Source organism: Furipterus horrens, unplaced genomic scaffold (assembly GCF_987537825.1).
Source record: "Furipterus horrens unplaced genomic scaffold, mFurHor1.1.pri manual_scaffold_4, whole genome shotgun sequence".
NCBI lineage: Eukaryota > Metazoa > Chordata > Mammalia > Chiroptera > Furipteridae > Furipterus > Furipterus horrens.
In genome coordinates, this window is record NW_028327174.1 from 84,592,101 (window position 1) to 84,880,458 (window position 288,358).

Sequence of the window (288,358 nt, forward strand, 5' to 3'; positions counted from 1 at the left end):
AATAGCACAGAATAAAGCCCAATGCTTTTGAAGCAAATACAGTATCAGTGTAAATCAGAACTTAAGAACAACTTTAGTTTCACAGGTCTTTGTTTAAAGGAGTGTGGGTCATATACTTTTTGTATACCATCCTTGTATTCCTCACATGGATTTTTCCTGACATTTCTGTTGACAACTTGCCTTTTTTTTATTCCTGTGTTTGCCTAGTCAGACTAACAGTTTTTGTAAACTGATGATTTCAGCTCCCTTATTATTCCACATCACACTCCTGCACAATACCAGTCAAGCATGATTTTTTCCACTCCAGCTGTGTTGAACCACAAGTAGATATGAAGCAATTGACCTTGTTGTTAATTGACTTGTATGATACTCTACTACCTACTGTTTTGTGCCACTCACTTCACTTCACGCATCTTATAAAGTCATAACCTTTGTAGTAGATGTTACTCTCTAAGCTAGTTTTAGAAAAGCAAAACATTAAATACAATATGGCCAACATTATGAAAATGTCAAAGGTAAGCAGAGTTTTCTTGTCTGAGATTAAGGGAACTAAGATCCCCTGCTTTCTAAAAGAAAAATATAATAATAACTTCAGGTCATTTGGAAAAGACTACTGCATATAGCAATTTTTAATATTTTTAAAATATTAATTTACTTTTTTTTCTTATTTGTTTATTGCAAATGCAGTTAATGCTTTTTGTTTTAGTGACTTTTATTGAATAGTCAGATGGTGGTGGTAGGGTGGATTTCAAGCATCCAAAAGAATTAGAAATAGAATTTATAAGTAAATAAAATCTATCATTAGATTTTATCAAAGTTTACATTCTTGGGTCTGAGAATTTTACCTTCACACTGATATAGCCTTTACATGACTAGGAGAAGTATCTGAAATCATAGCATTTGCAAAAGTAGCAAAAAGCTTACAAGTGGATTTCCAATGTCAATCAACTGATAATAATGTAGTTGATATTTGCAGGATGTCACTGTGAAAATCATAATCTATAAAAATATAGATATAATTTGCATTAGTAATGTGTTTCCCTACTTGCTGACAAATTCTTTTGGTTGATGACCACTTTTAGGGCACAGTATTATTATCCGTTGCATTTCATGAGTAGGTGATAATGATGGTCCATATAGAAATTAATTAATAGCATAACAGTATAAATAATAAATCCATTATCATCAAACCGTATTAAAATACTAATTGTATCAAAGTTTAGTTAGTAAAAGAGAGGTAAAACTATTATGGGAAATTATTGCTAGAGAAGTTGAGATCTAGAAGATAGGAGTTTGAAAAACAAAAGAAGTTACCCCCTACTACAGCCTGTATACTGAGTTGATTGGGCAGCTCAGGGCTTGCAAGAAAAATCCTGCAGTCATACTCCGGCTGCCGAAGTGGACCCACAAAATGAGAGCTGATGGAGAGACCTTTGGAAGCTGTCATCTCTAAAGAAAATGCACTCTAGTGCTTCAGGCCACTGTTGTTTAACTAGATTGGTGTTGGGGAAGATTCGGAAGCTAGAGACTGACAAGCATCTGTACATGTTTTTATGGCAGCAATAACCTTTTCAGAGCAATAGCTTCTTCTAATTTTTCTTCATTTCCCAGTATACTTACAGGAAACCAATCCCACCATCCTTACGCTCTTTATTTCCACTGTAATTTCAATGGCAGCAGCTGTGTGGTCATCCACAGGCTAGCCTCCTATAGGTACAGTATTTGACTCCAGATAATTAAAAGTGAGAATTTCAATAACGATTTCTGCACTAATGTTGTGGACTTCCAGTGTTCTACTTACTACTGTTACAGAAACAGGGGAGTCCAAAAATCCCCAGAGTTTGCGGCTGGGGGATGGGGAGAAGGAAGCAGCTTTTAGAATGCCTCCACTTGCCTGAAGCTGGTGGCTGGTGTCTTTCTTATGCAAAATGGCTTTAATGCATTCAAAGCCTCAGGTAGATGGGAGGAGTCTTGAACCAGGGGATGGTATGGAAAAAGCACACAGAGCCTGCGTGAGGTTCTGTGAATGGTCAGAACTGTTTGCAACACCCACTGTGTCAGAGGACGCAGTCAGGGATATATAAGCAGCTGCGGACATTTTAGCTCTCGCTTTCTGGACATTTTAGCTCTCTCTCTGGCTCTCACGCTCTCAGGCTCTCGCTCTCTCGGGCTCTCGCTCTCTCCCTCTCTCGCCCCCTCCATGCGGCTTGGTGAAGGGGCCTTCTTCATGTGGAATAAAGAAGCTAAGTTCTCCATGTGGCTTGGAGAAGGGGTCTCCAGGCTGCTTTAAGAGGCTCTCGCCATGCGGTTTTGAGGAGAGGAGATCCATGCAGTTTGCAGGAAGAAAGCAGTTTGCAAGGAGGCTGAGAATCCAGGCGGTCCTGCATTGAGAGCTGGAGGGCACCACAGCACAGAAAGGACCTCCCCAATCAGATTTGAGTAATTGGCAGCTGCTGGTAAAGCTGAACTGTGTTTGGAAAGTAGGAAAATGGTTTCTCTAACTTTTCTAAAGCTAGCCTGGTTTGGTAGGGGGGAAGCAAGAATATGTGTTTATGGGTGTTTAAAGAATATAAGACTTAACAACAGAAATCCACAAATAACTAAATCTATATAACTGTTAAATAAACAATTCTTTTTCTTTTCACTAAACTCTGGTATTGAGAGTTATAATTTTGGCGGCGGGCAATCGGGCCCCTAACTAAAGAGCCCGTGGGTTTGTTTTCAATTGGAGCAGCCCAGGGGTTCTGTAACACTACTGGCAAAATGGCTATGTCTTTAAATTTAATCGGATCAAAGAACCCATTTCAGAATCACAGTCTTAATGGTCTGCCTCTTGGAAATGATACATAAATCTATCTCATCAATTGGGGCTTAGTCATGAAACCAGAGCCACAAAAAAATACCATGCAAACAGGTAGTGTGCTGTAGGAATTACAGTGTACACAAGTACAAGAGGAGATGAGGAAGTAAACTTCTGAAAAAGAGGAATGTCAATAGACTACAGAAAATCACTAACCATGACATCTGAAGGACCAGTCTATGTGGACAGGTCAGAGGTTACAGGAAAATCCCAGAAACAACAAATATCTGACTGCCAGAATGACAATGCTAAGGAGGTGAGGGGGAGAAATCATGTAGGGATCTTTGGCAGTTGTTATCTCTCTACAAAGATTAGTGAAGCCCTTGGTAATTAGTTTAACAATGCTGTTTGTTAGCAGGACAAAAAGTTGGAAAGAGAAGCTAGCTAGAAGATAAAGCCTACTTACACCATGTCTAATGACTGTAACTTCCTGAGAGTAATTGTCTCCACTTCAATTTCAGTTTTCAAGTCATCCACGAGTTGTATTTTCAGCTAACTATAACCTAGAACCATACAGAGAAGGGGATTCTGAGAAATATAACTCCTAAGCATACACAAAAGTGGTAATATTAAGACTCCAGCGCACTAACCATATTATAAGTAGGACTAAAACTATGCAAAAAATTCCTTAACAATAGAATCTTTTCCACTATAAAGCATAGAGAGCTAATAAACATATAATTAGGTTATCATTATTAAAACTGGTTCCCTTTTCTATTTAATGATCAGTAGAATACATCAAAAACAAAGCAATTATTCAACTATCCCAATTTGGAGAAAAAACACAGACTAAAGAAGTAGAACAGTGACATATATATATATATAACAGCAAAATGTAATGAGAGCAGGGTGATCTAAAGTGAAGGTCAATACTATTTAAACTGGAGCCCTTCACCTCTTGTGCCTCTTGCAGCTGTCCATGATGGGAAGATTTTCTAAGCAATCTAAGATACAAGATACCCTAGAGCATACACATTGTATTTGGGGCAAAATTATCTGTTCTTCTAGCTGATGAACTGAGTCACAGTATAGATATGCCAAGCATTCTCATTATTCCCTTAATTATTTTCTTTAATCATTTTCACATGGTTCTTGCTTGATCCTCAAAGGTATCCAACCCAAGGAAAAGGTACCTACCTCAGTCCCCATCATTTCTCATGAAAACTTGCAAAAAAGGACATAAAAGAGCTGTCCCAACCAGTTCTATTTAAAATAAATACTATATCTAAGTGTTCAGTATTCTCTACTCACAAGCCTAGGGAGGATTACATAGAGATTTACCTTGTAGTGACCTAACTGTATCATACTGCCTTTCAATTCTTCTTGATTTATGTAGAATTTATCCTATTAGCAAGAAGAAAGAAAGGATGTAAACAGGTGGAAAAATTCCAATGGCAAGCACTGGCTATGTTGGGATATAGTAGTTGTCAGAATTGTCACTAATTTTATGCTTCCCAGTCTAATATTAGCTGAATATTGTCCTTTGATGATCTAAATTGAGAGAGAGAGGAAGCAAATCTCTCTCCTGGCCTTCACTTTCTAAGGCTGAGACATATTATTAACTCTGCACATGCAAGGGGCCATTTCCTAGTAGTTCATTATCCATCCTACCATCTTTTTGCTTTGATACTATGTACAATACCTTCACTCTTATCCCAGGGTTTTTCTTATCTACAGAACACTTAGCAAATGGAAAGTATCAGGTATTAAAAAGTAAAGTCAATGTTTTCTCTTTAAAAAATTATCATTTTTTAAGTGCTACAAAACATAGTAGCTATACTGAGTTTGTAATCTTAAGCACCCTCCATGATCCTGAAAATGCACTGCTGTTAGCAGTCAAATCAAAGGATGGAAGTCAGGGTTTTATGATCAACAAAAATTTTGAGATGCTTTGAACTTCAATCCTTTCTTCCTTCTCTCTGGTAGACCATGATGAAAGCAACATCTTTGAAATCTTGAGGCATTAGTCCCTCTGCCCTCTGTAATTTTTTTCCTCTTTCTTCACCACATCTGAGGCCTTGATCTCTACCATCTGCTTATTCTCCTACTGTGGTGCTCCACCTTACATTTGTACCTGGGTCATCTTCTTTTCAGGTGTGCCGCCTCTCCATCTTACCTCTGAACTAAACAGCTTTTGAAAGCATTGAATCTATTGAGGGTTGCCAGAGGAAAAGGGAAGGGAAGTTCACTTAAAATGAACCACAGTGTTTTTCAGATAAAGTTTAACAAAAGTCTTTTGGGCTTTTTAGCCTTTTTTTTTTTTATCATTTTCTACAAACTATAGAGCTCCCCTTTTTCTTTCCTGCTTTCTAACTTGATGGCTGGCATGCTTAAATACTAATTAAGCTGTGAATAAACAGAATACAGGGAAAGGTACCCAAATAGCTAAGATAATGATGTTAAATATTTAATAATAACAATTAAAAGCATTGCAATGTCTTAGGGTTTCTTTTTATACAACCTCTTTCACATCTGATTAAAGGAGGCAAGTGTGTTATGCAGCAAACACAACTGTACTCTATAATATCATTATTGCCATTCTATAGATTATTAAATAGTCTACACTAAGACTTCCAAAAATCACAAGTAATATGGTAAGTAGTATTTTTACTATTAGTTTAGATCTCTAGAGGTTGTCAAGAAATGTATACTTAACTGAGATCTATTAAATTTAGGCATGTTTCCAAAACACTTCTTTTCCCTTACAGTATGAAGATGCATATACTCTCAATTGACAGTTGTATGTTCATTGATTTATGCAAATATATTGAGAAACTAATGCTAACAGTTACTTTGCTTGGTGATGGGAATAAAATGGTGACTCAGAATAAATAGGGGAGCAAAGATGATTAGTATTATAAGTGAAATGATTAAGATTCCAACAAAATTCATGAGAAGGTACTATCAGTGAAGACTCGCTTAGAAGACATTTTAAACTAAAGCCTGGAAGTTTGGGAAAACTCAGCTATGAAAGATAAAAGGGCAATTATTTTAGGTGGAGGAAACTAAGCAACAATGACATGAGGCAAGGGACAGGTGGTACGTTCTAGAGACTTAGAGGACCATTGAGGCTCTAGTATAGTGGGTGAGAGGGAGAATCGTCTGGTGAGTTGGGAAAGGAGATTAGGGATCCTTCATGTCTTCATGGGTCATCACAGTGAACAACATGGGTGTCATCGGTGAACTTTTCAATGGGAATTTTAATGATGTGGCAGAGAACATAAGCCAGAAAGATGTTTTAAAATGCAAATTAAAAATGAGAGAGTTGAGCAGTATCTGCGTGTAATCAATTTTTACTCTCAGGATCTTTTACTATAAAGGGCCCAAAATGGAGAATAAAACAAAACTAATGTAGATATGCATTGATGATCAGAATTCTGTTAAGTCATATAGGTGAACAATATAATATAAAATATATTAAGTTAATTCATGTAAAACAGTATGGAGTACACCTACAGAAAATTACCATATTTTTCGCTCCATAAGACACACTGTTTTTCCTCCAAAAACTGGGGGCAAATGTCTGTGTGTCTTATGGAGCAAATTTTGTGTTGCAGACCATGATGTGTATTACCTGACCTGGGGTTCCCAAAAAACTAGAAGAGCAGCTGAACCTTAAATCTCTCCTCATTTGTTAATGACAGTGATGATGGTTCTTAATACCACTGTTGACTGCTGTGTACTTTACATGGTTGATATATTATTCTGTTATATTTTATTAAATATTTTAGTACACCATTTGGCTCAAAATATTTTTTTCTTGTTTTCCTCCTCTAAACCTAGGTGTGCCTTACGGTCAGTTGCCTCTTATAGGGCAAAAAAATATGGTACTTTATATATTTAATTTTCAAGTACACACATGTGGTTCATCATTTAACAAATACTATAAATAATCTATTGACTTGGTATTAAAAATATATAAAACTGAATATTCAATACACTTATTTTCTTAGACATTCATGTCAAATTAATTGCCCATGGAGATAACTGCTTAACAGTTATCTATGTCTAAGGTCTGACATAAAATCTATTGCACTGAGCGAGTCTTTTTAGGATTCAATTCTATAATCTTATGTATTCTTAAATATTAGAATAAGTTAGTATTTGTATACCCTAAAACCTATGATTTTTACCAACCCACACATAAATATTGATTTTTGTCTTTTTTAAATTTTATTGCAAATTACCATATTTTTCACTCCATAAGATACCCTTTTTTTCCCCCAAAAAATGGAAGGAAATGTCTATGCATCTTATGAAACAATTATTGCATCACAGACCATGATTTGTATTATCTGACCTGTCAGCGGTGGCGACAGCTGTTAGAAGAGAAGCAGTGGGCCCATGCAAAATCCCTGGGGGTGCTTAAATGTCCCACTTTACTGCTGAACCTCAGGGCATCTGTTCAACTGTTGTCCACCTCTGCCCATCACCCAGGACCTACGAGAGTGCAGAGAGCTGCCTGACAATCCCAGTTACAACCGCTGACCTGTCAAATCAGCAGAGGCTAATAATGGGTATGAGGCACAGTGTCAATTGCCAACTGTCTTTGACACTGGGTGGGGTCTGTGTCAGTAGAACTGCCCCCAATCACCAATCACTGTGTCTTAAGCTCTGCCAATCATGAGAGGCAGATGGGTGGAGCTGAAGTAACTTGTTCTGGGCTGGCTACTGGCTCCATTAGATGCTACAGCTGTCTTGTCTCCCTCCATACTGTTTCCAGTGCACACCAGGTTTCTGTGTGAGGAGGCCAGCAGTAACTGGGTGAGCAACCATAGATGCTGAAGTTTGTAGTATATAAAGGGAGTTATGGTGGGGTCATTATTCAAGCAGTAACAAGGCACTGATGGGAATATGGGGTATCACTAGCCATAACAGGCACTGGGGGTAGTCCACCAGAACCTGTAACTAGGATAGGGATACTCTCAGTGACTGTTGCAACTAGTGATACCTCTTAACTTCCTCAATGCCTGTTATTAAAGGCCCCCATAAATTCTGACACTAGCAATGATGAGTTCTTGGGATTCCCAGAAAACTAGAAGAGTACTTGAACTTTAAAACCTCTCCTCATTTGTTAATGACAGTGATAATGGTTCTTAATAATGCTGTTGACTGCTGTTTACTTTACATGGTTGAAATATTATTCTGTTATTTTATTAAATATTTAGGTACACCATTTGGTTCAGAATATTTTTTTTCTTGTTTTCCTCCTGTAAACCTAGGTTCTTCTTATGGTCAGGTGCATCTTATAGTGCAAAAAATATGGTAATTCAATTTCCACAAATGGAAAGAAGCCATACATTTGGTAGGGAAAGCTTATCATGAAGGTATTAATTCTTCCTAAGACAACTTACAAACCTAACACAATCCAATAAACATAGGAAAAATTTTTGTTTTGTATTCTTCTTTGTAACTAGAAAAACTGTTTATAGAGTTCAGATGGAAAAAGAAACAAGCAAGAATGGTCAGAAAAACATCTCTGAAAATGAACAACCATAAGGAACAACTAGCCTTACCAACTATTTAAATGCATAAAAATTCTTCAATATTTAAAATTGGTGATATTGGTACATGAATACAGCAATCAGTGCAACAGAAATCACTAATGATTTGGAACACATGAACAATTACATAGGAAAACTAGGTAGCAATTTGAGAAAAAAATGTATTTACATATACACTTTACTTGTTATATCTAGATAAATTCCAAATCAGATAAAGAAAATTGTAGCACTACATGGACCATACATTTTACCATGAATTGGCTTCCCCTCCCCACCCCATTAGATTGTGCCCTGCTTTTTTAGCTCTTAATCTCTGTCATACCTGCTGTTTCTATATTCAGAAGGTCTGAATATAGAAACTGCAAAGAAGGTCAGAGTTCTCTACTAGTTACAGCACTCTCTGTTTTAATTCATTATTCAGCAACCTTCCCAATTTTTTTCTGTCACTCAAAAATAATTTGAAATAATTTAGCTTCACATACACACACATACACAAAGATTTTATTACTATATGTTTATACTTTTTCCCTCCCTTTACTATAACTTTAATGGGGGCATGGGAGTAAAATGCATAAAACATATGTGTTTAGTTCATAAAATTAAACTAGATCCCTAGACTTAAAAACAAACAAACAAAAAACTGAGAGAGAAATACATTTGTTTGCACTATACCTTATGGCATAAGTTATAAATTGACTCTCCTTGATTATGAGTACCACCAAAGGCCAAATAATCTATGGCCAAAAGAAAATGTTTACGTAGAATAAAACACAAACCCTGCCTCCTATGCAATCCCATGGAAGGGGTAGGGACATTGTGGGGAGTGGGGCAAACATAGTGACAACATGATTATAGTAAAATGGCTATGAAATGAGCAGGAGAGCAAAACAACAGGAAAATTAAAACATAAGAGATCACTTAAAACATAGTGACTCTTCACCATGTAATCAAGTGCAGTTTTATTTGTTCGGCAAAATGAAAGCCCAATCTAACAGTAAATCTGATCTAAAATTAAAAAATCAAATAAAATAGATAAAATACTTCAATCAGAGCAATGTCTAAGCTATAGTATCTTCTTCTCTCTCTAAGGAACAGTCTAAATTATTCCATAAATACCATTTATGTATTGCCTTTTAGTTGATGTCATTGTGTTTTATAAAACCTATGTCATCTGATAAGAACTCTCAAATTTTAGAAACTTGTTCCCCTCTAGACTTTTCTATTCTTACTAATAATATTTTAAATTCTTAGCTACTTACATTTAGATTTAGAATCTTATCTAGTCATCCTATGTACCTATATCACTCAGGTGGTAACAAACCTAGAAAAGGTCTTAGATTTAACTTATCTTTGCTTTTATTTCTTCTCCATTTCTCTAACCACACCCTGTTCTAGCATGAGCCCAGACCCTCCCAGGACTAATGGTGTAGGTAGAAGTTTTTCAGACAGATATGGTTACCTCCTGAATTATATAGTCATGTTTCAGGAAAAGGATTCTGAAAACCTCCTCCCCTAAACAAGAATACAGTAGCTAATGAAGGAGTGGGCAATCAGAGACTTTGATTAAAAATTGAGTTGTTAGTCTTTGTATGAATGAAATAAAAAGGTGACAAAAGCTACACCAAGGTAAATTAACTCAATATGTTGTTCACTTAAATGATAAAGGGCTGTTCACAGAGTCAGTTTATTTAGCAGAAATTGGTTTTTAAATCCCAATATTCTTTATCAACAACTGCGTGGAGAATTGTGACTGTTTTTATTTCCAGTGCTATGTTTTTACTTTCAATGCAATAGAAGTAAGTCCATTAACCAAAACAATAGGGAGAGCTTTTATAGATAGTGAATAATTTAAGTCAGATTTTAATAAAACAAGTAAGTATATGTTATGGAATTAGATGCAAATTCACATGAATATTTTAGAATAAGACATTAAACTCTAAAGAAAATTTACATTTATAGTTAGCCTTTTGAGGATCCACTAACAAATACCCAGGGATATTTATATTCTCCTTTTTCTTAATAGCTGGGAAAGTTTGAAAAGCATGATCTAGCATAACTAAAATATTTTTACAATTTTTGTTAAATATTCAGGGAACTCAATTTCAGTTTAAAGTACATGAACAATGAGAAAATACTGACTAGAATGCTCAGATAATTTGATGACATAGTAACACATATATTTAGAAATAAAATGTTCATAGTTGTATTACTAGGTAACTTTATATACAATGTCTGGAATAGTTCCATAAACACCAATATTTGTAAAAATCAAACCTATTATTGGAGAGCATAGTTCCAAATAATGCATATCCTCTATTAGGTCAATTTCATATAAATATTCTCAATTCTTATAAGACAAAAATGAGGATCTATTGTAAAGTTGATGAACATCATTTAAATTGATAACATCTGTAGCAAAATAGCAAAGGTCTAGAGCCAGACAGTTACAACTGTCATTCTGCCATATGACACTAGTGTGAAAATGAATATTATTTAACTTCTCTGAGTTTTGAATTATTTATGTATAAAACACAAATAATAACGCCGCTGTTAATAGTGAAAATACACCTTAGTGCTCACATTTGCTCTCTGGGTTACCAAAGAAATGTAGAGATTGAGATCTTTCAATAAGATATCAAAGGAGTTTTTGTGTTTGTCTTTGCTTTTGTTTGGCTTCTCGTGGGCAAGAGAGAAAGGTGTGAAAATCTCCACAAACTACTTTTACAATAAACTCACAACTATCAACAACTGAATCTAAAAAACAAAAACAAAAACAAACTAAGCAACCAACCAGAGTAGGAACAGAATCATAGTTACAGAGATCATTTGGAGGGTTATCAGCTAGGAGGGGGAGTGGGGATAATGGAGAAATGGTTGAGGGATTAAAAAGCATAATTGGTAGGAACAAAATAGACAGGTGGGTGTTAAGAATAGTATAGGAAATGGAGAAGCCAAAGAACTTACTTGGATGACCCAAGACATGAAGGGGGGTATTGTTAGAAGGTAGGGGGTACCAGGCAGTGTGGGGCAAAGGGGGAAAAATTGGGACAACTGTAACAGTATAATCAATAAAATATACTTTAAAATTTAGAAAATGCATTAAATATAGGCACAAGTTAAAATCATCTGTCATCCTATTAGTCAGACAATAAATAATTGTTAGCATTTTGCTTTATTTCCCGAATTTATTCACATGTTCACCATACTTATATTTAAAGTAAAAACAGAACATTCTAGAACTGCAGTTTTTATCATGTATCATTAAAAGGCTATTTCTAACAAGCTGGCTTTAGCAATCTAAATTCCAGCATTATTGCTGCTTATTTTTAAAGAAAAGTTGTGTTTTCTTTTTCTTTTTCTTTTTTCTTCTTCTTTTTTGCTTGGAAGAAAGTTTAATGAGATCTTTAGTTATTTTAAGAAGAGACCAGAGTAGATTAGGGAAACTGAGACAAATTGGAGTTAATTTGCTCAATGACAATGTAAAAGAGACTCCTCTTCTCACATTGTGATAGAATTGCTGACTTTTAGATGAACACATGGCTGTCTAGAGTGGAAGCATTTCCCAGCCTCTCATGAAAGATGACTGAGGGCTACACAGTAAGATATAAGATAAGCTACCTACAGCTGTCAGTAGAGACAGCTGGTGTGTGTTTGCTGCCCCTGCTTCTTCATTCGTTCCTTCTCTCTGCTTCTTAGAATGAGGTGTGATTTCTGGACATGTACTTAGATAGAAACAATTCTATAAGGACCTTTTTGAACATGAATTGGATGCATATCTTCATTTTGTAGAGGAACATTCCCAGAAATAGAATACAGTAGTCTCTCTCTATGTCGTGGTTCAATTATCACAGCCTTACTGTATCGCGGGATTTTTAAAAATATTATATTTAATTATTTATCACAGATTTTTTGCTATATCAAGGGATTTTGTGGTACTGTATATGTATGTTGTTAAAGTTACATAGGTTTAAGAGTGTAGAATATGTTTAAGAACATAAGTAGTGTTTACAAAAGTGTGGAAAAGGTTAGTAAAGGAGTGAGAAAGGTTAATAAGGCACTTGGAATGGTTTATAAGTGTGTGGGGAGGGTTTATAAAGCCTTAAATATATATATAAATACTAAAATAAATGTAAGGTTCCTACTTCGCAGATTTTCACCTATTGCGGAGGAGTCTAGAATGTAATACCCGTGATAAGTGAGGGAATACTGTACATGCCGAATACATTTGTTTGACACTATCAATTTATACTCTAAAATAGTTGCAGCAAAATAAAGTCAGAAAAAAATGGATAAATGTTCCAATATAAAATGTCTAAATATCACTAGATTTTCTCATATTTGAGTATTTGCAAAATTTTAAACAAAACATCTCATTGATGTTTTAATATGGATTTTTTAAATTTGCTAGTTATGTTAAATTTTATTCATAATTATCCTTTTATAATGTTTTTTTCTTAGTCTTTATAACAACTTTTTCTTGTATTAATTTATCACATTTTCCTAATAGTTAAAGGCATCAATAATCTATTTATTTATTTATTTATTTATTTATTTATTTATTATCCTCACCTGAGGATATGTTTTATTGATTTGAGAGAGAGAGAGAGAGACAAAGAGAGAAAGAATCATCAATTTGAAAGAGAAGCATTGATCAGTTGCCTCCCATATGCTCCCTAACCGAGATTTCAGCATGCAACCTAGGTACATGCCCTGACCAGGAATCAAACCCACAACTTTTTGGTATATGAGGTTAAGTTTGGTGATGAGGTTAAGTTTCCCGTATGGTAGTAGGTGATAAGCTTGTCTTAAGTTGAATAATGGGTTATTAAGTTTATTTGGTGGAATTCTTAGAGAGCATATTATACAGACTCTCTAGGAGGGTAAGACTTTATATATGGCTCCTCTCTTCTGTTTAATTCCTCTTCCTTCATGCTTTTTAAAAACATGTCCTTTGATGTTTGCTAAAGGGCATTTTCAATTCTAATCACTGGAAAATCCACACTTCCCTTAAGGATCATCTCTAGTTTTTCTTTTGCTTTCTTTAACTCTTTTTCATCTTTGATTATAGCTCCTTTAAGACCTGTTCTTGGAAGAGTGGGCTATGAGGCAAGAGTGTAGGAAAATCATGTGGAGAGTGGAAGACCCACAGCTGGCCAAAATGAGCCTTTAAAAAAACTATATTTACAATTAAATATCATGTTAAAATGGGACTGTTTTCTTCCTCTGTCTTGGTTTACATGACCAAATTCTGCTTTTTTAGTGCTAGTGGATAAATTTGAGGAGAGAATAAAAACTATGTCCCATCATGTGTGATATCATCCAGGAAATCTCATAGATCCTGCATCTCTGAGCAATTGGGTAGGCATTGAGGAAAGCACATATCACTTCCTTCAAATGCCACAAACTAAAAATTTTCCTTCTATCATGCAGTAAGGTCTGTGTCAGAGTCAATCTTCAACTTTGATTACATTTCACTGTTACAGCAAAGAGAATCATCTGAATTTTAGCAACAGATATATTGTCATTTCATTTATCAGAAGCACTGTGAGTCTGAAGTGAATGTAAGTTTATATCAATCTCCCTAAAGTTTCCTTCAATTTTATTAACATGCAATTGTAATGCTTTGTGAGTCTCATTTATGCCAAATCAATTGACTACTTCCAGCATTTTCAACAGGAATGTAATTCTCATTTTATCTTGTCTCATCATTCAGGTATCAAAGTAATATGTTTTTGTTCTGCAGCTATAAATTTTTATGTAGATATCTTTTTCACACAGTACTCATTGCATTTTCCAGAGTGGAACTTACTTACACTTTAGTACTTCATAACTAAAGTTTCTTCAATCTTCTCTGTTAAAATATAAAGTCGAGAAAAAACATACCAGTGATTCAAACTACTTACATGAGAAAAACCAGCTTTTTCTTCAATAAACTATAAATAGATTCAGGTAGTCTATTCTTGCCCTTAATCAGAAAATAGACCAAATTTTAAATTACAATATCCTTTTGCAGCTGCTATATTTAGTGTTACGATTCTTTTTTAAAAAATGAGAGAAAGCAGAGTTTACAGAGACGTATTCACAAATTCTAGTCCAAATGTTATGTCATGAGGCTATTCATATACTATTTTACCTTATAAGAATCATCTGAGTAACAAGACATTCCTTTTTTCTTTTCTCTTATGAAAATTCAATTTACTAAATATAGTTATAAATCTGTGTAAATATTCAACTCAATAAATACTTATTGAAAACCTACTATGTGCAAGATGCTCTGCAATAAAATTTAAATTAGAATCAAAACAGCTCTTGATTCAAGAAGCTCTGTTGTCATGTGTAAAAGGGCTTCTAGCCAAGAAAGCATTGATAGATAAAATGCTGTAGAAGATGATAAAGGAGCTTATAAATATCAAATTTTTGGTGAAATCGGAAAATTATAATTGGACCTTACATTATAGAATATACTAGACCTAGATGAGTGTAGTTGAAAAGACACACACTATTGTTAATGGGCTGTGGAAGGAGACCATTAATTTCCACAGTGACTTCTGAAAATGAACATGCATATTCCCATATTGTCTTCCAAAAACATTACTACTGTTGTTTTCATTGTTAATTTGAAATATATTTTATAAATTGATTGTCCTTTCCATCTTAAATGGCCCACCAAACACCAGAGAACACCGCACAGGCAGCATGAGGGAAGGAAGGGCATGTAATAGAGCAAAGCTAGAAAGTAAGGCATATGTAAAATAATATGAACAATAAGTTTGAAGAATGATTAGGTCGTACAGTGGAGAGCCTTATGTAAGGTTGTATCCCATTAGATAGATATCTCAGTTCACAAGGTTATTCTTGAAATAATTGCAATCGGCTATATTACCAGATATATTTTCATTCCAAAAATTAGCTGCCACTGCAAGTTGTCGTTCCCCTCCTGTGGTCATATACCTAAGTCCTAAGGAGGCCAGTTGGCATGAATGACATTCCTTGGCAGAAAAGAATGTTTGGTATCACTCTGGTACCCCCTAGTAGACAATAGAAAAATAAAAACTGGCATTTTTTAAAGCAGGAGCATTATATGATCAGAAATGAACATTACTTAAAGCAATTTGGCAGCAGTGTCAAAGTTATATCAGAAGAAAAGTATAAATTATTTAAATAGACCAAGTGTAAAGTAATAAAAGCTAGCAAAAGGCATCCAAAGGCAAAGGTTAGATCTAAATATGAGGCAGACTTAGAATGCACAGACACTGCAACTAATTCAATGGAGAGAGGTTCTAAGGGAGGAAGAAACAACTAAGTTTCAAGTTTTGATTGAGAAACTATTGAGTTTTAGACAGAAAAATCCAGCAGAAAAAAGTAGTTTGGAGGTGGAAACAGTCAAAACTGGATTTGTGCCCAACAGGGATTATATATAAATATGTTCAGAAGACAAAGGGAAATTAGATCTGACTCATGAAAGAAAGATGAGAATCAGAGATGTAGAGAGAGGTACAGATTTGGTTCACATGCACAAGATGGAAATTCCCCATGGAAAAAGATATGGTAAATGTGTATTAGGTAGAAAGTTTATATTTAGGAGAGAAACAGCAGGTGGCTGTTTTTGATCTTTCAAATATATCAAACCTTCAAATAAATGTCTTCCAACTTAAAACTATAAAGATAATGCTGGATTTCTCATGGTAATATTGAAATAAGAAACAAGAACAATATATAAATAGGAAAAACAAGTTTAACTTTGGCAAGTTCTATCTTTGGTTACTCATAGTTTAGAATTTTAAAAGCAAAGCCCTCCGAAGAACTTATAACTAATTAAAATAAATTACCCGCGGGGTTCAAATATTGGCACCCATTAGGTTTACTTGCATCAAGAACTTCATAGCTCTGAGTCAGAGTCTGTTGTATCAAAGTGGGTAAATAATGTGAAAAACTCCTATAGGACTCTCTTTTGTTTTAAATCAAGGGTAGATAGAGAATTGCATAATATGTATTTTAGCATTTTGAACCAAAATTTCAATGTTTATAAGCCTCAGGCAAATGTTCAATGCCTTCCAAAAGTATGAGGTACACAGTCAAGAAGAAAATGCACTCTCCGTTGGAGCCTACTAAATCAACACCTGTCATTTCTTTCCACTGTTTAGGAAATACAGTAGCGGGATTAATCTTAATGTGAAAGTTCAATATAAAAATTACATAATATATGAAGCTGGAATCATGGAAAACAAAGAAAATCAATTAATAGTTACCAATCATGCATTATTTATTATTGCAATTTAGATTTTTTTAAAAATCTGAAAATTTATAATCATTATATTTTATAACTGGAAGAGAAGGTCCTAAGGGAACATTTACGCCACAAGATATGCCACAGAATTCTTGGGAATCATGGAAGAACCTTGGGTGATTCTTCAAATGTTTATTCAAACTTTAGTTTTAAAATCTGTGATAACATGAAGAATGAAATATCAGATAATGAATATAAACACATTGATATTTAGTTTGCAATTAATTTTGAGTTTATGTCTTGGTGGTAATTCAGCCTGCAGAGAATTTTGAGATAAAACCTCTCCCATTATGCTTATTTAATTGAGGAATATGAAGAAATTACAAATTAATTTTTAAAATATGTTACCACATAGTAGAAGTAACAGATTGTATGTGGGAACCCTAACAAATAATAGATAAATTTAAGTTTTTCAACATTTTAAGGAAACATGCAAGAATAAATACAACAAAGGTAAACAAAATAACAAAAATAATAAAAGTAACATAAAATGATATCTTTAACTCCTATTTTTAAGTCTTTTATGTTCATCCTAACTAATTATTCTGATAGACTGACTTTATAAGTACTAAATAATATAAATTTTATGTATAAAATTTAAATAGTATATAAATTCTGCTTTTAATTTTGAACACATGGTTACCTGCTTTCTTTAGGTATTTATGTTAGTCCCTTCATGCTGTCGTAACAATGTACCATAGACTAGGTGTCTTATAAGCAACAGAAATTTATTATTCATAGTTCTGAAGGCCAGAAGTCTCTGTTTAGGGTACCAACATGATTGGGTTCTAGTGAAGACCCTTTCTTGAATACAAATTTCTGAATTCTTGTATTCTTATGTGGAAGAAAGAGAGAAAGATAGCTCTCTTTCCTCTTTTTATAAAGGCGCTAACCCCATTTATGAGGGCCCCATCTTCATGACTTAATTAACTTTCAGTGGCCCCCACCTCCAATTATCACTACGTGGGATTAGGTTTCAACATGTAAATTTTCGGAAGACACAATTATTCATTTCTAACAGTATTTGATTAGTAGTATACAATGATATTTTATTTATCTCTATTGCCACACCATACTATAGATCATCAGTGCCCTTTTTACCAGTGGATATAGTCACTAGTGCCTTTAATTCAATCATATCACAAAACTGATTTTTAAAAACTCAGAAGTAATTCAGAAAACTCATCTTTAAGATTCCGTTTGAATAGAAACACTCTTAGAAACAAAAGCTGTGTCAGTCAGAGTTCTACCAAAGAAACAAATATATAATCATGTATGTGTATGTGTGTAAATATAGTTTTTTGTATATTTATGTGGTATTTGTGTTTGTGAACACAAACATAGACAGAGAGAGACAGACATTTATTAAAAGGAATTGGTTTATGCAATTGTGACAGCTGGGTAGGAAAGTCTAAATTCTATGGTACAGTATGGGCACGATGAAAGTTCTCAGGCAAGAGCAGATGCTGCAATCAACTAGGGGAGATTCTTCTTCAGGGAGAGCTCAGTTTTGTTTTTTGTTTTTATTTTTTGTACAGTGTTAACTTTACTGTTTCTTTTTTTAAATTTATTTATTGTTTTTCTATTACACTTATCCCACTTTTTCTCCCATTGCTCCCCCGACCCCACTCACCCCTTCTCCTACAGTCAATCCGCATCCCGTTGTCCATGCCCTTGGGTCATTTATACTAGTTCCTTAACTAGACCCTCCCTCTTCTTTTCCTCCTCCCTCCATCCCCGGTCACTATCAGTCTGTTCCTTGTTTACATGCCTCTGGTTCAATTTTGCTCTTTTGTTTTTGTTGTTCATTAGTTTCCTGTATTAGGTGATATCATGTGGTATTTGTTTGTCATTGCTTGGCTTATTTCACTAAGCATAATCCTCTGCAGTTCCATCCATGTTGTCACAAATGGTAGGAGTTCTTTCTTTCTTTCTGCTCTATAGTTTTCAGTTTTGTTCTTAAAGTCTTTCAACTGGTTGTGTGAGGCTTACCCATATTGTCAAGGATAATTTCTTTTGCCCAAAGTCAATTGATTTTAAATGTTAACCATATTAAAAAATACCTACACAAAAACACTTAGATTAGTGTTTGTAGACTAACTGAGAACTATGGCCAAGCTGATATATAAAAGCAAACATCACAGACAGTAAAAAAGGTAAGTATTAATCAATAATACAAGGGACAAATAAAAAAACAAATAACAGGATGGAACAATAAAGCTTAAAGATTCAAGATTGCGACAAGGTAGGTGAAAGGTACACTCACCTCCTCCCCAGACCAAAATGGAATTTCAACTAAGTTATAGAACAATCATCTTGAATAACCAACTGAAGACTAGCTGAAGAGAAGTTTTATAACCAGGAATTTACAGAAGAAGTCACACCAAGACTGGTATGAAGGGTGGAAATGAAAAGGGCTGGCCCCACTACCCCAGGTGGTGGCTGAGGCTCTGGAGAGATATATCAGCTACAGGGGGTTCCCCCTGAAGAGTGTGGGGTCTAAACCCCAAGCTGGCCTCTTGACCCAGGAAGAGGCACCCACATAAAATATGGCTGTGAAAAGCAGCAGGGATTGTGTCCACCAGGGAGAGACAGGAGTCTTCTAGAGACACAGACACTCTTCTAAAGGGCCAACACAAAAAATTTTGTTCACAGCCCCTCAGGCTGGGCTCTGAAAGAGGGAAGACAGAGTAGACTAGAGTCACAAGAGGAGAGTCTAGAGTTTGAGGCTTTGGGGAGAGAGCTGAAGGGAGAGCTGCCAGGACCCTGTGCTGAGTCATTCTGCCATACTGCAAACACCATCTTCTTAGGTGGAGCACTCCCCTTCATAGGCATCAGTCTGGCAGAATGCAATAGCCTCACTTTCTAAATTCCCTCTCAACCCACCCTGCAAGACTTACACCCTGTTGAGAAATCTGTTACCTTGGTCAGGGTGTAAAGATCTGGGAAGAATCAAGGGGTATCAGTGACAGTTGTGTGGCTTTGGGGTGGGGGCATTTTCCCCAATTTCTTGTGGACCTGAATGGCACTTTCCCCCACGGGAGTTCCACTAGTTCCATCCTCCTGACTCCTGGAAGTCCCACCCTGCCGAGCTCCATCTCCTCCTGGCAGAATCTGGGACAGACTGAGTTGTGGGGCTCTAGGACAGGGGCCATTTTTCCATTGCATGCCCAGCCAGAGAAGAGCCCTCCCTTCACATGGCCAAATCCTAGTCTGTTTGGCCTGATAAACTGCTGGCCAAAACTCCTGTAGATCTCACTTCACCACAAAGTTCTGCAGACATCTGGCAGGGGCCGGCTAGATTTTGTATACCAGGGACATTTTTTGAGTGGCCTCAGACCAAACACTGGCACTGAGTTTGAACCTGTATCAGTTTATTGAACAGCACTCTCACCTACCTGGTAGCTCACTGAGAACCTACCTCATGCAGCTTGAGTACTGCCAGAGGCTCTTCCACTGACTGAGCCTAACAGGTAGCCAGCAAGCAAAGGCTGGTGGAGGCAGATCATGGGGTAACTTGGGGCTTTTGCTGACTTACCCCTGAGCACAGTGCTAATAAAATCTGGCTTTGACCCTTCCCACACATACCAAGGCCCGGCAGAGACAGCCACAAACTGTGGATTACTTGTAGCTCTAAAGAGGTTGCCCAGGGCTAGTCACAGGCAGAGTTTGACAATGGTCTAAACCAGAGTCCCTTTCAAGAGGCCCAGAACCAGCACACTCAGCAGCCAGCTTCAGACAACATTAGAGCAGGACCAATAAGCTTCACAAACAGCATATCCAAGGGGAGATCTTTGCAGGCACCAAACCCTGCTGAGGTGAATTCTATTCCATGTGGACAGCACCTGCACAGCAGCTTGCATGCTGTGTTCAGGGTTGAGACTCACAAGCAGCCTGCCTGAGGGTTGACCCCATGAACAAAAGGGCCAATATCAATCAAGACTCAAAACATAGGAGAAATCACATAAACCACACAAGGGACATTACTGGAGCACCTAACTAAATGATTGAGGAGATGCACCACTGGACTCTGCAGGACACCTACTATGTAAGGCTACTACATGAAGACTGAGAGTCACAGAAGAACTATCTAATACATAGAAACAAACACAAATAGGCAGCCAAAATGGTGAGGAAAACATAAAGGTCCCAAATGAAAGAACAGACGAAATCTCCATAAAAAGAGCTAAATGAAATGAAGAGAAACAATTTATCAAATAAAGAGTTCAAAGTAATGTTATAAGTATGCTCAACAGAGAAACCATAAAAAAGGACAAGTCAGGAATTAAGAATATAATATCTGAAAAAAAGAATACACTGGAAGCAATAAACAATATGTTGGGTGAAGCAGAAGACTGAATCAGTAATTTGGAAGAAAGATAGAAAAAAATCAGAGCAGCCAAAAGAAAAGAAATTAAATGAGGACAGTTCAAGGATGCCTTGAGGGAAAAAAGAAGAAAAATAAGAAGGGAGAGGAGGAGAATGAGGAAAAGGGGAAGAAGAAGGAGGAGGAAGAGGAGGAGGAGTACAAGAATAAGAAGAAAGGAAGGAAGAAAGAAAGAAGAAAGAAAGAAAGAAAGAAAGAAAGAAAGAAAGAAAGAAAGAAAGAAAGAAAGAAAGAAAGAAAGAAAGAAAGAAAGAAAGAAAGAAAGAAAGATAGGTAGAAAGAAAGAAAGAAAGAAAGAAAGAAAGAAAGAAAGAAAAAGGAAGTAAAGAAGGACGGAAGAGGAACATAGTTAAAAAATAAAATGGCAATAAATACAAATCTATCAATAATCACTTTAAACATAAATAGCTTAAATGCTCCAATCAAAAGACATAGGGTAGCTGAATGTTTCTTAAACATGCCCATATATATGCTGTCTACAAGAGACTAACCTCAGTATGAAACACACAGAGAGACTAAAAGTAAAGGGATGGAAAAAGATATTTCATGCAAATGGAAATGAAAAAAGAAGCTGCAGTAGCAACATTTATATATGACAAGATATACTTTAAAATAAAGGCTACAGTAAGACAAAGAAAGACACTACATAATGATAAAGGGAGAAATTCAAGAAGAGGATATAACTCTTATTACCATTATTCACCAAAAATAGGAGCACCTAAATACGTAAAGTTAATCTTGATGAACATAAAGGGAAAGATAGACACTAATATAGTTATAGTAGGGGATAGTAACATCACATTGACACCAATGGATAGCTCTTTCAGACAGAAGATTAACAAGAAAATATTGATCATAAATGGGCCATTAGATCAAGTGGATTTAATTGATATCTTCAGAGCATTTTACCCCAAAGTAGAAGAATATATGTATTTCTCAAGTGCACATGAAATGTTTTCTAGGACAGATGTGTTAGTACACAAAACAAGTCTCAATAAAGTTAAGAAGATTGAAATCACATCAAGCATCTTCTCTGACCACAATGCTATGAAAGTAGAAATCAATCACAAGGACACTAGAACACATGCATAGATATGGAAGCTAAATAACATGTTATTAAACAATGAATAGGACAACAATGAAATCAACAAAAAATCAAAAGACACCTTGAAACAAATGAAAATGAGAAATAAACAATCCAAAACATATGGGACACTAGGCAAACAATCCTAAGGAGGAAATTCATAGCATTACAGGCCTATCTCAGAAACAAAAAACAAAAAACAGAAAACAAGAAAAGCTCAAATAAACAATATAACTTCACACTTTAACTTGAAAAAGAACAACAAACAAAGTCAAAAGTGAGTAGAAGGAAATAAATAATAAAGATCAGAGAATAAATAAATGAAATAGAATCTATAAAAACTATACAAAAAATCAATGTATCCAAGAGCTTGTCTTAGAAAAAATAAACAAGATTAAAAAAACTGTAACCAGACCTATCAAGAAAAAAAAGAGAAAGGACCCAAATAAATAAAATCAGGAATGAAAGAGGAGAAATCACAACTGACACAAAAGAAATACAAAAGGTTGTAAGAAAATGTCATGAACTACTATATGTCAAAAACTGGACAATCTGGATGAAATGGATAAATTACTAGAAACATACAATCTTCCAAACTGAATCAGAAAGTTATAGAATATGAATTGATAGATTACAACTAGTGAAATTAAAGCAATAATCCAAAAACTCAACAAACAAAGCCCTTGACTGGATAACTTTACAGGAGAATTTTACCGAACATTCAAAAAATAACTACTGTAACACTAACCCTTCTCGATCTATTATTAAAAGTTCAAGGGGAGGGAGAACTCCTAAGCTCATTTTATTAGGTCTGTCCTGAAAGAGTCCAGCCATGTACTATGAAAAATAGAGATATTTATTGATGAAGATACAACATACGAAAACATTTGTGCATAGGACAATTACACCTCAGCCCCCTTCAAAGCAGGCACCTTGGGACCTCACACAGTTCTCCCAATCAACATCCACTGCCCCATTGTATTTTTCTAAATCTTATCAACAATCTGAAATCTCTTTCCTTTCTAAGGTGATTTTAGTTTTTGGGAAAAGCCAAAGTCACAGAGTGTCAAATCTGGGCTTTAAGAGGGCTGAGTCACCTGGGTGACTTGATGTTTTGCCAAAAAACTGCATAAAATGTGATGCATGAGTGGGTGTGTTGTCATGATGAAGCTGCTAATCACCAGTTGGGCCTTCTGAATCATCCAAATAGTTTTTGTGAAGAAATGTTCAAGCTTACCACAAAACCTGATGCAGATTCATTGCCTCTCTCGCTCAGCCATTTTGAATGTGATGACCACAGAGTGCATGTGCTCATTCAACAGCATCTACTGCTCCCACTGACTAGTACAGTGAAGTCGTCATTGTTCATGCATGTGCATTCCAATCCACTCTCCTTGGCTGCCAGGTTACACTGATGTTGTACAACCTATACAAATTCTATTAACAATGGCTGGACTTTTCCCAGACAAACCTCATATAACTCAAAGTAATAAAGGTCATGTATGACAAACCCATAGTGAACATTATAGTCAATGGGCAAAATATAAATAATTTCCCTTAAGATCAGGAACCAGATAGGGATGTCCATTTCTACCACTCTTATTCAACATAGTACTGGAAGTCTAAGCACTGTCATCAGACAAGAAGAAGAAACAAAAGGCATCCAAATTGAAAAGGAAGAAGTAAAACTGACATTATTGGTAGATGATACTATATATAGAGAACCCTATATTGCACAAAACACCACTAGAACTTACAAATAACTTCAGTAAATTAGCAGGACACAAAACAGATATTGAGAAATCATGGCATTTTGTATACCAATAATGAAATATCTGAAAGAAAAACTAAGAAGACAATTCCATTTACAATCTCATTTTAAAAATACCTAAGAATATATTTAACCAGGGATGTAATAGACCTGTATTGAAATCATAAGACATTGAAAGAATTTGAAGAAGATACAAATAAGTGGAAGCATATACTGTATTCATGGAAAGGAAAAATTAACATCATTAAAATGTCCAAAAAAAAAAAAAAGTTCATACTACCCAAAGAAATCTATAGATTCAATGCAATTCTTATCAAGATACCAATGTTGTAGTTCACAGAACTAAAACAAATATTTTACAAATTTATTTGGAACCACAAAATATCCTAACTAGTCACAGCAACTTTGAGAGTGGAGAACAAAGTTGGAGAAATCATGTCCCCAATATCAAACTATAATACAAGGCCATAATAATTAAAATAGCATGGTACTGGCATGAAAACAGACATAGAGATCAATGGAATGGAATAGAGAGTCCAGAATTAAGCCCACACCCTATGGTCAAGTTATACTTGACAAAGTAAGCAAAAGCCTACAATGGGGTAATGATAGTTTATTCAATAAATGGTGTTGGGAAAACTGGACTGGTACATGCAAAAATAAAAAATAAAACTAGACCACCTTCTTACATCATACACAAGAATATCCTCAAAATGGATTAAAGACTTAAATGTTAGACTCAAAACCATAAAACTAGACAAAAACATAGGCAGTAAAATCTTGGACATTTTTCATAGCAATGTTTTTTCTTATATATCTTCTCAGGCCAGGGAAAGAACAACAAAAAAATAATAAACAAATAGGACTACACCAAACTATAAAGTTTTTTGCTCAACAAAATAACCTATCAACAAAATGAAATGACAGCCTAACAAGTGGGAGAACATATTCACCAATGATACATTCAATAAGGAGTTAATTTCCAAAATCTACAAAGAACATACAATACTCAACAACAAAACAAAAAACAATCCAATAAAAAAAATGGGCAAAGGACATGAATAAACATTTCTCTAAAGAGGGCATATAGATGACCACTAAATATAAGAAAAATATGCTCAGCTCTGATGGTTCATAAATCATCAGAGAAATGCATGTTAATCCACAATTGATATCACCCCAAACCTGTCAAATAAGCTATCACCAATAAATCAACAAAGAATAAGTGTTGGTGAAGATGTGGAGAAAAGGGAACCCTGTGTGCTGTAGGTGGGAATGCAGACTGGTGCAGTCACTATGGAAAGCAGTATGGAGTTGCCTCAAAAAAATTAAAAATGGAACTGACTGATGACCCAGTGATTCTACTTTTAGGAATACATCCAAAGAAACCCAAAACACTAATTCAAAAGAACATATGTATCCATATGTTCATTGGAGCATTATTTACAATAGCCAAGATTTGGAAGAAGCCCAACTGTTCATCAGTAGATGAGTGGATTAAAAAAGCTGTGGCACATTTATACAGTGGAATACTAGTAGGCCATAAAAAGGATATCTCACCCTTTGTGAGATCATGCATTGACCCAGAGAGCATTATGCTAAGTGAAATAAGCACATCAGAGAAAGACAAGTAGCATACGATTTCACTCATACGTGGAATGTAATGAACAAAAACTAATGAACAAAATGGAAAACAGACTCATAGGTAGTGAACAGACTGACAGCTGTCAGAGGGGAGAAGGGTCACAGGGCAGGGTGAAAAGGTGAAGAAATTAAGCAAAAAAAGAAAAATCATTGACACAGAAAACATATAGTGATTACCAGAGAGAAGAGACAGGTGCAAAGAGGGAGAAGAGGGTATAGGAGAGATAAATGGTGATGGGAAAAGACTGGACTTAGGATGGTGAACACACAATATACAGATAATGTATTATAAAATTGTACAGTTGAAACCTACATAATTTTATTAACCAATGACCCCAATATATTCAATAAAAAAGAAAAAAAAAAAGATAAAACACGGAAATCTCACCAAGTAATAATTGCACTCAATGTAAAAAGTCTAAACACACTAAGTAAAAGGCAGATATTTCCAGACTGGTTATCAAATGGGACTAAACTATAAGCTGTCTATAAACAATTGCCTTTAATGAAAAATCAGATATAAAAGTGATAAGAAAAATGTTTATAATGCAAACTAAATAACAAGAACAGTAGAGAGGCTATATTGACTTAAGATAAAAGAGACTTCAGGAGAAAAAATATTACCAGGGATAAAAAAGGAACATTTTATAATAATAAAAGTGCAAGTTCACCAAGAAAACATCTAAATCCTAAATATTTTTGTAAATAATAATAACTTTTGAAAAGATTTTAAATGGTATTTATAATTTAATTTTCTAGTAAGTTACTATTGTATAATTCACAATAAATGTTATATGTATTATACATTTTACAAAATATAGTTTATATAATTTATATATTATTGTCATGTCAGGGTGATCATAGCCAGCATCCTCGCCTCCACACATGTGTATTTTCATTTGCCTAGGTCACCCTATCTAAGAGAATTCTTTCTGCATAAGCATTACACAGTTCAAACTGGCTAGGTGCCACCTTTGTTAACTTCATGTATATATATGGACCCCTGATGTTCAAACAGAGTGGATGATATTGGCTCCCTAAGTCCTTGCCTGCCATCACAGGATAAGAATGAAGGCAGATTATCCTTTGGCCCCTGTTCTCGCTCGCCCCCACAAGAATTGTAAGGCAGATCCTGTTGTTCCTGTCCTCTCCTGAAGGAGTGAGATTAAGCTGGTATGAACTCCCTCTCCAATGTTCCACTGTCATTTTTCAGTCTTGCTGAATTCAAAGTAAACCTGGCTGGAGTTGAACCCCTGTGCTGCTACAATTATATAGATGATAGATGATAGATAGATAGGTAGATAGATAGATAGATAGATAGATAGATAGATAGATAGATAGATAGATAGATAGATAGAGATAGGTATAGATATAGATATAGAGAGATGTATATAATATACATTTGTCTCAGTAAAAAAAAGTGACATTAAGAAAGAGCAATGTTATTATTTTCCTTATAGTACAAAACATGTTGCGTGGTAAGTTTTGCTTCCCAAAGGAATCAGCTTTTCCCCTTTTATATTCAAAGGGTGAATGAATTATGGTTGAACTGGAACAGAGGAAAGTTCTATTAGTAAATATTGCTTTGAAATACTGCCCTTAACGATCATATAACTTTACTGCATTTTCCCATTTTAAAGCCAAAACTACAAAGTTTTATACAAACTGACAATCACTCTTTCGTCAGTTTGCAAATTCATATAATGCACTATACAGTGAAATTATATTTAGAAAATAGTTTTCCTGTGTAACTAATTTACTTTGCTTTCAATGTTGTTGGTAGACACACAACATTTTCTATTTTCCTCAGCAAGGACAAGAAATACAGCTTTTAACATTAAGTCTGACAAGAATTTGAGAGGTTAGAAATAGCAACCCTGGGTCTCTTTCTCTCTCCTGTCAGTCACTTACTGCACACGGATCTAATATCCTCAGTATAAACAAAATACACATCAAAGCCAGGGACTTTAAACATAAAAATAAATGAACTTTAAAGAAAGATTTTTTGTGCAGAATCTGTGATTTCCACACAATTCCTGAAAAGCCCAAAGTGTTAATTAAAGGAAGATAATGACATTTCAATGTAAGTAGGAGTCATCTTGAATGAGAACACTCAAGCCCCCTCAAAGTAATAGTCATGAATGTCCAGCATAATAATATACAGCTTATGAAATGTATGCTCACTAAGCTTTCAGTGATACTGTTTACATGCCTTTTGGTTTAGAGGTTACAATATAGTCAGACAGTATAATGTGATATTTATATGATTCCTAGGTTAGGAATGGTGGGTGCCGTTCCCCCACAAGCAAATGTTTAGGAGGAAGGGGAGAGAAGGAGAGAGAAACAACAAAAACCACCAGGGGTTTAGTTTAATGTGTTTCTGAGAGCATAAAGAATTCTGCTCTTAGGACATTTCATTTTGACCACATAATATAAATTCTTCACTATCAAATGTATCTTGATATTCAGTTGCCCTCTCTTTCAAAACCCAGGGACGCAAAAATGGTTGTTTAATTAAATTTTCATTGACTTTTCTTTAGAAATCTGATAGATGCCAGAGCTTTATGCAAACTAGACCACTTGGTAAAAACTTAATAGATGATGATAACTACTGCATTTGAGAGTTTCAAAGTCAGTGCTGAGTCTTATACTCCCACATGCCTACAAATGACCTGGAGGGCGTGTTAAAACAGACTTTGGGGGCACAGGTTTGTGTCTGGACATGTGAACTTACATTTTTGTAAAGCTCCTAGGTGATAGAGATGCTGCTAGCTTGCAGATGACACTGAGTAACTATGCTCTTGTCATCACCTGGGAATATTTATGTCCAGGTAGATTAAACAATTACCTATGCTAAATCCTGTTCTGTTAAAAAAAACAGTCTGGTTCAGCCTATAAATTTTTAGCAAAAACTATCTTCTTTTGTATAGGTATCAGAGACAACTAGGAAAACTGAAGACAATTTATTTTTCAGGTTCATGATTCTAACCAAGGGTCTCAGTCCTATGAGGTCTTTAGATGGTAGATAAATCAGTCTCATTATAAAGATGACCTTTATAAAATATGAGAAATATATCCAGTACTACATAAAATTAATTAGCCTCATGGTCACCAATGGCCATAGCTGTATCTCTATATTTGTTAAATGGGTCCCTTCTAACAAAAGCAGGACACAGGCTCTAAAGGGTCATGATTAAGTCATACTGAAGAGATCTCCAAAGTGATTGTTATGAAATTACTGTATGGACTTTGACATTTATCCACCATAGCAATCTGGGTTCAATAAGGAGATACAAAACTCCATAGCAGCTTAAACAGAGGTCATTTAATGTAAAGAACAATTATTTATAATAAAAGAGTAACTATGACATATAAAGAAACTCTGTCCCTAGGTTTAATTGCCAGGCCTGAGCTGCTCAGCAGTTTCGGGGTGAACAATAGACTACTTTAGAATGCAGAGAATCAACGGCTCAGGGTTATAAGCATGCAGTGGAAGTCCAGGTGCTGACAGGAACAGGAGACCTTCAAAGTGCATAGGCCACATCGGGAGTAGCTGTGAGCAGGCTGCAAGATGCTTCCAGAGAAGTTCAGGCACTGGGGGCTTGGAGAGGAGGCCCTCAGAACACATGCTGTGCAGAGCCTCTGATTTCAGTGCCCAGGGATAGTGAAAGGTTATCTCCAGGCCAATGCTGCAAGATCCTATAGAAACCTCCTTCTGGGCTTATGCTGGGAAAATGCTCTATGGATGTTCTCACACTCACACTCTCTCCTTACTCTTCAGCATCTCTTATTTATGGAAGAACAACATTTATACCTAACAACAAAAATACTACTTACTTTTCCTAATTCAAATTTAAATGGTAACCTGGGAATCATAAAAATAACATACCTCCTATAACATTTTAGCATCTGTCAATATTAAAACCTTTTAAACCAAAGCTATAGAAACAAAATCAGACAATGCTTAGTCATGCAAAAATTTCACAAGCATATAATTAATATGCTGGACATTTGTGACTATTAGTTTGAGGTGGCTTGAGTGTTGCCATTCAAGTTGTTGCTGATTATTATGTTGAGTATATAATTTTCTATTATATTTCTGTTATTTATACTTTTATCTTAATTGTTTTCTTCCTTCCACTTTTTTTTGGATTAAATTTATAAAGTTTTAGCTCTTAAGGTACACTCTCAGTAGCCTACATTACCGATTTCAAAGTTCTCTTCTAATAAAAGTATAAAAGCACAAATTTTCTTCAAAATATTGATTTTGCTACAACTTACAAAATTCTTTGAATATTTATTTTTATTGTATTTTTTCCATTACCATTTATCCCCTCTACACCCTCTTCCACCTCCACTCGCAAATATCACACTTTTGTCCATGTCCTATGAGCCTTTTTCCTTTTTTGCTCAATTCCTCTACTCCCCAAACCCCATCCCCAGAGCTGTCAGCCTACTCTCTATGAGTCTATTTTTCTTTTTAGTTCAATTTGTTCATTAGATTCCATATATGAGTGAAATCACATACTACTTGTCTTTCCCTGACCGACTTATTTCACTTAGCTAATGCACTCCAGGTCCATCCATGCTGTTGCAAAAGATAAATTTTTCTTCTTTTCTTATGGCTGAGTAGCATGCCATTGTGTAAATGTGCCATAGCTCTTTCATCCACTCATCTACTGATGGGCACTTGGGCTGCTTTCAAATCTTAGCTATTGTAAATAGTGCTGCAAATTTTAATTGGATTTAAAAATTTGTATTATGTTTCAAATATTTTCTAACTTCCATTTTAATTTTGCCTTTGATTCATGAGTTGTTTAGAGGTATTATATAAAGTTTCCAACTAAGTTGGGTTTTCCAATATATTTTTTTATTTACTTCCAATTTAACTTTATGTTCTCAGAGAACATACTTCAAGTGATTTTCATTCTTTTAAATTATTGAGACTTTTATGGCTAAGCATATGGTCTATCTTGGTTAATGTTCCATGTACAACTAAAAGTGATGTGTATTCTGCAGTTGCTGCATGTAGTGTTCTATAAATGTTAATTAGGTTAAATTGGTTGGTAGTGTAATTCAACTATTTTACCTACTTCGTGATTTTGTCTACTTGTTCTATTACAAATAGAGGAGTTTTGAAATTACCAGCTTTAATTGTGAATTTAACTATTTCTCATTTCAAGTTTGTCAGTGTTTGCCTCATGTGTTTTAAAGCTTTTATCGTTTGTGCCTACACATTTAGGCTTATTATGGTTCTTATTCCATTTACTCTATTATCATTGGGAAATGTCACCTTTATATTGGGTAATATTTCCTGTACCAAAGTCACCTTTGTTTGATATTTATATAGGCACTTCTTTTTTCTTATTAGAGTTTGCACAGTATATTTCCTCCATCCGTTTGTTTTTAAACCATCAGATATTTATAATTAAAATGCATTTCTTATAGAGCAAATATAATTGGAAATAGCTTTGTTTTATACATCCTGAGGATTACTCCCTTATAATTGGCATATTTAATTAATTTATATTTAATATAATTATTGATATAGTTCAATGAAATAGACCTTGTAATCAGTTTTCTATTAATCTCTTAGAAGTTTTCTGTCTTATTCTTTTCATTTCTTTTCTTTTTCTTCCATCATTTAGATTGAGTATTTTTGGTTTTAAATGATATCTCCTCTTGGGTTAACTTTCAATTATTTTTATGGGGTGTTCTATTGGGTAAATATGCATCTTTAATCAGTGTTCAATCTTATCCTTTCTGAAATTATTGTCATAAAATTTACTTCTCTCTATATTATAAACCACATACATATTTTTGTTATATTGCTTCAAATATGTAATGATTTTTCAAAGTAATTAATAAAATAAAAACACAATAAAGTTAATTACATTTACCAGAGTTATTATTTGTATAGATCTCATTTTGTGTAAATCTGTCACCTGAATTACTTCCATATGATACTAGCTAAAAGCTGTGCTTTTATTTCTGATGTTGTAAAAATTAGAAAAAAAAATGACAAAGTAACATATATATTAAATGGGGATTAATTAGATTAACTGGTAGATTTACATTGTCATCCACTAAAGCAAAGCACCATGGGAGGAGCAAGTTAGGTCCGTAGAAACTATGAGTTTGATTCTGTAGAACTTAAGTTTAATAAATCAGTTAAACATGTAAATGGAGATATAAAAAATTAAATATATGAAGCTAGCCTTCAGGAGAAAAGGTCAGTGCTGGAAATAAAAATTTGAGAACTGTCAATGTATGCATAGTACTTAAGAACATGAAACAGGATATGATCAACTTGTATAATTTATGTAGATAGACCAAAAAGGGGTCTAGGGGTGAATCCTAAGCCACAGCAATATTTAGAGAGTGGAGAGAAAAGAAGATCTAGCAAAGGAGACTGAGGAATAGCCAGCTATGTAAGAGGAAAAGTGAGAATAGCATCCTGCAAGACATCTGAGGAAAGTATTTCAAAAGAATCAAATGGGTCAAATACCACCAATAACTTTAAGTACGTTCAGGTGAGGTGGTCATTGGTTCTGTTAATTTAGAGTTGATAGATGGCAAATGAAAAGATCTGTTTCAGTAGAGCAAATTGACAAAAGTGTTACTGGAATAGATTTAAGAAGGAAAGCAAACAGAAGATGTGACTCAGCTAATAATGAAAACCCTTCTGAGGAGTTTTTCTGTGAAGAGGAGTAAGACGTAGATTGGCAGAGGAAAAGACTGGGGACATAGCAAAAGCAATGTCCTGGAATAATAAGTTGCAAGAAATGGAATCTGGAGAAAAGGTGGAGAGAATAAATTTAGGCAGCATTTTAATCATTCAATAGGAAAGAAGGAAATGGAAATGCTGATACATTAACTTGGTATATTTTATGTGGATGTGTAAGTTTTGTTGTAATCAGTACAATTTTACAATGCTAGGAAGGAAGAGGAGATAACTTTAAAGTTGATTGTTGGTTTCCAGAAATACCAGGTGAAGAAAGGAGATTCCTGCTAAACACATGATCTGCAAAGGCCCAAAGCATAAAATATCATCACCTACTCAATTCTGCAAACACAGACTCTTAACTTAAAGAGTTGACTTTTTGTAGGAATTCTTAAATTCCCTTATGGTCTCAAATGACTGTCAAAACTTCGAAATCAAAACTTAAAAATTTAAATGGAAATATCTTTTTAAGATATTCATATGAGCAACAACTTTTTTATTTTGTAAAAATATATAACTAATGCGACCTAAGGTGCTTTAAAAATAATTACTAATCAGAATACAGAGTAATCACGTAGTGCAATCCTACATGATTGCAAAAAATTTATAAAGTTTTGAGAGATGTAGGAAGGTCCTTTATCCCTAAATAGGTTGATATAGAATAAAACACGGAGATAAGAAATTCTCCAACTACCTCTCCACATAATTTCTGAAGGTAATTCAACAGCTAAAGAAAAAGGGAAGAGAACACAGATGTGCCCTGTCAGTAATGAAACTGAAACAGACGAGGTCCAAGGAGAACAAGATGAAACGAAGTCTGTCTCCTGGCTCCTCTGTGTAAGGGTAGGAGAGTTAACATGAAGATTTGAGTCAAGATGGAAAATGATGAACAATCATAATTAGGTATGCATTGGATATATTTTCTTTACTTTGATTCTGTTAAAAGGGAATAAATAATGATTTATAATATATTCAGAGAATGGGTTTTTGCTTCCAGCTTATAATTTGCAAAGTAATTCACTGATTACACTACAGCTTGCAAAGCTGTCAGTTCTCTATCTGCTGGTTTTACTGGGATTTTGCTTTTTCCTTTCTAGTTTGTTTGTTTTAACAAAATAAAACTGTACCTCTCCAAGGATTTTTTTTTTCATCATATATATCTGTAACACATTCACGTCAGCATTTCCATTTGTGAAATAATTGTTTTATGTGTGTGGTGAGCTACTCAAAGGTAAATGAAATTAAAATATAGAATGCATTTTTATGAAAGCATATGTTCAGAGACTGGGAAATCAATAAGCTCCCTGAAGTAAATAAAACCTCTAGGATAACATGAAATGGGTGGGTCCCTCATCACAACCAATGGAATAGGGGATTACAGCATTTTGACCAGACCTCAAAAAATAATTATTTTACAGAAAAAAATAAAGCATTCTCCACCAGTCAACATATTAAAAAAATATTTTCCCTTGCCTAACTACAATTTTAAACTAATTATCTACATATGCAAAGAGAACAACATTTGAAATATCCAGATAACTCTAGTTAGTAATAAATTTGCAGAATCAGTTGTATCTGGATAATTGCTTCCATTCTCCACTTCTTTTACATGATTGGAAACCAGATTTTTAAAGTCACATTGCAAAACAGTGTGAAATAATGATCAGGGCAACATCAGCAATAATCTAATTCTTTATTACAAGACCACTATGCAGTCTGGCATTGTTGCATTCCATGATCCTTTCATCTAGTTTTCTAATCTTGTAAAACAGTTAGAAATACATTTCTTGCCTATGTTCCAAATATTCTCTAGGCCTTTCAACAAAGATTTCCTAAAACAACAGTTAATAGCCATTGTTGAAAAAACTAAGTCTGTTCATAATAAACTTTGTCTACACATATCATCAGATTATTTTTTTCTCACTGTTACTGAGATAAGTGACTTTATTTTTCTAACAATTAGCATCTTTATGGGGTTTGCTCCCAATATGTGTCTCCAAATGTACTCCTTTTTATTTCCCATATTTTTTTAACTTATGCTATAATTAGTGATATCTATAATTAGATCTGTTATCTTAAGGGAAAGATTTAAATAATCTTTCCCTTAATCTACTATAGTATATATTCGTATTCACATGTTTACATGATTCTATGATTCCTTTAAAAATTAGGATATTGATAGAATATTTCTGGTAATAAAATGGCAAGTTCTTCTAAGAAGTGTAAATATTTCCCAACTGAACCTCTGACATCTCAATGATATTAATATTTACTGACATAGAACTTTATTGTTTAAAATTAAATTTGTAATTTTATTACTTTGACCTAGTAGCATTACTTCCATGTAATTCTCCTAAATACACCATGGAGCTTATTCTGCTTAGGATCCAGGCTTTTAATTTTTTCCAGATCAAATATAAGGCCATGCCTATCAAAAACTGTGAAGAACAAAAAGAAAAGAGAAACAACACAAAAGAAATCCCAAATGGTGCAGTGAATTCTGTAAATTTATGCCTTTGAGCCAAGACCAAACAAATTGGCTTTTTATTGGTGATGGTGACTACACTGGAGGGGAAATTTCCAGAAAATTAGTAAAGTGAATAGATATTCCAAATTTGTGTGAGACAAAAAAAAAAAAAAAAACATATTTTTCTTTGCACATTTTTAAATATCTAGTTACCTCCACAATATGTACCAGGCCACTAAAAATACACTTTTTTTGAACAATTAGTTCTTAAAAGAGAAATCCACTTATTGGAAAAGTAGATGGTAAAAGACTTTTGTATACAGAATCACTTCCCTTATCTTCTCAGTAAAAGAATAAGTTATTTCCTATTGATGGTGATACATAGGCTTATGAGTCCCATTAACACAAATAATAAAAACAAAAAATACAAAATAAAACCGCCCATCCTAACCTAGGCCAGATGCCTGATAATCACTGAGGCCACAAAGTTATTTTCTAAGGAAGGCCTCTGAATCAGAAAATATTAGAATTGGTAGTGTTAATAAAATTATTCTGATGCATGGTAGAATGGGAAAAAAGATATTATACATAACTATTGTGATCAATGTCAAGACTATCATAATAGGGGAAAGAGATAGGGCTCAGTTACAAATACAGCAGAGATAACTGAGGATTTACAGCTAAGGAACAGAGTAAAGGAGTCAGTAGATGGGAAATTATTAAGACAGGACATTAATTGTAGGGTTATTCTTGCTAAATTGACAATGAGATCTTTGCTGGAGGCAGGTCAGAGAATCACACATCAAAAGTGGAAGATGAGGAACTCGATCAGAAAGTGTGGGTCATCACATATCAAGAGTACGGGGATTCTTGTTAAACAGAATTAGAATTTTTGCTAAAACTGGTCAGTGCAGGCCTGGCAGAACAGGACAGACACAGAAGGCCAAAATTAAAAAGGGGGCTCAGAGGAATCTAAAGTTTTGTCAGGAGGGTCTTTGTCAGTAGCATGATTTGGAAACTCCAAACAGACAGTGGCTTACACAAATATAGATTCATTTTTCTTTAATCACAGCATAGGACTAAAATAAAGCTTCATAAGTTCTGGAAAACAAGCTCATAACTTACTAGAACATGTCCTTAAAACAAAGCTTAAAACTCATGGTCAAAATGGCCAACTGAAAAGAAAAGTTATCTGCACATGCTCCCCACCCAGCATATACAGAATATGCCAAAAGCTGTGTAACTCATCTTGCCCCATGTGTTGATGGTTTGAATGGCTCTAATATTGCTGGATTATTCAATGTGGCCTCACATACTCATCTACTGGGTGAGGAAGGAAAGGAAGTTGGCCTTTGTATTAATTTTTCATTGGGGATCTTTGTTCTTCTTCAAGGGCCTCTTTCCTCTTTTATTATCTCTAATGCCTCAGGGTTTCTCTTTCTTTATATAACTTTCTGAGATGATCCTGGACTTCATTGAATAAATGCTGGTTTCCAAAACATAAAAGTGGAAACTACAAGATCTCTTAACATGATGGCCAAAAGTTGTACAATGTTACATCTATCATATTCTTCTTCTCAAGTGAAGTCAAAGTAAGCCCAGACTCAAGAAAAGAGGAAATGAATTCCCTTCTATGTGAGAGAAATATTATGCATATGCAGGAGTAAAAATAATTTCTGGCAGCCATCTTTGCAGACAATCCACTACAGTTAATCTTCAAGCCTTCATGTTCACTGAAATTCTACCATACTTTGCCATTTTTGACTAAAAGCAAACTCTGGGGACCTCTTTATCATCTCTTATAGATTTTGACCAAACCCAGAACCTCTTCATACCCTTCACATTTGGCTAACACAGTGCCTTTGGATTGTTTTTGTTCCTCCAAATATTTAGTTCCTTGTTAAAACACATTCAAGACATGTATATATGATTAATTAATGTTTTAACATCAAATTCTAATACAGGAATTCTTACTAACATCAGGCACCATGACAAAACATGACAGAAGTTGAATAAGTAGTGAGGTATATATAAGTGGAGAGCATTCCCCCAAATTATTTGTGTCCCATTACAGAAGTTTAGAATTATATCCTCTTTAGAGAAATAAAGAGAAATATAAAATTATTCAAACTGATAAGAATTTCAAGCCCTTTGTCAAGAAGGAACATTTTGAATTATGTTCTGTTCAGAGCATATGTGCAATATTATGCCAAGTCCTAGGGATTACTGCCACAAAAGGATATTGATAATGGCAAGGTACTCACTGAAGTAAACTTGGAAGTATGTGTTATGAGGAAAATTGACATTTAAATTGGTATAGCATAAAAATAAATTAACCATCTTATTCATAGATGTGTGTGAACAGTAATATTTTGTATTGTTTCAGACTCAAAGTTAATCAGAAGCAGTGGTAAAAATTTCAAAGAGACATATCTTTTCTTAAGTAACAGGGTTTGAACCAAGAGAAAAAAAAAGGTTGCAGTTCAGTTACAGGAAGTATATACCTAATTCAATACCTTACACAGAGTAGGTACTTAATATAATTTTTAAATGAAATACTGAATGGCCATGTAAAGGGTAATGCAGGGAAATAATTCCTCAATGAGCAGTAGGAAGAAATAAGAATAACCTTTGAAGTCCTTTCTAACACTGAAAACATAAAGGAGGCAGACTCCCTTTGAATCTTATCTAAAAAGGTTCAGCAATGAAAGAAACAGAAGAAACATGTTATAAAACTGCCAAATATTAAGCCAGCCTGGACCACTGAGGAAATTATTAGCATAATTCCAGTGCAACAGCCATGGAAAGACACACTGGAGTAGTAATGACATTTTATCTATCACTTTAGTTCTCATTATTTTTTCCCTAGACCTGTTTATAAAAATGTGTATGTTCTTTTACATTTCTATTCAGTTTCTATGTTTATTAGAATTTATGTGTTATAGGCCAATGATCATGTCTACTTAATTCTCTTTGTATTAAGCTCAAATAGGCACTAAATAAATGTTAATTCAAGATTACTTTCAAGATGATTTATCACCAATGATTATTTGATGTTTTCATAATACCATACATTAAGCCAATATCCCAAGGCTGGATAACTTAATAAGTAAACACTATTATTATGAATGTGTAAACTCATACACATATACACAACACTACATATTTTCAAATAATTTTACATAAGAAACAGATTTTATCTTCCCTCAATTGATATTGTGTATATTTATTTAATAGAGAAATTATACATAAGATATTTCAAGAAAAAGTGGATTCCTCAAAGCTCAGGAAACTTTCATTCTGAAATAATTTTAAAACTACAGAAGTCCGCAGTAAAGTACACAATAAGCATTGCAGAAGTGCCAACTCCATCTTTCCCTAAGCACAGTTCAACTTCATCATTGGGAAGTGATTTTTAGGAAGGGATAACTGAGAACCTTTACTTTTATGGGTGAGTTTTGTAACTCTAGCCCACCATATAGTTAGGCAAAAATAACACTATTCCCCAGGACCATGAAAATAATACCAGTTAGCAATCTTTACTCACTCTAATGCCTATTATTTGTATATATTTCAAACAATTTTTTAGTTAATATGGAAGTTCCTCTCCTCTCCCCTGTGAAAGGATAACATTTGTAAATATACTTGACAGGTCATTAGCATGGCAGTAGCTATTGTTATTATCTGTATAGAAGTGATATATATTTTACCCATGAATAATTTATTATTTTTGTCAATAAATTACCATTAAAATAATATAATTTTCTTAAAAGTTGAAACTTTCAAAGTAGAATAAAGACAGTTTTATTGACAGTTCATTTCTATTAAAACTGATATCTTGACATGCATAAATCAAATAGTCAGTTATGGACCAGAAGACTCATAAATAGATCATTGAATAATGTATAAGAAACACGTTGAAAAAAATCAATTCATTTAAACATCATTTAAAGTATAAATTTTGATACTGTAGTCAGAAATCAGAAAAAATAAAGGTGTTATCAAGTAATTTTAGTATAGTGGTTAAGAGCATGAACTTTGACATCAGATAAAGTAGCTCAGCTTCTTGAAAATTATATAACCCTGAGCAAGTTCATTTCTTTGAGCTATAGTTTCTCCAAATGTCAATATGAACAATAATGCTAAATTTTTGAGTAATTATGTGCATTAAATGTGATACTACATAAATTGCTAACCATATAATCTGGTATATATATATATATATATATATATATGCATATATATATTCACATATATATGATAAATAATAATAGACTCATACAACAAATAAATATTGACAAATCCTGTACCAAAGATTAAGTTAGGCAGTTAGGCAGTAATAATAAAGAGAGACAAAGCCTTGTCCTTAATAAGATCATCCAAGAATCATCAGGGACCCAGAAAGTTACGCGGATGAGCTACTAGGCAACAACTGCTATAACAGAGGTCATCAGAATGTCACTTCACTGTTACCGAGCATAACAGGTAAATGAAAGATTTCTAATTTAGACTAGTTCATGAGAGATAAGTTTTTTTGAGGTACAGGTAACTCCCATATAACACAGTAGTTAGGTTCCTAACCAATGCTGTTTTATGCAAATCCGTGTTATATGAAACAAAGAACTAATACAAAAAGGGAGATTAGGTTCCAAAAATTAAAAAATATATACTATCATATTTTTATAATTAAGAGGAATATCTTTATTAAAACAGTTTCATCAAAAGCATTACATATTAATATGAATTAAGTAATGTTTTCTTCATCATCACTACTAAGCTCCATTAATCAAATGTGTTTTCTTTTTGACAAGATACCCTCATCCTCTGAAATTTCTTCAGCATTATCTTGATTTCTATGATCTACTTTTTACAACATTCAACAGACTAAATAAGACTACCTAGAAATTAACATAAAAATAGCAGAGGAGAGGTACAAGGATGGGTCCCAAAATAAATCACCCATCATGAGGTGGGAAAACATGTTGGAAGAGTCTTAAAAAAAAAATTCACTGAAGCTGAACGCAGCCTCTCTCTAATGCCAGTTTGTGCATTGATATAGAAGGGTTTCTGGAACTCTCACCTATCAGAGAAACCCTGTACTGCAAGGGGTCCATCCTCCAGAAGATGATTATTTTTAGGGGGAGGATCCTCCCTTGTATAAGATCCAAGCCTTGGACACTTCATGTTCAGAGTTAATCGAGACAAGGAAGAACCTGCAAAAGAAACTGAGAAGCAACAAGTGAGAAAGGAGGAAATCCAGGAGAGGGTGATACCCAGCAAGCCAAGTGAAGAAAAAGTTATAAGAAGAAAGGAGTGATCATCTGTGTCAGATGAGGACAGACAGAAAAGTGATTATTTAATTCAATAATAAAGAGTTTATTAGTGGTTTGATAGTCAGAGAGTTGTGATGGTGGAGATAAAGATCTCTTTGAAATGAGTCTGAGCAAGACAATAGCAGGAGAGGAATTGAAGTTAATGATTTATGGAATGAGTGAAATGATAACATTATGTACTCTGCAATGTTTTTATAAAGCAGTATGTGCTAGAGATTCACACTATTTTTTATAGTTCTGGCCTATATATCTTAATCATTGCCTAATTTTAAATTATATAAATGACCACAAAATGTTTAAGATGATTCTCTAAATAGATATTAACTCTTCTGTTTTAGTACCAAGAACATCAATCATCCCTACCCTAAAACACTAATACAGATGAAATGTTCAGTGGAAATCCAGAGATAGTGGGAGAGACCAAAGCATTTTGAATAGTCTCTGTAGGGACAAGGAGTGTACATCACTCAGGTTGTGGCAGAGATTTCATAGTGGAAACCAATAGGAAATAAAGTCTCTGAAAGTGGTTTCTGATAACTCTCTTCATTTGATTAGGACCAACACCATGCAGGCAAACAGTTCTTCACCTCACAAAGCGATACTAGTTCAGTCCCTAGATACTTTTGCCAATAACATTTTTTTCAAAGCATGTGTGTCCCTAGAAACTGGTTATGAAGCCAACTATAGCTCTCTGGTTTTTTTTTTTGCACTGAAGGCTGACAATTTGTTTATGAAGCTTATAATTAATAAAGATTTTGCTAACCATTACATACCGAGTGATGTTCCTGGCTTGTTGAAAGGAACAGGGTAGAGCACTGTTCGTGACCTGTCAGTCTGCTGTGGCTGATGGGTTCCATTCCAGTGCTACAGCAGATCCAGTGACACATGACTGACTGGCTGGCTGGTGGCTCTCAGTTTCAGGTCTTGGAGATAAGCTCTGAGGAGAAAAAAAAAAAAAAAAAAGAAAGGAACAGGGTAGGTAGCAGTGATTGGGCTGGGACCTTTAAATGTGCATTTGGCCAGTGGGCTGGAGATTGGCTATTGTCTTTTTTAGTAAGAGAATTTCTGGGCGCCCTACTGATATAGTTCAGACTAAAGTACTTTGGGAATTGTGAAATGATCAAACTATAGAAAAATTACAGAGTAATTTTCTAAATAGAATTAGCTTCTGCACATCTTCAGGAATTTTCATATTAATTCTTTGGCTTTGTTGATTTCTATTTTCTATTGTTTGTAAAATGACAGTGTCTGCTGCCAACTTCACTTTTACTGTTCTGGTGAAGACAGCTTGATCTAGTACAAATGTTGGAAAGTCAAGTATCTGTAGGAGGCAAAGAAGGAACCAAGCAAAGCAGCCCACCATTAGAAATCACTGGGGAGAAGTTAAGGCCTGAGCTCGACCAAAGAGAGAATGTTCTGCTCTAGTCAGTTGTTGCCACGTGAGAAGATCTGCCTATTCTTAATACTCCAAAGTCCTTTTAAAAGAAGCTAGAAATGTGAATTTTAACATGACACGTTTCAGCTTGGAAATGTTGGGAACAAACTCAAAGTTTTAAGAAAAGCACTGTGTAACCCGAAACATTGCAGGCCAAAGCAAACACATCTGCAGGCTGGATCCAACTCAGGCCACCAGCTTGTGAATTCTGGTCCAGAAGGATCAGTGGTTACGGCAAAGATCTGGGACTGGTTCTTCACAGGGATGTAGAAAACAGCTGGTTGCTAATGATCTAAATGTTCTCATTTCAAGTCGTTTTCTCCATTTCCTGTTTTTGCAACAAATCTTAAATCACATTAGACTGGTATTTGAAACCTGCTGGATACAAGTAGAGTGACCATATAACCTAGACTGCCCAGGACAGCACTGGCTTAGGCCTGTACCAGTATAATTATTAATTTTGCTCCCTAATATTCCCAACATATCCCAGTTTGGACAAATTATATAAACACCTTAATTATGTGTCTCTATTGTCCCCACTACCTATTTTTCCCTTATTTTTCACTCGTTTTAATTAATTTATTTTTTAAAAAGCTATCTTGGATCATGTTAAATATATTAAAAAACTGGAAAGATATTATAAACCTCCATGTAGCCATCATCTAGTTTCAGCAACTGTCTACTAGTGGTCACACTTGTTTCTCCCATATCCTCACCCATTCTCCATTCCTTTATTATTCTGAAGAAAATTCCAGATTTTGTATCATTTCATCTATACTTTCTTATAACTTTTAAGTCAATATTATCTAAATACCAGTCTATCACTAAATATTTAATTTAAACCATTTTGCTTCAAATTGTTCTCACTTTTCCCAAATACCTTGACTTCTCTTTCTTCCCCCACTGTGTCCATCATGCGCTTGTCCTTTTGTTCCTGACTACTAGTACTGAGACATTTCATTAGCATTTCTCAAGAACTTTTCAAGAGTCATTAAATATTAGTTGTTGCTTAGGGGAATAACAAATATTTTTGTCTAAAAACAATTTATTATTCTATTTATTATCATCTATATTTTATTATTACATTAAACTTTATTTTTTTCTAGTCTTACACAGCACTTATCTTTACAAAAGTTGATTTGCTTGTTGGTTTGCCCCTTGAATAATTTTTGGTGAATTTATCTCCTTGCCTTGTGGCAAAGTTGGAAGGTTCTTGCCAGATTCCACTTCTCTGATTTCTGTTGTCTGTTGTGGACTAATCCTGGTGCCTAGTTTCAAGGTTCATTTCATATTTCTGTTGGAAAATGTGTATTCTGGTAACTATGCCCTTTAAAAAACTTTATACTTGCAAATGATCAGAGAGAGAGCAGGAATAACTGTTAAACTAAACTGATAACTTTATTAAGGACTCAAAATGCTTTTATTATATTAGAATTTTTTCATAATTAAAAATTTTGGGTTAATATCTATGAATGCACTATATATATATATATACCCTGGCTGGTTTGGCTCAGTGGATTGAGCGTCGGCCTGCGAGCTAAGTGTCGCTGGTTCGATCTTCCAGTCAGGGTACATAAGAGAAGGAAAACTCTGATTCCAAAAAACCTCCGCTGCCTTGCGGCATACCTCTTCAGGGGAAAGGCTAAGGGAGTAAACCCCGACAGAAAATCCGGAGCCGGAGTCCCTAAGGCGGTTTGACGTTGTAGTCAACACCGGCAACTCCTGCGGCGCACCTGAAGCCAAGCTGTATTGACTCCGTCTTTCCCTTGGACCCTTCAGCTGAGAAGAGGTGGGGGGGTCTGCTGCATGGGCAACAGCAGACCCTCCATATCACCCTGCCCAGGCTCTGTAGCTTCAGCTTCACTGGAGAGGACACTCCAGCGTCATCGCAAGATGTCAATTCAACACGGGAGGAGACAGATACCGTGTCACTCCTGAGTTGGACTGCACAGCCATTCTCGGCGGTGCAGATAGACTCTTAAGAAGCTACACCATCGTCTCTCGAGACGGACGGCTGCCTACGACTTTTTACAAAAAATCTGTTACTTTAGATTGCTTGCTTTTAGCTGAGCGCTTTACAAATTTTGTTATATGATGATAAGCACTTTTGAAGTTCTCTCTTAAACTTTGTGTTTCTTTCAGTGCAAGGATCTTCATTTAAGAAATATGACTCTGTTTAGCTAAATCTAGGTCTTTCTTTATGCTTTTTAGAGTAAACTGTTTAACTTCTTCATTCTCATCAGTGCTATCATCCCCTAAGTTATCTTGGTACATTCCAAATGTCATTTCCACCAAAATTGCTTCATCAGTTTCTTCTTCTACCAACAATTCTTGAATATCTTCTACATATAAAGTTTCTGCTTCACTTTATATTCATAGCTAATGGCCTAATTTAATAAACTGTTTCAAAGACATTTAGCTCCCCTCCTGAATTCTTAAGCCAGGGGTCAGTCCCAAGGTCACGGTGAGAAACCACCTATGGATTTTAGCCTGACTTGAAAAACTGGCCTTCAATCACTATAAAAAGAGGAAAGTCAGGTTTTTTGTTCCTTTTCCAACCTACAGAGAAAATATTGTAGTACCCTTAGGAGCCAAAAGAAAATTGCCTTTTGTTCCTTTATTTTGAGCTATCTTAATTTCATATTTAAAGAAAGACTGGAGGGGAAAAACTCTAACTAAAATGACTTTAGGAGATACTGAGTAAAGTGTATATTTTATACAAAATACTTAATAATGTGATACATAAATCATCACACTAAAACCCAAATTGGAAGTTGACTCAGGGGAAGTTACAAAGGTTACAGCTTAGACAAGTAATAAATGAGGAAAGCATCCTTATTACCTTAAGGGAAGGTATTGTATCAGGACAGAGGTTTTGTATAGAGCTGATTTATTAGTACTTTCAAGCAAAAAATGTACTAAAAATCTTGTCCATAAAGTTCTCACTGTAACTATTTGCATAAATGCTATCTGTGCATTTCACTCTTGGACACAGATTTGCCATCAAACAGCACGACTCAGTCTTTTGCCTACGTAACAGAGAATCAAGGAAATTTTACACATAGAAGTGCTTCATTTTAACTCTGCTAAAGAATGTTACTCAATGCCTATATTTCAGATTCAATAAGACTGAGCCAGGCAGCTGTGTTTCATGTCAAAATAAAAAGAACCATCATCTATCTTTGTCAGACAGCCTCAAAACTTGAAAATTATGTTTGACTTACTTGTTCCCAAAGCACCATTTAGCTATTTGTCAAGACTCATCAATTTTACTCCCAATGTATCTCTCATATTGATCCCTTTTTCCAGTCTCTCTGCAAAAATAAGAGTGCAAATATCATGACGCTTTACCTGTTATTAGCATGGCCTTCTAATTAGTTTTCCTAAAACCCAGGTTTCCCTTTACCAGTTCATTCTTCTCACAAATACACAATTATTCTGTCTAAGATATTTCACTGATCACACAACTTACTTGATTCAAAATCTGGAAAGTTTCTCTCTGAAGTAAAATAGCTTAGATATACCATATTTTATGCTCAGAAGTATTAAAAATACATAAACTTCACTACATTTAATTCAGACAACAATTTGTTTCAGGAAACTACAGATACTGAAATATTTATTAATATTTGATGTTGTAAGCTATATGTATAGGGTGGTAATAATTAACTCAGTATGATATCACCAGTCCAGAGCTAATTAACTTTACTTGCAGCAAAGGATTTTGGATGTTCTTTTGATTTGGGGAGCTCAGGTAAAGGCAGAGTCATTTAAAGAAAAAGAGGACTTCTGACCAAGATGGAGGCCTAGACAGACAAGCTGGGTCTCCCTCCACAACTAAGAAGAAATACAACTACCTCAAAACTAGAGAAAACCAGAAGTTCCAGAAAATTAAGCTGCAAGGAAGTCCAACAAACAGAGATATAAAGAAATACTCATCCACACAGGTAGGAGGGGTGGAGCCTGGTGGAAAGGATGCAGTGTGGTGGCGGCAGCAGCAGTGGCAGTGGCAGGCTGGTGGAAAATGCAGTCATACATTTTAAAAAGTCTGGAGGGACATGGCCCCTTTGAACTTTCTTCTCCCAGGTGTAAATTTTAAGAAAAACACAGAGTCTCAAACCACACAGGATAGAAAGTAGAATAGACACCTGTACATTAATTTCTGATTGGTTTTGTCTTCATGTTTTTTCTGTCTTACTCTATTGAAATTTCTATTACTGTTAAGATTAGTTGTTTGTTCTCTTTTGTATACAATTGAAGGAATTTTCATAAACTCCACATAAAAAGCCCTGATCTAGATCTTCACTTGATCATGATCCTCTAAATCACATCACTCGCATGGTAAAGAAAAAGGGAAGATCTACAGCTGACTAAGCTTCCTAGAGGTACACCTAGACATTTCCAGGGTGGAGTAAACCCTCTAATAAGTGGCAACCTGGGTGCATGTCACCATAGCAGCTGCTTGTGAGAGTAATAAACAATCTGAACAGCCTGTATATTTCAAAATATCAAATCTAAAGGTCCATGCCAGGAAGACTTAAAAACTAATATTCTTTAGAATCAATCATTCATTCATTTGACAAAAATATGAGGTTTGTCCAGATGGTATTCAGTCATGTAATATGCAAAACAGACATCTATGGAAGATGATACAAGATACAAGAAACATTGTACAAAAGACAACAGGGCCTCAGTTCTCCCAATCACCATCTACTGCCCTGTCATATAACATATTCCTGAATCTCATCAACAGTCTGAACTCTCTTCCCTTTCAAAGCTGATCTTAGTTTTGGGAAAAGCCAGATGTCACCAGGTGCCAAATCTGGACTATAGGGGGCTGAGTCCAGAGGCTGTGTCCAGTGAGTGCACTGGGCACACACTTGGGCCCCGACTTTTGAAGGGCCCCCCAACTTTACACTTTTTTCTAAGGACATCAAATTTGGTTTCATATGTGCAATTTTAATTATGTACAAGTTTACAATTGGCAGTAAAACCTGATAGTATGTTTATATTCACTTATTTTCATTATTTCATTACTACGCTGCATACTATACACATACTATGCTGCGCAGGCCCCGTGCGGCTGCGCTACTACTCATCAAAGCAATAGAATCATATTTGCTACTTTGTACTTACAAAGGTTCTCCTGCAGTGCAGACTTTCGATATACACAAATATGCAGGGATGTAAATTAGTTTGTGCATATGTACTTGTTTCATTTATGGTTTTAAAAATAGTTTTCTGTGTGTATAAATAAATATATTTATTTGCCCTGTCTCACTTTTTTTTTTAAGTGGCCCAATATTTTCTTCTGCACCCGGGCCTCAACCGACCTCAACCTGCCTCTGGTTGAGTCACCTGAATTTTGATGTTTCGCTGAAAAACTCTGCATGAGATGTGATGCGTGAGCAGGCACTTCGTTGTGATCAAGCTTCTAATGACCAGCTGCCCATAGCTGTGACCTTCTGAATCATCCACATAGTTTCTGCAGAGGAATGTTCAAACTTAACACAGAATTTGAAGCAGATTCATTGCTCTACTTACTCAGTCATTTTCAATGTGACAGCCACACAGTATACATGCTCACTCAATGACATCTATCATCCCCACTGACTCATACAGTAGTCATTGTTCACACATGTGTATTCCAGTCCACTCTCCTTGGCTGCCAAGTTATGCAAACCATTCTTGTTATATTAACAATGGCTGGACTTTTTCTGGACATACCTCGTACATTAAAGACAGAACAGCCATGCTAAAAATTGGAAATAAAATAGTGAACAAAGTAAACATGATAAAATATGCCTTCATAGGGCATACAATTAAGGGAAGAAGTCAGACAATGAAACTAGATTTTATTCCTATGATATGAATGGTGTTTTAATAGAAGTACAATATGCTATGGGCTAAAAAAGGAAGAAAGGTTCAAACAGAAGAGGCACTAACCAAGCCAAAGAGGTTCAAGAAAAGCATTCTGTAGCAAATATCTATTATCTAAGTTGAAATTAAAGATAATTAACCCACTAAACCTTGAAGGAAGTGGAGAGAATGTCATAGAGCAGAAATAAAGTAATAAAAGGTGCTTATACCAATACAAACTCCACCTGTCACAAACTGACCCTTTGACCCCCTTCTATATTTTATAGTTTTATATTTATGAAGCATTATTATTAGAAACAGAATAAGGATCAATAATTTTGTCTAAGGTACAATGGAACTTGAGTTAATTATTATAATGATATGACCCATGTTATAGTATTTAAGGCCACTTAACCATTCACCAGTGTTTCAAGGAGAAATCATCGGCAGCCGTCCGTCTCGAGAGACGATGGTGTAGCTTCTTAAGAGTCTACCTGCACCGCCGAGAATGGTTGTGCAGTCCGCTGAAGCTACAGAGCCTCGAGAGACGATGGTGTAGCTTCTTAAGAGTCTATCTGCACCGCTGAGAATGGCTGTGCAGTCCGACTCGGGAGTGACACAGTATCTGTCTCCTCCCGTGTTGAATCGACATCTTGCGATGACGCTGGAGTGTCCTCTCCAGTGAAGCTGAAGCTACAGAGCCTGGGCAGGGTGATATGGAGGGTCTGCTGTTGCCCATGCAGCAGACCCCCCCTCTCTACGCAGCTGAGGGATCCAAGGGAAAGACGGAGTCAATACAGCTTGGCTTCAGGTGCGCCGCAGGAGTTGCCGGTGTTGACTACAACGTCAAACCGCCTTAGGGACTCCGGCTCCGGATTTTCTGTCGGGGTTTACTCCCTTAGCCTTTCCCCTGAAGAGGTATGCCGCAAAGCAGCGGAGGTTTTTTGGAATCAGAGTTTTCCTTCTCTGATGTGCCCTGACTGGAAGATCGAACCAGCGACACTTAGCTCGCAGGCCGACGCTCAATCCACTGAGCCAAACCAGCCAGGGACAAATAGAGTACAAATATTTGTTATCAGGTTAATAGATCACACGTGTAAAAACAGTACTATTTTGATAAGCTATCGGTAGTACTCCATCTCAGTGAAAGCTTTGGCTCTGTGTCACTACAAATTAAATAATGTAGCTTAAGGGGTTAGAAAGGTTGGGGAATGTTACATGGTCAGAAATAGTAATGACCACCATTTTTCTGACCTTAGATATCCATGATGAGATTTCCACTAAAGTAAGCTCCTTAGCATCTCTTCAACTAATACCCCCACCCCACACACAAACACACACACATGCACACAAACATTTCTTCTCATGGTAGAAGAAATTACTTGTGTGATGGTAAGTTAGATAAGTAACTGAGCATTTCAGCCCTGTCATTTCTTCTCTGTCAAAAGAGAGTACACTCTGGTCTGTCCAGACCATATGACAACAGCCTAGTCCCTCTGATGGATGACTGAGGTGGAATGGTTGTCTCCACAATATAGACCAGAGACACAAGTGATAGGGACATGGGTAAGAATTTTTGACAGGTTAAGGACAATCAAACTGGAAGCCACTCGATGTTTATTCTGTGGCTTCATATAAACCTTGCAAATGCCAGCATGAGATGAGTTATAAAAAGAGGTTTGTATGAGTATCTTGAATTCTGAAATTTTAAAACAGAAAAAAAACTTAGAAAATTTCTGGAATGTTATATGCTTTCTAAATTTAGAGCTCATTACTAGCCATCCTTAGCAAAATGAATTTCTATTTATTAAAGCAACATGTATTATAAATATTTATTATTTTTCTTATTGAGTGCCTACTATGTGTTAGTATTATTTTAGGCATTGCAGATAAAACAATGAACAGATAGAAATCTTTATATGCGTATGTATGAGCATGGGTGGGTGTGTAAACATGGTACATTAATGATGAATGTCAAGGAAACAAAATAAAACAAGAAAAGAGGATATAAAATGCCAGAGGTGGGAGATGAGGCAACTGATGAACCATGTAGACAAAGGTGGACTGGATGTGAGAGTCCACAAATAGGCTAAACTTTGAGACCACATTAAATTGAAGTTTTTTATATATTTTTTTAAATATTTAGAGGACAGTTTGAGTATCATGTGGAAGAAGGGAAGAGAATGAAAAGTTTTGTCTCACACTGTTATTCAAGGACATCTGGACTAGCCTAAAGCTTTCAGATTCCCATCAAACAAAAGCCTAATGGTGACTGTAACCATCCTGCTGGGAAGGCGATTCACATAAGAAGCAAGCTCACTGTGCAGACTTGTCCTTTAAAGCGGTTTTGATAAAAACGATTTTCTTCATCTCATTATATTACCAACCAGGTTATATGGTCCTTTGTGAACAGGGGCTTCTGAGAGCTGCCTGACTAGCTGATAGATCTTTCCACCTGACTCTGGGTAATCTGGTTCAAGTCTAAATGAGGAATCACAAGGAGTATCATGGATCTGTGGCTAGAAGTAGGATTCCGAAAAGCTTGTCCTACAAGAAAGGGAAAAAATTTACCAACTTCAAAACTTAGGGCTCTTACTGTAAATATAATTTCTACCAAAATTATTGTTTTACATAGGATATCTCTAAATTGTGTTAAATGGCCCTTTCTCTCCCCTACTATTTCTTTCTACATGAAATTCTAGAAAGTGCTCATTTACATTCCATCTTTTATAGACATATGCCCTTGTTTATTTACTGCCAGTACATTTGTTTGCTAAGTAGGAAGAATTATAATGATGATACCGTCTACCTTCTTTGTTTTATGTAAATCTTCAATTAGAGCTGGCTAAAGGAACCTCTCATATTCTCCTACACATTTTTTTCCATGAAAAGTTTGGTAGATTTAGCTCTCTTGCTATCAAATTTATCAAAATGACTGTTTTTTAAATGTCTGCTTTCATGTTCACAGTAATTTCTTGGCCTCTTTTGTACATTTGCCAAAACCTTAATTTCATTTACAAAAGCAAACATATTAAATGATTAAAAGAATATACCCAAAACAGAGTTTTGATGAAAGGAAAATATAAAACATAATGAACTAGAGAGAGGCACAATTTAGGCTCATTTTAGTTTTTGACATTTGCAATTATTACATCATTAAAAAATTAAAACTTTTAAAGTAGTTCTCTATCTAGTTAATTTAAATCTTGGCACCTTACTGTTCATGCCATAGCATTAACAAGATAGCTTGTTCAGTTGTGGAGAGTCAAAAAGTGTTTCATCAAAAGTAAAAAGTAATAAACTAAAAAGCTAAAATTTTTAAATATTAAGTAAATATATCTTTTTTCTTTATATATTTTTTGCATTTCACATCTACTTCATAGTAAATTTCATAATATTCCCTTTAATGTGTAAAAAACATTTATTAAAAATATATACAGCTTTACAAAAAACATGAAGATTGTTCTAAAAAGTCACCAAGAGTCATCTTTTTTGTCTTAAAGCAATAAAACTATGTTTAATCAGAACTGAGAGGTCTTACATAATTTTTGACAGTAGAATAACTAGTTTATAACATAACACCTAACAAAAGCAGCAGAGAAATGAAAAATATCAAGCTTCCATGCTCCAAGCTAACAAGATTTATTTGCACAAGAATAAGCATTATTAAAAACTAATATAACTTGGCCATAAAGTTTTATTCCAATTTTTGCCATCATGTAACCTAAGGGAATTTAACTCCACATATCCTTTCAAAAGCACAAACAAACGTAAAGCCTAATCATATCTTTAATTATTTTAAGTCATGCTATTTCACTCATATAGTTCAAGCAAAATAAATCTGACTATCCTCAAGGTAATCAAATGATTAACCATTAGTCATCTTTTATTTTAGGGTTAAAGGGGTGAACTCTTAAATATCTCTGTATTTGTAATAATTTAAAACTTAGGTCATCCCTGTGATTGAAAGCTTTTAAACTGATCAATCAATGAATCAGTTAAGATTCTGAGTATTGAAATTGACATAAGACTCAGCCTAAACTAGGTTAACAGGGATAATTCAGATAAAGTTTCATACGGTTTTACCTAAGACTCATTTTATGTGTAGCCAGCTTCAAAGAGGTTCCCAATAATTCTAGCCTTCTAGTACTCATGCCCTCCCATTATGAACCAGGGCTTATTCATGTGATTGATAGAATACTATTATAACAGTCATGTGAAAATTTCAAGATGGTTCATAAAAGACAGCACCTCTCACATTAGCCTTATGGATCACTTACTCTGGAGGAAACTTGCCACTATTTTCTGAGGAAGCTCAAGCCATCTTGTGGGAAAGACCATCTCTTGGTAAACTGAGACCTTTCACAATAGCCTGTACCAACTCACTATCCTTGGAGGCAAATCATGTAGCTTTAGTTAAACCCTCAAATGACTGCAAGACTAGCCACCATATGACTGCAACTGCACCCACATGAGAGACTTCCTAGAGAAAGCAACCCAGCCAGGTGACTCATTAATTCCTTACCCACAAAACTGTGAGAGATATTGCACAATTATTATTGTTTAAAGCCATCCAATCTCCAAATAGTATGTTATCTAACAATGTATAACTAGTAAACTCTGTCACCAAGTGCAAGTCTTTGTATATTTCTTTGCTTCACATATTCATGTTGGCTTCAATCTCAGGCTTCAAATAGTCTAGGATATGTGCTAGCAAGCTGGTAGGGATGAGATATGAAATTAGAGAGGATATAATGAATAAGGTCATGAGGATCATTGTAAAAATTTTGACTTTTGACTGTTAGTAAGAAGAGAAGCCATTTTTAGGGATTTGGGCATTAAAATTATTTTATCTAGATTTTTTATTTAAGCATTATCCTAGGTTCTATGTAAGAAGTCTATTGCAAGCCTCAAGAATAATAGCACTCTTTCTCTAGAGCTGACTGAGCCTTCCTTCTTTAGGTGTGTCTTTTTTACCTCTCTTTCTCCAAATCTCTAAGGGTCCTGGGAGACTTGCAGCCAGGGAAGCAGCAGGAAGTATTGGCTTGTTTTGGGCTAACCTCCTGAGCCTGTCTCCAAGGCCCCCTTTTCTCTGACTTTTCAGTGAGCTAACAGCAGCCAAGCCTTGGCTCACTTCTGTCACTATGACTTTTACTTCTCAGTGAGTCGAGGCAGCCCAGCATGGCTCACTTCTTTCCTATAATCTTTCTAGAGAGCCAAAGCAGCCCTGCCTAGGCTCACTCCTATTGCTCCTTCTATTCTAAGCCCTTGTTTCACTGCCCTCAGCTTTAATAAACCTATCCTCAAAAAAAATAAAGATGTATGTACAACCCATGGGCATGGACTTGCGGGGGATTTCTGGGGGAGGGGTGGTGCTGGGCAGACGGGAGGAAAGGGGAAAAATTGGAACTATTGTAACAACATAATCAATAAAATATACTAAATAATAATAATAATAAAGTTTTATGAAAACTAAAAAAAAGGAAAGAAAGAATAAAGATGATGTACAAGGCAAGAGTGATAGAGATATGTGAAGGAGTCAGAGTCACAGATTTACTACTCATGATACCTTTGGCAAGTTACTGAACTCTCTGAATATGTAACATGTTTTCTACATGGAAAGTTGACACAGTAACAGTACTACATTTCTCGTAGTATGTTATACAGTATTATACAAAAGAAGAATGTAACACACCCAATTAGTACTTACCCCCCAATCTCTAATAGTCACAAACTATGAGTGAAAAAATACATGCATAGAACAAGACAGTAGAACTCTGAGGCTATAAATCATTAGATGAGGCTGACTTGAGAATTGTTTAGAAAATCTATTTTTGTATATGTTAACACTTGCATTAAAATCAGGAAAATAATAGAACATAGCAAAAATGACAGAAAATGAGATTTCTTAATTCTGTAGGCCTTCTCTACTGGAGTAATTATGAAATAAAAGAAGATTAAGTTGTTCCACCTATAAATCCCTCAAAATAATATCTTGTCAATAAATTATATTGAAAGCTGCTAAACCATTGAAAATTGAGGTTGTTAATCTGCACTAGTATAAATCAGAACATTAACAGAATGCAGAGGTCAGTGTAGATGTAGATAACCAAGCAGAATTCCTGAATCAGAAGATTAAAGGTAGAGTCCCAAGGATCTCCTGATTTAATGAGTCTTGCTACTATCAATATGATAAAAGTGGGGTCTTTAACAACAATCCAAGGGTCTCCCACTTTGTGGAGAAGAATGTTATAAAAAAAAGATAGAACCTGACACTGATAGCTCAATGTTTTCCAGTATATACAGTTATGAGCAATATGAGCATCCTATACACTTCAGAAAACATGATCACATGGCAGTAATGCCCATCTGTTTTAACTATAGTAGAGGTGATTTCTCTTCCTGACCACTCAGAGTCTTGCCTAAAAAGTCCCCTAAAGACAACACTTTTAATAACACATAATTAAAAGTGTTATTCTATGTAGTATGCTGGTAAAAGTGTTTGAATGAAGCTGATGGAAATATTATTTTAAGATTTTACTAAAACATACTTTATGCATATATAAAGTATATTACTAATGAAATTTTTAGGATATGGCTTTCTGTGTAAACGTCTATAAATGAAATGTCTTCATAGGATAGCTGTTACACCATTTGCAAAATGCACTTGTCATGCTTTCTGTACATTCTGAGTTAAATCACTTAAATTTTTTAGTAAATGTTTTTACTCTATCAATGCAAACATATGATGACAAGATAAGAGTATCTTTTCAATTCATCTAGTATGTTTAATTAGCCTTGATATAAACAGGAAGTGCTTAGTCCTAACTAAGCAATGACTGTCAAACAGTGAGAGTGGCAAAATCTCTCTTTCTGTTTCATGGATTCCACACAGGAAATGATTGGTGATGGGCTGTTTATTCCCTAGACATAAGCTGTTCAATACAGTGGTCACTTACCACATGTGGTTCTTGAGCATTTGAAATGTGCTAGACAAAACTGAAACGTGTTGTAATGGTAAAATACACACTCAATTTCAAAGACTAACTATAAAATATAAAAGTAAAATATATCAGTAATAAGGTTATATTGATTATCTTCTGAAATGATAATATTTTATACATGTTGGGATATATTAAATAGAATAGAAAATTATTTTTACCTGTTTTGTTTATTCTTTTAATATGGCTACTAGAAAATTTCAAATTCAACACATGGATCACTTTTGTTACTCTTGCCATACTTCTGTTAGACAGCACTGCTCTGGTTTTTCCCAACACTTCTCAAGGCATGACGACTTTTCAGTGTTTTATAAGTTCGAAAGGCAAAATACCTTTTAATCTGACTACCAAGTAATGACTTTTATTTTCTAGCTTTCTGGGCTGGAATTAATTTGAAGATGCAATGAAAGGAAATCTATTTTCAGATTCATTCCTTTAATAAGAATGAGTTAACCAATTTATTCTTCCCAAAGGGTTAGGGATTAGTTATTGCTTGTTGACGCCACCAGTTTATCTATGGAAGATCCCTGTTTCTGAATATTAATGTGTCTTCACCAATGTATATTCCTGCTTAATATAGTAACAAAGTTAATTTCCACCATATAAAGCCTCCTTTCTGTATTCTCTCATTTAAAGGACCCCACAACCCATCTGAGCAACTCCCTTCTCCACACCCAGCCTTTAACACAAATTGCAGAGTTTTACTGCTTGTCAGTGCTGACGTTTCCCTCAAATTTAACTGACCCTGAACTTGGCACCACTTCTGCATCCTTTAGGCATGTACATCCATTTCTCACAGGTCAGGTACTCCACAGAATGCCAAATTTTACCTTTAGCAGTGAATTAAAGCAAATATCTTAACTGTAACTTGCTTTGTAATTCTGAAGTCCTAGAATTAATATTTCAATATTTATATCAAAAAAGAACACAAGAAATGCATGTTTTCCATTTGTATTTACTCAGTTACTTTTATGAGAATTAATTTGCATAAATTTGGGATACAATTTTTTCTTTTCAGTTTTTTTAAATCATATTTTTAACCTAAATATTGAGCACATGACATCTAATTTCATACAGGGAGTTGGATTGTTTTTTCTATTCTCATTTTTACCATGTCCTCCCTAGAGTTGTCATGTCAGCAATTTCTGACAGAGTAAGAAACAAATATAGCACTCTGTTGTAACTAAACAAAGGCAATGTTTCCACTCTAGGTTCATGAAATCTTTAAAAAAACAAGGCACAAAGAATTATAGAAAATGCTGACTTTTTCAATGGCAAAGTGTTCTAGCTTTTTCATGTTTGACTATAAAGTACTGTGGCATTTTATCAAAGTCTCTTATAAGACTATAATGAGAAGTATACAAAATTGTCTTTCATAAAAGGAGATAAAAAAGGCAAAAATAAAATGTTTCACAAGTTTATTTATTTTCTTTGTTCCCTTTTTAATGAAAATAAGCCATTGATAGAAAAGTGAGCAAGATTGCAACAAACAGCCTGTCAATTCACCATATATCAAATAAAAAATCCCCAAAAGTATAAAAAGCAGAAAGAATTTTCCAAAACCTCAGTGGATTTAGTTTAAGAACACCAGACAGAAACTGAGGAGATTTAAGTTATTTGAAGTAATGGAATGGGAAAGGGATTTTTTAGGCCACAGAGAATCAAACTTAAAAATGACATATTTAATAGCATGAGAATATTTTAAAATGACAAAAGGGGGCAACTATATAATTAACATTATAAAACACTGAGTAAGCTATCTTTTGTTTTATAACTTTTTTAAAGACTAAAGCATTGCTGTCAATATGCACCAGATATTTTTAGATAAACCTATACAAAGAAATAATTACAAGCACACTTATCATAGGTAATGGAGTCTGCATGATGTGTTGCTGTCTTTTTATGCAACACTTGAGTTATTCCTCAGAAACTAAGACATTTTTTCTCATTTTGCAGATAAGGTACTTTAGACATAAAGAGTTTAAATGACTTGTCCAAGGCCACTCAACTAATAAGTGACAGAATCAGGATTCAAATTGGGAAGTCAGGCTCCAGAGCTCAAGCTCTTTATTTAGCACCATGATGTACTGATGAATTAGAGTCGATGTTTTATTTTTATATCTTATGTCCTATATAATTTAAGATACTTTAAAAGATAAAGTATCAAGAAAATGATCTCTAGGGTATTGGACTCAGTGTTTTAGAGGAAGCCTCATTCTTAAAAACTATCTGCTATAACCAAAGATTTTACATTTTAGTACAGTTGCCCAAGAAAGTTAATGATTTAAACCAAAGGTTCTTATTATTTTGTAAATTCAGGCCAAAGTTCACATAAGAGTCTCTCATCCTTGAGAGAATCTTGAATATTAAAACTCAATAAAGTTTTAACTGAAAGGCACAGACATTAATCAGATAATGAATTAACATTATTTTTTACTTATTTCTTTACTTTTTCTAAAGTGGGCCTGTTTGCACATAACTGAATTAATCATAATTATTGGTTTCTCTGTAGTCTACTTCATTGGTGTATTGATGTAGTAGGCAGAATTCTAAGATTTCCTCCCCTCTGGTGTACACACCCCATGTAATCTCTCAGACAGTTAATGTCATGGATTTTTACTACTGTGATTAGGTTATGTGATATGGCACAGTTAACCTTAAATAGGAAGATTATCCAAGTGAGCCTGAACTAATTATATGAACCTTTTAAAAATTAAGAGTTTTTTTCTAGCTGGTTGCAGAAGAAGAAGGAAGAGCTTCAAAGCCTGGCAACCACTCAATGTGCCTTTGATAGAATGAAGGATCAAGGAATGCAGGGAGCCTCTAAGAACTGAGAGGGCCCTCAACTGATGGCCAGCAAGCCTATAGCCACACAGAACTGAATTCCACCGATAGCAAGAAAGACATTAAGAGCACGTTTTCCCCCAAAGCCTGTACACAAGAACTTAACTTAGAAAACACCATGATTTTGGCCGAGTGATGCCCTGACAAGAGAATCCAGACACACTGGGACAAACTCCAAATCTAAATCACTGCTAGTTAACAAATGGTTGTTTTTATAAGATGCTAAATTTGCTGCAATTTATTAAACAGGAAGAAAAAACTACTAAAATGTACTTATTTTTGTATATATAAGTATATAACATCTCAACATATAAATATATACTATATATTTATATTAATAGAATAAATACCTATGAACTCACTACCTAAACAAAAAATAGATGGCTAAATGTAAATAATTCTACTCATAGGCCCCTTTCTTTGCTTATAGTCTACCTCCTCTTCAATATTCCAATTTTTTATTATTCCTTGCTTATTATTTTTAAACATATATGTCTAAATAAAATATTGCTTGAATAAATTTTTAGTCTGGGATTATTTTAAGCTTTAAAAAATGGGTATTATTGGGGGAGGGAGATGCTGGGTGGAGGGGAGTAAAGGGGAGAAAATTGGAACTATTGTAACAATATAATCAATAAAATACATTTAAAAAAATAAATAATAATAATAATAATAAATGGGTATTATTATGGTTGAAATCTTTCAAGACTTTTTATTTTCACAAAAATCTCATTGTTAAAATTTATTCACATGACTTTATATAATCATAACTTATTTGGTTTTATAACTATATTAGTTTACCTACTACTTAATATAGACACTTGAGGTTTTTTACAGTATTAAAAGACTACATTGCTTAGGGCTGTGCATCTCTTCACGTGCATATGTACGGTACAAAGTTCATCTTAGATGTGCATAGACAAAGAAGTGCTAGATTGTGGGAAATATAAATGGTCAATTAAGACACTGCCAAACTTGTATAGCAATGAATAACAAATTCCTTGTTCCACATTTTCTCTAACACTTAATATTGTCATGCTTGTTATTTTTTTGCCAATAGAATGTCATCTTTTTGTTGTCTCTTTGTATTTTCTTGATCATTAGTGAGGTCTGAGTCTCTTATGATTTGGGACCAAATAGGTTTTCTCTTCTGTGAAATGCCTTTCCATGTGTTTTGTCCACTTTTCTTCTGAACTGTTGATTTTCCTTATTGAGTTTTAAATTTCTTACATAGTCTCTATAATAACCTGCCATTAGTTATATGTTACAAACATAGAGACAGACTCATGGATACATAAAACAGACTGATAGCTGTTAAAGAGCCGGGGGTTGGAGGCTAGATGAGAAGGGTGAAGGGATTAAGCTTAGAAAAAGAAAGAAAGACTTGTAGACACAGACAACGATGTGGAGACTGCCAGAGAGAAAGGGGGTCAGGGGAGGTAGAAGAGGATAAAGAAGGGATAAATGGTGATGGAAGGATCTTGACTTGGGGTGGTGAACACATAGTACAATATACAGGTGGTGTACTGTAGAAATGTATGTCCCAAACCTATATAATTTTATTAGTCAATGTCACTCCAGTAAATTCAATTAAAATAAAGAGTCAAATGTTTCAATATTACAGAGATTTCTTTTCATTTACGTCTTATGAATTCTTCTTGACTCAACACAAAGTTACTCACCTTTGTATTCTTTTAAAAATTTAAAGTTTTGCTTTTGATGTTTTAAGGTCTTAATCTGTCTGAGGTTGGGACAGAGGTAATAGAGTTAGGATCTGGGTCACCTGCTCACGCATCTTATTTGTGCCATCTGGCCCTATTAATGCTTTATTTTGGAAGGCAATTTCCTCTTACAATGATTTCTCCTGGGCCTGCTAATCATATGAATTGGTGACATCTGACAAAACACAGATCATGATTAGCAGTTTGGCTTCATGGCTACTTTGTGCCCCGCAGTCAGACACCCCATCTCTACCAAGACCCAGTAACATACCAGAAGCTTTTTTTCCCAAAGGTACCTAATTTTCTGCTTCAGATACCCTAGTTCCCCAGTCCCCTTTGTGATTTTCCCATGTGGCATGCCTTAAACTCCATACAGGACCTTTTATCATTATTGTATCACTAATGCAACACGGTTTACTATGTCATAAGGCCAAAGCAGGAAGGCTGCTTACAGTCTAGACTGCTGCAAAACCCTTTCTGTTCTGGGCCACCCCCTCTGAGCTGTAAGCCGTATATACCACTCAATAAATAGGTTGGAGCATTATACCCATATGCAGAAAATGCTGCCTCCAAACTCCTATAAAAATTATCAGTCATGGTGCTTCATTTTCTGTAGTAGCAAGCATAAAGAATGGGAATATCCCACCATTCTTCAGACCACTAGGCAAGCAACCTCCAGTGGTTAGGTCCTTGATGCCAGACAGATAACCAGCAGGTTATCAAACTTATGAATCTCATTTTAGCATGTCCTGGCTTGGACCACTTCTGGTACCAAATTTGTCAGGTTGGATACACCAGAGAAAAACTTAGAGCTGGTGATTAACCAATGAGTGGATCCATGAGGGAACATTCTTAGGATTATCACTTGTGGGAGAAAAGGAGATGAAGCAGAATTCAGTGAAAGCAGAAGCTGGGTTTCTATGCAGCTCCAACAAAGGCCTCAAGCACACTGGAAAGACCTGAGCCTGGGATGGCCCACTATAAAATCTTCAGCTCAAGTGAGGGCACATGCCTTTAAATCTATAAGCAAATCAGTCAGTGGATTCAGAGGGTCCCCAGAAGGGTACATGACCTTTGTTGAAGTGTCGCCTTTATGCTGAACCAATTCTGAAATGGGCTGACAGACAGCTCTTTAAGCAAGTGAAAAGGTCCCTTAGGCAAGTTTTTTAGTTTGGAAGGGGTATCTCAGAGTTCATCTCAAAAATAAGAATGGCAAAATTTTGGAGACTTGACATAACTGGAAATTCCTTTAAAATATAATTTATCAAAATAAAATCAGAACACATAGAAAACATAAATGATCTTCTATTATAAGTTAATCTTAGTTGAAAATCTATACAAAGAAAATGCCAAGCTTAAGTGGTTTTATAGGCAAATTTTACCAATTTTTAAGGAATTAATAAATTCAACTCTTGAAAACCCTTCTAGAGAACAGGGAGACAAAAAAAGATAATATGTCCCAACTCATTCCATAAGGCCAGAATAATGATACAAAACTTAGCAAGGACATTATAAAAATGAAAAAATATATAGATTCACCTTACTTACAAAAAACACCCAAAAAACCCTAAACAAAACTCTAGCACACTAAAACTGATAAACAAAATAATATACATTGACCATATTGGGTTTACCTCAGTATTCAGTGGTGGGTTCATATTAAAAAATGCTCAGATATTATCTATCATATTAATAGATTTATCAGAATATTTTTTTCATCTCAAATGGATGCAGTGAAAGCATGTGATAATAATTCCTTAGTATAAATATATAAAATTAGATATCATATTGTTTCTTCAGCCTTCTGCCAGTGAGGTCCTTGTCCTTGACCTATTTTCAGCTTCTAAATAGCAGGAAATCATCATGCATTAGAGGAGAGAACATCAAATGGCCATGATTAAATTTCAAGAACACGGCATGGTTTCTCTCAAGAGAGTACCTTCCTTTAAAAAAAAAATAATAATTTTCCCCAGTTTTACTGAGATGTAATTGACACAACTTTATATTACTTTGAGGTATACAACATACTGATTCGATATAGGTATATAATATAAAATGAATATCACAATAAGTTTAATTAACATCTGTCACCTTACATAATTACAAATTTTTTCTTGTGATAAGAACTTTTAACATCTATTCTCTTAGCAACTTTAATACAGTATTAATTATAATCATCATGTTGTACATTACATCTCCAGAACTTATTTATCTTTCCTTGTAACTCAAAATGATGAACTATGAGGACCTCCAATTACAACTTCTCCTTTCTTAATTCCTGGAAGACAAGCTTTCTCTAAACTCTGACAGCAATAGTTCAAAATAAAAAGCATTTATGCAAAGCAAAAAATTTCATGACTAAACTAAAAAATATATATGCTTTCATTAAATTTCTTTGTTGTAAACTGTAAAAAGTATTTTTTCTGGAAACGGAATGTTCAGATATTGCTATATCATCTCCTCTAGTGAGAATTAATCAAGCTGATCTATAACCACATGAAGACAAGAGAATTTACTTGATAAGATAATACTGTCCAATTGTCTCAAGCCTAGTAATTTTGGCAGCAGAGATAAGATAGAGCAAGTCTTCTATAATTTCATCATATTTTTATAATTAATTTTAAGTTGTCATTATATTAAGTATAAACATACATTCAGCCCAAACTGCAGAAATCTCCATAGTTGTTTATTTGATAAGTCTAGATCAGCATTCTATTTTCTTTTTGATTCATATATCCCATACTTTTTAACAATTTATTCCTTTACTTAGTCTTATGATGTAGGACTAACCAGGGATAGATTAAGACTATACCATTTATTATATTCTTATCTTATTAATTATAAAGCAAATTTAGTTCATATTTTAGTTTTTATAATGCATAACATTATTTAAGATTTTTAAAGGCAAATTTATTTATTCAACAGTTGTTGAATAAAAGAACTTACCAGAAAGCAACAAATATCTTATGTAAAGGATAACATATTAAATATTTTAAACTTTGTGGGCTATATTTTCTGTGTTTCCACCATATACTCTGTCATTGTAATGTAAAAGCATTTATAAACATTCTGAAAATTAATGTTCATGACTGTGATCCAATAAAACTTTACTTACAATACAAAAAAGACAGGAAGGCAAGTTTAGTTCATGGGTGGTTGTTTGCCCAATCCCTATTCCAGCAAAACTATTAATTAGTTGATTTATTTTTGCTCTATTCTCCTATTCCTCTATATTATAAAGTTAAAAGCAGGCAAGGGAGAAGAAAAAGAAATGAAGGACAGTAGCAAGTAGTACAATCAAAGCTGTTCATATGCTAAAACTTTCTAACTAGTACAGACAACCATTAAAAAATAAAACAAAATTTACAAAATGGAATATTACGCAGCAGAAAGAAAGAAGGAAAGAAAGAAAGAAAGAACTCCTAGTTTTTGCAACAGCATGGATGGAACTGGGGAACAATATGGTAAGTGAAATAAGCCAGTCAGTGAAAGAAAAGTATCATATGATCTCACCTATAAGAGGTACCAATGAACAAAATAAACTAACATAATAGAACCACAGGTGTGGAAACAGGGAACAGACTGAAAGTGACCAGAAGGGGTGGGGGAGGAGAATAACAGAAGGGGAAGGGACTAGACAAAGAATATGTATAAATCACTCATGGACATGGACAACAATGTGAAAATTGCCTGGGAGCAGGTTGTGGGATGGGCGAAGGATGGCAAAATGGAAAAGATTGGGACAACTCTAAAAGAAGAATAAAAAATGATTTAAAAAAGAATGATATGAAAATAGTGTCTCTCAAATGTAAATCTAAACCACAATGAGATACCACCTCGCACCTGTCAGAATGGCCATCATTAAGAAATCAACAGAGCCCTCACTGGTGTGGCTCACTTGGTTGAGCATTGACTCACAAAGCAAAAGGTCACTAGTTTGATCCCAGTCAAAGCACATGCTTGGGTTGTGTCCTGGTCCTTGGTTGGGGCAGGCGTGAGAGGCAACTAATCATTGTTTCTCTCCCTCTCTTTCTCCCTCCCTTCCCCTTTCTCTAAAAATAAATAAATAAGATATTTTTTAAAAATAAAAATTAAAAAATAAAAATAAATTTAAAAAAAAAATATATATATATACTAATTCTCATTTAACACTAAGACTGTAGCTATAGTTTTCTAACTTCAGAAAATGGCAGTTAGGTGAACATCTAAAGAAATGCACTGAGGGAAAACTGTGTCCCTTGTGGCAAGTGAACAAAGTGTGGATATCACACTGAACCTTGCTGGTCAGGTTACTGCACCAAACCCAGCAGGGATTAGGTGATAGTAGAGCTGAGTAAATCCTCCTCACTTACTATGGGAAGAAGAATTCACATCATGAGACTTACAACCAAGTTTCATTAACATTCTCTTACAATTCAGCATTATTGGATTTCATAGATTTGTCTGCAATTTGTTATAAGAATCCAGAGGTGAGTAAGGCACATAATGGTGTCTTTCAATATTATAAAACAATCCAGAGATGGCAAATATGCTTTACCTTAAGTGCCACATTTAAATTGATAATTGTTATCTATAACCATATCTTAACAAAGATTCCAGGCCTTTACAAACTCAGTAGAGAATTCACAACTGTCAAGTTATATCCATGAATAAAAACTCATTCATCCAATATATTTTTTTATTTTCAATCTAATTCTTTATACATGAAAGATAATTTACTCCCAATTGCATTATTTCCTTCATCATTTTATTTAATTGACTTAGGCCTTAGAAATTCAAATATAAATAAGATATATTTTCTTGGCCAAGGCTGCTTGGAGAGTTAAACATGAAAAGAAATAGTAGTGTACAACCTAGAACTACATATATCTATGTACATGTAGATATATGCTGTGTGACCACAAAGGATTGATTATAAAACTCTAGAATTACATTTTCTTTGGAAATCAGGGAAGATATGACAGAATCATAAAAACTTGTTTCCTCTGTCTCCTATGCACACAAGAAGTGTACATAGTCCAGCCCTGTATTGCACTTATATGACCATAAGACGGAGTTCCAGCCAATGCAATGTGGGCATAAGTGATAAATATCATGCTCAGGTTTGGCCTATAAAAATCAACCACCAAATTCTCTACTCTAGGAGTTGGCAGACTTCCTTTGTAAAGGGCTAGATAGTAAACCTTTTAGTCTTTGAGAACTATATGATGTCTGTCACAATTACTCAGCTCTATCATTATAACACAAAAGTAGGCATAGAACTTGTGTAAACAAATAGGCATGACAGTGTTCCAATAAAATTTTATTTACATAAACAGGAGGCTGGGCAGATTAAGCCCCTGGTATTAGTTTGCCAAATACACCTCTACTCTTACTATTTGTCCATCTGCTACTTAAATACAAAAGACACAGTCAAGGAATTAAAGACCAAATAAGTGAAAAAGACTTTGAACCCTTAATTACTACAAAGAAATCTGCTACTGGACAATGCATTGAACTTTTAAATGAGAGATACATAAACTTATCTTGGTTTTAAGTTGCAGAATTTAGTTTACTCAATATATAAGATTTTCTACAAAGGTGAACTTTTTATTCCAGCAAAAATAAGTTCTCATAGCAAGTGGCTAAATACCAAGTAGTAGGATTACAGAATTGTATAGTAAGTATAGAATTAACTTTTAGAACTGTCAAACTGTTTTCCAAAGTGGATAAATCATTTTGTATTTTCATTATCAGTTGATCTGCATCCAGGTCAGAATTTAGCATATGTGTGTATATACTAGAATGTGCCAAAAAGAGGGGGTTCTATGATTTTGGCCCTTTCTCAGTGAAACCAGGAAACTAAACTATACAGTATTACTGTTAGATGTTATTCATACCAAATTGCAAAAATGACCATATGTTATTATCTGTTTCTGTACCCATGTCCTTCTGCAAAACAACCTTGTCAGTATTTCTCTATTCCTCATATCTGGGCGAGCCTTATCACTTGCTTTGATCAATAAAATGTATTATAGCAGAGTAAAGGGCCAGTATTGAGCCTGGCCCTCAGGAAATTTTGCATGCTTCCACTCTGGCTCTTGGAACCCTGTCACAAGAATGTGAACAAGCCTAGGAGAACATGCTAATACATAAAGCACGTTCAAGCTTGCTAACTGAGACCATATTCAATAAACCAGACTGCAGCCAACCTAACAGCTGACCACAGATGTGTGAATGTACCCAGTCAAAAACCAAAAGAACTACCTAGCTCAGCCCACATAAAATTGCCAAACAATAGGATCACGGTTAAATAAGTATTTTAAGCCACTGAATTTTGACACAATTCATTATGTAGCAATAGCTAATTGATATGCAGTTTCATCCCTAACTGATTTTTATAATTCAAAATAAAATGCATGCTGCTATTATTAAACAAAATAAATGTTCTTACTAGCTCATATTTCTGGAACTATTCAAATCTAAAACACAAAAGGATTTTTTTAAAAATAAAATGGTACTTCATAAAGCAGGCAGATTGGTTTCTGTAAACAAGTTGTACTCTTAGTTCTGTCAATTATAAACTATATGACTTTAGAAAAAATTATTTAACTTTTGTTTGCCTCAAAACCTTCATATATAAAATAATGATATTGGAAATGTCACATTTTAGGGAAGAAAATGTATATACAAGGTCTTTCCAGAAAAAGACCAGTCATTATTAATATAATGAGAAAGGTTTCTGCAACATCGATGTAACCTGGCAGCCAAGAAGAATGGACTGGAATGCACATGTGTGAACAATGACAATTTTACTGTAATAGTCAGTGGGGGCAGTAGATGCTGCTGAGTGAGCAGGCATACTGTGTGGCTGTCGCATTCAAAATGACTGAGTGAGGAGAACAACTGATCTGTATCAAATTCTGTGTTAAGACTGAACACTCCTCCATGGAAACTATTCAAATAATTCAGAAGGCCACAGCTATGGGCAACTGGTGATTGGTAGCTATATCCTGACAACACACTCATGTATTATATCTCATGCAATTTTTTGCCAAAACATCAAATCACCCAGGTGACTCAGCCCCACTACAGCCCACATTTGGTACCCAGTGACTTGTGGCTTTTTCCAAATCTAAAACCACCTTTGAAAGGAAGGATATTTCAGACTGCCAATGAGATTCAGGAAAATATGATGGAGCAGCTGATGGTGACTGAGAGAACTGTGTGAGGTCCCAAGGTGCCTTCTTTTATGCGGACTGAGGCATCATTATCCTATGTACAATGTTTCTTGTATCTTCTATCTTCTTTCATAAATACCTCCCTTTGTCTCCCTTTTTCATAATACATGGATGGATACCTTCTGGACAGACTGTTTCTCTTTATAAACACATGCACACACACAAATACACACTATATTCATGCATGTATCATGCTCACACACATACATATACATGTTTGCATATTATGTGTGTATGCATGTACTCTTACATATATATTTTTTGGAAGATTTTAAAAGAATAAACTCTAACTGGAGTGGAGTCAGAAAAGCTGTTAGTATCCTCAAGATAAATAAACCAGAGGTTCATATTCCTCAACAATCTCAGAAAGTCCCAAATACGTGTGAGTTTAAAATTAGTAGAGAAAGACAAAGAAATACGGGGAGTAAAAATGTATAAAATATGTTCTAATAAAACCATCTCTGTGAATGATAAGAAAAGCCTACTGATCAATCTGCAGTTAATACACAAGTGAAAGATGCAAGTAGAACTTCATATATAGTATAGTACAGGGAAAGTAAACCACAAGCACTCATTGACTGAATCATCATGGAGCTACAGAGGCAGCAGACACTTTAAAAATGAAGTCTACTCTTGCTGCTTTTAAGATTCTGTCTTTATCTTTAATTCAGCATTATAAAAAAAAAAAAGTTACCTATAAAGGGGTGCCTTAAGACTATCAGCTGATTTCTCAAAAGAAACTTTTCAGGTAAGAAGGGACTGGCAAGAAATATTCAAAGTGATGAAAAGCAAGGGCTTACAACCAAGATTACTCTATCCAGCAAAGCTATCATTTAGAATGGAAGGATAGATACATGAAGTGCTTCCTGGACAAGGTAAAGCTAAAGGAGTTTATCATCACCAAACCATTATTACATGAAATGTTAAAGACACTTATTTAAGAAAAAGAAGATCAAAACGATTAACATTAAAACAACAATCTCACAACTATCAATGACAGAATCTAAAAATTAAAAACAAAAATAAACTAAGCAAATAACCAGCATAGAAACAGAACCATAAGTATGGGGATCATTTAGAGGGTATTCTGCTGGGAGGCAGAAGGGAGAGAAAGGAGGAAATGGTGCAGGGACTAAGAAGCATAATTGGTTGGTACAAAATAGACAGCGGGCTGTTAAGAATAGTCCAGGAAAGAGTGAAGCCAAAGAACAAATATGCATGACCCATGGACATGAACTAAGGGGAGCTGGGACTGATGGAGGGAAGGGTATTACTGGGCAGAGGGGAGCAAAGGAAAAAGAAATTGGGACAACTGTAACAGCATAATCAATTAAATATACTTTTAAAAATATCAAGTTTACCTTTGAGTTTTTTAGACTGCTCTGGTTTAACTTAATTCATTTCAACAAAAATTATTAAAAATATTTACTGTGAAGCATATTATGCCTATATTATAAACATTCTCTTCTGGAAAAATCCAATAACTTACATAAAGTCAACTAGTTAGAAATTGAGAATAGAAAAGTTTCATGAGTTCAGATTTAATAGTCTTTCTACCACATGAGGTAACTACTTCAAATAATGACAAAATATTTCTCTCTCTCTCTCTCTGACACATTATCATTACATTTTAGCTATATATTAAACAAAAAAGAATTTTAACATATTGCAAGAGAACCAGTTATTCATCATAAATTTATTTTGAAAAGATTTTTTAGAGGAAATAAGGTAAGGAAAGTTTTCCAATTTAACTAAAAGACCAATATAATGAAATGCCTACATCTTTGTTGGATTTCTGGGATTTTATCTATGTGAATCTAAATTGTCCTGTCAATCACAGGTAGAAACTGGGTTATAAACTGCTGACATCAATGTATGCCTCTCTCACTTTGCTACCTATCTTTTAAAGGATTCCTTCAGCACTGTACTAGGAGAAAGCTCTTCTCTTTTCTAATACTTGCTTTCTTCATGCTATGAAACTTTCAATCATCCTATGCCACAATTGTCTCTTGAAATTAACTCTTCTTTGAGTTACAATGATCTTCCTTTCCTCCTTAATTTCTCAGGCATACTATATCATGGTATCTGTACTATTCTTTAATTTGAGATTGCATTCCTATTTAGCCGTGGAGAAAAATGTTCAAATTGTTTTGATTTTATGAAATAATGGTGATAAACAGTTGTTAGTTACCTTTCAATGTTTCTACTAGCAAAATAAACAAACAAACTGTTGGTAAGGCTAAGAGTATGTGCCCTTAGCTATTTTCCATACTGCTTCAGGAAATTCACAAGTCTAGGAATTGAACAATAGAGTCTCAAATTGCCAGGCTGATAAGGCAGTTATACTTATAAATTCACAGCAGAATTAGCATGCCCTATTAATTATTGACACTCATTCCAACAATTAAGCAAGTTGTATATGTAACAGCAGAAGAATGTTTAATTTTGCCAATTCAAATAAAAGATTAAGTAAATTAAACTTAGTCAAATTAATTGTTGACAATGAATTATTAATAAATAATAATATTATTAAAATTTGTTATAATTTCCTAAAAACTTTCACAAATAGTATCTCTTTTGGTAAAGCCATATCATTTTTCTGTTCTCATTTTATATGAAAAAAATGGGGTTAACAGAAGTTAAGTGATTTACTAAATATTTAATAACTGTTTTAATCAAATAAGGTTCTTATTATGAATAGACATAAATATTTTGACTTTAAGTCTAGGGTCACTTCATTGCCTCATGCTGCCTTTTGTCAAGGATTTCAAATACCATATTTTGTTGACCCCAAATCACTTGACTAGGCACTCACATAAATGATTATATAGTAAGAATAGATTTCATAAATGTGGCAAAATTGTTCATATGCTATCTTAAAATGTACAGAAGGTAGCAGTATCTCTTTGTGCGAGATGGTCAAATGCAACCCACCAATTAACATACTTTAAATCTAAGATGCTTTTTATAAAAAATTGGAAATCGCTTTTCATTTAACCTAAATTTTAACACATGGTTTCAGAATTTGAGGAGAAAGGAAGAAATTTGTTGTTTATTTATAAGCTTTTAAAGAAAAATAAGCAGAAATAGGGGGGAAAGACTTATATCCAAAATAGTGGGTTATCCTTTAAACTCAGAGAAAATGCCTCAAAAATATTTCTGGAAAATAAGTCTACAAAAAATATTTCTGGAAACAGAGTAAAATATAACAGTTGTACAATATTTATTAGTTTCAGGTGTACAACCCCATGATTATTTATATATCTTACAAAGTGATCACCCCAATAAATCTAGCACCTGACAGCATTTAGAGTTATTACAATATTATTGACTATATTCCCTGTGCTATACTTTACATCCCCATGACTGTTCTGTAACTACCCATTTGTACTTATAAATCCCTTCACCTTTTTCATCTACCTTCTCACCCCTATCCTATTTGGCAACCCTCAAATTGTCACCTGTATCTATGAGTTTGTTTCTGTCCTGCTTATTTGTTTGTTTTTTAGATTCAACATTTAAGTGAAATAACCTAACATTTGTCTTTCTCTGTCTGACTTATTTCACTCAGCATAATACATTCTAGTTCCATCCATGTTGTTGCAGATGGCAAAATTTTATTCTTTTTTATGGCTGAATTATATACAGTTGTATATATGCACCATTTCATATGTATCCATTCATCTAATGATGGACACAGGTTGCCTCCATATCTTGGCTATTGTAAATAATGCTGTAGTAAACATATAGATACCTGTCTTTCCTATTTAGTGTTTTAGGTTTCTTAGGATAAATACTCAGAAGTGAAATTTCTGAGTTTTTTGTGTCCTGTATATAACCTTTGTTTTAAAGCCTGTTTTGACTGGTGTAAGTATTGCTACACAAACTTTTTTTTCATTTCCATTTTTATGAAATAACTTCCCATTCCTTTACTTTCAGTCTGTGTGTGTCTTTCAATCTGAAGTGAGTCTCTTGTACACAGCATACATAAGGGTCTTATTTTGTTATCTGTTCAGCCATTGATGTCTTTTTATTAGAGCATTTAATTCATTTGCACATACTTTTGATAAATATGTCTTTATTGCCATTTTATTATTTATATTTACCTTTTTCTTCTTCTTAAAAAAGATCCTTCAACATTTCTTGTAATACTGGTGTGGGGTGATGAACTCATTTTGCTTTTTATACATCCTTCAATTGTAAATAATATTATTGTTGGGAAGATTAATCTTGGTTATAGGTCTTTACTCTTCATCACTTTGATTATTTCTGACCAATCCCTTATAACCTGCAAAGTTTCTGTTGAAAAATCATGAAGAGTCTTATGGGAGCTCCCTTGTAGGTAACTAACTGCTTTTCTCTTGCTTTTAAAATTCCCTCTTTGTCTTTAAACTTTGGGATTTTAATTGTGCTGTGCATTGGTATGGGCTTTTTAAGTTTATCTTGTTTGGGACTCTGTGCTTCATGGACTTGTATGTCTTTTTTCTTGAGCAGGGTATGCAAATTTTCCATAATTACATTTTTAAATATGGTTTCAATTTCTTGCTCTCTCTCTTCTTTTTCCTGTACCTCCATGATGTGAATGTTGATATGCCTGAATTTGTACCAAAGATTTTGTATACTATGCTCATCTTTTTGAATTTTTTTTGTTATCATTGGGTGTTTTCTGCTTCCTCTCTTCTAAATCACTGATCTGATTCTTTGCTTCTTCTAATCTACTATTCACTCCCTATAATGTATTCTTCATTTAATTATTGTGTTATTTTTATTTCTGATTCTTTTATGTTCTCTATCTCCATTTTTATATATTTATTTCTTTGTTGAAATTCTCGCTAAGTTCCTCTACTCTTCCCCTAATTCATTGAGCATTCTTATAAACACTGCTTTTAACCTGCATCTGGTAGATTGCTTTTCTCTATTTTGTTTGGTTCTTTTTCTGAAGTTTTGTCCTGTTCTTTCATTTTGAATATGTTTCTTTGTCTCCTCATTTGGCTGCCTCCCTGTGTTTGTTTCTATGTTTTAGGTATAGTAGGCATAGTAGATGTCCTGTAGGGCCTAATGGCACAGCATCCCCAAACACCTGAGTTGGGTGCTCCAGGTGTGACCCCCCACTATGTGGTCTGTGTACACCTTTCTACTGTAGTTTAGTCTTGATTGCTGTTGGCACATCAATGGGAGGGACTTACCCCCAGGACCATCAGCCACAAGGACTAGCAGCAACTGTCTATTGTGCGGGCACCTATCCCACAGAGAAGAACTCACTTCAGGAGGGCTCTATCCCCCGCTATATCCACCCCTGGTGGTATTGCTTGTGGAGATAGTTGTGTGGTACTTCAGCATTGTCTGAATCTGTCCACAAGATGTCCTGGGAGGTTCAGGACAAGATCAACTGCCATCTGTGCCCTGCCCAGAGCCACCTGGCATGAACTACAAAGTAATCTGCAGATGTCTGCTACTTTAACTAGGCTTGGAGGTGCCTGGGAGAGGCAAAGCTATAAATCAAGACTATCTGTTGTTATGGCAGGGCTTGGGACCAAGCAGTATGGGGTATGCAGGGGCCAGGTGCTGCTTATTTGAGAAATTTTAGGAAAGTCAGCAGCATGAACCAAGTCAGTCCAGTCTATTTGCATGAAAAATCAAGTTGGGTAGGCCTGAAAATTGGGAGGGGTGGGGTCTCAGGGAATCACCAGGGCTAGGCAAATAATGTTAGCCAAGTCGATGATGCCTCCCTGCTAGATTCTATATGGGAAGGGCTCAGAAAAGGAACATTGGCCTCTGCTAGCACTTCTGTCTGGGATAAAGCTGCCCCTCCACACCTCAACCTGATTCCAGACACCAGTTCCTACCCATGTATCCCCAATGCCTTTCAAACTGCAATCCCCATGGGGGATCCCAGAGAGAGTGATTTCAAATAAGTCTTTGTGGGCCATTTAAGAGGAACACCTGAGACTCTAGGAGCCTTCATCTCACTCAGCCAAATCTCCACTAATTTTCATAGCCAGAAGTTATGGGGACTTCTCTTCTCAGCATTAGAACTTTGGGTTGGGCAGCCTGGTATGAAGCTAGGACCCCTGGCTCCTCAGGGAAGCCACTGTAGCTGAGATACCCCTCCTGACTTTCAGTTGCCACAAGTGGGTGTGGGACCAGCCCATTTTTGCATCTCTGTCCCTCCTACCAGTCCTTATGTGGTTTTTTCTTTATATCCTTAGTTATATAACTTCTGTTCTGCTAAATTTCAGGTGGTTTTTAATGGTGGTTGTTCTGTAGTTTAATTGTAATTTTGATGTGTTTCTGGAAGGTTCTGTGTACCATGTTTACCTACATTGTCATCTTGACGAGAATCCTGTAAAAATACATTTTAAATTGAAGAACACGACACTAAAGATAACTTGGAGAAGAGATCTGTAACACATAAAACAAATACACAGCATATGCTTTCAAATCAACAAGAAAAAGAGAAGGACAAAAAAATGAAATGGCAATTTACTGACCAGCAATCCAATAGCTAACAAGTATATGTAATCAACTTTTGCATAGAAATGGAAAATAAAATGTAAATGATATCTTGCTTTATATACATCAGAGTGGTATTTAAAAGTAGATAATGTCAATTTTTAGTATATATGAGAAAGTGAAACCTTCATGAATTACTGGTAGAAAGATCAACTGGGATGGTCATTTTAATGAGAATTCAGGCAAAATATCTGTGAAATGTAGTATGCATATAAACCAAGAATCCCACTACTGTGTATGTACAGCCAAGTAATTCTTCTATTAGTCCACAGGAGACACAGGAATATGTCTTAGCAAGATATTCATGGTAGTGAGTAACTGCTGTCCTTAATTAGAGAAATAAATATTTAATATATACTATGGAATAGCATGCAGCAGATATAAAAAATAACCATATAAACTCCAGAAATCTCAAGACAGAGGTGCTAAATAAAAACTTTTTTAAAATTAAGAAATTGTGAGTTAAAAGATGACAGATATCCAGAAGTGGGAATCTAAATATGCAATTTTATTTTCTACGTATATTGCAGAACAAAATAGATAAAGCAAAATTATTTACCAGTAAAAGAAAATATTTCTGAGCTGAAGAAAGATCTACATTGATCAATCAAAACAGCTTCATAAAAATGTAATATAATACATAAGACTGACAGGTTGTATAGCAAACAACCTCTAGGTTCAATACCTAATTCAATTAAAGTTTATTCCTTGCATATACAAATTATACTAAGATTACAGGTGACACTTCCAGAAAACTGGCCTCCCTAAAGTAGCTGAGAAATTCAGGCTGCTCCTGTATTAAAGTACTCCATCTCAAAATGAAAATGGGCATCCACGGTTTCTGTGGTAGGGAAATAAAGCCCAGAAAATCACAGAGCAGCTCTTATACACATTCCTTCTGCTCTTGGCCCATTAATTAGAATTAGCAACGTGGCCAATTATCAAGAATGGTAGGAAATAAAAGATTCCATATGTCCAGCAAATAAAGAGGAACAGATATACTGGTGAGCATAGTAATATTTCTTCATAAGGTATATAAATTTCTTTTGTGTCTATATTCAATAACATAGTGTAGACAAATTTGTAGTTTGAAGATCAATGAATATGTATTTATACTAATTCATCCAAAATGCAGGTGACTATGTGGAAGTAAGACAATCCTTAAATCAGGGTTTTGTAGATTATGGGTTTACTCTAGGTGCATACATTTATTCATTATGTGATCTTTAGGAAATTTATTTGAGTCACAATTTCATTATTCTGAATATAATAGCTTATATAGTCAAAATGTTTTGAGTGTTTTTCCTGTCAAGCATTCTAATGTTTTGTAGATATAGTATATTTAATCCTCACAACAACCTCTGAGGTTTTATTAAGTATACTCTTCTTCTTAGTTGAAGATACTCAGAGAGGTTAAAGGTTAAGAAATGTGTTTGAAGAATAAGGATTAGAACTCAAGCAGACCAACACCAAAGCTCATTTTTTTAATCCTAGCATGAACTCTTCCTCCTATTAGTGACATTCTGTCCTCTTCATTTCATGTGCTTGATGGGAATATCAAATGAGAATATAAAAACCTATACATTGAAAAGCCCTGTGCAAAAATTGATTATTCATAAAATCATCTACTTTTTCCCACTTTCTTTGGCAGCCATTTCTCTGTTTGAGATACCAAATACAGCGTAAGCTATGATATTTCTTTGCTATAACTGAAAATGTATATTTTTCCCAATATGGGTAGAGATTATTCTCACCATAATTCTTCTAAAATACATAAATTGATGAATCAAAATATGACAGAAACAGAGAATTATGAAAGTATAATATTTGAGTTCTACATGTTTAAAATCTCTTCTACAATATATATGACAATTTTTATTTTTAAAAATGTACAATATTAAGGTTACAGATTAATAATATGAAAATGACTATTTCACCTACAATTATGTACTTTTTCTTTAAAAATAAAACAATACTTTCCTGAGCTCATATATTTCTGGTAATATGTTGTTAAAGATGAGCAATAATAGCAACAGAGGCTAGAACATTCTGGTTCTTCACAGCCATTTTTCCTCAATCTTCATATTCAGTAGGTACATGGCTGCTTTCATAGTTTCCTCAGACAATGCTTCCCCAGAGCATCACTGGAATGTCCTCACCACCACTTGTTTCCTTTCTTTTTCCTTATTGACAGCGACCCAACCACTAAGCCATGGCCCCATAGTTTAGGTTTGTTATAGCAGCACCCCATTATTAAAATTTTGCATTTGTTAGAATACTGTTCTTTGCTGTAATAAACACATATAAAATGGCAGTGGCTTGCTATAATGTAACTACATTTCTTGTGTAAGTAATAATCTAGTGCAGGTATTCCAAGGGAGGGGTCTGATAGGGACTCAGGATGACACAGACAACATATTTAATACATGAGCCAAGGTTACTCTGCACATTGACATCTGGCCAAGAGAGACTAAAAAATGATGTTTGGAGAAGATACATTCTTCATCTTAACTAACAGGGCCTAAGGGTGGCATACATCATTTTTTTCATAGCACTCTCTTAGCAAAAAATTAGACACAGGCCCTAAATTCAAAGAATTTTGGGAAATATAATCATCATCTAAGTAGACAACACCAAGCAATAACACTATGTTATAGAAGGAGAAAAAATATTATCATTGGACAAGCACCCATTTCTGCTACACAGAGACCATCACACACTTAGCTCTCCATGCAGCTGTTTTTGATTGGTTATTGCTATGTTGCTTTTATTTAGTCTAGTATCCAATTACACTTGCATTTCTGTTTCCCAGGGTTACCTTTCTCTAACTCAGTAATTATTCCTTTACTTGTCCATGTTTGGGTCACTTGGGAAACTTTAATGATACCGATATCTGGATCTAATCAGTCTCTGGGTTAAGGACCTAGGCACAATATTTTGAAAAATCTTCCCTGAGTTTCTTACTGGCTGCCAGAGTTTATGTTCTATTGCCTAACAAGTTGTGGGAAATCAGAACATTTTTATTTATGTTAACTCCTGAGTGGATTTTTTAGTCAATACTCTGCTGCTTCTAATGTAGCCTTTCATTCATTTTGCTGCTAATTTTCCTGAAACTCCTTTGCTTCTTTGTTGGCAGCAGCAGAAAAGTGAATATGGGGTACACTAAAAGGAGTTACAACTCTGGTATAGTGTATGGGTGTGCTGGCTTCGTGTGCCACATCTTGGAGTTGGTTTCAAACCCTGGAAGTTACTTTATAAAATTTAAAGACTTCTTTTTGATAGCAGGACATAATACATGACACGAATAAGCTGGACTTGAAGAGGGGGCAGTTGACATATGGCAACCAGGTTTCTTAGGCTCCCTGAGGATTGGCTAATTTAAATAATTTTATGAATTTTGGGGCTGTTCCTAGTTATCTGGTGCCTGGTCCATAATGCAATTAGGGCAGGAGCATAATAGCCCCACCATAAGAGCCCTATAAAGAAAGTGGTTGGGATGTGGATTTAATCAGTTGCTCAAAAAAAAGAACTGACTGATCTCCAGTCAGGGCTTTAAATTTCGGTCAAAATAGCATTTCACACACACACACACACACACACACAAAAAAAAAAAAAACCTATATCACAAATTGGCCCTATGAAGTCTTGACATAACTTTTGACCTTTATTATTTAAAGTATTTGAGTGGCCTGGGTAACAGAGAAGACTTCCAGAGAGTAAGGTATAAGATGCCCTAAATAGTGTAAAATGATTTATCATCAGAGTGAAAAGGAGAAAAACAAGTGAAAATACAAGTAGTCCTTTGTAATCCAGCCCAAAACCAAGTTCTCATTTATATGTCATTAGCCAAGAAAACAGATCCAAAATTTCTGGGATCTCTAACAATATCTTCATGTAGTTGTCAAGTGTGTTAAAAGTATTAGTCATATTTTTTATGACAATAATATATTGCTGTATTCCTTAGGTCAAGTTGGCAGGTCCAGAAGTTATATTGTTGGAGGGTAAGAACTTATAGTTCAGTAAGGTAGTATATTTAAAAGTTAGTGGTGTATTTTTTTTATAACTAGGGGGAAGGAATAGTTGTGATGATCATGGTAAGAGACTCAGAGTAAAAGGTTTTGGTGGAAAGCTGTAGGGACAGAATAATAAAAGGTGCTGGGGAGTGATAGACCCTTTCACCAGAAGAATGAACTCACATATAAGGCAGTTGCCTCCTGAGGAAAGCAATAATCTTATTTTTTAGAATGGAACAGACAGTAGTACCTGCTACTAGATTTTCCTTTAAGCATGGCAGTTTAGAGATGTATGTTTTGGCAGGTAAGAATGAGTATACCAGATCATGACCTAAGCAAACAGTGAGCTCAGAAAATGTGTTAGAATCCATAATATTGATGGAATAAAAGTAATAATTTTCCCATGCCAGATTTGTTAGTCCTTAGGAGACATAGACCCATGGGTATCACTGGGACACTGGTCTAAATAAATGTCTGGAGTGAAATTCTCTCCAATACACAAAGAAAGTTATCCCCAATGTCAATTACTTTGGCTGAGGTATTGTCATCTGAGGCAACATCTTCTCTAGTGGTGAGTTCTAGAGCCAGGTAAGTTCTGTGTTATTTTAGATATGGGACTGAGGTACTCTTCCCAAGTGGCTATCCACTCAGGTTGATGTAGGTCATATTTTTATGATCCTTTGGTGTTAAAACAAGGCTGACCTACATTTGGAATTTGAAGGCAACATTGGATCTGGAAGCTTGATTTGCAAATATCTTTTAAGTCAAGGAGTTCTATGGGTACACAGATGGCAAAAGTGATGTATCACTGCCATAATCTGTGACACTGTCACAATTGGACAAAAGCAATGGAACCTGACAGTAAAGTTAAAACTCCAGCTAAGGGTGGCTATATCTAAAAGCTCTTAACAATCCAAGGTCCTGTCCTAATATAAGAGATGATAAGAATTATGCTGAAAATAGGTTTTAAGTCACATAGCCTAATTTGGGTATATTTCGTTAACAGAGTATCAGGTTATCATTAAGCAAAATATCTGTGGCTGAGATGACTGAGATTGGACCTCTAGCCTTAGCTGGTAATCAGTCCTCTAATTTAGCTCATTGTTATGGGCCATTTGGCTCAGTTGTCAGTTCAGTTGGTGACAGGCAAACAATAAGATCTTTGGGATGCAGAACTTGCATTAGGCACACTCAATGGCATGTGGGACACGGTGCTTGCCATACTTGGTTGAAGAAAGCACTTAGACTCACAGTAACAGGCCCATACCCAACAGAATTTTATGTAGCTGCACTGGACAGCCTTGTTGTCTGACATTGATTTTCCTTACTAAGGAATAGTTGTCTGATTTCATTGTTGGGGTATGATATTGATTCCATTATTACCTTTAAACATGATTTTAATTAACTAAACAGAGTTTTCTATTTTTCTTCTTTATACTCCATATCATTTTCAGAAATGGTCCTAAAACACTAATTTTAATATCCTACAGGATATCAAAGAAAGAGCCTGAATTATCTACCCTTTATAATCTGAATATTGAAAAGGGTTTTGGGGGCTGTTGAAAGTTTTAAACTCTCTGTTAAAATAGTTCATGTGGTCCAATTTAAGTTAAAACTTAACCTTTAAAGATTCAAAGATATCATGTATAAGGCCTATTAATGAATGGCTCTCTCATTGCTTTTCCACATGACATCCCCATTTAACCTGTTCTTAAACATAGAATGATGCCTCACAGTGGGTTACTACAACTTCAGTGCTCTGTCTTATCCATTAAAGCCCTCACACCCAATATCACATTAATGAATTTACTAACTTCATCAAATCAGCAACTGATAAATACCCTACTATTACATATTTGGCTAATATGTTCTATTCAGTGCCTACTTGTATAGGATGTATATCATTTTGAAGAAGACTTAAAGGTTAATTGTAAAATGTTGATAGCATATGAGGGTTCTTCCTCAAGGGGACATAGTCTCTCCTTCATTCAAAGGGTTTTGGGTCTATAATTCGGCTCAAGTTTAGGAATTGATTGAGGTTTCATGACTCTCTGTTGTCTGATTCAGACTGGACTTTTATTAACTTGACTTAGAACTTTCCTGTTTATATACATTAAGTAAGAATTTCGTAGACCTCTTATCTACTTCACACTTAGGAACACCATGATCAACTAGCCAACACCACAGGTCTGAAAAGATAAGACTATGATGACTGCTGCCTTCACACTGCTGTCCACTATGGTAATCATGCCAATGTTGCCTTTTGTGGTTGAGTTTGGTCACTTGACCTTTGCCACCCCAGGGTCCATTTATTCCTACTGCATTTCCATTTCCCAGTTCAGTGATTACAGGTGCCACTGTAAGGTCTGCCTACGGAGAATAATCACAGAGCTCTTCACAGTTGCTGAGGCTTCCCTGAAAAATTTCTCAGTATTGATGAAATGTATGTCTTCTGGACACTCACAGTGTGGGTGAGTGGTTTTTAAATGACGAATCCACTCCAACATTAATATTCCTGATCTTTTGGAATCCTTCAGTTGCATTAAATTAAAGCAAGTCCAGCATTTTCAGCTCACTCACTAGAAGGCACCTTTTGGTCCATGTCCCAGCTAACCAACGAAACAAGCTGTTAGAGCTCTTTACAATTCCCTGAGATATGATATTAAATACAGAATCTTTGGTTAGTGAGCCTGTAGCAATAAATTCAGCCGAAACCAACTTTATGGTCCTCCCACCATTATCCCGCATGTTTACTATCCATCGCCATACATATTTGTGTCCTCCATGAAACTCACACTGGAAGTCCTAAGCCCCAAAATTATAGTAAGATGGAGGCTTTGGTAAGTAATTAGGGTCAGATTATATTATAAGGGTAGGTTACTTGTGATGGAATTAATGACCTCTAAGAAGAGGAAAGAAGAGATTCTCTCTTCCTCTCTCTCTCTCTCTCTCTCACTTTCTCTCTCTTCTTCTATGTGAAGACATAGTGAGAAGATTGTCACCTTCAAACTAGGTAGAGAGCCCTTACTAAAACCTAACCAAGCTTGCACCTTGATCTCAAACTTCTAGCCTCCAGCACTGTGGGAAATACCTTTCAGTTTTTAAGTCACCTAGTCTATGGTATTTTGTTATGGCTACCAAGATAAGATATGCCCTAACAGAGTTCATATAAACACATGTATTTTTTGCTCTGTCAGATGAGCTGGTCTAAAAGAAACAACTCAGCAGCAATGAACACACATAATCTTCAGATTTTGGTTTCTAATGCCACTCCTCAATAAAGCTACTAGAGATCATTGAAGAAATGCCTGGTTCTAGGATTAGGAAATAAAATAATACACAATGATTCTAGAGCAACTTGTACTTCCAGAAAGTTTTTTTTTTTTAATTTAAAAGACACAAATAAAAAGAAAAATGAACAAATACTAAAAACAAACAAAATCTGGTTGATATTCTGGAACCAAAAAGGACTTCAGATAAAAAAACTAAGAAAATCTAAATAAATTATGGACCTTAGTTAATAATAATGCATCAAGATTTGTTTCTTAATTATAACAATGTAGCATGTTAGTATAAAATGTTAATAACAAAACTTGGTGTGCAGTATATAATTCTGCATTCTATTCTCAATATTTGTATCAATCTAAAATGGTCTAAACAACAAAGTATATTTAAAAATATGTATTCAATCACATGCTTTTTATTTTCATGTTTTTTCAAATGGAGTTCTCTTCACCATACTCTATTTTCTTTGATAGCTTCCCCCAAAACGAAGGTTCTCAAAGTGTGGTCTTTGAGCCAGTGATATCATTATTAATTGAGAACTTATCAGAAATGTAATTTCTTGGGTCCCACTCCAGAGTTACAAAATAATAAACTCTGAAGTTGGAACCATTTGTGTTTTATCAACTCTCCCCAGGTTATTCCAGTACATGCTAAAATTTGCAAACCACTATCTTATACTACTATATACATGCTCTTATGGATAAAAATAACTTTAAAAATAACATAATTGCTTAGGGATGTAAACATTTTAGATCTAAATACCTCAACACAAAGCAAATATTTATTAAGAAACCAATAATCATATTTTAATCATCCACAAAGTTATAAGCAATGGTTCACAATAAAATCACAAGTTAAATATTATGATTCATTTATAAATCAAGAATAGGTCAGAAAAATTAAGTAACTTGGTCAAACTTGACAGGACTTTCATTAAGATCACAGATGTTTGATTCAGAAAGAGAGCCATTAAACTATAAAATAGGTGTTCTTTTGATTATACCATTTGCTTTCCACTATTTTTTTAAATTTGAATACACAACATCATCAAAAATTGATGAACCAGAGTTCAAATATTTGTTCAATCACTTTTTGCTCTGTGACTTAGTTATTAAAATCACTGAGTCTCAATATCTTCATCTTTAAAATAAGGCTTTTATTTTTTCATCATACAAGTCTCTCATGAGTATTAAATTAAGGCATGGAGAAGAGCTTTAAACATTAAAGAGGACACAAATTAAGCTGCTCTAGTTCTGACTCCTTTACCAGTTCTTCTTATTGCCAGGTTAATAGGCCTCTTTGTCAGGGTGACATCTCAGTTTCTTCACAAATATGGAGACTTGTGAAATGTAAACAAAGAATAAAAATGGCGGGGGGCAGGGAGAAGCACATATTAAATGCATTCTAATTCTATTTCTTCTTTCTTTTCAGATAGTAGGGGATTCTGATCAGTTCTATTGCCTGGCATTACCTAGGTTCATTGGCATGGATAATCTAAAACTCTCAAATTAAGTTCTGTTTAATCTGGAAGGGTAGAAAGAAAATATATTGATTTAGTGCATACATTTTAAATACCATATTTTAGAGTCAACTTAGATGTAGATTTAATACATTTCTTATGCTATTAAAAACATGGTAATTGTTAGTAATGCAGAAACTGAGTAAAGGCATAAATAAATGGAGTAATTACAAGCCAATCGCCTTAATTAATACCAAGCATAGAAAATTCAATAGCAAAGATTAGAACTGATCCTATGCAAATTAATTTAAATAACTTACATGAGATTTATAGTCAAAAGCCAGAGAATATACAAGCTCATATTTTGACCTCAAGAATGTAAATTTAAGCTAAGCATGGAAATCATACCATGACTCTAATATCTCTAATGCAGTTGTTTGATAGAATGAGCTTTAAAGAGATTATTTTAGCTTCTGAAATCTCTCACTTTTAAACAAGGGAAAGGAATGATACTGTTTAACTTATGATATAACAGAGATAGGTTATAGTTTCCTTCAAAAATACACCATGGGGAAGTTCCAGAAATCATCGGTAACATGACCATCACTGGACATATTTCACAGGTGTGGCAGGCATGGTCCCATCAAGGAGGCTGAACCTCTAGGTATAATGTAGAATAAATGATTTATTATTGACCTTAGCCAGTTTGTTGGGGATAGTGAAGAACTCTATAGAAAGCTGTTTCTCTCTTATCTGGAAGTGTCCCTAGAGTTACTATAGAGCAGAAGAGCCAGGAGAAAGGAAATAATGCTCACAGGAGCCAGGGGAAAACCAGAAAAATCTGGTGCATACAGGAAAAACCGCAAACTCGCTAGGACAAACAGGAACTACACCTGTATTTCAAAGCCTCCAAGTTTTCAGATCTGGGTGGTATGCAGAAAAAGCTGGTGCCTTCATCTCAGAACTGCTCACTTACCTGGCCAATACCTCACAGAGGATAAAAATGAGGTCTGGGAGCCCATCTGCACCAACAAAGTATCCCAGGATATCAGCATAGCCTAGCCAGCTTTGTGCTGCCTGAAGCTCAAAATTAACCTTTGAAGAACAATGGCTGTTGCTTTGCTTCTGCTTCCATATTTTGTGTAGTTTCTTTTGTGGTTAACCTTAACCCAGAACTATGTGGAGAAAGAAATTCTGGAAAATGTAGTTCCACCTTAACTACCTGACAGTATAAAACCACCTTAACAAGATTTTGATAATTCCATTCCGACTAGTAGAGCACTAACCACTAAAACAGAGAATAAAGCACTGGGATAGTCTCCCTCCACTCAGAATTAAATGATCCAGCATTGCACCCTCCACTCCAACATTTTCTGGTTGTATGACTTCCTTGAGCCTTCCCAAGACTACTTCTTTATATGTTATCAAAGTATAATGTTGTGAATTTAGTAGCCTCACTGTGAACATTAAACGAGATCAACTGTATAAAGCATTTAGTACTGTTTCTTACTCATAGTAGGTGCTAAATAAAGGCACTATTAATCACATGACTGAAACCCAAAATAAGCCCTGAATCATGGGACACACGAGCTTCTTATAGAACTTCATTTTCAAGATTAAGATGTGCATGACTTGGCATTCACCCAAATATTTAATTGAACTCTAAAAACAAAGTGATGAGACAAGTTCTGTATATCAATAAAAAATAACCACATGATCTCAATTTTTTTCTATTAAAGAAAAAGCTATCACAAAAATAAACTATCTATTTTATAGTTAAAATTAAGGACAAAAAGGGACTAAATATTTCCAGAAGAAAAATGTAATTTTATGAAATTATCGTCTTTAATAATGCCTAAGAATTACAATTAGAAAAAAATATTTATCATCTTCTGGGATAAATTGCCTTCATATAAAGCATAATGAGGACTTATGTTTACACTATTATCATTAACCTTGATCCTCAGGTTATTCTCTTCCTAACTTTAAGTACACAATGAAAACAATAATGAATATTCATATGCAACAACCTTGCCTTTTACAATTGTTATCTTAACACTGGACTTTTCCTCATGGACCCAAGCTTGCTCCTGTGCTTCAAAAATGCCACTGTTGCACTTCTGAATCATTCCAGAGAGAAAAGTATAACATATTTTTTGACCACTAGTAGGTGTTAAAACTGATTGAAATATATATTTTAAAATAAAATTTTATATGAATACATGAATATATAATTATCTTATACATGTGTATTATATATAATTATCTTCTACATGTGTGTAATATATCTATATATTATTATCTTTTATTAAAGTTAAGCTCCAAGTTTAATAACTCACCATGAGATTCACACTCATGACTCCATGGTTCATTATGCTGTGTGTTATTAAGAAGTCTACAGTTTTGCCCATGATCTGTAATTGCATCTGCAATTCTACATAAGTTATACAATCAGAAACTCTACCAGAACTGAGAATCTTATAGAAGTGAAAGTGCTGAATGCTGACTGCTAAATGTTCTTTATATAATGCAGCACAAAACATGAAATATATTGTGTTTAATAAGAACACTCTAATGACATTAACATGGAGAGACAAATAAGAAAAGATTACTTGGGAAAAAACGGTCTATCACACAAAGAGAAAAAGGCAGATTTTCACAGGTCTAAATATCTAAAAGAATGGGGAGGCCTATTATATATTCAGGGAAATTCAATATCATCTCAGGTTACTTTGAACTAAATAAGATACATTTTAGAAAAATCAGCAAATTGTTCATTTAGCTTTGTTAATAATATAATTGATTGACTTTGCCAATTCAAGAATCCCATGTCTTTATAAACAGTGGTAAAGTACTCTGAATTTTTATGTTCTCTTTCAGTTTTCCTTCCTCGATACATAATGTGGGCATTATTGAAATTGATAAACTAATATTGCATAATATAATCATAAAATATTGTGTAAAGTTTTTTGATTAGTAACACTGATTTTAAATTATATTACTAATTCAGTTTTTAATTTGAAGTTTATAAAAATTCTATTTTGTCTTCATATTCCCCTTTTCTTCCATTTCCTTTGTAACATTGCTAGTTGTTGTATTGTATTGACAGCATACATACGTTTCTTCTCCTGAAAGGTAAACAGTATATTTGGAGCTCTGAGAAGTTCATCAGTGCTTCATCCAAATGAACCACAGGCCACTAAATGATAGTTACTTAGATTCATTTAACTCCTTTTTAAAAATATTACCAAGCATAATCAGCAACTTCTGTCATGTTATTTTAGATCTCTTTGAAATGAACTAAAAAGTATGTTCTGCTTCTGTCTCAATATTAATTAGTTAATTAGTAGACTAACTCTCTGTAATTCAGGAGTTTTACTATTACTAATTAACAAATTTCTCATAATTTACTTAGATAAAAAATACATATCTTAATGCTATTAAGGAGCATGTGTGTGTGTGTGTGTGTGTGTGTGTAAATTAGGGATAAGTAAACACACAGACACATCACTGTGTTAGTTTTCTATTCTGACCATTAAGTAAATATATTGAGAAAATCTATTCCAAGGAGCTCAGAGCAATTTTTTCTTTTGCTAGCTTCTGCCAATATTTAGTGAACACCAAATATATGTGTATTCTGTGTTGTGTTAAGTGCCAGGAGGAGGACAAGAATATAGCAAGTGATTACATTTGCTGAGTAGAGCAAATTATAGTCTCTCCCTTGAGAAAAGTATATAGTACCACAGGACATATTAGTATGCACTAAAGCAAACAGCAACATGGACCCTCACAAAAACAGAGTGAAAAAGAAGAGGTAGAAGAAAAAGTAACATGCACAATCAAAAGTGTAAAATTACTTTTCCCTGAGAGGGGTCATAGAAGATTTCTCAGAGGAAGTGGCATTTAAGCATATTCTTATGTAGAACTGAAGTTGCACTGTTACCAGACAGCAATTTGGGGTCCCATTGCCCACGATCACCCTCTAGACAAAATTCCAGAGGCAAAGGTTTGGTGATAAAGGAAAGGAGTCTTTATTCAAAAGCAATCACTTAAGCATCAAGGCACAACTTTAATTACTTAAGTCTATCAATTAAAGTTAAACTCTAACATCTGGGTTCTCTTATATTTTCCCTTGATAGTTTCTATATGGTTAGTTTACAAACTAAAACAACATAATACACAAAAGCTACACAATTCAAGAAGAATTAGCAGGCTCCTGCCGCAGAGCCCGTTCCCTCTAGAACACCAAAGTATAAGCCTGCCACCCTCTGCCAGGCCAGCCCGATGCTGGGCTGTGCCCAGACTTTCTTCCCAACCAACATACTGGCCACTGGGAAATGCAGGCAGCTGCAGCACCAACAACCAGGCATCCTCGAGGAAGAAGAGTCTGAGATCGAGCTTGAGAGCAAGAGCCAGCCAGTCCAAAAGCCAGAGAGCCTGAGTCAGAGCCTGAAAGAGCCAGCACTGTTTTTATTTCCTTTGGCTCTGGAGGCATTCAGCTTTTCAGTCAATCCCGGCCTAGACTGCTTCCCGTTGCCACAGCAAGCTCCTCCTACAACCCCTCCTACTTCTCCCCAGTGATCTTAATCAGATGGCTCTGTATCAACACTAGGTCCTCAAATTTGAGGATGAACTCAAATAGCAATGTAAATAATTACCTTCAAACTTCAGTAGATAACTAGAATTTTTTTTAAATTTCTGAAACTTTACTTGATAAAAATATAAAACTTCATTTGAATAATATAATTATAAATTATACTTATAAATAGCTTACAAATAGGTGTTGCAGGGACTCTGATATTGAGGAACAGTCTGAAACTAAGACTAAAACAAGGTAATTAGTCCAGAAAACGATTGTTTAAAGTTTGACTTTTCAGGCATCACCTGTTATGATTACAAATATTTTCATTAAATATTCACATTATACTAACTTAGAACACACACTTTTGATTGCCAAAATTTTAATCTCACTAACTCTACCAATTCTACCAGCAAATATTCCCCATCATTAAATACTCTCAAAATCCTATTCTTACCTGGCTGCTATATAATACTGCTTCTTTAGCCTATCACTATTTCCTGGGCACAAGCCTCCAGTAATGGTATCAGTAGGTACAACAAGCTTTAGACCATGTTACTCTCTCCTACTAACCCTTCCCTAATTCTGTACCATAGTCCTGGGTATCAATCTTTTCTCAGGAGCGCTGACATCAGATGTTGCCCCTTTGTTCAAGAAAATGTTCCTTATGACTTTACTAGAACCACCAAATTACATAGAGTTTAAAAGAATGTTTTTGTTGCTCCATCTAAATGTTAGGAATTGGTTGTATACTGTACGTAATTGTAGGTGCTATACTTCTATACAGCTGGCAGCACAGTAGGTTTGTTTACGCCAGAATCACCACAAACACATGAATGTGCTGTGCTACAACACCAGGATGGCTAAGATGTCACTAGGCAACAGGAATTTTTAAAATCCATTATAAACATATGGAGCCACCATCATATATGTGGTCTGTCTGTCATTGATAGAAATTTTGTTATGTGGTTCATGACAATAGTTCATGTTAAATTGACAGTACCATCCAATTCCTTTTCAGTTTCTCCTTTTAGTCAAAGTTAAAGAGAAGGGCACGCTTAGAATTTCCTTAGTCTTTCTAGTTTCTGTTCCCAAACCACTGTGAGAAATATAGTAAAAAATACAAACACTATATCTTCTCAAGAGCAAAAATAATAAAGTCATAGGGTACTTTAAACTCACACTTTTAAAATAAATGTTTCTAAAAGAAACAATCTTTAAAGGTGAAATTACTAAAATTATAACCTTCCAATGTCCCTATAAACATACATTGTGGCTTAACTTATTGAACATTTCCAGTTTAAATATGCATTTTGGTTGAAGATATTTAATTTTTATTTATATAACTTAGAACCACAAACATCATGTGTTTTTTATTTGTTTTATTGCAGAAGGTATCACCTTGTTTCTCAAAATAAATATTCATCCTAGAGATAAATTTAAACCTCAAATTTATGGAATAACCTTCCATTTTAAAAGGTTTTTCTACTTTATGATTAACACTCCCTTAAAACTTGTGGGATCCAGATTCAATTACAACCCCCAATTGAGTACTGAAAGAAAACATACAAAATAAATCCTAAAACCTGGTTTTATACCTAAGCAAAGATGAGAAGAAGAGAATGTACATTTAGAAACATCAAGTAGAAGGAGGAACAAATATGTCTGAGCAGGAATCATACCACTGAGAGATGTGATGTTTCATGACAGCAGCTCAGTGGCTGAAGGACTGGAAAATAGAAGTGCAACTTCTATTTGTACTCTGCCAGAGTACAAAGCAGATCCTTAATCAGAACAGACTGATAGAGAAAATAGTACCCTGGTTATAGGCAACCCAGCTATCATGGGCAGAATGGGATTAACCACAAATGTGTGCTGTTTTTTTGTCCAAAAGTCTGATTGGTTTCAGATCCATAGAGGAAGCTAACCCATAGGCAGAGATTGTGCAGTGGGGCAAGAATCCAGGAAAATCAAGAAACAAATATATTTTCTAATGTTAATATTCTGATTTAAAAGTCAAAGTTCCCTACCTAGTTTCAAGAGCTTCAACAACATATTCTAAGCACAAATTTTCTTATATATCAGGTTTAATAAATGCCATTAAAATGCATCTTCTAAATCACATACTTGCATTAAAGTAGACTCTTATTAGATTTAGAATTGTTATTTGAGGTCATGATATTAGTTTCTATACTTTCTTGCTCCATGAATAAATGCAATTTTCTTGGATAAATCAAGCTGTGTAACTTAGGCAGAATGCTTGACTATAGTTCAGAGTAAAAATTTGAGTTTTTTTATGGCAGTCAACCTTATTATCTTTTATTTTTATTCTTCCCATCAAAAGGACACATTCATACCTTTAAAAAGAGCTTATTAAAATAGACTTCATACATTTTCATTAATACTATACATACTATGAGAAAATCCAACATTACTGCAGTTCCTATTAAAATTAACTTCTTTTATAAGCAAAACTGTCAAAAAATATTTTATTTAGGGTGAAAAGCTTTGACCCTGTTGCCTCTTACCAAGCAACCTTATTTTGCGGCAACCAACATTTGTACTTCAGTCAGTCAACTAGTACCTGCTGTCCATCTCAGGTCACATTTACTCAGATAATGGGGTAGTGAATAGAACATGAATAAATAAAATTTAAGACAACATTCCAACTCCATTAAATCAAAAACTTCAGTATACTTTCCTAATTAAATATTAGATAGGTTTGGCCACTTAAGTTTCTCTATTCCTCCAGAGGATTTTGAAGATAGATACATAAAATGATATGTAAGGTAGGGTAAAAATATATTACCATCTAAGAAATCAGCCTCTTTTCAGTATTTAGAATAGGATAACATATATTGAATAAAACAAATAAAATAATAAAATTATGTACTTACTGTTAAAACATAATAGCTCATATATTAACCAGATTAGAGGTGAGGAAATGTATGACTATCTAAATTTAACTATGGAAAGAGTATGTCCATCAAAAGAACAGGGGTAGTACATATCAGGTTAGCACTGGACATTCAGAAGAAGGAGTTGCTGTGGAAACTTTGTCTTTTCCCTTTTAAAATGCCATCTAGAGAACATTAGACAACAGACTTTTAAATTCTCTTATTGCAGTAGCCACCCAAAGCCTTGGTGAAACTAGCTAAGCCAAATATTATTAAACACATACATCATTTCTGACACGTTCTGTACTGATTGTGTGGTCTAGTAAATATTTGTAATATTTGCAGTAGTCCTTCATGTTTTGAATACTCATCCTTTGTTTGTTTATTCCAATAATTTCCTATATTTTTATACTACTATAATGTTGCAAATTCCAACATATGTGTAAAGTTTCCTTAATATAAGTCAAAATTCAGCTTCCCAGATATCTCGTTTCAACTCTGATTTGTAAAGAGCTCAGAAGCCATCACTCCATTAACAAGACAAAAAGCTGAGCAAAATGAAAATCAACATTTCTCTGACTCATAGAGAATATGAGTTGCACGTTAAACCATGACCCCACAATCTGAAGATATAGGAAAAATCAGTGAGACACAGATTTTTTTACCCAGGGACAGAAGCCCCTGGAGCCATTAACTGGTAGAAAAACTTAATGGCAATTCTGCTAAATTGGCAAAAACTAAATGTAGACTAGAATGAGAATGAAAATCTCCTGGGACTAGCTTTAAAGGAGATGGCACATTCATGAGATTTATCTCCAGAAAGTCTACTTTTCAATGTGAAGATTCAAGAAGAATCCCATTCTTGATCTGACATTGGAAAATATGCTCAGTTTTCTACATAACAAAGACCTACTATGGGGGTGAGGGGGAGACTCTTTATAGTTGGGAAAAGGGCATTTCCACCACTCCAGTCATAAATACTTAAAGGGGAAAAAAATCTCAAAACTATTTGTGAAAGTTATAGTCTGAGATTGTCATAGAATTAGAGAATGCTTCCACTCCGTGAGGACAACAGAGTCAGTCATGCTCCCTCACCCCAGATGCCCAGGCATGGGCTGCTTAAAGATAATAATTAGATTTGCATCCACAGTGCACTCCCAGTTATATAAGCATTGATGTCCTATTTTGGCTAGTAGCTGGCTTTGTCTATGCATCATATATAAGCCACAGCAAGGGGCAGGAGTATTGGCCCAGTGAGTGATGGGGTGCGTGGCAAGCCGCGGAAGCATGGTTGGTGGCCTGCTGGTGGTCCGGTGCACACCCAAGGGTGGAGGGCCTGTGCAAATGCTGTAATGTCTGCAATAAAGGACATTTCAGAGATTCAAATTTTGCCTTGCATATTCCTCTGGTTGCCAGATCACAAAAGTCTGCAGTGATTTCCATGACACCCTCTTACACATTTTATCCCCACACACAGAGTTCCAGTATAATAACATGTTTTGTATATAACTATATAAACTATATGAATCCTATGTATAATTTTTTCCATTCTTAATTAATCTAAAAGGTAACTGTTTAAAGTAATAATACTGACAAAGTATTGGGTGATTATAGCATATGAATAAATGAAATGAATACAGCAATGAATTGGAAATACTCTGTTATATGGTAACTACTGTATATGTGAAGCATTTACTATTATTTGAAGGTAGACCTAGATTGTTGTAAAGCATATACTGACTCTAAAGCAACCTCTAAAAAATGTTAATGAAGTACCATTAACATACTAAAAAGAAGAAATGTAAATAAATAAAGTACTCAGTTAAGATCAGAGAAAGCCTTGCCCTGAGTCTGACCAGCTAGCTCAGTTGCCTGACTGTGGTCCCTCAAAGCTAAATGTTGCCAGTTGGATTCCCCATCAGGGCACGTGGCTGGGTTGCATCCCAGTGCCTGGTTGGGGTCCTTGCAAGAGGCAACAGATCTATATTTTTCTCACACATCAGTGTTTCTCTCCCTCTCTTTCTCATTCCCTTCTTTTTTTCTAAAAATAAATAGTCTTTTTAAAAAGATCAGAGAAAGCTAAAGGAAAAAAAGAAAAAATATATAATGACTACAAGAATTACAGAATGTAGATATTAATCCAACTGTCAATAATCACTTTAACTATGCATAGTCTGAATATCCTAATTAAAAGAGAAAGGTACACCATGTTAACATTAACAAAAAAAACCTGTAGTAATTATATTAATTTCAGAAAAGCAAACTTTAGAATAAGGAAAGGTATCAGGAATAAAGTGGGCAGTACAGAATAACATTTATGCACCTAACAAAGTATCAAAATATATGAAACAAATTAAATAAAACTTAAAAAAGAAATAGATAAATCCACTATTATACTTGAAACTTAAGAACTTTTAGTAATTGATACATGAATCAAGCTAAAAATCATTAAAAATATAGTTGACCCAAAATCATTAATCAAATTTATCTAATTGACAATTATAGAAAAATGCATCTAGCAATAACATAATACACATTCTTCTCAAGCTCAAATGGAACATTCTCCAGGATAGATTATGTTCTGGAACATAAAAGATACTTCAACAAATTTAAAAGCATAGAAAACCTGCAAAGTGTGTTTAATTATTTAAGCTAGAAATCAGTAAAAGAAATACAGTTTAAAATTAGCAATTATTTGGAAACTAAACAAATTAAATAACATATGGTCCAACAAAGTCTCAAAGGAAACAAAAATATTTTGGACTAAATAAAAATAAAAACATAACATAAGAATTTAAAGGCTGCAGGAAAAGTAGTTCATAGAGGAAAATTTTTAGCATTAAATGTATATTTTAGAAAAGAACAAAGAGCTAGAATCAATAATAACCTTAACTCCTATTGTAGGAGACTATAGAAAGAAGAGAAATTAAAGCTTAAATAAGTAGAAGAAAAATAGTAAATGAATAAAATTGAAGACAGGAATAAAATAGAAAAATATATATCTAAAGTTTGTCTTCAAAAAGATCAATAAGTCTGATAAACACCTAGATAGGCTAATCAAAAAAGAAAGCAGGTGTAAATTACCAATGCTATAAATAGAAGGAGGGGGGTCACCACTACTGATTACATGGACATTAAAAGAATAACAAAGCAATGCTACAAACAACTTTATGTCCACAAATGTGATCATTTATATGAAATGGACCAATTTCTTGAATAATACAAACTATGAAAATACACAAAAAAGAGTAATAGGTAATATGAATACACCTATATTTATAAAAGCAATTGAATTGGTAGTTTAAATTTTTTTTTTAAATAACACAAAGCACTGATAGTTTCACTGACAGTAAAGGAAGAAATAACACCAATACTTCACAATTTCTTATGTAAAAATATGTTTTCCAGCATCCTGAGCAGATAGGACATAGGTATGGTCTCTTGCTTCTGCAAATATGACACACATTGAGGAGATTATACTCAAACAATGGGAAGTTGAGAAAGCCAAGTCCAGTGAGAGATTTCTTAGGGAGCAGTGGCTGATGTTCTTGTAGAGGTGTCCAACTGGGCCTGCCACAAGGCTTTTGGAATTACTTAATAATGTTTCTGACTCTGTAGCCTCCATGGATTCTGTGATCTATAATATTTTTTATTAAATTCCATTACTGATTAAATGAGCTAAAGTGAGTTCTATGGTTTGCATTTAGACCACTTGAAAGATTCTGCTTTCCACAAACCTCTAACTAACATTTGGCTTGATACATGGCCTCAATTTAAAGAGAGAAGATATGCTTGCACTGTCAGCAAGCATTAAAGAGTTTATTATAGTTGTAAGTTACTAGCATTTCCCATCTAGACTAAGGTCCCCCAAAACAGCCCCTCACATCAGTGTGGCATAATTGTGCTGGGACCAGTCTGGTTTAAAAAAACAACATGAGTTTATTATCAGACAGACCTTTAGACCTTGGGTTCAATTCTTGCTGTACTTTTTCTAGCTGTATTATGTTACAAAAGTTACATATAATAAAATGTGCTACTTCTGGGAGACACTATTACTTGCCTATTCATCAGATATTTCTTCTTATTCTTGATTAATACAGCTCTAATTTTATTTAGATATCAGATAGTAGTGTTCTACCCCAGGGGACAGCTCTTGGTTGATGGAAATCTTATTCCCACTTGCTAGTTAGTAATCTGTTTATAGTTTGATATGAGCCAGTTTTGCTCTAAAAGTTTATAGGACAGATGGTGGAGATCTCTGGAAAAGATTTCTCTCCCTAAAAAAGACAGGAGAAAGAGAGCGCGGGAGGGAGAGAAGAGAGGTAGGGGAGAGAGAGAGAGGGAGAGAGAGAAGCTTTCTTTTTCCTTACTCCTTCCTGCCTTTGAGGACAGTTGTGTAAGGATGTGATTCTTGAGATTACATCAACCACTTTATCACCATGTATGAAGCGAAGGCCAGGAGAATAACAAGCTCACAGTGATGCCCACATAATTAAGCATCATTAATTTGCTAAATCCTCCTAGGAACCACCTCTCTCCAGATCTATATCCCAGGAGAAAAATAAACCCTTATGTGAAATGCAATTTTATTTGGTTTACTTGCACCTAAATTAATTCTTACTGAAACATTGTTTCACTGAAAAGATAATCTTTTTTAAACTAAAGACCAACAAACTACTCCTCTGCTCCAACCCCTCCCATGGCTTTCCATCTCACTCAGAGTGAAAGCCAGAATAGTTTCTAATGGTCATGATTTGTTCTCTACTCCCTATAACTCACCATTAAATCTGACCTATGCTTTTGCTGCTTTTCTCCTTGAATCTTTGCTCCAGACCTCCTGACTTCCATGTTGTGCCTTCCACACCCAAGAAAAGCTTCTTCCAAGGGATATTTACCTTACCTGTTCTCACCACTTAGATGTATCTCCCCTTAGACACATGCTTGATTAATTTTCATTCATCCCTCTTACTCAAACCTTGCCTTCTAAATGATGCCTTCTTAGTCACCTTGTTAATGCATTTGGATCCCCCTTGTCCTGTTCTACAATATTATATTTTCTCATTGTACTTATTAGCTTTCAGGTAGTATATAATTTTCTTGTATTATGATCATTATTTAACATCTACATATATACTAAAATAAAGCTACCTGAGGGCAAGAATCTTCCTTTTGTTTAGTGATGGAGCTCAAGAACACAAAGGAGTCCCTGTCAAGTAGGTACTTAATAAATCTGTTAAATTAATGATGAATACATTTATATTTTTAAGATGCCTGGCACATCGTAGCTATTCTATAAAATTTTCCTTAAGCTCTGTATACTTCCTTCCTAGCCTTGCCTTCCTTGTGATCCAAGAATGTAGTATGATACACCTCATTCTAGTCTATGTTTCTACTCTTTTTCTCCCTTTAGTTTATCTTTTCTATATACAGCACTACTGTATTTCTTATGGTTGCTTCTCCTGATTTTTCTCTTTGCTTATACAAAGAGAATTATTCTTATTCATTAAGTATTTACTGTACACCTACTATGTGCCAGGTTTTGTTCTATGTTTTAGAGCTTCAAAGAACAATAAAACAAAGTTTATCTATTTCCTAAAGTTCTCCAATATTATCTTTACATGCATATATTGGGTGAATATGTTTATAAGAGTTATAGCCTCTTATTGCATTATTCCCTTAAGTATTATGTAATGACCATTTTTTCTTTTGTTATGGCCTTTGTTTTGAAGTCTATTTTGTCTGATATAAGTATTGCTCACCATCTTTTATTTTCACGTCCATTTACATGGAATATTTTTTTCCATCCCTTCACTTTCATCCTGTGTATTATCTTTTGTTCTGAGGTGGGTCTCTTGTAAACAGGATATATGCAGGTTATGTTTTCTTATTCATTCAGCTCCCTTTGTCTTGATTGGAGCATTTAATCAATTTACACTTAAGGTAATTATTGATAGGTACTTATTCATTGCCATTTTCCCCTTCAAACTTGTGTTCCTCTCTCTCTCTCTCTCATTTCTTCTTCTTAAAGCAGTCCCTTTAGCATCTCTTGCAGTGCTGGCTTAGTGGAGATAAACTCTTTTAGCCTTCTTTTATCTGGGAAGCACTTTATTTCACCTTCCATTTTAAGTGAGAGCCTTGTTGGATAGAGTAGTCTTGGTTGCAGGTCCTTGCTTTTCATTACTTGGAATATTTCATGCAAATCACTTCTGGCTTACAGTGTTTCTGTTGAAAAATCAGCTGTTAGTCTTATCATAACTCCCTTGTATGTAACTAGATGTTTCTTCCTTGCTGCCTTTGAGATTCTCTCTTTGTCTTTAAATTTTGCCATTTTTATTATAATGGGTCTTGGGGTACCCTCTTAGGTTCACCTTGATTGGGACCCTCTGTGCTTCCTGGACTTGCATGACTTTTTCCCTCACCAAGTTAGGGAAGTTTATTATCATTTTTTCAAACAGGTTTCTATCCCTTGTTCCTTTCCTTCTCCATAGGTATCCCTATGATGTGAATATTGTTACATTTTAAAGCTTCTGCATGGCTTTTCATAATGAAAAGGGAACCAACTGCATGGGAGAAAATATTTGCCAATGATACATCAGACAAGGGTTTAATCTCCAAAATATATAAAGAACTCATATGACTCAACATCAAGAGCACAGAAAGTCCAATTAAAACATAAGCAAAGAACCTAAATAGACAGTTCTCCAAAGAGGGCATACAGATGGCCCATAGACATAAGAAAAGATGCTCAACATCACTAGCCATTAGACAGATACATATCAAGCCAATGTTTGAGATATCAACTCACACATGTCATAATTGCCATCAATAAACCAATGAACAACAAGTGCTAGTGAGGATGTGGAGAAAGGGAACCCTGGTGCATTGTTGGTGGGAATGTAGACTGGTGCAGCCACTGTGGAAAATAGTATAAATTTTTTCAAAAAAATTAATATGGAACTGCCTTTTGACCCACTAGTTCCACTGCTAGAAATATACCACAAGACTCCCAAAATACCAATTTAAAATAACTTATGACCTTTATTATCATATCAGTGGTATTTACAATAGTCAAGTGCTGAAAACAGCCTAAATGCCCATCAGTAGATGAGTGGATCAAAAAACTGTGATACATTTACACAATGGAATCCTATGCAGCAGAAAAAAAGAAGGAACTCCTAACCGTTGCTACAGCATTGATGGAACTGGAAACTATTATGTTAAGTGAAATAAGCCAGTTTGTGAAAAACAAATACCATATGATTTCACTTATAAGAGGAATCTAATGAACAAAAGACACTAATGAGCAAAACAGAACTAGAGACATGGAAATAGGGAACAGGCTGACAGCTACCAGAGGAAAAAAGGGGGAAGAGTGTAAATGGGGAAAGAAGGGACATGTATGAATGACCCATGGACATGGACCACAATATGGTGATGGATTCTGTAAGTGGGTGGTGGACTCGATGGAGGAGGACAATAGTGTGGGGATGGACTGTGAAAGTAGGGGGTGGGTTCAACCAAAGAGAGCAAAGGGAGGAAATTGGTACTACTGTAATAGAGTAAACAAGAAAAAATATCTGAATTATGGAAGATAGTTTCTATAAAGAATTGTAATGAAGTACATGGGCTCTTACTGAACTTTCTATAAACTATTCTGAGCCCCAAATAGGTTGCTTTTAAAACAACATAATGGCATTATTACATAGAGGAAATGTATACCTCCCAGCTGCATCTGATGTTGAAATGTGCAGAGCAGACACAATAACTGGAGCCAACCAGTTTATAGCTAGGCCAAAGATGGGTTCTAAGAGAACACCACCTCAGATCTTGGCATCTTCTTTACAGATGTCTTGCCAACTGTGGCAATAACAGCACAAGTATGGAAAGAGAACATTAGAGTAAGCCAGAGCAAGCCAGAGAAGAAGGGAGAATCCCTGATGAAGACAAAATGAGTAGTTTATGAACCCACCTGAGACACATTCTGGGAACTCTTTGAGCTGAGAGGAACTTTATTTTACTACATCTGAGAAGTCATCATAACATTGGCATTCTGTATATTTATTTGCTCTAATGTCACTTTTATACCTAGCTATATACAATGCTTACTGTCAATAATTCTTCTATGATACAATGTAGTAGAAAATAACTAACTAGACACTCATACAATCCCCCTGTCTGTCATGCATAATTTTAGTCCTCTGAATTAATTCTTATTAAAGAGCTCTCTTACAAAATTCAGTTACTATATCTGTCACAAAATGCTTCTACCTATTTTTAAGTTCTCATTTTGAAATATTTAGTCATAGGAAGTTGCAAAAATAACATAGAATGATCTTATGTACCCTTTTTCCCTGCCCTCCAATGGTTACATGTTAAATAACTGTAGTACAACATATAAACCTGAACACTGACATCGGTAAAATGTGTATATAATTCTATGCCATTTTGTCTCATGTAAATTTGTGCAACCACCATCACAATCCAGATGCAGAACTTGTCCATCACCACAAAGATCTCCCCTAGGAGATCTACATTTTTATAGTCATACTAATTGCCACCCCAGAAAAAATATTCTTCCTAAGCCTTTTCAACCACTAATTTTTATCCCTATTTATAATTTTGTCATTTTGAGAATGTTATATAAGTCAAATTATATGGGACATAGCTTTTTCTCATTTTGCATAATGCTCTTGAGATCTAAGGTATTATATGTGTTAATTCACTCCTTTTTATTGCTGAGCAGTATTTTATGGTATGAATGTATGTACCACAGTTTGTTAACTATTTACTATTGTAGGACACATTGTTTACAGTTTTGACTATTACAAATAAAGCTCCTATGAACATTCATGTCTAAGGTATCAAGTACTCTGGTTTGTATTTTCTCACATGCTGATGTGGTTCAAATAATTCATTTGTTCTTATATGACAAATGAAGAAACTATTTTGCACGACATACTCAGACCCAGGGTGAAAGGTATGTGATGGTCACTGGGCAGAAAGCAAATAGAATAAGCATGCTGAATACTGAACTGCAGAATAAAATGTCAGGAGAATTGTACTGTGAATTAATGTACAGACAGAAATTCAGGGCTATGCCACTAAGAAGATAGAAGGACAGGGGTCTTTCCAGAAAATAAAGAAGTTGGTCTAGAAGAAAATCAGTGTTATAAATTTGTAGGAACAGAATAATATAGTCAAGGACAAAACACTAATAATCCCACTCTCCCAGAGGTTATAAAATACGATATATATTTTACATACTTGAAATTGTTGAATTATCAAAAACATTCAAAAATTACTCTTTTAAAAGTTATCCTATTTGATTATTTTCGTCAGTAAAAATGTTTTAAGACAATTTTTTAATGCTGAAATTTCCAATTCACAATAGCTGTCATAATGTCAAGTGAAAAAGTTATTCATCCATGAAAGCTTCTTTTCTTAAACCACAGATCACATTACTTATACAATATGAATGTTTAATGAATGCATACAAATTCAAATGTCAATGTAGATAAACTAAAATTACATTTATATCAAGGAAAAAAAATGGCTTTTCAATGAAGAATGAGACCTTTGTTTTAAGGTGAAAAAGTTAAAGAATAAATTTTAAATTGGTTTTTTTTTAAGTAAATGACAGAGAAGTATATGTGGATTTCCCTAAAGTTTATCTTAAATACAAATGTGAAACCATAACTTTAAATAATGAATAGGGTAGTCATTTCACTTTGTACTTTAGAGAACAAATTAAAACAACAAATTTTTATCCCATATCATAAAAACCATGGTTAAAATCATTATTATAAAGATAATAAATAACATTTTTATGCATCCAAGTTAAAGTGAAATAATCTTTAATGACTCAGTCTTTTTGTAATAACATACTTGAGCAGAATTGCCATTCACAGAAGAATTTGACCTTAACAAAAGTTTCTGTGGAATTACATTTCATTTATTTATAAAACATTTTGCAAACAAAATTTTATACCCAGGTTTGTTATTCCAAGATCTGTACTCTTTTGCAGGTCATGTGAGAAGTTATGATGAATGAAAATAATCAGATTCTTTTTATTTTTTTCTATTATAGCTGTACAAGGAAGAACTTTTTGTGGGACCATTTTCAAGAAATTTCCTGTGAAACAGGGAAGTCACATGGAAGAAGATTTAATTTGTCAGCCTAGATGCTTTTCATGAAGTCTACTCTTTCTGTAGACAAAGCAAATTGGTGATTTCTGGCATACTGAGAACCTAACTGATGAAACACTTTTCTGCTTGAGGCCTATTCTAGCTGTCCCTCTTTAACTAAAATTTCCCCCACTAGGGTATTTTCAGTGATATAGTCAACAAAGATTTTTCCAATATCTGTAAACTAAAATTTATTAGGTAAAGGGCTGGGGAGGTTGGGAAGATTTGAGGGAAAAAGACTCAGAAACTCTCTTACCATTTTTTTCATGTACAATCTGACCAGTGTTGTTTGGGAAGATTGATAAATCATTATTAAATATATAAATCCCAGCTGCTATACATCCTAGAGTAAGGAACTACTTAGTTGTCCACCTGAGAAATTGCTCAGGTGCAAATCAATGCCTACAATTTGCAACATCTGTGTATGTAAATTTCAGTTTGAGAGAAGTATAATGATTATTTCAGATGCAAGAGAGAGCAATCTAAATAAAAATAATATAAAAATAATTTACTGGCTTATATAACAGAAAAATTTAAGAAAAATCTGGGTCTGAGAATTAAACAATGTTACAAGATACAGTTTATGTTTGGCACTTGAAGATTCTCTGTCATAAACTCATTTCATTAAGGATAGTCACCCTACATATAATAACAAAAGAGAAGCTAACCTCTCACCCAATTCCAAGACCTGCTCTAGTTTACAAATTCAAAGTCTATTCAATGAGAAGGTAGAATACCCTTGAGAAAATTATATACCATCAAACTTTATTCTATAACAAATAATAAAAATGCATTCTACTATAAAACTATATTCTAGTTTTCTGCAGCTACTCACCAGAAACGACTGTACATTGGAGGAGGAATTGTAGGGGATTACTAGATATTGGCTCAAAATGCTTTAATATTTAATCATTTAGGATTTCTCCTTGTTAAATAGTCGATAACTAAGACCACATTTCTTGGAACAGAAGAGATTAAAGCCACATCAATACTTGAGGAATGAAGGTATTTAATTCTCCTATTTTAGTCGCACAGAAGAGTGGTAAATCTTAGGCTATAGTATATATCTGCTTAAACACTTGTTTCCCAAATATACAAAAACTAAAATTCAAGAAGAATACAAATAATAAATTTTAAAATGTACAAAATACCAGAAAAAAATCACTAAAGATACACTGATGTTATATAAGCATATGAAAAGTTGCATCACATTATTTGCAATTAGATAATGCAAATATTAAAACTACAGTGAAATACCCATACACAACTATTAGTATGATTAAAATACTAAAAAAAAACAAACAAAAAAAACCCCTGACAATATTAAATGTCAACAAGGATGTGAAACCAGAGGAGCTGTATCATAAAAAACGATACAGCCAATTTGAAAGATACTTTTCAGTTCTTACAAAGCTAACCATCATCTGGCCATATAATCCAGTAATCGCAATCACACACCTAGTCATGGACCAAACTGATTTGGAAACTTAGGCTTATATAAAAGCTTTCATGAAAATTTTATAACAGCTTTATTCAAAATATTCAAATACTGAAAACAGTCAAAATGTCCTTCAGTAGGGGAGTGGATAAACAAACAGTGATATAGCCATACAATAAAATATTATACAGCAGAAAATTGGAACTGTTGTAACAATATAATCAATAAAAAACATTAAAAAAAATATTATTCAGCAATAAAAAGATATGATCCATAGTCATTCAACAACTTGAATGAATTTTAAATACATACAGATAAATTAAGGAAACCAGTCTCAAAAGGCTACCTATTTTATGATTCTCATTAAATGATGTTCTGATAAAGGTAGAACTGGAGCAACAGCAAAAATAATTAGAATACTATAACAGGGAGAACATGAAATTATGTATTAATGAAAACATACAGAACATATAGAAAAATGTAAAGAATATTTTAGGAGGCTGGCAAATCTAAGCATGGAATGCAGAATGTGACAAAATAATCAACTGCATTGCAAATGTATGAAAAAATTTCCATGACGGGAGTTGGAGGAAGGTGCCCAAAAAGTGGAGTCTAAGTGACTAACGGCAAAAGAAACTTTACAGAAGTACTGAATTATGGGGGGCTGAGTGAAAAGATTAAGAAAAAATATCTCATAAGCACAGAGAGCAGTGTGGTGATTACCAGAGGGAAAGGGCAGTGGGGGCCGCAGAAGAGGTAAAGGGGGGGAAATGGCGATGGAAGAAGGCTTGACATGAGGTGATGAGCATGACACAATGTACAAATGATGTATTATAGAATTGCACTCAAAACCTACATAATTTTATTAATGAACACCACCCCAATAAATTCAATATACAGTATTTTCTCACTAATCGCGGGTATTATGTTCTAGACCCCACCCCACCCCACACAATAGGTCAAAATCCACAAAGTAGGAAGATTACATTTATTTTAGTATTTATATATATTTTAAGGCTTTATAAACCCTTCCCACACACTTATAAACCATTTCCAGTGCCTTATTAACCTTTTCCACTCTCTTATTAACCTTTTCTACACTTTTATAAACACTACTTATGTTCTTAAACATATTCTACACTCTTAAACCTATGTAACTTTAACAACATACATATACAGTACCACAAAATCCCGCAATATAGTGAAAAATCTGCGATAATTAAATATAATATTTTTAAAAATCCCGTGATACAGTGAGGCTGCGATAAGTGAACCACGATATAGAGAGGGTCTGCTGTATATATTTTTTGAAATAAAGAAGCTAAGGATATATGACAATTAAATGCAATGTGTTATCTTGGATAGGGCACTGCAACAGCACGAGAACATTAGATAAAAAGCAAGGAAATCTGAGTAAGAGATTAACATGATATAATGTATTCATATATGTTCATTAATTTTTACATGAATACTATAAAAAATAATAAATGTAGTCACTTTAAAATGGATCTGTGGCTCACATCTCAGAAGAATTGCCTTGCAGGTCTCACTCCTCAAACTTTAGAAAGATTTAAACTGAGCAAAATAACCTTTGGGTTGTGCCTAAAGCAACTCTACGTCCCATAGAGCACTTTGCGGAGATAGCAAGAGAGTAGGTATGACTAATAGACTGAAAACTAAATACATTCTTTAGAATTAACATTATTATGTTAGCTGATCTGCATTTACAGAAAAGCCTTCCTTCTATTAATGTAATCATTCCCCTTGATTGATGTAATTTTCTCCTTCATTAATATAATTGTTCCCCTTCCCTTTCTCAAAACCCTCTTGCCTTTGTTGCTAATGGGAACATTGGGTTTCTGTTTGGCCTTTTATTTTTAGGTTAAAAGTCACTTATAAAAACAAGATGTTAATAATCAGGAAAACTGGATGTAATATAATGACACCTTTACTATCTTCACACTTCAATGAACAGTATGAGGGGGGAACCAAAAACAAAAAAAACATAATTATCTTCGGGAGAGCTGGCCCCTTGTAGTACAGGCTTCCCCCACTAGGTGAGTGGTCCAGGAACCCATCTGTATCAGTGTACGAGCTGGTGTTTTGAGAAGTTGCATTTGGCTTCAGTGATTTGTGGGTTTTTTTGAAGACTGTTTCAACATGTTTTCCTGTTTCATGATGGGTGATTTACAAGCACACCTGCCCAATCCCTGCTGAGTGTTTGTGACTAAGAATGACGTGACCTCCATGCCCACCCTCCCTATTCACCTGATCTCTCCCTGAGCTACGTTTTTTCCCCCAGATGAAAAAGTCCTCAAAAGGAAATGTTTTGCTGATGTTAAAGCAAAAAAAAGTAGAAGCACTAAAAGACATCAAAATTGAGGAGTTCAAAACTGTTTAGAGCAGTGGAAGAAATGTCTCTATAGGTGTATTGCATCAAATGGAGAGGACTTTGAAGATTACTGATGTTTAAACATGTAAAAATAAATACATAATTTTTATAAATAAATTTTGGGTTTTTTGTGTCCCCCCCTCATACACTAAAATTATCTTTCATGAGAAAGTTCACTTTAAGCAATATAAAAAAATAATTGCCAGCAGCTTTTATGAATCCTGATTAGAAGAAATTCTCACTGTGCTCCTAACAAAGGAACTCTTTCACAAAATAAACTTTAACGACATATACAAAAAAAAAAAAAAAAAAAGGAGAGAGAGAGAGAGAAAGACAACTAAAACCCTTACTACAGAGAGGGTTTTATTGGGGTGTTAATGAAAATGAAATAAACCACACTTTAACTTCACCTTCTAAATGTTTCTGTATCAAAATTTTACTATCGTTTCTCCTGTCATACTATTTATGATTGTCTTCATTGTGTACCTTTTAAAATTATATTACATTTTAATTTATGACTTGTTATTTACTTTAACCAGTAGTTAAGAAAGATTTGTCTCAGATACATCAGGAATGATTAGTTTCAGATTTGCGTACCATCTGTTTAAGGGGACAAACACTGGGAAAACACTGTCTGGTTTGTAAACTCAGGAGTTTTCCAGATGATACCTGAAACTGGACCTCATAAAAAGAGGACAAGGACAAACCAAAGAAAGAGGCAGACCACACCAGATTGGTGGATGGCGGTTTTAATAAGCAAGGATACTTACTTATAAGGCTTATCTCAGGTGGTCACAGAATCTTAAAAGTTTATATAGGGGCCCTAACCAGTTTTAGCCATGCATAGTCCAGGTGGTCTCAATAATGCATTATCTGAAGGCTGCAGCAGTTGATGTGATACTAGCTATGCAACTGGTGGGCAGACTGTGCATTTCAAGGACAGTGGTGGAGGTGAGGAGCCTCCAATCTCCTGGGTCACTGGTTAACTGTAACATTCTCTCAATGACCTCCTCCAGCAAATACTGTCACAATGGAATATCCAAACATCCCAAACTTATAGAGAAATATACAAAGAAAAGGAAATTTATTGAAGAGAAAGCTCATGGTCCTACTGTATAGAGAAATGTGACCAAATAGCATTTTCATCCCCAAGACTCACTAAAAATTGCTGAAGCAGTGGCAGCCCCAAAAAAGAACTATGATGAGCCCAGAAAAAGTATATATTTTTTAATTTGAAGAAAAAAGTGAAATTATGTCATATATGTTTAGTGTGTACAAAGTACATAATTTTTGTACATGAAAAAAAGCTTATGCCATATTCTGAAAAGGAGTACTTTGAAACCAGTCTAATCACATTCTACCACCAAATTAATATTATCTATATTTCATCAGTAACAATTAAAGAGTTAAATTATCTCAAGATGGTAGAGGAGTAAGTGGAAGCTATGCAAACCTCCTCCTAGGACCAAGTTGGAATTACAACTAAATTGAAAAGGAATTACAATTAAATTGAAAAGAAATTACCCTGAATAATGAACTGAACACTAGCTGGAGAGAAGTTTTAAAAGCAAGGACAGACAGAAGAAACCACTTCACCACAACGAGACTGATAAGGAGTGTGGAGGGTTGGCTGGGCTCCCACCTGTGACAGCTAAAGTTTTGGAGGAATATTTCAGTGACTAGAGGTTCCCCTTAAGAAGTGTGTGGTCTAAACCCAAAGCTGGGCTCCCAAGCCTAGAGCACCAGAACTGGGAAAGGAACACAAATAACATCTGCTGTGAAAAGCAGTGGGGTTTCTGTCCACCAGGAAGAGATGGCTAGAGATGTAGAGTGACTATTAAAGGGCCTACGCACAAAATTTTGTTGGCAATCACTTACCTGGGCTCCATCATATGGAGGGCAGAGTTGACTAGACATGTGTGAGGAGAGACTGGGGTTCATGGTTCTGGAGAGTTAAAGGGTCAGCCACCAGGATCCTTGGGCTCATTCACTCCCCACACTACAGAAGGCATCTTCTCAGACAGAACACTCCTCTACATGTGGTGTCAGCTTGTGGGGAAGCAATAGCCCCCACCCACAAGAATCCCTCTTGCCCCACCCCATGGAGTTTAAGACACGCTGCTAAGTACAGCTGGAAGCTATTTCAGTAATTAAGTCTAACAGCAAAGGCAGATCTCTGGAATCTCTGAGACTTTAGCTGACCCTCCCCTGGGGCTAGTGCTGATAAAAGCCAGCCTTCCTATGCAGCCTAGTTCTTTCTGCACACACTCAGGTCCAGCAGATGGAGCCACCAGTTGTGGGCAGCTGGTAGCGCCAAACAGTTTGCTCAGGGCCAGTCACAGGCAGCATCTGACATAGATCTACATCAGAGTCTTTTCAGATCTACCTATTAGATAGAAACAAACACATACAAAAAGCAACCAAAATGGGAAGACAAAGAAACAGGCCCTGAATAAAAGAAAAGGAGAATACTCCAGAACAATAACTAAAGAAATGGAGGTAAGCAATATGTCAGGTATAGAAATTAATGATTATAAGGATACTCAATAGCATGAAAAAAGACACACACCATAAAAGGACCTATCAGAAAAAAAGAATGCAATATCTGAAATAAAGTTAAATTAAATTAAAACTAATTAGCCAAGATGGGAATTTTATTTTCATACATTAAAATGCTTATTTGAGTTTCTAAAATTAATTTAGCCTGTTCTCTTAGTCATTTCAATATTAATGACTCACCAATTAATTTCTCCATGAATGTTTGTGAAAGACTCATAAGCAAGTTAATACAAGTTAAATCAGTAGAATAAAATTCAGGTTTGTTTTGGGGTTTTTTTGTTTGTTTGTTTTCTTTTCCATATTAGACAACTACCTTTCATTATAGCAGTAAATTGAAAGAATCCAGAGAGGTTGCATTAAATCCAAGTGACTTTTATAAAGAAAAAGAAAAGGCTTCACTACACCAATGTTACATAAAATTTCAGAGTTTCAAGTGAAAGGAACCCGGAGAGAGGTTTGAAGAATCTTTTTGTTCAAATTCAGGCCTAATCATGTCTCCTAAAGGAAGACTTACCAGCAAGATGTTCAAAAGAAAATATTGACTTGCTCATATAAAGCTTTAAATCTCCTACCATGAAACCTGAAAAGACTAAATAAGGATTTTTGTCTTTTTTCTGAGATGAAAAAATAAAACAACCTTAGAAAACTGAATACTTTCATTATGGATTACTGGAAAGGCTGTTCCTCTTCTTCCAATAAAGCATCTCTACAACTACAATGTGTTATTTTTATCTGAAGGCCACAAATAAGAATATTACCAAAATTATGTGATCTCTAATTTTGTATTTATGTAAAAAACCAAAAGTCTTTACATACACATTTTCAAGCATCTTTGTGAGTTATTTCTAAAAGAAAACATTGCTTAGTGAGGGAAGCTGTTGATTTTTTTTCTTTTCCCCCTTTTTTCAGTCTTTACTATTGTTTCACTTTCCTTTCTAAACCTCATATTTATTAGAAATCTAGTGTTAATTCTTGATGATTTGGCCTGGTTGTAAAAAAATATTAGGATAACAACTTTAACTTTATTTGAGGAAGAAGTCTCTATTGATCCAAATCACAAGTTATTGACAGAATAAAGCAATGGCAGATGATTTGAGAGTCACTAGCCTAGAGTTACCTTTCATAGTCTGAAATCCCCACTCTTTACTCTTTGATTATGGAACCAGTTTCTAGAAGGCTACTATTAAGATACGAATAAGCTATTTCACTATTAGTTTTTCTATAATTAATTATTGAGTGCTCTTTTGGAGTACTTCATTGTGATGACTAAAGTGTGTTCTCCACTAAGAAGTAAGATACTCAAATTATGGGTCTCTGTTTTTGAAATTTAGGTTGGACATATCAGCACAATGAGAAAGTCCAGTACTTCAAACAGTACAAAAAAGAACCAAAGAGCAATAAAGAGACATCCTGGGTGTCTAAGAATTCAACTCGATTCTGACCCAGAGATAGCATCAGTTTCTGTAGGTTTATGGTTGAGTCCTACACCAAATAGTCTATATCAAAGCTGAATTTGTTAGCCTGTTAATCAAGAAAGAGCTCACCACACCAGAACAACTTTGGAGAATCAATATGTAGGGCATGCTCTATGCACAGACTCAGTTCTCAACAATGTCTGTAAAAGGTTTGTAATAATTTATTTCCTGTGTCTATGGCTATAGAAAAACAAACCCCTGACAATATAAACTGGCAAGGAAAGAATCCTTAAAGTATAGGTGAGGATTTTAATTTAGCTCCTTGTTTTATTGGGCTACATTATAGAGTCTGTTCATGGTTAATTTTAACAGAAGCAAAATATAGTAGAGTGGATGATGTTAAATAAAAGTTTGCTAGGTTCTCCAATTTAATCTAATTTAAAATTCTTAGCAGCCCTATCTTGTCTAAGGTGTTGTGTAATTTTACCAAGGAAGAGACTGAGTCTCGCATTAATTATGACATTTTCATCGTTATCTCACTAAAATTCTTCTCCCTTCATCCCTGGGATTTGAGAAAATGCACATTTTTGTGACAATAAAACCCATCTTCTTTCCTCCACAGCATACTAATAAAATAATTATCCTTTCATGCTTTCTGTTAGACCTTAGGAGTGTTTCTCTTTCCTTGGTACAAGAAACTTGAGGTTTAAAAAAAAAAAGACATCCTTAAAATTATGTATTTTATTGTCAAAGTGGTTTAAGTGTTTGTTTTTTTTGTTTGTTTGTTTGTTTTCTTTATTCAGCTGCTAGCACCAATCTGAACGTTTCACTACCATTTCCACAGCTACCTTCTGACAGATTTGCCAGACTGTTCCTCACTAAGGAGCAGAACTTCAATTACTCATGAATTCAGGAAGATTTTTTAGTAGTTTTTGGTAGCACTTTCTTACTAATTTTTACCTTATGGTGAATTTTTAAATATCATAGAATTGCTTTCCCTGCTCACTTAAATTGCTAATTCTTAACATTTTGGCTCAGGCAAAGGCTGCTCATTTTAAAAATATTATACATTGTTTATGAGAGCTATGAAAAAAATAGAAATCAGTCTTCATTTTTATTTACTCTGAAACTTGAGTATTTGAGTACACATATTTGGCTATTGTTTTTGCCAACCAGTATTCCAAGCCTGAAGTTGTATGCAGCCAATACCTAGCCCCTATTGTACATGATCATGTCTTTTTCCTACAGTGGGCTTTTTTCAGGGTTCCCAAACAAGCACACTGTAAGAACCCTGCAGAAATCTCTCCATTTAACATTTCCTTAGCAAAAGTCTCTTGGTTTTTCTATATCTATGTTTTAAAAATGTACATGTTGGATATGGTATGATAAAGTCAGTGCTGTCACACACAACAAGAGATGAGAACAAGGCTTGGTATGAAGAAGCTTATTATACTCACAGGTCCCAGAGAGGGTCACTGCATCTACAGAGAGTGACAGGTAGTCAGGAGGTAGAAGACAGGGGCTGAGATGGATAATTTAAGCCATACTTATTGGGGTTTCCACAGGAAAGGCAAGACCGGGCTGAGTAAACAGTTCAGGATTGTCTATTTTGAACAATTCCAGCAGACTTTGGGGTATAGGAGTAGTCTTCTGTTTCCTGGTGTCTGGGCCCAAGGTGATTTAGGGCAGGGAAATATTGGTTGGTGTGGGGGAGGTACCTGTGAATACAAACTCAGGACTGATTGGATGAAAAGCATGCTCTCTAGCAAGTTGTTATTATTCTTGGGAATTAGCTAGTTCTCAGAGGGGAAATCTCTCCCCAGCCAGAAAAGGTTTTTATTTTTTTTTAAATGCTAAAACATTATAATATAAAGAAAAATAATACACACACAATACAAGACAAATTTCAAAAAAGATACGTATCTTTGAAAACATTTTTAGTCAATGTTCATATTGAGAAAAACTGTAAATTGTTATTCCCAAAATGCATACAATATTTTTAATTTAAAAAGAATGTATAAAAATCTTGAATTATATTCCAGATAGAAGTGTTGAACTGTCAGAATCAGGTGAAGAGATTTTTTTAAGTACCATAGAAGGATAAACATCAGATATGCCATGTTCAAAGTGCCTTTTATCATAAACTATTGTTTGATAGTCAGAACATCATGTTTTAATCTTCTTATGTTCTAATATGATAATGTGTTACTTATAGGCATTTCTCTATATTTTAGTTACATTTTAGAAAATGTGTTGAGGTGTGGATTTTCATGAAATGCCTTACTTTTTCCACTTAAGAATAATGAAAAATAGGCTGTTGGTTAGTGTTTCCAAGCAGAACATCTGATTTTCAGGAAGAGATTACTTGCATTCAATGGAGAAAACTATATTTGTTGAAAATTATTTTAGGTCCCAAGAGTATCAATGCCATGAATTAAGTTACAATGTGAGACAGTTACTTTCACTCTCTCTATGACTACTAGTTCTAAGCTTGTAAATGATACTATTGCCATTGTACATAAACTTCAGTTCAAGCAAAAGACTTTTCTAAATTCTTAGTATCTATATTTGTCACCTGTGGTTTCTGTCTGTTCATTATTTATTTACCCTAATTCTAGAAGAATTTCCCAATTTTCCTCTGAGAAACTACCCTCCACAACTCTCAGTTTGGGGTTTGGGAGTATAGCCTGATTTTATCTCTTATGCCCCTGATGGGTATTTGATGCATTTGTATGCAATCAAACTACTTCCTTACCCTAACACACAGTGATTAGTTCACAGATGTACAGGTGGCCCAAGCAAGAGCAACAAAAACCTTAGATACTATTTTTGCTTGAGTTATTGGAAAAGAGCTGGTTGTTCTTTCCTTTTAATTTTTAACATAGTAAGCTATAAGCCAAATCATTTTAAAAACCATCTTGCCACCATATAGAAGAACTTTCATAAAAACACAAATAAGCAAGAATAGATTGAATCCTAATGATATCATCTGCGTCTATAGTTCCAGGCATTTCTGGAGTCCAGACATCCTTCTAGATACAGGTTTGAAAAATGTTTTTGTTGTTAACACACTTGCAATAAGAGTTCTGGCTCTTCCAGAAGGTCTTCTAGGTTAAATCAAAATGTGTTTTGATTCATTCTTGCCCACTGGATAAAGTATTTTTGAACATTAGATATTAAAATATAATCATGGAAGATGCCATTTTATTGAATTTCATGAACACATACACACACACACCAGTGATACCACCAGCTGATCTCCCTTTGAACTCCTATTTGTTATTCTAATGGGGAAAATGCTCCAAGAACATATAGCACAGTGATCAATAGTGAGACTCCAAAGCAAGACACCTAGAATTTAAATATCAGCTCTACCCTTTATCAGCTATGTAGCCTTAGGAAAGTTACTCTGTGCTTCAGTGTCATCATTAATAAAATCGGGACAATATTGCATGGGATTACTTTAAGACTTAAATGAGATAATATATGTAATGTACTTAAAGCAGTGGCAGACATATTGTTAGAAGTTAATAAATGTCGGGCCCTGATGAGTGTGGCTCAGTTGTTTGGGCATTGTCCCACAAAGCAAAAGGTCATGAGTTCAATTCCCGGTCAGGGCATGTGCCTGGGTTGTGGGTTCAGTGCCTAGTCATAGTGCATACAAGAGGCAATGAATCGATGTTTCTCGCTTGTATTGATGTCTCTCTCTCTCTCTTTCTCTCTCCCTTCTCTCTACATAAATATATGTATTTATATATCGTTTTAGATGCCAGTATCTGAGTATTTTTTCACTAAAATTATATCTTATTTTCATTTATTCAATTATAATATAAAGAATGTTCCCTTCTAAATCTCTCATAATTGTAATAATCTCTCTTGTATGTTTATCATCCTTCCAAAATCTTTGTCCGTCACAGCAGGCAAGCTTCTGATGTGATGGGTCCATTCATCTCAAGACTTTGCTATTTATGAACCTATTATGTTCAAAGCTCTGCCTGCATACTAGAAACATAATCATATATAATAATTTAAAAAGGATGCTCCTCTCATGGAATTTACATTCTACAGGTGACATAGAAATCAAAGTCAAGTCCCTATTTATAATTTTGAAATATTATGCATAAAAAATACAAAATTATTTAAGAATATATTTTGGAGTATTTGCTCTAGGTCTAGAAAGTCAAAGGCTTTCTTAAAAATTGGTTTTCAGGCCCTGGCTGGTGTGCTCAATGAATTTAGCACCAGCCTGTGAACCAAAAGGTCACTGGTCAATTCCTAGTCAGGGCACATGCCTGGGTTGTGGGCCAGGTCCCAGTTGAGAGTGCATGAGAGGCAACCACACATGGATGTTTCTCTACCTCTATTTCTCCCTCCCCTTCCCCTCTCTCTAAAAATAAAATATTTAATAAATAAATAAATAAAATTGGTTTTCAGTTGATCTCTTCACAATAGGAAGAAAAAGAACAGACAATATAGGAAATAACTTGTGGGAGTGACAATATTTGGAACGACAATGTTGGCTTGTTGAAGAAATGAGAAGGCCATTTTAACCTAAAACACAAACAACAAATGAAAGAATGGCAAAAGAGATTCATAAGACAGGAAAAAGTATAGTCATGCAGGAAATTTAGAGCACATAAAAAGGTTTTGATTTTGTTATTTTTTTAATATAATAAAAAATTGAAATCCTTTGAAGGGTAAGTTTTTTAAAAATTTGAAACAATCACACTGGCATATTGTACCTAAAAGGGCTAGAAGAGAGAGAGAGAAAAAAAAAGAATGGAAGAAAGATTTAAATTTATTTCTATAGTTTTGGCAAGACAAAAGTAAAGAGAAGTAAATGGATATGAGGACTATTTAGAAGGAGAAATAGAGGGAAATGATTGAATTAATGATACATTTAGGAATTAGAGTGAACTGGCTTTGGTAACTGATATGTTGTGGGAACTGGCAGAAAAATAAAAGGAAGATGTTTGAGGATACTTACAGGTATCTGGTTTTTATGAGGTTAATGGTATTGCCATTCACTAAGATAAGAACACTATTGAAAGAAGAGCTTTCCAACCTCGGAGGGAAGATAGAAGCTAATGACAAGGGAAGGCTCACTCTGCAATGACCAGAACACACACACACACACACATATCCTTTTTCAGGACATCAGAGGAAAATTTGTAAATAAATTACTGAAACCTTCCATTCAAGAAAAAAGAAGAAAAAAAGACAAAAATGAAGAAAAAAATAATCATATCATAACAGAAATCAATGAACTAGAATGCAGACATACAAAAGAAAAACCCAGCAGATTCAAAAATAAGTTATTTGAAATAAGTAAGGATATTTATGATTCCTGAAAAATCATAATAAAAATTAAATTACCAGTCACAGGAATCAAAATATAACATCATTATAGACCCTTAATCTAGAAAAAGAAAATAGTTGGAACAAATGTATAACAATAAATTTGACATTTTGATAAAAAGGAGAAATGTAAAATTTTACCTGACACAACAATAAAAAAGTTGTGAATTGTTCTAGGCCTGTTGAAGAAAGTGAATATATAAATAACCTTTCCCAAAAAGAAAACTCTAGGACCAGTTAGCTTCACTAATGAATTCTTTCAAACATTTCAAGAAGAAATAAAACTGATTTTACACAGGCTTCTCCAGAAAATAGAGAAAATTTTCCAATAATTGTATACAAATACTATAATACTAATTCCAAATCTTACTAACACATTGCAAGAAAGGAAATTACACACCCCTACCTCTCAGAAACATAGATGCAGAAATTATAAGCAAATTATATATTTAAGAATCAAATTTTTTTTAAATAATAAAATAAGACCAAGTGGAACTTGTTCCGTGAATGCTTTGCTAGTCTTAAATATGAAAATTAATCACCAGCAAATTTTAAAATTAAGAGGTAGAAAGAAGGCTGAGAATTAACAGCTAGAGAATAGAACACTATACAAGAGATCATGATGTTAGAACTCAAAGATAGAAAGTGGTTGAAGAGCAAGAGAGTGATCTTTATTATTCACTCCTTTCACACTGCCATGAGTCATCTACTGTGTGAGTCATCTACTGCTGTATAACGAACATCACAAAAATGCCTGTGATATATAAAAGTAACTACATATTTTGGCTATTAATCAGTGAGTACGCTAGGGTTCAGCTGATTTAGTCTGGGCTTACCTGGACAGCTATAAACCAAAAGTCAATCTGTAGCTACTTCACATATCTCTCATTCTCCTTGAGAATGTCTTCCTCATATCCATAGCATAGGTACAAGGGAACAAATAAATTAAAGTCCTCATCATTATTACTTCTACCTACATTCTCTTCACCAAAGAAAGTCACACAACTAGGCCCAGAGTAAAGAGGTAAGGTGCATTTCTACTGGAAGGAACTGCAAGGTCAGCCACCGAACTGTATGCTTCAAAATGGTCAAAATGGTCTATTTCATGTTATGTATATTATACCATTACACAAAAATAGTCAACTTTGACAACAGAGGGAAAATTTCTCCTTTGCAGATATTTAAACTTATGACAGAACATTTCTTAGATGTCAACTTTAACGTGTGAGCAGGTACATAGTTTTTCAAAACTCCTTTGGGTAAGTGAAAACCTAAGTACTGAAAGGAAGGAACTGGTGGATTGGAACATGAAAAGCCTTGAGCTCCAAGTCCTGAGAGGGTCCCCGCGGAATCCAAATGCCATCACTTGGAGGTCCCAGAGGAGAAACTGGAAAGCAAGCCATGTGTTCATTCCAAAGTCTCCCACTTCATCATGCACCTCTTGTCCTTTCACACTCCTCTTACATCATCACAGCCCCTCTTTGTTTACCATGAGGCTTAAAGGGCCATCACGGTGCCTCTCTGCATCATCCGAGCACATGTCTGCCTCACCATGTGTCTCTAGCCTCTCTGAGTTACCTGACAACATAAGTCATCACCACTCCACTAGCTTCAACATGGTAGCTCTGAACAGAAATGCTACATCTTATGGGACTTCTGAGAATCTTAGAAAAAGATATGGGCTTGCATTCCAAGGAAAGCACACAGTATTTGGCATCAAAGTGTGAATGACTGCACAGGCTAAGATTAGCAGGTGCACTAAAGCTGCTGAAATGGACTTTAAGGAGGGGCCAGCAGGTAGAAAAGACCAAAGGAGCTTGAGCACTCACCTGTGCCCCATATGCCCTCATCCATGCGAAGCATGACCATCAGAGCCCAGAGGCCAGATTCATGGTATGACAGAATATTGACTCATGTGGGCCTAGACATTTTTCATTCTGTAGGCCTGTTCCTCTATATAAAAATTATATTTACAATCTCTTTGGTATAAAGATTACTTTCATATTATAGTATTAGCTATTGAAATATTTTTTTCAACCTAAAAAAATAATAATACCAAATGGCATAGGAAGGAGTGAGAAATTGAGCCAATAATTTAATCTACCAAAAGGCCCTATTACCGGAGCTCACATGTTTTCTAATGCAAGCCAACAAATAGAGCCTTTGCTTTACATTATCCTTCTCTAAAAATACCTAAAATGCCTCCAACATTTATAGATACATTTTGATAAATTCATTTTGTAGCAGTTACCATTCAATGTGTTATCTGGTTTACCACTGTTGACATGGTTGATTTGGATCAGTGATAAATTCCATTTCAAAGAGAACACACAGAGGAAGTGCAGACATCTAAGAGGCTGAGTGGCAGGAGAGTTCTAGCTGAAGCATTCTATACTGAATAATGACTAATAAATCCAACCAAATTTATTATCATTTGACAGTTTGAATTTGAAATGAGAAGACAGCCTGAGTCATGACAACTATAGACTATATAAACTGTTATTAGGTCTTCAGATCTCCTTTCAGCAAAAAGTAACTAATGCTGCAAACTGAGCAGAGTGAATGATATTTCAGTTCCCATGTTTCCTGGCTGTGTTGTTACTGAGAATTTTTCCTGTCCTTAGTCATATCTCTCAACCTACTTCCTTGTTTCCACTAACATACTTTTCCAATCTACCTTCTAATTTTTCAGTAGATTATTTTAAATTAAGTCTTTCATCACCTATACAATAAAATGTATGCTATTAGTAAATAATTTCTGAATATTTAAACACAAGGAACCTCTGATAATAATGAACTTTAAGTAAATATATGCATAATATAGTTTTATATTATTTATGGCTTTATTTATCTATGGATTCTAAACTTGAAAATCAAAACAAAATCCTGTCAAGCTCAAGAATCTATTATATACCTTAATATTAAATGGATACTGAAACAGCGACAATCTTAAAGCTAACCAAATTTTTTAATTTTATTTCTTTTTTTTAATGCGTTTTATTGATTACAGTGTTACATTTGTTCCAATTTCCCTTCCCTCTGCTCCCCTCCACCCGGTGGTCCCCCTCCCTCCCCTTGTCCCCCCCTTTTAGTCCATGTCCATTGGTTGTGCATATAGTTCTTCTCAACCTCTTCCTGTCTACTCCACTCCCTCCTACGATGTTTCTTAATTCCTGTACCATCTCCCTCCCTCTCCCCCTCCCCCTTCCCTGCTGACCTCCCCCCAATATGCTGCCCATACCTATAGTTCTTTTTCCACTCTCATTGCCTATTTAGTTTGCCTTTGCTTCAATTCCCTAGCTTCTGTTGTTGTTTCTTGTGATGCAGTTTTCATTTTAGTGTTCATAGTTTTGATCCTCCTTTTTCTAAACCAGTCCCTTTAACATCTCATATAATAGTGGTTTGGATCTAATGAACTCTTTCAGTTTTATTTTGTCCTGGAAACACTTTCTCTGCCCTTCTATTCTGAATGACAGCTTCGCTGGATAAAGTATTCGTGGTCGTAGGTTTTTGCGTTTCATTGCTTTGAATATTTCTTGCCATTCCCTTCTTGCCTGCAGGGTCTCCCTTGAGAAGTCAGTTGATAGTCTAATTGGGACCCCTTTGTAAACGATTCTTTTCTTCTCTCTTGCTGCTTTTAAGATTCTTTCTTTATCTTTAAGTTTTGACATTTTGATTATAATGTGTCTGGGAGTGGTTCTCCCTGGGTCCAGTTGTTTTGGAACTCTCTGTGCTTCCTGGACCTGTAAGTCTATTTCCTTCCCCAAGTTTGGGAAGTTCTACTTTATTATAGTTTCACTTAATTTTTCAATTTCTAGTTCTTCTTCTTCACCCTCTGGCAATCCTATAATCCGTATATTCGATCTCTTATAGCTGTCCCAGAGGTTTCTGATCCTCTCATCCTTGCTTCCCGTTTCCTCTCTCTGCACTGGTTGACTGTTTGTTCCTTCTCTATGTTCTGGTTTGTTGATTTGAACTCTGGATTTTATTTCCTCACCATCTGTCTCGTATGAGGTTTTGTTCCTTTCAGTATGAGTGTTTTCCGATTCTTTCTCATCTTTTTCCAGATCTTTTGTTAATTCTGTAAGCCACCTGATAACAATGGCCCTGAACTGAGCCTCTGACAGGTTTCTTATTTGTTCATCTGTCAGATTCTTCATCTGTTGCCTGGTGAGCTGCGCCACCGGGATTTCTATAGTTGTCTGCCTCATTTTGACAGATGCATTTTGCTTTCTTGGGCCGGCTATATCTAATTTTATTTCTATATGTATAACAATCCCATAGGAATAAATACACTCAAATCCAAACAGTGATTACACCCACAGATTAGTGCAATTTCAAAAAGTATTCATTTTCTCACATTAATCACCTGCATTTTTAAAAATTCATGCATTACTTTTTATGATAAAATGAATTAATGCCTCTTTTTACTGATCCACATGTTCAGTATTCTCACTGATAACAAGAAATAATTGAGAAAAATATTGTCCTAAAGCCTGTATTTACAGTGAACTTACCTCAGAGGCAGAGGAAAAAAAGACAACAAAAGTGAATTTGGGGAAATATAAATATATTAAAGAAGATCATTTATCATTATTGTTTAGAAAGGTGTTTTTTGTTTGTTTGTTTTTTTTTTGATGAGATTAAAAGTTAACTTCCCCACTGAGTAGGATAACATACTCAAGTAATACATTATTTTGAAAGGTCATGAATTAGTTCCACTTTAATTTGAACCCACAATGTAGTCATCTTTAATATATATTTTAAATATATATTTAAGAAGTTTAATTTAAAATGCATTATAGAAGATGAATTTGTACTAGAATAATCAAAGGTATAATATTATGGTACTGACATCAAAGCACTGAAAAAAACTAAAATCATTCTGTGACTATAAAGTTACCATAAGTATACAAAGAGTCAATCCTTTTCCAGTATAATTAAATGACGTTCCTTTCAAAAATATCTATGTTATACTAAGCTGGCATGACAACTATTATGTAGCAGTGAATATGTGCAAAAACATTAGTTAATGAGGTACCAGTCCTTATAAGGCTGACATTCTCTTAAACTTTCATATGACTTTATGAATAATTCCTTGGTTTTACATTCATTATTTTCCATTATTCATATAATGTCTTTATGTATTATTTTACTTATTGCTTTGACAATGACACTAAAATAGGTCTGTTTAGAGAAACATCCTCAATGAAAAATTGAAGTGGGTCAATGGATTCTCACTTTTAATGGTGTCATTTATTCTTCCATCACATAGTCCAACCTTTACCGTAAAAAAAAAGAGACAAGCTGTCTTTGCCACACTGCAGCCAAAGCAGTTATTAACTGCATTATCTTTATTCTACTTGTAAGTGGTTCTAAGTGGAAAGTTTTGCCAATTCAAATATCCCTTATATAATTTCCTAATTTCTCTCCAAAAGAAACTCAAACTTTCTTTGTTTAGTCCAAACTTATAGGGCATTTCAGATTCTCTATAATTAAGCAAAAGACTTTCTTTGCAGGCACAATTCATGTCACTTCTAATATTAATTTTTTGTTCCAGCCCCATCACATTTCTTGCTTCTATACAACATGTGAAAATGCCATGTTTCCACCTTTTCACTTCTTACTAAAATTGCCTATCTCTTCAGTGGTTGTCAAAAATTACCTCTTAGCTCTCATGTTTAAGATTCAAATATGCAGTTTCATGACACTGTCTGATATAATTGCCTGCTTAGGGTTTCCACTGTGAGAACCATTAACTATGGCCTATCATGTACATAGTTATGCAGTTTGTATACTGCAGAAACATACTAAGGGGAGAGAACGACAACATAAATTCAAACAGTATTCCACTTTCTAAGTCTGCATTCTAGCATAGGGCTGCATTCTCCACGGGTGCAAAAAGGTTGGGGAAGGGAGAAGGGTACCTTTTTATACCCAAAGATGCCATCAATTTTCTGAGCCACCAAGTGACAAGATTACCTTTGCCTAGTGGGAGCGCTTGTTCTAATTTAGAAATCTTAAAAGAAGCAAGACTCTTTCTTCTAATTCACACAAAGTGGCTATACAATCTAGCTTGTAAACCTTGCTGGCTGTAACACCTCTTAGCTGTATATACAAAGTTGTTCTTCAATAAATTATAACCTAAGAACATACTAGGTACTTATTGATGTCTTAGTAACTACCTATCAGAGAAGGAAAACTCTGATTCCAAAAAACCTCCGCTGCCTTGCGGCATACCTCTTCAGGGGAAAGGCTAAGGGAGTAAACCCCGACAGAAAATCCAGAGCCGGAGTCCCTAAGGCGGTTTGACGTTGTAGTCAACACCGGCAACTCCTGCGGCGCACCTGAAGCCAAGCTGTATTGACTCCGTCTTTCCCTTGGATCCTTCAGCTGCGAAGAGAGGGGGGGTCTGCTGCATGGGCAACAGCAGACCCTCCATATCACCCTGCCCAGGCTCTGTAGCTTCAGCTTCACTGGAGAGGACACTCCAGCGTCATCGCAAGATATCGATTCAACACGGGAGGAGACATATACCGTGTCACTCCCGAGTTGGACTGCACAGCCATTCTCGGCGGTGCAGATAGACTCTTAAGAAGCTACACCATCGTCTCTCGAGACGGACGGCTGCCGACGACGATGAGTAACTACCTAGAGTCTGGCACATATGAGACACTTAATAAGTGCTATATATTCAACTAATTATCCCTTTGGAGGACAAAACTAGGGTGAAAATTGTGTCAACTTTAACATCTATGGATGAAACCCTGCCACCAGTTTTCCAAGCATTTGTATTCAGTTGTGAGTTAAAATTATTCACCATCTTTTTCAAAGCATCATATTAATTCATAGTAAGTTTTAGGATGCCTTAGAATTCAGAAAATATCTATTTCAAGATAAAATTAATTTGTTTTAATTCTATCTACATAATTCATTGGGATAAAATTTTCTTATTAGTTTCTTCACAGGGAGGACAAATGCCTCATTAATTTTAAACGTATAAATCTGAGAATGCTATGCACATCAAATAGAGTAATGAGTGACATTATAAGGAACACAATAAACTGCATACCAAAATCATATTGTCCATTATTCACTCAGAACAAATATACACCTTCATTTGTACTTTATAAGGTTCGTAAGGAGAAAGTGAATTAGATATTTAAGCCATAGTGGGAGCTGGAGGATAATGCATGATGGAGAGGCTGTCATTTTATTATTAGCAACAATATCCTGTATAATGTGTACTATATATGTAAAGATCTCCCATGTGAAAATAGGTTTTTTACATTTAGAAATCATTTAACTCAGACATGTCCTTTTATCCAATTCCTAGTTTGATTCAACACTGTCAACTAAAATAGAAATAAAAAATACTACTTAGTTCAATTTCATATGCTGCTCTTTTACCCAATTATTTAAAATATATTCATTGGTTAGGAGTAAAATGAGAAAATCCAGAGAAAGCAAGTGTGAGAGAAGCCAGTACAGTATTCCCTCACTTATCGTGGGTATTACGTTCTAGACGCCCCCGTGACAGATGAAAATCCATGAAGTAGGAACCTTACATTTATTTTAGTATTTATATATATTGTAAGGCTTTATAAACCCTTCCCACATACTTATAAACCATTCCCAGTCCCTTATTAACCTTTCCCACTCCCTTATTAAACTTTCCCACACCTTTATAAATATTTCTTATGTTCTTCAACATATTCTACACTCTTAAACCTATGTAACTTTAACATAAGCATTCAGTACTGTAGAATTTTATATGGGTACTCACCAGTGAAGTATACTACAACTTGAATGATGAAGATGATGAATTAACTGTGCAGTACTGATGATGATGAAGGTGATGAAGATGAGATGAATGTACTGCACAGCAAAGATGAGCATTACAGCTCTTCTAAAGGCACCACTTCATCAGGCGCTTCTTCAGGTGGTGCAGTAGTATCTTTGGCCTGGTCCGTAACTTAAAATAAATAAATAAATAAATAAAGTATATTCATTTATATATTAAATCAGCAAAATTAACAAGTTTGTTTCTTAAATAAATTTAAAAGTTTGATAACTTTTCATATATCTTTTGGCCATCTGTATGTCCCCTTTACAGAGGTGTTATTCAGGTCCTGTGCCAATTTTTTTTTTAAAGTTGATTGTTTGTTTTCTTTTTTTTTTTTAGAAGTTGTTACAATTTTTGCTCTTGGGTTTTGAAATTCAGTGTTTATTAAAAATAAAACAAAGGATCTTTTTTCTGAGTACAAAGTAATATGTATTCATTGTAGAAAAATCTGGAAAGCACTTACAATATCAAGAAGAAAATAAAAATTACCCACACTCTTATAACACAGAAGTAAACACTCTTAATATTTGTTACATTTTTTGTAAATCCTCTTTATATGCACATTTACAAACAGATATGTTTTAAAACATTATATTATTATTAGGTGTATGTGTATATATTTTTAGCTACTACACTTAAAGCATTTTCAAATGTAAATTTTCTTTTTCAGATTTAATGTGTTTTATTGATTAAAATATTACATTTGTGCCAATTTCCCTTCCCTCTGCTCCCCTCCACCCGGTGGCCCCCCTCCCTCCAGTTGTCCCCCCCTTTTAGATTATGTCCATTAGTTGTGCATACAGTTCCTCCCAACCTCTCTCCGTCTATTCCATTCCCTCCTACCTTGATCCCCAATTCCTATATCATCTCCCTCCCTTTCCCCATTCCCCCTCCCTGTTGACCTCCCCCCAATATGCTTCCCGTACCCACAGTTCCTTTTCCACTCTCGTTGCCTATTTAGTTTGCCTTTGTTTCATCTCCCTAGCTTCTGTTTTTTAAACCAGTCCCTTTAACATCTCATATAACAGTGGTTTGGATCTAATGAACTCTTTCAGTTTTATTTTGTCCTGGAAACACTTTCTCTGTCCTTCTATTCTGAATGACAATTTCGCTGGATAGAGTATTCGTGGTTGTAGGTTTTGGATTTTCATTACTTTGAATATTTCTTGCCAGTCCCTTCTTGTCTGTAGGGTTTCCCTTGAGAAGTCAGCTGATAGTCTAATTGGGACCCCTTTGTACATAATTCTTTTCTTCTCTCTTGCTGCTTTTAAGATTCTCTCTTTATCTTTAATTTTTGACATTTTGATTATAATGTGTCTTGGAGTGGTTCTCCCTGGGTCCAGTCTCTTGGGAACTCTCCTTGCTTCCTGGACCTGCAAGTCTATTCCCTTCCCCAAGTCTGGGAAGTTCTCCTTTATTATATTTTCACTCAATTTTTCAAGTTCTAGTTCATCTTCCTCATTCTCTGGCAAACCAATGATTCTTATGTTGGACCTTTTATAGCTGTCCCAGAGGTTTCTGATCCTCTCATTGTTGCTTCCCATTTCCTCTCGCTGCATTGGTTGACTGCTTGTTCCTTCTCCATATTCCGGTTTGTTGAAATGAACTCTGGATTTTTTTTCCTCACCATCTGTCTCGTATGCGGTTTTGTTCCTTTCGTTATGAAAGTTTTTCGCTTCTTTCTTATCTTTTTCCTGCTCTTTTGTGAATTCTGTAAGCCACCTGATAACAATGGCCCAGAACTGAGCCTCTGACAGGTTTCTTATCTGTTCATCTGTCAGGTTCTCTATCTGCTGCCTGGTGAGCTGTGTCACCGGGATTTCTATAGTTGCCTGCCACATTTTGACAGATGCGTTTTGTTTTCTTGGGCCGGCTGTCGGGGGCAGTGCCTGTGTACGCGTCACAAGTCAGCGACCGGCGCCTGTCTGCGACCTATTTCGCAGCCCTGTGGTGCTTTCTTTCTTTGGGGGCGGGGGTCCAAGATGGATTCACACAGTTATTCAGCTAGGAGACCGGGATCCATCCTCCCGCCCCCCTGGGCCTCACTGTTCAAGGCGATGCGGTGGCCGCTCTCCCCAGCGCTGGGGTCGCGCACTGCCAGGGGCTTGACTGCCGCTGGGATTTTTCGCTGCCCCGCCGCTCCGCAAACAGCTTTGCCCTCTTTAACTCTTACCTGCCCAAATGGCACCGCTGGTTTATAACTTCATATGTTGGGCTTCCGTGTAGTTTTATTTTCTGGAATTTCTAGTTATCCTTTGTTTTGAAGTAGTTGTATTCCTCTCTAGTTGTAGAGGGAGACCTAGCGTGTCCGTCTAAGCCTCCATCTTGGCCGGAAGTCCGATTGTTTGTTTTCTTGATGGTGAGTTGTATAAGTTTCTTTTTAATAAATTTTGAATATTAATCCCTTATCAGATATATTGGCAAATATGTTCTTTCATTCAGTGGGCTTTCTTTTTATTTTGTTGATAGATTCCTTTGCTTTCTTTTGTTTCTCTTGCTCAAAGAGATATATTTTTAAAATTGCTATGAGAATATTCAAGATTTTACTACCTATATTTTCCTCTAGAACTTTTATGCTTTTTGAGACTTACATTTAAATATTTATTCTATTTTGAGTTTGTTCTTGTGTATGATGTAAGGAGGTGGTCTAGTTTCATTTTTTTGCATGTATCTGTCCAATTTTCCTGGAACCATTTACTGAATATACTCTCTTTACCCCATTTATTGTTCTTGCCTCCTTTGTTAAATATTAATTAACCATAAAAGAGTGGGTTTATTTCTCAATTCTCTAGTCTGTTACATTGATCTATATGCCTGTTTTTATAATATTGTATGCTAATTGTATATTAAAAAAGAACAAAAATAAATAAGTAAATAAATAACTTAAAAGTTTAATAACTTTAAAGTATAGAGGTTGGCCCTGGAAAATTTCAGAATGCTGACAAAATTCTATTTCTTAAAACTTTGAACCTATATGAACCATAACAAAGTTCTTAATTTTACAAAGCTGTTCCTTTCTCAAAATCTTTGCATGGCTTGCCTATCTCACTTGTAAAAATTTAAAGTTTTTTCCATAATTTTACAAGACCCTCAAGACTGAGCCCCTTCCAAATTCTTGTTCACCAGCCTCAGAGACACATGAAGAAGTACCTGCTGCAAGGCCATCCTGCACCCTGTGTCCTCAGCCTTGAATGCTGTGCCCCGAGATTGTCATCATGGTTCACCCCCTCACTTCATTCCGGCATCTTTGTAAATGTCAGACTTTCAGACATGGTTGCCCATCACTGCCGTCTTTTCTTTATGCAATGTATTACAATCTGACAAATGTTATATTAATTTATCATATTATTTCCTCCACTAAAATAAAAGCTCTAAGAGCAGAGACTTTTTTTGTTCTTTCCTGTATCACTATAATGTCTAATAATACATACCATATAGTAGGAGCTCAACAATATTTTATTAAGTAAATAAAATAATCCCATGGACTGTTAACCTTTTATATCTAGTCTACTCGAAGTTGTATAGAATAATTCAGATAGACTAGTGTAGTTAAGAAGACAAAAATCAGAATAGTTTGGTCCATCAAATGAAGTGTGAATCTAATCAATTCTTTTAGCCATATTATTACAGGTACTATAATTTGAGGATTCTTTTCCCCCTTAATATATTACTAATACCTTTAAAATATAAATATAAGGGAGAAGACTTTATGTACTTCCAAATGGACATTTTGTAATACTTTTAAACTTTTGTCATTGTCCTTAATTTTTATGCATGTCAGATAATGAAATAAATGTAACATAACTAATCAGAAAATTCTTTCCCCAGAGAAAAGGATACCATCTTCATAAGAATATTTAATGTTCAGAATTTAAACAGTACGTTTTTTGAATACTGCCCTTGTAATTTGCTGTGTGCCATTGAATAGAACAGGCAATGTAAAATGCAATTTGTGTACCAAAGATGGATTTGATATTATCTGAAACTTTATAACTATTTTTGCACCACTGGCTCCTGTGATTAGGTCTGTGTTAAGGGTATTTTATGCATGACTGCAATTACCTATTTCTTTTCATACTAGGATTCTTAAGTACCAAGGGAAATGTTTCAGATGTTAATAAACAGAATTCGTGGGAAATTTTCTTGTATAAGCAAATCCATATTGAATATATTTAAATCTGTGGGTTTGTTTTTAAAGGAAAGAATTTTTTAAAAAACTGATGCTAATGTATATTTCACTTCTTTTCTTTTCCAAACAAAACTTATAGAAGCCACTATGTTTATTATATCTGGTTCAATCCAAGTATAGAATAAGTTCTTCCTCCAAAATTATTACATAGTAGTTCTCACTTTCCCATGAGGGATATCTTTTAAGATCCCCAGTTGAGGCCTGAAACCACAGATAGTACAAAACCATATACATACTGTTTTTCATTTATATACATACTTATAATAAAGTATAACTTATAAATTAGGCATAGTAATATATTAACAACAATAATAAACATAACAACTATAATATTATACTGTAATAAAAGTTATGTGGTCTCTTTTTCTCAAAATATCTTATGGTACTATTACCTCTCTTCTTGAGACAATGTGAGATGATAAAATGCCTACATAATTAGATAAAGTGATATATGCAGAATGGTGAGCAATTTAAAATTTATGAACTATTTATTTTAAGAATGTCTATTTTTATTTCAGATACAAGCAAATATTTATTTAGAAAGTCACAGAGGTAGAAGTGAGCCATGGAACAAATGAGCCAGCTGGGCTGCATGGGCTCAGGAAGCAAGTTACAGAGGCAAAAGGAGAAGCCTTGGAGCTTAGGAAAAAGAAAGCAAAGGTACTCATCTTGAGGGGAGGAAGAGGGAGAAAAGGTGTGGGGGAGAGAAAAAGAGAGAGAGAGAGAGGGAGAGAAAGAGAGAGAATTTTCTGGGTCTTCCATATTACGGATTTTTATCCCCTCTCTAAAGGTGGATCTTAGGGGAGGTCTCAGGGGGAGGATCTCAATAGAATATTCATCAACTTTCCAAGAGTGTTCTTTCAGGGTTGTGATCTCCACTGATTGGGCAACACCACGGCAAGCAGGGGGTCCTTACTCATCGCATGTAGTCCTGATGTCAGCCATGACATCATCCTGCCTGGCCTTGCTGCTTTCCTTTGCTTGGATCTGAAAAGCAATAGAGGTCTAGATGTTACCTCTAGTTTGACCAAAATCTGTCTCTGTGGTCAATAGACATAAGCCTTTGTTCCTATGATTATTTGCTGTGCATCAGAATCTCATTGTCCTGAGGGCTTAAGATATAAGGGAGTAGTGCTCAAGGGCTTGTATGGAAGTCCTATAAGGCTATTCTCTGGCTGCCTTCATGCCTCCTCTCAGGGAGCTAGCACACGACCAATGAAATGCTAGGGGAGAAAGGATAGAGGTCTAAACTGCATAACTAATGATTTAAAAGATGAGGAGATCTAAACCACATGACCAATAATATGCTAGGGGAAGAAAGGTGACATTGAAGGACAAATCCTTATTTTCCCAGTTTTGCTCATCGCTAGGTATCTGAGGCTTTGCCTCTGGTGACTTTCGGAAACTGGCCTGTCTCCCTTGCTCTCCTCATGCCTAACTGCCTACTACATTCCTACAAGGATTCTTGCTTCTGAATTCTTTAAGGGAAAGGGGCATAGGGTCTATTCTGTAGCCTCTTCTTTATGAAGAGGAATGAAGTTTTCCTTCAGAATCAAGTGATCCTTGTTCTCTGTCTGAGGGATGACAAGGCCTAGACATAGAAGTAGGTTGTGATGGCATCTAGAGTGGGTAAGAGGTGGTATTTTCAGTGTACGAGCAGGGCTTGTATCCTGGTGGAGGCAAATTGTGTTATACATCTCAATAATCCCAAGTCAAATGATAGGAGAGAAATGAAACATCAGTTTGGAGGGTTGTAACCAAATATGTAAAAAAACTAGAAAAAATTCAGGATCCAATTCAGTTCATAGGTACAAAAAAATAACATCTTGAAGAAAATTAACTGAACTACAGTCAGAATTTTCTATTTAATATTCCGGGCTGAAGTTGACCATGGGTAACTGAAACTATGGAAAATGAAACTACAAATAAGGGGAACCACTGTATTTTTTGTACTTGAAGAAGGGAAGTTTTTTTTTTTTTTTTTGCTTAAAGCCATTTATTTATTATGCAAAATTATTAGGCATCTATTACATGTTGATACTGAGTTAGGTGGAAGAGCACAAAGATTATTGAGAAACAATTGCTTTTCACCCAGCTCCCAAACCTCTGGGATTAAGAAAAAACTCACAGATAGACAACACTATGGTGATTACCAGAGAAAAATTGGGTGGAAGTGAGTAGAAGAAGGTAAAAGGGGGATAAATGGTGATGGAAGGAGGCTTGACTTTAGGTGGTGAACACACAATACAATATACAGATAATATATTTTAGAACTGTATATCTGAAATCTATATAATTTTGTTAACCAAAGTCACCCCAATAAATTTAATTTAAAAAAATGGACTGGTGGCACTTAGTGAGAGTATAGGATAGATGACCTCTGACATTTATTTCATCTCTAAGATTCTATTACAAGTCCAAAAACATGTGAGCAATTATTTTTAAAAGACACAATTACTGCCCTTTAAGGGACATAAAGCTGAATATAAATCAGTCCCTGGCTGTAACAGATTTAGATTCCAATGAGGAAGACAGGCATGTAAAAATAATTGTCACAAGTATAGAGAGTAGTGGCAAACTGCATGATATATTACAGGGCTTCATAGAGGCTGGGGGCTTTAGGAATGGCTTCCCAAGGATTCTTGGAATGTCTCACAAAATGAGTAGAAGTTATAAACATGAATGAGTTGCGGGGGGTGATGGGGGAGGTCATTTCACAGAGTACTGCAAAGAGTCATCAGGTGAGGAACAATGAGGCTAGAGAGAAATCAGAGCTCATGTCAGGAAGGTCCCCATAAGCTCACAAAAACTGAGACATTCAGCAGGTGATTGGCATGACCAATGTATGAGTGTATGGAGCATTGATGTGAAGAGACACAGACTGATGGCAGTGACCAATTGGGAAATGTGACTAAAATGTCTGAGAGAGACAATTAAGGCCTAACTAGTTTGGAGCAGTAAAGATAAAGATAAAGAAGAGAATACATATATGACAATATTTCAGAAGGTCAATCAGGAGGGAGGACCTTCTTGGTTTATTGGAATTAGAAGGCAAGTGAGAAGGTATAAAAGAAATAAGATACCTCACATGGTTCAAGAGAAATTGAACAGAAACACAACTATAGAATTGCCAATAGCAGGAATAGATTAGATCGTTCAAAATATTTGATGCTTACTCCTTCTGGGTTAATTAATTATCCATTAGCAGTTGTTGGCATCAAATTTTGTCCTGTAACTTGCTTTGGGCAATTAAATGGGAATAGGACTGATATGATCCATTTTCAAGAATAAATTTTAAGAACAATTTTGAGGTTCTATTATGTTCTATAAGATATATTGTCAAAAATATTGGGGATCATTCTTCAACATAATAAAGGCCATATATGAAAAGTCTACAGCTAACATTATTCTAAATAGACAAAAAATAAAAACATTCCCCTTAATATTAGGAGCGAGACAGGGATGTCTGATTTCACCTCTCTTATTCAACATAGTTCTAGAAGTCCTGACCACACGGATCAGAGAAGAAAAAGAAATAAAAGACATCCAAATTGTAAAAGAGGAAGTAAAGCTGTCACTATTCACAGATAACATGATATTTATACAAAATATCCTACTTACTCTACCAAAAAACTACTAGACCCAATAAATGAATTCAACAAATTAGCAGGTTACAAAATTAATACCCAAGAATCAATGGCATTTTTATACACCAACAATGAGCTATCAGAAAGAGAAAGTTAGAAAACAGTTCCATTTATTATTACAACAACAACAACAGCAAAAACAAGGTACCTAGGAGTAAATTTAACCATGGAGGTAAAAGACCTTTACTCAGAAAACCATAGGCCGCTGAAATAAAAAGTCAAGGAAGATCCACATTAAAAATGGTCATTCTACCCAAAGCAATCTATACATTCAATGTAATACCTATTAAAATATATATGGCATACTTCACCGAATTAGAATGAATACTCCAAAAATGTATATGGAACCAAAAGAACCCTCAGCAATATTGAGGAAAAAAAGTTGGAGAAGTTGGAGGAATCACAACTCCTGATATCAAACTATATTACAAGGCCACTGTAATAAAAACATCCTGGTACTGGCACAAAAACAGATGTATAGATCAATGGAACAGAACAAGAGCCCAGGAATAAACCCACACCTGTATGAGCAATTGATATTTGACAACGGAGGCAAGAGCATAAAAGGGAGCAAAAAGTATCTTCAATAAATGATGTTGGGGATCATACTCTAAGACTTCTGGCCAAGATGGAGGCATAGACAGACATGCTACGTCTCCCTCCACAACTAAGAAGGAATACAACTACCTCAAAACTAGTGACAACCAGAAGTTCTAGAAAATCAAACTGCATGGAATTCCAACAAACAAAGATATAAAGCAGAAATACTCATCCAGGCAGGTAGGACGGGCAGATCCAAGATGGAGAGGACACGGTGTGGTGGTGGCAGAAGCAATGGCAGCAGCAGGCTGGTGGAAAGTGCAGTTACATGTTTAAAAAGTCAGGAGGGAAACCTGGGGAGTTCTCAGCTCCTCTCCAGACTGCACAGCTCACAGTCCCAGCACCAGAGAAAATCAAGCCTCATTGCTTCTGACTGTGCAAACCACTGGGGGTTGGGGTGGAGGCAGAAACTGCCAGTCTCTCATCAGAGTCCGCTTGTTTAAAGGGCCCCCATGGTCCTAGAACATCCGCAGAACCATCCACCCTGAGAATGACAGCCAGGGCAACAGCTGGAGAGGCACCAGTCCCATACGGAAGTGGGAGAAGTGCCTGGAAAAGGAGCAAGTGCTGGGCAAGTGGTATTGTTCCCCCTCAGACCCCTCCTCCACATATAGTGCCACAATGTGGTAAAACAGGTCTCCCTGTACTGATGAATCCCAAAGGCTCCGCCTCTTACAATGTAACAGGAGTGACAGCTCTACCTAAGACAGAGAGGTAAACAAACACAGGAGCCTGTCAAGATCAGGAGACAGAAAAGTATGACCCAAAAGAAGAAATGGATCAAGGTTCCAGTGGGAGAACTAAGTGATGAGGAGATAGCCAACCTAACAGATGCAGAATTCAAAACACTGGTGATAAAGATGTCACAGGCTTGACAGATATGCTTGAGTACGGCAAATGCATAAGAGAAGAAGCTAAGGCTATGCTAAGTGAAATGAAGGAAAATCCACAAAAAAACCAATGGTGAGGTGAAGAAAACCAGGGTTCAAATCAATAATTTAGAGCATAAGGAATAAAAACACAGTACAGAATGAGGAAACAAGAATTGAAAAAAAAATGAGGAGAGGCTTGGGAATCTCTGGGACAACTTTAAACGTGCCAACATCTGAATAATGGGGGTGCCAGAAGGAGAAGAGAAAGAGCAAGAAATTGAAAACTTATGTAAAAAAATAATGGAGGAAAACTTCCCAAATGTTGTGAAGGAAATAGACATATAAGTCCAGAAAGCATGGACAGTCCTTAGCAAGCTGGACCCAGAGGGGACCACACCAAGACACATCATGATTAAAATGCCAGAGGTGAAAGATAAAGAGAGAATCCGAGAAGCAGCAAGAGAGAAGCAGGGAGTTGCCTACAAAAGGGTGTCTATAAGACTATCAGCTGATTTCTCAAAAGGCATTCTGCACTCAAGAAGGGACTGGCAAACAGTATTCAATGTGATGAAAAGCAAGGACCCACAACCAAGATTACTCTCTCCAGCAAAGCTATCATTTAGAATGGAAGAGCAGATGAAGTGCTTCCCAGACAAGGTAAAGTTAAAAGAGTTCATCATCACCAAGACATTATTATACGAAATGTCAAAGGGACTTACTTAAGAAAAAGATCAAAACTATGAACACTGAAATAAAAACAAACTCACAACTGTCAACAACTGAATCTAAAAAATAAAAACAAAATTCAACTAAGCAAACCAAAATAGGAACAGAATCATAGGTATGGGGATCATTTGCAGGGTTATCAGCTGAGAGGAGGAAGAAGGAGAAATGGGGAAATGGTGCAGGGATTAAGAAGCATAATCAGTTGGTACAAAATAGACAAGGGAAGTTAAGAATAATATAGAAAAGGGTGAAGCCAAAGAACTTATATGCATGACCCATGGACATGAACTAAGGCGGGTGGAATTGCTGGAGGGAAGCAGGATACTGGGCAGAGGGAAGCAATGGGGAAAAAATTGGAACTACTGTAACAACATAGTCAACAAAATATACTTTAAAAAATATATGTATATATAAATTATGTTGGAAAAACTGGACTGGTACATGAAAAAAAAAGAAAAGGAAGAAAAGAAAAAAGAAACTAGACCACCAATTTACACCATACACAAAAATAAACTCAAAATGGATAAAAGACTTAAATGTAAGATGTAAAACCTTAAAAATCCTAGAAGAAAACATAAGGAGTTTTCTCATTTTTAAATTACTGGTCTCTCTAAGAGAGTTTCCACTTATTTCTGCTATAATCTTTTATGTAGTAGCAGTAAACACTTATGCAAGATAGAATATAGACATATTTTGATACTTGAGAATTCAGAAAACATGTTACATATAGCATTGGTCAGGAGGCTACCTGAAGATAGTGTTTTAAAAATAAATTGGAACTGGACAAAGAATAAGAAAAATGTGGCCCAAGAGAATTAGGCCAAGAGAAGAAGAACAGGGAGTGAAATGTATCAGGTGAAATACTGTGCTATATTTCTCTCTAGCTAGTGGGCTTTGTATTAGTATACTTTGAATCAGCCACTGTCAGATGGTAGCACAAAATACTAATTTGTTAAGGAAAAAATCACTTATGAATTGCTGCAACATCTGCATTATTTTCTTAGACACCAGCCATATATATGTTAATAGGCATGACAGGAAACATGAGTTGTAGCTGAACAGACTGCATAAAGTATTCTTGTATGTGTGTGTCATTTGCATAATGGCATCACATTGTAAAATAACTACATTTGCTTTTCTCCCAACAATGTCTTCTTGAGATTTATCCAGAGTCAGACATAGATCTAATTCACTATTTCAACCACTGAGAGTCTCTAAGATCTGAATTTTTAAGAGGTGAGTTTTATATTTACTCTTATTGTAAATATATTTTAAATTATTTCTAATAATTTTATCTCCTATTATGTTTTTATTACTTCTTTTTACTCCTTTTTTGAATTTTTATGTGTATTCTCTAACAGTTTAGAATATGTATGTATTTTCTGTAATTTCATGTAAGCTTTTAATTTTTAACATACTTTTCTATTGTAAATAGCACTGCTATGAACATAGTTTTGCATAAGTTCTTTTTTTAGCCTTCTTAGTTATACATATAGTTTTTAAAGAGTTTTTATTGTTATTCTATTCTAATCATCCCAATTTTTCCCACTTTGCCCTTCTCCACCCATCCTACCTCCCACTCCCATAGTCAATTCTCACACTATTGTCCATGTTCATGGGTCACTCATACATGCTCTTTAGTTAGTCCCTTCCCTGTCTTTCCACTATTATCCACCCCCTCTAGTCGCTGTCAGTCTGTTCCATGTTTCCATGCCTGTGATTCTATTTTGTTTGTTAGTTTATTTTCTTGATTGGATTTCTCTTATGGGTGAGATCATTTGTCTTTCACCTTCTGGCTTATTTCACTTAGCATAATATTCTCCAGTTCCATCCATGCTGTTGCAAAAGTTAGGAGTTTCTTCTTTCTTTCTGCTGAGTAGTATTTCATTGTGTAAATATAGCAGTTTTTTTCATTCACTCATCTACTGATGGGCACTTAGACTATTTCTAGCACTTGACTACTGTAAATAGTGCTGCTATAAACATTGGAGTGCATAGGTCCTGTTGAATTGATGATTCAATATTCTTAAGGTACATTCTCAGTAGCTAAATTGCTGGGTCAAAAGACAGTTTTATTTCTGAGGAAATTCCCACCAACAGTGCACTAGGGTTCCCTTTTCTCCACATCCTCAACAGTATTTGTTGTTTGTTGATTTGTTAATAATATCTATTCTGACCAATATGAGGTTGTATCTCATTGTGGTTTTAATTTGCCTCTCTCTAATGGCTAGTGATGTTGAGCATATTTTTAGATGTCTATGGGAGAAGTGTCTATTCAGGTCCTTTGCCCATTTTTAATTGGATTATTTGTCTCCATGATGTTGAGTCATATGAATTCTTTATATATTTTGAGATAAAACCCTTGTCCAATGTATCATTGGCAAATGTGTTCCCCTATATGGTCGGTTCCCTTTTCATTTTGACAATAGTTTTTTTAGGCATGTAGAAACTTTAATTTGATGTAGTCCTATTTGTTTATTTTTTATTTTATTTCCCTTGTCCTAGAATATATATCAGCAAAAATATTGGATAAAAAAAACTACTCAACCTAATAAGTGAACTTGGCAAAATAGCAGGATACAAAGTCAATATTCAGAAATCAATGCCATTTTTGTACACTGACAATGAAATCTCAGAAAGAGACACTAAGAAAACAATCTCATTTACTATTGCAACAACAAAAAATTACCTAGGGACTTCTGGCCAAGATGGAGGCATAGACTGACATGCTCTGTCTCCCTCTACAATGAAGAAGGATTAAAGCTAATGCCAAACTAAAAATAACAAGAAGTTCCTGAAAATAAAGCTACATGGAAGTCCAATGTATGCAGTCATAAACAAGTGGTGCTCATCCAGACGGGTAGGAAGTGCAAGCCCGCGGATGAGAAAGATCAAACTGTGCTGGAGGCAGCAGCCACAACAGCGAACAGCAGGACCTGGTGAGCAGACGCCTGTGTTTGAGGGGAGGAGAGAGGTGTCTGGGGGCTGCCGTGGCTGCAGACCAAATCCTTTGGTTCGCAATTCCAACAGCGGAGAAGGCGGACCCCGTTGGGAGGCGGCCCTGTTCGCCAGCAGAGAGCAACAGCGGGAATCCATATTGGACCCTCGCCCCCATACAAAGCACCACAAGGTGGTGAGAAAGGTCTCCAGGTTGTGACGAGCACACTGGGCTCTGCCCAATATAGTGTAGGAGGTATGACAGTGCCCCACCCAAGAGGGAAAGATAAACAAAACGGTCAGAATGGCAGAATTAACAATTGAAATACCAATCACACAGCTAATGAAAAAACAAATAAAAGCCTTGACCGAGGAACAAATAGCGAATCTTTCAGAAGCTCAGTTTAGAGCCATAGTTATAAGACAGCTTACAGACATTACAGTGGGGCTGAATCAAGACTGGGAAGGAATAGAGGCTAGCCTTGCTGAAATGAACAAAAATACATACAAGACAAGTGATGAGGAAGGGAAAGCCATGGATCAAATCAACAAATTGGCACATAGGGAGGCAACAAACAGTCGACCAGTGCAGAAAGGGGAAACAAAGAGTGAAAAATATGATGAGAGGCTCAGAAAGCTCTGGGACAGCTATAGGAGAACGAACTTTCGGGTTATCAGATTGCCAGAGGGTGAATAAGAAGAATTAGAAATTATGTGAAAAAATAATGAAGCACAACTTCCCTAACTTGGGGAAGGAGGTGAACTGACAGGTCCCAGAAGCACATAGAGTTCCAGATAGACTGGACCCAGGGAGGACCACACCAAGACACATTATCATCAAAATGTCAAAAATTAAAGATAAAGAGAGAATCTTAAAAGCAGCAAGAGAGAAGAGAAGAATCATGTACAAAGGAGTCCCAATTAGACTATCAGCAGATTTCTCAAAGGAGACTTTATAGGCAAGAAGGGACTGGCAAGAAATATTCAAAGTAATGAAAATCAAAAACCTACAACCATGATTAGTCTATCCAGCAAAGCTCTCATTCAGGATAGAAGGACAGAGAAAGTGTTTCCAGGACAAAATAAGACCGAAGGAGTTTGTTAGGTCCAAATAACTGTTATATGAGATGTTAAGGGGACTCGTTTAGAAGAAGGAGGATCAGGACAATGAACATTAAAATGAAAACTGTATTACAACAACCAACAGCAGAAGTTAGAGAACTGAGGCAAGGGCAAACTAAGTAGGCAACAAGAAGGGAAAAAGAATTATAGGTAAGGGGAGCATATTGGGGGGAGGTCAGTGGGGAGGGGTAGAGGGGAGAGGGAGGGAGATAGTGTAGGAATTGGGAAGCATAGTGGGAGGGAGTAGAGTGGACAGGAAGATGTTGAAAAGAACTATATGCAGGACCAATGGGCATGGACTAAGGGGGGAGACAACTGAAGGGAGGAGGGGAGCAGGGGGAAGAAAATTGGGACAACTCTAACAGCATAATCAATAATAAAAAATTTTTTTAAATATTATCTAGGAATAAATTTAACCAAGGAGTAAAAGACCTGTACTCAGAAAACTATAGGACACTGTAGGAAGAAATTGAGGAAGCTACAAATAAGTGGAATTATATACCATGTTCATGGACTGGAAGAATTATAACTAAGATGTCCATATTACCCAAAGCAATCTATACATTCAACTTAATTCCTGTTAAGATACCAATGGTGTATTTTACAGATCTAGAACAAATATTCCAAAAATTTATATGAAACAAAAAGGTCCCAAATAGCCTCAGCAATTTTGAGAAACAAGAACAAAGTAGGAGAGATGACAATACCTGGTATTAAACTATACTACAAGGCCAATGAAATTAAAACAGTATGGTATTGGCATAAGAACAGACACATAGATCAATAGAACAGAATAAAAAGCCCAGAAATAAACCCATGTCTCTATGGTCAATTAATATTTGACAAAGGGGGCAGGAGCATACAATGGAGAAAAAATAGCATCTTCAATAAGTGGTGTTGGGAGAACTGGACTGGTACAGGAAAAAAGAAAAGAAAAGAAAAAGAAAGAAAGGAACTAGACCACTAATTTACACCCTACACCAGAATAAACTCAAAGTAGATAAAAACTTAAATATAATTCATGACACCATAAAAGTCCTAGAGAAAAACATAGGTAGTAAAATTTTTATAACATAATTTTCTTCACATAGTTTTTAAACAATACCTAAAATTAATCATTATCTCTGCCCCTCTCACAAATAAGACAAGGACCATAAAAGATTATTTTTTCCTGAAATCCCCTGCAAACCCATTAATTTTTTTGTTAACTAGTTTCCTATTCTGATCTCAATTTGTTTATCTATTATTGACTTTTTATTCTTTTTTTTATTCAAGTTATTGGGGTGACACAGTTTGATAAAATTATATAGGTTTCAAGTGTATAATTTTATGATACATCATCTCTATATTGCATTATGTGTCTAACAACCTAAGTCAAACATTCTTCCATCATCATATATTTGATCCCCATTACTTTTTGGCCCCCCACTCCTCTTCCCTCTGGTAACCACCATTGTGTTGTCTGTGTCTATGAGTTTCTGTGTGCTTTTCTTGTTTGTGCATCTGTTACTTTCAATTTTATATCTCACACATGAGTGAAATCATATGATTCTTTACTTTTTCTATCTGACTTATTTCACTTAGCACAATATTTTCAAAACCTACCCATGTTGTTGCAAATGGCAGTATTTCATCTTTTCTTACATATGAGACATAGTACATTGTATATATGTACCACATACTCTTTATCCAGTCATCTACCAAAGAACACTTTGGTTGTCTCCGTGTCTTGGCCACTATGAATAGTGCTGCAATTAACATAATGGTTCATATGTCTTTGCAAATAAATGGTCTCAAATTTTGGGGATAGATACTCAGAAAAAGAGTTGCTGGATCATATGGTAACTGTATTCTTAATATTTTGAGAAGCCTCCATAATTTTTCCATAGCGGCTGTACCAGTTTATATTACATCCAGCATAAATGTCTTTTTCTCCACAACCTCTCCAACATTTATTATTACCTGTCTTGTTGATAATTTATGTCATGAAGTACACCCAAAGTCAGAGTGTGAGGAGAAACAAACAGAATTAGAATTCTAAAAAAGAATGTAAAAAAGAAAGAGTGATTTAGAAACTATTCTAGGGCCAGGCAGGTATCCTGACAACTTCTGAATATTCAGTTGATGTGGTAGGTGTTTATCCACAGCAGCTTGATTCACAAAGCTAAACAGATGGAGTCCAATAATTTAATTTATCCATACAATTAATTCTCTTTGTTCTTCAGGCACACTTCTACTTATAATTTGACTTTTCATGACTTGTTATAAATCTGTTCAGTTGTTATTCCAATTTCTATATTTCAGTCCAGTTAACTCTAAGGCACATGGAAAGTCTAACACCTGGCTGACTTCATCAAGGTGATACTATCCTAAGGTCTCTGAGTATTCAGCCAGTTTTGCTATAAAATGTGACTTCTTTAAATGTACCATGAGGTGCTCTCACTTGCACCCACATTTAGGAAATTCTGGCTACTACCTACATTGAGTGATCAGAGAACTGCCTAACCCAGCTCTCCCCCTTTAAAATGAACTAGGGATTCACAACTGACCCACATACAGCATGGTATCTGGTAAAAAGGAAGATCATGGGCTCTGGAGTCTGCCTCCGGGGTGCAAATCTGGCTCTGCACAGAGGAGCTGAGACCTCCACTAAGTTACTTAAAAATGCTCCAGGTTGCACATCTATGATATAGAAATAATAATAGAATGCCTACCTCTTAGAATTATCCATATTAAGTGAGTTAATACCTGTAAAATATGTAGAACAGTACATTGCATGTAGTGAGCACTCAATAAATATTAGTAGCAATCATAGCAAAGATGATAATAAATATAGTGATAGTTGGTTCAAAAACAATGAACAGGGCTATTCAGAACACCTCTTATATGACTCACAAAAAGACATAGAAGGAACTTATAAATTTCTGGTCTGAATTAGATCACATCAAGCATACTGGTTCATGAGTAAAAGGAGCCTGCAGAAAAAGTAGTCAAGAATGAGAGTAAAATAAAACACATATATGCAGATAAAGCTAACATAAAAGAAACTATGAAACTCGGGTGTGGGGAGAGGATCCTGTGATCTGGATTTTTCAGTTTTCTGTTTGGTTATAGCTCTCTTTAGGTAAAAAACAAGTTTTGTTTTGTTTTGTTTAATTTTTGTTTTTATTAGGTGAGTATGGAAATGCCAGTTACATCCTGACACTATCCAATGTCTTTTCACCCCCATCTATAATCCACTTAATTGGCTTTCTGATTCTTGCACCTATAAAACTGTACCTTTTGTTCAAAATTTGTGTAACAATTTTTGAACCTTTCTAGTCTTTTCCATCTTGTTCTGCCTCTGTCACTCATAATATGCATCTATCATATCAATAGTGTGAACAGCATCAGAATTAGTAATAAAAATGATCTGAAACTGTAGGAGATTATATTGAAGTGAATATAGAAAATATATTGACCTCCCAGACACAGAGTGAATTTTTATGGGCTCCATATGAAGAAAGATATACCTCCCCCAACACATTACCAGGACATAAAATAGGGGTATTTAATTACTTGGAGCCATCATTCCATTAACACAAATTTCTGACATTTGCATCCACCATCCCATCCCCAGCTTTCTGTCTGTCTCTTTTTGTTGGTCCCTCCTTCATCTTTCTCTCTATCGTGTTTTCTCTCTTTTGGTCTTTCTCTTTAGTATGTGTCTGAGTTATTACTTCTAAAGCACTGAATATTAATCTCCCTCTTCAAATCTCTGAGGAGGCTGCCTACTTCTGAAAAATATTAAACTGTATATCATACAGCTTAGATTCTAATGGTTAAATATTTATTAATGGGAACAGATTGATAATACATTGCTACTTTAATTAAAGAGGGCTGTGGAATGGCATTTTAAATAGCAATGTTGTTCTCTAAAATTGACATAGTTCCATTATAAGAAAAAAATAACTAAGACAAACCTAGAGTTGAACAGTTCCTCTTCCAGTGATAGGAACATTTCAGTTTAAAGTTTTAATCTTATAACAAAATATTCACTGCCAAAAAAGAGGCCTTTTCCAAATTTCTCATTTTTTCCTGAATTCTAGTATTAGAAAGGCACCAGGATTATTTCCAGATATCTCAAAAAGTAAATCCTAAATGTTCTATGACTAGAAGGAAATAGAAATAAATTTTTAAACAAATCTAGTGAAATAGCTACAAACTAGACTTTTCCAAAAATAGTTATTTTTATTTCTTTTGGCAGCACATCACATTCTTCCTCTGTTGTCCCTCGCATCTTCAGAAAAGCCTCAAGTCACTAGATCTTAGCACTAGAGAGAATTGTCCAGAGATTTACTTAGTGCCAGACAACTTGGTGTGAGAAGGCCAGAGCCATAATGCTGGCCTATAGCAGACTACCTGGGGCATTTTTCAACTGTATTATGTGTTATTTGAAATCATTTCCAACCTCTTATACCACTCTTTCAATGTTTTTTGCTTAGGCTCTTAGTATATAAAATTTTAATTATGATTTTGGCTAGAACATTAAGCTATTATTAAGGGAATAAGAAATCTCCTTTTTAATTTTTAAGATTAATGTTGTAGAAAAATAAATCCAAGAACATTGGTTTTTAAAGAAACATTTTGGATTTGTTAAAATAGAAAATGAGTTTTGTTTTGTTTTTAAATATTAAACAATTCAGATATGCATACAGATGTAAACAATAACAAATATATTTACTAAACACCATTATTATAAAATTTTAAAATTTAACCAAGTGTATTTCAGCTTATTTTTAAGTTATAAAAAATAGCCAGAGGCCAATGACCTGTGTGTTACTCTTTGATCTTTTTTTCTCCGTACTAGCCACTGTCATATTCCTGGCATTTATCATTCTAATAAATTTTTACTTACTTAATGTTTATATATCCATAGACAATATATAATATTTGATTGTAATATGTATAATAATATAAATATCAGCATATTGAATATTTTGGGAAACATTGTTTTCTCTCTCTTGTTAAGTGCATCTCTGATTCATTTGTTTGAGTAGCTGTAAATGTTCCCATTTCATAAATATATTACTGCGTATTGCTTCCACTGTAAATGAATGTACAGTTGTTTATAAATTTCCTTACAAATGACTTTGCAATGGGCATCCTTATCACACCTCCTTCTGTACCATGTCTATCACTATAGGATATACTTAGTAGAGGGATACCTAAGTTATTGGTGTTTTCTCTCTAAAAATGACTATATCATTTTAGATTGTACTTATACCCACCAAAATATACAAGAATTCTCATATCTCTACATCCTCAACTGCACAAATTATGCATGCTGTGGTCAGATTTATAATTATTTGCCCAATAAATAGGTGTAAAATGATATTCAGTTGTTTTTTAACTTGAATTTTCCTGATTACAAGAGAGGGAGAACTATTAGTTTCCTATTACTGTTGTAACCAATCACCACCAGCTTAGTGTCTTGAAACAATGCAAATTTGTTTTTTCACATTTCCAGAAATCAGAGTCAAAATAGACTGGCAGGGCTACAGCCCTTCTGGAGACTTCAAGGGATAATTTGCTTCCTTATCTTTTTCAGCTTCTAAGTCTGCCTGTATTCCTTCTTTTGTAACCCCTTCCTCACATCCCTCCAACCCCTTTCTTTGGTCATCACATCTCCTCCTACTACTATGCTCTGACCCTCCTGTCTCCTTCATCTTAAAATGAGTTTTGTGATTACATTGGACCTACCCAGATAACCCAGAAATGATCTCCCTGTTTCATAATACTTAATTTACTCACATGTAAAATGTCCCTTTTACCACTTAAGGTACAATAGTTACCGGTTCCAGGGATTATGGTGTGGGCATCTTTAAGAGGCCATTATTTAGCCTACCACAAATAGATATTGACAATTTAAATTTTTTCTAAGAAAACTACATATTTCTATCAATTTTTCCATTCTTTTACTTGGTCATCCTTTTCTACTTGATTTGTAGAAGATTTTTCCTTCGAGGGATTATTTTATAAATATTAAGAGTTTGTCCATTTGTAGGCATTGAGAGTGTCATCTTCTAGCCTGTGACTTGTATTTTCATTTCTGATTTTGTGCAAAGTTTTTAATTTTAATGTAATCAAAATTTAGTCAAAATTTTTTCTTTAGAGTATGGTCTTTCATATCTTGTTTAAAAGATTGTCGTGTCAATTGTCTTGACTCTTCTTGGTACTTTGCTTTTCCCTGTGAAATTAAATATCAACTTTCCTTGTTCCTTGAAAAGTCCTGTTGGAATTCTTAATGAGAGTATTAAATTTACAGGTAATAATGGAGCGTGTCAATATCAGTTTTTCTTTTTATATTTTTACTGTTTTGCACTTTTCTCCAGAGTGGCTTTGCTCTTCTTAATTAAACATAACTTAGAGTTTTTGTTTATATAGACTGATGTTTGTTTTCTGTTTAAATATTATAGCTGATTATCACTGGTACTTAGGAGAGGCTTTTAATAATTTGTTTATAGGTGCTTCTGTAATTATTATATAGACAATCATGCATGAAAATAAGAATATTGTTCTCTCTTTATTTCCAATTCTTATACCTCTTACATATGTTCTTGAACAGCTAGAGCTTCCTAAATTTAACAAGAAGCACAACCTTATCATCTTCCTGACTATATGGAAACTGCTAAAGTTTCACCACTAAGTGTGATGTTTGTTGTTGATTTTGATTGGCATTATTTATCAGGGCAAAAAAGTTGGCTCTTTCTTATTTCAACTTGGCTAACGGTTTTTATCTTGAATGTTGAAATTCATCAAATGCTTTTTTTTTTCATTTATTGAGATGTTTATTTGCTTTTATTTATTATTTCTTTAAGTTACTAATATAACATCTTTGCAAACAATCATCCATAAATTCTAAAAATTAACTCTTCTTCTTGATTAAAGATATTTTATTTGAAAACTGATGAATTCTTTGCCAATATTTTATATAAAATTCATGAAAGAATTTGGTCTATAATGTTCTTTTCCTTGTTGGTCCTTGACTTGTTTTTATAAAAAGATTTTACTTGCCTACTTTTTTTTTTTTTTGTAAGATCAGAACTATATATTCATAGCATGACCAATATAAAATTTTTTCTATAAAATAGCCTGGGATTGAGAGAGATAAATGGCGGATGGAAGGACGTGAAGGAAGGAAGAAAAGAAGAAAAGAAGAAAGTTAATGGAAGGAAGGAAGGAAAGAAAGAAAGTGAGAGAAGATTATTGACAAGAAGGAGTACTTAGACTTTTGATTAAAAACTCAAGTGTTTAGTGCTTAATGGTTTAAACTTTGTTTCTTCTTGAATCAATTTCGATAAACTTTTTCTACAAAATTATCATATTTTTAGATTTTTCAATTGTACTTATATGCTGTTGTTCATAGCATTCTAATTACCGAAGTAAGCAAAAGTAGGTTTATATTTGCGAGTACACACAGTTTATTCTTATATTATTGTAATCATAACCTGCATATATTTTTCCATATGAACAACTGTAAACCTACATTTGCCAACCCATATTTCTAACCTTTACCAAATCTGTAATTATGTTCCCTTTTTCATGCTTTGTGTTTTTATAATTCACGCAGTCTTGTTAAAAATTTGTTAACTTTTTTTAGTTTAGCCTTTCTTTTTTACAATTTATTTTCATAGAACACTTTTGTTTTTGTTGTTAACTCAGTATTTCCTTTCTTCCTGTTTTGTCATTAACTGGCCTTATCTTTACTTTTAATATGCTTTATTTGGCCTTATTCTCCAGGTTCTTAATTTGTGTAACTAATACATCTTCACTCTTTCTTGTTCTTATTACTGTAAAATTATATCCATACTTTCTTTGATATATCCTATATATTTTGATATATGGCAATTTCCTTCAACTTTAACTTCTAAATAGTTTATATTTTATTGTGATGTAAATAAAAAGAACAAAGGAGTGCAGCTTTATCTTTAAACATAATTTTGATTTTGTAAAATCATCTTTTCATTAATAAATTCTAATTTTACTTTTCTTTGTGGGCGGTATTTTTAAAGACTTTTTTATAAAACATGCAGTCACTATTTGCTAATATTGTATAGTACTTTTAAAAAGGTATTTTTTTAAATGTATTAAGTACATGTGATAATACTTACTTCACAGTTCTATTTTGCTTATTTGGCTATTAAACTATTCTGTGTTCCTATACAGTCTTCTTTCCTTTCTCATCTATTAGTTTTTTATGGAATTGTTATAAACCTTTTCTTTCTTCTGACTTCAAATCTTTTCTGAGCAACTACTCTTAAATTTTTAAGAGAATGTTGGTTGTCTAATAAGAGCAATTCTCTCTTCCTCCTAAATACTGTAAAGAACTTAGCAAACTTTCCCATCAAATATAACTAGTATTTTATTATTGCTTCAAGTTTTAATTTTCCTAATTTTTAGCCCATAGTGGAATATTATTGTTAGGTAATATGCTTTATCAATGTGCGTTATTGTGTTTGCTTCTTTGTTCTATATCATGCCTCTGAATTTTCTTTTTACATGAAGAAATAAGCTTAGGCCTAGCTGGTGTGGCTCAGTGGAATGAGCACCAGCCTGTGAACTGGAAGGTTGCAGGTTTGATTCCTGGTCAGGGCACATGCCTGGGTTTTAGGCCAGGTCCCTGGATGGGGCTGTGTAAGATGTAACCTATCAATGTTTTTGTCTCTCCCTACCCTCTCTCTAAAAATAAATAAATAAAGATATTTAATTTAAAAATTAATAACATAAAGAAATTAGCTTAAATATCCCATGAAGGTTTGAAAATGGTCTTAGTTTTTACAAATCTGGAAATAACTTTATACCACCCTCACTCTCAAATAATAGTTTAGCTGGTTATATATTTGAGAATAATTGTTATTTTTTCTAAGTACATTGACCACATTGCACCATTTTTGTCTGTCCTCTATTGTCCTTGCTGAGAAATATGATAAATCTGTTACCCTGATGTAGATATTCTGTCACTTTGCTCTTGCAACATTTAAAATTCCAGAAGCCTGCCTTTCTCTTTCCCTACTTCTCTACCCATCAATATATAAAATCTACTTTTAATTAAGAAAAGAAATTTTGATAGGGGAACCCGAGTTCAGGTTTTAAATTTATGATTTGTATGTAATAATAAGAGCCAATTGAGTCAAAATATCTCAATTATTTTAATAAACAATTATTGAACCTTAATTTGCAAGACAACCAGCTAGACCCCGGATATTCTGTCTCTGACATCAGTGTGTACAGGGTGTGGGGATGGTGACATAGACACACCAGAATTATGCTGTGTAGTTTTGAACTGAAAAGGTCAGAATACATCATCACTAGTTTAATAATGATTATTGAAAAATTCTCATTTCAATTTAAACATTCTTTAACTTATTTAAATCATGCATTGACGTTTACCATAAAGGTTCTGACTAATTTACACTTAGAAAGGGTGAATATATGTATGACTATGTCCAAGCATCTTAGAAAGTGATTTAAAAAAAAAAATCTCCCATCCAAACCAGTGTTTCCTACAAAATCATCTTTACTGATTACACTAAATACATTTTAAGACAAATGTTTAACCTGTGAACCACTAACACATAGAACTTGTCTCCCATCCATGGACCTGGGACCTCAGTGCTAGGTAACAATGGTTTAGGCCCATTACCTTAGCCTCTGCTATTGTATTATGGTAGACATTTAACACAAACTAGGGAGATTAAGTTCTTTTTCCAATAATTTGGATTAGGGTCCCAAACATGGTCACCCTCAGCCATCGCTTTGAAATGTAAACTTAACACTTCTGTGGCAACTCCCAGTAGTTCAATATCTTAGAATTATCAATACTCTGGTGACCAATTTCATTCATAAAAATTCTCATAACCATTGATCTAATTTTTATTTCTGGAAATCCTGTTTCCGTGTATCTATCAAACGCTTGGTTCATAATCAATCACTTGGCAATCAATCAAATGCAAATATCTCTTTACTGTTATTCTTTTAATTAGCAACATTTGTTTTCTGTTCATTTTTTATATATAAGGAGCAGTTGCTGGTAAAATTTGACTAAATAACAAATGCTGACACATATCAGATTATAAATTTATCTTTGAGAATCTACTTCTTAGTTCTCACTTTCTCTCTCTACTACCATTGCTGACTCTAAAACCTGTATATCCCCAGAGCATTTTCAAACTTATGGGTTAGCATCCCAGAATCTGATACATCAAGAGTTCCCATTGTTCAGAATTTGAGAACCAAAGCTAATACTTAATCATAACCTTGTCTCTCTGTGTTGATATCATGCAGTCTCTGTTGTCCCTGGCCATCAGTTTTAGGATTAGAGAGTGGTCAGGATAGTCACAGATGTATACTTTACATAAAACCTAAATAAATTGTTCTTTTTTTGGATGTTCCTTGTGTTGTCACTGACATCTTCTAAGATTCAACTGCTTTGGGAGATTAGGTTTAATTCTGGGGAATTTAAAACTGTCAATATAATCTCACTGCAGCCAAGTGTGCACTGTTATTGGTTCTGTATAATTAAATAAACTGTAAAAGTTCTTGTATCTTTTCTCACTTTGCATAGACTTTTTGAAAAAAATCACCATTTGCTTCATATAGTCCTGTATTTCTTTTGTTTCATTAATTCTTGTAACACCTTCATACTTTCTTTTGGGGATCCATTTTTAATACTTTTATAAAATTTTTAGAAATCATTTTAACTTCTGAACATCTCCAAAAATATGGGAATAAATATACAGAAGCCCTAAAATATTCTCAGAAGGTCCTGAGATATTTGTTCTTTCCATACCTAAATAACAAAATTAATTAGAACATAGAATATATATTTGTATATGTTTTATCATTTAAAACATGTGCATATATTACTAAAATCTCAGAATTTATTACTTTGTGGAGAATTATATTGGTATTACACCAAAAAAGGAAGCTTCTAGAACCTATGTGGGAAAAGATTTGTCAAAGTTTAACATTAATTTTCAAATTTGCATCACTTTAAATTTTAAACTATTGTGAAAACTGGAATTAAGAAAATATAAATTACGGAAAATGGATAAAAAAATGTGGCATATACAAACAATAGCAGATTATTGAACCATAAAAAAAAGAATCAAAGTTTGACATTTGCAACAGTATGTATGGACCTTGAGGGCATTATACAAACTTAAATATGTCCAAGACAAATACTGTATGATGTCACTTATATGTGAAATCCTAAAAAATATATAAGTAAGAAAATAAGCCCATATATAATTAAAACAGATTGGCTGTGGTTGCCAGAGGTGGTAGTGGGTGTGAAATGGGTGAACAGAGTCAAAAGTACAAACTTCCAGTTATAAAATAAATGTCACGGGGTGTGTAAAGTACAGCATGATGACTACAGTTAATAATACTGTATTGTATATTTGAAAATAGTTAAGGGAGTAGATCTTAAAAGTCCTCATCACAAGAAAAAAAAACTAACTATGTAGAGTGAATAGATCTGAGATCGATTTATTGTGGTGATAATTTCATAATATATACAAATTTTGAATCATTATGTTGTATACCTGAAACTAATATACTGTTATATGTCTATAAAAAGGAAAACATATAAATTTCTTAAAAGCATAACATCCCTAAAAGAATAAAATAGTAAAAATGCAGTCATGGGCAGTGGTAACCAAGGCACAGAAAGGGATATACTAAGAAATTAATAAGGCAAACTGTAAGGTCAAAATGTTTCATGAATTAATATCTATAGTCTTCACTAATGAAAATAAAGAAGTACAGAAAGCAAACAGATTTTCTAGAAATCTGGAATATTAGGAAGACTGTGACAGGAGCAAGCAGGTCAGCCTGCATGGGGTGCCATGGAAACCAGTCAAGTTCTAACCAAAAGAGAGTGAAACAAAACAGAGAAATTCAAATGGGGCAACAGCAGAAAGAAAGCATTTAGACATGAAGCAAACTCATCCTTTACTCATTAGGATCTTCAGGAGAAAGAGCCCATGACTTCTGGTCAAGATTAAGAAGACAGAAAATATCAGTTCTCTCCCTGACAAAATACACTCCAGCTCCAAGGTCTAGCATCTTTCTAATCTAAAAACTTGAACTCTAAACTATGTGAAGGTGTCCAAACAACCTTATTATTTTGTGTCAGTAGAACATTATGAACTGTGAAAATAATGTGAAGGCAAATGAAAAAAACTATACATCTAGCTGCTCTTTGTTTCTTCCCTACACTTGGCTGGAAAAACTTTTCCCAAATCCTCAAACAGTTGTATGCTGGCAGCTAATGTTTGGTTTATGGCATAATGGGAAAGATCACTGTGTAAATATTACAGTCTAACTAAAGGAAATATTATGGGTTTCTTCTGCTTAAAAATGTCATTCTGACAGCTTTCTGGAGCTGTACTAAATTCCCTTGGCTTCTGCAGAGATAACAGTGCTGTGTTTATTCTTCCTTAATAGGAAGGGAAAGGGCAAGGACATAAGATAGTCCCTGAGAGTCCCTACCATTGTGTCTGCAAACAAAAAGCCAATTTGCTCAGTTTCCTTCCACAGGTTCATGTCTACCAGGTCAACTATGAGTTTAACTAACTTCAAGCATTTTTTTTTCCATTTCATATGTACCAAAGTCATGGGTTTAGAGAGTAGAGATCTCATGAGAACTTCTTCCTCAAACCACTGATATAGATAATAAATACCATATTCAATCTTTTGAGATAGGGAAAACTTTTGTATTTCCTATTACTACCATAAAAACTATTCCTAATCTCGTACTAGCAAAAAGGGTTTATAGTACCAACTAGTCAGATATGTAAAGCCGAACATTTACCTTTGGGAAATACATGCCTGACTTCAATTGAATTCCATGAGAAAATTAAGCCCTATAGAAGATAATTTGATTGACTATTTTCTCAGTTTTCTAATTTTACATACTATGACCCCACATCCATAGGAGAAAAAAACAGCTCATTACATGCAATAAATGTATTAGTGCATTAGGATTTAATTTTCCCATAGAACCCATTGGGACAGACTGCACAAAGCATCAGAACTCACATGATTTTCAAGAACCGTGAAGGGTGTGAGATTCTACCCTTTTGCCTCTTAACAAATTAGTCTGTCACAGATACACAGATGCTGACAAAAGATGGGAAGAAGACTCCTGGATCAGAAGCATAGGAATTTTTAATACACAGCATAGCTTCATAGTTGTACCATGTCTCTTTGCCCCCCAGAACTTGACTGAAGGTATGAGGAGCAATCTAAGTAGTTGCTACACATGCACCATCTTTGTGTAACAGCTAAAGACCCTGAGTTTCAGAAACTGTAATTTCTGAAAGGGGCTCCTAGCAAATTGCGCAATATTTGCCCTACAAAGAAACGTTATCTATATTACCTTAGATAGCTAAAAAATTTAGTCCTCTACTCCAAAGGTAAACACAATCTCTGCCTTTCTAGGCTGTCTGCTCTCTAAAACTCCATGGAAAAACAAAAACAAAAACTAGTATAAAATGAAATTCACCAGTGCTTCTTCACAAGACATGCAGAAACTCAGAAGCTTTAAGAATTGTGGCCCAACAGTGGCCAACCTCACAAAATCAGAGATGCTTCATTCCCACAGCTATGCTTCCCATTCTCTGATGGAAACGCTACAGAAAGAGGAGAAGCAATGCAAAAATCAGTCATGACAAACAACACTGAAAGAATGTCTCTTACTTCAAAGGACTGAGAGACAAATAAATCTTAGCAAACATATAACCATCAAGGTCAGGTTGGATTTATAAAGTCTGCATGCTAAACCAAGTGTATTTTTTATATTCCCATCACAAACAGCCACCATAGTATATGAATAAAATAAACATTAGATATAACCTATAGTACAAAGCTACTGTATTTAATTACTTGTCTGGGTAGCTAGACTGCAGGATTTCAGCTAAGCCAGTCAGTCAGCCAGTACTCTGAGTTGTCCATAGCAGCAGTAGCCTCTTTAGGGTAGAAATCAAGAAACATCTCTTATTACTATAGAAATTTTGGCACAAATTTTGCCAATTACCTGGGGAAAGATGTTATTATAATTTCAGTCTCTGTGGTAAAATTTTCCTTGTGTATATTTCCTTTTTCAGTTAATGAGTGAGAAGCTTGATGAAGTTCTGAAGCTTAGGTCGCATGCCCCATAATACTAATGGAAGACACAGTAATTGGCCTTTGTTGCTGAATGAATGAGTGAATGAATGATAAAATCAACAAAAATCTAACAGTCCTTATACTGTACCCAAGAGGAAAATTTGAAAAGACTTGAATTATGTGAATCAAATATGATAAAGAAGACATTTAACTCTATTATAATTTTATTAAAATATCTATTTAAATGGCAAAAGTTAAACCTCAAATTTATGTCAGTTAAAAAATATATATTTAATGTTAACAGCCTAAATTATCTCACATATTCCCTTTAGAAAATGATTACATGGAATTATTAAAAACATCCTTAGTTAAAAATAAAATAAACTTTTTTCAATATCCAGATATTAGCTATAATTAAATATCATATAAAATAGCATCATCTCCTGCCCTATTGAATCTATTAGTTTGACTTGTTTATTTCATTCATTATATAATTTTACTGTCAAAATTAAGTTTAAATAATTCAAAGCTAATACTAACTTCATTTAGCCTATTCTTTTAAAAGAAGAATTCTATTAATTCTCTTCCTATAATTTTAGAATAATTTTTACCAACCTAAAACCAATCCCCCCTTAGATCTATTATTTTGTTTTTAGAAAACTGCATGTATAAATGGAGATAATCCAAGGAAAAGCTGTTCTATGTTTACATGAACAGATCATAAATAAATTTTTCAAATACATAATTAAGTAATGCTTATTTAAATAATGGCATAGTGCCTCAATATCCAGAATTCATCTGGAAACACTTAAGAACTAAAAATTAAACAAAAATGGGATCTAGGCAGGTTATATTTATCTGACAAAATTTATGTAATAAACCCATACAGGTGCACTCATTTTGGTTTAGACATATGTCTAACAAATTAAAATGTGTGGTTTCCAGGATTACAGAAGGATAGAAATATTAAAATAGTAACAGAGGAAAACACATTGCAAGGCAGAATATTAGCATTAAAATAAAAATGGGTCATACGTACATGAAAATATGTTCAATCTCATCACTGTCACATAGAATTACCTTAGGACCCTGTTATTCTACTCCTTATTATATATCCAAGGAAAACACAAAAACATATACATGAATAGTCACAGCAGCATATCCATAAACACTGAAAAGTAGAAACAGCACAAATGACCTGTTGAATAGATAAATAAAAATTTGTGCATCCATATATGAAATGCTGTTTGTATTGAAAAAGAGCAAAGTACTGATTCATGTAACCATACAAACCATGAAAACATTGCATAAAGTGAAAGAATTGAATAAAAAAGACCATATATTACATTACTTTCTTTATATGAAATGTCAGGAATAGGCAAAGCCACAGAGACAGAAAGTAGATTAGTGGTTGCTAAGGAAAGATGGAAGTAGTTGGGAAAAATGGAAGGGATTGCTAAAGGAATTTTACTAGAAAGTTTCTTAGAAGAGGGATGAAAATGTTCTAAAATTGACTGTCAATTGCTGCGCAATGCTGTGAACATACTGAATATCATTAAATTTCACACTTTAATGAGTAAATTGTATAATAAAACTATTTATCAGTAGAGATGTTGCAAAGTAAATAAATAACGACAGATCACATCACAAAGAGCAAAAGTGGTGACTAGCTCTCCTTGTCCATTATCTAATATTGTCTCTAAAATCCAGCCATTTTTCATAGTTTTATACTTCTGTTCAAGTGAATTATTAAATATTATTTCTATTGTGAAATATTTCTGATGCCTTTTTTACAAAGACATTTTTAAAATAATAATGTAGGAAGATGGCAGAGGAGTGAGAGGAGGCTGTGCTTGCTTGCTCCTGAGACCAGTCTGTAATTCAGGCTAATTGTGGACAGAGTCTCTCAATTAACATCTGAATACTGGCAGTAGTTGAGACTTGGTGCTGCTGGCAACAGAGGAGACCATCTGGGAGTGACTTGTCTGGCAAGGATCAGGGAGGAAAAAGGGGCAAGACATGAGTTCTGGCTGGCTTGGCTCCCAAGCTGCGACTGGCAGTGCGCAAAGATTTTTTAGTAACTCTAGGATTCCCCTGAGAGGAGTAAGAAATAGAGAGTGAGACTCTGCCTACTGGCAGAGCTGGAGTGGGCCAGGTGGTGTCTGGCTCTGACAGGCAAGGAGCAGCACTATTATTATTCTTTTGTATGAATGTGTGTGTGGTCTTTTTTTTTTGTCTTTTGATTTTTTTTTTTTTTTTTTTTTTTTTTTACTGATGGGGAGGAAAGGCTTAGGGCGGGGTGAGATTCTTAAGAACTGCACATGCAAGAGCCCACTCACTCACTCCCCCATCCCCACCTCATGGGTCTGCCTGCCCTGTGCACAACTGGCCTACCTGTGGCGCCCCACCCCCCACCCCCCACCCCCATGGCCTGGTGTGCAAAAGTGTCAGCAGTCTGCCCCACCCCCAAAATGCCACCTGCCCTGAGCCTGCCTGCCCTGGCACTGCACTGGCCCACTCCCAGCCTGCATGAGGGAGCACACTCTCCCTTGGCTTTGGCCAAAGGAGGGTGAAGTGAACTAGAGGTGCTGTGGAAAATTTTGGGGTGCTCATTCTGGAGAAAGAGCTGAGGGAGTAGTGGACTAGATCCCAATGCAGAATCATACCCAGTGCTATGGAAGAAATCTTTTAAGCAGACTAATCCCCTCCAAATGGCATCAGCAGGAGGCAGCAGCTCAACAACTGTTTAGAAGAAGGTCACACCACAAAGGCAGGAAACAAAAGAAAGTCAAACTAAAAAGTAGAAAAAAACAAGACGAACTCCTTAAAACGGGAAGATGGAGCAAAAACACCCCATCAAAAGGAAAAAAAAAATTCCAGAAGGAGGAATAGATGAAATAGAGGCAAGCAATTATCAGATAAAGAATTCAAAACAATGGTAATGAGGAACCTCAATTAACTGAACTAACTCAGAGAAAACTAAAACGAACTCCAGGGAAACTACAAAGAACTCCAGTGAAGCTACAAGTAACTTACTGAGAATTACACCAGCGTGAAAAAGGACATAGAAACTACGAATAAGAGCCAGGAGAAAATGAAGAATACAATTTTTGAACTAAAAAAGGCAGTAGAAGGAATCAAAAGCAGGCTAAATGCAGCAGAGGATCAGAGCAGTGAGTTAGAGGACAACCTAGAAAAAAATTCCCAGACAGTGCAACAAAATTAAAAAGAATGAAGAGGGTTTAAGAGAGCTGCAGGACAACATAAAACATAATATATCCATATCATAGGGATAACAAAAGGAGAAGAAGAGGAGCAAGGGAGATAAAACCTGATTGAAAAACTAATGACAAAAATTTCCCAAACATGAGAGATAAAGACTCACAAGTACAAGTACAGGAAGCACAGAGGGTCCCAATGAGGATGAGCGCAAGGAGGCCCACTCTAAGGCATATCATAATTAAAATGGCAACATTCAAAGGCAAAGAGAGAATCCTAAAGGAAGCAAGAAAAAACAGCAAATAATATACAAGGGAGCTCTGACAAGACTATTAGTTGATTTCTCAACAGAAACACTACAGGCCAGAAAGGAATGACAAAAAATATTTCAAGCAATGAAAAACAAAGGCCCACAACCAAGACTACTTTACCCAGCAAGGCTCTCTTTCAAAATGGAAGATGAAATTAGGAGTTTCTCAGAAAAAAAGGAATATTAAAATAATGCATCTCCACCAAGCCAGTATTGCAGGAGATGCTAAGTGGAATGTTTCTTTAAAAAGTAGAAAAAGAGAGAGGAACACAGGTACAAGGGAAAATGAATAAATACTTGTCAATAATAACCTTAAAAGTAAATGGATTAAATGCTTCAATCAAAAGACATAGTGTAGCAGAATGGATATGAAAACATGACCCACATATATGCTGTCTATGAGGGACACACCTTAAAACAAAAGATCTACACAGACTGAAAGAGAAGGGATAGAAAAAAGTACTTCAAGCAATGGACATGAAAAAAAAGCTGGGGTAGTAATACTTATATCAGACAAAATAGATTTCACAGCAAAGGTCATAAAAAAAGACAAACAAGGACATTTCATAATACTTTAGGGAACAATCCATCAAAAAGATCTAACCCTGGTAAACATATAGGCACCCAACATAGGAGGACCCAAATATATAAGGAAAATCTTGGAAGGCTCCAAGAAGGATAACGACAACAACACACTCATAGTAGGGGACATTAACACCCCATTGTCAACAATGGACAGATCTTCAAAGCAAAGAAACACCAAGGATATTGAGACATTAAACAACACTCTAGATCAAGTGGACTTAGTTGATATATATAGAACTTTTCACCCCAAAGAATCAAAATATACATTCTTTCAAGTGCACGTGGAACATTTTCAAAGATAGACCACATGGTAGACACAAAGCAAGCCTCAACCAATTCAAAAAAATTGAAATTATATCAAGCATCTTCTCAGATCACAATGGCTTGAAATTGAAAATCAACCTCAAGGGAAAAAACTCAAAGACATTCAAACTCATTGAGAATGAATAACATGATATTAAATAATGAATGAGTTAACAATAAAACCAAGGAGGAAATCAAAAAGTTTCTGAAAACAAATGACAATGAACACACAATAACCCAAAACCTATGAGATACAACAAAAGCAGTCCTGAGAGGAAATTCCATAGCAACAGAGGCATACCTAAAAAGGATAGATGAATCTCAAATAAAATCTAACTGTACAGCTACAAGAACTAGAGGAACAACAACAGAAGGAGTAGAAAGAAGGAAATAATCAAGATCAGAGCAGAATTAAATGACCTAAAGACTAAACGAACAATTCAAAAGATCAACAAAACCAGGAGCTGATTCTTTAAAAAGATTAAAAATATTGACAAGACTTTAACCAGACTCATCAAGAAAAAAAGAGAGAAGACCCAAATAAATAAAATGAGAAACAAAAGAGGAGACATCACAAGTGATACCACATAAATACAAAGGATTGTAAGAAACTACTATGAACAACTGTATGACAAAAATTTTGAAAACCTGGATAAAATGGACAAATTTATAGAAGCATATAATCTTCCAAAACTGAATCAAGAAGAAGCAGAAAACCTGAATAGGCTGAAAACAACCAGTGAAATTGAAGCAGCAATCAAAAAACTCCAGGCACACAGAATCCATGGACCAGATTCTTCACAGGTGAATTTTACAAAACATTTAAGGAAGAACTAACTCCTACCCTTCTCAAACTATTCCAAATCATCCAAGAAGAAGGAAGACTCCAAAACTCATTCTATGGAGCCAGTATTACCCTAATTCCAAAACCAAGACAAGACACAACAAAGAAAAAAAACTACTGGCCAACATCACTGATAAGCATAGATGCTAAAATCCTCAACAAAATATTGGCAAACTTAATCCAGCAACATATTAAAAAAGTCATACGCCATGATCAAGTGGGATTCATCCCAGGGATGCAAGGATGGTTTAATATTCACAAACCAATAAATGTAATACACCACATAAACAAAATGAAAGACAAAAATCATGTGATTATAAAATAGATGCTGAAAAAGCATTTGATAAAGTACAATACCCATTTATGATGAAGACACTCAGCAAAATGGGAATAGAGGGAGCATACCTCAATATAATAAAGGCCATATACCAGAAACCTGCAGCCAAAATTATACTAAATGGACAAAAACTGAAAGCATTCCCTCTAACATCAGGATCAAGACAAGGATGTCCACTCTCTCCACTCCTATTCAACATAGTCTTGGTAGTTCTAGCCACAGCAATCAGAAAAGAAAAAGTAATAAAAAGTATCCAAATTGTAAAAGAGGAAGTAAAACTGTCATTATTTGCAGATGACATGATAGTATACATAGAAAACCCTATAGACTCCACAAAAAACTACTTGACTTAATAAGTGAAATTGCCAAAATAGCAGGGTACAAAATCAATATTCAAAAATTGAAGGCATTTCTGACAACCAACAATAAAATCTCAGAGATAGAAACTAAAAAAAAAAATATATCCCATTTACTATAGCAATAAGAAAAATAAAGTACCTAGGAATAAACTTAACCAAAGAGATAAAAGACCTCTACTCAGAAAACTACATAACACTGAAGAAAGAAATTAAGGAAGATACAAATAAATGGAAGCATATACCATGTTCATGGATGGGAAGAATCAACATTATTAAAATATCCATACTACCAAAAGTAATTTGCAGATTCAACACAATCCCTATTAAAATACCCGTGACATATTTCACAGACCTAGAACAAATACTTCAAAAATTTATATGAAACCAAAAAAGATTCCAAATAACTACAGCAATATTGAAGAAGAAGAACACAGTAGAAGGAATCACAGTACTTGACATCAAACTATACTACAAGGCCACTGTAATCAAAATAGTCTGGTACTGGCATAAGAACAGACATATAGATCAATGGAACAGAATAGAGTGCCCAGAAATAAATCAAGATCTATCTGGTCAACTAGTTCTTGACAGAGGGGGAAGGAACATAAAATGGAGTGAAAAGAGCCTCTTCAACAAATGATGCTGGGAGAACTGGACAAGGACATGCAAAAAAATGAAACTAGACCAACAGTTTCCACCATGCACCAGAATAAACTCAAGCTGGATCAAAGACTTAAATGTAAGCTTGATACCATAAAAGCCCTAAAGGAAAATAGGCAGGAAAATTTCAGATATCCCATGTAGCACTATTTTCACTGATATATTTCCTAAAGCTAGGGAAATAAAGGAAAGAATAAACAAATGGGACTATATCAAACTAAAGAGTTTCTGCTCAGCAAAAGAAAACATCAGCAAGATGAAAAGGGAACAAACCATATGGGAAAACATATTTGCCAATGATACCTCAGATAAGAGATTGAGCTCCAAAATATATAAAGAACTTATATGACTCAACACCAAGAAGACAGACAGTACAATTAAAAAATGGGCAGAGGACCTGAACAAACACTTCTCCAAAAAGGACATACAGAGGGTCCATGGGTGTTTGAAAGAATGCTCAACATCACTAGCCATCAGAGAGATACAAATAAAAACCACAATGAGATACCACTTCACATCAATCAGAATGGCCATCATCAACAAATCAACAATAGTAAGTGCTGGTGAGGATGCCTAGAAAATGGAACCCTGGGGCACTGTTGGTGGGAATGCAGACTGGTGCAGCCACTATGGAAAACATTTTGAATTTCCTCAAAAAACTAAAAATGGAACTGCCTTTTGAACCAGCAATTCCATTGCTAGGATTATACTCGAAGAATCCTGAAACACCAATTTAAAAGAACCTTTGCACCCCTATGTTCATAGCAGTTCTATTTACAATAGCCAAGTGCTATAAACAGTCTAAGTGCCATCTGTAGATGAGTGGATCAAAACACTGTGGTACATTTATACAATGAAATACTATGTGGCAGAAAGAAAGAAGGAACTACTGTTTCTAACAACGTGGATGGAACTAGAGAGAATCATGTTTAGCAAAATAAGCCAGGCAAGAAAAAACAACATATGATATCCCCTAATAAATAAAATTAATGAACAACACAAAGAAATGAGCAAAATTGAACCTGAGGCATGTAAACAAGGAGCCGACTAACAGTTACCAGGGGGTAGAAGGGCTGGGAGAGAAGTGAGTAAGTAGGAGAAGAGTCTAGTCAAGGAACTAGTACAAATGACCCATGGACAGGGACAACAGTGTGGGGATTGACTGTGGGAGAAGGGGTGGGCTGGGTGGAGGGACCCATGGGGGGAAAGTGGGACTACTGTAATAGAAAAACAATAAATAAATTAAATGTAAAAAAATAAAAGTTAAAAATTAAAATAAAATAAAATACCCCAATCTCTTTAAATTGGTTAAAAGGAAAAAAGTCTACAAATTTCAAATAGAATATTAATATAACCTAAATATAACCTGGTTCCAATAAATACAATAGAATACATTATTAATCATATACATCTCTATCAATATTAGAATAGGAAGAAAGAAAAATATTTGATAAACACATCATATATATTTTTGCAAATTTTGGTATAACCATTTATATTTGCTTCTCTAGTCTCTCTACTGAAGAGAATGCCAAGCATCTCCAGATATAATAAGGAAACTAAACTAATACAAAATTCTGTTTAAAACAATCAAGTCATTTGGAACCAATATATGTTGTTATCCCATCTTAGTCTATCCTCATTCCTGTCTACCCTCAGTTACTGTTAATAAATAATGCAGTGTTAGGAAAACTAGCCATAGCAATTTCTATAACAAAAGGTACTTAATCAGGTTCTGAGTAAACTCTATCCCTGAAACATGTAACTCAGCTTCCCTTACTCTATCATTCAACCAACTGCAGTGTAGTAGTTGACACAGCTACTCTATATTATTAAAATGCATAGTGGAGTATGGCTCTTCTTTTTTCAATGGTTTGCATTAGTTAAGAGTTGAATTATTGGAAGCAATTTACATTCTTTAGTGAATAATCAGAAGCAATATATATTTCTAAAGTTACTGTAGATACATCTGTGGGGAATAAGAGCTTTACACTAAATCCACACACATGCTCACTTATACAGAAACACCACAAATGCACATATACACAGTTAAAAAGAAGTAAGTGTCTTAAAGGATGAAAATAGCCTTCAGAGAAAATCAGGCTATTATTCCCCAGGATGGAGCACTGAAAGAATTTGTGAAGGTTTGAGCCTTAAAAGGCTAATAGCACCAGCAAATATTTTTGAGCTTGACAGTTTTCAGGCAATATTTTTAGACTCTGAGAATTAAACTTGTTTAAACAAGAGAATCAAAATTTCTCCTTTCAGGTGACTTTCAGTCTAATGAAAAGAAAATGACATTGAACAAATAAGTACATAATACAAAGTTGGCTGAGTGAGAACACATAGCTGCCCCTTTTTTGTCTGGGGAAGTGACCTCAGCCAAATGGTAGAGCCATTTCTCCAAGTCATGCCATACCAGGAATCAACTAATATGTGTTACAAAATTCCAAATCCTTCCTCAGGTGGGACCAACTCTGCAGTGTGATCTGTGCTCTGGAGCTTCCTGTGATCTACCTGAAATTCTCCAGCTGAGACCACATTCTTGCTGAGCTTTTCACCCACCTTTATTCCGCTTGCTTCACTTCCTTTTCCCTGACTATGTCTCTTTCCCTTTAATAACTCTTTGAACAAGGATCTCCACCCCAGGCTGTTCTTCTAGGGAAACAACCTTATAACAGATGACTTTCCTGACCATCGCACAACCAGGTACTCACTTACCTTGTTTTACTTTTTTACATAGCACCTATCACCACACTGCATAATTTATTTCTTACAAATTTTTATATTTATTCCTTTTATCTTCCAATAACATGTGAACCCCACAAGGGCAGTGACTTTTCATTGACTACTGTATTTCCAAGCCTACAAAACTGCCTAAGTCTTTGTAGCTATGCAATAAATATGCATTGATAAATACATGAATAAATGAAGTAGTACAAAGAATTTATTCTATCATGTTTTTAAAAGGATTCCCTATTCTTAAAAACATTGAGAACCAATAGCCTTGATTAACTCAATATGCAATAAAGACTGAATTATTTTAAAGAGTGTGTTCTATGTTCTTTCAAACTATCTCACTAGTGGAAAACTGATCATTAATAAAATATTTTTTTATGAACTGATTAGTTTATTAACACACTCTTTTCTAGCCTTGCAGACTTTACATTCAAAGTCTTTAATTTTCAGGCCTAGACTTCTGGCCAAGATGGAGGCCTAGACTGACATGCTCCATCTTCCTCCACAACTAAGAAGGAATACAACTACTGCAAAACCAGGAATAACTAGAAGTTCCAGAAAATAAAGCTAAATAGAAGTCCAACATATGAAGTTATAAAGAAGTGGTACTTGTCCGGGCGGGTAGGAGGAGCGAAGCCAGGGTGGAGAGGTCAAGCTCTGCTGGCAGTGGCGGTAAGCACAGACACCTGTATTTAAGGGGAGGTGAGAAGCGCTTGGGGAGCACCCCTGGCTGCAGACCAAACCTGTCAGCATGCGATTCCAATGCCAGAGAAGGCAGGCCCCCATTGCCTCGAACTGTGAGGGTCAGAAGGCTTGGGGACGGAGGAGGAGGCTACCGATCTCTCAGTGGAGAATGAATGGCAGGAATCCATCTAGGACCCTGGCCCCAATGAAAAATGCCACAGTGCGGTGAGTAGTGTTGCCTGGTTGTGGTGAGTGCACAGGCGCCCCCCCCCCCCAGCATAGGAGGTGCGACAGCCCCACCCAGGAAGCAAAGGTAAACACAAAACTGTCAGGTTGGCACAGATCATGATAAAGATCCCGGTGACACAGCTGACCAGACAGCAAATATCAAATCTAATGAAGCAGCAGATATTAAATCCTTTTGAGGCACAGTTCATAGCTTTGGTTATATGAATGCTTACAGACCTAACAGCAGATCTTAATCAAGACAGGGAAAGAATGAAGGCTAGTCCTGCTGAAATGAATGAAAACACATATGAAACTAGAGGTGAGGGAAAGAAAACCAGGGATCAAATCAACAAATTGGAACAAAGGGAAGGAACAAACAGTCAATCAGTGCAGAAGGAGGAAATGAAAAGTGAGGAAAATGAGGAGAGGCTCAGAAACCTATGGGAGAGCTATAAGTGGGCCAACATCTGAATCATAGTGTTTCCAGAAAGTGAAGAAGAAGAACAAGAAATTGAAAAATTATGTGAAAAAATAATGAAGCAGAACTTCCCTAATTTGGGGAAGGAAATACACTTACAGGTCCAAAAAGCAGAGAGAATTCCAAAAAATCTGGACCCAGGGAGAACCACACCAAGATACATTACAATCAAAATGTCAAAATTAAGGATCAAGAGAGAATCTTAAAAGCAGCAAGAGAGAAGAAGAGAATTACATACAAAGGGGTCCCAATAAGAGCTGATTTCTCAAAAGAAACACTGCAGGCAAGAAGGGACTGGCAAGAAATATTCAAAGTAATGAAAAGCAAAAACCTACAACCATGATTACTCTATCCAGTGAAGCTGTCATTCAGAATAGAAGGGCAGAGAAAGTGCTTCCAGGACAAAGTAAAACTGAAGGAGTTCATCAGATCCAAACCACTGTAATATGAAATGTTAAAGGGACTTGTTTAGGAGAAAGAGGATCAAAACTATGAACATAAAATGAAAATTGTATCACAACAACCAACAACAGAAGCTAGGGAATCAAAACAAAGGCAAACTAAGTAGGCAATGAGACTGGGAAAATAATTATAGGTATGGGGAACATTTTGGGGGGAGGTCAGCAGAGAGGGGGTAAAGGGAGGGAGGTGGTACAGGAATTAAGAAGTATAGTAGGAGGGAGTGGAGTAGATAGGAAGATGTCGAGAAGAACTATATGCACAACCAATGGGCATGGACTAAGTGGGGGGGCAACGGGAGGGGAGAGGGTCACTGGGTGGAGGGAAACAAAAGAAAAAGAAATTGGGACAACTGTAACAACATAATCAATAAAGCATATTAAAAATAAAAAAATTAAAAAAGTCTTTGATCTTGTAGTCTGATAATCAATTAAATTTCCTTCTAAATTTATTAATTAGCCTTTCTTCTTTAAATAATACTTTATTTTTCAATTATCAATATTTGGTACCGAAATCTTAAAAGTCCATATTGAAAACATCTAAATGAAAATGTATGTATATAATCAATGAAAATTATTAAATAAGGAAGAATACTGAGACGGAGAATTGCCACCCCAAAATATGGTTCTTTAAGATATTATTTTAAGCTGGTTTTTAGTAAGAAACTAAAGTCACAGGAAAACATGTGACCTTCCTCCTCCTAACTACCTAAAAGTAATTTAGAGACAGAACCTGCTCCAGGAAGGGAGATATTATATTTAACTATAGCATAATACTAACAAGTGTGATACACATGGAGGAACCTAAAATAGAATCACTACAAAGATTCTATTTTGCTATAAATTTAGCAAAGGAACACAGCTTGCCTCTCGACTCCTTCCTTAAGGAAACACTGCAGCCAGATATGACGCATCAAAAATATTCAAATATCAAACTATGGAGTCTCTGACTGACTTTCAGCCTTTCAGTTCACAAACTCTCTAATAGAACTCAGCCTTGATGAGTTCTTCCAGAAAATTGTCCGCAATGTCAACCACACTCTAAAAAAAAAAAAAATGACTTGGATAATTTGACTGCTGCAGATTTAAAAAGTCAGAAAGGATTTGAGGTTGCAAGCCAACTCCACAGAAGTCTTTTCATTAAGTAATAAATAAAGTTGGATTTAATTTTTCATGAAGAGGTCTTTGTGGTCATGAAATCCTGCTATCTGCTTTATTCAAAATAAAAGGCATCTTCTAGAGAGAATAACAAACATATTCAAATAAAGACCTTGCAAAGATCTTAGATTCTAATTTGGGAGTATATAATAAATGTACTTTTTTGCAACTAGGACTTAATGTCAGTGCTTTTATGGCTCATGATGTAATGTTTGTTTCTTTGTATTCAACAGAAAAGGTCAATGTGACTTTTAATTAGAATTATGATTCTGAGTAAAGAAGATGGTAATTAGACTATTTTCAACAAAAATAAAATGTCAGAAAAAGAAAAGTGAATCCTTGGTGTCAAAGAAACCAGTTTACATATAGACAGAAAAAGTGATTCTTTTATGCAGATGCTTATTTAGGTGACCTTCTTCCAGTAATCTAACTCAAGTAATAAATATAATAAAAAGTACTATCTAGATATTCAAATCAAACAATGGTTCACATATAAGTGTTATTTTGCCTATAAGGTGATATTTGGCGATTTCTGGAAATTTTTGGCTGCTACAACTGGAGAAGGACCACTGTCATCTAGAGACTGAAGGCCAGGGATACTGCTAACATCTTACAAAGTGGAGGGCAGTGCCTCACGATAAAGAATTATCCCAATTCATATATCGGTAGTGCTAGTTTTGAGAAATTCTGAACTAATGCCATAGAACAACCTTGATTCTAAAATTAATGAGCTTTAAAATAATCCAGTTATTAGAGCACTATAGTGAAGTGGTTGTCTACTGACATACCAGTGGCACCCCATTAAATTCAATAAAAATACAAATAAATAAAATTTAAAAAGCAGACATTAGCAAGCAACCAGCAAAAAATCTTTAATCCTTTTAAAAAATCCACCATCTAAACAAGGAGCTTGTACACCTTCTAATTTGCTGCAGTTAAAAATTAAGACATATGTGAGAGAGACTCTGGGTCCCTCAGAGTGGATGAAGAAACGACTCAGACACTCACCATCTGAGGAAGGAAGGGAGGTGGTTTTCTCTGAGGAAAATCGCCCCCGTTTATTTATTAGCCAGGGTTTTTAATCTACTTTCTACATGAGAAATGCATAAGGAAAAACATGCAGCCCTTCACCAAATGGTTGGGGGTAATAACAAAGGGAAATGCAAATTAATACAGGGTTCAGGTGCCCAGGTATTTTACACAAGTTCAAAAACAGATACTCCTACTCAATCATTCTATTTTTCACATCCTATTGACAAGAATTTGAGGCTGTTTAGGGAAAAACAGAGCAGGTCCCCTTTTCCTTAAAAACCACTTTGTATTTCTATTCTATCTTTAAAATCTCCCAGATGGTGGGATTCAGAACAGGCCTGGAAGATAACCTGACGGCTAAGGGCCCAGCCGGGGGCAGCTCCGCACAGTGGTCAGAGTCTTTTAAACCAAGCCTGTCTGTTTCCCACATCTCCCCATGCCTTGTCTGTCCCCCACACATATGAAAAGATGCTCAACATCACTAGCCATCAGAGAGATGCAAATTAAAACCACAACGAGATACCACCTCATACCAGTCAGAATGGCCATCATTAACAAATCAACAAACAAGTGCTGGTGAGGATGCCCAGAAAAGGGAACCCTAGTGCACTGTTGGTGGGAATGCAGACTGGTACAACCACTGTGGAAAAGAGTATGGATTTTTCTCAAAAACTAAAAATGGAGCTGCCTTTTGACCCAGCAATTTCACTACTAGGAATATCCCCTAAGAATCCCAAGTCACTAATTAAAAAAACTTATGCACCCTTATGTCAAATAATAGTCGAGTGCTGGAAGCAGCCTAAGTGCTCATCAGTAAATGAGTGGATCCAAAAACTGTGGCACATTTTACACAATAGAATACTATGCAGCAGAAAGAAAGAAGGGACTCTTAACTTTCGCGACAGCATAGATGGAACTGGAGACTATTATGCTAAGTGAAATAAGCCAGGCAGTGAGAGGCAGATACCATATGAGCTCACTTATAACAGGAATCTAATGAACAAAATAAACTAATGAACAAAATAGAACCACAGGCAAGGAAACATGGAACAGCCTGAAAGTGATCAGAGGGAAATTGGGAGGAGTTTAATGATGGAAATAAGGGGAAGGGACTAGACAAAGAACATGTATGAATGACCCATGGACATAAACAACAGTGTAGGAATTGACTGTGGGAGCAGGAGTGGGGTGGGCAAAGGAGAGCAAAGGGGAAAAATTGAGACAACTGTAATAGAATAAAAATAAAAAAAGATTTAAATAAAATAAAGCCATTATGCCATTTCAGAAAAACAAAACAAAACATTAATCACATTATGATAGACATTCTATAGCTACTGTAGATTAAAGAAAAAAATGGAGGCATTAGGCTTTTTAGAACCCAATGCTCTAACACTGGGATTTAGGACATTTAGATGTCACATCAATGTCTTCTGGGGTTGTGTTAGTTTGTTAAGGTTGCCATAATGATGTACCACAGACTGGGTGGTTTAAACAACAGAAATGTATGTTCTCACAGTTCTGGAAGCTAAAAGTCCAAGATCAAGGTATCTGCACGATTGTTTTTTCTCAAATCTCTTTCCTTGGCTTATAGATGTCTTTATATGGTCTTCTTTCTGTGCCTATGTTTTAATCTCCTCCTCTTCTAATCTCTTCTAAGAGCACCACTCATATTGAATTAGCATCCACACCAATAAAATTATTTAAAATTAATTTTCCATTTAAATATCCTATGTCCAAATGCAGTCACATTCCGAGGACTTCAACATGTGGATTTTGAGTGGGATACAATTCAGCCCATAGTCATGGCCTTGGCATGTCTTGCCCTAGAAGCCCTTTAGAGAGAGAAAATATCTGATGGTCAGTGTGAAAGCTTTACAGACTGATCTGTGAAGCAGGAGAGAACACACTAAAGTAAGCCCTCTCTGAAATCAATTCTTAGTTTTTATAAATAACTCTGAAGTTGCCTGGATTTTTCTAGGAAATCAAAAGAAAATTTTTAAAAATTATCTTTGAATCACAGAACTCATTTGTGTATAGAAAAGATTTTCCTAACGCGAACCCAAGATAGGAGAGTGAGTTTTATATGAGGCCATGTTGGCCATGTTGGCCAAAACACCACAAGCACTGCCCAACATAGCATAAGACCTCAATGTATATCTGCTCCCTGACTGTGACTAGATAAAGTAAGTTACCAATCAATTATCAATAAACTAATCACAAATTTTATGTATGTGTGAGCATATTATTTTAGGGTCATTCAAAGAAGCATTTACTTCTACACCAAAGTTAACACAATGGTAACACAAAGTGCTATAGATATATAAGAGAATAAGAAATTATCTGACATCTGGAGTACAATACAGTTGAAACATGAGTGTCATCTTCTATTGTTAGCTTCATTTTTGTTGTATGCCTTGACACTACACATAAACTTCTTCAGTTAAGCACACTCTCTCTCTCTCTTTCTCTCTCTTTCTCTCCTCTCCCTCTCTCTCTCCCCCTAAACTAGAGCAGGCTGAATATTCCACAAATATGAATAATTCAGTCAGTCAAAACTGGTGGGCACAAAGTAGACAATTTGTTCATTCCACCCCGGGCTCCCTTGAATAAGACCTCAGATCCCTCTGCTCCTGTCACTGCATTTGCCGTTGATTATAATGCTTCTCTTAATATTTTATAACAACTTGTTTTCAATTCTACCTCTTACATTAGACTGTGGGCTTGTTCAGAATTATTTATATTTTCATTTATAGTATATTATTCTCAATTTTTGTCACTGAATAATTAATTGTCAAATAGTATTTTACATCTGTATTTCATCTAATTTGTCAGAATGTGGTTATGCTACCATCATCCTCCCCCCTGCCAGTCTGTCTTTTTTTGTGTGTGTCTGCTTCTCATTTTCTCTCATCTTCATCATCAATGCTCTCTCCTACTTTCACCTATTCCCCTCTTGGCTATAAAATCATTGAGAGCAGGGCTATGACTTCCCACTTACCTGGGTCTTTCCAGCACCTGGCCAGTGCAGCTGTATGATAGAACTAAATTGTTGGTTAATGAACATTCCTGTGCCATGAGTAGGAGCCTAGAACATAGAATATAATATAACACACACACAGCTTTTTAAAAAAACATCATGAATGAATGAATAAATGCTTACTATTCCTAGCCATTCTCTGAACACCCAACTTGGAGTCTATAATTTACCAGTCCATCTATACATGTGACACAAGATTTTGTTTATTCTTTTTTTTTGACATCTGCCTTACATTATTTATTACTTATGTGTGTCTGCCTGTGAGCTTATGCTTGTATCTTTCTTTTCTCTTTCTCACTACGAATCACCCACCCCACCCATATTATGTTTTTTCATGAGAGAAATTATGTCTTAATTATCTACTTTTAACTCACCAAAGTATCACACATTATAAGCAGATAAGCATTCATTTTTAATAACAAATATATCTTTGTTTAAAGTAGGTTAGTTTTGTATGTTCGACAAGGGTAAAATATCCTTGACTGTAAGCATAATGTCTTATCCTTTTCTATATCCTCAAGACTTTGTACTATCTTGGGTGTATAATGGCATAGTCAGAAATATTTTCCAAATCATTAACTTTAATTTCCCAGGTGTATAAATTATTTTTGAAAAGTAGTTTCAACACTGAGGGCTTTGACTTATTTGGCATCTGGATTTGTCTGACAGATGATTTTAAGTCTTATAATTATAAAATATGATTGTTTATTGAGACAGATGTACATATGGTGCACCTTTTGAAATTAAATAAAAAGTGCCTGAGTCTAACATCTGTGTTGAAGGCATCCATGACAGCAGGTCTCCCAGAAATTATTTGATATTTTCCTAGCTTGCTGTAGAAATAGTCTTTCACCATGCCTCTTCTATAAAACCTTACTATTTTCTTTCAGACTTATATCCTTTCAGACTTGGTTTTATTTCACAATCCTAAATATCCTTTACAACCATAGTTTTATGAGGTTAAATTATATAATATGTTAGAATATAGACTAAGATGCTACAAGAGACTTCAACCTACAAGTTTTCTTTAATGATAAATTTATTTCCTTCATATTTCATAGTCTAGAAATGACCAATCCAAGCTGATTTGATGACTCTGCTTTCATAGGTCATTCAAGAACCTAGTTTTACTCCTACTTCTCTATCATATTCTAGGGTGTTGTTCTTGTCTTCTTTGTCAAAGCTGGAGTATCCTTTGTCCACAATCTAAATTGAAGTAATTGAGAAAAGAAATTCCAAAGGAAACATCTTTGTTTTAAAGGGGACAATTCATAAGTTACTCACAAAATTCCTTGTCTATCTTAGACAATGCTAGGCTTATCTTAAGAAAAATTGAGTGTAAATCTGTAAGCTGGGTGAACCGGTGACCAGCAAAAATCCCCAAAATTTTATTATTGAAAAGAAAATGTAAGGAACAGATACTGGTCAACAGTCTGACTCACTCTGCTCCTCTGGCCACACCTCCCATGAGCACCTTCTTCCCACATGCAGACTCTTTCCTTCACTAAATGAGGTACCAACATGCTATTGCCCTTCTATCCATATAAAAGCTGAGGCTAAACTGAGTGTTGCAGTTTCCTCTTTCTCAAGCACGACCTCTGCCCTTTTCAATTTTTGTAACTCATAAGTGAATACAAAAGTTTTATATATATCCCTGACACTCAGTACACAATTGTGAAGCTGAAATAGAATAACCATCATAAGTTCGTATTAGAATGGGAGCAGTCACTGCCCCATAGATATGACAAAAATATGGCATGCAATCATTTTAAGATACTTGTTCTAGTACTAGAATAAATTGCTCAGCTGGGCTTTTCTCCTGATCTCTGCAAAAAACTCCTGGTCCTTTTATTTCAAGTTCTCTGATTTTGCTCTCTGGAGTAGGATTGGATACTTTTGTCCATTACCTTCCTCTTCCACACCTTAAATGGACATTGATAATATGCCCTCTGTGAACACTGTTTTAGGGATAATCACAGGCTCTTGCTGGGCTGACTGGTGCCTTCTTTGGCAGTATGGGTCTCTGAAAAAAGCAGTAAGCTTTTAGTCTTTACTCCCAACAAAATCAATGTAAAAATTACAACACTCAGATTATTACAGAAACAGGGGTGTCCAAAGAAAATCCCAGAGTTTGTGGCTGGGGGATGGGGAGAAGGAAGCAGCTTTCAGGATGCCTTCACAGGCCTGAGGCTGGTGGTTAGTGTCTTTTGTTATGCAAAATGGCTTTAATGCATCCAAGGCCTCAGGTAGATGGGAGGAGTCTTGGACCAGGGGATGATATGGAAAAGGCACAGAGCCTGCGTGAGGTTCTGTGAATGGTCAGAACTGAGTGCCATGCCCACTGCATCACAGGACACAGTCAGGGATTTAAAAATGAGCGGCAGACATTTTAACCAGGCTGACCATGCAGATTTAACAGGGACTGACAATGCAGTTTTAAGGAAGGGACTTACCTTTCTGCTTTGAAAAGGAAGGCTCTCCATGTGGATTACAAAGGACTAACCATGCAGTTTACAAGGAGGCTAAGAATCCATGAGGTTCTGAATTAAAAGCTGGTGGACACCATAACACAGACCAGGTCTCCCCAATCAGAATTAAATGATTGGCAGCTACTGGTAAAGCTGAACTGTGTTTGGAAAGTAGGGAAACGGTATCTCTAACTTTTCCAGAACTAGCCTTGTTTGGTAGGGGGGAGGCAAGGATATGTGTTTATGGGTGTTTTAAAGAACATAAGACTTAACAGCAGAAATCCGCAAATAATTAGATCTATACAACTATTAAATAAACAATGTTTCTTTTCGCTAAACTCTGGTATTGAGAGTTGTAATTTTGGCGGCGGGCAATCGGGCCTCTAACTAAACAGCCCATGGGTTCTGTTTCAATTAGAGCAGCCCAGGGGTTCTGTAACAAGATTAGTTTTTTTATTTTTATTTTTAAGTATATGTTATTGATTATGCTATTACAGTTGTCCCAATTTTTCCCCCTTTGCCCCCCTTCACCTGGTACCCCCCTTCCCTCCAACAATCTCCTTCTTTAGTTTATGTCAATGTGTAAAGTCTTTGGCTTCTCCATTTCCTATGCTATTGTTAACTTTCCCCTGTCTATTTCCTACCACTTGTGTTTCTTAATCCCTGCACTATTTCCCCATTCTCCCTCTTCTCCCTCCCAGCTGATAACCTTCCAAATGATTTCCATGTCTATGCTGTTCCTGTTCTGGTTTGTTTGCCAAGTTTTTAAAATAGTTCTTAAGTCTCTGAGCTATTTCATTATTTACTGCCTCTGTGCTTAAACCCTACCTCTTACTTTCAATGTAATACTAGCTAGTTTAAGGTCTTCTAAAAATATAGATTTCAAGTAACAAGTTAATCTGACCTTTGTTCCTGAGCTGATCTCATTGTTTCATTTAAAGTCTTATTGGGAGAATTTAAAGAAAGACTCTGAAGGACAAACACAGCTTCTGCTGTTGTGAGCACAAAAAAAGTAGTTGACTTTTCCAGCTATGGGAAGCCATACCTGTCAACATAGATAGAATGTCACAGGTAGAAATTATCTTCCTTAAGAAGTCTGTTTCCTTCAATATCTACAATAAAAACTAGTTATGTTAGATCATCACCTAGACTATTGTCCTCTTCTACATGGATTGGAGGAGGAGAAAATAGGAGGTTCAGAGTAAGTGACTTCATCTTCAAAGTGATGACTCTGAAGATGCACATATTACTTGTGCTTACATCTATACTATTAGACCCAGACTTAGTCCCATGGCCACACATAGCTGTTATGAAGGATAGGGAATGAAGTCTATATTGAGGCATCTGAACTCCATGTAAGCTAAACTAATCAAGTTTTATTGTTTTGTTTTTTTTAAGAAGAAGAAATTAAGGAAGGAAGAAAAGAAGTATGGAGGGAAGGGAGAAAGGAAAAGAGGAAAAAAGGAAGGGGTGGAGGGAGGGAGGGAGGAAAAGGAAAGGAAGAAAAGGAAGAGATTATTAAGGCCACTTTGCTATATAAAATATTAATTTATAAACAAAGTTTTCATTGTACTCAATTTCAAAAGGTATTATCTATTACTAGGATAAATTTTGCCCATTCATTTCTAAGTTGAAGCATTAGTCACAAATATCTGTGATAGTTACTAAATTTTTCATCCTCTTGGAATGTTATCAAAAACACAATCAAGTAAAGCATTCTTAAAATTTGGAGGAAATATCCCATCACAGCTACAAGCAAATACTTTTTTTCCTACTAATTCTTAAAAGTATAATTTTTGGTAGTAATACAGTATCTGTTAACTGATTTTGCCTTTTTTTCATAAGCAATTTATTTGGGTCACTGCACTTTTTATACTACTCTTTAATATATTCTCTACAGAATTTTCAATTGACTGCAAAAATGATTAATAGTAGGCTCCCCTGATGTTCAACTCAGTCATTCATGACTTCACCAGATGGTTTTACTTTTTAGGCCAACGTTTTATTTAGTTTTTTTCATATCATTTCCCCTCACCTACATTAAGTCAAGATCCAGTATGTGACACTTTTAATTTCATGACTAAAATATAAAATATTATGCAGATGCATCTTTTATTTTTCTGCATATTTAAAGCTAGTTACCAAATGTTCGCTGTTCCTTGGGAGGGAGGTAATTTTAAAATATACTTATTTTCCTCAATTACTTTCTGTACATACTTCCTTATTTACTCTTGTTCTCTAATAATTCAAGTGCCATTACTTTTTACCACCTCTTACAATCATCCTTTTGATTATCCTATTACTTTTGTAAACTTGCTTTATTTAACAAGTTTATTTAATGTGTTGACCTAAGTCCTGCTGAGAAAAGCTCATTAGCTGGTACTACTCCAAATATTTCTAGTCTATATAAATAGTACATAGTTTAAAATACAGTTAAAAAAGAAAAACAGAGATTAAGCTGCCTGAAAATTTCTTTCCTATTTTAAATTAGTTATGACAATCTATCTGAAAGATAAAACATTATGAAACTTTAACTCTTTCATTGACCATATGGTATTTTCAGTTGTTATAATCTAAGCATATACTATTCTCAGCAACAATCATATTTTTTAATGTTTGACTTTATAAATTATTAATTTCTTATATTGGAAACACTTTCAAAGATATTATACTGTTAGCTTGTAAAAACCATTAACCTAGTAATCTGCTCACGAGTGATCTCTAAAAGATGAGTTTCAATTATGTATCTAAAAGATTTTTCTGATACAGAGAACAAGTTTAAAACTTGGTAAAAGCAGATTTTCCACTATTTTCATCAAAATATGGAAATTTAGCCTGGGTAGAGATGGCGATCACTGAGGTCAACTTTGTCACTTTTACAGATAGAAAATCAGGGTTGCAGTGGTTTAAATGCCTTGTTTAAAATCACATCCTCAGCTGGGGACTGTGGGGTTGGAGTGTGGGCATATTCATAGTCCCTGCTCATCCAATATCCATCCATTGTTTTTTCCTTTGCCACATTTTTTATTTCATAATGTAAATCTCAGTTGCCCACACTGAATAATTTTCAGCTAATTCATATTATTTAAAGACATAGTTTAAATTAAAAACATGAAGGATGTATTATTCTCAAGAAAGAAAAATATATTTGCTTTCATTAATTACTAATTTCAAAGAAAAGTCACTCTGAATGTGGTCAGTTTGAAATAATTACCTTTATTTTATAATGTTAAAAATAAAATAAAATTAATTTTTTTGAAAAAAAGCAACTTCTACGTATTTTTTTTTTTAATGTCAGTGTTTGTCCTTTTCTTTTAGCCACTGGCTTTATGTCTCTCGCTGCCTTTTCAATAAATAGATCTACTCACTGTCTGCTACATATATTCCAGAATATATATTTTTGAAGGCAAGGATCTTGCTATCATATATCTAGTACCTAGATAAGAGGGCTGATAAAAATTAGATAAATATTTGTAAATAGATAAGTGAATACACATATATACACATACATATATTTGTGAATGTGTGTTTACATACATATATTAATATGTGTATATTACATATACACATTTATATATACATATGTATTTTATTTCAAGTAATGGCCTATAAAGTTGCATACGTTAGCCTGTGTAAAAATATTACCTCCTCTTTTTTAAAAATGTTAAAGATAGGTGATATTTGTGCAGTCTTGAAGTAGGAGGGGTTACTTGGAAAACGTGAAAGGAAGGAGAGAATAGATATTTACAGACAGATGGAAAACAGTATACAGTGGACATGTGACCAACAATGACTCCTTATTGCTGTGGTAACAGATAAGGTAACAGATTAGACCAGAGATTGGGTAGGAGGCAAGTTAGAAGCATGCTGCAATTCTACATCACCGACATTAGAGGTTCTATAGAATTGATAGTTTCATAGAAATCTTAGAGGGCATTTATATCCTACACTTCACAGCAAATCTAAAAATTAATGTCAATAATTCTACATGTGAAATTCTCTTCCTGGACAGGCAGCCATTACAAATTATGTTGACTTTTCCCTCACTCAAAGTCCAGTCTAGGAGCTTTCCTTTACTTTCAGCTTTCTTTCATCCCGACATTCTCCTTTCCTCCTCCCCTTTCTTGATAACTATAAGTTTACTTCTGTATTTTATTCACAACACATTAGCAATTATATATTTTTGTAATCACCACACTGTTGCCCATGTCCATGAGTCCTTTTTCCTTTCAGCGAAATCCCTCCACCCACTAACCTCCCCCACCTTAGTTGTCATCCTGCTCTCTATGAGTCTGTCTCTATTTTCCTTGTTAGTTCAGTTTGATAATTATATTTCACAAATTGTTACCAAGCAAAAGGGGGTTCTTCCACATGGCACCTTTGTGTAAAACCCAACAATCGGTGTCGAGGAAAACAGGTCTTTATTTACAATACTCCAACCTGGGGAGGTCAGGGAGCACTTCAGCTCAGAGCCCTGTTCTCCTACAAAACCCAGCACTTGCCTTGCTCCACAAAAGGCTAGAAGCCAAAAACATGCCCAGAAGTTCCCCATCTCTTATCTGTGAGCTCTTTCCTTCAGGATCTGGGGCACGATGTCATCAGCCTCCATATAACAGTCCAGGAAAACCTGTGCCATGTTGCATTGGATCATGGTGAAGTCCAGAAAAGTTCAGAAAGTCCAGGTCTGCAAAGTGGAGTTCTAGCAACTTGGAGTCCACTGAAGTCAGCATAATTAAAGCAGCAGCAGGCCAGCTTTCTTACTAGCCCAGGGTGCATGCCTCTCTTTCCTTCTTTCAGACTGCATGACATTGCACCCTTTCAAAACCACATGGTTCTCACCTGTTAATGGCTGCTGCCTTATTTTTAAATTCCTGACTGTTGTCTATGCTGCAGTGGGTGTGGTAACTGGTTCTGATCATTATTAGAACCTTGCATAGGCCCCATAAACTCTTTCATCACCATTCTATGGCCAAAGCCCCTCCCATCTCCTTGGTTCCTTGGAAAGACCAAACTCATTTGCATAACTAAGACACTAGCTGCCTGCCATAGATATGCAAAGGCATCTCTTAGGAAACATAACTCTGCTCTACTGAGTCCCATTTCCCACTCCCCAAACCATGGGTTCTGGGGAATTTTGGGGACTCTGCTCTATAACAAAATGAGTGAAACCATATTGTATTTGTCCTTCTCTGACTGGCTTATTTCACTTTACCGAATGTTCTTCAGGTCCATCCATACTGTTGCAAAGAGTAAAATTTTCTTCTTTTTTATGGCCCTGTAGTACTCCATTGTGTAAATGCCCCAGAGTTGTTTTATCCACTCATCATCTACTGATGGACACTTGAGTTGCTTACATATCTTGGCTGTTGTAAAGAATGTTACAATGAACATAGGGTGCTTATGTTCTTTCGAATTAGTGCTTTGTGTTCCATTAAATATGTTCCCAGAAGTGGGATTACTGGGTCAAAAGGCAGTTTCATTTTTAATTTTTTCAGGTATCTCCATACTGCTTTCCATACTGGCTATACTAATCTGCATTACTACCAACAGTGAAACTTTCTCCACATCCTTGCCAGTACTTATCTGTCAATTTATTAATGATAGCCATTCTCACAGGTGTGAGGTGGTATCTCATTGTAGTTTTAGTTTGCATTTCTCTGATGGTTAGTAATGTTGAGCATCTTTTCATATGTCTATTGACCATCTGTATGTCTTCCTTGGAGAAGTGTCTATTAGGTCCTTTGCCCATTTTTAAATTGAGTGTGTTTTTTGGTGTTGAGTTTTGTTTTCTTTTAAGTATATTTTATTGATTATATTGTTATAGTAGTTCCAATTTTTTTTTCTTTGCTCCCCTCTGCCCAGCACAGCCCCTCCCCCAACAATCCCCCTCCCGCAGTCCATGCCCATGGGTTGTACATACAAGTTCTCCTGCCTCACCCTTTCATATATTCTTCTTCTTTTTTTTAAATAAAAAATAATTATTTTTTTAGACTCGTGAATAAACACCCAGCTTTGCTGCTCAAAAAAAAAAAATTATTTTAACAATTAAAAATAACAATCCCTCCCTCTCAGACTTAAGACCCTTTATAATCTTATAAAGGACAATGGGCAAAGGTCTTGAGCTCCTCTAACTGCTTCAAGCTGGAATTGGTCATCATTCTACCTGCCCTTGGGTCCAGAAATCCCTAATAAGAGTAGGAGTGTGGAGAGGAGCGTGGCCTCCCCACATGGGGAAGGATCGTGCAGACTCCAGGTTGGTTGACTGTCCCTGGAAAATGGCATACTTGATTTAATAGGCTGGCATCTTTGTTGTATTCTGGAGGCAATAGATTTGGCAACAGCGTTAAAAGACATCATTAAATCCATAACCACTAGATGACAAAAGACAGGTATTAATTTTTCAATGTCCCACATTAGGGAAAAGAAGGGCTTCTTTGGAGGAAGGTGTGCCAGGTACATCTCACCTGTCCAAAACCCTTTTGCCCATTATACTTAGTTTGAGCTGAGGGAAATAATTTAGGTTTCTCCCCTCTCAGACCTCTGGGCTCTTTCTGTCCAAGCTTTTAGGATAGAAAAGAGAAACTAGTTTTAAAGTGAAGCCCACAGACCATCACATTCTTCACCAACCCAGCCACTTAGTTCAGCCAAACCATTGAGTCTCAGGAGGAAGCGGTGCAGACAGGATTAAATGAGACCTATATGTACAGACAATCACTCAGGTAATGAGATCATAGGCTTATGCCCTTTGAAAACAGAAAACACTTGTTAATTTATGTAACATAACCCACATACAAGTCTCTAAATCTGTAGGACTGTCTTATTGGAAAGACATCTAGTTGCAAGGCACTTGACATTCTTCTTGCTTGAAAATTAAACATCTTTGATAATGCCACAGACATAGTTTAACTTTCAAATGAAAACAAATTTTAAATGAAAAGAAACTTTAAAGACGATTAGCTGCACTACATTATAGTCTACCATTGAGCATTGTGGTTTTCCTTGAATCATAATTTTTCTCCCTAAGATTACCCTCCTTGTCATTAAAGGGACTGCATTCAGTCCATTTTTAATTTATCCTGTTCTTTTGCATAAACACAATAAGAGCAGAAAATGATCACTTATGATCTTTAGTTCTGCTTTGCTGGAACTTACACAAGGAATATTTAGGGTGACCTTCAGTCTGCCCTTCAAGGCACAGAAGCAGAACCACATACCTGGCATTCAGCCTTGCCTGTAAACACCTGTCTTTTCCAGGTCCTTTGGTTTTCCATTGTGCCTTAAGGTCCCTTCTAGCCATCTTTCAGGAAAACAACCTTCATTCCTTCCCTGGAAAGATTGCCATGAACCACGCATCCACCCAAGGTACCAGGCCTTTTATCTCGTGGGCTTTTATTACCTTTGAAAGTTAATCCCAGTTCCTCAGGGCTTTTTGGTAACAACCAGAGCCCAAGCATGTCTCCTTTAGGCATGACATTCCAGTCAAAGTCTTAGTCAAAAAAATCTCTATTAACAACTGGTCTTATTAGTTTTATGCAAGGAAACTTATGTCATTACTTACTTGTTTAGAATGCCAAACTCTGGAGAGATCAGATAGGGAGAAAAATATACAGTGTGAAGGAAAATTCTTGTCCTTCTAATATTCACTGAACTTGAATTTCTATTCTTTATATTTTTATTTTTTCCCCCACTAAAAATTTTTTTGTTTGTTTTTCCATTACAGTTGTCCCACTTTTTCCCACTCTTGCTTCCCTGCACACTGCCCCCCTTTCTCGCACATTTAGTCCCCACCCAGTTGTCCATGTTCATGGGTCATTTATACATGTTCTTTGACTAGACCTTCCCCTTCTTACCTCCTTCTCTCCTTCCTATCTCCCCCTTTGTTACTGTTAGTTTATTCCTTGTTTACATACCTCTGGTTCAATTTTGATTATTTGTTTGTGTTGTTCATTAGTTTCCTGTAATAGGTGATAGCATGAGGTATTTTTCTTTCATTGCCTGGCTTATTTTGCTAAGCATAATTATCTCTAGTTCCAACCATGTTGTTGCAAATGGTAGAAGTTCCTTCTTTCTTTCAGTACTTATTCATTGTCATTTTCCCCACTTTGTACTCGTGTTCCTCTCTGTCTCTCTGTTTCTTCATCTTCTTAAAGCAGACCCTTTAGCATCTCTTACAATGCTGGTTTGGTGGAGATGTATTCTTTTAGCCTTCTTTTGTCTTGGAAACTCCTTATTTCACCTTCCATTTTGAATGAGAGTCTTGCTGGGTAGAGTATTCTTGGTTGTAGACCTTTGTTTTTCATTGTTTGGAATATTTTTTGCCATTCCCTTCTGGCTTGTAGTGTTTCTGCTGAGAAATCTGATGATAGCCTTATTGGAGCTCCCTTGTATGTTATTAGTTGTTTCTCTCTTGCTGCTTTTAGGATTCTCTCTTTGTCTTTGAATGTTGGCATTTTAATTATGGTGTGTCTTGAAGTGGACCTGTTGGAGTTCATCTTCATTGGGCCCCTTTGTGCTTCCTGGACTTGCGTGACTCTTTCTCTCGTCATGTTAGGGAAGTTTTCTGTCATTAGTTTTTCAAAGAGGTTTTCTATCCCTTGCTCTTTTTCTTCTCCTTCTGGAATTCCTATGATATGGATTTTATTATGTTTCATGTTGTCCTGCAGCTGTCTTAGAGCCTCTTCAGACTTGTCCAGTCTTTTTTCATTTTGTTGCACTGTCTGGGAGTTTTTGTCTACATTGTCCTCCAGCTCGCTGATCCAATCTTCTGCTTCCTCTAACCTGCTTTTAATTCCTTCTACTGTGTTCTTCAATTCAGAGATCATATTCTTCATTTCCTACTGGCTCTTATTGATAGCTTCTATGTCCTTTTTCATGCTGGTGTAATTCTCAGTAAGTTCCTTGTAGTTTTTCTGGAGTTCTTTGTAGTTTCCGTTGAACTCATTGAGCTTCTCCATAATGCATGTTTTCAATTCCATATCTGATAGTTTGCTCCCCTCTATTTCATTCAGCACTCTTTCTGGGGATTCTACCTTTTCTTTTGATGGGGGGTTGTTTCTCTGTCTCCCCATTTTTGTGACTCCTATTGTTTGTTGGTGCTTCTTAGAATGATCTGCACTTCCTGGATCTGCCCCTGGTGGTGTCAGATCCTGTACCAGTCTGGGCCTAGGCAGCCTGCTGGAGTCTTCCAGGGATCTACTGCCTTTGTCTGACTTCTTTAGTTGTTAATCTATTCAATCTGTGATTAACCTCAGGCTTAAGGACCATGGGTGTGGCAGCTGAATCCCTGTAGGCAGGGCTTTTGATTCCCCTCAGGCTGACGCCACTTGGATGGAGGGGAATGGTCTGCCTGCAGTACTGGGGATGAGCCAGGACTGGGACCCGGTCAGCCGCCTCCCCAGGTCTCCCTTCAAAGCGACCACACCAAACTCTCCCCGAGTGTCTCCAGTCCTCTTTGCCTTCCCTCTGCTTGAGCCCAGGGTAAGTGAGGGCCAAAATATTTTTGTGTGTAATCTGCTTAAGAGCTCTTTTTCTCCTGCTGTTTCTCTCCGGCTAGCAAAAAAACCTGTGGCTTTTCGCTTTTCTCAGCTGGATACTATTTTGCTTTCTACTCTTTTGCTGTAGGCTGGGAAGCTCAGCTGAAGGTTTAGACCCTGCCCTTCTCAGAGGGAACCCCAGGCTGCTGAGCTATTTCCCATTTCCTTCAGCTGCCACCCGTGGGAGCCCAGCCAGCTCTTCCATGTCTCCGCACTCCCTACTGGTCACATTGTGATGTAGCAGTCTTTTCTGTCTCTCTGTGGTATAAGACTTCTCTCCAGCTAGTATTTGGTTGGTTATTCCAGATGATTTCTCCAAAATTAAGTTGTAAATCCAGACTAGTTCTGGGAGAAGGTTAGTATAGCTTCCACTTACTCTTCCGCCATCTTGTTTCTCATGGTGTTGAGTTTTGTATGTTCTTTATACGTTTTGGATATAATCCCTTATCAGATGTATTGGTGAATATTTTCTTCCATTCTGTGGGTTGTGTTTTCATTTTGTGGATGTTTTCCATTGCTGTGCAAAGCTTTTTAGTTTGATGTAGTCCCATTTGTTTATTTTTTATTTTTTTCCATTGCCTGGGGAAATATATCTGATAAAATATTGTCATAAGCAATATCCAAGATTTTGCTGCCTACATTTTCTCCTACAATTTTTATGGTTTCAGATCTAACATTGAAGTGTTTAATCCATTTTGAATTTACTCGTGTGTGTGGTGTAAGAAGGTGTTCTAGTTTCATTTTTCTGTACATATCTGTCCAATTTTCCCAACACTACTTATTGAATAAACTATCTTTAGCCCATTGTATGTGCTTGCTTCCTCTGTCAAATATTAATTAACTACAAGGTGTGGATTTATTTCTGGGCTCTCTATTCTCTTCCATTGACCTATGTATCGGTTTTTTTGCAAGTACCATTCTGTTTTCATTATTAAGACCTTATAGTATAGTTTGATATTAGGTAGAGTGATTCCTCCAAATTTGTTCTTCTTTCTCAGGATTGTTGTTGCTATGTGGGGCCTTTTATCTTAAGCATGTACATGTGGTCTAACATTCATTTTCATAAAACAATCAAAGTTTGTTTTTCCCCTCAAGAAATACTGATACTTACTCTTAGGAGAAATCTATTGACTAAAAGAATTTTTCATCTGATTACACTGTGAATAATTTTTTAAGTATATTTTGTTAATTATGCTAGTTCAGCTGTCCCAATTTTTCTCTTTGCCCCTCCTCCACCTGGTACACCCCTTCCCTCCAGCAGTCCCCTCCTTTAGCTCATGGCCATGGGTCATGCATTTAAGTTTGTTGACTTCTCCCTCTCCTATACTATTCATAACATCCTTGTGTCTATTTTATTCCTACCAATTATGCTTAACCCCTTCACCATTTCCCCCATTCTCCCCTTTTCTCCTCCCAGCTGATAACCTTCCAAATGATCTCCATACCTATGATTCTTTTCCTGTTCTGGTCAATTTGCTTAGTTTGTTTTTGTTTTTTAGATTCAGTTGTTGACAGTTGTGAATTTTTTGTCATTTTACTGTTCATAGTTTTGATCTCCTTTTTCTTAAATAAGTCCCTCTAACATTTCATATAATAATGGATTGGTGATGATGAACTCCTTTAGCTTTGCGTCATCTTGGAAGCACTTTATCTGTCCTTCAATTCTAAGTGATACCTTTGTTGGATAGAGTAATATTGGTTAGATCCTTGGTTTTTGTCACTTTGAATACTTCTTGCTAGTCCCTTCTTGCCTGCAAAGTTTCTTTTGAGAAATCAGCTGACAATCTTATGGGAATTCCTTTGTAGGTAACTCTCCACTTTTCTCTTTCTGCTTTTAAGAGTCTCTCTTTATCTTTAGCCTTTGGCATTGTAATTTAATGTGTCTTGGTGTGGTCCTCTTTGGGTCCAACTTGTTTGGGACTCTGTGCTTTCTGGACTTGCATGTCTATTTCTTTTGCCAAATTAGGGAAGTTTTCTTTCATTATTTTTTCAAATAAGTTTTCAATTTCTTGCTCTTTCTCTTTTCCTTCTGGTAGCCCTATGATCTAGATGTTAGTATATGAAGTTTTCCCAGAGCTTCCTAATCCTGTCCTCATTTTTTTCAATTCTTGTTTCTTCTTTCTGCTCCAGGAAAATGTTTATTTCTCCCTTTTGCTCCAAATCATTGATTTGAATTCTGGCTTCCTTCCCTTCACTGTTGATTCTCTGTATATTTTTCTCTATTTCACATTGTATTACCTTCAATTCCTCCTTTATTTTGTGGCCATACTCAATTATTTCTCTGAGCATCCTGATCCACCAGCATTTTGAACTCTGCACCTGATAGGTTGGCTATTTCTGTTTCATTTAGTTCTTTTTTCTGGTGTTTTATTCTGTTCTTTCATTTGTACCATATTTTTTTTTCCTCCTCAATTGGCAGCTAGTCTGTCTTGTTTCTGTGTATTAGGTGAAGCTGCTTTGACTCCATGTCTTGGTAGTGTGGCCTAATATAGTAGGTATTCTGGAGGGTCCAGTGGCTCAGCCTCTCCTTTCCTCTAAGCTGCGTACTTGAGATATGCCCTTTGTTGGTTTGAGTACACCCTCCTCTTGTAGTTGAGTCTTGGTTGTTGTTGAAATATCAATGGGAGAGGTTTATCCAGCTGCACAAGCCAATCAGCTGCAGGGATTGGCTATGACCACTAACCACCAACCTCTGCCCTCTGTGGAGGATCAGTTATGCAGGGTAGGGTGCTGGGCTCCAACATGGTCTGTAGCTTTTAACTTGATTCACTGGCTCCAGAATTTCCCAGTTGGTGTAAGCCAAGGTCAGCCCCTACCTGTGTTCTGCCCAGGGGCACCCTGCCTGAGCTATAAAGCATCTGAGATGGCTGCTACTTATGCTGGGATTAGAGATTACCAGGTGAAGCCAAGCTGTGAATCTAAGCTGGCTGCTGGTAGTGCTTGGCCTGGGTCTCACTGAGGCCAGTTCTTGCTTGTTTGATAAAATTTAGGAAGTTGTAAAGCATGAGCCAAAACCAGTCATTCATAGAAAAAAGCAGCTTGAGTGGCCTTTAGGTTGGGCAGGGTGAAGTCCCTGGGAACCTGTAAAGCAGGTCAAACAGAGTTAGCCAGGTTGATGGAATCTCAGATATGGTACCAGCTTGCCAGCTCTGTTGGGGGAGGATTTGGAAAAGAGACAATGGCCTCTGCTTGCCTTGATGTCAGACACTTCAGTTTCTTTCTGTATACCACTGGTGCCTTTCAAGTTGCTACCTGGTGCTGAAGCTCAGAGGGAGTGAGTCTGAGTACGTGAGTCTGTGTGAGGTTTTTTTTAAGAAGAACTGCTTGGGGCTCCAGAAGCTTCTTCCATTGACTCAACCCCCATTGGTCTTTCTAGGCTGTTGTGGGGACTTACCTTCCTGGCACTGGAACCCTGGACTGGGGGTCCTGGTATGGAGCTGGGACTTCTCACTCCTGAAATATCCCTTCCAGATTTTTATCCATCACACACGGGTGTGAGAACAGTCCTTTCCACATCTGTGCCCCCCCACCTGTCTCAATGGATATGGTTTCTTTAATTCCATAGTTGTCAGGCTTCCATTCAACTTGAGTTTTGATGGTTCCGGCTGATAGTTGCTCTATATTTTAGTTGTAATTTTGATGTGTTTGTGCAAAGAGGAGAGCTGTGTCCGCCTACACCACTATTTTGACCAGATACATTGTGAATGATTTCATTTTGTTTATTATTTTTTAACAAAGCCTATGTGTTATAATCAAGAGGTGGGAAACTTTCCATTACATCCACAACTTGAAAGATCTGCTAGCACTGTAACAGGACTAAAACAGACATGAAACAGAGTCCCTAGTTTCCTCCTTGCCTTTTATCCTTTTCTATTGCCCCACCTTGGGAACCTTGACTAACTGGCCAACCATAAGCACAGCAAAAGAATTTTTTAGAAAGTACTGTTCTGACAGTTATCAAGATAAAATTGCACAAACGTCCTAAGCAGGCAGCATAAAAATTAGTGCAAATTTAAACTGCAAATTTTGTAGCATTTAAATAACTGTTAACTGTTAACCTGGACCAAACTATAAAAACACATACCTCTCTTATTTCCTCTCCCAATAAAGCGTGTTCTTGTTTCAATTCTGGAAGTTACCTAGTAATAAGATGCTCCCTCTATGCATTAGATCGCTAACACCTGTATCCTCTCTTTGAGTTACTTATGTAATTTGTTAGCACAGAAATACGTTGATAAGTTTCACACACAAAAGTGTATTTAACATGTGATCAGTGGCTGACAGAGGAAGATAGAAAATCTGCTTTTATTCATTCCTATTACAGCAGATGGTTGGCACTGTGAACAATGAAGCCATTCACTTGAAATATTTGAAGATGAAGAAAGTTGTACCAATTTGTTAATGTCTGAACTAGACTCTCCTCATGGCCTACCTTCCTGATCCTTCTATATGCTGGTGAAAGACTCGTGGCAAATTTCAGTTATATCCAAGTGTTACCTGTTTTCTCATATCCCTAGCACCCCAGTCAGGGCCCTTTCCGGAGTCACAACAGGAATCTTCAGAACTTATTTTCATTATTTTTCTATTCTGTTGAAACATTTTGCTACTTTTTCTGTGAACCTTTTTTCCGTTATTCCCAGAGGATAACCTATACTTTCTCTTGGATCTTTATTTTCACTCATCATCAGATAACCTCTACCATTATCACATTGTATATTTCATTTAACAACTATTAACAAATAGCTTCAAACATCTACTATATGCATTATGGAAGATCGGTTCCTATGAGATTCAGGGTGGATTTACATATCAGGAATTTAAGGAGAAGGAAATGGTAAAGCAGAAAGGATGACATCCCAGGCCAAAGAAATAGCACTAGCTAAAGCTCACAGCACCCTCGTGAAAAAGTACTCCACTTTGGCCATATCACTGAACATTTATAAAAGTAAAAGAAGGATAAAACAGTAAAGGTAAATTGTACTCATTTTCTGCAAGAGGTCTTTGTAGGATGAAGAAGTTTTCATGTAATTTAGTAGATGATGACTGAATGTTTTTGAGAAGTGGAAAATAGGATCAGGGTCTTCATTTAAAAAGATTAATTTAGCAATCATTACAGAAGTGATCAGAAGAGAGAGAGTCATGAGGAAAATAAATCAATTAGGAAACTATTGAAATAGAGAAAGGAGAGAAATTAAATGTATGTTAAAAATGTAAAACCTGTAAAAACTGACAACCTAGAAGTTGAAATAAAAAGAAAAATGGAATTAAAGATTATTCTGGATTTTGAGCCTGAATTACAGAATATCAGTGCAATTGGCAGGAATGAAGAAGATGGGAAGAAAAGTCAATCAGGTTAAAATCATGAGCTCTCTTTTAGGTATCTGTAAGCATGTTGCCAAATACTCCGTATAATTTAGGCCTATATTGAAAAATCATTTCTGTACTTTTTTCTGTAACCTGGCCTGTCTCTAGAGCCCTGTCCATTTCTTATTAATGAGGAGGAAAAAAAAAGATAATAACAAATGTGCAATCTAGTTTAAAGATTAGTTTGAATGCTATGTCTCTTAGATAAAATGTGTTCAGATGATTGACCTCCTGCTTCTGGGGGAAGAGTACAACTTATCACCCTTATAATATGAGAGAGGGAACATCAAATTCTCTGCTGCTCATGTCATCTTACTCTTACTCCTCTAGTTTTTCAGCAATGCCCTTGGCCTCCCAGAGTCTGGTTGTTCTGTGCCCTCTGATGCTGCAAATCTATGGTTAATACTCCTTATATGCCTCAGAGGTCATGCTTTTGGCACAAACACTGTTGCTTTTGGTATTCACCTTTGTTTTTGCTATAGAAACCTCTGAGGTCTGCTTCAAACTTTTGTTTGGCCCTTGTTAGGGTGGTCCTCCTTACAGTCCTCACTTTAACAGTGGTGACCCCCTTCTGGTAAGATGAATATGAGAACCAAGGGTGCCTTAGAAAAGCCAGTATCAGAATAATTTTTTACCTTAATATGCTACACTGGCCCAATCTCTTTGAATTGGTTGTGCACCAATTATTTACAGCACCCACTGCAAGTATCCTCCTGAAGTCTCAAATGAAAACAAGGGTCTCTCTCTGACTTTGTTAGTATTCTCACTCTTCTAATGTAAATTTAGGCCAAAGCCCAGAGAAGAAAAAATGTGGACCCACTGTGATTGCTTTACTTCCTTGCTTTATTTCTATCTTTCTTCTTTCCAAAATCCACTGGGCCAAGACTTCACGGAGGGCATAGTTATGTTCTGTATATTAAAATAGAGTTCTGTAGAGCTACTCTGAGATGAGTTACTTGCAAATATGGGCAATATAAAAATAATAAAGCTCTTTTCTTTAGAATAACTGGTTAGTTTGATTTACCATTGTGGGAGGAAATTGTCAGTACTATCTTCAACTCCAAAAAACCTATTTTATAACAGACTTCTTTATTTCTTTATCCTTTTTATTTTGAAGGGACTTTCTCCTTGCATTATTTCTGTAACAAATCCTAATCTCCCCCAGGCTTCTTGCTGCCTCAGGCAAACTAAGGTACTGGTTTTGTAGTCTGAAAGGCAAAATAATAAAAGCACATCAATAATTTTCAAAGTGTTACCCCACTGTACATGTTTAGTTTAAACTATCTGCAGAACACTTATGAAAGTAATTCCCCCTTGGTAAACCAGAGAGATTTGTTTCCTTATTTTAATTTAAAGTCTAAGCAATGTTCTAGTTCTCATTTGGCCTCTTATTATGATTAATCATCACTAATGTAGTTTGGCTGTAAACCAGAAGGAATTTTTATACCTTTAAACCCATACAGTTTCAAGAACACACTTGGTTTCTTGGAAAATATGATAAGAATTTGATATATAAAACCATAACTTTTTTAGATACCAGAACTCCCAGAATCCACCTTAATTTAACAGTAATTATCTTGTGTTGGCACTATAAATATCAGTGGAGAACACTCACAAATAGGTCGTCAAACCTGGAAAAGTCAAGGGAGGGACAATAAAATAGAAATAATATAATCAGACTACATAGCCAAGAGTCAAATATGTCTTAGATGCCAAGGTCGAGGCAAACCAGAATTAGGACCTGATACAACAAAAAGTCAGAGCCCAAAGCAGCAGGAGAGAGGACAGACATATCCCTAAAGCCAAATAGAAAATGTCCAGACTGGCAAAGAGATGAAAGCTGCTAATGACTACCAGACATGAGGGTAAATTAGTTTCAGGAAGCCATTGGACATGAAGTAAGAATTTAGGATTGATATTCTAATCCTTTTTTTGTCACAAGAACTGGTGATAGACCATTGAGAAGCAATGATCATTTTTCTTATGGCTGAGGTTACTGATGGCATTTCTCTCACACAGTAACTGGAGATTGTCATCAAAGGGGTGAACAAGGCTGGACTTGAGGAAAGAAAAAATTGAGATCCATAAATTAGAGGGTCCAGAGTGACTTCACATGGGAATGACTGTTGGGGTGACAGTACTTAAAGTTGAGAAATAAATATAGATGGGATCACAATACACCAGAGTGTGTGTTGGACAACTGTCTGTAACATTAAATGAAACCTGTGAGTAGCCTGTGGATCAGAAGATTTAAGACATATGAGTGGGAGGAGGGGTTGCAAGATGGTGGCAGAATAGGAAAATCTACCACATACCTCCTTCCAGAACCAAATTCGAAATAAAACTAAAGAGAGGACTAGACACCTGAAATAAACTGAAGACTACCAGAAAAAATACACTTTTAACCAAGATGGGAAAACAAAATGTCAAAACTGGTAGGAAGGGTGAAATCATTGAAGGGGCCAGCCCATTCACAATGGTGCTGGGCCAAGGCGGTGGCTCAGTGGTGTGAACTTCACTGTGCAAAGAGAGTAGCCAGGACCACAAACTGGGCTCCCAAGCACAGAGTGCCAGTGCTCAGATCAGCAGACCATGTAGCACCCAAGGGTGAGAGGACACAGGGTTTGTCTCTGCTGGGGAGAGATGAGACATGCTGGAGATAAAGCCACTATTTTTTTCTTCTTCTTTCTTAATTCTTAAAGAGGCCAAAGCACAGGTTTTGAATTCACGACCATGCACCTTGGGCCCAAGACAGGGAGGGTGGTATGGACTGAGGTCCCGGAGGTGAGTCTAGAGCAGGAGACACTGGGGAGAGACGTTGGGGAGTGGCCATGGAGTTTTGTGTGCTGGGATATACCTGGATTCCATAGTAGCCATCTTTTTTCTTTTCTTTTTTTTTTTTTGAGAAGAGCAAGCCTCTCCCAGGGGAAAAGCAATTACCTTACCCTGTGGGATACCACTTCCCCAACCTCTACAATCTTATTCACCCCACTTTGCATCTTTTTTTTGTTTGTTTAGTTCTGTGTTTTGTCTTATTTTGTCTGGCTTTTTCCCCCCTCTTTTTTTTCTTTTTTCCTATCCTGCATCTTAACCCCTGCTGAGGAGACAGCAACATACATAAACTCAGGGGGTGTGAGAGATGGGCTGTAGGGTGCAACCAACCCATACACTTTCCTAGGAAACAGACTGGCACTTCCCCCTCATGGAAGAGCCATAGAAATACCCTCCCAGTTTCCAGCAGACCCAAAATCTGGGCTATGGAAACTCCACTTATTAGCCTACTAAAGGCCCTGCCCTGCCAGGTACACGGCAAAAACATGAAAGAATCAGACTGGTGACTCAAGGGCATGGGAACACACCCACCATCTTCCCTGAAGTCTGAAAGGCACCTACCATGGGAGATCCAGGGAGTCTCAACTCTCCCTGCCCCCAATTCCACCAGAAGCCCTCTCAGAAACAGTCGGATGTGCAACTAGTCTAAAACTGACAACAGGCTGGCAGGCAAAGATAGGCAGAGGTAGATCCTGCGGTAACTTGGGACATTTGCTGACATATCCCTGAACCCAGTACTAATAAAATCTATATTAGCAGAACAGCTTGGCCTAACCCAGGTGCAGCCAATTCCAGAGGAATCAACCACAAACTATTGGTCACTTGTAGCTTTGAACAGGCTGCTGAGAGCTAGACATGGACAGCACCTGACATTGGATTACACCAGCCTCAGACTACATTAGAACCATATCCAAAGGAAGAACTCTGCTGAGATGACTCCTATTTTGTTCTTTTTCATTGTTTTTGTTATTTTCTTTTTTTTCAAGACTTTGTTATTTTTTTCTATTTTTTTTCCATTTTTATTGCTCTATTTTTCTTTCATAGCTCTTATTTTTACTCTTACCATTGTTTACCCCATTATCCCCTTCTTTTCTTTTCTTATTTTTGTTATTTTTTTCTCTTTTGTCCCCATTTTTCCTGTTTTCCCCTTTCAATTTATTATTTCTATTAGTTTTCTCCAGTTTTTTCCTCCCATATTCACTTTGCTGTCCTTTGGTCTTTGCTTATTCTTTTTCTTTTATTTTCCTCTTTCCCTAATATTCCATTTATCTTTCCACTTTTCACTCTTCTCTAATCTTTTTTCATTAAAACTGTTGTTGTTGGGCAGGGGGTGGGGAGTTGCTTGTTTTGGTTTCATTTTCTGTGTTGTTTTGCTTTGTTCTGCCAGGATCTGTACAACAGTGTACAAGACACAGTGGCAGTTGAGACACACACAGAGAGAGAAAGAGAGATCTGGACCCTGAGGTACAGCCTTAAAGGAACTCAGCCAGCCAGAGGGGATAACCCATCAATGAACAAGCCAACAATATTCAGGACTCTACATAACCCACACAAAGGGCATTCCTAAAGCATCCAAATAAGGAGATCAAGGAGTCTGAAACACTGTGTCCTGCAACATAAGCCCACCCCACAATACAGGGAGTCAAAGCAGGTCTATGTAATACAATAATACAAACAAAAAGGGACAGCTAAAATGTGGCAACAAAGATCCTTCAAATAAATGAAAAGGAGGCATCCCCATAAGAAGAGCCAAGTGAAGTTGAGACAAGCAAATTGTCACACATAGAATTCAAAGTAATGGTTATAAGGATACTAAAGGAACTTAATAAAAACTCACCAGCATAAAAAAAGGATATAGAAGCTATGGATAAGAACCAGTTGGAAATGAATAAGACAATATGTGAAATTAAGAATACACTAAAAGGAATAAAAAGCAGGCTAGATGAAACAGAGAATCAAATAAGTGATTTGGAAGACAAGGTGGAAAAAAAATCTAGTCATAGCAACAAAATGAAAAAAATATTTTAAAAGGATGAAGATAGTCTAAGAGACCATTGAGACAACATGAAACAACAATATTTGTATCATAGGGATACCAGAAAGAGAAGAAAGGGAATAAGGAATATAAAGCCTGTTTGAAGAAATAATGACAGAAAACTTCACTAATTTTGTGTGTGTGTGTGTGTGTGTGAGAGAGAGAGAGAGAGAGAGAGAGAGAGAGAGAGAGAGAGAGAGAGAAATGCAGATTCAGGAAGCACAAAAAGTCCTAAGCAAGATGAACCCAAAGATGCCTATTCCAAGACATATCACAATTAAAATGGCAAAGTTTAAAGACAAAGAGAGAATCTTAAAGGCAGCAAGAAGCAAACAATTAGTTACCTAAAAGGGAGCTCTGATAAAACTATCAGCTGATTTCTCAACAGAAACACTACAAGCCAGAAGGGAATGGCATGAATATTCTAAGTAGTGAATAGCAAGGACTTATAGACAAGACTCTTCTATCCAGAAAGGCTCTCATTTAAAATGAAAGGTGAAATAAAGAGTATCCCAGACAAAAAAAAGGCTAAAGGAGCACATTTCCATCAAGTCAGCATTGCAAAACTTGCTAAAGAGACTGCTTTAAGAAGAAAATAATAAAGGTACTCAGTTACAAAGGAAAAAATGGCAATGAATAAGTAGCTATCAATAACCTTAATGTAAATGGATTAAATGCTCTAATCAAAGGCATCATGTAGCTAAATGGATAAGAAAATATGACCTCCATATATGCTGTCTACAGAGACCCACCTTAGAACAAAAGATTTATACAAGCTGAAAATAAAAGGATAAAAAAAATATTCCATGCAAATTGATGTGAAAGGAAAGCCAGGGTAGCAATACTTCTAACAAAATAGACTTCAAGCAAAGACAATAAAAAGAAACAGAAAATGTCACTACATAATACTTAAGGGGTCAAACAAGAGACATGCAAATTAAAACCACAATGAGATATCACCTCACACCTGATCAAATGGCACAATGGAGTACTATGCAGATGAAAAGAAAGAATTTCTACCTTTTGCAACAGCATGAATGGAACTGGAAACTATTATGTTAAGTGAAATAAGCCAGTCAGTGAAAGACAAATACTATATGATATCACTTATAAGAGTGTTGCAGTACTTCGTGGTCAAGGGCACACAAGTAATTCCAGTAGACAGAACGTGGGACAGTCGGAGGGCTGCCTCTCACTCAGGCAGGATCAGCACTGAGCAGGGCAAGCACCTTCCTTTTATTGGATTTTGCAGATATGCTAATCAACTGGGAGGGCCCAGGAATGAGCTCACAGGCACATTCCAGGAATGATTACAATGTACTTGAAATTTACAACAGAAGAAGCTTAAAGGATTAACTGAAGAGAACACTTCCTGATAATCGTTGGCAGCCGTCCGTCTCAAGAGATGATGGTGTAGCTTCTTCAGAGTCTATCTGCACCGCCGAGAATGGCTGTGCAGTCCGACTCGGGAGTGACATGGTATCTGTCTCCTCCCGTGTTGAATCGACATCTTGAGATGACGCTGAAGCTACAGAGCCTGGGCAGGGTAATATGGAGGGTCTGCTGTTGCCCATGCAGCAGACCCCCCCTCTCTTCGCAGCTGAAGGGTCCAAGGGAAAGACGGAGTCGATACAGCTTGGGTTCAGGTGCGCCGCAGGAGTTGCCGGTGTTGACTACAACGTCAAACCGCCTTAGGGACTCCGGCTCCGGATTTTCTGTCGGGGTTTACTCCCTTAGCCTTTCCCCTGAGGAGGTATGCCGCAAGGCAGGGGAGGTTTTTTGGAGTCAGAGTTTTCCTTCTCTGATGTACCCTGACTGGAAGATCGAACCAGCGACACTTAGCTCGCAGGCCGACGCTCAATCCACTGAGCTAAACCAGCCAGGGCGTTGTAACACTTCCTGATAAACAAGTCTATATATCCTCTATAGATTCAAAAACAGAAAAAAAGAAATCCAATCACCTATTCTTTTAAGGCTATGGAACAGATGCACTGTTCCTTAAACACTAACAGAAAGCAATCAAGGTTAAACACCATTTGTGCTTAGTTTTGTTTGATTTCCTTATCAACATCAGGGAAGGTGGAGTACTCAGCAAGATTCTTTTTAAGTCACAGGATGTCTTTAAGATCCTGAGGTCTGAGCAGTCAGAGACTGTCGGCACCAGCAAGTCCAGCTCACTGCTTGGACCATTGAACACCTGGACTGAGAGGCATATAAACATACCTCAAATCAGAAGTCTTGATTTCCAGCATCATAAGAGGAATCTATTGTACAAAAATAAACTAATGAGCAAAATAGAACTAGAGGCATAAAATTATGGAACACACTGACAGCTGTAATTCGGGAGGTGGGAGGTAGGGACTGATTGAAAGAAGGTGAAGGGATTAGTTAAAGAACATATGTGAAGGACCCATGAACATGGACAATGGTAAGGAGACTAATTATGGAAGTGAGGGTGGGCTGGATGGAGGAGGGTGAAAGGGAAAAGTGGGACAACTGTAGCATAAACAATAACATTTAAAAAATTAAGTGAGTGGGTCAAACAGGATGTAAACTGGATAGCATTTGTGCTGAAGCAGTAGGAATTGGGATTCCAGAGAGACCAGCAAGAAATATCTGAGTGGCACTAATATAGGAGATTTATGTTAGTCAGCAGGTTATTTTATAGAGAAGTAAAAAGTATATTTAAAAATGGCACAAGTCCCAATTCTACATGATATGAAGACAGAACAGGTTTCATTTGTCTATACCAGTGGTTCTTAACCTGTGGGTCGCGACACCTTTGGGGGTCGAATGACCCTTTCATAGGGGTTGCCTAAGACCATCAGAAAACACATATATAATTACCTACTGTTTTTTGATTAATCATTATGCTTTAATTATGTTCAATTTGTAACAATGAAAAGACATCCTGCATATCAGATATTTACATTATGATTCATAACAGAAGCAAAATTACAGTTATGAAGTAGCAACGAAAATAATTTTATGGTTGGGGGTCACCACAACATAAGGAACTGTATTAAAGGGTTGTGGTATTAGGAAGGTTGAGAACCACTGGTCTAGACATTTTCCAGTTTGTATATCTCAACAGTAAGTGATTAAACTTCTTTCAGTGATAAGCAATGTGAATTCAGATGTAATCAACAAGCACTTGAAATTCCTGAAGTTAGCAGGAAGGATATTCTTAATAGAAAACTTTTAATTGTTCTAAAGTATTTTACTTAACATTTACATAAATGCCACTTTTTTTGTTCTGAATTACTGTCAAAGACATGAAGTCAGATTCCTTCCTCTACATAATTGCTACTTTTTCTTTTCTTAAGCTGTCATTTTATATAAAACACAATATATAATGCCCCCCTTCATTCAATCAGCATCTATCTGTACCTCCTATTGACAAGCATTCAGCTCTGTGCTGTGAAGGGTGTGAAGATATAGAGCACATAGTCCATGTCCTCAGCACTTTGGAATAAATATAATTGGAGGAGAGAGAGAGCATTATACGGTAATGTTGCTACATTTTTTTGTGTGTGTTTTTGTTTGTTTGTTTGTTTTGTTTTTTTGTCTTTGAAAATCTGACATTTACCAGGACCAGCAGCAGGTTTTAATTTTTAAAACCACACATCTTTAATAGTTGATGTTCACAGAAAAACTAGACTGAATTTATAAAAGATCTATTTGCGTTCAAAATGGCATCTTTTAAACTCAATCACCAGCATGAGTTCCTTTATGTGAAGTGAGGAGATATAGAGAGGACTTCATTTATTGTATTTATCTTTTATAAAATATTTCATGAAACATAATTAAAATTTTTACCTATTTGATTGTTTCACAATGCCTGCTTTTTCCTTTTGTGAGCTTCCTGAGCATAGGAACCACGTTCGTAAGATTCATTATTGCACACTCTACTCTGGAAAAATCTCAGACATGGAGAGAGCCAATAAATATTTTTTAAACAAATAGAATTTGGGCTAAATTTTAGACTGTATATGATATAAAGTAGGTTCTAATAAGCTCTCTAAACCTATGGTAATTGGGATTGGGCAATGCAATACCTTGCTGAGCTCAAGATCTTCAGTTTGAGAGATGTCAATAGACAAGATTGGTTTCGAGGCCTGTAAAAGATCTTGGTCTTTTCTGGGTCACCCATGCCAGCAAGGACACAGTAAGGAATTTCCTGAGGGACCTTTGAGATAAAGAACACTTGAGAGCAGGGTCACCTTTAACATTCTGCCTCATTACACAGTAACAAAGTCATTTAAGCAGCAGGTTTTGTAGAGGGTATTCATCTCAGACTATTTTCAATCCTGGGTCAGATTTGGCTCTTCCACAGGTCAGCATTTTGTAGTCAATGAACACTGACCTTCAACCTTTGAAGCATTTTATAAGCCAATTTTACTGGGAAATAAATGTATTCTTTCCATTTTAAATTCACTTTTTTCATTGTCTCTTAGTGCTTTTTATGTAACATTCTAGAAAGAGCTTCAGACATCCCAGCAGGGGGTTGTATTACAGATAAAATCATTGCTTAACTGACATCAGTTTTGGACCCCTGCCATTTATGTATAACTTCTCATTTTTGCCCTTCAACTGAACTGTATATAAATAGACTCAAAATAAACTCATTATGAAACTGAAAGTTGAACATATGTCTGAAATGTCACAACATTCTTTGCAGCCAATGTAAGATTGGCTATAGATTACCATTTTTATTTTCAATAATAAAACCTTTTCTTTGAAGTTTAGTTCCAGGATTTAAAGCATAGCTCAACAAATTTTTGTTTGATATAGAAACACTATTTTTTAAACTCTTATTTCCTGCCAAAGTGGTACCACTGGGAATTTTATAATAGTTAAATGACAAAAATATATGTCATAACTCTCTTAGCACAAATAGTTTTTTTCTTAAGAGTTCAGTACCAGTCTTTGGCTTTATTTGCTTATATTTCAGAGTGTCAAAGGTAACATAAATCAAACATTTTCTACATACATGTGTGTAGATAGTCCTCAAACATATTCAACTAATTATTGTTAATGGAGTTGAATTTTCAGGAAAGGAGGAGAAACATCTGGAAAAACAAACAAACAAACAAAAAAATCCCTTGGGTGAAGACCATATATGTTTCAAGTTACAACTACTGATTAATCTATAACCTGCATACTCATATTCAATGATGTTTTGAAAGTTTAAGAAACTTATATTAGTCAGAATTGCCTATATTATGTTTGGTAACAAATACCACCAAAATCACAGTGGCATAATATAACAAAAGTTTACTTCTCAATTAGATGAGGTCCATTACGCAGGCAACCTTCATGTTGTGCATTTTCTTCTCAATTCCAGGTTTCATGCTTCATTGAAATTGAGCTGAGTAAAAAAACTTCCACTCCAGCTCTTAAGTAGTTAAGCCCCAAAGTAATTCCTATCATTTCCAGTCACAGGCTACTGGGAAGCACTAGTCACATAGTTCCATCCATACAAAGGGGCAAGGAAATGTTGCTTTTCATAAGTACAAAAAGGTGAGGAGAATTGGTGACACTGGTAAGACAGATTTGACCTAAAGCTACCGCTCTCTATATTGAGTTGAATAATGTTCCCCCAAGTTCATGTCTACCAGAAACCTGAGAATGAGACCTCATTGAGAAATAGCATCCTTGAATATATAATTAATTAAGGTGAGGTCATACTTTATTAAAACATGCCCTAAATTAAGTGAGTTATGTACCTATCCAAAGGTCATTTGAAGACACAGAGAGACACATAGGAAGACTACTCTGTGAAAATGGAGGTGGCAATTGGAGTGATGCATTGATGAGCCAAGGAATGACATAGATTGTCAGCAATCACCAGAAACTAGGCATGGAACAGATTCTCCCTCAGAGCTTCTACAAGAAACCAGTCTTGAGTTCTGACTTCCAGCCTCCAAAACTGTGAGAGAATACATTTCTGTTATGTAAAGACATGCAGTTTGTGGTAGTTTGTTATGCTAGCTCTAGACAACTAATATACCACTCCTAAAACAAAGTGGTAAGTAGAGAGTTCAATCACTCTCTGTTCCTGCAGAAACACTTTCACACCAATGTCTTTCAGAGGCTTGACCTGATTTTAACAACTTAGTATATTCATCTTGAGGAAACAGTCATAAAATACATTACACTGCATTACTTAAACTCAACAGGACACCACTTCATGATCAACGAAAGGATCAGTCTGCTTTCCTTATGTTAACATCCTATTAAAGTATTTGCTCTGGAATTCTGGAAATTTATGAAGAATTTGAAGCCTCTTGGAAAGCTAACAATTAGGATAGTATTAATGATCCATACATTTTCTTGTATTTTTACTGCTTCATTAGTGATCAAGAGTTAGGCATATTGAGTTGGGAGTGGAGAGAGGGTAGAATTACTGTTAAACATTTATAGAATTGTCAGAATTTCTGTGCCAAGGTCACCATTTAACAATTTCATTTAAGTGAGAGGCCAAAATTAGCTTGTAATAAAAGCCAGGTAAATGGGAAGATAGAAGTGAAGTACTTAAATTATTTCTTCTTTTAAAGATATGTTAAAAATTCTGTAGGATACCACCTGTCTTCTTATAGAGAATACTTTATTCTCTATTAAATTTGCAATCTTCCAGCAAAAGATAAAATCATGCCATTTCCAGAATGTTTTTAGAATAGTTTGCTTTTCTAGGAATACTTTTCCCTTAATATTTGTAAAGAAGTAGAAAGGAAGCACAAAAATCGGCAATTCCCATTATATCAATTGATTCACACTAATATTTAGTTTGACTTCACCAATGCAACCACTTTTGAAACATGTTTATTGTTCTTTGCTGCATCTTATTTCAAACTCATTTCTTTCAATGTTAGCTTCTGAGCTTTTATGGCATATCTAATTATGTGGAAGAAAAATCACCAAAATGGTCTACTGCAATACTGATATATACTCAGCATTATCTCTAACGTACTGCTATGACAGTCATTTACATAGTAGTTCTAAGAGTCTAATTCACTTCAACAATGTCTTGTGATGGCCAAGGGCTGATGTATGTGCTCTGTGTTGGGAACTGCAATTAAATACATCATTTTAATGTATCCATATAGATGAACGTCTAATTCTGAAATCCATAATAACTAGTGCCATGATATTATGAAAGCTAGAAATTTTATAGTTCTATTTCAACCAAGCCCACGTGGTTCCTCTAATAGTGTAGCTGGTTTTGACATCACAATTCCTTGACTTAAATAGACTTAAATTATTCTTTGCCATGATTACTGTTACATAAAAATGAGTAAAAGAGAGAGAGAGAGAGAGAGAGACAGAGAGACAGAGAGAGAGACAGAGAGAGAGGGAGAGAGAGAGAGAAAGAGAGACCAGCCTTCTGATTTGCTTACTTGGTTTGGAATCTAGAGACCAAAATCATTTTCTATTTTCTTTACATAATTCACATAACTAGGTGACTCATGTGATCTCTCCAGTTTGCACAAAAATAAGCTGTTTTTCCAGTATTTCACTCAAGTGCATTGTGGCTAGGTTTTTTTAAATTTTTCACCACTTAATAAAGTTAATTTTTCAATAAACCCCATATTATGATAATATTTGCATGAAGTTTGTTTTCTTCAAAAAGATTTTCTTCCTACATTATGGATAAAATATGTTTATGTTTGGCTTACACTGTGAGCTTTTATCTCTGATTTTTGCATAATGGGTTTATACATTGTCTACTTGATCATATCTTTTGCCTCATGTTCCCACTAAAAAGAATAATCCGTAAGTTCAAAAATAACTAAAAACATTATAGGACTATATTTTTAAGTCTCAATATCCTTATGACAGTAACTTGGGTAATAATGTTAAAAATATGAATGACCTGGCTCCTAGTTTGTTGAGTTTACAATAAGCATTACATGACAGGAATAAATGCAAACATGCTCGAGTGACTTCTGTACATACAACCATGTAGAAGGCACATATAGTAACTGCCCTTTTGGAGTTTATAGTATAGGGAAAACTTTAAAACCAAAACAAAGAATATATATACTTATTTTTCATTCTTTGAAGATAGCTCTCAAAACTGTCCTGTTGTGCTTGTAGGTTAACCAAAAATAACACAAGAGAATGTTTATCTCTTCCCATTCCTTATCCAATCATGTCACATTGAATTTATTTCCATACTGTTTTACCATATAAGTGCTATTTTAAATTAAGTAGCTAATACCTGACAGTAAAATAAAATTAATATACACTATATTTCATTTCTAACCTATCTACACTATTTTACTTTTATTGTCTCTAAAGCACTCTTAGAGACTGATTAAATCATATATTTCTATTTCTAAATGCAATTAAGAGGAAATCAAGAACAAGATTTGGTTTTCCAAGGGTTCTGAGCAAAACCAACAATGTCAGCATTAACCAATGTTAACTATGATGTGATATTATCAGCATTCACCACTTCATGCTATGCAGCTAGTCTATGTACCTAATCTATTATGCTGTTATTATCAGTGCAAAATCTTTTGACAGCCTTTTCAATGTATTAAAATTTAAATCTAAACTATCAAACATTATATTTTATAGTGTTGGCTTATTCTTAATATATAGTGTGACAATCAAAAACAAAATAGTGATATAAATTTAAAATGAAAGTAATGATTTCCCTTTGAGATTTGACTAATATGGCAATCTGTTTTCTTGTTACTATACATTTTATTAATTTATTTTTTTCAAATACAAGCAAAAATTTAGTTAAATAGTCACAGAGGTAGAAGAAGTGAGCCAGCTGGGCTGCGTAGACTCAGGAAACAAGTTACAGAGAAAAAAGAAGAGTCATTGGAGGTTAGGAGAAAGAAAGAAAAGGTTCCCACCTTGAGGGAAGAGAAGCAGTGAAAGGCACAGGTGTGCTCAAGAGAGAGAGAAGAGAGGAAAAAGAAAAGAAGGGAGAGAAAGAATGCTGGGGAAGGAAGAGGGTGGAGAAAGGCAAAGGAGGGAGGAGAAGAGAGAGAGAGAATACCCATAAATGTAAAATGAAGTAGTGATGTGTGATGTGTCTTAAGGCAGTATTTAAAAACTTTCTTTGAATTCTTACCAAAAATATTAATGCCAGCTAAGCCTGAAAGGCAAAATAATTTAGTAGATTTGTTGAAACAGATTTTTAATATTCATATTAGTTGAGGCTTCTTTTTGGTGGATACAATTCTGACATGTCCTTATTATAAGTCTGCAGTATATGAGTATACCATCTGAGAATGCCTTAGGAGATTTCACAGAATATCAGATTTTTAAAAAATATTTTTGAAGATAATAAGAAATCAAATTTTAATGTTGGATAAGGATTAGAAAAGGAACTGGTAATAGAAATCCAAAAATATATTTTTTTCCATCTCTGTAGTGAGAAATTTAAAAATAGAAAGGGAAAAATTGCTAAATACATGCTAAAAGTTTTAAAAATTAATTTTATTATTCAATCATTAAATTCATTCTTATTTGTCTATAATAAGCATATGTTACTTTAAAAGTAATAAGTATATATGAGTTCCAATTACTGAAGTTATTGCCCTAAGTATTCTTTTTAAAGAGAATCAGTATATTTTCATTTTGTTGGATAAACGGCACAGGGAGAAACATTACCCCAACAAGGAAGCTCACAGAAATACATACTTTTAGGGTGCTAAGACTGTTGCATGCACTTTAGACAAACCCTACCCATTTCTGTAAGAATACAGTAATTGAGAATTGATGTAGCTGCTCTCCTCACCAGCCAGAAAATTGAAGTTAAAGCCTTGGGACAACACCCCACAAATCACAAGCATACATAGTAAGCAACAGCTTTCTCCTATAATATAAGCAATTAAGAATCCTAGCGACTTCCGGCCAAGATGGAGGCTTAGACGGACACGCTAGGTCTCCCTCTACAACTAGAGAGGAATACAACTACTTCAAAACAAAGGATAACTAGAAATTCCAGAAAATAAAACTACACGGAAGTCCAACATATGAAGTTATAAACCAGCGGTGCCATTTGGGCAGGTAAGAGTTAAAGAGGGCAGTGCTGTTTGCGGTCACACCTGGAGCGGCGAGGCGCGAGGAATCCCGGCTGCGGTCAAGCCCCTGGCAGTGCGCGACCCCAGCGCTGGGGAAAGCAGCCACCGCATCGCCTTGAACAGTGAGGCCCAGGGGGGCGGGAGGACGGATCCCGGTCTCCTAGCTGAATAACTGTGTGAATCCATCTTGGACCCCCGCCCCCAAAGAAAGAAAGCACCACAGGGCTGCGAAATAGGTCGCAGACAGGCGCCGGTCGCTGACTTGTGACGCGTACACAGGCACTGCCCCCGACAGCCGGCCCAAGAAAACAAAACGCATCTGTCAAAATGTGGCAGACAACTATAGAAATCCCGGTGACACAGCTCACCAGGCAGCAGATAGAGAACCTGACAGATGAACAGATAAGAAACCTGTCAGAGGCTCAGTTCTGGGCCATTGTTATCAGGTGGCTTACAGAATTCACAAAAGAGCAGGAAAAAGATAAGAAAGAAGCGAAAAACTTTCATAACGAAAGGAACAAAACCGCATACGAGACAGATGGTGAGGAAAAAAAATCCAGAGTTCATTTCAACAAACCGGAATATGGAGAAGGAACAAGCAGTCAACCAATGCAGCGAGAGGAAATGGGAAGCAATAATGAGAGGATCAGAAACCTCTGGGACAGCTATAAAAGGCCCAACATAAGAATCATTGGTTTGCCAGGGAATGAGGAAGATGAACTAGAACTTGAAAAATTGAGTGAAAATATAATAAAGGAGAACTTCCCAGACTTGGGGAAGGGAATAGACTTGCAGGTCCAGGAAGCAAGGAGAGTTCCCAAGAGACTGGACCCAGGGAGAACCACTCCAAGACACATTATAATCAAAATGTCAAAAATTAAAGATAAAGAGAGAATCTTAAAAGCAGCAAGAGAGAAGAAAAGAATTATGTACAAAGGGGTCCCAATTAGACTATCAGCTGACTTCTCAAGGGAGACCCTACAGGCAAGAAGGGACTGGCAAGAAATATTCAAAGTAATGAAAATCCAAAACCTACAACCACGAATACTCTATCCAGCGAAATTGTCATTCAGAATAGAAGGACAGAGAAAGTGTTTCCAGGACAAAATAAAACTGAAAGAGTTCATTAGATCCAAACCACTGTTATATGAGATGTTAAAGGGACTGGTTTAAAAAACAGAAGCTAGGGAGATGAAACAAAGGCAAACTAAACAGGCAACGAGAGTGGAAAAGGAACTGTGGGTACGGGAAGCATATTGGGGGGAGGTCAACAGGGAGGGGGAGTGGGGAGAGGGAGGGAGATGATATAGGAATTGGGGATCATGGTAGGAGGGAATGGAATAGACGGAGAGAGGTTGGGAGGAACTGTATGCACAACTAATGGACATAATCTAAAAGGGGGGGACAACTGGAGGGAGGGGGGCCACCGGGTGGAGGGGAGCAGAGGGAAGGGAAATTGGCACAAATGTAATATTTTAATCAATAAAACACATTAAATCTGAAAAAAAAAAAAAAAAGAATCCTAGCAGTTCACACTTTTACCATTCTTTTAGGGAGTCATCTCTTCACTTGCTAGACAATAAAAATTTGGGAGAAAACATCCTCTTCATTAGGCATATATATCAATTTCAAGTAAAGAAAATATATTAAAAGTCTGCTATTAAATGGGTTACCATATCAAATTTTGTCTTATAAACATAACTGAAACATTTCTATGTAGCAATAAGAACATGTCGCCCAAAGTTGTCCAGGACACAAATCATGCAAACTTAAGTTTATCTTTTCCTGTTAAATTTTACTACCTTTATTATAAAGATAATGCAAGTTTGATTCATACTGAGTGAATTCGATTTTTAAACTAAATGTAAACAGAGATGCCCTCTAATATTAAACAAAGATCATTAATAAATCCACCTTCCAGAAAGACAAGAGCACATTCACACCTCTGAAACAAAGATTCTTGTCTGATCTACATATAGCGTTCAACAAAATTAAAATAAACAAATAAAAACAAACTTTAAAAATAGCTAAATAAATAAGATCCTTGAGCTACAAAGAACATATTATCAAAATATTTTCCTGATGTCACAGCTATAATGAGAATAAAGAACTCAGCTAATAAAAGAATTTTTGACATGAATAGGAAAGGGATCATAAGAGACTTGCGTTTAAACTATTATAAAATATCAGCTTTGCCAAGGCCAGTCCACCAGGACATTCAGCATGTCCTTCTGTCTGATCCATTCTAACCCATCTTTTAAAAGCTGACTAGTCCAATGCACAAACACATGAGGTAACCACTCACAAGCACAGCCATTTCTGCCTCTTCAGAACTTTCCCCTCTTGCGTCCCCTATTCTGGCTTATTTTCATTTGCTCCAAGGTTTACTCTGACGTCATATTCAAAGCAAGAGCACTCATCTCTTGACAATATAAGTTGGTCAAGAACTAAATTCAGCCTTGTATTCCTCTTAGGATGATACTGCATCTCTCCACATTACCACACACCAAAACTATACCCAACTATCTACCTACAATTCTATGGAACTATATCCTGAAAATCCTTTCCACTTAAGGAAAAAGACAGAATACTATTTCTGTGGATCCAGCTGACTCCTAAGAGTCTCATCACTCTGGGAACAAAGTCTCACAGTGTAATGCTAGTTCATTCCTTGGGGCTGGGTCACACCATTCCATGAGGTGCAAATAAGAAGCTTCTATTCTATCTTTTTGCATTCCAACTACATGTTTTGCTTAAAGGATAGAAAGCATAAAACAATTGACAAGAAGTAGCATCTAGGCAGTTATACTAAAATATCTCTTAAGAGAAATAACAAGTAGAAGAAATAGTAGGCTGTTGTTCTCAAAAGGAAATGGACAATTGACAGAAATGAGAGAAGGCAAGTATAAGTAAGTGCAATGGATCTGTTTCATACTGATTTATCAACTATTCAGACATTTTGCAGTTGTGACTTTTAAAAATAAATGGTCATTGTTATGTCAGTTCTTAACATAATTTAAAACACCAAGGCTATGTTTTATATTTGTGGTTTATTTAGCCCAGGATCTCAATATACTTATACATAAAGTTACAACACTTCATAAACCAATATCATAATAACAACTAGTTAGTATAATTTTTAAAGATTTTATTTACACCATTTCACCACAAAAGTAAATTATTCTTTTAGCTATATGGTATAATTAACTAGATGAACTCATTCCCATACATTCTGAAGAGCTAATGTAGTATTTTAGCCTAAGTCTCCAAGTTTTTTAAAACACACATGACTGGATTATGTAAGAGATGCTGATACAGGGGAGAGAAACACATTGATCCTACTGCTGCATCTAGCACATTAAAAGCATGTGTCCTTTGACAAATCACCTAACTTCCCTGGGCCTCTGGTTTCCTAATTAGAAAAATGAGATAACACCTTGACCTTAGTTTCAGAGGATTGTTTGTGAGAATCCAGTGTAAACATAGATATGAAAAGGTTTGTGAAACCTTAAAGAATAATATAATTATTGGCTTTAATGGCTTATATTTTATTTCTAATATCTATTTCTTATAAACTTTATTCGGATCAGAAATTCTGTCTTTATCAGTTCTATTCTTGTATGTTTCATACCTTGAGCCCTTGCTACTGCACAAATAAGTAACCATTACCTTTTCCCCATTTTTCTATTGAGGCTCTAAAGCAATCAATATCTAATAATTCTCCTGATACAGAAATAAAAAGCATGAAAATCATTGTTATTCTTTCTATTCCTCATCATCCTACTCAGGTAATCACCAGCATACACTGAAAAATATCTTTTAAAAATTGCATTTTCAGTGACTCTTTTTTTTAACTAACTCACATGTGAAAAAACATCAAAAGTTTCAGAATCTTGGAGACTTCCCTATGTACTTCTCTTTATTATATTCTGCTTCAGTGAAATTATTAACCTTTTAAGCCATTAGAGAAATAGAAGATCTGGGAATCTTTAAAGTGGTGAGCTCAAATAAAGACCAGTGGAATGGATGTAAATTGGTTTATAGTACAAAAGTAATTCTTGGTTGCACTAATGAAACTCATTTAAACTTTGAATTAGCAAATATGAACTCAGTGAATACATACAGACTTAACATCATTGTTTCATATATATTTTTAATAAAGCCATGGAAATTAAAATTGGATGCAGCAAGTGGAAATAGATATGTTATCAGACCAGCAATAGGAAGATCCCATGAGAACCTCAGAAAACAGAAGGCCAACAGTAAGAAAAACTAAACTACTAAAACCAATTCCAGGACATATTTATGGATGTGATTGTGAGACAAGACCATGAGCCTATGGCGCTTTTAAATGTAAAATTGTGTGGGTGAATTGATATGAAATATTGAAACACCTACATCTCTACCTGTCCAGGCCAATTTATTTATAAGATAAAAAACATCTGATAGTCATCAAGTTATTTTATGTATCTAATGCCTGCCAGACTGACTAAATATTTAATACCAAATATAGTTTTAAGTAAAATTGTCAAATCCATAGTAGTTGTCAATTAATACAAAATAATAAAATAAAATTTCTAATCACATATGTTAGAAATATGGTGATACTTAACATTATGAAAAGGCTGTGGTAATTTATTTTCTCCATTATAAAATTTTATTTAAACTTTTCCTCACTAATATATACCTAGTTAAAACAAAGTTCCTTAAAATTGAGTCTTTTTAAATTTAAATCAAATTTTTCCCAACTTACAATAATAACACCTAGAATGCTGAGTAAAATGAACATTAAAATTATCTACTATACATGTTCATTTCATAGATAATAAGGAAAAACTAACCCAGACAAATTCACGGACTCAGCAGACCCATTGTAGAAAGCCAGATCCAAGAATTACATCACTTCAAGTCCAATGCTATTTCCATTACAACTTTCTACCTCAAAAGTTGTTTGTTTTGTTTTGTTATTTAAAGTACTAATATTAGATCATGTAATTTATGAAAAATATTACTATAGAGTAAGGTAGTATTTTTATTTCTTTATCTGAAGAACAAACTATATATTTTTTCCTAAATCACTTTATTTATTTTTACAAGTATTTCTTACATCTTACTTTCCTCCCTTTTCATATAAGCCTTAGAAATCTCATTGAAATATGTACTTTCACAGAAGGCACTGAACTTCCAGTTTGATATCTCTAATAGTACTGTGCATTTTCAATGGGTTTTTATAATTACAGTAATAAATTATTTCTAAGATTAATGATTGTAACAATTTTTTTTCCTTTTATTTTTTGGTTTTTCAATTACAGTTGTCCCGTTTTTCCCCCATTGCTCCTCCCCACCCAACCCACCCCTTCTCCTGCAATCATATCCCTCTCCGTTGTCCATGTCCATGAGTCATTTATACACGTTTCTTGACTAGACCCTTCCCTTACTTATCCCCCTTCTCTCTCTCCCCCCTCTCCTCTACTGACTACTATTCTAGTCTTTGTCCTATTTAGTTCATTTGTTTGTGTTGTTCTTTAATTTCCTGTATTAGGTGATAACATATGGTATTTTGCTTTCTTTGCCTGACTTATTTCACTAAGCATAATTCTCTCTAGTTCCATCCATGTTGTCGCAAATGGCAGGAGTTCCTTCTTTCTCTCTGCTACATAGTATTCCATTGTGTAAATGTACCACAGTTTTTTGATCCATTCATCCACAGATGGGCACCTAGGCTGTTTCTAGCACTTAGCTATTGTAAACAGTGCTGCTATGAACATAGGGGTGCATAAGTTTTTTTGAATTAGGGTTTTAGGATTTTTTGGGTATAATCCTAGCAGTGGAATCGCTGGTTCAAATGGCAGTTTCATTTTTAGTTTTTTGAGGTAATTAAATTAAATATTAAGATTAGCTTATTGTCTTTAATATGCAGAAATAGAATATAAGCTCAAAATGACATGTCAGTTTCTAACCCTGATTAGAGCAACCATTCTAAATTATACATTCAACCCTTTTTTTCCCTGCATAACAAATGATGATGTGATGGATAGATCTCCTGTTACATACAAGGTTATATAAAATTCACAGACTTATAGATTTACTCTTCTCTCATTAACTTAAGTAAGCACATAGAGACTTACGGCCAAGATGGAGGCCTAGACTGCCACACTCTGTCTCCCTCCACAACTAATAAGGAATACAACTGCCGCAAAACAAGAAATAACCAGAAGTTCCAGAAAATAAATGGAAGTCCAATGTATGAAGTTATAAAAAAGTGGTGCTTGTCCAGATAGGTAGGAGGGGTGAAGCCAGGATGGAGAGGTCAAGCTGTGCTGGTGATGGTAGCAGCAGTGATAGCAGCAGGACAGCAGTAAGCATAGACACCCATATTTAAGGGGAGGTGAGAAGCACCTGGGGAGAACCCCCAGCTGCAGACCAGACCCATCAGCTTGCGATTCCAACACCAGGGAAGGGAGACCCCCCCTATTGCCTTCAACTGTGAAGTCCGGAGTGGGTGGGGATGAAGGAGGAGGTTCCCGGTCTCTCAATGGAGAGTGATGGCAGGAACTCATCTTGGACCCCAACCTCGACAGAAAATGCCACAGCGTGGTGAGAAGGGTCACCCAGTTGTGACAAGTGCACAGGGCTCCATCCCCTATAGTGTAGGAGGTGTGACAGCCCCACCCAGGAAGCAAAGGTAAACACAAAACTGTCAGGATGGCACAGATCATGATAGAGATCCTGGTTACTCAGCTGACCAGACAGCAAATATCTAATCTAATGAAGCGGTAGATAGGAAATCTTTCTGAGGCACAGTTCTGAGCTTTGGTTATGAAAATGTTTACAGACTTAACAGCATATCTTAAACAAGACAGGGAAGGAATAAAGGCTAGCCCTGCTGAAATGAACAAAAACATCACATAACTAGCGGTGATGGAAAGAAAACCAAGGATCAAATGAACAAATCGGAACACAGGGAAGGAACAGTTGACCAGTGCAGAAAGAGAAAATGAAAAGTGAGGAAAATGAGGAGAGGCTCAGAAACTTATCGGACAGCTATAAGCAGGCCAACATCCGAATCATAAGGTTGCCAGAAGGTGAAGAAGAAGAACTAAAAATGGAAAAGTTATGTGAAAAAATAATGAAACAGGACTTCCCTGACTTGGGGAAGGAAATAGACTTAGAGGTCCAGCAAGCACAGAGAGTTCCAAAAAAACTGGACCCAGGGAGCACCACACCAAGACACATTATAATCAAAATGTCCAAAATTAAGGATAAAGAGAGAATCTTAAAAGCAGCAAGAGAAAAGAAGAGAATTACATACAAGGGGGTCCCAATAACATTATCAGCTGATTTCTCAAGGGGAACACTGCAGGTAAGAAGGGACTGGCAAGAAATATTCAAAGTAATGAAAAACAAAAACATACAACCATGATTACTCTATCCAGTGAAACTGTCATTCAGAATAGAAGGGCAGAGAAAATGCTTCCTGGACAAAGTAAATCTGAAGGAATTCATTAGATCCAAACCACTGTTGTATGAAATGTTAAAGGGACTTGTTTAGGAGAAAGAAGATCAAAACTATGAACATTAAAATGAAAACTGTATTACAACGACCAACAACAGAAGCTAGGAAACCAAAACAAAGGCAAACCAGGCAGGCAATGAGAGTGGGAAAAGAATTATAGGTATGGGGGAGATTATGTGGGGAGGTCATCAGGGAGGGGGAAGGGGGAAAGGGAGGGAGATGGTATAGGAATTAAGAAGCATAGTAGAAAAGAGTGGAGTAGGCAGAAAGATGCTGAGAAGAACTATATGCACAACCAATGGGCATGGATGAAGCAGGGGGACAGCTGGAGGGACTGTGATTCTGGAAAAATGGACAGATAAATACAAGAAATAAAAAAGAAATTCAACCACTTTCTTAAACGACAGATGAAAGTAAATTTAAAATAAATTACAGATGTAAATGTAAGACCTGAAAGCATAAAGCTCCTAAGAAATAAACATATGCAGTAAACTCTTTGACACCATCCTTAGCAGTATTTTTTTGGATATATCTCCTTGGGCAAAAGCAACAGAAGCAAAAATAAACAAATGGGGCTACACCAAACTAAAAAGGTTTTCTACAGTGAAGAAAACCATCAACAAAATGAAAGTACTGCCTACTGCATGTGAGAAGCCATTTACAAGTAATACATCTTATAAGGGGCTGAAATCCAAAGCATACAAGGAACTCATATAACTTACCACCCAAAAATTCCAATACTAAAATGGTCAGAGGACCTGAATAGACATTTCTTCAAAGAGGACACACAGATGATCAATAAACATGAATATATGCTCATCACTAATCATCAGGGAAATGCAAATAAAAGCCACAATGAGCTACCATCTCACACCTGTTAGAATGACTACAATGGGAAACACAATTTTTGTTGAGTTAGATCTGACACTTGTTTTTGACTAACTTTTGGCATTCAAATCAAAATGATCCCAGTTTTTCTCTACCACATCAACTTTTTAAGGTACAGGATGCCCCACACACACACCTTTGTTTCAAAAATCACACAAAATGTACATACAAAGGAAAATAAAGAAAAAAATTACCTGAATATACTGTTTATTTAGAGTTATTTTATTCATATAAAGTCTACATATTGTTACTGTAAGTCAGTTGTGTACAAGTAGTAAAGTTCTGCTACCAAACATACATATTAAGGTAAAAATTTACACTTATAGCTTTTCCTGGAGTGTTCAATCTGTGGACAATCTCAGCTGATGCTCCAACAATAGTCAGCCACCATGTGTACATCCCATCTACCCTGATACCATGCCTCCATGACCTTCAAATCTTGGTGGAATTATTCACGTTGCTCATCGCTGACTGCACCAAGGTTTTTCAGTAAGTCAGGAAGATGGTTATGCAGAAAATGCACCTGATGCTTCATGAAATCCTGTTTTATGTGCAGAGGTGGGAATATAATGTTCTTTCTATCAACAAGTGGCTCTTGCAGAATGTTTGGATCACCAGGTTTGAGGTCAGATCTTGGAGGCCAATTGAACTCCACCCAATGCTTCTCATGAGCTCTGCTGTCCCACATACACAGAAAACAGGGATACTTGGTGTATCCATGTTGCTGATCAAGAAGGAAGCAGACCATTTCAAGGTCAACACAGATGATCCGATTGTGCTTGTGATATTGCAACAGATCAATGACTCTTTATGTCTTCATATTCCTCACAAAAACAAACTGGGCAATTGGGACTGCACTAAATAAATGGCCATTATGAAGGATTGCGTTATAGATTGGAATTCCCAGTTCCTCCATCAAACCATGTATGTTATGACAATACACAAATTCACCGTCACTTCGAAAGTACTGCGGAAATGCACTCTCTCTTGCTCAAAAGTGGGATGCCTTTACTCCTTTTTCAAGCAAGTTTTTCTCATTCAATCTTGATGCTAGCAATTCTGAAGCCATTTAGGATAGTCCCAAATCTCATGCCAAATCATTCAATTCATGCTGATCAAATCCCTTATGAACTAAGTCATCTTCAATTTCAGAATCTTCATCATTGCTATCACTTAGTTCTTCACCATACTCCTGTTTTTCAAAAGAAAATAGTTGAATGAAAACTTGCACTGGGATTTCACCTGAATGAGGCACTGAGTGTATAGCTGATGGTAGACTAAGATACTCTATTTTATATTTATTTTTCTTGTTATATCCTGACGTTTTCACAATACAAAAGTAACAGTCACTTGAATAATCTCTGGGCTCTTGCCAAACCATAGGTATACCAAATGGCAATTTATCACATGTTCCCTTTGTCCACATCCATAAAGTCTCACCACATTGCTTGCACACCTTGTGAGGGGCCCAATACTTATCTTGATCACCAAGTTTTACTTTAAAATATGCAAAATAGGCTTGCCTGACAAATGCGCTGATGTTCGTCATTTGACTGGGAATGGTGAAACTGCCACAGATAGAACAAAACAAATCAGGATTGTTTAGGCACTTAGATGAGAAATAGCAGAGGAAGACATGATTTGAAGGAAAGGAAATAAGTACGTATGTAAATTAAAAAATTAATTCTGCTGACTCCTTGTATACAAACAAGAACTCAGACGACACTTTGGAATATGATTCACTATACAGAGCAGCACACACCTCTCACCACACTGTCTCATGTGTAACTGAATAGCCTAGACAAGTATGAACCTGTCGCTGGTCTCCAAGGTCATCCCCTACCCCTTCCCATCCAAGGGAGCTTCACTCTCAGCCAATAAGAGAGCAGTAGTGCTTCCCTCAATCCAGCCTAGAGTGATTGCATTAAGATAAACTGTACAGAAAAAACTTGACGTGATAGAAAAAAACTAACTGCAGTTTTGAAATTAGCATGTCTATTTAAGTTTAAAGCAGCTGAAAAATTGAAATCACCAGGAATTATGTTAAAAATTGTTCCCCAGTACTATTATAAATCAATAAATAGCAAGTACTAGTAAAGATGTGGAGAAAAGGGTATACTCATATACTATTGGTGGGGATGCAGATGGGTGCAGCCACTGTGAAAAGCAGTATGGCATTACCTCAAAAATTAAAAATAGAGCTGCCATATAATAGGCAATTCTACTTCTGGGTATTTGAAGAAAACAAAAACACTAACTCAAAAAGATATATTCATCCTTATATTTATTGAAGTCTTACTAGTAATAATCTAGATATGGAAACAACCTAGATGCCCATCAACAGATGAAAGAATAAAGATATGTGGTATGTGAGGTCTGTCCAAAAGGTATCCAGCCATGTAATATTAAAAATAGAGATACTTGTTGAAGATACAAGAAACATTGTACATAAGACAATTACAACTCAGTCTCCTTCAAAGTAGGTACCTTGGGACCTCACACAATTGTCTCAATCACCATCAGCTGCTCCATAATATTTTCCTGAATCTCACTGAGGGTCTGAAATCTGTTCCCTTTCAAAGGTGATTTTAGTTTTGGGAAAATCCAGAAGTCACAGGGTGCCAAATCTGGGCTGTAAGAGAGCTAAGTCACCTGGGTGATTTGGTGTTTTACCAAAAGCTCTGCAGGAGTTGTGATGCATGAGTGGGTGGGCATATTGTCATGATGAAGTTGCCAATCACCAGTTGCCCATAGTTGGAGCCTTCCAAATTCTCTGAGTAGGTTCCAAGAAGGAATGTTCAAGCTTAATGCAAAGTTTGATTTAGATTCATTGTTCTATTTGCTCAGTCATTTTTAATGTGATGGCCACACAGTACACACACTCACTCAACAGCCTCTACCACCTCCAATGACTAGTACAGTGAAGTCATCATTGTTCACACATGTGCATTCCAGTCCACTCTCTTTGGCTGCCAGGTTACACTGATTTTGTGCAAATCATCCTCCTCATATTAACAATGGCTGGACTTTTCCCATACAGACCTCATATAGACACAATGAAATAGTGCTTTCTTAAAAATTTTTTAAAAAGATATATTGACATTTGTGACAATATAGATGGATTTAGAGTGCATTATGCTAAGTGAAATAAGTCAAACAGAGAAAGGCAAATACCATGTGATTTAACTTATATGTGGAATCTTAAAAAAAATGGAAATTGACTCAAAGATATAGAGAATAAGTTGATGTTGTCAAAGGGGAAAAGGAGTGAGGGGATGTGAAAATAATAACAATCTACAAGGCCTAGTGAGAGTATCTATTGCTTACAGGGTTGGTAACTGAGTGGAGATATGAGAGCTCATACAATGAGAGATATAGTCCTAGCTAAGAAAAATGAAGAACAAAGCACTTTTGGCATTCAGTTCAGATCTCGAGAGTATTATGTTTTAGAAGAACTCAAAACCTATTGCAAGTACCACATACTAGGGTAAGGTATAAAACCAAAATAGGTCAATTAATAAAGAATAAACCAAACCTATCTAGATAAAAAATATTTTACATTAGTCAAAAGAGGATAGGATGTAAATTAAAAAACCTGAGATAGCGCTTCATTCACTAGAAAAGTTAAATTTAAAATGACTGTCAAAATCAAATACTAGAAAGGATATGGAGCAACCGAAGCTCTCAGACATTGCTGATAGGAAGATAAAATGGAACAACCACTTAGGAAAACCATTGGCATTTTCTATAAAGTAAATGCACACCTCCCCTATGACTCAGCTCTCCTACTTCTCATAATATTGCAGAAAGAAAAATGTATCCCCAAATTCTTTTGTAGGAATGATTTTTGCAACTCAATTTATAATTTCAAGAAAATGGGAAAAACTCAATGAATAATAAACAAATTATAGTAAATGTATGGTATATTCATTTAGTAGAATATCATTTTTAATTGATAAAAAAGAAAAAAAATAGTGATACCTGAAACAACACAATATCAAAACTTTTGAATTGAATAAAAGAAGCTAGAAATAAGTGAGTGCATACTATGTGACTTATGAAGTTCAGGAATTTAAAAAAAATAGACAAAAGTAATCTATAACATGGAAATTATAACCTTTCTCATCTGTTGTTATAGGACTTGCCTAGAGACACAAGTAAATTTTCTGGGATATTGGAAGTTAATATAATATTCATGGCTTAATCATTTATTAAAATTTACCAATGTGCATATGTAAGATCTGTAAATCTTAATATATGTACATTTACCTTAATTTTAATAAGAACGAAGAATAATTATAGAGAAAATTTGGATTAGTCTAAAAAGTCCTAAAGGAACCTAATTAGTTTTTAAAATGTGGTTCTGTCTTACTATTGGAACAAAATTCAGTATGAAAGAAAAGTATTGGGATACAAGTTAATTGAGATGGAGAAAAATAGACTTTCTTAAATGCTGAGATCTCAGGAGACTGACTACACATACATGAAAGGAAAAATAAAAATTTGGAGGCAAGGAGAAAAAGAAATACAACTGATCCTTTTTCCAAAATGAGAAGCACAAAGGAAATAAAATATTAGAGGCATATTGCACTGGTCAAACATGTTGAAGAAAAAAAATGCTTCTCACAGCCTAGAAATTAAAAAACTGAGGAGACATAATCTTGAGGGTACTTGGCAAACTTATAGTTCTCACTCAGTTCTGCTTGGTGTGCAGTTTTCAAAAACATCAACACCAACTTCAACTTAGAAACCTGCTGAGGATGATTCTCTAGTTTAAAAATAAGATAGTGGAATGAGAAGAAAGCTTTTCCCAGGAAATAAATTTATATACATAAGCAATTTCAGAGCAAGAGGCAGTGTTAGAAGCCATTTTTGTACAGGACAAATGCCAACTCTAACTGCATGTGAAAACAGTGTTACTAGATGGAGTCCACATCTTTCATGAGTTTGGAGTGTCAATATGCAAAGTTGAAAGTGGCAATGTTAACAAAAGGATCTGAATATACTATATAGGAAAGAAAGGAAATTCAGTAAGTCCTAATGTCTGGGTCCTCAATTATTAAAAATACATAAATGCCTCAAATGCTCATAACTGAGAAAAGTGGTATTTTTGTCCTAAATGTGGTAAATCAATAGTGCCATTTGGTTCTCCAAACATGTTGTTAAACTAAAACCAAGAAAAGATTCTCTTACTTTCTTTCCCTTGGACAAAAGTAAGTCCCTTGTGTCGTGTTTGGCCAATAATAATACACTAGCCCTTTCCTCCTTTCTGCTCACAGCCCATTGGGCAGACTAGTCTCATGAATCATACTAACTTTCAGGATAATTATATGATTCTCCCAGGAGTCCCAAAGGTCAGGACACAAAATTAATTCTAATGGATGGAACATTTTTACAATGCTCAGGAACATAAAATATAAGAGCCAGTAGTGTAAAGCTATCAGCATCTGGAATCAGAGTGCCTCAGTTAGAATCCTGGCTCCATCATTGAACAATGGGGCTACTTTGGACAAATGACTTAATTTCCATATGCTTCATATGCTCCATATGCTTCATTACTATTTTCATATAAAATAAAAATAGTAATAACATCTATTATGTACAACTGTCATAAGAATTCCAAAAAATAATACATATAAGCATTCACCACAGATGCAGGCACACAGAAAGCATTCAGGACAAATGTTGGCTACAATAACTTAACTGTCCTCTGGTCAGGCAGCTCTTTACTCAGAGTTGAGATGGATTATAAACACTGCACTAACTTGTTCTGAGCTCTTAACCTTAACTTCAATTCTCAAAGTGAGAAATATTAAGCCACTCTTAAAAACTCAGAAAGGCTTGAAAGATCTTCCAGATTCACCTTTGTAATTTTGAAGGAAGTTTAGCTAGTAAATATAACAATTAAAAAAAACAACAACAGATTCTTCTAAAATCACCTTAAATACATTTTAATGGACAAATAATAATAGTAGCCAACATTTGTGTAGCTGCCATTTGGTATGCACTTGATATAATGCATCAGACTTAGGCTTCATAACAACTGAAGGAAACAAATACTCTTGGTAACTGCATCATATAGATAAGGGCAATTTGAATAAAGGCTACAGAACAAATATTCAGGTTACAGAGTTTGCAAGTAGCTGACCAGCATAAATTAAATCCATCTGGTTCCATGTAACCTTGAGTAAACTATTGAACTGTTCTATGCCTCAAGTCTTCCTATCTGCAAAATAGGAATAATTACATACTTTCTTCATAGACTTTTCATTAGGAAGGAATTAGTATATTCAAACTACTAGAGCAGTACCTGGCACTGTATTAAAAATTTCGTAATTCTGAAAGAGGTGAGAGCCTGGTTACCAAGAGTGTCAACAGGTCTTTACTTCTACTGAAGGCATGGCCTGCCAGAAATAACTGTGATGATAAGGAAAGATTCCCTTCTCACCTAGCTTTATTAGTGGCAACAAGGCAACTTAACAGAGTAGAGATTATAGTCATCATAATTGAACCACTGTGGAGAATATAAATTGGAATTGATTTGTCAGTATAAGAGACCAATTTGGCACTCCTCAAGAACCTAGTAGTGGCTGGGAGTAGAGGGATGTGTACTTTTTCAATGGAATTTGAACCAAATAAATTTAGGTTTAAGTATGGCATGGTCTGAGGACATTTGAGTAATAGATGTTTTATGACAACTCAATCCTACTAATAAAGATTCTATCCATCTACTGTATGTAAGCTTATTGCCAGAGTATGCCATCCATAAAAGACAAAGAATTAAGAAACACAGTCCCAACTAACAGCAGAGTATTACTCAATCTAGCGAATATAGCCCCAAAAGCCAGCAGCATTGCTTAATGGGATTATGTTTCATCTAAAAGCACAGCACTAGAGAAAGTGTAAAATGCTGAATGGCCTGAAGTGGTGGTGAACTTATTCAACTCCCGGACTGGAGAACCCTAGAATGCTGCAACAATTCAATAAGTTTAAATTGGTTTCACTTAGATAGATCCATATTTGTGTTGCAAATGTTATTTCACTCAGATTTCTCATACAGGTCTATCCAAAAGGGGCTCATGCCTAAGCAACTTGTAAAAATATAAAACAAAACTCCAAAGCTTGAATTTGGAAAATGTGTCAGGCAGAAAAGCTTACTAAAGATTAAGCCTGTGAGTGTGTTCATTTTAGTCAAAATAAAAATACCAATAATGCTGAGGCTGAAACTAAACTATAACTATTAGCACATTCAAAAATAGTAAGTTCTGGGTCCAACCAAGATACACATACAATATGAAATGTATAGAGTGCAAATGTAAATGCAAAAACTCTTCATGCAACAAATGGAATAGGTGATTTTTAGGGGTCAGAAGTGCTGTACAAGTAATTTCTGTTCTTAAACTGTAGAGTGAAAACAATTCCCATGTACACTCCTAAACTGAAATAGATTTTAAATGCCTATCACAAGTATAAAGGAATGCATGTAACTTCCAAAGGAAGTACACTGAACAGGGCAACCATTAGTAGATTCATCAGCATAGCCAATGTCCTTACAAAGTATAAAATATATCAAGCAATCAATCACATTTTCTTACTTGTAAAAAGGCCAAATATTTATTAAATGAATAAAACTAATCATGTTTTCATGGTATATGCATGAAAATTGTACATAAATCTATTAAAATTGGAATACCAATTCATTCAACCCATAAAACACAGCAGGAGGCCTAAAGAACATTCAACAACAACTAATCTGTAACCAGGTAAATAACTTTTAGCAAGAACCATAATGATGAGCAGGTAGAGATGACTGTACCCATAATACAAGTTAAATGCCTACGTCCAAGGTATTAAGTATGTACATGTAATCCTGAAGTTGAGATTAGAAGGAAATGAAACTAACCTTTATTGAACCAAAGCTTTGAGATGACTTATGCCACATAACAAAAGACTGTGATAGCTGGAATTTTAACCTAGGTCAGTCTGACACCAAAGTCTATACTTTCTGCTTCCTCACCATGTCTTTTCATTGTACAGAGCCAATTGAATCTATTTTGATATATGTCTGTTCTTGAATAGTGACTCATTTCTCCCTTCTGGTTGCCTTGTTCCAATATTCTCCTATTCTTGCTGCCCCCAATAACTATAACTGTCCTTTGAAAGTACATTTATGAGGCTTCCAGATTCATAATTGTATAGAATAAAAATATCGATCATCTTCTCCTCTCAAAAATCACCAAAAATCAAAGACTTAGGATAGAAATGCAAATCCATCTTTGAAAAAATCTCTATATAGTATTTGTAACCCCAAATCACAAAGTATGAAGATGGAAAGAATATGGAGAAGTCAAATTACTTGTCATAAAGAAGGAAGAGCAATCCTAAGTGCCTGCAGAGTGAGTGTTTTGGTGGTTTCTATTTAACGAGTTTGATTTCTTCATCAATAAAATGGAATGATAATAGCACATAACATAGCATTGTAATAAGAATAAATTGAGAAAAGAAATTTGGTATGGGATGTAAAAATGAGCTGTGGAAATACCTATAGAAAATCTCACTGCAGAAGTTCATTAGACATAGCAAGGCAGATGGAAATGCAGATCTGAATGAAGCTCAGGGATATTGCCAGGGCTGTTGCAATACATGTGGGAGCCAGGAACACATAAATGAGATTGAAGTTTTGTGAATGAAATATGTGGGAAAGGAAAGAGGTACAACAGATGGGACAAATAAGAATGCATAAAATTAAAATTAATCAAGGTAAAATTTGTAGTAGCAATAATAATAATTTTTAAATGAGCATTTAGTGCCAGGCACTGGGCTAACTACCTCATTTAGTTCTCCTTATTTCTGTCACAAACCACATTTGATAGACACCGTTGTCCAGATTTTACTGATGAGAAAACCAAAACTTGCACAGCAACTTTTTATAGCTATTAATATTATTGTCTTTCTGAGCTATAACTAGAAGATATGATTATGTGCTGCTGGAGACAAAGGACTTTTGAGAATCAATTGGCCGAGAAAATTCAAGGGATAGATACAGTTAAGCACAAGTGGGCAATATCTCAGTCTTACCTAGGAAATGAAGGAGGAGAATATTTTCAAATAAGAAATGGGAAGGATTTGAGTATGCCTGGACTCTTCCTAGTATATGGCGGCAACCTCTCCTTCAGAAATATAACTTTAATAAGTAGTTATTCATGTACACAAAGGAGCAGGACAAATACAATAGCAAGAAACAACAATGTCAATGAGAGTGGGCTATGTAGAGGCTGGGTGGGTGGAATATAAAAGAACTTAAAGTAGAAAAAGCTGTTAGAATCATTCTATATATTTTTACATAGGTAAATGTGAATGTAGTTCAGGGTCTTAGCATGTCAGAAGAGATTGTCAATTAATCTGTGAGAGCAACAGACTGTAATCTTCTCTACAGACATGGGTTGTGTGAAATTCAGGGATCATAAGGAGAATTAATTTGGAGGGGTATAGCTTCATCACTAATGTGGGCAAATAATTCAGTCTCAGTCACACTGAGAGACCAGTCAGGAACCTTTGAAAGTTTCTCTTCACCCTGCTCTTTCTTCTTCCTCTTCATAATTCAATAGAGACACCCATTTATTTTTCTGCACAGCTTATCAAACCTGCTTTCAAGAAAGGATCAACTCTTCAGACACTGTTCTCAAAAGAGTCATCTATTTGACCAAATGCAAAAAAATTCCTAGGGGAAAAAGGAAAGTTTTTGTTTTGTTTATGTAGATGTAGCCAAAGTGCCATGATCATGAATCACCATGTCACTTTAAATGTAGAAAAACTATTGATTTAAATATTTGGTTAAGCAGAGGCTATGTGAAAGATGGCTAGCTGTCCATCAAAAAGTGGAGCTTCTTCTGTCAAGGCTGGCAGAACTTAAATACCAACTATAGTACCCACCCATTTTTGAACTGAGGCATAGACACATAAGCAGATTTCACCAACAGAATATTCACAACAGTGATGTTTGTACTTCTGAGGCCACAGATTTTTTTAGAAAATGATAGTGAACTCCCAGAGAAACAACTGCATTAGACAGTTATATAGGTGAGAAATAATATTTTATTGCACTAAGCCACAGACACTTTGTTTTTGATATTTTTATTGTTCCAGCAGTATCATGAACATGTTTTGTAAGTTATTATGCTATTTTTTTGTTTGTTTTTATTTTAAGGAAAAAGCTTTAACTGCTATGAGCAGAATGTCTAAATATCTCATGGCAGGAAACTTTTGATGTTGTAAACACTTAAGTATTCTTATAGGTAGATACATGAACATTTTCTGATTACTTGCCACTGCTAAGCATTATTCTAACCATTTTCCATGTATTATCTCATCATATTCTCACAGTAATCTGATACAGTAAGTGCTATTACTATCCATTTAAAAGGAGGAACAGGGAGTTCCAGGCTGAGGGGGGCAAAGGGGAGAAAATTGGAACTGTAATAGCATAATTAATGAAATATATTTAAAAATTATCAAACTGCGACAAAAGACACTAAACAATTTATTCATAATCACTACAAACTTTTTTTTTTTTTTTACCAGCAAGCTTAAATACCTCTGTATACAAAAGTGTAGTTCTAAGATTGTCTACAAAATGCTCTCTTTTAGTATTGGGTAGAAGCAGTAAATACTTAGACTACTGAGTGAAGCAAGCATTTATAATATAATAATCAGCTTTCCATTCAATGTAAGCATGTATCTGAATTTCTCAGGTGAAAGATATTTTAAAATGAAAAATATTAATAATTTTTATTCTCTCTCTCTTGGGATTTTTATAAACCTCAATATCTGACAAATAAATAATCTCTACAAGCATTAATGTGATCTTCTTTCCATCAGAAAAGGGAAATTCAAGTAGTTTGAATCAAACTTTGAGAAAGGCAGTTCTGTATGCTCTCCTATCCTACTTCAGTTATGCTAATGACCACAACCTGAAAGCTACTATAAATTTTCACACCTAAAAACATTTAATAAGTAATTGGAGGTACATCTTTTTTTCCCTTCAACATTTTGCTACTTTAGTTTTTAAGAAAGGAAAACATTAAACCCCTCAATAATCCTTTGTACACTATTCATCAGTTTGGACACAGGAAATGCGATCACTGAAACTGCTGTCTGACTATGATAAAATATTGATGTAAGACTACCATCAGTTTCTATGGATACAGACACATATCTTCACAGTCTCATTATAGATGTTGGGACAATCAACAGAAGTATATGGATTTAATTCTATATGGAAAAAGAGAAATTTAAAATAAGTAAATATGACTTACTAAGCAAGAAAGGCTTAGATATGAAATATATATTCTAGAGATAATTAAATATCATCCTGATCAGGTAGTACATGTAATTTACAGACATGTTTTTATAGGGCTTATAGTCAATTAGAAGACTGTAAGTTTTAAGTCACTGACTTCTGGTCAAGATGGCAACATAGGTAAACACAGCTTGCCTCCTTGCACAACCACATCAAAATTACAATTAAAATATAGAACAACCATCACCCAGACCTATCAGAAACCAAGTTGAATGGAAGTCTGACAACTACAGAATTAAAGAAACCACATCCATCAAGACTGGTAGAGACACAGAAAAGGCTGGTCTCTATCCATGTGTTGTGGATAAAAATTTGGGAGAGATATCTCAGGAGCAAAGTGTCCCAGCACTACACCAGACACCCCAACCCGGGGTTTCAGTGCCAGGAAGATAAGTCCCCATAACTTCTGATTGCAAAGACCAGTGGGGATTAAGTCAGTTGGAAAACTTCTGTAGTCCCAAGTAGTTTCTCTTAAAGAACTCACATGCAGACTATTCAGACCCACTCCTTCTGAGCTCCAGCAATAGGATAGCATCTTGAAAGGCACCAGTGGCATACAGGAAGGAACTGAAGAGCCTGGCTCAAAGCAAGAGCTGGAGGACAGCTTTCTCCCAGACAGAAAGATGGGCAGAGGCCATCTCTTTTCTGGAGCCACCCACTTCAGACCCACAGAAACAGCAGATGGGTGCCATATCTGAGACTCCATCAGCCTGGCTAACACTGTTTTCCATGCCCTGGATATCGCCAAAGACTGTCCACCCAATTTATTGGCATACCCAAAGTCTTAACAGTGATTTTTACATATGAATCGATGGTCTTGGCTCATGCTTCACAACTTCCAAAATCCCCTCAAATAAACAAAAGCTGGCATCAGTGAGCCCCAACACCTGTACCTCTTGCTAAGTGGCCTCAGGCCTGGTACTAGCAGCAGCCAGCCTACATTTAGAGTTTAGCCTTGCCTGGGAATCTCCAAGGTCAGCACAAGTAGCAGCCATGTCAGATTGTTTTCTAGCCCATGCAGGGTGGCACTGGGTAGAACACAGGTGGGGGCTGAACTTGGCCTGCACCACCCAGGAAGCCCCAGAGCTTGTGCACCCATTGGACAACTACAGACCATGTCTGAGCACCATGACCCTGTCCCTGCACAGCTGATCCTCCATCGAAGGCCCAGGTTGGTGGCCAGTGGTCACAGTGAGTCTTTGCAGCTGACTGACCTGGGTAAAAGCCTCCCATAGACCTGCCAATAGCAATCAAGACTCAACTACAAGAAGAGCATGCCACTATTTATAATAGTCAAGTGCTGGAAACAGCCTAAGTGCCCATCTGTAGATGAGTGGATCAAAAAACTGTGGTACATTTACACAATGGAATACTATGCAGCAGAAAGAAAGAAGGAACTCCTACCATTTGTGACAACATGAATAGAACTAGAGAGAATTATGCTTAGTGATATAAGCCAGGTGATGAAAGACAAATACCATATGATATCACCTAATACAGGAAACAAATGAACAACACAAACAAAAGAGCAAAACTGAACCAAAGGCATGTAAACAAGGATCAGACTAACAGTGACATGGGGGACAGGGGAGGGAGAAAAGAGGGGTAAGAAGAGGAAGGGTCTAGTCAAGGAACTAGTATAAATGGCCCATGGACATGGACAATGGGGTAGGGATTGACTGTGGAAGAAGGGGTGGGCAGGGAAGAAAGAAGCAATGGAGGAAAAAGTGGGACAACTATAATAGAAAAACAATTAAAAATAGTAAAACAATAGTAATATAAAATAAAAATAATCACTATGATTCAAAAATTAAAAACAAAAAAGCATGTACTGAGCCCATACAAAGGGTGCATCTTGAGTACTCAGCTAGGGTAGTAAGGGAGGCTTGTGCTACTGGACCCTACAGGACACCTGCTACATTAGGCCATGTTACCAAGACAGGGAACCATAGCAGCTTGACCTAATGCATAGAAACAAACACAGAGAGGCTGCCATAATGAGGAGACAAAGAAATATGGCCAAATAAAAGAAGAGATCAAAACTCTAGAAAAAGAACTAAACAAAGTGGAGATAAGCAATCTATCAGTTATAAAGCTGTTCAAGAAACTTAATGAGGACCTCAACAGCACAAAAAAGATCCATTCATAAATGAAGGATATGCTAATTGAAAGAACAATTTACAAAGAAACAGCAGTAGTGTGGATGAAGCTGAGAATCAAATCTATGATTTGGAATACAAGAAAGAAAAAAATCAGATCAACAAGAAGAAAAAATAATTTTAAAAAATGAAGATAGTATAAGCAGCCTCTGGGACAACTTCAGGAGGTCCAACATTCTCATTGTAGGAATGTCAGAAGGAAAAAAGAAGAGAAATAAACTAAAAATCTATTTGGAAAAAATAATGAAAGAAAACTTCCCTAATTTGGTGAAGGAAATAGACATACAAATCCAGAAAGCACAGAGAGTCTTAAACAAGATAGATGCAAAGAAACCCACTCCAAGACATCATAATTAAAATGCCAAAGGTTCAAGATAAAGAGAGAATCTTAAAATCAGCAAGAGAAAAGCAGTTAGTTACTTACAAGAGAGTTCCTGTAAGACTGTCAGCTGATTTATTAAAAAGAAAAAAAAGCTTTGCACGCTAGAATGAATTGGCAAGAAATATTCAGTCATTTAGAATGGAAGGGCAGATAAAGAGCTTCCAAGACAAAAAAAAACTAAGGAGTTCATCATCACTAGACCACTATTATATGCAATGTTAAAGTGACTTATTTAAGAAAAGGAAGATCAAAACTATAAACAATAAAATGGCAATAAATACATATCTATCGATACTTGAATCTAAAAAACAAACTAAGCAAACAAGAAGAACAAAGGCAGAATCATGGATATGAAGAGTGTTATGATGGATGCCAGATGGAGGAGGGTGAAGAGGCGAAGGGATTAAGAAGTACAAATAGGTAGTTACAGAATAGCCATGGGGATGTAAAGTACAGTACAGGAAATTGAGTAGCCATAAAATCTATATGCATGACCCATGGACATGACCAATATTGTTGGGACTGCTTGAGGGAGTGGGAGTAAGCTGGGTGCAGGGAGGTGAGGGGGGAAAGTTGAGACAACTGTAATCACATAATCAATAAAATATAATTAAAAAGTAAATAAAATCATTAAGTTGGTATAGAGAGGTTTAAGAAGAAATAAAATCTGAATTCAATTAAACTAAATAAATATATGATAGATATATAGATAGATGATAGATTGATAGATGATAGAGATGTAGAGTCTATGTGTATACTCTAATGAAAATTTTACTTTCCATATAACCAGACTGTTTTTTCATGTTTATAGTCTTCCCCAAAGTTAATTTGTTTCCAAACAGTTCAGTCTAGTCAAAATGATGCATTTTATCTATCATTCAATAATTTAATATCTATTGCTCAGTCTTTGGAGGAGTGACAGCTCAAGCTTAACCGAAGGTTAAAGAGACAGGAAGTTTTCTGTGCTCTGGGCTAGATGAAGAATGTAAGCACCCAAGGAACGCATCAAGCAGATTTAAAAAAAATTTTTTTTTTCAATCTGTGTTCAGACTAAGGGCTGATCACCACAGTTAGAAAAGGAAGAATTAAGAGAATAACTATTGCTAATTGTGTCAAGAAATCACTTAAGCTCAGGCCTCAAACTTCCATCCCCCACTAAGAAAAAAATGTCTGCAGTTCATTGAACCAATTATTTTTTCAGAATGACCACCATGTATTTCACTAAAGCAAAAACACATGAATTTGAAGGACTTATCAAATATTCTTCAGCCACAAATAATATGCTCCTGAGAGAATTTCTATTAAATAACTTTATTTCCATCTCCTTACATTTTCAATGGTACCTTGGCATTACAATAATACATTAATGATGTTTACAGATTGACATCTCAGTCAATGTCCCACCAGCCCACACATTAATAAAGTGTGTTAGCCAGTGTATTGTTGAGATATATGGATTCTGATTTGTTACGGAGGCAAGTGAAAGGCAATGAACTAGAAAAATAGAGAAATATAAACTGCTAAGTGGTATAGTAAGTAAAAAAGACAAGGTGTGGGAGGTTAAAAATACACTGAGGGCATGATGGTATACTTTCTCTAATAGCTATAGTTAATCTCTTGAATTACTGATTTTTATTTCAATTATAGCTGTGGAAGATGCACCTGACAGTGCTGTTATTTGTGTATTTACCTCTTCTTTCAAGTTATAAGGTATTTTAAAACAAGAACAGCCCCCTGTTTATCTTTTCACCCTCCTAGGTTTTTAAAATATGCACAGTATTTATTGAATTTAATTAAACAAACATAAAGTTGAACATAGAAATTTCTGGAGTCAGATCTTAAAAACATAGACATCCCACAAACTGATTACAATTTAAAAATGATGACGGAAGCAAGTGGCTGAGCCCTGGCTGATGTGGCTCAGTGGATTGAGTACCAGCCTGCAAACCAGTGTTGCCAGTTCTATTTCCAGTTGGGGCACATGCCTGTGTTGCAGGCCTTGTCCCCAGTTGGGGGCATGTGAGAGGTAACCACACATTGATGTTTCTCTCCCTCTTTTTCTCTTTCTATTCCCCTCTCTCTAAAAATAAATAAATAATTTTTAAAAAATAAGTGGCTGATTTTTGAAGTTGAGAATGGGGAGCCTGAGGAACTCTAAGAACAAGATATTAAAGAACTTGATTAATATTAAGGATTCTTGATTACTATAATAATATCCAAGGTTGGGGTAGTATATAAACTATCAGTGTTTAATATGTTGAAATAGGATAAGGATAAAATGCAGATACTGGTAGCAATAATCATAAGAAAAGAGAAAAGTGGTATACTCAGCATGGACCACAAAGAAAGAGGGACTGGTCAGTGATGGTCTAGAAGCAACAACAAAGAGCATGAATTTTACTGACTTCACCTTTGTTTTATAAGATTTGAAGATTTTTTTGATGGCAGAACATATCTGATAGACAGATGCAAAACAGAATTCTCAGTTCCTTAGAGCTACAAAGAAGAGAAGGCTGTCTGTCAGGGCCACAAAGCAGAGCAGCAGAACAGCAAACTGAGGCTCTGTAGGAGGCAGCTTGTGGATGGCAAGTGGAGTTATCTAGGACTTCCTGTGGATTCGCTAATTTGCGTAGAGGCTGTCTCCAGTCGTCAGTTACCCCGGGGTAACTGGGAGTGGGGAAGATGTATAAGGGTCCTGCAGTATGAGAGAGCAATAAGGAAGTGTTTTGGATCTGGACTTAATCAGGTAATTGACTAGAACTGACTAGATTTAGGTCAAGACAGCTTTAACAAAACAACAACAAATAAAAACTACATTATAATCTTTAGTGAGTTCAAGAGACTGGAGGAGGAGCTTCTTTCCTTTTCAAGATTAAAATTCATAGCCAGTTGCTCTATGAACTATTATCTGATCACCTCTTTAGAATCATAAATTCATATTAAGGAAGAATCTTAGGAGTATTTGATCAAAGTCTATATCATGATGTATTAAGCTTTAACAAATACTAGAAACACAGAATTAAAGTTGTCCCTTGAAGCTTTAAGAAAATATTTCTAGAAGATAACAAAGTAATAATATAAAAAACTGTGACTATCAAGTATTGGGAAGCCCTAACTCTGAGTCTCTTAATATATCAATTGCAGATCTACTGTCAACAGGTCCACCTTAATTTCAAGCATATTGACTGTGAATGAAATATATTCCTAAGATATTACATGGGAACTGTGAATAAATGGTCCTCTAATTCTGGTTCACCTCCCAGGATGCCATCTATGCCTCCATTTCACACACACACACACACATACACAAGCTCTTAACATTTTTACTGGAGAAATTATTTATTTTAATAGAGAAGATAAGACTCTAATAGTTACAGAAATGGTTGCAGTATATCCTAAACATTTGAAGTTGATACTCATATGAAAAACCCACAAAATCCTTGTTGCTGCTATTAGATTTAACGCTGGCAAAAATGACCACAAGTGTGATCTATAGAAGCATAGCTTATGCTTCAGTATCTACTGATTGAATCTTAAAAATGAAACTAGTGTCAAAGAAAATTGCACCAGACAATTTAAACAGCAGGGAAGACTTCATTCAAGGCTACTGTAATAGATAAAAGAGGTTGAATTCAACTCCTTTGAAGAAAAGTGGGTGAGATTTTAAGTACTGGGGTAAGCACTGGAAAAGTACTGAATGGAAGACTTTAGGAGGGGAGGTTGGAAAGTGCAATCAGGCCATCAGTGTCTGCTAATTGGCAATTATCTAAAGTTAGGATTGTATTCTCGAATAGAGACTGAGTGGAAGACAGGGGTGTTATCTTTTTTGCTGAGCACATTTCAAAGGGATGGCTTCCAGGTTCAAGAGAAACACATTTCTGGGTTGTAAAACTGGCCAGAGGCAGGAAGAAGACTTAAATCTAAGAAAGAGAAAGAATTCATAACTGCAAGTAAATGCTCTAAGAAAAAGAAAGATAGAAGCCTGTAGTCAAGAGGCAATCTATCTAAAATCCAGTCAAGCACAGGGGATTATTAATGCCATTTTTGTCACTTGAAAAATAAATTTTTATCCTTTCAACTACATAATAATTTTAATTCCTTGTTTTTTTGATCTGTGTTAAATAATATCTCTTCATACAATATTTATTTATCAATTTATTTGCATATGTATCATTTTCTATTACCTGGCAAATACTGAACATAGCCAGGGTGGTTATAAACTTAAATAAGGAATTAAAAATATTTACAAAACAAAGAGGGAGAAGTAAATAAATTACTCCAAGAGGGTAAGAAGTATAGGTGTTAATGAATGTGTTCTTGTAAGTCAGGTATACATTTAATTTTAATAAAGTCATTTTTTCAAATGATTTGGTATACTGTACTAAAAAGAGAAGTAAAATTAACCCTTTCACAAAGCAAGTAATTTTCTTCTAAATCATCTAACTTTTAAATCTATATTTTAAAACTAGATAGTGTTTCTGAGGATGCATTTATATTCTGATTTTTTTTTAATCATATGGAATTTATCAATGTATAGAAACTTTTTTCCTCAGGTATTTATTTTATAAAAGAAAATGTACATTATTTGACTTTTTACTTTCTGTTTTGTTATGTTCTTAATTTGAATTGTTGTTGCTGTTTAAAAACAACCCTAAGTTTTTGCTTGTTTGCTATTTATCTATGTCCTTAGTTTTATCACTGAAAAAGGAATAATTTTTTCAAGGCATACTTTTTGGTCTATTTATCTTATTTTTCCCCCTAGCTCAACTATGCTAAACCACAGGTGAATTTGGTTTTTGTTTCATGTCTTCCTGATTATTTTAGAAATGGAAATGACACTTTTCAAACTAACTTTAAAAGCTTTCTGCTGTTGACTAATGTATAAAGTAGTCCTCTCTTATCCATTGAGGACATTCTAAGACACTCAGTGGATGCTTGAAATTATGGATAGCACCAAAACCTATATGGTTTCTCCTATACATATATACCTATGATAAAGTATAATTTATAAATTAGACACAGTAAGAGATTAACAGAAGTAACTAACAATAAAATAGAAAAAATTATAACAATATATGGTAATAAAAGTTATATGAATATAATAGCTTTTATTTTCTCAGCAAAATTGCACAAATTTCTTTCTCCTCCACAATTTCACAGATGAAAAATTCATTTTTACCACAGATATTAGCAACCTCAGAATGCAATTTTTCTTAGTATATTGTCAAAAATCCCAACATTTTTTGAAAAGAACAACATTATTTAATCAAAAATCAATGTGCATAATGAGTGCCTAAAATCAATCATATAAAGATGAACAACTAATTATTTTCAAAGAGGTAAAAAATATAAATAGGCAGTGCTCTTAAAAAGAAAAATCAATATCCAATAAGCACTCTTTTTTAAAAAAATAACATTATTAATAATCAAAAAAATGTAACAATATAATTTTCCACCCATCAGATAAGAAAAGTTTGCAAATATTCAACTTTGACAAGGAAGTATGGAAAAGTAGTCACTGTCATAGTCTACTAGAGAACTATAAAACCTTTTTGGAGGGAAAATTGGAAATGTACATTAAAATTATTTTTTGTTTTTGTTTGTTTATTTATTTTATTATTTTTAGAGAGAGGGGAAAGGAGAGAGAGAGGGAGAGAAACATCACTGTGTGGTTGCCTCTCACTTGCATCGCCAACTGGGGACCTGACGTGCAACCTAGTAATGTGCCCTGACTGGGAATCGAACCAGCGACACTTGGCTCGCAGGCCAACACTCAATCCACTGAGCCACAGCAGCCAGGGTCTACATTAAAATTTTTAATGTGTAGCCTTTGTTTTTAATTTTTTTTAATTTAAACTATTTTTTATTTTTAAATTATAATTCATATATATTATTTTATTGGTTTCAAGTGTATACCCCAGGTATTAGACACTATATAACTTCCTAAATTATAATCCCAGTAAATCTCATACTTATCTGACACCATATATAATTATTAGACTACAATTGACTATATTCCTATACTGTACTTTATGTCCCTGTGATTATTTTATAACAAATTTGTACTTCTTAATCCCCTCACCTTTTTCACCTATTTCCTCAACTGTTCTCCCATCTGGCATCTTTCAAAATATTCTCTGTATCTATGAGTCTGTTTCTGTTCAACTTGACTGTTTATTTTGTTTTTTAGAGTCAATTGTATTTATTGCCATTTGTTCATATTTTTATATTTTTCGTCTTCTTAAGAAGACCCTTTAAAATTTCATGTAATACTGGTTTGATGGTGATGAACTCCTTTAGTTTTTTCTTGTCCCTGAAGCTCTTTATCTGTCCTTCAGTTCTAATTTATAACTTGCTGGTTAGAATAATCTTGATTCTAGTTCTTTGTTTTCCATCACTTTGAATATTTCTTGTCAATTCCTTCTGGCCTGCATAATTTAATTGGGAAAATAAATGACAGTCTTATGGGAGCTCCCTTGTAGGTAAACTAACTGGTTTTCTCTAGTTGCATTTAAAAGCCTCTCATTCTGTTTAATCTCATTGTCCTTAAAAGTTTGCATTTTAATTATGATGTGTCTTAGGGTGGTCCATTTTGAGTTCATCTTGTTTGGGACTCTCTTTGCTTCCTGGCCTTCTATGTCTATCTCCTTCAACAGGTTAGGAAAGTTTCTGTCATTTTTTTTCACATAGGTTTTCAATCCTTTTCTTTGTCTCTTCTCATCTGGGCACCCCCATTTTATAAATGTTGGTAGGCTTGAAGTTGTCCCAGAGGATCCTTACACTATCCTCATTTTGGGGGTTTCTTTCTTATTTTTCCTTTTCTGACTATTTCTTGCTCCCTTACATTCCAAGTTGCTGATTTAATTCTCACCTTCATCACCTCTACTGTAGATTTCCTAAAAATTATTCTCCATTTCAGTTAGAGTGTCCTTCATTTCTTACTGGTTCTTTTTTATAGTTTACATGCTGTTGAAGTTCTCACTAAGTTCCTCGAACATTCTTATAACCAGTATTTTGAACTCTACATCTGTTAGATTACTTGTTTCCATTTTGTTTAGTTCTTTCTCTGGAGTTTTGTGCTATACTTTCATCTGGGTTGTGTTTCTTTGTCTCCTCCTTTTGACAGCCCTCTTGTGTTTGTTTCTATGTATTAGGTAGAGCTTCTACATCTCCCAGGCTTGATAGAGTGGCCTTATGTAGTAGGTGTTCTGTAGGGTCCACTGGCACAGACTCCCCAATCACCCAAACTGGGAACTCCAAGGGCATCCCCACCTTGTATAAGCCGTGCATTCCTTCTTGTTGTAGTAGAAACTTGATTGCTGTTGGTACATCAATGGAAGGGATTTACCCCAAGTTTGATCAGCTGCAAGGACTGGCTGTGAGCACTAACTACTGTGGAGGGTCAGCTGTGCAGGAGCCCACCACACACGGGAGGACTTCATTAGGCTTCTGGTGCTCACTGATGCCATCACTTGAGTGCGTCACTTATGAAGGTTGTCGGGTGGTGTTTCAACATGGTCTAAAACAGTTTACCAGGTGTGCTGGCTTTGGGGCCTACCAAGAGGTGTGGGTCAAGATCAATCACTATGTATGTTCTGCTCAGTGCCACCCAGCATGAACTACATGGCAATCTACAAATGGCAGCCACTCATGCTGGGTTGGGGCCACTTAGCAAGAGGTACAAGATGCCCTGAGGCCAGATGCAGCTTGTTTGAGAGATTTTTGGATGGTCTGAAGCATGAGCCAAAACATTCCATTCATATGGAAGAGCCACTGGAAATAGCTTGGGTGGGTCTACAAATTGGATGGGGAAGCGTCTCAGGGAATCACTAGGGCAGGGAGAGTAGTGTGAGCCAGGCTGATGGAGACTAAAATATGGTGCTTCATGCTGGCTCCTGGGAATGGGTTTCAGAAAAAGACAATGGTTTTTGCTAGCACTTCTGTCTGGGAAAAAAACTGCCCCTCTGAACTCTCTCCCTGATGCCAGACAATTGAGTTTCTCCTCATATGTCCCTGGTGCCTTTTGAGCTTCTGCCCCAGTGCTGAAGCTGATATTGAGTTTGAGTAAGTCCATACATGGGTCCTTTAAGAGGAACTGCCTGGGGCTCCAGAAAACTTTCATCTCACTCAGCCATAATCCTAGCTGATTTTTACAGTCAAGAGTTATTGGGAATTCTTTTCCTGACACTGGAACCCTGGGCTGGGTGGAGGGCTGGTGTGGGGCTGGGACCCCTCAATCCTCAGGAGAGACCTCTGCAACCAAGATGTCCCTCCCTATTTTTATCCACCACACATGGGTGTGGGACCAGCCCATTTTACATCTCTCCCCTTTCTACCAGCATCATTGTGGCTTCTTTAAATACCTAGTTGTAGGATTTCCGTTCAGCTAGATTTCACGTGGTTCTAAATGATTATTGTTGAAGCATTTTCAACTTTGTACTTAGAGAAAGCACTTTACAACTTCTCTTTGGTATATCTGAATTGCCAGCACCACTACTCTTGCACTTTGGAGGCATTATTAAGTAAAATACAGGTTACTGTGACAGCCAATTTGAAATCAAGATGGCTTCTAACAATATGAAGAAACCCAAAACACTAATTTGAAAGAATATATGCACCCTTATATTCATTTTAGCATTATTTTCGATAACCAAGCTATGGAAGCAACCCAAGTGTCCCTCAGTAAACAAATGAATAAAAAAGTCATACTACATATATACAATGGAATTTTACTTGGTCATTAAAAAGAAAAAAAATCTTCCTATTTGTGATAACATGGATAGACCTAGATAGAATTATGCTAAGTGAAACAAGTCAGTCAATGAAAGATAATTACTATGTGATTTTGCTTATATATAGAATCTGGAGAACACATTGAAAAAACTAATAGGATTAAGATGGACTGGTACATGCAGAGAAAAGACTTCTGGCTACCATAGGGGAGGAGGCATTGGGGGACTGGGTGATGACGGTGAAAATATCAAGAAGTTCAGACTGGTAGTTGCATAGCATTTACAGGAATGTGAAGTGTAGAAGGGGAAGGAATACAGTCAGTAATATTGTGATGATGATGTACTGTGTCAAGTGATACTAAAAGTACCATGGGGAACACCTTGCAAAGTATATGACTTTCTAACTACTATGCTAAACACCTGAGAACTAACACAAAATAATATTAAATGTATACAATAGTTGAAAACAAATTAAATATATGGCTACTATGGGCACATAGCATATACAGTCTGGATGCACTGGACAAAAGGACGATTTGTATCCTGGGTGAGATGGAGTGGGACACTGTGAAATTTTATTATGCTACTAAAACATCATGCAATTTAAAACTTAGGAATTGTTTATTCCTGGAATTTTCAATTTAATATTTGCAGACTGCAGTAACTGAAATCACAGAAAGCAGAACTCTGGGTAAGAGGGGACAATTTTATGTGTATAAATAATACATTGTTCATCACTGAAAACCAGGCCAATCAAAAGACCAAGGGCTATTATTCATCTTTGGAGCTGAGATCTTTAAAAGGGAATTTTAGAAAAAGTGTTTTAAACCCTTTTTCTATTAATATACCCATAATTACAACAAAAAATATATTAAGATGTAAAAATGGAGATGTGAAAAGGCCGTTTTTCTGACTCACTTTACAACAGTAACATGTTCCTTCTCATCACCTTTACATTTTTGAAACACTTTAAAACTTTTTACATCACTCCATTACATTGTAGAATTTAAAGTATACCATTCATTTTACCAGAAACAAACCAAACCAAGTAAACATAGTGATATTTTACACCACCCACGTATTTATTGAATTTTGCTTTTTGTTATATGATGTATAAAAAGGCCATATAAATGATTGAATGCCTAACACAATAACTGAACTTGACAATTTTCTAAAAACTACAGGTAAAAAACTCAAGTGTTCTGAGAGCTAGGTATTTCATTTGAGTGGTAAGGGGAAAATAATTTTAAAACAGAGAGTAAGTAAAATTTTTTGTATATAAAGTCAATATTATTGATTTTAAAAATATTAGTTCTTATATGATAAGAGTTCCACCTAGTGGTAAATGCATTAAACCAAGTGTGTTTCAGCAGTTCTCACAAGGCAGTTCCCTAATTTCCCATCTTTCTTTTAACTAAATTCTAAAAATGAAGGCTAAAATATTAGAAAATTGTTGTAATTCTGATGAGGGAAATTCTGGAAAAATGTAATAGGGTAATTTTACAGTTTATATTCTGAAAACTGCAGACTCTCAGCACAAAGGTGCTCAGTGCAGACCACTGTGCCCCCTGCTTTCCCATACAGATGAAGATACTTGACAGTATGACTCTGTCAGCTCAAGATCTTGGCTCTAGGATGATTACCCTCAGACTCCTTTAAATGCCTGCTGGAGATAACATCACCAAGAGAATTTACTGTGTGTCCCAGCCAAAGCCTGACTATAGGCTGCTAACCTCCTTTTTCTTAGAGCATTTACTTGAGAAAACATACAATTATAAATCCTCCCTCTGTTCCTTTGAGACACACTTTCAACACCCCAGGAATGTCTTCCTCAAGGGCCTGGAAGTCACCGATTTGAAATGTAATCATTAAGAAGGCTAGGGTCCATCCATGCTGTTGCAAAAGGTAAGTTTTCTTTTATTAATACTACATAGTATTCCATTGTGTAAGTGAACCACAGCTTTTTTATCCACTCATCCACTGATGAGCACTTAGGCTGTTTCCAAATGTTGGCTATTGTAAATAGTACTGCTATAAATATAGGGGTGCATATATTTTTTTGTCTTGTGTTTCAGGATTCTTGGAGTATATTTGCAGAATTGGAATCCTGAGTCAAAAAGGAGTTCCTCTTAACTTTTAGGGATACTCCGTATTGTTTTCCACCATGGCTGCACCAGTCTGCGTTCCCACCAACAGTGCACTAGGGTTCCCTTTCCTCCATATCTTCACCAACACTTGCTGTCTGTTGATTTATTGATCGTACAGTATGGATGGACCTGGAGAAAATTATGCTAAGTGAATTAAGCATTTCAGTGAAAGAGCCCTTTAATTGGCCATACAGGGAAAAGTTCTCACCAATGAACAATCCAATAAAAATCAGGACCCAAATACAAAAGGAGAGTCCACATAACCCACACAGAAACATTCCTAAAGCATCTAAATCAGGAGGTTCTCTGTCCTGGGGAGAGACAAAAAATGTTAGAAACAAATCCACATTGTTTGTTTGTTAGTTTTCCTTTTCTTTTTCCTTAAAGGGACAAAACACAGGATTTGTGTTTGCAACTACCTACCTTGGGCCCTAGCAAAGGTAAGGTGGCATGGACTGGCGTCACACAAGGAGAGTCTAGAGTGGGAGGCACTGGAGAGAGTCTTGGGGGAGTGGTTGTGGGGTTTCCAGGGCCTGGGTATACCTGGGGTCCACAGCAGCCACCTTTTTAGAAAGGAGTTAGCCCCTCCCAGAGAAATATCAATTACCTTACCCTGTGGAATACTGCTCCTCCACCCTCTGGAAATCCCCTCTCCACTTCTGAAATCCTGTTTGCTCCACTCAGCAACTTTTTCTGTTCTTTTTTCAGCTTTGCTCTATCTTGGTATTCTATTTGTTTGTTTTCTTTTCTCCCATCCTTCATCAGACTAAAGAATCATCAGAGGCTGGGGGTAAGGCTCAGCCAATCCATACACTATCCTAGGACACATACTGGTGCTTCTCCCTCATGGAAGAGCCTCAGAAACACCCTCCTGGCACTAGAAATACCCAAAATATGGGCTCTGGAAGCCTACTAGGTGCCTCAACCTGCCAAGAACATGGAAATAATCCCAAATAGACTCAGACTAGTGGCTCTGGGGAGGGGGAACACATTCACCATCTTCCCTGAAGTCTGAAGGGGATATGCTATGGGAGATCCAGGAATCACAGCCCCCTGTTTCTGCCAGAATACCTCTCATAAATAGTTTGGTCTGTGACTAGTCTAAAATTGACAGCAGTCCAGCAGGCAGAGACCGGCAGATCCTGGGGTGACTTGAGACATTTCCTGACACAGCCCTGGATCCAGTGCTTATAAAGCCAGCTTTGCAGAGCAGTGTGGCCCACCCCGGTAGCAGCCAAGCCTGGAGGAATCAGCCACAAACTGTAGATCACCTGTAGCTTTCAAAAGACAGCTGAGGACCAAATGTGGAAAGCGCCTAACTGGCTTACACCAGACCAGATATCAGAGTGGCATCCAAAGGGAGAAACCAGAAGGCAAGATCTAAAATGGCTGAGAAAATCCACTTGGTTCTTTTTTTATTATCTTAGCTATTTTTCTTTCTCATGGTCTTTTTATCTATTTTTTTTCTTTTTCTTTTATTTTTGGTTACCTACCATATTTTTTGCTCCATAAGATGCACCTTTTTCCCAAAAATAGTGAGGGAAAATATCTGTGCATCTTATGAAGCAAATATTGCATCACAGACCATGTTGTGTATTACCTGACTTGTCAGCAGTGGTGACACTGTTAGAAGAGGAAGCAGTGGGCACACGTGAAACCCCTGGGGACAATTAAATGTCCCACTTTAATGCTGAATCTCAGGGCATCTGGTCAGTTGCTGTCTGCCTCTGCCCATCACCTGAGACCTGGGATAGTGCAGAGAGCCACCTGACACTCCCAGCTACAACCACTGACCTGTCAAATGAGCAGAGGCTAATAATGGGTATGAGGCACAGTGCTAATTGCCAGTTGTCTTTGACACTGCCTGGGGCCTTCAATCACCAATCACTGTGTCTTAAGTTCTGCCAATCATGAGAGGCAGATGGGTGGAGCTGAAGTAATGTTTTTGGCTGGCTACTGGCTCCATTAGATGCTACAGCTGTCTTGTCTACCTCCATACTGTTTCCAGTGCACACCAGATTTGTGTGAGGAGGCCAGCAGTAACTGGGTGAGCAGCCATAAATGCTGAAGTTTGTAGTATATAAAGGGAGTTATGGTGGGGTCACTATTCTAGTAGAAACACAGGCACTGAGGGAATTAAGGGGTATCACTAGCCATAACAGGCACTGGGGGTAGTCCACCAAAACCTGTAACTAGGATAGTGATACTCTCAGTGACTGTTACAACTAGTGATACCTCTTAACTCCCTCAATTCCTGTTATTAAAGGTTCCCATAAATTCTGACACTAGCAAGGATTAGTTCTTGGGGTTCCCAGAAAACTAGAAGGGTACTTGAAACTTAAAGTCTCTCCTCATTTGTTAATGACAGTGATGATGGTTCTTAATGTTGCTGTTGACTGCTGTGCGCTTTACATGTTGAAATACTATTCTGTTATATTTTATTAAATATTTTAGTATTTCATTTGGTTAAGAATATTTTTTCTTGTTTTTCTCCTCTAAACCTAGGTGTGTCTTATGGTCAGGTGCATTTGTAGTGTGAAAAATATGGTAATTTTTCTATCATATCTTATATTCTCATATTTGATTACTCTGCTCATCCCTTATTCTCTCCTTTTAGCATTTGTGTTACCTTTTCTGTGTTTCTTTTCCCTGTTTTCCATTTTTAGTTTATTATGAGTAGTAGTTCTCTTCTGCTCCCTCCTCTCAAAAATACTTTTCATTCCTTTGGTCTTCTCATATTTTTTTTCCTATTCTCCTTTCTCTACAATTACATTTTGCTTTCTGCTGGTATTACTCTTTGCCCTCTTGTGTTTGATATTGCTGTGGTAGTCAGGGGGTTGCTTTTTTTGTGTTGTTTTTGTGTTGTTTTGCTTTGTTCTGCCAGCACCTATACAACAGCATAAAACACATGGTGGGGGTTGAGACTCTTAGCCAGCTAAACAGAGAGGAGTTCCCCCCAATCAATGGCTCAATAGTAATCAGGACCCAAATACAAAAAGAGAGTCCAAATAATCCACACAGAGGTCATTCCTAGAGCATCCAGATCAGGAGATCAAGGAGTCTGCACCACCACATCCCACAAACTCTCATCACACAAGGCCACTTCACAGGACACAAAATCAGAGCAAATGAATCTAATATATAGAAACAAACACAAAGAGACAACCAAATTAGAGAGAAAAAGAAACAATCACAAGTAAAAGAAGGAATCTCCAGAAAAAGAGCTAAGTGAAATTGAGGCAAACAATTTGCCAGACATAGAGTTCAAAGTAATGGTTGTAATACTCAAGGAACTTAATGAGAACTACCAGGAACATAGTGGAACCCACATTGGCATGAAAAAGGACATAGAAATCCTGAATAAGAAACTATTGGAAATGAAGAATGCAATATCTGAAATGAAGACCACACTTAGAAGGAGTTAAAATCAGGCTAGACAAAGCAGAGGGCTAAATCAGTGAGTTGGAAGAGAAGGTGGAAAAAAAGCACCCAGTCAGACAATGAAAGCAACAAAATGAAAAAAGACATGGAAAAAAAAAAAAAAAACGAAGATAGTTTAAGGGAGCTATATGACAACATGAAATTTAAAAATATTTGCATGATAGGGATACCAGTAGAAGAAGAAAAGGAGCAAGGGATAGAAAAGCTGTTTGAAAAAATGACAGAAAAATTTCTTAACTTGGGGAGGAAAAAGTCACACAAGTCCAGGAAACAAAAAGGGTCCCAATCAAGATGAACTCAAATAAGCCCACTCTGAGACACATTACAATAAAAATGAAAAAATTTAAAGGCAAACAGAGAATCTTAAAAGCAGCAAGGAAGAAATAGCTACTAACAAACAAGGGAGCTATGATAAGGCTGTCAGCTGATGTATCAACAGGATCACTGAGGCAGGTCGCTCCCAACACCCTTGGCTTGGTGGAAACTCACTGTCCAGCAGTGGTCTCAGGATTGTGGATGAGAGACAATAAGTAACCCAAACACTTTATTTTGTCTGGGAGGAGGAAAGGTGGCTGATCTCTCTAGGGGAGAAACACCTCGATCAAGCCTTCCAGGCTCCTTTTATTGAGGAGGGTATCCGGGGGATACAAAGTCAGGATACACAAGTCATCAATCAATTTCAAATGCTTAGATTACAGTTAACAATCACTGGTTACTAATAACAATGTAAGGAACACAATGAGCATCTGGGTCACAGTCTACTAGGCATCCTGGCACTATATAAACATCAAGTGAATACACCTGCTGGGTACTTGATGTTACACAAGGTCTATAGCTATGATAACTTAAGAGATAAGAAAAACAGAACAAGCTTCAAAGCAGAATACTCATTCTTTAAATTGAATTCCCATGGGAACCCCCTGAATGGGCTTTTGTGTCATGTCTGTCTCCAGCCTTCCCTGTCTTCCAGTCAAGACTTATAGGCCTCCCAGGGGGTGCTTAGCTTTCAGCTGGGCTACAATTCCTGAAAGCACACAGGGCAGCCCCCCACAGATCACCACAAGCCAGAAGAAAATGGCACAAAATAATTCAAGTAATGAAAAGCAAGGATTCGCAACCGAGACTACTCTATCCAGGAAGATCCTCATTAAAAATGAAAGGACACATATAGATAGCCTATAGACATATGAAGAAATGCTCAACATCACTAGCCATCAGAGAGATGCAAATTAAAACCACAATGAGATATCACATTATACATGCCAAAGTGGCTGTTATTAATAAATAGACAAACAACAAATGTTGCCAAGGATGTGAAGAAAAAGGACCCTAGTGCACATTGGTGAGAATGCAAACTGGTGCAGCCACTGTGGAAAGCAGTATGGAATTTCCTCAAAGACTTAAAAATGGAACTGCCTTTTGACCCAGTGATTCTACTGCTGGGATTATACCCAAAGAATTCTGAAACACCGATTCAAAAGAATTTATGCATCCCTTTGTTCATAGCAGTGCTATTTACAAAAACCAAATGTTGGAAACCACCGAAGTGCCCATCAGTAAATGAGTGGATAAAAAAAATTATGGTACATTTACACAATAAAATACTATGCAACACAAAGAAAGAAGAATTTCTACTCTTTGTGACAACATGGTTGGAACTGGAGACTATTATGCTAAGTGAAATAAGCCAGTTGATGAAAGACAAATACCATATGATCTCACTTACAAGAGTAACCTAATAAACAAAATAAACTAATAAGTAAAACAAAAATGGAGACATGGAAACTGGGAACAGACTGACAGCCACCGGGGGGGCGGGGGGGGGTGGCAGGGAGGAAAGGTGGAAAGAAAAGGAAGGGATTAGTCAAGGAACATGTATGAATGACCCACGGACATAGACAATGGTATGTGGACAGACTATGGGAGCAGTGAGTGGGCTAGACAGAGGAGGGCACAGGGGAAAAAATTGGGACAACTTAGAATAAACAAGAACTTAAAAAAAGAAGAAAGAAAGAAGCTCATGGAAATCAGCAATCCCCACTGCTTTCTAGCAGTAGTTTGATTTGTTCAGTGTAGAAAATTAAATTTTTCACTTATGTGCTGCAAATGACTTCTTAGCTTCTCTTAGAAATACTTCCCAATATTAAATCTCTCTCTCAGTTCCAGGAAATGTCTTTAGTTCTAACTAAAACCCCACATGTTATCATCTAAGCTCTTTCTCTCTTGTTCCTTCCTCAGCAAAACTAGAGAGTGAATTTATGGATCATCTAGTTAAAGCTGAAAGAACTGTTACAGATAAAGTAGGCTACTTTACAGAAGCTCAATTTTTTAAAAGCCAATTGCTTAGATTAAAAGAGCAAATTAATGCCAGAGAAGGATTAGCCTCTAGAAGTTCATCTAAAACCTAGCAATCTCTCTACTCAGTAACAGGTGTCTCCCTTTTTTGGGTATGGTCTTTTTGATAATTATAACCAAACACCACAAGATATGTGGTTTGCCTTCACTCTTCTATTCTTAAAGTTTTAGCACTATTAATATCCCCTCTGACACTTTTCAAAATTCTCACCTAATTATTTTTTTTCCCATTATTTAGTACCTAGTACAGCATAAACACATCACAGCCCCTCCATACTTATTGTTGTGGCTCCTCCCATCTTAACTACATTGCTAAACTTCTTTTTCCCCTCTTATTCCAATTTGACATATGCTCACCAGAAGAAAACAGCCTATGTGTGTACATGGCTTGCAATCATTGTTTCACTTAATATATATTAAAAGTCATCCTCATTTTTATAATCCATCAAATAAAACTTTAGCAAAATATATCGGTAGATGTGGCAAATAATAATTTACCCTGTGAAAAAGCATGAGCTTCATATTCTCTGATGGTATATTCTATTTTGGGGTTTCTCCAAAAGGATATTAACTGTGTTTATACCTGCATCTTATTCTTTATTAACTTGAAATATATAGGCCTTTATCAACCAGCTGAAGGACTTGGTATCTCATCCTTATTATTGCTACATTCAATTTATCAAGCACAGGGAAAGATTATTATTAGAGAACCATAGCTTATGGTTTTTGTTGTTGTTCCTAGGAACAAATTCCTACTTACACACAAAAATATTAATTAATTCAATCCAGAGTTTTCTAAATATACCAGCTGTTCAAAAATATTTTTAAGAAGATCTTTAAAAGACTCAAACTACAATTCATTTTTCTGCTTTAGATGCCATTTTGAAATACTGAACTGTAGGGTACTAGTGTCTAGAACAAATTGTTCATTTTATGCCAACTCAAACACACATGAAATGGCAAGCAAACACCTTAGCATCAACCAGGGACTATAACAAAAAATAAATTGTTGTGTTTCCAAGAGATATATGAGAGAAAGCTTGTGAAACTGAGAGACGTGAAGTTTAAAATTGTCTACAATGATGTAAGACAAAAGATATGGATTCAGCCAAAGGCATTCTTATTCATATCCAACAGCATATTCTATTATGATTTACTTTATTTCCCTTTGGCTTAAAAACATATTTACTGCACAATTCAAAAAATATTCCTTATTATCTATAATTTATTTTTAAAATCTAAAGTTGTATGTAATATAAACAAAAAGTATACTTTCTTGTTCAAACAAAAATACAAAATCAACAAAACCTAGAAATCAAAGGTACTTTAACAAACAATTCCTTAGTTGTTTTAAGAATAATTACAGCTGTAAGGAAGATATCAATATTGGTGATAACATACTTCTACCAGTACATGTAGAAAGCTAATTTTAATTATCTACCAATCTGTCTCTCTCACTACTCTAAGCTCCTTGAGGGACTCTACCTTATTTTTCTTCATAACCACATCATTGAACATACTATCTGTCACATAGGAATTCAATAAATGTTTGCCCAAATAAACTGCACCTAAGTGCTTATTGAATTGGTGATTAGTTTCAGAAAAACCTTAAGATTTTTCCTCTTGACAATTCAGTAATCTACAGGAGTTGGTATTTGTTTTGTATCTGACATCAGACTTTATATATATGGCCTAGAATAAAGACAAAAATACAATCAAATTTTTTCTGTTTAATTTTACATATGGTGAAGCCGATATTAATATGTTAAAATAAAAAGTCTCTTAACTCCTCTAATATGCCCCTCAAGTTATTACCTTTCAGGGCCCTGTGTATATCTTTTCCAATCTCACTATCAACTTTTGACTACAATTATTATCGAACATGCAAGGCCCAACTCATAACACACCTCACCAATAAAATAAAACATCATGTTTATAAGCATTGATGTAGATAGATGTGATTTTCTGAGATATACACTCTTTTTCTGTAAAATATATAACATCATTATGAGGAAAATATTCTATATACCTAACACTGCATTCCTAGACTTTTTTGTCTTGGGGTCCACCACACCATAGCTGACATATACATATATCAGCAAACTAGCATGAATCTCTAGGCCAGGGAATTCCAACCAGTGTGCTGAAAGAATTTTTAAAACATGCAATAATTTACTCTTTATATACTATTTTAGATAAGTATTCATAAAAGTCCCTACCAAGCAGATGATATTTGAGCAGAGATCAGATGAAGTTAAGATACAAACCATGTGATAATTTAGACAAGCATTCCATGACAATAAAGAAAATGTATAATTTTCTGATGCTATTTCTGTCTTATAATTTTTAAGTAACCACAAGCAGACCAGTTGGCTGGAGCAGAGTGCATCAGGATGAAAGGAATCAGAAATAAGTTCAGAGAAGCCAGCTGACATAAGTCTTTGTAGGTGATGGTAAAGATTTTGGAAAATATGATAAACATGATGGGAAACCATTAAAATCCTGAAAACAGAAAAGTGACATGATCTGGTTTTTATTTTTGAAGTTAATCTTACTTAAATATATGATAAGGCTCAAAATTTCATAAAGAAGTTGTTAAGGTAGACACAGAAGACACCCTATCAAAATAAATACTAGTGAAAAAGAATATTCCAGTTTTACACAGACCAGCAATGAAAGCAGCAACAGAAACAGGAAGTAAACTGGAATAATTTAAAAACAAACAAACAGAAATGAGAAGATGACAGAGGAGTAAGTGGTAGCTACATTAACCTCCTCCCAGGACCAATCTGAATTACAACTAAATTGTAGAGAAATCATCCAGATTAACCAACTGAACAATAGCTAGAGAGAAGCTTTATGAGCACAGACAGGAAGAAGAAACTACTTCACCACAGTGTGTCTTGTACTGAGTACAGAAGAGACATGTGAAGGCTGGCTGGACTCCAATGGGTGACAGCTAAAGGTCTGGAGAAATATTTCAGTGGCTGGGGGATTCCTCATGAAAAGTGTGGCATCTAAACCCAAGCTGTGCTCCCAGCCTACAGCATCAGAACTGGAGAAGAACCCAGATAGCATTCAGCTGTGAAAAGCTCTGGGTTTCTGCTTGCAAGGGAGAGACAACTGGAGACACAGAGGGTTTAAGGGGCCAGACAGCTGGAGATAGAGAGAGTTTAAGGGGTCAATGAAAAAAACTAGGTTTTCACCACTTACTCTGAGCTCCAGCAGAGGGAGGGCAGAGTGGACTAGAGACACTTGAGGAGAGTTTGGGGATGGTGGCTTTGGTGATAAAATGGAGGGCACACCCAATAGGATCCCCATACTGACTAACCCCCCATCCTGCAGGAGCCATCTTGCTCAGGCAGATCACTCCCCTCCAAGTGGCATCAACCTGAGGGAAAAAAATAGTTCCACCAACAGGAATTACTTTGCCCCATCCAGTGCTGCTTAAGCTTGGCTGCTGATCACAGATTGACTAGATTAACAATTGAAGGAGACAACCACAGACTGTGGATCACTGGTAGTCTCAAACAGGTTGTATAGGGCCAGACTGGGACACCATCTGACATCACAAGGGGCAGATCCAGAAAGAGAAGAAAGTGGTAAAACTAGATTTTACTGAGAAAAATTCCACTGCTGTCTTTTTCATGATTTGCATTATTTTCTCTCCTGCATAGAGCTCTTTAATGTTCATTCCTTGTCCTTTAAGTTTTTACATAGTCACTATTTTTTAATTATGCTTTATTTCAAATCTCATATTCTCCTCCCTTCTCTTACTCCATTTTACCTTCTTGTTTTCTCTTCTTATTTTGGTTTTAAATTCTATTTTCTCTCTTGCTATGACTTCTTTCCATTCTGCACTCTTACTATTTCTCCCTTCTCCAGCCTCTCGAAACTATTTTTTCTTGCCTTCAGTTAGCTCATATTCTTTTTCTGATTTTTAAAATACCCTATTATCTCTTCACCTTGATCAGTCTTTGCTCACTGGTTATTGATATGGTGGTGGTTATTGCATTTCTTCAGTTTTATTCCTAGGTCTTCACTATTTTGTATTTTAAACCTCAAATTTTACCATTCCCCTCTCCTACTCCATTTTCACTTTCTTTCTTTTTTCTTTTTCTTTTTCTTTTTCTTTTTGTTTTCTGTTTTGTTTTGTTTTGTTTTTTGTTTTAAATTTGAATTTTTCCCTGTCTTAGCCTGGTTTTCATTCCTCCCTATTAGTATTCCTTCTCCCTCTATTATCTCAAAATCAGTTCCCTTTCCTCTAGATATCTCTTAAGCTTTTCTTTTTTTCCCCTCTTATTTCCATCTCATCTATATTAATCTTTGTTCATTGGTTCTCAATAATAATATGGTGGATATTTTTCTCCAATTTAGTTCCTATTTTTTTTATTTTTCTTGCATATATATATATACATATATGTATATAGTGATAGAACACTATAACTATATATTTATAGTGACAGAACACTATAACTATATATATATATATAAATTTCTATTTAAACCTAATACTACATGCTTCCCTTCTCTTACTTCATTCCACCTTCTTCCCTCAGTTTTTTATTTATGATGTAAATTCTACTTTATTTCTCTCATTGCCTTGTCCCATTCACTACTGTTATTATTGCACCTCCCTCTACACTCTCAAAAATTATTTTTCTTTCATTTAGTCATCTGTTTTTGTTTTTATTTTCTTATAATAGTCTTAATCTCTTTAAACATTTATTAATACTGGCTCATTTGCTGTTGATGGTGTGATTGTGGGTCGGGATTATTTTTGCAGTTGTGGGTTACTTTCCTGGGCTGTTTGGTTTTGTTCTGGCAGCATCAGTACAACAGCATTCTAGACCTGATGGGTGGAGTGACTCTCAGTCAGCTTGGAGGGAAGGACCCATCAAAAAATGAACCAACAACAACCAAAACCCATTTATAACCAGAGAGCCAACAAAAACAGTATAAAGGGAATTTCAAGAGCATCAAGTTCAGGAGATCAAGGAAACCACACCACTGAGTCCCACAGGTCTCCCACCATAGAAGTTCACACCATGAAGAGAGGGAGTCAAAGCTGATTAATCTAAGAAACAGGAACAAACAAGAAGTGTTACCTAAAATGGGGAGACAAAGAAGCAACCCAACCCCACCCTGGTTGGTGTGGCTCAGTGGATTGAGTGCTGACCTGTGAACAGAAAGGTCACTTGTTTAGTTCTGAGTCAGGGCACATGTCTGGGTTGTGGGCCAGGTCCCCAGCTGAGGGCGTGTGAGAGACAAGCAATTCATGTATCTCTCACACGCTAATGTTTCTCTCCCTCTCTTTCTCTCTCCCTTCCCCTCCCTCTAAAAGTAAAAGAATGGGGTCTTTAAAAAAAAAAAGAAAGAAAAGAACAAGAAGAAACAACCCTTAACTGAAAGGAAAGGAGGATTCCCCAGAAACAGTGTTAAATGAAATAGAGGCAAGCAAACTATCACATATTGAGTTCAAAATAATGGTTAAAAGGAAGGTCAACTAGTTCAATGAAAACTACAAAGAATTCCAGGAAAGCAACAAGAAACTTGCTGTGAACTACACCAGCATGAAAAAGGACTTAGAAATTATCAATAAGAGCCAGGAGAAACTGAAGAATACAACTTATGAAATAAAAAACACAGTAGAAGGAATTAAAAGCAGGCTAGATGAAACAGAGGAGCAGATCGATGAGCTGGAGGAGAAGGTAGAAAAAAATTTTCAGACAGAGCAACAAAACAAAACAAAAAAAGAATAAAAAAGAATGAAGCGGATTTAAGAAAGCTGCAGGACAACATGAAATGTAACAATATCCATATAATAGGAATATCATAAGGAGAAGAAGAGGAGCAGGGAATAGAAAACTTATTTGAAAAAGTAATAACAGAACACTTCCCTAATATGATGAGAGAGAAAGTCACACAAATCCAAGAAGCACAGAGGATCCCAATCAAGATGAACCCAAATTGGCCTACCCCAAGACAGATCATAATTGAAATGACAAAAATCAAGACAAAGAGAGAATATTAACTAGCTAGAAAAAAACAGCTAGTTATATACAAGGGAGCTCCAATAAGGCTAACAGCAGATTACTCAATAGAAACAGTATAAGCCAGAAGGGAATGGCAATAAATACTCCCAGTAATGAAAAGCAAAGACATGCAACCAAGAGTACTCTACCCAGCAAGGCTGTCATTTAAAATAAGAAGTTTCACAGACAAAAAAAAGGGAGGGGGGGCGATAACTGAAAGAATACATGGCCACCAAACCAGCATTGCAGAAATGCTAAAGGGGCTGCTTTAAGAAGATGAAGAAAGAGAGAAAGAGAACACAGGTACAAAGGGAAAAAAATCATAATGAATAAGTACCTATCAATAACAATCTTAACTATAAATGAATTAAACCCTCCTTGGCAGTAAGCACAGACACAGATATTTAAGGGGAAGAGAGAAGTGCCTGGGGAGCACCCCTGGTGCAGACCAAACCTGTCAGCTCATGATTTGAACACCAGGGAAGGCAGACCCATTGCCTCAGACTGTGAGGGCCAGAGGGCATAGGGATGAAGGAGGAAGCTCCTGGTCTCTCAGCAGAGAGTGAACGTCAAGAGCCCAACTTGGACCCCAGCCCCTACATAAAACAACACAGTGTGGTGAAAGGGTCTCCCGGTAGTGACGAGTGCATAGAACTTCGCCCCCTATACCATAGGAGGTATGACAGCCCCACCCAGAAAGCAAAGGTAAACACAAAACTGTCAGGATAGCACAGATCATGATAGAGATCCTGGTGACACAGCTGACCAGACAGCAAATATCTGACTTAATAGCTCAGCAGATAGAAAATTTTTCTGAGGCACAGTTCTGAGCTTTGGTTATATGAATGCTTACAGACCTAACAGCAGGTCTTAAACGAGACAGGGAAGGAATGAAGGATAGTCCTGCTGAAATAAGTGAAAACACATACAAAACTAGTGGTGAGGGAATGAAAAGCAAGGATCAAATCAACAAATTGGAACACAGGGAAGAAACAAACAGTCAACCAGTGCAGAAAGAGGAAATGAAAAGTGAGGAAGATGAGGAGAGGCTCAGAAACCTATCAGACAGCTATAAGCAGGCCAACACCTGAATCCTAGGGTTGCCAGAAGGTGAAGAAGAAGAACTATAAATTGAAAAATTATGTGAAGAAATAATGAAGCAGAACTTCCCCAACTTGGGGAAGGAAATAGACTTATAGGTCCAGGAAGCACAAAGAGTTTCAAAAAAACTGAACCCAGGGAGAACCACACCAACACACATTATAATCAAAATGTCCAAAATTAAGAATAAAGAGAGAATCTTAAAAGCAGCAAGAAAGAAAAAATTTACATACAAAGGGGTCCCAGTAAGACTATCAGCTGCTTTCTCAAAAGAAGCTCTGAAGGCAAGAAGGGACTGTCAAGAAATATTCAAAGTAATGAAAAGCAAAACTACAACAACGATTACTCTATCCAGTGAAGCTGTCATTCAGAATAGAAGGGCAGAGAATGTGCTTCCAGGACAAAGTAAAACTGAAGGAGTTCATCAGATCCAAACCACTGTTATATGAAATGTTAAAGGAACTTGTTTAGGAGAAAGAGGATTAAAACTATGAACATTAAAATGAAAACTGTATCACAACAACAAACAACAGAAACTAAGGAATCAAAACAAAGGCAAACTAAGTTGGCAATAAGAGTGGGAAAAGAATTATACATATGGTGAACATATTGGGGGGAGGTCAGCAGTGAGGGGGAAGGGTGGAAAGAGAGGGAAATGGTAAAGAATTAAGGAGCATAGTAGGAGGGAGTGGAGTAGATAGGAAGTTGTTGAGAAGAACTATATGCACAACCAATGGGCATGGAATAAGGGGGGGCTACTGGAGGGGGGTCATTGGGTGGAGGGGAACAAAGAGAAAAGAAATTGGGACAATTGTAACAGCATAATCAATAAAGCATATTTTTTTAAAAAGATAGAAATAAAACATGACCCCCATATATGCTGTCTACAAGAGACCCACCTCAGAACAAAAGATCTACAAAGACTAAAAGTGAAGGTATGGAAAAAATAATTCAAGCACTCGAACATAAAAAAACATAGCAAGGGTAGCAATACTTATATCAGACAAAATAGATTTTACACCAAAGTTCATAAAAAGAGATAAAGAAGGACACTTCTTAATACTTAAGGGAATATTTTGTCAAGATATAACCCCTATAAACATATATGAATCCAAATATATATATAGAAAATCTTTTAGGACCTCAAAAAAGATACCAACTGCAACATACTCATAGTAGGGGATGTTAACACCTCATTGTCAACAATGGATAGATCAGTTGTTGGAATTACTGGACAGGGAATTTTAAAAACTGGTATATAACAGAAAGACATCCTATTAAATTATTTGTGTACATACTTAATTATCTTGCATGGCTGAATATTCCAAGCCAAGAGTAGGGGAATTTTTTATTTATCTATGTATCCACACAGATGAAGTCCATTGCCTTGTCCTCAGTAATATTCAATAGATATTTTATTGAATAAAATAAATAATTATGACAATGTATTTTAATGTCTTTGGAAAAATATGTATGCATACTAATTATGCATGATGACAGAAAGAGTAAATAAACTAAATGATGTACATACAATATGGTTACTCCCAAATGAAATCACAGCCTCAATTGAAACTCATCAATGTGAAAATGTACATATTGCTTCAAACTTGAATCTCAGAATCAAGAAATCTGTGAGAAAAATACATCAATAGTATTAATTTAACTTGTTAAGCTGAAAGACATTTGAGGGTTATATTACAATCCTAGCATAGTCAAGGTTGAAAAAGAAACTTATCAATTGAGAAGAGCTGTAAATCACAATGTTTTGCCAAAGGATTAAAGTAATATCCATGGATAAACTTCATTGTGGTGATATATTTACTTATAACTAATAACTAGGTAATTCCGGCAGCCGTCCGTCTCGAGAGACGATGGTGTAGCTTCTTAAGAGTCTATCTGCACCGCCGAGAATGGTTGTGCAGTCCGACTCAGGAGTGACACGGTATCTGTCTCCTCCCGTGTTGAATCGACATCTTGCGATGACGCTGGAGTGTCCTCTCCAGTGAAGCTGAAGCTACAGAGCCTGGGCAGGGTGATATGGAGGGTCTGCTGTTGCCCATGCAGCAGACCCCCCCTCTCTTCGCAGCTGAAGGGTCCAAGGGAAAGACGGAGTCAATACAGCTTGGCTTCAGGTGCGCCGCAGGAGTTGCCGGTGTTGACTACAATGTCAAACCGCCTTAGGGACTCCGGCTCCGGATTTTCTGTCGGGGTTTACTCCCTTAGCCTTTCCCCTGAAGAGGTATGCCGCAAGGCAGCGGAGGTTTTTTGGAGTCAGAGTTTTCCTTCTCTGATGTGCCCTGACTGGAAGATCGAACCAGCGACACTTAGCTCGCAGGCCGACGCTCAATCCACTAAGCCAAACCAGCCAGGGTTGACTAGGTAATTAAATGTTCTGAAATAATATAAAAAGAGTTAGCCCTGGCCAGGTGGCTCAGTTGGTTGGATTGTAATTCCATGTACCAAAGGGTTGTGGGTTTATTCCTGGTCAGGGCACATACCTAGGCTGTGGGTTTTATCCAGTGGAGGTGAGGTGTGCATGAGAGGCAACCCATCAATGCGTCTCCCTCTCTCTCTGTTTTTCCATATATATATGTGTTTATATATATATATATATATACATATATATATACACACACACACACGCACACATCTATGTGTATATGTACACATATATACATATTTACATATACATAAATATATGTATATATATTTTATTTATATATATTTATTTTCTGTTATAATTTTTCCCTTTTAAAGGAAAGTGATGGCCTTATGATTATCTATCTCAATATTTTTTAAAAAATTTAATATATATCAAATTTCTATCATGATTTGGGTCAAAAGGGAACAGGATATAGAAAAGTGGTCCCTTTCTCTGTCTTACTCAGTGGAAATATGGGAGAATAAGAGAGAGTGAAGGAGGATAAAAGGGCAGATTTGGGGGTTCTCATTTTTTCACTTCTAATGACTAAGCTGGACATGGGTGGTCTTTCTATCCAACTACATGCCAGGGTGAGCTCACTATTAGCATATATAGAGAGCACAGAGGGCTCTAGAAAATGTTAAGCAACCAGCTCATTGTTATGACCATTGTAATATATGAGTAGTCCAACTCTGGCAGAAAAAATGTCATCAGGAAAAAGAGCCTATACTGTATTCTGACTCTTCATGGCCACCCAAACAGAGACAGAGGATTCAGGAATACCACCCCAAATTATACAGGGTCCTGCTGTAGCCAGATGTCATCTTGCATAGAAACAGATTGTTGGAGAAGAAAATATAAATACCCAAGCACTCGATTAAAAGAAATCAAGTCATCCATGGGATACTATTTCAACCAGAAGAAATTATGATATTGTTAATTGACATGTTTAAAATTCTCCTTCCAACTTAATACCCTGTAGGGTCAGAAGTGAGAGAGGAAGATTATATCTGCTATGGAGGCAAAAAATTACATTTTTTTGCTGGTTTGTAATTTGAGTAAATGTTACTGCCTCAATGCTGGTAGAAACATAATAAAAAAGACAGATAAATTTATATATGATGATAGGTAAATAGATTGATACAGGCAGATAAATATACCTAATATATAGGTACAGATGATCAGTAAATATATAGAGTGAAAAATTGAGTTGGTACAGATATATGTGTAAGGACATAGAAATAAATATTGATATATATAAAATATCCCACCACAAAAACAATAAATAATTTTGTGTGAAATTTTTATTTCACAGATATTGTTCATGAATACAAAACTGTCAAGGTGACTTTACACATGAAACTTCAAGAATAAAGTTTAAAGGAAGGAAATGAATACTATTGAACATTTTTAAAAACATATCCTGTCTTATGTAATCCCCAAACAATCATGAGGTGGATACATTAGTAGTCCCATTTTATTGTTGAGAGTTAAAAAATAATTAAGAAGTTAAGCAACTTATTTAAGGCCAATGAGCTTCCAAAAATAGGACCACTATGCAACAAGGATTGCCTGGAATACTATCTGAAACTGATTCTCAAAAAGAAAGATTTTAGGAAAAGTAAAGAACTCTTCTTTTCAGGACTCTGATATATGGATTCCCTTAGAATAACATGGTACAACCTCAGTAATTAGTTAACTTATTATATTTTTATTTCCTAGACCATAGCGTTGCAAATTTTTAGGAATTTATAATTGCTGTGCTTTTTCTGGAGATACAGGGCAATTTTACTGTAATAGCTACATAGTATTAAAAGAGTAAACATTCTTAACAAAATAACAAACTTTTAAGTTTCTTAACATTGGAATTATATTATATTCAGCAGAGTGGCAAAGATTTTACTATTATATCAAACATAAAATATTAGATCTTAGGTGCTAGCTCAATAATCACAACTGAAAACAATCTTACCACTTCAATAGAAGTCTAAACATCATGAAGGGACTAAAGCTAATTATCCTTTCTAAAAGAGATTTATTTTACTAATTTTTCCTTTTTTAAATTTAAACTTTATTGTATTTTTTCCATTACCATTTAGTCCCCTTATACTCCAGTTCCCCAGCAATCAGCACACTGTTGTCCATGTTTATTAGTCCTTATTCCTTTTGGCTCAATCCCCCCACCTCCAAACCCCCTGCCACTAGCTGAATAGTAACTATCTTCCATTGCTGCTCTTAAGATATTCTCTTTATCTTTAACCTTTGGCATTTTAATTATTATGTGTCTTAGTGTAGTCTTCTTTCAGTCCAACTTGTTTGAGGCTCTCTGTGCTTCCTGGACTTGTATGTCTAGTTCCTTTTGCCAAATTAGGGAAGTTATCTTTCATTATTTTTTCAAATAATTATTCAAATTCTTGCTCTTACTCTTCTCTTTCTGGCCCCTATGATTCAGATGTTGGCACTTTTGTAGATGTCCCAGAGTCTTCTTATTCTCTCCTTGCTTTTTTGAATTCTTGTTTCTTCATTTTGTACTGGTTGACCATTTATTTCTTTCTTATGCTCCAAAGCATTGATTTGAACCATGGCTTTCTTTCCTTCACTGTTGGTTTCTTGTGGGTTTTTCTTTATTACATTTAGTGTAGCCTTCATCTCTTCCCTTATGTGTTTGCTGTACACAATGAGTACTCAGAGTATTCTTATAACCAGTGTTTTGAACTCTGCATCTGATAAGTTGACTATCTCTGTTCTGCTTAGTTCTTTTTTCTAGACTTTTGATCTGTTCTTTCATTTGGGCCATATTTCTTTGTATCCTCAATTTGGAAGCTTCCCAGTGTTTGTTTCTGTGTGTTAGGCAGAGCTGCTTTGGCTCCATGTCTTGACCCAAGTGTTAGGTTGTAAGCGGTGGAGTCTTAGGTATTAGTCAGTGTGAGGTGACCAGTTTCACCACTTTGTGGCACTATATGGGGGAAGGGTCAGAGAGGGTACAATGCCACTTGTTCAGCACTCTCCTCTTTTCCAGTCACTCCACCCACTTCCTGTATGCAACTGGCGCCCCTCTAGCTCTTACATTGGTAATTGTTCCAAGAGTGCATGGGTTTGCATATGTTCTAGGAACATCCTGAGAGATGGGAAGTTTCTTCCACCACCCCACACCCACTGGTTTTCACAGTTAGAAGCTATGAGGCTTTATTTTACCTGTGCTGGAATCCAGGGCTGCATGGACTAGCCTGGAATCCCTCCTTGCTTTTATCTGCCACATGTGAATGTAGGACCATCTGTTCCATCAGTGCCATCACTACCTCACCACCATATCACATCTTCTCTGCCCTGGTTCCCCATCTCCACCCCTCCTACCCATCTGGATGAATATTTCTTCTTTAAATCCTTGGTTGTCAGACTTCTATACAGTTCAATTTTCTAGCAGTTCTAGTTGTTTTTTGTTTTGGAGTTAGTTGTGATTTTTCTTACGATTGTGTGAGGAGGCAAAGTGTATCTACCTATGCTTCCATCTTGGCCAGAAGCCTTCCAAGTGTAGTTTGTTTAAAGGAATCCCATTTTTCCATGCAGAGCTCTTCTTCCTGCAAATACCTCAAGGCTGAGCCATAAACATCCTGGAGCCACAAACATGCTAGAGTATCTGCTACATGGACACATATGCACTTCACTTTCTTCCTAGTAACTTATCTTTCTCATTTGCACATTGGAGCTAACCAATTCTTATTAACTTAGTCAGCAACTCTTAATTTGCATGAAAGAATTACATTTTGCGAGTTTTGCCTTTATAAACCCTGCCTTTCCTTGCTCTCTCCAGAGTGCAATTTGGGTTGCTACCTGAATCTCTGTCTATTGAATTTCAATCCCTTTGCTCAAATAAATGCTTTTTGCTCAGGAATGTTACTCAGACTAAAACAATAGTCTTTAAATGGACAATGGTCAAATCCAAGGAGGGTCTAAGCAAATCTGGTTCTTAATCAAAAGGCATCTAGACCCAAATGGAAATTGACAGGAGTGGAGGGGGAGCAAAATCAGTAAACAAGCTCAGATCCGGTTCTGACTCTATCCTTAACAAGAAATATAATTTGGGACAAATTACTTAATTGTCAGATCCTGAGTCAGAGTCTTATATTCGCTGGCTTGCAGCAAGTCTTCCAAATTTTAATGATTTGCAATCATATTCTTCATCTTAAAGAGCCAGTCATTCAAAAGCTGGTGATTTAAGAGTGTCTAGGCACTCCTGTTTGTAAGCATTTTGGGACCACCTCTGCTTTTTGGAGGCAAAAAAGCTATGATGAAATAACTGGGTATTATTCCATAAGAAAAATTATACCTCTATTAGTTTGATTCCCTTTTCAAGCCTCAGGCACTGGTGTTGCCATAGCTGCTTTTTACTCTCTTCTAAAAAAGGATACACAAACACTTCCGATTAATGATATAAAAAGAGAAAGACAACACATTCCACATGCTGACTTGGGAAGAAAATAATGTGTTCACAACTAGTCTATTTTATCTTATATATTCTTGAGATTAGTGGGAAAAAAAGGAGGAATATTTACAATTGATCAATAACACAGTATTGTTTTTCTTATGAAATGATTAAAAAACATTGACATTATCTCTGCCTGACTCTATATTCAGAACCAAGAATGAGATACCTAATACCATTACACACTAACAGAGAAACTAAAAAGTATAAAAATTCAAATAAACTAAGAAGTAAAAATTTTTTTAGAAAAAAACACTTTAAATAATTGGAGACAAGACAAAAAGATTAATTTATTTTGCATATTAAATCAAAATCTTCTTTTATCCTAAGACCCATAAGTAAGATTTTATTTAAAAATCTATAAGACAAAACAAGTTTTGTTTTTAGTCTTTCTTATTAGCATTTGTTTTTACCAAACCCATATATTAAACGTAAACAAGATTATACTTTTTAATTTAAATATCTACCATTGTTATTTTTCATTGAGTTGACAAGGGCATTTAAAAACCCTGGTTTCCTAAATAGCATAGTGTTTTAGAACAATGCTGAATTGTTTGTTACTGATCTGCAATCAAATAACAGGAAAAGTGAAAGTATTTAGAAATTTTTATGGTAACAGCGTAATTTTATATCTGTTGAATCTGAAAATAAAATATATGAGCTTTCATTGCACTTCTCTAGCAATTCATTTATATTGTACTTTATAAAATCTTTGGTCTGCAATAGTTGGAGGAAGAAAGATGGTATGTTCCCACAGGTAAGTTTTAGAAGCACAGTTAAGGAAAAGCTTTGGCAAAAACTAAAAGTTGTTTTGAGTTCCAGCTCTGTTAAGTTCTAATGGCATGATGTTGGGTAAGTTACCTAATTTCAATTTTCTGATCTGAAACATGATATGGTGGCTGTGTGGTCCTTGACCAGAAACACCAAGATCATTCAGGTGCTTGTTATAAATGCAGATTCTCAAGATTGCCTCAGACCTACTTTATTAGAATCAGCATTTTAATTCTTCCTATCCATGAACATGGTATCTGCTTCCATTATTTGTATCTTATTCAATTTCTTTCTTATGGATCTTATAACTTTCTGAGTACAGATATTTTACCTCCTTGGTTAAATTTATTCCTAGGTATCTTATTTTTATGTGATGCAATTATAAATTAAACTGTTTTTTATTGTTTCTCTTTCTGATAATTCATTATTAGTGTGTAAATTGTAGCAATCTATACATTCAACCAATTCCTATCAAAATTCACATGGCATATTCCACAGAACTAGAACAAGTATTTCAAAATTTATTTGGAACCACAAAAGACCCCAAGTAGCCTAAGCAATCTTAAAAAACTTGAAAAAAAATCACACTACTTGATATAAAACTATAGTAAAAGAATATAGCAATCAAAACATCATGGTACTGGCATAAAAACAGATATATCAATCAATGGAACTTAATAGAGAGCCCAGAAATAAATCCATGTCTTTATGGTAAATTAATATTTGACAAAGGAATCAAAAAATACAATGGGGTAAAAAGAGTCAGGTCAATAAATAATGTTGGAAAATTGGACAGATACATACAAAATGGAACCAGACTACCTCCTTACACCATACAAAATAATGAACTCAGAATGCACTAAAGACTTAAATGTAAAACTCAAAACCATAAAAATACAAGAAGAAAACATAGGCAGTAAAATCTTGGACATTCCTTGTAGCAATATTTTTTTTCTGATATATCTGCTTGGGCTAGGGGAACAAAAGAAAAAATAAACAAATGGGATTACATCAAATTTTAAAAAGTTTTTTCACAGAAAAGGAAACCATCAACAAAATAAAAAGACAACCCACTGAATGGGAGAACTTATTTTTCAATGATATATCTGGTAAGGGATTAATCCAAAATTAATGAAGAACTCAAATAACTCAACCTACACTCATACCTACACACAAACCAAATACAATTTGAAACCTATATAATTATATTGACCAATGTAATCTCAATACTTCAACTTAAAAAAGAATCAACATTTCAACAAGATCCTCAGTCCTCAGGCAATGCATGTGTATAAATACAGTGTTTGACGTAAGCATATAATCAGGAACTATTAGCTCTTGTTTATTCATAATAAGATATATAAATATAATTGCTTAAAACAGAGGGTGATATTCAGAACTCATGTAAATACAGAGACATAAAAATCAAACAGTTATCTTTCTGATATTTTATAAGTACCAAAAAGAACAAAATATGATGCAAATTCTGTGGACATTAGTGACAGAGAACATATGCTTCTCATCATCAAGGTACCATGTGATATAATATAAGCCAAGTTCATCTAGTGGACATAACAAGTGTTCTGACTTGTCTTGATAGCCATAAAAAATTACTTCCAGAGAAAAATGAAGAAATGAGGCAATGCTACTTTAATATAACACTCTCGTACAAAGAATAAGTTTTACTTGAACTGAAAAAAGAGAGAGAATGACAGGAGAAAAATAATCATTCTATGCTCAGCAATAAAACTTGTGTATACTCAGTCATGTATCAAAAATAACCTGGTTAAGGGGTTGAAGTGTTAACTTCAGTCAAATTTCTAGTCCTTAAAAGTTACTCTGCTGTGATTAGGCAATACAGAGGACAAATACGATTTCAGTTGCAATAGCAAAAGTCAGTGGAAAATAAAGAATAAAACTGATTGCTACTTTTTTCTAGATCCTCTGTCCAGATTTCTGAGAAGCCATTCTAACATAGCAAATATAACTTAGTAATAATTTTTTAGAATCAACACAGGAAGGTTAAGACAGGAGAGAAAAGCAGCACATTGGTATTTGCCATTTTTTAAAAACTAAAGGTGCATCCCAATAATTTACACAAGGAGTATGCCTTGGCCTAATATTGCCAGTGGTGCTCCAGAGGCCGAAGTAGATACCTAATATGACTAGTTTAATATCTAATACATACCTGAATGTTCTCTTCTATTAAAGCTTTGGGTGAGCCTTGCCCATGGCAAAAAAAAGACATAAACACTGGTTAGTCACCATTTCACTTACAAAACCCTCATTTTCTTTTCAACTCCATGTAAGCTTACTTTTGTAAAAGCTGAACATTCGCAAATTGAAAACTTCAGTTATTGGACTTCCGGCCAAGATGGAGGCTTAGACGGACACGCTCGGCCTCCCTCTACAATTAGAGAGGAGTACAACTACTTCAAAACAAAAGATAACTAGAAATTCCAGAAAATAAAACTACACGGAAGCCCAACGTACGAAGTTATAAACCAGCGGCGCCCTTTGGGCAGGTAGGACGAGCGAAAGGGGGCGGCGCTGTTTGCAGTCGCACCAGGGACAGCGGCAGGGAGGATAATCCCGGCTGCAGTCAAACCCCGGTGGCTCGCAACCCCAATGCTGGGAGAAGCAGCCACCACATCACCTCGAACAGTGAGACCCAAGGGGCGGGAGGACGGATCCTGGTCTTCTAGCGGAATAACTGTGTGAATCCATCTTGGACCCCCGCCCCCACACAAAGCGCCACAGGGCTGCGAAATAGGTTGCGGATTTCCACTGGTCGCTGGGCAGTGACGACAAAGCGCCGTGAGAAAAGTTGCGGATCGGCGCCGGTCGCTGGGTTGTGACGCGTACACAGGCACTGCCCCCTATAGCCAGCCCAAGAAAGCAAAACACATCTGTCAAAATGAGGCAGACAACTATAAAAATCCCGGTGGCACAGCTCACCAGGCAACAGATGAAGAATCTGACAGATGAACAAATAAGAAACCTGTCAGAGGCTCAGTTCAGGGCCATTGTTATCAGGTGGCTTACAGAATTAACAAAAGATCTGGAAAAAGATGAGAAAGAATCAAAAAACACTCATAATGAAAGGAACAAAACCACATACGAGACAGATGGTGCGGAAATAAAATCCAGAGTTCAAATCAACAAACCAGAACATAGAGAAGGAACAAACAGTCAACCAGTGCAGAGAGAAAAAATGGGAAGCAAGGAAAATGATGAGAGGATCAGAAACCTCTGGGACAGCTACAAAAGGCCCAACATAAGAATCATTGGTTTGCCAGAGGGCGAGAAGATGAACTAGAAATTGAAAAATTAAGTGAAAATATAATAAAGCAGAACTTCCCAAACTTGGGGAAGGAAATAGACTTACAGGTCCAGGAAGCACAGAGAATTCCAAAAAAACTGGACCCAGGGAGAACCACTCCAAGACACATTATAATCAAAATGTCAAAAGTTAAAGATAAAGAGAGAATCTTAAAAGCGGCAAGAGAGAAGAAAAGAATCATGTACAAAGGGGTCCCATTAGACTATCAGCTGACTTCTCAAGGGAGACCCTGCAGGCAAGAAGGGACTGGCAAGAAATATTCAAAGTAATGAAAATCCAAAACCTACAACCATGAATACTCTATCCAGCGAAATTGTCATTCAGAATAGAAGGACAGAGAAAGTGTTTCCAGGACAAAATAAAACTGAAAGAGTTCATTAGATCCAAACCACTGTTATATGAGATGTTAAAGGGACTGGTTTAGGAAAAGGAGGATCAAAACTATGAACACTAAAATGAAAACTGCATTACAAGAAACAACAACAGAAGCTAGGGAATTGAAACAAAGGCAAACTAAACAGGCAACGAGAGTGGAAAAAGAACTATAGGTATGGGGAGCATATTGGGGGGAGGTCAGCAGGGAGGGGGAAGGGGGAGAGGGAGGGAGATGATATAGGAATTAAGGAGCATGGTAGGAGGGAATGGAATAGACAGAGAGAGGTTGAGAAGAACTATATGCACAACTAATGGACATGGTCTAAAAGAGGGGGACAACTGGAGGGAGGGGTGCCACCGGGTGGAGGGGAGAAGAGGGAAGGGAAATTGGGACAAATGTAACATTATAATCAATAAAACATATTTAAAAAAAAGAAAAGAAAACTTCAGTTATTCATAGAAAAATATTTTTCTACTATGCCAATACCTTCCAGATATGGATAGATACCTCGTGTTCACTCTACCACACATTACAGTAGATACTAAGAAATGGATGTAAAAGTAATAAGAGGAGATTTCTCTAACTTTGATATTAACTGGACATACAAACCCAATACATGATATTCTCACAATGAGTTGAGATATCTGGTTTCTCCTTTCAATTTCCATCTATTTTTCATTTCATGTCATGTTTTAGTATAGAATAAATATAAAGTGTCTTGAAAGTCTGAGCCCTACAAAATGTATCCACAATTTGAAAACTCACATTATACTAAAAACAATTGGTTTATAAGTTATATGAAGCTTATTAAAACTGAATAAAATTTAGTTGTATTTCTTAAATGTATAGAAAAAATCATATTTTTCTATAACTTAAAATTTTCTATATATTACAAGGGTGAAAATCATTTGAAAACATCACAAGGCTTTGTAAACCTAGCCTCAAATATATAATCTTTATTATTAAAAATGTGACATAACAGTACATGAGTGCATATAAAAAATTCAATAATTAGTTTTATATGCCATTCTTACACTTATTAATATAGTATCATTTTTAAAATGGCTCCAAAATTTAAAATTATATGATTAGTATTATCATTTTATTTTAGCCCCCTAAAAAAATTGTGGAAACTTTATTTTAAATGTCATGGCATTGTCTAATTTTCTTTGAAAGGATTTTCCTAAAGTACACGTGAATAATTGTGTTAAATTATTCATCATGAAAGTTAATTTGGCAGTTAATTATAATAAAGGAGAGAATCTTCTGAATGTAATCCAGGGCTTTAATGCCTAACGGAGAAACTACACTAATAGAATCTGTCCTTGACTGTGACCTCACTGCTATATGCTAACCCCAAATTAACATTTCATACTTTTAAGAATTAAGAAGAGTGATTATATTTTTGACAACACTCAGTATGCTGATTTTTATCTTGGAGAAAAACATGAAATAATAAAAGTTGAACATATTTTGTACTGACCTCCTAATTTCACTCTTCATTAGTTGTGTGATTGGGGAAAATTGTTTACCTATCTGCGCTTTGTGCTCTTTTTTTTCTAGATGTAAAATGTTGATTAAGATATACAATTTTGGCTTTGTTGTGATGACTTTTAAAAAATGAAAAGTAGCCATATCTTTGCCTGAAATATAAAAGGCATTCAATAACTGTTAGCTCCCTTCTCTTGTTCCTCTCCCTTCAAACTAGGGGGAGGGTGTGAATATTTAAAATACCCTCAAGGCCCTCAATAGAATTTTTTAAAATATGTTTTATAACATTTATTAGTTAATTTTTTTCACATGCATTAGCTCTTATATTGTTTGCAATAATCTTGTGCTGGGTGGAGCAGATAATTATTTCTTTCTTGCAGGTAAATAAAAAGCTTCAGAGAAGTTAAATAAATTAACCAAGTTTACATATCTAGAAAATGATATAAATGGGAAACAAACTCATGTCTACCTGATTTCAAAACAATTCTTTATCCCTTAGATAAGTGGTTTCCAGACCCAGCCCTATACATCAATACCTAGTCGTACAAAAATCTTCTCTAAACTGTAGAAAAATTAGGAAAATTGATGTAATTATAGAGCTTTTCTAAAAGTAGAATATATTCATACTTTTAAGTTCAGAGATTATGCCCTTTTAAAGGATAGTTGTTTCTTTCAATTTTTATTTTAAAGCAGTAATGAGAGTAGAAAGTGGATGTTTCTTATTTCTTATTTAAATAAAATTAAATATCATCAAGCATGTATGCCTTCATTTTTTAAAATTTTACTAGATAATGAAATATAGAAGTGTAGAAACTGTATGCTACAGCATGCTACTTTATTACTCTCACTAGTAATAAAAAAAAATGAGATTGCACTGAAATAATATGGGACTTCCAAATGAAACTGGCTCTGGTGAATGTAATTTAATGATGCGGGTAACCTCTATTCTTATCATATATGGACTAAAAGCTCCAAAATGTGTATTTTAGAGTTTTTAATGGATTACAAAGGTGGTAGTTTCAGCATAGCTTTGAAGTTTGGCAATGTCAAATTATTCACTAGTAACAAGATATATATTTATAAGATAAAAGAGACTTCAGTGACCATTGTTGACCATTACCAGGTCCTCCCCTGGCAGATCCAGTGGATGTACACCTAGCATTGTTCATGATGACTTTCTGCAATAAAGAGCCAGGGATTGTTAGAGTAATCACAGCATATTAGGGTTAGCAGGGCACTAACATTGTACTCCTCTGGTTTTCCAGATTTTTTTCATATGTCAATTTATTTGTTATAATATGAAATTCTCCATTCTTATTTATTCTTAGCCACATCCTTGAAGTATCTGGCTAGGCAAAATAATGTTTAAAGAGTATGAGATTTAGTAAATGTGTATTAATGCTTTAGTATATATCTAATCTTCCTATCTTCCCCAGAATCAAGGCTAGTTTACCCTGATACAATCAATGCCCCCTAAATACCCTGTGCATTGTACTTCCATCCTACAACACAATCTTCTTTGTTTTCTGTATTATTAGTGTCTACATGTTCCTGACACATAGCTGGCACTCAGAAAGTGAATGGATGAACTAATTAATTAACTAATTAATGCTGACTCTAGTACAGGTACATCTGGAGTAACTTTAGTGGCTGTTCTCTATAGAGATGAGATCTAGTGATACATTCCTTAAGAGTCCTGGCATAGGACAACCCCAAGACATTTCAACAGAACTTCAGAGCCAATGAACACCATCAGAATTTAAACACCCTATTTCAAAATTGGTCTACATTTATAAAATTCAAGAGATCTTATAATGAAATATGATGTCACTGGTTTTATAATTATATAATCTTGCAATAAATAAGAAGAATAAATAAATATCTCAGTTGATATATTATTACCAATAGATCTTCAGTGGGTTTCCTTGATGACATAAAGAACATTGTGTAATCAAGTTTTTAATAAAATGCAACTAAACACATTCACAATGCAAAATAAAATGAATGCTATTGTTTTTGATAAGTTTAAAAGCAAACCTAGAAATATCAGAGTAGTTGAGAACTCATACAGATGTAGTATGTAGTTTCAACAGAAATTTTTTCCCAGAGGGAATTATAAACAGCAAATCTCAAAATTTTGGGGGGTTCTTTGAAATAAAAATGTAAATTAAAATACCATAAAATACCATAAAAATTCAGGTTGTAGGCTAAGTCAGAGGGAGTTAAATCATGTAACCTGTGTTCTCATAATTAGATTAGCAGAAGTCCTTGGGACAATGAAAAAAGCTTAGTATACCAAAAAGCAGAATTCTAAACTACAATAAAATAAATATTTTTGAAGGGTGAAAAAAATTTTAGTATCAACGTTTAGGACACTGCAGCTTTCCTCACTGAAAATAACACACTAGAAACATTTGTTTCTTCAATTAAGCAATGAGCAGAATATGCTTAATGATGGATATAGATGAGAAACTAACTCCAAAACAGTTTTATATGCCATGTAAAAATTTTTTAACTGTAGTAGACTGAGAGATTTTAAATAGGTTCCAAATTTTCATTGTAGAATAATTATTACAATCGCATTATGGAGGATGTTTCCAAAGAGATACACTAGAATCAAGGCAATGAGCTAGGAGACAATTCCTCTAATATAAAATCAAAATGATGAGCACCTCATCTAGGAGGCATGTGTAACAATGGTGGAGAAAGAGAATTATAGTGAGAGCATTGCCTATTAATTAAAAATGTGAGGAAAAACAAGGGAGGAAAATTTCAAGAACAGGAATTTTTAAACCTGGAGAGTTTAACCATTTCTTGGGAGATGTGTTAAAATGCTAGTCCAACTGACCCATGCTCAGATATTTTGCTAAATCAGTATAGAATGGGAATTGTGTTTGAGATGTTCATTTTTTAATTAACACATAGGTTCTGAGGACTAGATTTAAGAAAACTGGTCTAGAATGATTCTTGGTGTTCTGGCTTGGGTAACTGAGATTTTGGGTAGTTACATTAACCAAAAGTAAAAGTAAAGGAAGAGGGAAAAGATAGATAAGAGGTAGGGTGACCAATCATTCTATTTTGTGTGGTACTATACCAGAATTAGCACTGAAAGCCCTCCATTCTGGGAAATCTCACAGCCCAGGGCAAAGCTGGATGGTAGTTCACCCAAGATTTGGAAGAGAAAAATGTATTAAGTTGAGCAAGAGCAGCCTGGAGAAAATCTAAATATAGATGTTTAATAGGCAACTATATACATCTAGAAACTAAGAAAAGGGATAGCTGGAAATACACATTTAGAAGTCACTACTATACAGGTACAAATTTAAGCAATAAAATCAAGTGAAACCACTTGTAATAAATTCATAAAATAATAAAATAAAGAGCGGGAGGAGGAGGGAGAGAGGAAAAAGACTGAAAACTTTAATGAACATCAATATTTAAAGAAATATCTAAGAAAAGACATCTGCAAAGGAGAATAAGAAGGCACTTTCAATGATAAAGACACTGAGAAAAGTGACAGAGGTATCAGTGCAGTTGATAATACCTGGGAAAAGGAGTGACCCAGAATATTAAGTGCCTCAGAGAGGTAGCTACTGATTTTGGCATTCAGGAGATCATTACTGAGCTTAATAGAAACATTTTTTTATTTATCTGCAATTTTGTTTATAGTTTAATTTCTGTAGCTCTGTATTATAATGTTCTGAAGAATGAGTAGGAAGTGAGGACAATGAGAACATTCCAAAGAACTGTAAACTAGCCCAAACTAGCAAGTGACAGGCTGAATTCAGCCCATATGAATCTCTTACCAGATCTGCAAAGGTTTTTTTTTTTGGGGGGGGGGGTTTGGTTTGGCTTTATTAGGTAGTCAGTAGCATTTTACATTTAAGACATTTTAGATAAAATCCAGATTTTCAGGTGTCTTCTTGGAAAATGAGAAGCTCTGGCATCAGGATCAGCATGTTTGCATGACAGGGGATCAACCCTACCAGGGGCTGTGCAATTTTCTGTTGTCTCCCCCAGGCCTCATATCTCTCATTTCCCTCAACAGCCACTGGCCTCCAAAGACATTTGAGACTCAGTTATAACATAGAATTCTAAAAGGAAGAAAAAAAATGTATCTATAACAAATGGTTTGATCCAGTAAACTTTTGACTCTATTGTTCTTTCCAAAGATGTGAGTAGCTTGAGCCTGTCTATATGCTAACTCAAAGCAAAAGGATAATTGTTGAAACAAAGTCAAAAGTGGGAGGAATGTGACATAGAACAACAATGGAGAATTCAACCTTGAACAAGCAGAAGGATTCCTCCGGTGAACTTAGATGTATGTATAATGAAGCTAGAATTTAAAAATATAATAGTAAATATAAGTTAATTAAATTCACCTGAGATATATTATCACTAAGGCTTCATTGTAGCCCTGTACAGATGAGAACTAAGCAATTAAGAAAAATAAAATAAAAACCCCAACACTTTCAGTTATACCAAGGACCTAGTATTCAGTGTTCTAGGAGACTCCAAGCATAGCTCATGTTTTTGTGTTTCTGATTAATTATATCCAACAGTCCTTTGCTACTATAGTGTGCCCTCATATAAAGAACTAGAGGAAACAAGTTTGTGTAAATTCAAAGAGTTTGTAAATTAAGGGTGCTACAGCACAAAATGATCCATTTCCCAACCTTGCCCGAGAGTATATTTTTGCACCTACATATCCTTCTCATAAAGTTAAAATTTATTTTTCTTCTGGTTGATGTACTCAGGCCAAATGAAACCACAAAGTATATTACCTGCATTGTAGTTTTATATGAATTAGTTAGAAAAAGTTGTTTACAGTGGCATGATTCTGAAAAGGGGGTCTGAATCTGCAAATGCTGTAAACTAAACCCCTGATGGACTTGGTATACAGTATTCTCTCACTTATCATGGGTATTATGTTCTAGACCCTCCCCCCGTGATAGGTAAAAACCAGCGAAGTAGGAACCTTACATTTATTTTAGTATTTATATATATTTTAAGGCTTTATAAACCCTTCCCACACACTTATAAACCATCCCCAGTCCTTTATTAACCTTTCCCACTCCCTTCTTAACATTTTCCACATTTTTATAAACACTACTTATGTTCTTAAACATATTCTACACTCTTAAACCTATGTAACTTTAACAACATATGTACACAGTACTGTAGCATTTTATATGGGTACTCACCAGTGAAGTATACAACTTGAATGATGAAGATGGTGAATTAGCTGTGCAGTACTGATGATGATGAAGGTGATGAAGATGAGATGAATGTACTGCACAGCAAAGAAGAGCATTATAGCTCTTCTAAAGGCACCACTTCATCAGGCGCTTCTTCAGGTGGTGCAGTAGTATCTCCGGCCTCGTCCATAACTTCTACTTCTGCTAAAGGCATAGACATAACCAACCTCTTTGTTCGAGTGATGAACATAGTTATGAGGAGTTGCTGGCGCTGCTTCTTCTTCTGACTGAGAATGTTTTGGTAAACTGAAATGGCACTGTCAATTGAATTTGCAAACTGCAATGAACGAACCATGTGGGGGTCCCATTCTTCAGCCACTCATTGAAATTCTTTGCCATTCTGACCATAGTTGCAAGATGATCAAGCGTTAGGCCAACCTCCTCCTCTTCTTCAACCCATTGTTCATCTTGTGCCTCAACCTCTTCTTCACTTGCTGACTTAGTCAGCTCCTCCAGGTCTTCATCCATTAACATTTGAGAGTGCACATCAATCACGGTACTTATGTCTTCAGTAGTCATGTCACTGAAGCCCTCTCCTCCCAGTGCTTTTTCCAGCTTCACGGCCTTATCCACTAGAGTGATGGATTTCATCAGGAGAGAATCCTGTGTAATCATGGACCACTTCTGGCCACAATATTTTCCAGTTGGCATTCAGAGTCTCACTCTTCATCTCCTTTATGGCCTTTTGAATACTTTGGAGACATGATGCAACTGTGTACTCATGCCAGTATGCCTTTAGCGAGAAGTCTTCATCTGAGTCCATAACTTCAATGAGGTTTTGCGGGGTGTTTTGGATATAGAGCACCTTAAAAGCATGAATAACACCTTGATCCACTGGCTGAATGAATGATGTGGTGTTTGGTGGCAACAAATTTATCTGGACTCCATCATACATCAGGTCTACAGCATGGCCTCCAGCATTGCCCATTATCAGAAGCACTTTGAAATCAAGGCCTTTCTATGCCTGATAAACCTTAACCTCCAGGATAAAACATTGATGAAACCAATCAGTCGTGAGGAGTTTCATGATCTAAGCCTTAAGGTTTTGCATCCAGTACACAAGCAACACATTTTTATTTTTGTTTTTTAGGGCCCTTGGGTTCTTGGACTTATAAATAAGCCCTGACTTTGTCATAAAGCCCTCAGCATTCCCACAATGATTAAAGTTACCCTATCTTTTGGGGCCTTGAAACTAGGGGGTTTTGCTTCTTCCTTCATAATGAAAGTGCGAGATGTCATCTGTTTCCAGAATAAGCCTGTTTCATCCATGTTGAAAACTTGTTCAGGCTTATAGCCTCCTTCCTCAATGATGTCTTTGAATGTGTGTTATCATACTCCTTGGCTCTGGCTTTATCTGCAGAGGCAGCCTCTCAGTGCAGAGAAATGCTCTTGAGTCCAAAGTGTTTCTGAAATGTGTCAAACCAACCCTTGCTGGCACTAAATGGGGTTGGTCTGGTTGGAGAAGTACTTGAAGTTCCTGCTTCAGCATCATCATCGTAATCCTCTTCTTCATTCTCATCACCATTGTGATCATCCCTTTTTGCTGCTAAATGATCATACTGTTGCTTGGCCTTCATCTGGATGGTGTTTGTATCCAGCGAGATATTCTTTTTTCTGCAATCATTTATTCACACAACTAATCCAGACTCCATCTTCACAATGATATTGTGGATAGTAGCCGCCCTCTTTGCTGTTTTGTTGAAAGTCACTGATGCCATAGACCCAATATCCTTCTCGTCCTTCTTTATATAGTGAACCATAGACTCGTTGATCCTGTAATGGCAGCCAACAGATGCATAGTTTCTCACTTCCTTCAACATGTTGAGAAGTTCCACCTTCTCTTTTATGGTAAGCATCTTCCTCTGGTGCTTGGGTTCACTGTCAGAATCCTTAGAAGATGCAGAACATTTGGGTAGCATCATAGGGCTTTCAATAAATTCAGCCTTTAAGGAAAATTTTACAAAACACAACACTGCAGAGCAAAGGTACGCACAATGATTGGACATAGGAGTGAAATGGACAAGGCGAGATGCTAAACGTATGCACACAGTGCGGGATAGCAGACAGATTGATGCTATGGTTACTGAGCCAATCAGCACCCAGGATACACAAGACAATGCTCTGATTGTTCGCTTTCCATCATTCAGTCAATCGTGTGCTGTGTACAGTCTCATGTAGGCAAACGAACTCAAGTGTAAATCTCATTTTCAGTGTAATGTATGTGTTCATCCGCAAAAAAAAAATACATACTGTAAACAGTGTGCAGTATTTTATTTTGATTTAATATTCTTTTAATGTTAGAATCATTTATTATATTTTTTGAAAATTTTTTGGCAAAAATCATAAATACTACACTTACAAATACATATACAGTACCACAAAATCCTGCAATACAGTGAAAAATCTGCGATAAATAATTAAATATAATATTTTTAAAAATACTGTTATACAGTGAGGCTGCAATAAGTGAACCGCGATATAGAGAGAGGGTCTACTGTATCACCCAGGATCATTCAAATAAAAGTGCACATTCTAGATAGTTGGTTACTACTATACATTTAACATAAAGCTTCTCAATCTAACATCAAGATCAACTACAATACAGCTTGATTTACATAAATAAGTGAAAATTCAAGAAAATCTACTATCATTATTTCTATTTGGCAGATTAACTTGTTTTCTGTATCATTCTGCTTAGATCGTGGTACTTGTTCTTCCATAATAATGATTGGCTAAATTTTTCATTTGCCTTAAAGTCGCTGTTGGATCCACATTATGGCAATATTGCATCATTATAGATTTAGTCATTGCAATAATTAGGCTTTATAGATATAAAAGATGAACTATCTAGATTTAAGCAAGAATAAAATACTATAATTCTTCTAACTTTAAAGAAAGTAACCCTTGGTATGTATTTTCACAAGTATTTGAAAATGGAAATATATTAAAAGTGAATATATAAAAATGTCAATTTTCTGTAGACATATTGTCCCTTAACAAAAAGATTTTACAGTAGAACAAGAAAATAATGTATATTGAAGAATGTGATATGAAAGTGAAATGAGAGACTTTTCAATCCATTGCCTACCCATTTTCAAGTAATTCTCTTTAGTGTACTGAAAGCAGACAGGTCAGCCCAATGTAATCTTATCTGGCAATCTGCAAATGAATGATCTTAAATTTATTCATTTTTCTTGTGTGCTTGCCTCTGAAATTTTTCTAAAAAGATTTACAAAATTTGGGGCACAGCATGCATTTATTCTTATTCTCTTTCAAACTTACTCACAAAAGAAACTGCTAACTAGTCTCCTGTGACCCCATATGCACAGCAGGTCAGAGCGGCTGAAAAGAAATGTGATATGAAACTAAGCCTCTTGCTCTTCAATGTACCTTTTTACAATTTCTCTCAGTTCATTTTAATTTAAACAGAATTTCATACTCATGTTCATTTCTCAACACAGTAACATTTCTTTACAAAGGCTTTGATTCTTCTTCAAAGATAAGAGAGCAAATGAGAAAGTTATTGAAACTGATGAAGAGTTATAATCCTTCCTAGGCTAGATGTGTTCTATGATTCCCCAGTCAGATATCCTAACATCTAACCTCACACATGTTATAACTTTCTAGACTTCTCAGAATCAATGGCATCAGTATATCTATCCATTTCCATATTAGGAAGACTAACTCAAAAAGAACCCACTGTTATTTATCTACTTTCCTTCTTCCTGTTCAAATTTTTGTCTGTGTTAGTTTTCTATTGCTACTGCAAAAAAAAAAAAAATATTACAAATGTAGTGACTAAAAACTACACGAACTTATTATCTTACAATTCTAGAGATTTGAAGCCTAATTCAAGATCCCCCTGGCTAAAATCAAGGTATTGGAAGGGGTATTTCTGAAAGCTCTATGGGATAATGTTTCCTTGCCTTCCTAGCTTCTAGAAACCTATATTTCTTGACTCATGGTCACCTTCAAACATTTTTTAAGTCAGAATGTCCTTCTCAGCTAGCATCACTCTAATCTTACTTTCATCATCTTATTTCTAACTCTCTCTTGCCCCCCTCTTTTACTTTTAAGAACCCTTGTGATGGCATAGGGCCCACAGGGGAAAATCCAGGATAATCTCCCTTTTTAATGTCAGTTTATTAGAAATCTTAATTCCCTCTTCAATTTTAAATGCCTTTTGCCATGAATCCTAACATATTCACAGGTTCTGGGAATTCAGACTTGATCATCATTCGAGGGCCATTATTCTGCCTACTATAGCCTCTAAAAGTTGTTTCCAGAATTTCTTCCTGAAAATCCATATAAATATAACCTTTATTGACCAGGACAAAATTTCATTTCATTTTTCAAAACTTTCCAAGATTGTAGTTTCTTGGCACCATGCTATTGTAAACAAGTATTAAATAGGATTCACAAAGCTTAAACCCAGGTCCTGGCTACTTCACTAATTAGATCAAGATATTTAGTATTTTTGAACCTCAATTTAAATGCTTACTTAAAAGTTAATAAATATTTCAGAACTTGAATATCTCACAGAATGTTGTGATGACCAAATGGGTTGTTGACTTGGATGGTCCTTTAAAACTATTAAGTTAGACAATTGGCAAGTCAAAGAACAGTGTTGTAAATTTTAGAGATACATTAATCTGTGTTAAGACCTTGGTTTTTTTGTGTGACGCTGCACTAGTTTTTTAAATTCTCCAAATTAGCTTACCATCTATAAAATAAAACTAGGCTCTCAATGGATTTAGAAAAAAATAAATAAGATAAACATGTAAAAGTGCTTAGACTAAAATGAGGCACAGATTTTCCACACAGTCCATGATTTGGGGTCTGTGGGAGGAGATAATACAGCCTTGAAGGTACTTTGCATATCTATGGCAAGTTAATAGCTAGATAATAGATGTGCTACTGCCCTGCAGAAAAAGGTGCATGAGATGTTCAGGATTTAAAAGGAAGGGTAGGCAGCCTTGAGGATGAGCTCCTTGGAGAAGCATGATGGGTGGGTGCCATGATGAAGGAGGATGTTGTAGCAGCCATGTGGGAAGGAGCAAACAGCTATGCAGTTTGTAGTCAGGATTTGGTCATGTGGCCTGGGCTAGTAAGAAAGCAGGCACGCTGCTGCTTTGATCCTGCCAGCTCCAGCTAACTCTGAAGCCACCAAGAACTCTTCCTTGTGGACCTAAACTCTATCTGGACTCTTGCAATTTGGAACATATGGAGAGGCCACTCTCTTAGGACTTGTGCCTTCCTGGACTTCATTATGACCCAGTGTAACATGGTACATGCTTTTCTGTACTATTTCTCTTCAGCAGCCGTCCGTCTCGAGAGACGATGGTGTAGCTTCTTAAGAGTCTATCTGCACCGCCGAGAATGGCTGTGCAGTCCGACTCAGGAGTGACATGGTATCTGTCTCCTCCCGTGTTGAATCGACATCTTGCCATGACGCTGGAGTGTCCTCTCCAGTGAAGCTGAAGCTACAGAGCCTGGGCAGGGTGATATGGAGGGTCTGCTGTTGCCCATGCAGCAGACCCCCACCTCTCTTCACAGCTGAAGGGTCCAAGGGAAAGACGGAGTCAATACAGCTTGGCTTCAGGTGCGCCACAGGAGTTGCCGGTGTTGACTACAATGTCAAACCGCCTTAGGGACTCCGGCTCCGGATTTTCTGTCGGGGTTTACTCCCTTAGCCTTTCCCCTGAAGAGGTATGCCACAAGGCAGCGGAGGTTTTTTGGAGTCAGAGTTTTCCTTCTCTGATGTGCCCTGACTGGAAGATCGAACCAGCGACACTTAGCTCGCAGGCAGACGCTCAATCCACTGAGCCAAACCAGCCAGGAAGTCTGTACTATTATATTGAGGCTAAAGACAATATACCCTAGACCCTGAAGGAGAAAGCTGACAGATAAGGGGTGGGGAACTATTTGGCTTGGTTTTGTTTTTTAGTCTTTTGGGGAGCAAGGGAAGTGCCGGGTCTTGTTGGAGAACAGGGCTTTGAGCTGAAGCGCTCCCAGTTATGCCCCCTAAGATTGGAATATTGTAAATAAAGACCTGTCTTTTCCAACACTAATTGTTGGGTCATACACCAAGATGCCACATGAATGGGTCCCAGTTTGCTCAGTAACAAGAACAGTGCTGAAACTGCATTCTAAATACTTATTATTTGTTTTTGTTTTTGTTTTAATTGAATTCATTGGGCTTACATTTGTTAATAAAATTATATAGGTTTTATTGTTAGTTTTGATAATAAATGATTGAACTAATTTGATTATTGAATTTTCCAAAACTTCAATTTTAACAAAAGTGTGATTCTCTATCATCAACTCTGGTTAGTATGTGGTTAACACAATTTATTTGTAAAAGATTTTAAAATCTTTTTTGTCCCTTTTTAATCAATAAATTAATTTTTTAATACATTACATCATTATTTTTGAAATTTTAATTGTCCCAAATTGGTTAATGTGAGGTTTTTCAAAACCACTCCTATTTTATTTTATTGATATATGTATATTTTAATCCTCACCTAAGAACATTTTCTCACTGATTTTTAGTGAGAGGGGAAGGGAAAAGGGAAAGAGAGAGAGGAACAGAGAGAAAGAAAGATCAATGTGAGAGTGAAACAGCAATTGGCTGCCTTCTCATATTTACCCTGACTGGGGATCAAACCTGCAGCCTGGGCATGTGCCCTAACTGGAAATTACACTCGTGACCCTTGTGTCCATGGGACAGCTCTCCAACCAACTGAGCCACACCAGCCAGGGCCCCACTCCTATTTTAATTTAAAAAGAATTTTGTTCCCATGTTCTTTTTTTAGCACAATGGTATTGATTTGCAGAGGTTTTCTGGTACATCAAAATGCTCTAGGTTCACATTACCATTCACCTGCTACAAACCTAAAATCATTCATTTTTCCACAAAATCCTGGGTTTTTTTATGTTAAATATCATTTAGGAACCTAGATATAGACACCAAAAATTCTCATTGTCAATCACTTGTCATTGATTCTGGACCAGTTCCATGGACAGAGCTAGGAAATAAACATATATTTAGAGTTCCCAAGGTTTTATTTACCTGGGGATTTCACCTACATTTTTCCCCACAAAGGAACCCTGATTTTTAATGGCATCAGTATATATATCCTTCAGGAAACATAAAATAATTCTAGAAATATTAAACCAATATCATTATTAACAGCAACAATGAACCTTTCAGGTGAAATACAGGGTTTGGGTTCTGTTTTGTTTTGTTTGTTTTGCATTTTTTTATCATGTCTATAATTCACTAACCGTGTTCAGAGAAATTTGTTCAAAAGTTTCTTGAATAACTCCTATTTCAGTCAAATCAATTTTCTCTGGACACCTCTAGTGTTCACTTTTCCTTGAGTTTTTCACAAATTATTCTGCAATAATTCTCTTTTATTTTTATTTCTAAAATGATGTTTGCCTCTTTCTTCCATTTCTTTCCTGAGTTTAAAATTGACTCACAGAATGGTTGGTAGTTTTTCTGGTATTTTGTCTTTTCATTATTGCAGAATGTTTAACTTTTACTGTCTGCTTCCTTTTTTTCTTTCACCAATAAAACTCCAAGGGATGCCCCCTACTCCAAGTCTCCCAACTCTATCCTGAAAGAGGTACTTTTCCTGAACTTCTGCCACTGGTTTGAGGCACTTCTATACATTTTCCTTTTTAATCTTCCTGTAGTCAGGGCTCTGACCAACAATGTCTATGACCTGTTCTCAGTAATTCTTCATTAAGGTTATTGATCCTTACTGTGTGTTATTTTATCAGTGTTCATCACTATTAGGTTTCTATCACTTTTCCTGTTTTCTGTTGAGTCTCTGCTTGACTCTCTTTATATACAGCTGTGCATCCTGAGAATGAATACGCTTAACTTGTGTGCTTATTTCACTACCTACACATCATTTTGAATTTATAGTAGTCTTGGTGTTCTAATTATGCCATAGGTATCAATTATAGCTAATTTTATTTGCTCTTCTCATTGACCTGCATGTGTGGCTTTTGGAAAAATGTTTAGAAATTTTTATTTAGACAACCACCATTACCTATAGATAGCTGGAACTCATAATCATTAATACTCATTCCTTGTAATTACTTGATAGGACAGATGTAATATGAAGAAAAAGAACTGATTCAGAAGTCTAAAGACCTAGTTCTTCTTCAAGAAAATATTTGTAACTGTAACATACCTTATGGTTCCCATCTGGTATGCATTGGCCCAAAGCTTATCTGTTACTAATTTTCTTGGCTCTTGCTGATTTCTTTAGCCCTTTAATTTCAAGTGTTCCTGTAGCATTTTTCCTGAATATATCTTTCCATCATGATCCTAATTTGGTTTGAATAATTTTATTTATTTAAGGTCTGCCACTCAGTTTATCCCTCTTATTGCTTGAGAAAGTCTACATACCTCTATAATACTTCTTACTCCCCTGTATTGCTTGAAAGCTTAAAAAATAAATTGATATTACATAAGGACTTTTAAAGTCAAAGTGCTTTGTAAGGAGAGCAGAATAATATTTTGTAGTTAACCCTATTTTACTTTAGAAGAAATACATTTAGGTGTTAATGGTTTTCTCAAGGTGATACAGCAAACTTCTGTGAATTTCTAGTCCTGATTACTAATTCCTTGCTTTATATTTCTTACACATGGACATGTGCTTTATCTCAAGTTTAAACTGCAGCTGAAATTGGGTTCTTCAAACTCTAAGACCACCAAGTTGCAAATACCTTTACTGAATTTTTATGTCTAAAAAAAGTGAGTATATCTTCAACCTTCCACATTGATACTCATCATCACTCTATTCCATTATTTGTATTCATTTTATTCTTGCATCCACTTGTGTCTATTTTAATATCTGCATTTTTTTTTCACAGTTTAGAGACAAGGATTTTCTTCTCAGTTTTTTTCTATCTCACTGGTTTGATTCTTAACTGTCAAGTTTAATCAGGTACTTTTCATATGCTGAAGAACTCCTGAAAGCACATTTATAACTGAGGAAATTCCTAATCATCCTTGTCTTTCCTGTTAATACACACTCCCCACACCCATCATGTCCTCTTTTTAGTCTCATCATACATTTCTTCAAGCTTTTCATACTCCAATGCTTATTTTAACAAATATAATAGAAAGATCAGAATATTAGTAAAGATGAATAGAAAGCACCTAGACCAATAAATTCCATTTTCTAATATCTCCTATGTCATCAGAACATATTCAAGAGGAAGAAAGAAAAAATATTATTTCAGCTCTGGAGTTCTTGAATGCATCTTAACATCAGACTAATTTGCTAGAAATTAGTCATTTAGACTTAGAGTGAGAGAGATGAGTGTTCCAAGGCTAGCAAATTAGAGAAGACAGTACAGGCACTATGCTACCTGGCACTCTGACATATAAAAACTGAGAAATTATTATTTGGGAACATGTAAGAGCATATAGTCACTATAGTTATATTATTTCATTTAAAGATGGGGTGCCCTTAAACATTCGAGGGGGGAAATGAAAAGAAGCATGAGGATTTTTCCAGTAGTGATCAATATGTGGGTATCATTTATCTCTACTTGACTCACACTGAATAATTGTGGTCCTGCATATAAAAAAACTTTAACACTCTTCTAGTCTTTAACTGGGAGCTAAAGTACTTAATAGAATTTCATTTTTTCCCAAGATAATGCACATTTGGCACAGTTGCCAAACTGTAAAAATAATAAGTCAGTGCAGACTTTCTGCTTCTATGTTCACAATTGCACTAAGATTTGGAGATACTTTAGTCCAATTCAGTTTCAATTATTCTGACTTCTCATTAGAGAAAGGATTGATACCTACAGTTTTCCTACAGCATAAAAAGCTTTCTGTGATCTAGATCTAATTTAAGCCAATTCCCAGTAGAGTGTGAGCTACTGTACAGTCCATGAAATAAGACAACCTAATTTTCCTCACTTAATGCAGTTAGTTACACAGAGGCTGTGCCATGAGTCATTTGCCATTCACCATTCTCTTAGTGAAGTAGATGTTAATTTATCAGTTAAAAAAATCAAAGTTCACGGGTTTATAGAGTCACATGTTCACATTAGAAGTGGGAAAGTTTGATAAAAAGCAAGTTTAAATATTTTTAAACAATAATGGGATAAATATAACTCTAATTTCATGTTTGTTTTTTATTTATATCAAAATTTTCTCTAAGTATAATGATTATAATTATGTAAATATACTTCACTATTTCTCATCTAAAACAATCTTTTCCAAAGATTACTCCAGGAAACACTTTCCATATATGTTAACAGATGTTGTGCAAAGTGCAATGGAAATGTTATATTAAAATAAAAATAGGCTTCTCTTCTATAAAAATTCTCATAATCTTTTATATGTGTTGTGCATCATTAATCTCTAAAAGTACTGTGGAGTAAGTAGTGCTTCTCAGCTTGATTTGGAAGTGCTATCCTCCTTTTATGATTGGTCTTCTCAAAGACCATGAATCATGAGCTGGGAAATTTGGTCCAATTAAAACAACTTCACCTTAAAATATATGCGAAAGTGCCAGGCCTCTCTCATTCCTGCAACAGACATTAAACCTCCAGGTCCAAGAATGTCTAAAATATTTCAAGCAACATCTAAACCAAACTCAAACATTTATTCAAAAGGTTTATGATTAAGTATTATCTTTTACATATGAACCATACTGGACCTTAAAAATAAAACTAATGCAAAAATAAATATAAAAATTGCTAATATGTGATTATTAAATGTAAGACAACCAATGCAAAAGAGGAGAGGTAGAGGCAATCTTTAGAGAGGAACACATTTGTTAACTAATGTTCCAGGTGAGATTCACTTTTTGATGAGCACACTATAATTCACCATTACCTAATAGACAGCAAGATAATGAGACATTGGGAACTTGGGTTTGTTTCCCTGGGAATAGAATAGTAGCAAATAAAGAATAATGGAAAGGTACAGAGTACAAACCATTGTGTCAATGTGCTGAACTCATCATAACTAGCTCTATGAAGGCAGGAGTACCTCTCAAACCCTGGTTGCATAGGTATAGCAAGGAGCAGCAACCAACACAAGGGAATCTAAAACAATCTGCTAATTTCATAGTTTTACCTATTGGCAGTCTTAAGACTTTTTCTTTTTTAATGCTTTTCAAAAGCTAGAGACATCCACTGTTACTCTCCATCCCATTTCATCTCTCTGGATATACACAATTGCTTATCAGAAGTCCAGAAATCCAGAAAGAGACATACAGAATTTGATAATGATAGAGTGTAGCTAAGGAAAGTATAGATAGAGCAGGAGTTAAGGAAAATATATAGGAATTGAAAAATAGGCAAAAACTATCATAATAATTACCATGTTAGAGCCAGCACATATAAAATTTGCTACATAACATGAACTGTTGTTTTTAAATATATATTAAATAAGTTAACTCCTACAGCTCTAAGATAAGTACTTCCATTATTCCCGTTAAAGAAAAGGAAACTGAGTCCTAGACAGATCAAGTATATTGTTCAAAGTTGAAGGTAGTATATGTATAAATAGTATTCAAACCCAACTGTACAATTCCATAGTCTTTGCTCTCAACAATGACAATAGCTCTAAATTTTTTTCTAAAATTTAAGTTTTAATTTCCAGGAGTTGTTATATCTAATTAAAGTAATTAATTACTTGCTAGTTTTTCAAAAACCTATTCCAAATCAAAAGGCAATGCCCAAATGCTATATGGCCATATTTAAGGATCTCTCTTAGGATCGAGAAGCATTTTTCTTCTGTCAAGATGAAGCTAAAATAAAAAGACAGAAAAGGAAAAGCTTGATTTGGGTTTCATTTATCTCAGCAGCTCTCTGACAATCTGCTGAGCTGATGCTTTACGCAGTGAGACTTTGCAGACCATGTCAAAACAGCTTGCAGACAACTCATTTTTTTATTTAGAAAATGTGTGCTTAATGGCTTCAGTGTCTGAGGTTTCTTTTGAATCAAATTTTGTAGTGTGTTTGCTTTGGTTTGATTTTATTTGGAATTTAGCAGAGGAGTTGTGAATGAAAACTTCTCTTATTTATGTACTTTTCTCTGCACACAGAAGAGATAAACATGAATAAATTATGTCTCCGTGTGAAACCAATATCTAGGGAATGGAAATCTTGATATGCCATAATATATTTTATTATGATATTATATATGTAATGATTGTATTTTCCATACTACTTCATTTATAGAGCTAATACAAATAATTTATATTGGTATAATTTCATGGCTTTTATTTTAGGTGAGGGTATAAGTTGATCTTATGCCAATGATATTTTTAAAATTTTTATCCTTTTTTTATTGCTGTTTAAGACACATAGTTTACAGAGCCCATGTGTTTCAAATACTAAGATTAGTTTTTCTTTGAAATTTTTTTACCATAAATTTGCAGTATTCATTAAATTAATAATAATCATAGACTAGCCATATTAGTTATATATCCAGTGTCTGCTAAATATATATGTGGATATCCATACTAATGCCAAATTCTATATGGATTGTATTTAAGCATTAATGCCCTTGAAATATTTGTAAATCCATCCCTTGCTTCTTTTTCAAGACCATCAAATGGGCTTTTGAAGTGAGTGAATTCTGAATTATAAATCATTTTTCAGAAATATAACAATTGATAAGAAATAGTTTCAGGTACATTTGGTATTACTAATCTCAGCTTCTCATGGTCATTCAATTATGTGGGTGAAATCTTACTTGACAGAAGACATTTTCTTATTGCAGTTGATATGATTCTCTCACTGCAGGTTCCCAAGTTTTGAATGCCTGATGTGAATGCCTTGATTTATTTTCAAAGACAGGAAAAATCTTTTGCTATGTGTTACACAGCTGTAAGCAAAAATGCAATTATTTAGGAAATGGATAATTAAGTTCTATTATCATAGGCATACCTCATTTTATTGCACCATTAAGAACATTCTTATATTCTTACTCTATAGGGCAAGGAATCAATTTAGGGGTTGTACCAGTTGCTGAGTATGTCTTTTGGCCAATGCCAAAGACCTGAGCAAGTAAAAACATACTCCTTTGACTATTATGGTAACCTTACCTCTTTCCATCATTTTTGGCAAATGAGTGCAACTACCTTGTCTGTGATTCACTGAAATAACATCATCTTCATTTAATGCAGAGTCCAGTTCAAGAGCAGCAGTTCCCACCATCATATGTAAATACAGAAAACACCACTATTGAGCTCCTAAAGGATGCCAGTGCCCCATTCATCTATATATTTCTCAAAGTCTAGGAGAACGGACATTGATATGACCTTCCCAAAAGATATATAGAAGTTGATGAGCAGGTCTTACATAAAACCATGTAGTGCTCTGATATATCTGAGTTTTTTGATAACTTTCTCTGCATTATTCCTAGGAAATTCTGGTATTTTAAGTTTATTTCAGTATAGTCCAATATTAGGTCTAGGTATCAGACAGTCACAAAACAAATGCTTAAAGCCATTCCTGTATACTCAAGCTAACACAGTGAATCCAGAATCTCTGCTTAGTATACCCATGTAAACATTGTGCCAAATTAAATAGTACATTCCTTTCATTCTCATGCTCCCTTGGGATCCATTCTCACACATTTTCCTCAGGCATTTGTTGATGTAAATTGGAAAAATCTTGTAAGTCTTTAGGAGTTAATGACACTGTCTCATGTTAATAATTTGTGTCTGACCCTCAGGAGCCTACCAGACCTTAAGTCTGGTCATAGGTCTAGAAGCAATGAGAAGTGGTGGAGGTAAATCCTTAAAAAGACCAGCAGTATCCTTACAAGGATACTGGCTGGTTTGGCTCAGTGGATTGAGCGTCGGCCTGTGAGCTAAGTGTCACTGGTTCGATCTTCCAGTCAGGGCACATCAGAGAAGGAAAACTCTGATTCCAAAAAACGTCCGCTGCCTTGCGGCATACCTCTTCAGGGGAAAGGCTAAGGGAGTAAACCCCGACAGAAAATCCGGAGCCGGAGTCCCTAAGGCAGTTTGACGTTGTAGTCAACACCGGCAACTCCTGCGGCGCACCTGAAGCCAAGCTGTATTGACTCCGTCTTTCCCTTGGATCCTTCAGCTGCGAAGAGAGGGGGGGTCTGCTGCATGGGCAACAGCAGACCCTCCATATCACCCTGCCCAGGCTCTGTAGCTTCAGCTTCACTGGAGAGGACACTCCAGCGTCATCGCAAGATGTCGATTCAACACGGGAGGAGACAGATACCGTGTCACTCCCGAGTCAGACTGCACAACCATTCTCGGCGGTGCGCCGACGACAATCCTTACAAGGCAACTATAAAAGGGCAGACTCTTAGTTTTTAAAGGAGAGAGAAATTAAACTCTGAAGACCAGAGAGGAAGATGTACTTTTACTAGAGAAGAAAGCTCAACATATTTTATGGGTTCAAGGTAACCCATTTCATTGGAATCAGCCTAAATCCCCAACTTAATTTTCAGTATCCCAATCTTCCCTAACTGCTTCTCTAAATACACACACACACACACACACACACTACGAGATTGTATATTAAATTTGTGTTGTAATTCAGCTACATGCACAATTAGATTTTGGATTATTTTTTCAAAATACCACTACGATAGATATAAGAGATAAGTGCTTCTTTTAGGGAAACCATAGAAACTATCTGGTTCTATATCCTTGATCTAAAAATTTAAAGCTCTGAGGGCACCTGTTCTTTTCCACAAGTTTTTCAGTGTACTAAGAAGAAATCAACTAACCCTATTATATTTCTTATTTACACTACAATATTCTGTTGTAGTAACTACTTGGCCACACAAAGATAAAACTTTTATAGCCACTATGCTATAGGTGTTCACAGGTGACAATTTAAGTAACTGTTTTGTAAACATACACCATGGAACACCAGTGATTCTTTACCATTGGTGAAGATTTCATTAATGCTTTCAATCTGATCATGCCAGAGAAGCAATTCCAGGCTCTCAATCTTAAAGTTCTGTAACCCTAAAACCATTTCTAATACCAATGACTACATCAGTTATGGTTTAACCGAATACACAGGTCCACAATGAACATTATGGAATTGTACTTAATATAACTGCCGGAGAAGCTAAGGAAGTAAAAGTCTATAAAGATGAGCCCTGATACAGTTGAATGAGCTTGAAGAGAGATATGGAAGCCTAAAATATCTGGCTCCTGGAAAAGTTCCAAAAAGAGGAGCTAATACATGCTTTTCAAAAGACCTTGACTTTCTGTGACTACTACCTTTATTAGTTCATCATCCATCACATTGTAGTGGACCCAGATGTTGTGGGCAAGAAAGGTGAAGGACAGTTAGATAGATTCTAGACATGATGTGGGCAAGAGCAAGGACAAAATCAATCCTGTTCACAACTGAAATAATGTCTCATCACCTCTTAACCACAATGATCTTCAGGGCATGGCTTCAGCTTCACCTTCTCTCTCAAATATGGAATTTCACTTTTTAGTCAACTTTGATCTGATAGAACAGAAGGATGGAGAGTCTGGGAAATATAATTTCTAATATAATCATGTTTACAATAGAATAATCTTGCATACTAGGTTAAGGAGTTTACTATAAGGCAGACACTGTGCTAAACCCTTTAATATGTATTCTTCATTTAATCTTTATAACAATTTTATGTAATTAGTGGTCTGTTTATCTTCATTTTTTAATTGAAAAATACCAAAACAAATATGATAATAAAATTACCCATAAACCACTGCTTATACACACGAACAGAAAAATAAAAGATATCTCCTCCCCCCTACAAACCCATCTTCTACCTGTGCTCCCCCAACCTAATTATAACTACAGTCAGCCCTTCATAGCCATGGGCTCTACATATATAGATTCGACCAACTACAGATCAAAAATATTCTGGAAAAAAAATTCCAGAATGTTTATTCCTAGACAATACAGTATAACAACTATTTATATAGCATTTACATTGCATTAGGTATTTAAGTAATCTAGAGCTTATTTAAAGTATACAGGAGCATGTGTATAGATTATATGTAATTAGTACACCATTTATATAAGGGACTAAAGCATCTGTAGATTTTGGTATCCTTGCGGGATCCTGGAACCAATGCTCTGGGATACGTAGGGATAACTGTAGTGTTCACTATTTGTTGTATATCCTTCCTGACTCTTTTCTATGCTTGAGAAAGAATAATGATTTCTTGAGAAATTTTGAGGGCTTAGTAAACAAAGACCCTCCCAGACTATTTGTAATCTTCAGTGAGAGAATGGAAAAACATGAAATATGATTGTAATATATATCCCAAAGAGACATAGGAACTCAGAATCTAATATAATTTAATTTATAAAAATAAAGCAATTTTTTTTTTTACATCTGTGTTTGTAAACTAATATTCATCCTGGTTTCCTTAGCTAGGGTTCTTGTCCTAATTCCTTTTAACATTCTCCCCCTGCTGAACAATATATGGTAGAAATCATTATAATCAGTTAGTCTATGTTAAGCAGGTACCTCGTTGTACTCTGGACCTTAGCTAACCTTTTAAGTTTAGCTGTCTTAGTCTCACAGCTTTGTAATTTAGAAAAGATTAGGAAAGAAAAATCTAAGTAAAGAATTTGTCCCATTATTATGCTTAGATTTGACTACATTAGCGTTTAAAAATTCTTCCTCCCTTTCCTGTCCTTGACATCATTTCCTTGTGGACAGAGGCCATATGACCTGCTTTGATTGGTGAAATTTGTGTAGAAGTGATACTGTGCAGTTATTACCAGAAAGCTGATATGATCTTGACCTAGAGCTTGAAGCAAAGTCACTCAGGGTGACTTTCTAAGCCCTAAGTGGGAAATAAATCTCTGTATTGAAAATTATAAGAATTTACAGTGGATTAATATGCAGTATTATAAGATCAATGACTAGTTTTAGTTTTTCTAACTACAGGTGCAAAAGGGTAGAGGGTTCTTTCTCTAAATTAAGGGGCAAAGAACTCAATACCAGGTGTATGTGAATAATAACATGATCGCTATTATGTTGATGATAACATTCAGGGAGAAAAATCAAATAATAAAGAGTTAAAAATAGATATTTCTTTAAATTAAGCCCTATTTGCCAGATTCTCTTTAATTCTTGGCTGAATATAATGGTAGTTGGAAAGTTAACTATCAAAGTATATGGTTTAATACCAACATTATACTAAAATGAAAATTAATAGTAGTAAATATTTCAATTATTAAATAAAAAAGAATGAAAGTATGTATTAAAATGCTCAACTCAAAAAGTTAGAAAGAGAAACATTTAAAAAACCTACAACCTCACAGTTAACAGTAAAACACTAGAGAAATGCCCATTAAAATCAGAAGTGATTTTACCAAGTGTCATCACTCTCATGTGATATTGTGGGGTGCTTGCATAATGAATAATATAAAGGAGAAATGAAAAGCCAGTTCAATTATTTCTTAATAATGGTTATTGTCTCAACAAATGCAAAACAAAAACCTCTCCTAGAAAAAATTGTAAAATTAATGAGTTAATAAAAAGGTATATACTAAATAAGCATAAAAATTATATAACCTAGAAAGAACAAAATATACAGTTTAATTAAATATATATAATCCAAAATTGTTGACAAGAAAACACATAAAAGTAACCAGAAGAGAAAATATGTAGACTGTATATTAAAAAAGTTATAAAATTTCACTGAAAACCTTAAAATAAAACTGTGGAATAACTACAGAACTACACTATGCACCAAGCTGAGATGAAAAGACATTAATAGTCTTCTGTAATTACTATGTAGGTTTAATGCTATTTAAGTCATATCCCAAAGTAAATGGTGCAGCTCTATAAGTTCATGGCATCATTTACTTAGACTATTAAGAGTTGTGTACATGACTCAGGGACAGGAAGAATATATAAGATCCCCATGGGGACCCAGTTCCACATTACAGAACAGCAGAGTGTCATTCTGAAAGTCAGTGCATTTGGAAAGAGAAAAAAGGAATGAAAACAGGGAGAAGAAAAAGAAAAAAAATTGTTGTTTGCAGTAGATATGACATACTCAGAAAACAAGAAAGTGAAATAGAAAACTATTAGAAACAAATGAAAAAGGTGAATCAGGAGACTGATTACAAAATCAAAATATAAAAGCAACAGCTTTTCAATATATAAACCAAATTAAGTGAGAAAATTCAATGAATAAGTAGATAATATTTTCAACAGAAATATCAAAATAAGGTAAAACATTTAGGAAGAAACAAGAATTGTGTAAGTCTTATACAAAAAAAAATGTTAAAACCCTGGGGCATGTTAAAAAGCCTCGAATAAATGGAAATACATAACCTGTTTGTGGAAACTAAAATTTCATACTGTAAAGTTATTAATTCTCTCTACATTAATCTATTGAATCAATACTAAATTGAAGCAAAAATTAATTTTGATCTGTTAAAACAAATATGCAGAACTAGTCTAGAAAATTGATGAAGGAGCTCAAAAGAATATTAAGATGTAATATAATTACATAAATTAGAGTAGCTTGGTAGAAGCAAAGTAATATACTCATGGCTTTCAAATAATGCAGGAGAATTAGGTAGGATGCGTGTCAACTCTGAAATTTCCCTGTAGGCCAAACATAAAAATTATGATTTTCTAGGTATGGGTTAAGTTGTGGAAATATGCATTTTTAATAAGAAGATTCCCAGATGATTGCAACACAAGTATGATTATCCTTCCATTAACTAATATGCCAGTTTGACTCTGTCTTTTCTATGAAACATGGTGAAATATTTAATGCCCTCTGCACACTGAAAACACATCCAATAAGCAACACTCTTGCATTCCCACAAATTTGTTCCCATGGTTGAGTCTACTGTGTTCTTTCTCAGAGATAAAACTAAAAACTGAGGACTATTTATACCTACGTATCCCAAATAATTATCTATTTTAATTTAATATTATATAAATCTATGAGATCTGTTTTCTAAAAGAAGGTTGTTTCTATTAAAACTAAATTAGAGACTTCCGTTCAAGATAAAGGTATAGACAGACACGCTGCATCTCCCTTCACAACTAAGAAGGAATACAACTACCTCAAAATTAGAAACAACCAGAAGTTTCAGAAAAGCAAATTGCATGGAAGTTCAGCAAACAAAGATATAAAGAAGAAATACTCATCTCGGCAGGTAGAAGGGACAGAGCTGGGCTAGAGAGGACGCAGTGTGGTGGCGGCAGCAGGCCAGCAGAAAGCTCAGTCACACGTTTTAAAGTCAGGAGGGACACCTGGGGAGCATTCCTAGCTCCTCACTGGACCTAGCAACTCATGGTCCTAGCACCAGAGAAAATCAAGCCTCATTGGTTCTGACTGTGCAGAACAGTGTCGGTTGGGGTGGAGGAAGAAACTGTCAGTCTCTCAGCAGAGTTCGCTTGTTTGAAAGAGCCCCACAGTCCTAGAACATCTGCAAACCCACCCACTCCGGGAATGATGGCCAGGGCAGCAGCTAGAGGAGTGCCATTATGGTGCGGAAGTGGGAGAGGTGCCTGGAAAAGGAGCGAGTGCTTGGCAGGCGGCATTGTTCGTTTCAAGCCCTTCCCCCACATACAGTGCCACAACGTGGTGAAACAGGTCGACCTGTACTGACGAATCCCTAAGGCTCCACTCCTTACAACGTAACAGGAGCAACAGCTCTACTGGGATGCAGAGGCAAACAAACACAGGAGCCTGTCAGAATGAGGAGACAGAGAAGTATGGCCCAAAAGGGGAAATGGATCAAGGTTCCAGTGGGAGAACTAAGTGAGAAGGAGATAGCCAACCTAACAGATGAGGAGATAGCCAACCTAACAGACACAGAATTCCAAACACTGGTGGTAAAGATGCTCACAGGCTTGACAGATATGCTTGAGTACGGCAAACACATAAGGGAAGAAGTGAAGGCTATCCTAAGTGAAATGAAGGAAAATCCACAAAAAACCAATGGTGAGGGGAAGGAAAACGGGGTTCAAATCAATGATTTGGAACATAAGGAAGAAAAAAACAGTCAACCAGTGCACAATGAGGAAGCAAGAATTGAAGAAATTGAGGAAAACTTCCCAAATTTTGTGAAGGAGATGGACATACAGGTCTGGGAAGCACAGAGGGTCCCAGGTGAGCTGGACCCAGAGAGGACCACACCAGGACGCATTATGATTGAGATGCCAAAGGTGAAAGATAGAGAGTCCTGTGTGCAGCAAGAGAGAGGTGGAGACTTGCCTATAGATAGGTGCCTATAGGACTATCAGCTGATTTCTCAGAAGACACTTTGCAGGCAGGAAGGGACTGGGAAGCAGTATTCAATGTGATGAAAGGCAACCTGCAACCAGGACTACTCTATCCAACAAGGCTATCATTTTGAACGGAAGGGCAGATGAAGTGCTTTTCAGACAAGGTAAAGCTAAAGGAGTTCATCATCACCAAGCCATTATTATATGAAATGTCAAAAGGACTTACCTAAGAAAAAGAAGATCAAAACTATGAACACAAAAATGACAACAAACTCACAACTGTCAATACCTAAATCTAAAAAATAAAATTAAAAAAATCCAACTAAGCAAATCAGAATAAGAACAGAATCATAGGTATGGGTTCCTTTGTAGGTATATCAGCTGGGAGGGTGGAGGGAGAGAAATGGGAATATGGTGCAGGGATTAAGAAGCATAATTAATTGGTACAGAATAGACAGGGGGAAGTTAAGAATGATATAGGAAAGGGTGAAGCCAAAGAACTTCTATGCACGACCCATGGACATGAAATAAGGGGGCCGGGATTGCTGGAGGGAAAGAGGGTACTGGGAAGAGGGGAGCAAAGGGGGAAAAATTCAAACTACTGTAACAACATAATCAATAAAATATACTTAAAAAAACTAAATTAAACGTTTTAGAAAAATACAATAAAAGTAAATCACTGAAAAAAAATATTGAATTAATGTGCATAAGAAAACTGTAAGAGTAGAACAAAAACCATAAGAAGCTAGAAGAATTCACAGACTACTCACAGATATCTTTTTTTAAGATATTGCTCCACTTAAGATAAAAATATAAGCATCATTATGCAAACTTGATAACACAAAAATTAACAGAACCAATGTCAAAGACAATGCCTAAGACCTAATTCAAGGGAATAGAAAGTGAATGTGCCTTCATATGTTTTTAATTAAAATATTTAAGGCATTATTTTTCAGTGAGTCTCTACTTTAACCAGTTTCTTAATTAACAGAGAAAATACTATCTCCAATAATTTTGGCTGCAAATATATCTTCTCTAATGAAAAAGTAAAACACAGTTTGAGAAACACTAGATAAATAGATCAATGAAATTAAATGGTCATAGATGGACAGGTTAGATAGGAAATCTATAAAATATCTATTCCAAATAGAGGAACAATAAATCTATAAAGAATGTTGAAGAAAACCAGTTCAGACTTCCGGCCAAGATGGAGGCCTAGACTTACATGCTCCACAACTAAGAAGGAATACATCCACCACAGAAACATAAATAACCATAAGTTCCAGAAAATAAAGCTACACGGAAGTCCAACATATGAAGTTATAAAGAAATGGTGCTCATCTGTATGGGTAGGAAGGGAGAAGCTGGGGTGGAGAGGTCAGGCTGTTCTGGCAGCAGCAGCGCAGCGATGGCAGTGGAACAGTGGTAAACCCAGACAACCGTATTTAAAAAGAGGCGAGAAATACCTGGGGAGGCACCCCCGGCTGCAGACCAGACCCATCAGCTTGCAATTCCAATGCTGGGGTAGGCAGACTCCCCATTGCCTTGGACTGTGAAGGCCAGAGGGGGTGGGAACAGAAGGATAAGCTCCCAGTCTCTCAGTGGAGAGTAAATGGCAGGAATCCGTCTTGGACCCCTGCCCCCACACAAAATGCCAACTGGGTCACCCAGTTGTGACAAGTGCATGGGGCTCCACCCCTATAGCATAGGAAGTGTGACAGCCCTGCCCAGGAAGCAAAGGTAAACACAAAACTGTCAGGATGGCACGAATCATGATAGAGATCCCAGTGATGCAATTGATCAGCCATCAAATACCTAATTTAATGGATCCGCAGATAGGAAACCTTGCTGAGGCACAGTTCAGAGTTTTGGTTATAAGAATGGTTACAGACCTAACAGCAGATCTTAAACAAGTTGGGGAAGGAATGAAGGCTTGTCCTGTTGAAATGAATGAAAACACATACAAAACAAGTGGTGAGGGAAAGAAAACCAGGGATCAAATCAACAAATCGGAACATAAGGAAGGAGCAAACAGTCAACCAGTGCAGAAAGAGGAAGCAAAAAAGTAAGGAAAATGAGGAGAGGCTTAGAAAACTCCGAATCATAGGGTTGCCAGAAGGTGAAGAAGAAGAACTAAAAATGGAAAAATTATGTAAAAGAATAATGAAGCAGTACTTTCCTAACTTGGGAAATGAAATAGACTTACGGGTCCAAAAAAAAACTGGACCCAGGGAGAACCACCCCAAGACACATTATAATCAAAATGTCAAAAATTAAGGATTAAGAGAGAATCTTAAAAGCAGCAAGAGAGAAGAAGAGAATTACGTACAAAGGCGCCCCGACAAGACTATAAACTGATTTCTCAAAAGAAACTCTGCAGGCAAAAAGGGACTGGCAAGAAACATTTAAAGTAATGAAAAGCAAAACCTACAGCCACGATTACTCTATCCAGTGAAGCTGTCATTCAGAATAGAAGGGCAGAGAAAGTGTTTCCAAGACAAAGTAAAACTGAAGGAGTTCATCAGATCCAAACCACTGTTATATGAAATGTTAAAGGGGCTTGTTTAGGAGAAAGAGGATCAAAACTACAAACATTAAAATGAAAACTGTATCATAACAACCAACAACAGAAGTTAGGGAATCGAAACAAAGGCAAACTAAGTAGGCAACGAGACTGGGAAAAGAATTATAGGTATGGGGAACATTCTGTGGGGAGGTCAGTGGGGAGGGGGGTGGGGAAAGGGAGGGAGATGGTACAGGAATTAAGAAGCATAGTAGGAGGGAGTGGAGTAGATAGGAAGATGTCGAGAAGAACTATATGCACAACCAATGGGCATGGACTAAGGGGGGGGGACAACTGGAAGAAGAAGGGGTCACTGGATGGAGGTGAACAAAGGGAAAAGAAATTGGGACAATGGTAACAGCATAATTAATAAAGCATATTTTAAAAAATAATAAATAAAGAATGTTGACGTCATTTGGTAAAATACTACACAGCTGTATCTCTTTCATATTACACACACGCACACACACACACACAAACTCAAAAAGAAAACAAATATAATAAGGTCAAAAACGTAGAAAAATGCACTATTTTAATATGATTGTAAGGAGATAGATCTTTTAAGCATGACATTTTATGTAAATTATAAATGTGTTAAAAATTAGACAACCAAAATTGAGTGGCTTATGCTAAATCCCATGACACAAAACAGACGATTATAGTTCAAGCTCTCTCAGAAATGGCATCTTAAACCAATCAATCAGGAATCACCTGATCAGCCTTAGTTAAGTAAACAGTAATTTCAAACTAGCCAATCTACTTTGTGCCTAGTATGTATCACCTTGGTTATCCTGATCTCTTCTGCTTGTCTTTCCATTTGAACAACTCTGAGAGTCTTTCTACCTGCTAGATTGGATGTGCCCAATTTGAATTGATTTTCACCCAAATAAACTTTAAAAATTCTCAATATACCAGTTTACCTTTTAAGGTTTCTAGGTATGGAAGAAAAAAAACAAAATGGCCCTTCCCTCATTCCTTCCAGTCCCCAGGATCAAAAAGCAGCCAGACAGGTACCTGTTAAGCCCCTAGAGCTCCCTGCTTTCTTGCTGCCTCAGGAAGTGGTGGGAAAGTTTCTGGTAGATTCACAGCTTTTGCATCATGAGTTTTCAGACTTGAAGCATTTTTTTCCCTAGACTTAATCCTGAAATCACTGGACTCAGAGTAAGTCTAATTTAGCAACCAGACTGGTTTCAGGGTCCACTTACAAATTACACTGAGCCTGACCTAAACAGGGCTGGGCCCAGAGTGAGGCCTCAGGCAAATAAAATTTTGTTAGGAGGCTGAACAAGCAGATTAACTTTACCGAAGATAATCTTGAATTACAGTGGCCACAGCAGAGAATTTTAACTTGGATAAGCTCATTCATTTATAAGGCATCCTAAGAAAAACAGGTTTGAGTCAAGCACTTAAGTTAAAGGGTGGAGGGAAATTTTTTTTTTCTCCTTTATAGTTACTTGGGATCAGGATAAGAAAGCAGGAACATCTGACTAGCTCCAGGGCCTACAGATCAGATCCTGGGAAGACTGGCAGAGCCAGCAAAGGGTGAGAATCCTTGTTAAAGTCAACTTTCCTAGATCTCTATCTGTAATGTCTGATAGAGAGAGAAAGGTAAAATTTCACATTGTCCCTTCCTATCCAAATTAAGATTTACAACAACAACAACAACAACAAAATTGTGAGAATTAGATCTTTGAATTGACTTGTGAATTTACTTTCAGGTATTAATTGATTGTGCTTTTCACGAAAGGAAATTCAACAGCTTCCACATGAGGTGCCTGCGACGCGTCCTGCATGTCGCCTGGCAGGATAAGGTCCCCAACACCAAGGTGCTGAAGCGAGCCAACATGAGCAGTTTGCATGCAGTTCTTAGTGAGAGACGCCTCAGGTGGCTCGGCCATGTCAAAAGAATGGATGCAGGCCGTATTCCCAAAGACCTCCTCTACGGCGAGCTAGCAGAAGGCCAGAGGATGACAGGGTGCCCAAAACTGCGGTTCAAAGACATCTGCAAAAAGGACATGACACAATGCTCCATCAATCTCAACACATGGGAAGTTCAAGCAGATGACCGCCTAGCCTGGAGGCTCGCGGTCAGGCAAGGTACGTCACGCGCAGAGGCTGCGCGCAACGAGGAGGCGGTCCAGAAAAGATCGAGGCAGAAACAGCGTCAACAGCAGCAACAACAGCCATCTGCCTTCACCTGTAACAAGTGCGTCAGGGATTGTCACTCCCGAGTCGGACTGCACAGCCATTCTCGGCGGTGCAGATAGACTCTCAGGAAGCTGCGCCATCGTCTCTCGAGATGGACGGCTGCCAACGAACAACGAACGATTAATTGATTGTCCATCAGATCTTTTCCCTCCCAGGGACAGCTCTTGCTACAGCTGTTGTTTTATTGTTGGCTTCATTTTGTGTACTGAGAACTTGTCTTGGAAACCAACAGGTTGGGAGCCCCAAAGGAAGGAGGTACAAAATGTGGGTCACACTCCATTTACAGTTCAGGTCCTACTGGCTGTAGCCATCTAGGTGATCCTGGCATAGCATATGCAAGTAGAGGGCTCTAACAGCAGTTTCTTCATCAGCCCAGAGTCAAAGCAAAACCACTTCCTTTTTATTAACATTATTATTGTACTTTTTCCATTACTATTTATTCTCCTTACCCCCCTTAGCCCCTGCAATCACCACACTGTTGTCCATGTCCATGAGTCCTTTAACCTTTTTGTTTGTTCACTCCACCCTCTAACCTCCTTCATACCTGTCGTCTTGCTCTCTATCTATGGGTCTGTCTCTATTTTTCTTATTAGTTCAGTTTGTCCATTAGATGCCACATATGAATGAAATCATATTGTATTTGTCTTTCTCTGACTGGCTTATTTCACTCAGCATAATGTTCTCCAGGTCCATCCATGCTGTCACAAAGGGTATAATTTTCTTCTTTTTTATGGCCGAGTAGTATTCTGAGAGAGACTCTGGGTCCCTCGGAGTAGATGAAGAAAGTACTCAGACACTCTCCATCTGAGGAAGGAAGGGAGGGGGTTTTCTCTAGTGGAAAATCGCCCCCATTTCTTTATTAGCCAGGGTTTTTATCCACTTTCCACATGTGGAAGTACTTAAGGAAAATATGCAGCCCTTCCCCAAATGGTAGGGAGTGAAAGGGAAATGCAGATCAATACTGGGTTGAAACATCCAGATATTTTACACAAGGTCAAAAGCACTTCCTCTTACTTAATCATTCTGTTCTTCACATTTTACTGAAAAGCATGTGAGGCTTTACAGAGAAAAACAGAGCAGGTTCCCTTTTCCTTAAAGGCCTCTTTGTATTTCTATTCTATCTTTAAAATCCCCTGGAGGATGGGATTCCGAGCAGGCCTGGAACACAACCTGCTGGCTAAGGGTCCAGCTGGGGGCGGCTCCGCACAGCGGTCAGAGTCTCTTAAACCAAGCCTGTCTGCTTCCCACATCTACTCATGTCTGTCTGTCCCCCACAGTATTCTAGTATCCCATTGTGTAAATGTCCCATAGTTGTTTTATTCACTCATCTACTGATGGACACTTGGGCTGTTTCCATATCTTAGTGATTGTAAATAATGCTGCAATGAACATAGGGGTGTTCATGTTCTTTTGAATTAGTGTTTTGGGTTTCTTCGGATATATTCCCAGAAGTGGGATTGCTGAGTAAAGAGGGAAATCCATTTTTAATTTTTAGAGGTATCTCCATACTGCTTTCCACAAAGGCTGTACCAATCTGCATTCTCACCAATAGTGCAAAAGGGTCCATCCCCCTTTCTTCACATCCTTGCCAGAACTTTTTGTTTTATGAGTTATTGATAATAGATAGCCATTCTGACCAGTGTGAGGTGATGTCTCATTGAGGTTTTAATTTGCAATTCCCTGATGATTAGTGACATTGAGCATCTTTTTTATGTCTACTGGCCATCTATATGTCCTCTTTGGAGGAACATCTATTTAGCTCCTTGCCCATTTTTTAGAGTGTTTTTTTTTTTTCTTTTTGGTGTTGCATTTTATAAGTTCTTTATAAATTTTGGATATTAACTCCTTATCAGATGCATCTGAGAATATGTTCTCCCATTTCATGCATTGTCTTTTTATTTTGTTAATGGTCTTTGCTGTGCAAAAAGTTGCACTTCCTTTTCTTGACCTCCCTATATCCAATTGTATCTTTGAGTTACGGTTCTCTACTGAAGTTTTATTTATTAGACTTAAACAACAATTTGTA

General features: G+C 35.7%; 1 non-coding gene across 1 annotated transcript; it reads left to right on the forward strand.

Moving 5' to 3' along the window:
• Window positions 1–40,871: 40,871 nt before the first annotated feature.
• Window positions 40,872–40,997, forward strand: LOC150012317 (small nucleolar RNA SNORA54). Its single transcript, XR_016511037.1, has one exon. It is a non-coding gene; the product is annotated as a small nucleolar RNA SNORA54 (small nucleolar RNA).
• The last annotated feature ends 247,361 nt before the right edge of the window (window positions 40,998–288,358 follow it).